The following is a 288,358-nucleotide window of genomic DNA, read 5'->3' on the forward strand; positions in this document are numbered from 1 at the left end:
AATCATCTGTGATTTTAAAAAATATCAAATTTCTCTCTGGGATGGCCATGCACACCTTTTTAAACCCAGCCCTCTGGAGGCAGGGGCAGGCAAACCTGGTCTACAGAGTGAGTTCTGAAGACAGTCAGGGTTACCTGGGGAAACCCTGTCTCAAAACAAAACAAAAATAAAATAGCAAACTCTTGAATGGAACCACTCTAAATTTATAGAGTTTTTGACAGATTCTTGGCGTTAACGGTTCAAAGTTTCACCCTGTTGCCAGGAATTCCATGTGGGTTCCTGTGATCACCACTTGTATTCACCATTATCCTATATAAGAGTCTGTAGCCAAACGAGAAAGTGAGAAAAATACATGAGAGGAACGAAGTTTAAAAAGAAGAAGAAGAAGAATCTAGAAAGATAGCAGTTAGGAGAGTGCTCTCCTGACATGAGCAAACCCGCAGGTTCTAAGCCTCGTACCACGGAAACGTGGGATAGTGGTGCACCTATGTAGTCTCAGCACCCAGGAGGTGGGGAGGGGATCTGACGTTCAGACTTTGACCATCTTTGTTTATTCAGTGAGTCTGAGACCATCCTGTGCTACTTGACCCCTTGTCTAAGGAGGTGGGGGAGGGGAAGCCTCGGAACAAAAGAAAATAATCATTATTAATAGAGAATATAATTATGTACATAGAAAACCCCAAAACAACTTGTTAGGTACTAAATTACTAAAATTAGCAAAAGACAAAACTGCTTGAAAATTAACATTAAGAAAACTAATATTTAAACCTATCCCAGTAGAAAATGGAGTGTCTTCAATGGTGTCCATTTGGCATTTCTTGGCTGCTCTTTCTATAGGATTTAACTCACTTCAAACTGAAGATGCCAACACCCCCAGCCCCCACTGCCCTGTGCTACGATTGCCGAGATTTTATTCATTTAAACAAAGCTCCCACAACTTTCCAAAACTTTCCCACACAACTCTGGGTTCAGGTAGACTAATCATCAACTGGCCCTTTGTCCTCTCTTTGAAAACTATGACTTTTTAAGGAACACAAGATGTGAGTTTGATTGTTTCATTAAAGAATTATTTATTTAATGCTATTTAATGCATGTGTGTACACTGTTGCTGTCTTCAGACGCATCAGAGGTCATCAGATCCCATTACAGATGGTTGTGAGCCACCATGTGGTTGTTGGGATTTGAACTCAGGACCTCTGGAAGAGCAGTCAGTACAGTGCTCTTAACCACTGAGCCATTTCTCCAGCCCCTGATTGTTCTTTAAAAAGAGATACTCTCACCAGATCGCCTCAGCCTCCCAGATGTGAGGATTTCAGGTGTGCACTACTGAACCTGGCTTGAGCATCACTATACAGCAGCTCATTCTAATTTGCTCCCCAAAGCAAAGTTCAATCCTAAGAAAGTCCTGGACTGTTTGGGACCCTGTAAGACTCCATGTGGTAACCACACTTATGCCATTAAATGGTGTGTGCATTGTATTAGCTATAAATTTTGGTAACCCATTGAATATATCTTTTCTTTCCATATTGATCCCATAATATTTGTTTGTTTGTTTGTTTGTTTCTGACCTAGCATTTACTCTGTAGGCCAGGCTAGCCTTAGACTCAGAGATCTGGCTACCACTACCTCTCAAGTCCTGGGATTAAAGGCACGCACCACCACCATAAACACCCTAAACACCTCCACCATACTGTTTTAAACTACATTTGGTGTTAAAAAATGATTATTTTTATCTGAGTTTTATCTATTTATTATTTGCAATGCTGGGTATTGAACCCAGGGACTCATGGACTCTAGGTTAATGCTTAACCACCAAACTATAGCCTCATCTTGTTTGAACTAAGATATAATCTGATAAGACTCATTAAACAATGTGCTCAGTTCTGTTCAAGTTTCTCCAATGTTTACCAGACCCCTTTGGAATGATGTGAAAGTTACTCTTGCTCAAAATTACATTTGGAGTATAATTATAATGTTTAAACATATAATTTCAGGAGAATATGGACACGCCTGTAGACAGTGTTAACAGATTTATTTAGGATTTGATTTATTTAGTAAATGCTGAGGCACTGTGATAGGAAAGGCCTTCCTAACCTCATGTGACTGTAGGAGAGCAAAGAGCACAGTGCCGCACTGCTGGAGAAGGAAGGTGAATCCGGAGCAAGTAGCCTGTAGGCCAATGGCTGTGTTCTACTTAAACCTTCAACCTTATTTAGACCTAGTGGATATCATAGTTTCTTGACTGAACAGTTGTAGCAAGCACCTCTCACACTGTGTGCTGAATGTAACATTAAAAGCAACAACAACAAAAACAACATCATCAACAAAAACAGGGCAAGCAAGGCGTCTGAGTCCTTGGGATTCAGGGCCTGCACGCATTTGGTTGATGGGAGGTGGTGCAATGTTTTCTGAGCCAATTCACCAATGCCTGCCTTTTGAGATTAAGTCTTTCACTCATCAATTTCACATTGATGAATTTATCTTATGGAAACCCTTCTTCAAGTTTTCATCAAGGGAGTTCATGGAAGTAGGCCGTTTACTGGAAACTGTAAGCTCTGAGGTTGTCTATTGATTTAGTTTGCATAGACACATGGACACAGTCATGTGCTGTGTAACGTTCCTTGGATCAATGGTCAACGGTGGTCCCGTACGATTATGCCGCCTAGTGACATCAGAGCCATCTTGTCCTGTGCAAGCATTCGCTATACTGTTGCACAATGACGAAATTATGGACCTGTTCCTCAAAACACATCCCTGTCATTATGGGACGTGCTTGTATATTTCTAGCATTTCATTTGAAATATTCTCCATTTGTTGACCAGACTGGTCTCAAACTCCTGGGCTCAAGAGATCATCCTGTCCCAGTCTCACAGGTGCTGGGACTATAGGCACACGCTTTTGCATGAATTAATAAAATGTTAGAGATTGGAGTTCTATAGAGGAGATAACAGTCACTGCTAGAAATATTCATTAATTCTTTTGTATCTTCTCTAAAAAAAATCGTATATCTTTATCTTTGCAAGTGAGTCTACCAACTTAGGCTCTCTCTCTCTCTTTCTCTCTCTCTCTCTCTCTCTCTCTCTCTCTCTCTCTCTCTCTCTCTTTCTTTTTTTGAGACAGGGTCTCTGTAGCTCTGGCTAGCCTGGAACTTATTATGTAGACCAGGCTGACCTTGGTCTCACAGAGATCCACCGGCCTCTCCCTCCCGCATGTTGACTTTAAAGGCGCCACCACACCTGGTCTGGGCTTTTTTATATACACAGTGTGTCTTGGAACACAGACTAGAACAAATGAGAAATCAGTAATCTGCTGTTGGGTCCAGAGAGATCCTAAATTGATGAGCAGCATCTAACAGTTACCTGGAACTGTCGTTACTAGTCACCCATTGGCAAGCGTCTTTGGTGACCCATAACCACTCAAGTAATTGTCCTGCAATTTTATGTGTGTGTATGTGTCTGCTTCTGTCTGTCTCTCTCTGCCTCTCCCTCTCCCCGCTGTGTGTGTGTGTGTGTGTGTGTGTGTGTGTGTGTGTGTGTGTGTGTGTGTGTGTGTGTGGGTGTGGGTGTGTGCGCACGCACACCCTGCAATAGAGGCCAGAAGAGAATGTCTGATCCCCTGGGGCTGGAGTTAGAGGGAGTTGTGAGCTGCCCAACTTGAGTGCTGGGAACTGGACTCTGGTCTTCTGGAAAAGCAGCAAGACCTCTTAACTGGTGAGCCAGCTCTCCAGCCCCATCTTCACTGTTCTAAAATATATTCATTCTTTCAACTCTAAAAGTCTCAAGGCCAGGCCCTCAAACCACCCATCTGAAACTTTCTGAACTGATACAAGGACTATAACAAGCTAATTCAGCATTCTTCCTAAGCAGCCTATTAAGAAAAAAAAATCCTCAGTGGAATTTTTGGCATGTTTACCATTAAGGACCATATCTAAGGGACCACACTGTTTGTCCCTTCCCTACAACAGAGGTGTCTGTGGCTTTTCAAAAACATGTAAGCTGGGTTTTCTGAGCAGCAACAAAGAAAAAGTAACTTCCAAAGAAAGGTGGTTATAACTGTTTCAATTATAACTGAGCATGTGTTTCCTGAATAATGCTTGAAATCAGACGGCTCTGACCCAGTTACAGGAAAGGATTAAAGAAATCTGCTTAAAATTGAATTGTGTCCACTAGAGCAACAGCCAAGAGAAGTACATTCCACAGTGTGTCCTTCAGAGAACCTCTGGCTAGCCTCACTGCAAACCTTTGAAACATGGATGTAAATATAATCCACACCCGTTCCCAGCCCATTAGTTTAGGCTTTCATTTTTGCTGGACAGTATGTGCAGTCATGCAGGACTTCATTAGTTGTATCTATATTCCAAAACAAAAGTTACATGTTGTATAGTTTATTGTACAGTGTATGCACATTAATTTCCACTTATTTATTCATTCATTTGTATGTGTGCTGTGTGTGTTTGTGTTGGAGGGAGGGGGAGGGAGGGAGGGAGGGAGAGAAGGAGGGAGAGAGAAAAGAAGAGGGAGAGAACAAGCAGGCAGGGCAGGATGGTGGTAGTGGTGGGAAATTGGGGGTTGGCACACACCACAGCACACCACAGCACACCACAGTGGAGATCTGAGGACAACTTTAGGGGTCACTCCTCTTTTCCACCTTTCCATAGGTTCCAGGGATTGAACTCCGGTCCAGACAGGTTTGCCCAGCAGCTGGTTTTCCCCATGGGAGCATTTCACAGGTTCCAGTCTGTTTCTTTGTATTATTTTGTATGGTTTCAAATACATGAGAATTGTGAAAAAGCTAAAATCAGGTTTCCTGAGAATCAGCCTTTATTTTGAATTGAAATAAAGAAAACCAGCCATCCTGTTATTTCTCCCACCAGTCAGGAACAGTGGGCACCCGTGCTTTCTCGAGCTTCTACATGGTCTATATTAATTTTTCCATCTCTAGATCTCATTCTTCCAGCATACTTTATGTTTCTTTTGTTGTTGGGTTTTTGTCTACAAAACAAAACATGTCCTTACTACATGTTCTTGTTACAGATACAGGTATGACAATGTTACCTCTCCAAAAGTAACAGTTTCAGAAGGGAAAGGCTGTCTGTCAGAGGATAGGAGTTTGGGGTTTTTTATTTGCTGTTTGGTTGTTTTTATCTTAGCTTTCATTAAGATCACAAGGAGAAGTTTTATCATTCTACTTGAGTATTTCCCCAGAAGGCTCCAGTTCAGTAGTGTGGGGTAAGAGCCATGCCTCGCTGTTTTAAAGGAGCTTAGCATGAGACTTCTAGTTAATAATATGCTTAGTTCTTCCCAGACAGGGCAGCATAGCTGTCTGACACACAGACATCCTTAAACACTTCTATAACTGGTAAGGTCATTAGATCCTGCCCCACGAGATGTGGACCTTCACTGGTATGGCCACCGACAGTACCCCAGAGCAGTTCTGAGTCAGTAACACACTGGCAAAGTCACTCTGCACCTTCTGGGGTTCTGTCACTTGAGCCCACCAAGTCCTTGACTTAACCTGGACAGGAACAGACATAACCTCTTTCGTAATTAGATTGTTTGTTTGTTTTTTTGTTTTGGTGAGGAGATTTGTCATTAAGATCGTAAAGAAAATACATACTTTGTTCTCATAAAACATTCTATATGTTTGTATAGTTTTTTCTTGATTAAAAACAGGTAACTAGGGGCTGGAGAGATGGCTCTGTGGTTCAGAGTACTTGTTGATTTTGCTGAGGACCCAGATTTGGTTCCCAGCACCCCTATGGTGATTCACACCACTCATAACCTTAGTTCTAGGGCATACAGTGCCTTCTTCTGACCTCCATGGACACCAGGTATACACATGATATACAAACATACATTCAGGCAAAACACTCATACAGATAAATATGTATTTTTTTAAAGCTAGATAACTAGGTATTCAAATAAATATTTTTACATAAAAGATTGCAGAGCTGAGTCACGTGATTCAACCAAAACTCCCCCAAGACCTTCCTACTTCGTTTTGGTGTTTGTCTGTTGATGTGACGGTTGTCAGTGATCTATTTCTTATACAAACTGACTCTGTGCCCACAGCAGGGATGAGCTTGCAGTATTTCTGAAGTCTCCTGAGTTACCTCAACACTGTTAGAGAGCCTAGAGGCAAAAGCTAACACCCCAGGGGAAGACTGGTCTGTCTTCCTAACTCCTTCTGGGCTCTTAATGTGCGGCGACGTCTCTGGGACAGCTGGGACGATTGTTAAACAGAGACACACTGGAAGGTCTCACTGAGTAGCTTGGCCTTCTTACCCAGGATCTGGTTGATTCTGATCTGGGTACTATGACACCTATAAGAAAGCATTCCCTGAAACTAAAACTCCAGAAACTGAAGGATTCCCCACCCCACCCCACCCATCACACTCACCTCAAGACCTTGACAGCTAAGACCATCATGAGAGTTCATTCAGGGTAAGTATGCCTTACACTGTTTTATTAAACCTGGTTTTTGTTTATTCAAGAAATACGTCTGAGAAAAAAAAAAAAGGCTTATATACTCCTAGGATATGTTTATTCCTGGTTGGAAGTCCTTCCTGGAGCCAATGGTTTTAAGCCCGATATTTCTGGAGTAATGCTCAGGCTGCTTACCACTGGGGGGCCACGACTCAGGGCGACAACAGGAAGGAATCAGATGACTCAAAAGGCTGGTTCTAAATCAGATCAGAAGTGGCTATCAGTCTCAAAGGTGCATTTGGGGGGCGGGGTACATGGAGAACTTCTACATGAAGGAAACGGAGGGGGGGTACCATGAAACCAGGCACAAGAAGGCTCCCTCTGACAGGTCCTCATTGTCCAGGGCCTGCAACTCCATGTTTCCACCAATATGGACCTCAACCTGCTCTTTTGGTTTGGTTTTGGGAGACAGGGTTTCTTTATGTAGCCCTGGCTGTGCTGGAACTCTCTTGGTAGAACAAGCTGGTCTTGAACTCAGAGATCCACCTGCCTCTGTCTCTTGTGGGGTGCTTGGATTAGAGCCGTGTGCCACCATACCCTGTTCCTTCTCCTTTGTTTTGTTCTGTTTTTAAATAGAGACATCGTTGTCTTACAAGTTGAACTCCGTACTAATTTACATATTTTGTTAGCTGATCTTAGGGGAGATCAGTACACCAGTCATCAGAGGTTGTGTTGAAAATAGATTTTTATCAGTTATCACCCGAACTCTTTACTTGGGGTTTCTCTTTAGAACACAGAAAGACTGTGTGCAAAGGGAGGAGCAAACCTTGCAGAGGGTTCAAAGAGGACTGTTGACTTAGAAGGGGGAGGAAAGAAAGGGGAAGCAGAGGGTAGGGGCTACTTTTACCTGAGAGCCTGAAACTCTCTTAGGAAAGCTGTACGGAATGTTCTCAGAAATCCCACCCTTCATCTGAATGGGATAGGATACAGACTTCACCAAGGTCAGATGTGGCTTCTAATCCAACAGAGAGATAATAAGCAACCAAAAAGATAACAGTTCGATTCAGTGAACAGCTGTGGATAGACATGCCGCTTGGCCAGACTGGAGAGGCAGAAAGCAATGGTCAAAAATGTTACCAGGCCTGTCGGTCACCACTGAGCCTTCCCAGCTCTCTGGAGGGAGAGGGCCTGCAGTCATCCTTCTAACCTTTTTACCTTTGACCTGTGAAACTCTCCTAGTATTTGTCCTTTTAGTTTCTTCTTCTCTGTCCCTACCTCATCCCACCCCCTTTTCTCTTTTTCTTTGCTTCTCAAAAGTGTCGGTGATGTCCACAATACAGAGCCCTTCCTTCGAATGTACTCATCTGACCTTTTACAAAGATCATGAGGGAACTGGATCTATTGGGACATGTGTATAATTCCAGCTCTTGGAAGGTGAGGCAGAATGATTAGGAGTTTGAGGCTAGCCTCAGCTACATAGTGAATTTGAGGCCAGCCTGGGCTATTTGACACTGTTTTAAACAAGCAAACAAACAGCAGCAAAACCAGCAAAAATTAAATAAGTAATCACAGTGGGAGATACATTTGAGAACGAGCTGCTTTTCAAAGCTCCCATCTTCTGGATCCAAAGAGCTTGAACAACCGCTTGTAAAACCTTTCCCAATCTTCTTTCCCTGTTTGAATGTTCATAGTGGTAACCAAAATCCATTGTGGCAACTTCTGCACTGGGAAGACGTAGGAAATTAGGTCTCCTGGAACTGGATTAAAATCACAGACGAGCTGCCAATGAAAGCGAGTCACCAAGAGGTGACTGTCACCATAGCAGGGTTTAGAATGGAAACCACTGAAAAACAAATTACTCAGACCCTCAGATCTCCCTCTTGGAGCATGATCCATCCCAGCTGACTGCTTCTCATATGTATATGTATGTGTATACGTATACGTATATCTATACCTATACCTATATCTATATCATCTAAACCAGGACTGGCCCATGCTGGCTGAGGGTGAGGAGCACACACTGCTCTCTCCTGCTGACGACTGTGGAAAATGGGATGTGGGATGTGTTCTCAGTCACTGAGGTGCTGAGGTGCTGTCTCCCGAAGTTTGTGACCTGATGCGGCAGGAAGGGGAGATCTAAGAGGGAAGAAGATTTGACTGAGTGTTTATTTCCTGCTCTGGTCAGATTCGTGTGGTGGGAAAGAGTGAGAAAGTGTGCACTTCCCCACCAGCCATTCTAGCTACGTTCTGTGTGACCTCAGTAGGTCATCCAACCTTTTTGGAATGTGTTTCCTCATCTGTGAAATGCAAATAATTTCTTCACTGTGGGGCATTTGTGAAGGGCAGGTGAGGTTAATACAGGCTTTAAAACCCATAAAAATGTGGGTGAGGGGATCCAGGGCGATATTCAGTGGATAAAGGTGTGCTATCCAACACAAGGACCATGGATCCCCAGAACTTGTGTAAACTGGGGTCATGGTGTCCTGTGTCTGTTGTCCCAGGAAGCCTGGCTATGCAACAACTGACCCGTTTCAAACAAAGAAGGCAAGGACCAACCCCAAGATTTTCCTACTTCCACATGTACACCCTGATTTCCGTCCGGTTCCATACTCACACCTATAAATACACAACACACACACACATACACACATCCCATCCACACACACCCATGCAAGAGGGCATGCACGCACACGCGCACACGCACACACACACGCACACACACACACACCCGTGCAAGTGGGCACGCACGCACATGCGCGCACGCACGCACACACGCACACGCACGCACACACACACACACACACACACACAACATGGAGTATTTCTGCTGCTGTGAAATGATTGGAGGAATGGCAGTGGCTACTGAGTCACAGAAATGAGTCAAGATACCTGTATGTTCTTGCACTGTGATGGGAAGTAGAATGGGTCTGAATGGACCTTTCTGGTCTCCTGGTGTACTTTTATATGTGAAAAGTTGGACCAGCATTGAAAAGGCCAATTACATCACTGTGGATTTTAGGACATTAGGTAGTAAAGACATTCAAAGTACAGAGAAGGAAAACACCCTTTAGTGACTGTACCATGACGCCCTCTGTGCCACCTAAACAGGTATCTTCCCACGTAGGGCACTGCTGGTAGAACAGAGAGAAGAGTGCAGGAAAAACTACATTCCATGATCTGGGCACGGAGATCCACGCCTTTCATCTCGGCACTCGGGAGGCAGACTCCGGTGAATCTCTTGAGTTCAAGGTCAGTCTGGTCTACAGAGTTCCAGGACGCCAGGCTACACAGAGAAATCCTTTCTCCAGGTTGGGGTGGGGACTGCATTTCAATAGTTCAGTGCTTTAATGGATTTTAGGTGTGTGGGGGAGGGGGAGACACACCACTCTTTCTCTGAGTGTGGTTTACAACTCAGCTAAGCATGGCAAGAGAGAACCTGAGTGAGGCCTGGCGGCAACACCTGTGGTCCCAAAACTTGGGGGACTGAGTAAGGTTGAAGGGTTGCTGCAAGTTCAAGGCCAGTGGAGGACTACACAGAAGGGAAAACGAGTCAGCTTTAAGTCAGATACTGTATAGTCAGGTGTTTCACAGATAGGGCGAATACAGTCAACATGGAAATCCAGTGGCCAGAGGCACCGTCAGAGCAAACACAGGGTCCTCAAAGCTGCCTCAGGCTGATCTCTATTGAGCCCTTTACTTCTCTATGATAGTAGGGGTGGCCTGAGGTCCACTGACGTCTCCCCCAGGTTCACACCCTGCTGTCCTATCCCTCCCTCTAGCTGAATGAACCAACCAACAAGGGACGCAATGTGAACCAAGGGGTTCTTCGATTTTCGTGCTTAAGAGACATATTTCACTCTGTATCCTGGAGAGGAGTCTGCTAAACCGCCCTGTTCACAAAGCACCCCAGTTTCACTTTGAAAAGTCGAAGATGGCCTTTAAAATCCCGACCTCCTTCTGTCCTTCAGAAGAGAGGCTGGAGGACTCTGAGAATGTTTGGCGTCTCTTAAGTTCTCACATTGGCCTCTTTGCCCTCACTGGTGGCTTCTTGGCTGCTGGAGTGAGGTTAGTTGTTATAGCTGTTGGTTTTTACAACCTGGGTTCTTGGTCTTCCTAGTTTTCATTTCGAGCCTCTCAGGACATTGTTGGGAGCTTGCTGGGGCCTGCTCTGGCTCCAACCAAAAGCAGCCTTTCACCCTGGCAGACTGTAGACACACCACATCTTTCTCCACTTGTATTTTAGCAACGTCAACAGCCCTTCAGAGAAAAATGTGCATCTTCTGTTAGGAAAAGATTCTTCTCCAGCTTTCTTGAGGAGTTTCTGGCTTACTGGAGACAGCTCCCTCCTCATTTTAATAGAAACAACCAGTAGTACCAAGAATAAAACTTTTCCGCTGGGTGGTGATGGCGCACACATTTAATCCCAGCACTCAGGAGGCAGAGGCAGACAGACCTCTGAGTTTGAGGCCAGCCTGATCTACAGAGAGAGTTCCAAAACAGCCAGAGCTGCACAGAAAAAGAAAGCCTATCTCAAAAAACAAAAAAACAGACAAACAAAAAACTTTAAAAACTTAAAAAAAGAAAAGAAAACTCCTCTGTTTTAAGGACTGGGTTTTATTTATACTACACTGGCCAGAACTCACTAAGTAGCTTCAGATGGCCTTGAACTTTTGACCCTCCTGCACTTGCCCCCTAAGTGCTGGGATTACAGCTGTGTACCACCATACCCAGTTTATACGGTGTGCATCCACATCTACACCCCAGCCCCAAGAATAGCACTTTAAAAATATAGACATATTTGTTTATTCTGTCCTTGTGTGTGCCTGAATATGTGCATATGAACCACATGCATGCAGGAGCCCAGGAAGTCAGAGGCAAGGGTCACATTCCCTGGAGCTTGAGTTACAGGCAACGGTGACCCCCGCCCCATGTGGATGCTGGGAATGGGACTGAGGTCCTCTGCAAGAGCAGTAACTTCTCTCAACCTCTAAGCCATCTCTCTAGCCCCCAAGAATCGTGCTTTTAATATGTTAGTTAAAGAAAAAGGATCAGAAGGGGTTGAGGATTTAGCTCAGTGGTAGAGCGCTTGGTTTGGTCCCCAGCTCCGGAAAAAGAAAGAAAGAAAGAAAGAAAGAAAGAAAGAAAGAAAGAAAGAAAGAAAGAAAGAAAGAAAGAAAGAAAGAGAGAGAGAGAGAAAGAAGGAAGGAAGGAAGGAAAAAGGATCAGAGAGGCTTCTCACACGCTAGTCTTGGGGGCTCCTGGGGTGAGGTCTACCTGAACATCATGGAAGGACAATGCTTCCATGTTTGATGTCCCACTTGCTAAAATAACCATGAGACGTTTCCAGTGGGGACAAGGCTGACACACAGCTTGCAGCTCTGCTTCTAAATCTCTTCTCTCTTCTGCTTCCTGGCTTCAAGGAATATTCGAGAAAAAGACAGGATCAGAGCTACTGTGAGTCACTAGGGTGGGAGGTGGGGAAGGCTGCTTGGAAACCAAATTCTCTCTAGAGAGCCGGTTTCTCCCGCTTGACACATTTAATGGAAGGAATCCGAAAGAAAATCACACGTTTTCTTTGTCAGGCTGAGCAGGCAGGAACCACAGACATAGTTTCCCACACTGTCTCACAGAACGCCGCCTCGGTACTTTCCGGTCCTCTTCTTTTGTCCCAATGTCAAGGTCAAACGGTCGCTGAAAAGCAGACAGCCCTTGTGGTCACTGTTTGTCACTAACCGGAAAGCAGGACTGGTCGTTCTGGCTGCTTGTTGGTTGTGAAGCTGAGGTATAGTCATGTTTGGTGTCTGTTAGTGAAAGTCAAGCAGGCACCTGCAAGGCCAGAGTCTTTGGAAATGTCATTTTCCAACTTCTGGAACATAAATTCCCCAGGGCAGAGGCTGCCTTTGCCTGTAAGTTTTTTTTGTTTTGTTTTGGTTTGGTTTTTTTGTTTTTGTTTTTGTTTTTGTTTTCTTTGCCTCCAAGATTAGCTTGTTTTTCTCATTCATGTTTAGCAGATCACTAAAAAGAAATTGTTCTGAATTTGTCTGGGGCTCTGATCCTCACGGATTATTTCCTGGCACTAGAATGGCTTTCTGTGTTCATTGTGTCGTTCAGTGGTGTTGCTAGCTTCTGGCCAGAGCCTTTTAGAATGTATGGCCCTTGGTACCCAACTACAGCTGAGTTTAGGGACGTGCTCCCACACTTGCCTACACCCCCAGCCCCTACATTTCCCACCTTCTCTGCCACCCCATTCAGAATGCTTCTGACCATAGAGGTGTGGAAGTTAAGGTTTCTGGGCTTTGCTCAGTGAGCTGCTCAGGCCCCCACCATGGTAACAGCCCAGACCGAGGCTCTTCTGTGACCCACCCATCCTCCACATGCCCTCAAAACGCTTATCTGGCAACTTCTACGTTATGTGCGTAATACCCAGAAAAATGTAAGACCTCCAGGCTGTGTCTGTCTTTTCTGAATGTCAAGCTAGCAAAACTAAATAGTTTTGGAATGAAGAAATAAAATGCTCTGGGGGGATACCAAGCCGCCCCCTCGTTTGTGATAACACCGTGGTTTAGCTTCCCCTTTCAAAGAGGAGTTCCTCAACCTGGGAAGTACATCTCCCCTCTACTTCTCTACCTCCTGAAATTCAGGAAGACTTTTCCAAAGGTAGCTGACATTTCTGGCTTCTTTCTAGCTGGATTGTTTCCTCAGGTTAGTGTGATCTGAGAGCCGGGAGGACAGGAGAAGCTCTCACACAGCCCGTTTCCACTGACACAAATGTTTGCCCAATTCCAGGGAAATGACTGAGTCTGGACAAAAATGACCAAAGTGCACAGGGAGTCCTTTGGGCACTGGCAACAGGCAACAGAAGTGAATAGTGTGACCTCTATCGAAACCTCACTTCCCAAGGGCCAGCAGGTCTCTGCAACATTCAGCTGTACCGGAGCAGAGAGAATGGTAAATAGGAGATGACCAGAGTTGGTTGTGATTATTGGGTTAAATGGCCAAGATGAACTGAATAGCCACCACCATTCTCTGTAACTTTACACATGACAGGTCTGAAGTGCCGGGGAAGGAGAGAGGTAGACTGAAGAATTTACCCCTTGGACCACACTGTGGACAAACGGTTCTTCATTAGAGATGTCTGAACAAACGTCTGAGAAGTGGCTGAGAAGAAAAATCAAGGAAGTCAAAAGATATGTTAGTTTCTCACATGTGTGACCAATTTCTAATTCACACGGGATTTCCACGACATCTCCCTTTGTGTCCCTATTAACCTCTCCCTAAAGACAAGAACTAGCTCTGTCAGATCCTGCCCCTGCTTCCTTTGTGAAGCTGCACCTGAGCCCCCTGGCCTCCTTTCCCACAGTGTCCACAGAATGTAAGATACCCTTCCCCTGCCCAAGGCTAATTCCTGCTGCCGCCCACCGTGGGACCCTATCAATCAAGGCAGTAACGTTAGCATTTCTCCTTCAGCTGGCTTCCCTCTATATTAAAAAGGTCTCTCTCTCTTGTCCTAAGGGAATGAAGACCTCCCTGACCTGCTGTGACCCTTAGGTACTGCGTCTCTTACTTCATCACAAGCAAATTGTGTGAAAGAGCAGCTACAGAGTCAGGTGCTCATGTCCAATTCTGAGATCCTCTGCTGTCTGTTTTCTGTCTCCTGTTAAAACTATTCTCTTCATGGTCAGCTGTGGGATCTGATAGGCAGTTTTTAGCCTTTATCCTTCTTGACTCTTTTTGAGTCACTTGGTGTTGAGGGCTACTTCCTCCTCCTCTTCCTCCTCCTCTTCCTGATCCTCCTCTTCCTCCTTCCCTCTTCCTCCTCCTCTTCCTCCTCCCCCTCACCCTCCTCCTCCTCTTCCTCCTCCTCCTGCTCCTCCTCTTCCTCCTCTTCCTCCTCTTCCTGCTCCTCCTCTTCCTCCTTCCCTCTTCCTCCTCCTCTTCCTCTTCCTGCTCCTCCTCTTCCTCCTTCCCTCTTCCTCCTCCTCTTCCTCCTCTTCCTGCTCCTCCTCTTCCTCCTCCTCTTCTTCCTCCTCCTTCTCTTCCTCTTCCTGCTCCTCCTCTTCCTCCTTTCCTCTTCCTCCTCCTCTTCCTCCTCTTCCTGCTCCTCCTCTTCCTCCTCCTCTTCTTCCTCCTCCTCCTCTTCATCCTCCTCCTCCTCTTCTTCCTCTTCCTCCTCCTTTTCCTCCTCCTCCTGCTCCTCCTCTTCCTGCTCCTCCTCCTTCCCTCTTCCTCCTCCTCCTCTTCATCTTCCTCCTCCTCCTCTTCCTCCTCCTCCTCCTCCTCAACACACTTCTCTTTCTGTAGTGTCCAGAGAAATTCCTCCTTTCAGATTTCCCAGCAGTCTCTCCCCTGCTCAGCTGCCTTTAGTGAATTTTCCTCCTTGGCCTGTAGTGTAAGCCATCTGTTGAAACACCACATGCAAGCACATGAGTGCCCAAGTTAAGTTCATAAGCTGAGCATGTCCCTGTGTCAGGCACCCATGACAGATGGCAGAGAGTGCTTAGCACCCCTAGAAACATACCAGGTACCCTTTCTAGACTCCGTCCTTCCTCTAAAAGTCACCACCACACTTCCTCCCAGTACTACACATGAGTTCTGCCTGTGTTTAAACTCTATGTGAATCCAGGCTATGAAAGCTTTGCTTCGTGCTTAGTGTGCAGGAAGTGTCCACATTTTTGAAAGTTCTAGCTTGTTCTCATTGTTCTGAGAGAGTTGATGGAACCCTATCAACAGGACATAACCGTTAGTGCTGACAAGATGGTTTGGCAGGTAAAGGCGCTTGCTGCCAAGACTTTGAGTTTAGTTCCTGGGGCCCACAAGTGAAAGAGAGAACTGATTCTTGTGAGCTATTTTCTGAGCTCTCTCATGTGCTATGGCACGTGAAACATGCCCATATATATGTATATATGTGTAACTTTATTTTTTTCAAAACCTATTTTTAATGCTGGTTCTTAAATGCTTTAACCTCCCTTCTAGCCCACGACCCACCAGAGGCAGTGGAAAAGAAAGGATACAGGGGAAGTGGATCAGTTTAGAAATTGTTCTTTGAAGAAAATTCCATCTGCGTTATCAGGAAATCAGCAGTTTAGTTCACAGGAGTCAGCAGTGGCAGCTCTATCCATTTGCAAACCCTTCACAGATACACCAGCAGTCCAGTTCAGTAGTGTTGGGATCACAGCAATGGTGGCATGACCTAGTAGGGATGGCCAGGCTTCAGCCAAATTGGCACGAGTCAGCAGGAGGGACCAGGGCCAAGAAACACAAGGAGAAATTCTCGGCTCTGCCTTTCTCAATGAAGCAAAGATCAGCTAAGATGCAAGACCAACAAGCATTGCACAGCTAGTTGTACCATCGAGCCAAGCCTAGCCTCCATCACTGTCTGTTGAGTCCTATTTATAATCCCTCCAAACATCACATGTCCTCCATAGGTCTCGCCTCAACATGGGTCTTGCCTCAAAAGGTGAGTCTGACTTAGCAAAACTCCATGTGAGTTTGTATCAGCTGACATCATTTTGCCAATTGGCCCAAGTCTGAGGAAGCATCAAAAAGCCACCAGCATACCACCAGAAGATTTTCATGTGTTTCTCTCTATGGAGTCCCAAATGGAGCTCAACTATGCAATATAAGGGAGCATGTTGTTAGTGAAGAATCCTTTGTCACACGTCCTTTCATGTGCTTGTTTTAGCAAAACATCCTTTCACCTGTGTCTGGTTCAGGAAAACACTCCTTCACTTGTTTGCCCCAGCAAAAGACCATTCAACCCAACTGACTTTCCAAAGAACCGTTACGTTTCCACTTCCTGTATGCATACGTAGTATATGTATATATGTGTGTACATGTATATTATACATGTGCATGTATATGTACCCACACACAAAACAAACAACAACAAAAATATAATGCACAATAGTTTGTTCATCCATATTTCTGTGATAGACTTTTGTAAAACCTCTGGATTTTGCTTTTAAAAGATGTCATGAAGAAATGTATACCTGTGGGGTTTTTTGTTTGTTTGTTTGTTTTGTTTTTAAGAAGGCCAGCTCCTTCCATCTCCTGAGATACCTTCCCCTGTGGAGTTGCCCAGAGGAGTCTGGAAATTTGGAGGATCAGACGGTGGAAGACTGTTTAGATGTAAAAACAGTAAATATTTCTTCTCTCTTGATAAGAAAAACGCTCATGGAATGTTCAGGTGCATTTTTTTTTCAAACACAGTTTTTATACGCTAAAGTTTTCTATCTGCATTTTAACCCAACAATAACAAAAATCTGGAAATCCAAAATCTTTTCAGGCAAGATTAAATTATTTTCACCTGATATGTAAAATTCTTAAAACAGTGATTCAGTTAGTAAAAATCTTCTTTTCTGCTGATAGAACCAATGATTTTGTGCAATGACTAGATTTCTTAAACTATATCAGTTTGATCATAAATTTCGTGTGTGTGTGTGTGTGTGTGTGTGTGTGTGTGTGTGTGTGCATGAGCATGCACGCATGTTTGTGAGTGGGCACACACATGCATGCATCCTGGTGAGGGTCAAAGAGAAATTTAGGTGTCATTTCTCAGCATTGTCCACTTGTGGTTTTTAAAATCTTGTTTCTATGGGCCTGAAACTCACTGCATAGGATCTGCTGGCTACCACCAAACCACAGGGGGCTGTCTCTCTTCCCTTCCCCAGTGCTGGGATTGTACCACATTTAACATGTTAAAAGTGTGTTTGGAGAATTAAACAGGTCCTCATGCTTACATGGTAAAGTCCTGATCATTCCCTTTTTTGTTCCATAACAATTAGCAATTGTGCCCAGACTGTCCTGCGTTAGAAGGCAACAGTAACCTGTGTCTGTGTAGCCCCGTCCCAGAAGGCATCACTAACAACACTGTAAATGTACTTAGCTAGAAAATGGACCTGCCATTCTTGTCTCAATGACAGGCCCAGTCAAAACAATCTGAAATGGCTCTAAGCTGCAAGGTTCATTAAAAACATGTCCCAGCCAAATCAGTGAGATCCGAGTCAGTGAGAGATGCTGTCTCAAAAAGGTAAGGTAGAGAGTCACTGAGGAAGATACCTGATATAACCCGTGTACATGAACGTGTGTGTGTCCTCTCTCACACATGTACACATGAACTCATCTATATAAACACATATGTACAACACACACAACACCACACACAAAAACAAAGACCCTGTCAGCTAAGAGAACAGACAAGGCTGGTTAAACAATGAAAAGGGCTACATAGATACAGGTTAGTGATGCCTTCTAAGAGTGCATTTGCAGGACATCTCTACAGAACTCTTTGGGTGTCCCGCCCTTCCTGAACTTGATAATACAGTGATTGCTTTAATTTACTACAATTGCTCTAAGAAAAATATGTTTAATGTGATAATATAGCTAGAAAACCATAGTGATGCGTGCTATGCAGTCCTGAGGAAATAAAAGCAACACCTACATTTTCATGATTTTTTTTTTCTTCTCCAAAGACACTCTTTCTTATGGGACTTTTAGAGATTATGTTTTTAGGGGGGAAAAAGTCCTCTGCTCTCTGCCAAATGGTTCTGAAGCATTCGTCACTTCTCTCTGGTGATAAACTATGTGGATTGCTTCTACTTCTAAGCACAAGAGGAAAGTGTGTTTATATTTCCACTCTGAGGCTCATGAAAGGAATTCTGTTAGCACTCAGTGACTGATAAGTACATCTTAAACAAAATTCAAAGTTGGAAACAAATATTGCACTTGCTTGATTCGTCAGCTACCAAAGCATTAGGTACTTGCTATAATTAAAATTTTTTAAAAATCTATTATTAGTGGTGTGTTGAATGCGTATGTGCGTGTGTATGGTGTATATGAGAGTATGTGTGTATGTCTGTGTGTGTGTGTGAATGTGTGTGTGGTGTGTGAGTGTGTGTGGTGTGAGTGTAAGTATGAGTGTGTATATGTCTGTGTGTGTGGTGTGTTTGAGTGTGGCATGACTGCAAGTATGAGTGTGTGTATGTCTTTGTGAGTGTGAGTGTGTGTGTGTGTGTGTATGTGTGTGTGTGTGTGTGTGTGTGTGTGCATGTGTGGAGGTTACAGGACAATCAGTTCTCTCCTTCTACTGTGGGATACAGAAATCAAACACAGGCCAGCACACTTGCATGAGAAGTGTTCTTCCCCCTTGGTGGTCTCATCACATCTCAACTAATATAATTCTTAAGTTTTGATGGCTGTTAACGTGCTTCAGTCCCGGATCATAATGCACAGTAGCTGATAAGGACCGTGAGCCTGCCACACACTGCTTTATGTATAGAACTGTCAATCGACTTAGCTTTGTCGGCCTTGTCTTGTTACATGCAGGAATTGATAATATTGACTATTTGAGAGTTCTACTTCCTTTTATAAATTTAAAATTAATTTATCTTTACATTTTTCCAAATTAGTATAAGAACATAAACATTGGATGTATATATGTAGACCCATGCTATCTTTCTATACATGTATACACTGTGGAATATTTAAGTCACAATCAATACATCTAAACATCTGTCTCCTCAAATCTATCATTTCTCCCACCACCACTTCTCTTCCTTCTTTTCATCCTTGATAGAATTTCATGTATCCAAGGCTGGCTTTTTAGCCAACCCTGGCCTTAAAATCACATGTAGCCAAGGCTGGCCTTGAACTCACTGTTCAGCCATAGAAGATCTTGAACATCTAATCTTCCTTTCTCTCCCTCTTCATTGTTGGATTACAGGAGTTGAGTTGATGCTGTGCTGAGGGTCAAAGCCAGGGCAGGCAGTCACCCCACACTAAGCAACTCTCCCCATCTGCCCTTATCATTGTCTGATGGTGAAGAACATTCGGAATCTCTTCAGGCTTTTTGAAATGCACAGTTCTTCTTTGCTATCTGTGGTCACCTACTTCATATTAAGTGGCACTGGATCTCGCTCCTAACTGAAACTGAGCACCCATGGATTTCTTCCTGTCATATATGTCAAAGATATACATGACAGACATCAAGGCTTTCCTCCTTAACACTTTATAGAACTCAATAGAATCTCCCCTTTACATTAGTACCATGATCATGGACCTACGCAAGAATGCCTTTCAAAAGTGTGTGTGTGTGTGTGTGTGTGTGTGTGTGTGTGTGTGTGTATGTGTATGTGTGTGTGTGCACGTGCACACACATGCATGCATGTGTGATCTATGTGGAAGATATGTATACTATCATGGTTAATATAACTTAACTTACGTTAGTCAAGAGTCTTTGTTACAAGTGACAGGAGCCATGTGAATGTGTTCAGGCAAAGGGAAGCAGCACTAACATCAGGATCTCACAGCTAAATTGCCTGGGATACAGAAGCGCAGTCATGTCTAACAACAGCTGGACGGGGTCTTGGCTGAGGCTGGGACATGTGTTGCACTTCTCATCCTCTCTTAGTGTCTTTTAATTTTCCCTTGATGTCACATGTGTTGTTCTGGGAGCACAGCCTCAGGGCCTGTGTTAGCCTGTGCTACATACCATAATATTTGTAAAACAGCAGCATTAGTCATGATGGTCAAGATGTAGACGGGTAAATAAAACGGTGTATACATGTAATAAAAGACCATTTGGCTTTAAGGAAAGAACTTTGGACTCACATTCTATGGCTTGAATGTATGTGGCCTTTGAAAATCCACAAATTGCAATCTTAGCCCCTGGGAAGATACTATTAGAAGTCTGAGCTTTTGGGAGGGATTAGTCAAGAGAACAGGGGCCTGGTGAGTGGGACCAGTGCTCTTAAAAAGGCTAACGAGAGCCCTTTACTTCTTCACTCGTGTGACAACACACACAGACATCGAGTCTGTCAGAACCTTGTTCTTAGTCTTACACAGACCCCATAAGGATGAGGGCAAAAAGAGTCTATAGTTCATCTGATAGCTGTGGTAGTGATTAAGACGTTACAGCATAGATAACCGTTAACTCGGTCAGAGGGACATAAAAATGACAAATGTCACATGATTCCACCGAATTGAAAGGAATGGGAACGGCGGTTTCCCCAGTCTGTGGGAAGAGGAAGGAGGAGTTATTATTTAATGGACACAGAGGTTTAATATTTTAAAGTAAAAAGCAGTTTATAGAGATGGATGACCAGGGGACAATTTCATCCATGTTTGGTCTGTTGGTTGGTTTTTCAGGACAGGGTTTTATTTATTTGTTTGCTTATTTATTTATTTATTTATTTATTTATTTATTTATTTATTTATTTCCCTGGCTGTCTTCCAACTGGCTGTAGACCAGTCTGGCCTCAAACTTACAGAGTTCCACCTGTCTCTGCCTCCCAGGGTTCTGGGATTAAAGGCATGTGCCACCACCTTGTCTCTGACCCACCATGACCTCACATACTTTCCAAATGGGCAACCTGATCAATCTTGCCCAGGACTTAGCCATCCGTCTACATGCTGACCAGTCTCAAATCTGTATCTCCATCCTAAAAGTAGGCTAATGACTCCAGACTCAGGTATCCACTGCCCACTGGACACCTCCGTGCAACTCTCATCACAGGGACTTCAGCTACACCTCGGGGTAGCTAGATAGGGTACTTTGACCGGACATCCCAAGACTTAGGAGGTGGAGGCTAGAGGGTCAGGAGTTCAAAGCCATCCTAAGTTATATATCCAATTCCAGGCCAGCCTAGAACTGTCTCAAAACACTAACTTTAAAAATATCAGAATCTGGGGTTGGGGATTTAGCTCAGTGGTAGAGCGCTTGCCTAGGAAGCGCAAGGCCCTGGGTTCGGTCCCCAGCTCCAAAAAAAGAAAAGAAAAAAAATATCAGAATCAAATGCAAATGCCTTCCTACCCACTTAATTGGCCCCCACTGCCATTCCTCATTCAGTGGGGCGTGTCTCCCCCCATATCCAGTCAGGCTCCAAGCCCCAGTCTTCCTAGTTGACCTTTCTCTCTTCACTGACTTCCAGTCACCCCCTGCTGTGTCTCTTTGCTTCCAGTCGCTCCAAGCCCTCCCCTTCTCTTCTGTGACCGCTCTCAAGCCGCCTGCCCCACACAGCTGTCTTTGGTAGGCACTGGATTAGTGTAATTTTTTTTATCTCTTCCTAGATGATAAAAAACACTCTCACACATGTAAGAAGTGCTTAATGATCCTGTCCAGAGCTCGCTTCTGTTTGGGGGTGCCCTGCACTTGTGAGCCACTTGGAGATCTCTTCATATTTGCTCATTTAATCTACTTTGAATCGATCATCACCGTGAGTTTCTGAGCCTGGTCTCTGTCTCCTTTTACAGCCTTTTCCTCTAGTATCTCCCGCCCATTGGAGCCCTCCTTTTCTTTGTGGTTTTCCTGAGCAGGATTAGCTATTCCTGCCTCCCTGTCTCTCGGGGGGGGGGGGGGGGGGGCGGGGGGGGGAATTTTAGTGAGCTATTTAGTTCAGTAACTAGCCTTATCATGAGTAACAACTGGCCAAGCACTTAATCTCATGAGTTTTTCAGATTGCTTCCCTGTAAAACTAAGCAGTTAGTGACCTCAGGATGATACAAACAAGATACACAAAGGCAGTTTACAGTTGTACCACCTCCTAAATGTACTATAGGTAAAATGCTATTTTGCATTGATCAAAGCCTTTATTAAATGCCATTACCTCCAAGGAACCCTTTAAATACCCAAAGCAGAAACTCACTCTGTAATCAGAAGCTTCACCAAGCACTCCAGTCAGCCCTCGTGGCTGCCCTCGGCATTCTTAGCTTATCTGACGTCAGGCCCCATATTTACAAACAGAGCATCCATCCCTAGTTCTCCTTCCACCCTACAGAGGTCTTAATGTCTAGGGCTTTTCAAAGAGAGAATATTCCTGAGATTTGAGGAGGCAGGGACAAAACTTCCATGGGGAAGTACCAGGGAGACATGTTTGGGGGTCTTGGAATCACAGCTGTATTGCCCAGTGGTCGATCTGTCTAGCAACACCCCCACCCCCACCCCCGCGGAGCTAGACTGCCCACGAGCACGATGCTGGAGCCTGTGACAGACTTGGCTACCGTCCTGCTGAGGATGGAGTATTCCAAGCAGCCAGGATTGGTTGATTAGACTTGAAGGTATTATAGGGCAAAGCAAAGGGCAGAAAGAGAACGGTTACTCCAGCTCTCCCTCATTAAGGAGAAGCAGGGAAATCAGGATCCTGTCCTGTGTTAGAGCACTGGGAGGCAAGTGTCCAGCCTTTAGGTATGCGAAGGGGACTGTCCCAAACCTAAAATCCAGAGATATCCAGAGCACCTTCCTCAGAAGCCGCGGGAGCCCCTCTGATGTCAGATGGAGGAGGGTACCTGAAGCACTTGGCTTCCCGTTGAACGACCCATGTCAGTACCCTCCGTAACCTGCACTTGTGTATTTAGGGCTTTTCTCCCTCCAAAAAGAACCCGAAGCCTGCCTCCTTTCCCTGACAAAGGGCTTACAGATAATTAGAAGGGATTATGTTTGAAGGGGGAATGTAGCCTTTAATCACCAGAAGGACACAGCAGTCTGAGCTGGACGCGGTCCCAGTGGCCTTTGTGTCTGGTGCTTGCCTGAGCCCCAGTTGGGGTGATCCCCGGGTGCTGGGTGGTCCAGCATGGGCTTCCTCAGACAGATACAGCTTTTGCTTTGGAAGAACTGGACTCTGAGGAAAAGGCAAAAGGTAAAAACGGGGTGCGGGGGAGTGGGAGGAGAGGCTGAGAGGAGAGCTAGTTTGCCCTTTAGTTCTGAGGCCACCTTTAGCTGCTCACCCTTCTCTTGTCCTTGACTATATGAAAACTATTCTGTCCCCTGCCCTGCATAGGAATCCACTGCTGCTCCCCACCCCTCGGCTTTGACACCTGCTGGTCCCACTCTCACCACACAGTGGAAGCCTCCCAATCCCTGAAAAACAAGCAAACTCGTCAAAGGAAAACAAGAAAGCTTTGACAGGCCTTGCAGTTCAATGAGAGCAATTTTCTTTGACACTAGATTGTGGGGGGTGTCTTCACACGTTGATGTTCCTGGAACTGGCATGTAATTCCCAGAGAAGTCACAGTTTCGTTGACCACAAGTCTGTTCTGTGGAAAAATAATTTTGCATCTTCCAACTGTGTTACAGTTTCAGTAAATGTTATTAACGACAGATTTTCCCCAAACCTCTTCTGTGATCAGATATGGCCGGACTGGACTAAGGGTTTAAAGGTGTAAACTCCCTCTGAACTGGTTTCTGTGACAGCTGGGAAAACCTGAAGTACGTTTTGAGAATCCAGAGTAATCTTAAGTAATGTAGGCTAAGTATCCCTAGAGAAATGCTGGTGTGAGCTACAGGAGATCAGAGCCCCTCCAGAGATGTTATAAATGGTTCCTCTATAGTTTTTCTGTGAAGGGAAAAGGAACAATTCATATCCATAAAGAAATAGGGCGGAGAATCTTCTTTGTTTGGTAGAGTGCTTGCTGAGCACGCACTGAGCCTTGGAGTTCATCCCCAGCACCATATAGACTGGGCGTGGCATCTGACAAAAGGATCAGAAATTCAAGGTCATCCTTGGTTATATAGTGAGTTCAAAGCCAGTCTGGGATGCATGAGATCCTGCTGGGGGGTGTGGGGGGGAGACAGAGAGAGACAGAGACAGAGAGACAGAGACAGACAGAGACACAGAGAGACAGACAGAGATAGACAGAGACACAGAGAGAGACAGAGACAGAGAGACAGAGACACAGAGACAGAGACAGAGAGAGAAAAAAAGAAGAGGAGGAAGAAGAGGAGGAGGAAGAAGAGGAGGAAAAGAAAAAAGGGAAATTAGGACAGAATAGCTGTCCCAGAGCCCTGCAGAGTCCTTAAAAACAAGAAAAGGCTTAAGGAGCTGATGGGGGAAGGGGGAGGGTTGCTGTGTGAAGAGGGGAGGGCTGAGATTAAATTATGGGGCCCAGGATTGAGGAAGATATCCGTTGTTGAACTCTGGCCTCTGCACACAAATGCAGCCTAACACACACGTGCACACACATGCACTATGCATTTGGCATACACATAAACAAGTGAAAAGGAAGCTGAGCCTCATGAAGAGGATAGGGAAAGAGACAGGCTACGGGCAAGAGGATGGTTTGCGGTAGGTTTCTGTTGGTAGAATAGGCCTCTCCTGGGTATCAAAGGGGATGTAAGGGAAGAAATGGAACCAAGTGGTGGGGCGGGGCGTGTGAAGACCTGTGCACGAGCCTTAGGCAGTATAGAGATGCGCATGGGGATGTGTCAGCTATGTACACAATTGGCAGCTAGGAGAGGAGAGGAAAACTCTGAGGTTATGTGAAGGTGGCAGTGCCACACTCCAGTTTTGAGCTCACCCACTGGACACCATTGTCCTACGGCTGGCTGCTTTTCTCTGTTCAGACTGGTGTCATTTCAAATTAGCCTCGAGGTTATTTGGGACCCCTAGGGACCAAGTGCTAACAGTAACCAAAGGCTCAACCCCTTCCAGAAATTCCCCTTCCTGAATGAAAACGCTGTCAAAACCTGAGCAAGACTCATTGTTAACTTCATCCCGTTCAGCCATTCATTCGGTCAAGAAATAATAGTCACCAGGCAGTGTGCCAGGAGCTAAGTTCCCAATGATAGATGAGACCATTCAGTTTCTGCTGCCAGGGTGCAAATACTCCGTAGATTGCCAGGGAAATCCAATATGCCCACTCCACCTCCCGCATCTCCTCCCCGCCCCTCCTCTAGCACCATGACTGCGGCTTCCAGAGACAGAACTGACTCAGGAAACTGAGCCTTTCCCTGGCATTGACAGGTGGATTCCTGCCGGGGGATGGGGCTTTCCTCCACACTGTGTGCTCCCTGGGGGATGGAGTCATTCACACTGTCTCACTTAAGCCTGGGCACCCACCCGTGTGTGCTATCTGTCACCTTCGTGGCCTGGAAACTGAGCTCTCCCCTGTCCCTCAAGATAGCCAATGTATCCAGGATGTCTGGGTAAAGTGAGAACATTTTTCTAAACCCCCAGTAGCTCTATGAGGGGGTCTGTGGCTCCTTTCAAGGCATTCGGATCTTCCAGAATCTGCATGCAGGAAATGGTGACTGCAGAAAGTGCGGCATGACCGACCCATAACTCAGCCATTCCTCAAGTTTTATGTTTTAGGTGCTTACTATTATGAGCAGAGAACAATGCAAACAGACATGGCGTTCTCTCTCCATCCTCCTGTTTCATCCCCTCTAGATGCCCCTCCTTCACTTCCCATCTTCTGTTAGCCTTTATTTGATGTTGCAAACGATGTGTCTGGCATTGCACTAAATTAGTTACACCATTTAACCATCGCAGTAAAGACCGAGAGGTTTCAGTCATCGCTGTGGGTACCAATGCTGCAGGCTTCAGTCATCCCTGTGGGTACCAATGAAGAGACTGAGGATTTGTCAGAGTTAGGATGGGCTGGACCTGGGATTTAAACAATGTGTGACTTCCAGATAGCAAATGTGGCCTCAAACTCCACTGCCCAGACTAACAGACTAGTCACAGATACCACAAAGAGAGAATGACTGGATAATTAATTTATCGCAGACCAGGGCAGTAAATGTAACTACATCTGCAGCCTGAGGACACGTCTCCCTGCCTGAAGGAGACTGGAGCACAGCCCTTGCCCCGGTGGAATGTGTCAGGCAGAAGGAGGCTGCCATGTGATTCCTGAGCAGAAGTGGGAATTGGTAGTGGATGGAGTAGAAGGAAGCATGGGGTGGGGGTGGGGGTGTCTCTGGAGTTCAGAGGAGGTTCTCAGGATCTTAACCCCCGCCTCCCAAAGGCACTGTCCAAGATCATATCTGCCCATGCTGGTTGAGAGGGTTTGCAAAGCAGATTAGCACCAGTTTTTCTTCCCTCCCAGTATACATGTCCCAGAATCCCTTGGAGTCCCCAGGTCCTTGCTTGCAATGACAGGATGTGTGGTGAAGGCCTGAGGACTCATAAAAACAGGGATTCACAGCCAGGTGGTGGTGGTGGTGGTGGTGGTGGTGGTGGTGGTGGTGGTGGTGGTGGCCGATGCCTTTAATCCTAGAGTTGGAGAGTCAGAGGTTTACAGAGTGAGGTCCAGGATAGGCCGGGCTACACAGTGAAACCCTGTCTCAAAAAAAGGGAGTGGGGGACAGAGTTCATGTCCTAAACCCTAGAGGCGTGTGCTTGGTACTGCTGTGGCCTTTAGTGCTGGCTCAGCATTGGGGGGGGGGGGAACATGGCAGTACAGGGAAGCTGGCACCAGCTGTGAGGGTGCCAGGCTCTGGGCGGCATCGGGCCAGGTTTGAGTAGAGCTCTGACTACCTCTCTTTTAAATTGAAAACAGAGAGGGAAGGAAGAAAACCTAACTGGCTGTTTTAAGACAAGCACAACTCTGCCCTGACCAGGAACCTTTCCTCCCCCACATAGGCTGAATGGCAAAGAGGTGGGGGAAGGGGAAAGGGGAGGGCAAGGAAATACCAGTTTAGTTTAAGAAACATTCCACAGGAGGGGCTTCTGAGCTTAGACTGGGCTTAATTAAAGTTACAGACATGTTTAAAGTGGGGAAGGGGACTCTGGAGACGTGTTTTTTATTATAATGTGGAATTTCTCCCTAGGGCATGCCTGTGCACACTTGAGCAGCCAGGGTAATGCCCTTCTGGGCTGGTGGTACTGATTCTGGGGGAGGGGAAGAGGCTGCTGGGAGGACCCACCTGCCTGTGCTGGGTGGAGAAAAAAATGGCAGGTAATCTTGGTGCAGAGTGGCCTGTAAATGCAGCATCAACTCCTCCCTCCCCCGCCCACCCCCTGCTTCTTAAAGATGGCCAGCTATGCTGAGATGGGGGAGGGGCCGAGAGCCTGCTGTTAATTTTCCTTGTGCCACATCTGCTGTCACTGTGCTTCTGTGGCCCTTGCAATTGACTCTGTGAGACAGTAATAAAAGGTCTTGTGTGTCAGGCTGTGCTTTGGGCATGATATAGTAGTTCGTGATGACAACTGCTCTGGGAGACAGGGCCTGGTATCCTCCTTTTTAACAGGTGAGTCCCTTGACATGGAGAGGTTCAGAGAGTTTCCCAGTGTCATAAACCACAGTACTTGGCCCCAAAGTAGCCTGTTATTAATTCTTATTGTACACTACAGGACAAAACAACATGCCCATTTCACAGGTGAGAAAACTGAGAGTCAGAAACTGAGTAAGCCTGAGTGTGGTTGGAACCCAAATCCTCACATTCCCAGATGGCATTTAGCATCCCATTTGACTCACAGGCAGACACAGCACATAGGCATGCAAGCTTTGAGGGAGAGCCAGCATTACAAGCAGTTGTCTCGGAAGGAGTCATGTGCAGTCTCTGGACCGGTTGTCTCATCTCCTTGGAGAAGACACTGAGAGCAACTTCCGGTTTCAGTGTTCGCACCTGTCAGGGTGCTATCTTGCCAAACCCGTTCCCCCACCACCCTTACAGGATGATCTGGAATGGGGGAGGGGAGCTCCTATGCGTGCCTTTGTGGGGTGCAGTGTGTTATAAACTCTTCAGACTGTCGATGGCCTGAGTCCCTGTGTCAACTCCAGTGTCCCGGAGAAGCATCCTAGGCCCATCTTGACTGAGACTCACGCATTCCAGAGAAAGCTGATTCAAACTTCCTGTGACTCCTCCCTTGTGTGGGGTCACAGTGGAGGACAGATGTGGCTGAGAGTGTTGGTCTAGGAACCAGGATAGATAGTATCAGGCAGGGGTTAGGCTGGGGAGGCTCTCAGGATGCGCCTTTCCTGTGGACAATTACCAGCAATCTTAATTGCTCGCAAGTATTCCTGGGGCAGTCTCCTTAACCGCCAGGTGGGAATTGCCCAATACTGGTGTTTTGTAACCTTGCAGGAAAAGGTATGGGAGAGCCCTGGAAACTGGGCACCTTGAGAGAAGCCTATTGTTCCGTGTATTTGTATGTGTGCTTCCTCCGACCTGTCCTCCCTAGTTATGTGCTGAGTAGCGTCTTTAAAACGTGACCCTGTACCTGTAAACATTTTTGCTTTCCCTCAACATGTGATCGATTACCTACCACCAATTCTCAGATACGTTAGAACACGGCTGCCAGCAGACTACTGGGTGATTTTGTTTCTTTGGAGTTGTTTTAAGCAGCCCATGGGTTTGTCAAACATTTATGGAGCCTCTACCTGCTAGGATGTCTCTTCATTCCTAATTCCCTAGTTCACGTCTAGTTCCCTAATTCAGCTTCTCTCCCTTGTCTTCACAATTCCTCATCTCAGCCCTCTCACCATGCAGGGATGAGAGCAGCGCCAACCGCCTGTCCTTTCTAAGTTGGGAGAACTCTGACTCTGAACCAAGAGTCTCTGTCTACCAACCTTCTGTCACAGGTTCAGACCAGCTTCTTCTTTGGGTTGTGGGAAGCGAGGAGGAACCACAGCCGTATTTCTGCTTACCTTAAACGACAGACCTGATTGAAGGAAAAAATAAATGCTGACCAACTGAATTTCTGTTGACTTTGTTTTGGGGCACAGTATTTCAGAGTCATTTGCTCCCTAGTTCATTCGTTTATTCAATGGCCACCTTCAGGCAAGGTCTACCATGCACCAGAAGGCAAAACAGTGGGAAAGGGTAGGAATAGTGTGGCCCTGGAGGCAGGAGGCTGGATTCTGCTTCCTGTTTCGGCAGTGTACAAGTCACCTGACCTCTGCAGGTCTGTTTGATTACCCACAGAATGAGAGATCATGAGATGTTTACTGTCTGAGGTACCTGCATTACACAAGAGCTTATCACAATCTGTGTCCTTAGCCAGGTGGTGGTGGGGATGGCGCCGTGGTCTTCAGTCCTAGCACTCGGGCGGCAGAGGCAGGTGGATCTCTGTGAGTTGGAGGCCAGACTGGTCTACAGGGAAAGTTCTAGGACAGCCAGGCTTACACAGAGAAACCTTGTCTTGAAAGACCAAAACAGAGAGAGGAGAAAAAAGAATTGGCATTCATTCACTTCGTACAGTCCTATTTGCCAAACCCCGGAACCTGAGGTCTCTCATGGCAGCCTTGTGTCGATGTTATTTTCAGGACTAGACACAGGCAGATGCAGATGGACGCAGAATCTGGTTGATGTAGTGCATCAGGCAGTAGGCAGTGTAGGAGGAGCAAAGGAGGAAGTCCTTCAGGTAGTCAGGCTACTTTTTAGCAATAAGAATTCTGGGGAATGCCTTATTAGAACATTTCACCACCCTTTGCACATTGTCAAGTGTACTGACACAAACCTATTTACATCACGACCTCCTATACAATCAGTCGACATAGTGCTAAGGCTATGTGTCTGTGAATAGTGTAGTCTATTGCTCCTAGAGCCATAATAAACACAAGATTAAGGCAAGACCAAGACAAAATGATGCAAGGGAGAGACAGTGAACCCAAGATTCGGGAGGAATGCTGCTGGTTTTACAGTTAACTTCTTAACGGTGAATTTTTGTTTCCAAGACAGGGTAGTCTCAACGTTGCTATGTCTTCCAGGCTGGCCTTGAACTCTTGCTTCAGCCTCCCAAGCACGGCTGTTACAGACATGTGCCAACACACTTTGCTTCAGGCTTCTGGTTTCTGTTAGTTTGTTATGAATAGACATTCCCTCTCAACTGATGATTTAAACACAGTAAATGGGTAAACATGCAACGGTCACATTATCATTACTGTCATGGCTGTACATAATTGTATGCGCTGTAACTGTGTGTGATGTGAGGTCACCACAGACACTACAAGGTTAAGAAAATAATGGGGCTTTTTTGGCTCCAGCATGACTTAGGGGGCCACTGTGGGATATGTGATCTGGGGTTGCCTGGAGTTACGTGGGCTGTGATTGTGCCACAGCCCAGTCCTGGTGCTCAGACAGTGCACAGAGGAAGGCCTGCCTTCTCTGGCTATACATCTCCCTGCATTTCTTACCATTTTTGCTCTTTCTGTTTTTCTTCTCCCTTTTCCAGATTCGCTTTGTAGTGGAACTCGTGTGGCCTTTGTCTTTGTTTTTGGTGTTAATCTGGCTGAGGAATGCCAACCCCCTCTACAGTCAACATGAATGTGAGTATGACCCCAGAAGGCCTGATCATCTTTCCCTTTTGGAAGCTCTTGGGTGGGAATGGGGGCATCACATCTGGTATAAACCAGGTCCCTCAGTGATGTACAAATTCTAGTGTCTTTAAACGTGTGCAGCGAACCAAGCCTGCTTGTAGTGGAGCATGGGAAGAGTGTACCATTTGCTTATTAATTTCTTCTGTTTGTCAGTTCTGGGAATCGAGCACTGCCCTGTATATATCATTAATTTTTGACTGTTGTTAGTCTAAACTTACCTGTATTGCAAATTTAGATCTGTTTTTCATGATGACTGATTTGTTAGGGGATTTGTTTCCCATGATGAGGAGAGAGGGGACAGTGAAAAGGAACAGCACACAGAATTACACTTAATAACTATCAGACCCTAGAGCATCTGTGCGTCATGAGCGCCTGTTTTGTACAGTAGCATGTTTGGAAGGTTCCCTGTGTTTTCTGGCCAGGATGGTGTCTTGTCCTTCTAGGCTGCTGGCATGGAAGCAACAAGAGTCATGAGAGTGGCTGAGTTCCCCGAGCTGTCATTTCCAACTCCATTTCTCAGTCAACCTCCTGCCCAACAAACCCTTGGTTCCTTCTGTCACTCCCAGGAGTGCACAGCCACCATCCGAGCCTGTGCAAAGAACTCACAGGCCCTTCCTCTGAACCACCCTGAGCCCACTTCTGTATTTTCCTCCAGAAGTTTAATTTTTAGTCTCAGTTCTCCTTCCACATGTCCACCTAAGCTTCTAGAACAGGACATAGCCTTCCTAATGCTGTGACCCTTTAATATAATTCCTCATGTTGTGGTGACAGTCTCCCCCCAAAACCATAAAATTATTTTCATTCGTACCTCATAATGGTAATTTTGATACTAGTATGAATCATAACATAAATATCTGTGTTTTCCAATGCTCTTGGGCGACCCCTGTGAAAAGGTCATTTCCCGCAAAGGGGTCGTGACCCACAGGTTGAGAACTACTGCTCTAGGAGACCGTCAGTCTGTGTCCTTATCTGCCACGGAGCTCCAGTACCTGACACAGGGCCTAAACTATATTAGATGTTCCTGCTTTGTAAATGGGGGGAGAGTCTGTGCTCCTGGTCTGTTTGGCCTCTGTGACTAACTCCTTCTTGTTTTCATTTCCTGTCTTAAGGCCACTTTCCCAACAAGGCGATGCCTTCAGCAGGAATGTTACCATGGCTCCAGGGGATTTTCTGCAATATGAACAACCCTTGTTTTCAAAACCCCACCCCTGGAGAATCTCCCGGAACTGTATCAAACTATAATAATTCCATGTAAGTGCCGAGATCCTAACCTACAGGGAGGAACTTGTGTCCCCTTCTGTTCTCCTCCCATGTGGGAGTGTGTGTCACCCCCTGAAGAATGGGGGGCTCTAAGAAGTGTCGGGTAGGGGCAGCTTTCGACCTGGAATAGTCTACTAACAGCCGCACACCTGGGGAAACCTTCAAACTCAAGCCACATAGACGTGAATTCTTCATCTTTATGCCCAAGAGGTGACCCAGAATCTGACAGCAGCCCTAGCTATCCAGTGTCCACTACTTGTGGTCATCCATCTGCTTAGGAGGAAAGACGGTGTTCCTTCCTTCACCCTCTCCTGCAGGCTACCTGTAGTCTTCTCTCTTTCCTCCAACGCCTTCTTTAGTCATCTAAGGCCTATGAAGAATGTCAAGGACCATTGCAAGGAAACACAAAGTCAGATTTACAATGTGAAGCTTACTGCTTGGAAGAAAATAATGAATCCCAAGTCTTCTGAAACTGTTATTGGTATCTCAAGAGGTAGAATCTTGGGACATGGCTTACATGGTGCATTTTTTAGCCCAGAAAACTAAACATCCAGTTGCCCATCTCCTTTCTCACAGTCCAATCGGCCTTGATGGGTACATGTAAGGAGGACCCTGGGGATACAGCATGGTGTGAGGTCTCATCTCAGCAAGGGGGTGGTGAGAAGTCAGAGAATTGGGAAGACTCACTGGTCTACAAACACCCTCAGAACAACAGACCCTGAGAGAATGGGGTTTAAGGTGACCTTGCCCTGCCCCAATTTGAATTCTGAGCAAATTACTCATCATCTCTATTGGTGTTAGAATCATAAATCCATCAATGGAGCTATGCTAGGTCAAGCAACAACTTAAAAAATAACACAAGACTATTAGCATATTATTATGAAAATGATAGCTATTTGTTTATACATTTTTTGTTTAAAATTATAAATATTAAAAATATTTTTTTAATTATGAATAGAAATATATTTTTCCTTTCAACAGCTTGGCAAGACTATATCGAGATTTTCAAGAGCTCTTCATGGACACACCGGAGGTCCAGCGTCTTGGCCGGGTTTGGACAGAGCTCCGCACCTTATCTCAGCTCATGGACACCCTGCGGACTCACCCTGAGAGATTTACAGGTCACCTGGGTGTCAGTGTTCCTGGTCTGCTCTTGTCTCTAGAGTCTAGTGCACCAGAAACTGAGATCTAGTAAAGAGTCGTGAGATTCCACGGGGAAAGAAGCCAGAGACACATGCCTATAATCCCAGCATTCCTGTGGTGATGTAGGAAGTTGACATAGGAATCCTCAGAAGCTTGAAGGGTAGCTAGTCTGTCTTACACACCAGAGAACAATAAGCAGTTGTCCTTTGACCTTTACATGCATGCCATAGACATACACATGCACACATGCATGCACATGCCCACGCACATGCGAGCGAACCTCACAAACACACACAAAGGCATTTTAAGGTACATTTCCAACAATATTTAGCATCCAGAACAAAGCAGGTTTGTCTGTTGAGAACAGAATGTAAGGTGGATGAACTGTAAGGAAGAAAATCAAGGAGACCCTAGCAACAAAAGGCAAAAGTTGTACTGTGTGCATTTTGTCTGTGCTGCATCGAGCTTTTGTGAGACGCTATCAACACCAGGACTAGCAGGGGTGGGGATTGGGGTGGGGTGATTGAAATGCATGGGGCAGTCAGTAGTCATGGTGGCTTCTAGGATCCTGTTTAACTGATGAAAAAAAGGGCAAGATGGAAGGACTGATGGCCGCAGTCAGAGTGTTTGAATTTAGGATGTCAAAGAGAGTCTGGCAGGATGGGTACCACAGGGGTGGATGTGGTGAAACGGAGAGGAGAGGAGAGGGCAGTGTCTGTGAAGAAGAGGTGATGGAAATGAGGAATCAGCTGTAATCTGATAGCAAGACATCCCAGAAATGGAGAGACAGTTCCGTGGTTAAGAGCACTGGCTGCTCCTCCAGAGGACGCTGGTTCAATTCCCAGCACCTATAAGGCAGCTCACAGTGGCCTGTAACTCCAGTTCCGGGTCATCTGATGACCTCATACAGGCATATATGAAGGCAAAATGTCAATGCAAATTAAAATAAATAGACAGATAAGTCTAGGTGGTGGTGGCTCATGCCTGTAATCCCAGTGCTCAGGAGGCAGAGGCAGGCAGATCTCTGTGAGTTTCAGGCTGGTCCAGTCTACAGAGAGAATTCAAGGGCAACCAGAGGGCTACACAGAGCAATCTGTCTCAAAATAACAAAATTAATTAAATAATTAAGTAATGAATCAGACATCCATGCGGGAGAGCCACTTAGAATGAGGAACAGCAGAGAGGAGGCAGAAATGTCCCACAGTCTCAGGGGGAAAACAGGAGGCAAACAAAAACCAACAGAGAAAACAGCACCAGATCTTAAAAGTCTTCCTTGAGCACTGCATGGGTGTGTCAGCTCCACTTAGACATCCGGGGACCAGTTGCTGTGGCAGTTGTGATCCAGAGGCTGTGAGGAGGTAGAGCTCCAGGAATCCCTGAGGAGTTGCCACAGCCTTGTGGGTAGAGAGTATCTTTCAAGCAATGCCCACTAGTGGGGAAAAACACTTCAACAATAGAGTTCAGGAGGCAGCAGGAGCTGTAGAAAGATGTGTGTTCCTAAGACAGAGCTGGTAACTCTAAAGATTGTCCTTAGGGGATGACAGAGACAAGGGAAGGACAACATGGGAAGCCAAGGGGCAAGAGCGGACAGATAGGGCAGCTTTTATCCTAGCTACAGTGAAATTACGGCGGTGTGAGTCAGCCCTCCTCACCTGAGCTTGTGGTACAGCTCCTTCACCCTCAGCATACACTCGGCTCCTACTGTGAGTCACACACTGGCCTAGTCTTTGGGGAATAGACAGACAGATGCTGCCCCTAGAGACAGTGGTAGACGATGATGCCCTTCACCATATGGGGAAGCAGAGGGCTTTGAGAACATGGGGAGTCAGGAGAGGGAAAGACTGGAAAAAATCTGGCCCCTCCCATCTTTCTGCCTTTGCAGCCTGGACCAGGAGTATGTTCAGACTGCTGTGTTACCATTGCTTAGTTACATTCAAGTTACTTACAAAGCCGTAGAGTACATATTGCTGGTCATCGTTTCTACAGCCTAGACTATAAATATCTACAGCAGTCTTTGCTCTTCTGAAAAAGTACTTATTTCAGTGAGCTGAAGTCTCAAAGACTCTAAAAGGTAGGAACAGCTAGCATTTCCTATCTACCTATCTATCTACTTACCTATCTATCTAACTACCTACCTACCTATCTACCTACCTACCTACCTTCCTGGCTTTCTACCTACCTACCTACCTACCTACCTACCTACCTACCTACCTACCTACCTACCTATCTACCTACCTACCTACCTACCTATCTACCTACCTACCTACCTATCTACCTACCTATCTACCTACCTCCTACCTATCTATCTACCTACCTACCTACTTATCTACCTATCTATCTACCTACCTACCTACTTATCTACCTATCTACCTACCTATCCCATCCATCCATCTGTCCATCCGTCCATCCATCATCCATCCATCCACCCACCTACCTACCTACTCATCCATCCACCCGTCTGTCTATCTGTCTGTCTGTCTGTCTATCTACCCATCCATCTATGTATAATCTACCATCTTCTGACTGTCTGTCTTTCAATCTGTCAATCTATCTAATTTCTGAGACAAGTCCATGCTTAGCTTAGAACTTGTATAGCTCAGACTTGTGTAAAACTTGTGGCAATCCTCCTGCCCCGGCCTCCAAAGCGCTGGAGTTATAAGCATGAGTCAAGAATGTCTACTTCATATTTGCTGTTTAGTAGTAAGAAGTCAGAGGGACGGATGTGCCAACCGTGAAGATGTTTTGTCCAAGGCTAAGCAAGTAGATACAGATAGAAAGCCACTGTCTTGATCTCAGGGTGACTCTCCTCCCTTTATTCGGGAGGGTCTGCCATCAACTGGACTTAGCATTGAAGTGTCTGACTGTGAAATTGAGTCTTGCTGCAGGGAGCGGAAGAGAATTCATTCTAAGCAGAAGTTCTCTGTGGTTGCTGCGCTGTCTAGGAGAAACCAAATTACTACTTTCTAAGCTAAAAAGAACTTAGGACTTGAGGGGGACTGGGCAGGCTAGTGGATCTTTCTGCAGGCTCTCCGGCTATGGGGGAATCTCCTAAAGAGAGCTTGGCTGGGGGACAGGGTCAGGAGAGCCTTCCAAGACTCCCCAGAAGCTGGGGACAGAAACTAACAGGGGTCCATGGACCATAGCTATGTAAAATGACATGGTCTTGGGAAAATTTTGGGGCCAGGCACTGATGTCTAGTCGATACAGCAGGAGGAGGAGGTTCTGGATTTTGGTCAAGGCGAACACTGAAATCTGAAGTTACCATGAGGAAAGATCTCAGTCTCAGAGTTGGATGGACAGCTGCAGTCACCTCACCGAGGCTTTTGCCTGTGGGGCTCCCGTCTCCTGGGAAAGTGTTCCTGTGCTGACCCAGACAGCACTTCCCTCTCACAGCAAACCTGTAGGGCTGCATTCTCCGCAGGGGAGGATTAATGGGGAGCCACCAGCTGCAGACAGACTAGCCCCCAACCCCAGCCAGCTCTGAGGTCTCATCTCTAAACCCTTCTTCCTGAAGCCTCACCCTGAGCAACCCTCCGCCCCGACCCTCAGCCTCCAATCTTCCCAGGGAGGAGAACAAGTAGAACCACATTTTAAATGAAAATGTAGTTTTCTTTCCCCAGCAACCCTCTCCACCTCCCAGCTTCACACTCTCCCTCAGGAATCTAATGAAGGGCTTGTCTGGTATCGTCCTGTCACTCAGACCCTGGGCCCCACACTCTGCTGGCAGGATAGCCCCAACACCCTCCTCAGGTGTGCCAACCCCACCCCTGACCTGGCCAGGCCACAGTTGTATGATACTCAACAAAAATGACTCTCTGTCTCACCCCTTCTCCCAAGGTGTTTGTAGGCCACAGCAGCTCAGTGTGTTAAAGAATAACTAAAAATAAACAGCTGAATGGATTTTCACTCTCAGGATAAGAGCACAGGTATTTATTGAGTACCTGGAGTCATTTAACAGACATTTATTGAGGCCTTGATACTATGTCAGGCCCTAATGCTGAGTGAAAAAGAAAAAAGGAGAGGAGTAGAGAGGAGAAGAGAGGAGAGGAGAGGAGAGGAGAGGAGAGGAGAGGAGAGGAGAGGAGAGGGAGAGGGAGAGGGAGAGGGAGAGGGGGAGAGAGAGAGAGAGAGAATATATGAGAATGACCTTGAGGTCATACCTCTGTGTTCCTAATAAGGCTAGGTAGAACAAGGGATGTAAAAAAAGGAGAGAGAAAAAAACCACCCATGCATGACTGCATGTGCATGTTTGTGTGTGCACATGCATACGCTCTACTGTGTGCAGAATTCTACAGTGAGGGCCTGCAAGTCTGTGTCTAAAGGAGTAACTACAGGAGAGCAATTGAGCTGACACCCCAGAGGTAGTAGAACAGACAGAGCTGCTGGGAAATGGCGGACTCTGGGTTACCCAAAGGGAAGGAACACAAAGATTGAACGTGGTACCTTCTCCTAGGCCCTGCTACTTCAGTGGAACCCCCCCTTCGGGTTCTCCCAAAGTCTTTAGAAGGTCCCTGAGCAAAGGAGAGCAATAGCGGGTCACTCTCTGGCCCAGCTCTCAAAGGCATCCAACTCTACAAGAGGCTGCTGTATGGACACATCAGGGACAGATGCTCCTGCCCTAGTCAATGGCAGATGTATGGGCTTGACCCCTGCCCTGCAATAGGAAATTTTCATGGCGGTCTGGATCTAGTCATACCTCCACACAGGAACATCACATCCCTGAAACAGCCATGGAGGTTGTCAGGCACTTGTCTGGAGAGGGAAAGGTTTGGGTGGGAGGTGTAGCCAGCTAGGGAGCTGGAGTCAGAAGGAGAAAGGGTGTCAGAAGAGTATGATCCTTGGAGAAATCCTCAGAGCTCAGCAGGGCAGCAGACACCTGGAGGACTTGAGCCATAACGACATTACATATCCAGGGGTTTGCCTTCATTTTGAGGTGACTTCAAGAAACTGGGCCTGTGGGGGCTGGGGATTTAGCTCAGTGGTTAGAGCGCTTACCTAGGAAGCGCAAGGCCCTGGGTTCGGTCCCCAGCTCCGAAAAAAAAAAAAAAAAAAAAAAGAGAAACTGGGCCTGTGGACTCTTCTCTGGTCAATATCTTATCAGCTGTAGAAGTAGCCAGTTTGATTCTCATACCTGGGCAGGAAGCAGCAGAAGAGGCAGGTGCTGGAGGGAATCCCCCAGGAGGGGTGGGGTGATATTAATGCTGTCAGAATAAGCATTTATTGAGTACTAACTACTTTGAGGCCTGGGAATTAAGTGCTTCAGTTCCTTTATCTCTTGTTACATCTATAATATCTAGTCTATATGGATCACGTGGAGAGAGGCTGATCACATGACCAGGGATACCTTCACAGTAAGGGGTCCTTTATGCCTCCTTGAGAAAGACTTCTTGCTTCCAAAAGCAAGTTGAGTGAAGTTGTAAAGAATGTGGCTAAGGCTGACCAGGACAAGCCAGGGCAACAGGCCTGAAACTTGCCCCCCGCCCCCCCCATGAAACTATTCTAGCTCTTAATTGCTCTGTCCATGCCAATAGCCAGAGCTTTAACCCTGAGTTGAGCTAACAGGAACCACAGAAGGGTTCTCATCCATCATAACTGCAGTGAGAACAGACCAGATGTCTCCAATCCAGAAACAGGGTCTTTTTCTTTGCTTAAAAAATTATTTTTTAAGGAAGGCAGCGGTGGCACATGCCTTTAATCCCAGCACTCTGGAGGTAGAGACAGACAGCTCTCTGTGAATTCCAGGTCAGCCTGGTCTACTGAGAGAGTTCCAGGACAGCCAGGGTTACACAGAAACTCTGTCACAAACAAAACAACAACAAAGGAAACCCCTCAGGCGGCCATCTTGCCAACCAAGGTGATGAGTGCTTCTGCACACAGCTATTGATCGCCTGTACTTCGTCTTGTTATGGATTTTATTTGCCCACTTATTGATTAGATTATTTGGGGTCGGTGTTTACTTATTTGAATTCTTTACATAGTCCAGATATTAATACTTTGTCAGATATATAGCAGGCAAAGATTTTTCTCCCACCATCCATCTGTCCATCTGTCCGTCCATCTGTCTGTCCACCCATCCATAGGCTGCCCCTTTGCACTGTTAACCATTTCCTTCAGTTATGTAGAAGATTTGTAACTTCATGAAACCCCATCTATCAATTTTTGGAATTATTTCTTGAATGATTAGGGTCCCTTTTAGAAAGCCCTTACTGGTTCCTATATCTTGAAGTGGTCTAAGCAATTTCAGAGATTCAAGCCTTTACTAAGGTCTTTGTCTCATTTAAAATTGACTTTTGTACAGAGTAAGAAATAGGGATCCAGTTTCTTTATTCTGTCTGGTTTTTCTTTTATCTTTTCTTTTTAAGATTTATTTATTTTGGGGGGGAGTGTAAAAAAAGATTTACTTATTTTATATATGTAAATACACTGTCACTGTCTTCAGACACACCAGGAGAGGGCATTGAGCCCATTACAGATGGTTGTGAGCCACCGTGTGGTTGCTGGGAATTGAACTGAGGACCTCTTGAAGAGCAATCAGTGCTCTTAACCACTGAGCCATCTCTCCAGCCCAGTCCTGTTTTTCTTGTACCATTTGCTGAAGAATCTGTTTTTTCCTCCAATGTATGTGTGTTTGCCATTTTTTGCCCAAGAATAGGGGGCTGTACCGTGTGGGTATAATTCTGGGTTCTCAGTGTCTATAGCATATGGGTGTGATTCTGAGTCTCAGTGGCTATAGCGAGTGGGTGTGATTTCAGGTTCTCAGTGGCTGTACTGTGGGGGTGTGATTCCGGTTCTCATCCCATTGGCTACCATCTGATTTTGTGCCAGTGCTATTCTGGCTTTGTTGCTATGGCTCTAATGTATTGCCTGAATTCTTCACCCACAATAACACCTTGGCTATTCGAGGTCCTTTTGCTTACATAGGAAACTCAGAATTATTGTGGTTTTTTTTCTAATTATGTGAAGAATGTAATTGGAATTTTTATGGGAATGATATTGAACTTACAGACTACTTTGGGTGTTACAGCGATTTTCACCCCATGAACTCCACAGTCCAGAATCATAAGAGATCCTTCCGTTTTCTAGTATCTTCTTCAATTTTCTGACTTCTGTCCCAGCATGTTAGTTATCTGGACATAGAAAAGCCACTGATTTTAGTCACTTTTAACTGATGTTTTTGTCCTCCTGTTTTGTAGGAAGTTATCAAAACCTAAATTTTCTGGTAGGGTATATAGGTAGAGCAGGGTTTCCCAGCCATAGAACCACTGACATTTGTCGGGGAGATGACTCTTTGGGGGAGTCATCTGTATACTGCATTGTTTGTCTACTATGAATGTTTAGCAATGCCACTGGTCTCTCTCCACTAACACTGCCCAAAGATGTCTCTAGATATTACCAAATATCCCTCAAGAGACAAAATTCCCCTGTCGTAGTTCCTTCCCTTCACTCTCTTGAAAGCCACTGTCTCAGTTCAACCCTAAAAAGTATTCTGCATACCAACCCACCCTAGGTTAACTTTTCCCATCTTCTGTGCCTTCCCATTGTATGCCTGTAGGACTGTGTGGGTGGCAGATACTGGCAACAGCCTCAACCTCCCAGAGTTCCCAGGGAAGTCTTCTTCTGAGAGCCAAGTAGAAACATTTCCGGTTCATTCTAGCTGCTAGACCCATCTCCCTCCAATCTTCTGTTCTTTCATTCACATGCAGGAAGAGGATTACCAATCCGAGACATCCTGAAAGATGAAGAGACACTGACACTATTTCTCAAGAAAAACATTGGCCTGTCTGACTCAGTTGCCTATCTTCTGGTCAACTCCCAAGTTCGTATGGAACAGGTAGGTAAGGCCCGTTGCAGAGGGAGAAGCACTGAGCCTAAGAAAGATAAAGGTTATTTGGCTTCCTTTTTCTTTTGCTTCCATGTTCAGAATTCATGACTCGTGCTCCATATTCATGAACATACCTGGGGGGTTACGGAGTCAACGAGCATCCCTCACAGGACTCTGAAGCAGCACTGGTGCCCATAAGACTCCCCAGGCTTTTGAAACTTAAAGGAAGCAGAACAGTCATGAGGCTGAACCTATCCTGGAGAGTAGGGGATCTCACCATTTATTTACTAATCAAATCTGGAGGGACAGCTCTAAGTCCTGGAGTGCCAGACAGGCAAAGCCCATGACTCAGGATACTGATATCCCACCAGAGGGTTGATTGATGTAAACAGAGACTTACTTGTGTCTCCTGGCTGTTGGGAGTCAAGGAGGGCAAAAGTTATTATATAAGGACAAGAGTTCCCTTACTAAGGAGAAAGTCAGCTTGTAAGCACTTAAGAAAAGAGCTCCAGCCAAGAACTCTGTGTGTGTGTGTGTGTGTGTGTGTGTATGCATGTGTGTGTGCATGTGTGTATGTGTGCATGTGTATGTGCATATGTGTATGTGTGCATGTGTATGTGCATGTGTGTATGTGTGCATGTGTATGTGCATGTGTGTATGTGTGCATGTGTATGTGCATGTGTGTATGAGTGCATGTGTATGTGCATGTGTGTATGTGTGCATGTGTATGTGTATGTATGCATGTGTGTGCATGTGTGTATATGTGCATGTGTATGTGCATGTTTATGTGTGCATGTGTATGTGCATGTGTGTATGTGTGCATGTGTGTGTATGTATGCATGTGTATGTGCATGTGTGTATGTGTGCATGTGTGTATGTGTGAGTGAGTGTGTGTATGTGTGTGTGTTTCTGTGCATTAGGGGCTGGAAAGATGGCTTAGTAGTTAAAAGCACACACTGCTTGCTCTGTGTGGTGGTTTGAATGAGAATGGCCTTCATGGCCTAAAGTATTCGAATGCTTAGTCACCAGCTTGAAAGGATTACAAGGTTTAGGTATGGCCCTATTGGAGGAAATGTGTCACTGTGGGTGGATTTTGAGGTTTCAAAAGCCCATGCCAGGCCCAGGCTCTCTCTTCCTGCCTGCAGACCAGAACGTGGCTCTCGGCTGTGGCTCTCGGCTACTGCTCCCGCCAATGAGTACCCATCATCTTTCCCATCATGATAATACATGGCTAACCTTTGAGACTTTAAACAGTGCCCCAGTTAAATGCTTTCTTTATAACAGTAGCCTTAGTCATCTGTCCATCCAGCATATAGAGTGGCTACATAGAACAAATCACTAAGACATGGCCCAAGTGTGGTTTCCAGCATCCTGTCAGTTAGCTTACAACCTCCTGTAACTCCTGCTTCTGGGGGCTTCAACATATGCCTCCTTGGGCACCTGCACTCATGAAGGGGGAGACCCTCCCCACCTGGTGGTGATGAAGGATCTTTTTGTTTTGTTTTGCTTTTTGTTGTTGTTGTTTTTTTATTTTTAGTTGATATATGGAATATCATTTTTTCATCTTTATTAAATTGGGTATTTCTTATTTATATTTCAAATGTTATTCCCTTTTCCGGTTTCCATGCCAACATCCCCCTAACCTCTCCCCCTCCCATTCTCTATGGGAGTTCCCCTCCCCATCCTCCCCCCATTACCGCCCTCCCCCCAACAATCACGTTCACTGGAGGTTCAGTCTTAGCAGGACCAAGGGCTTCCCCTTCCACTGGTGCTCTTACTAGGATATTCATTGTTAACTATGAGGTTGGAGCCCAGGGTCAGTCCATGTATAGTCTTTGGGTAGTGGCTTAGTCCCTGGAAGCTCTGGTTGTTTGGCATTGTTGTACATATGGGGTCTCAAGCCCCTTCAAGCTCTTCCAGTTCTTTCTCTGATTCCTTCAACGGGGGTCCTATTCTCAGTTCAGTGGTTTGCTGCTGGCATCCGCCTCTGTATTTTCTGTATTCTGGCTGTGTCTCTCAGGAGAGATCTACATCCGGCTCCTGTTAGCCTGCACTTCTTTGCTCCATCCATCTTATCTAGTTTGGTGGCTGTATATGTATGGGCCACATGTGGGGCAGGCTCTGAATGGGTGTTCCTTCAGTCTCTGTTCTACACTTTGCCTCCCTATCCCCTCCCAAGGGTATTCTTGTTCCCCTTTTAAAGAAGGAGTGAAGCATCTGCATTTTGGTCATCCTTCTTGAGTTGATGAAGGGGTTTTTATGCTGGTTCCCCACACCACGGTGAAGGAGCCCATGCCTGCTTTCTGATCATCCAGGCTCTATGGTTGTCTCTGGAAACAGACGAGCGAAGAAGAGTCAGTTCCTGGTGAGGCCGAGCCCTGGGCTGGCTGCCCAGCACAGCCCGCCTTCCATCGTCATCCCAGGGAGTTCTCATCAGTACTGACTGCTCTGTTTTCCCGTTTGCTTTTACTTCAGCTCATAAAACTCCAGTCCTGGCAATGCCGGTGAAGATTTCCAGTTGGTAATAAAAGGGAGGCAGAGATAAGGGTTGGAATTTAGGGAAGTTTCCTTCAAGCTTGTACAGCCATGACCTCTGGAGTTCAAGTGGCTGCTGCCCTCTTGGCACCAGGACTGAGGCTCTTTATGGGGAGAGGGGACCAGGGTCACCAGGTTGTGCCACCAGCTCCTGACCAGAGTAGCCAGGGCTCTCAGATCAGCAAGTTCCACAGCTTCCCTGTCACTCCTGAGAGGCCACTCACCACCCACCTGGCTCCCTTTGTATTGCCCAGGCCACCTTGCTTCTCAGCTGGTCACCCACCCCTCCCCCCTCATCTTGACTTCCACCCCATCTGGGCTCTGTGACCTTTATCCAACATGGCCACTAGAACTTGCAGCCACAGTGTCCATCTGTCTTTTCAGTGTCCCGAGTGGAAGCTGTGATTAATCATCTTTACCAAGACGGAACTCTCTGTTCATCACCATCAGTAGAGTCTCTTCCGGTCCTTTCTTCCTGGCACATGAGCACAGCTCTGGGAGGGGTGGGGCATCTCAATACCGCATTGCTTCTAGGAAATCATTAAATGAAGAGAGGAATACAGTTCTGTCGCATTCCCATCTCTCCAGCCCTGAAAACTCCTGAGGATGCTTCAGGCCCCAATCTAGATGTTGCATCCTCAATAACGCTCATAAGCTTCCTTTCTTGGGCCAATCCTCCCTTTTCCTTACTCACCAGAGTTAGTGAGCATTGGCGAGTCTCTAGGAGTCTCTGCGAGGCCCACACACTGTAAATCACCATGAATCACTCGAATGCTCCACTCTATGCCTGTTTCCTCACCACGAAAATGCCTACCATACATGGTGGTAATAAGAAGAGACTGAAAAATTAATATATGTGAACCACTTAGAATGGTCCCAGACACACTTAATAAGCACCAAGTACTTTGTCACCATTATTTTTGAGACAGGCTGTCATGTAGCCCAGGCTGGCCTCAAGTACACTGTTAGCTGAGGACGGCCTTGAGCTTCTGATGTTCCTGCCTCTACCTTCTGAGTGCTGGGATTACAGGCCTGCCCTGTACCACCATGTCTGGTAAAGTCTAGGAACTTTGACTAGCTATTCTCTTGCTCTCTCTTCCCACCCCCCCCCACCAACTCTGTTTCTCTCAATGTCTCTTCTGTGGTAGGTGTAACACCCAGAGTGTCACGCATAGGAAGGAGGGGTGTTCTGCCACTGAGTTATCTCAGCCCTGACTGACCTTTCTGATCCTTCTCCTTTCATAGTCTAGCTTTGATTTATTTGATCTTACACTTATACCGTCTAACTGCTCATATATGCAGCTACTTAGAGAGCTCTTCAAAGGATAGGAAGCCTGTGTTAGTCATCTCTAGATTCCCCAGTCCTCGATCCCTGATCAATAGTTCAGTGAATAACACTGAAAGAGTATTTGATTGGATAAGTGAGGTTTTGTCAATTAGGATTTTTTTTGCTTTTTGTTTTGTTTTGTTTTTTGTTGGTTTTTTTTGTTTTGTTTTGTTTTGTTTTTTGTTTTTTGGGTTTTTTGGTTTTTTTTTTTTTTTTTTTTTTTTTTTTTGGAGTTGTTTGTCAATTTAGCACAAGCAAGAGTTCTCTGAGAAAAGGGAAACTCAATTAAGAAAATGCCTCCAGGGCTGGGGATTTAGCTCAGTGGTAGAGCGCTTACCTAGGAAGCGAAAGGCCCTGGGTTCGGTCCCCAGCTCCGAAAAAAAGAACCAAAAAAGAAAAAAAAAAAAAAAAAAGAAAATGCCTCCATAAGATCCGGTTGTAGGTGAGCCTGTAGGGCATTTTCTTAATTAGTGGTTGATGTGGGAGGATTCTCAGCCCATTGTGAGTGGTGCCCTCCCTGGGCTGGTGGTCCTGGGATTTATAAGAAAGCAGGCTGAGCAAGCCATGATGAACAAGCAGTAAGAAACACCCCTCCAGAACAAGAATAGAATGGAGAGGCAGGGAATAGAGAGGCAAAGATTAAAACAGAGACAGAAGGAACACCCATTCAGAGCCTGCCCCACATGTGGCCCATACATATACAGCCACCCAATTAGACAAGATGGATGAAGCAAAGAAGTGCAGACCGACAGGAGCCGGATGTAGATCTCTCCTGAGAGACACACCCAGAATACAGCAAACACAGAGGCGAATGCCAGCAGCAAACCACTGAACTGAGAATAGGACCCCCGTTGAAGGAATCAGAGAAAGAACTGGAAGAGCTTGAAGGGGCTCGAGACCCCATATGTACAACAATGTCAAGCAACCAGAGCTTCCAGGGACTAAGCCACTACCTAAAGACTATACATAGACTGACCCTGGACTCTGACCCCATAGGTAGCAATGAATATCCTAGTAAGAGCACCAGTGGAAGGGGAAGCCCTGGGTCCTGCTAAGACTGAACCCCCAGTGAATGTGATTGTTGGGGGGAGGGCGGTAATGGGGGGAAGATGGGGAGGGGAACACCCATAACGAAGGGGAGGGGGAGGGGCTAGGGGGATGTTGGCATGGAAACCGGAAAAGGGAAAAGGGAATAACATTTGAAATGTAAATAAGAAATACTCAAGTTAATAAAAAAAAAAAAGAAGAAAAGAAAAAAAGAAAGAAAGAAACACCCCTCCACGACCTCTGCATCAGCCATCAGCTCCTGCTTCCAGGTTCCTGCTGTTTGAGTTTTTGCATTGATTTTCTTCAGTGATGAGGAGTCTTAAGGCTACTAAATCCTTTCCTCCCCCAAGTGGCTTTGGTCATGGTGTTACATCACAGTGACAGTGACCTTACTTAAGACAGTCCTTGGGATTGCCAGGCGGTCCTGGGTGTATAAGAAAGTTAGCTGAGCAAGCCATGGAGAACAAGTCAGTGAGCAGCTCCCCTCCATGGCCTCTGCTTCAGTTCCCACCTCCAACCTCCTGCCTTGAGTTCCTGTCCTGACTTCCCCTCATGATGGACTGTAAACTATGGAATGAAATAAACCTTTTCCTCCCCAAGTTGCTTTTGGTCCTGGAGTTTCATCCCAGCAATAGAGAGAAAACCAGGACGTTAGCTAATCCCTATGTACATGTGTTGTTGCCTGGTCCCCTTTCACGAGCTCCTTCCTTTGGAGTACGAGAGGGTCAGACAAAGTGAGCTTATGAAAAATGTTTCAGCTTCTGGCTAGAGAGATGATGGGGTTTTGCCCAGAGATACGAAATGAGGTGTGGGCAAAGGCAGAATGATCTGTGGGAACACCCCTATTACAGACCCTAGACTGATCATGCCTGTGCCTCATGGGGGAACCAGTGTGGTGTCTGTGTGATACAGAACCATGTTTCTTTCTGTGAGGCTGACAGAGACTGCTCTGCCTTCCAATGTGGAGGTCTGTGTGATAAGAGTTACACAGTGTCTTCAGGGCCTAGTCTTGTGAATCTGTTCCATGGTACCCAGTCTGGAACTCTGGGATGACGGTGAACACTCCAGGCAGCTAAGAAGCCCTGACCAGGCTTGAGACCTCTTCCATTCCATAATAGTCATGGAGAGCAACATAGTCATGGTGTTCCAAGTCATTCTCTGTGAGCTTCTAAGAGGTGTGGGATGTGGGCTAGCTAGGTCTATGGCTGTGGTTAAAATATGTGCTATATACTTGATTCTGAATTTCAGAGAATCACAAACATTTTCAGCACAATTGTTCTCCCGTTGCAATTTATTTGAGACATACTGAAAGTTATTTGTTGTGTAGCTGAAATTTAAACTTAATTGTGTCAGATATGGTGGCTTGCTCCTGTAACCTCAGAAGACTGAGATAGGAAAATTACCTGAGCTACAGAATAAGTTCCAGGTCAGCCTGGGCTAGAGTGAGACCCTGCCTCAAATAGTCAAGCAAACAGAAAACAATAACAAAATCAAAATCAAACTGATCCGGCTTCCTTGTATTTTTGTGTGGTAATGCTAGTGAGAAGAAGTTGATCAATGTCTCCATAATATGTGTTTGTTTTCACTACTCCTCCACTTCAGCCACTGGGAGAAGCCCTGATGGCGCCTTAGCATCCTTTTCCAAGGAGATCTCTCAATCTTTACAAAGCTTTCTGATAAAGTGAGCTTTGAGGTAGGGTTTGAATTTTTAACAATTAAGATGACCACGAACTTGAAGGCTTACGACAGCACAGGTTTATTACCTTATGATTCACCAGGTCATGCAAAGTCGAGGTTCCATTAAGTCACACTCTTCACCGGGCTGTCTAAAGGAAAACCCATTTTCTCATCTTACCCACCTTGACAGACTGAACGCACTCCTTGGATGGAGGTCCCTCCCCGTCCCCGCTTGCCAAGATGAGTAGTGGCCTGTGAAGCCTTTCTCACAGCACTTCTGCCTCACACAGTTTTTCCTCTGCCACCTCTCAACGTCATAGTCCCTTACACGACATTAAACCCACCTGGATGACTCAAATCAGTCTGTGTGTTTAGGGTTTCGTTTCTTTTTGTTTTTTCTCTGTGTAGCCCTGTCATCCTGGAACTCCCTCTGTAAACCCTGGGTGGCCTCTAATTCGCAGATCCGCCTGCCTCTACTGGGATTAAAGGCACGAGCCATCATCACCGTCCAGCTAATCTGTGTGTTTTAAACCAACTAGTTAGCAGACTGTCTGCCCTTTCAATCCCCTTTGCCGTAGAAGGTGGTCTGTTCATCAGGACTGTGGGTCAGGATGTGGTACCCTCGTTTAAGAGGCTGGTAAAGTTTTCCTACAAGGGGTTCTCCAGCATCTTTTCTCTTCCCTGCAGTTTGCTTATGGAGTCCCAGACTTGGAACTGAAAGACATTGCCTGCAGCGAGGCCCTGTTGCAACGCTTCATCATCTTCAGCCAGCGTTGGGGGGCACAGGCGGTACGCGGTGCCCTGTGTCCCCTCTCCCAGGTCACCCTACAGTGGATAGAAGACACTCTGTATGCCGACGTGGACTTCTTCAAACTCTTCCGTGTGGTAAGGAAAGGGTTCCCTGTCTGCATCTTAGGATTCCTGGCAACTCCTGGGAGCAGGCAGGCCATTGGAGAATTGACATTAAGGAAGGTGTGTGCTCGATGGAGCCTTGAGGAAACTCCTAGTTCTTCTAGAATAGCAGCAGGGGAAAGGAGTTTGGTTCACAACCCCTCCCTCCCCACCCAACCCCCAGCCTCTGACAGTGGGTGTATATCCACTCCAAATGTGAAAAGAATGTTCTCCACCATCTGCAGATTAGTGAGTCTCATTCATGGTTACAGGTAAGACACTGGCTCTGTTCTGGTCCTACTGTTCATCTAGACAACAAGTATGATACTTCCGGGGTGCCCAACCTTTTGACATGTAACCTGACATTGTCATCTACAGGCATGTTGAGATTCCTTCACAGTTATGTCGGAATCTGCCCCCTGTGGACCACAGGTTGAACAAACCTGTGTATAAAATAGTAGGAAAAGGTAGAGAGGGAAAAAAAAAAACTGTGCAAAGCTTTCATACATTTCAACCAGCGAGTTCAAATTTTTTCTTATAGGTCTGTATTTGACCCCCAGGTACTCTTCCTAGATAGAAAAACAAAATAGAAAAGTTGATTATCTCAACATTTCAGGAATGCTGGACAGCTAAGCCAGCCTTCTGCTCTCCAGCCATACCCAGACTCCCAGAGTCCACGAATGTCTCCTTTTGCTAGAAGGGTAGGGTGGAGCACAGAGGTGTCAAACTTCAGGATGTGGGAAATCATCAGAGGTTGTTAAAACACGCAAGTTCAAGTCCCCAGCCCTGCTGGTGGGAAGCTGCCTCATTCCTTAGGCGATTCGTTTTTTAAAAATATTTTTATTGGATGTTTTATGTCTTTACATTTCAAATGCTATTCCCTTCCCCCCTCTAGGAGATCCTTATGGGGGTCCCTAGAGGCCACATTTAGCAGCATTTATTAGAATCCTTTAGAAAAGATGCTGTTCTAGCATCCCAATTGTATGTTTCTTTTTGCCTGTATTTTAATTTCTGAACCTGTGCCATGAGGAAAGTCAATCACTAAGATGTTATTGGAGATATTCTAAGGTTATTTGTTGATTGTGGAGTTTATATTATTTTGTTTTCATGGTTGTTTTCTCAAATCTCAGAAAGTGTACACTCTCCTCTCTCTCTCTCAGTCTTGTTCTCTCCCCTCCCTCTAGCCCCCTCTCTTGCTCTTTAATGCTCTTTCTAGCTCTCGCTCTCTCTCTCTCATCCTCTCTCCCTTTCTATAGCTCTCTCTAATGCTCTTTCACACTCTTCCTCTCTTGTTCTCTCTCCCTTTCTCTTTTGCTCTCTCTCTTCTCTCTCTTTCTTTCTCCCTTTCTACAGCTCTGTCTCTCTAATACTCTTTCACACTCTTCCTCTCTTGTTCTCTCTCCCTTTCTCTTTTGCTCTCTCTCTCTTTCTCTCTCCCTTTCTACAGCTCTCTCTAATGCTCTTTCACACTCTTCCTCTCTTGTTCTCTCTCCCTTTCTCTTTTGCGAGCTCTCTCTCTTCCTCTCTCCCTTTCTACAGCTCTCTCTAATGCTCTTTCACACTCTTCCTCTCTTGCTCTCTCTCTCTCTTGCTCTCTCTCTCTCTCTCTCTCTCTCTCTCTCTCTCTCTCGGCTTATCTTTAAGCTGGGGACAGGGTTGTTGCTGAGTTGGTGAGAGTGCTTGCCTTCCATACACAAATCCGGGGTTAGCTCACATAAACATCTGTAATCCCAGCACTTAGGAGGTGGGGCAGGAGTGCCGGACTTTAATGATCATCTTCAGCTAGCCTAGGATACAGGAGGCGTTGTCTTTGGGGGGGAAAATACACAGAACAGGAAAGAAAGGAGAAGAAAAGAAGCCAGATGCATTCTTTAAAATGAATCAAAATAAAATAGGTCTCATAGTTTCTGACAGTTAATTTTGAGTTTCCCTTGGGAGTAACTCTGAATTTCCCCAGCTCATTGGGATGGGCCTCCAAAGCAGGTAAAAGGTGTCATGACCTGAGGAGGTCACCATAAAAAGTCTAGGGCCTCAGAGATGCCTTGATGCTTCCTATACTGCCGACAGAATTAACAGCCTGTGGCCAGAACATCTCTGTCCTCAGCGGGCTACAAGAGCAACCTTGGCCTCTTCTGGGGTCTGGTCTTCAGTTCACTTTGTCCTGGGTGGGGCCAGAATAGACTTGAATCTGGACAAAACTATGCATCAGTGACTAGACCTTGTGTCAGACAGTTCTGCATTACCATAACACAGTCCCTAATCTGTCAGAGAAAGAGCTTCCTTTGGTTCACAGTTTTAGAGATTCCAGTCTGTGACGAATGGATCTTATCATTTTGAGTCCTTAAGGAGGCAGCACATAGTAGCTGAATACATGGCAGAATAATGCACTCATTTCTCAGAAGAGAACGAGGGGGGACTTGGAGTTCCCACTATACCCTCCAATGGCAGACCTTTCACTAGCCCAAAGACCTCCCACTAGGCCCTCTCCCTTACCAGTTCCACGGTCCTCACTGGTGTCAAGATGGAGAGCATCCCTTTAACAGATGGACCTTTGTGTGACACTAAGATACAAACTGTAGTTAACCCCTTGCTGGGGCTGATCTGGGTGTTTACTTATCAAACAAGACCAGAAACCCTTCTTAGTTTGGGTTTTATTGCTGTGTAGAGACACTAGGACCAAGGTCACTCTTTTAAAGGACAACAATAAACTGGGGGCAGGCTTGCAGTGTCAGAGGTTTAGTTCATTAGCATCATGGCAGGTCACTTCCATGGCATCCTGAAGATAGACCTAGTGCTGGAGAAGGAGCTGAGAGTTGATCTGAAGGCAGCAAGGAGGAGACTGGATTACGTACCCGCATAGCTTGAGCATAGGAGACCTCAAAGCCCGCCCCCACAATGACAGACTTCCTCCAACAAGGCCACACCCATTCCAACAAGGCCGCACCTCCTACGAGTGCCCCATACTCCTAATGGCCCAGCATTCAAACACATGAATCTGTGGGGGCCATTCCTATTCAAACCAACACACCTTTCTTCTGCCTTTCATTGGCTTTAGAAATCAGAAGTTTTACTAGTCTCTCTCACTTACTTAGATGTACCTGCTCTGTACATCTGCAGTGGGTACCTGCAGGGGCCAGGCACTGAGCAGAGGCCATGGCGCCAACATTGAGCCTCCTTCCCTCACTCAGCTCACAAACAATCCAACCAACCAGCTCAAAGCTCCTCCGTGGAGAAAGCTCAGCCACAAACAATACTTGTCCCTGAGAGCAGCAGTCCTTAGTTTAGCAGAATACAGAATCAGCAAGAAAGCTTCAACAGCTACATATGTGGGGGTGGGGGTGCAGTTTAGTTGTAGAGTACTTGCCTGACATGCCTACTAGGCCCTGGGTTTGATCCCCAGCACTGTCACATACTAACCACGCTAACGTACACTCTGTAATTCCACTGGTGGGAAATTAGAGGCAGGAGGAGCAAGGTCACCCTTGACTACATGAGGTGTTTAAGGCCAGGCTGTCTCAAAAAAGAAAAAAACAAAGTATACTTCTAGCCCCAGAATCCAGAGTCTGTTAGTTCAGGTTACTTCGGTATTTTCGAGATCTTTGTAGATAGCTCCAAACTCCAGCCAGGGTCAAAAATTATCAACCTGAGCAAAGGAGTTTGACCTTACAAGCTCAGTTTGTATAGACGAAACAGCAATACGCGTAACACAAACACCTCCAGGCTTCAAGAACACAGTGCTTCAGAGGTACACTGCCCACCCCTTCTCTTAGAACTACGAGGCAAAAGTGGGCGTGGCAGAGGGAAACACCCCAGCGGGAGGCATCAGGTGACCTGCGCAGACCTCCTGGCCTGCCATCCCCTTCGGTCCTTCTGCCTCAACGAGAAAAGAACTGAGTGAAGTAGAACTCGTGAGCGCCTAGCAAAGTGTAAACACCCTGTCTAGTCGTCTAGTGCCCTTGAAATGTGCCTTCCCCGGTACAAACGAACAGGGCAGCTAAACATTAAAAGCAAATAAATTACTAATAAAGAACTTAAAAGAAATAGCAAGCATTAAATAAGATTTTGCTTTCATTGTTTCCTGTTCCCATCCTGGGGAGTGGTTTTAGGAAAACAATCCCCAGGCAGGCATAGGGTGGCCTGGGCAGACCCCGTGGCCCCCTGGAGGAGCATGACTAGCCTCTGTGGCCTGACTGTTATTGCAGCTGGTTGGCGCATAGCCACTGTCATTCCGGCCGGGGAGTGGGGGTGGGGGGACCCTGGGCCGGCCCTTCTCCTGGGTTGTTTCTTGTGCACACGTAGCCCTTATATAAATAAGGTGTTATTAAATGCCAAGTCAGTTCTCATTAACAAAGAAAGAGGGGGGGAAAAATCTCTGTAAGCCACTGTGACCAGCACCTGCCCCTGCTGAGTATAGAGCTAGGGTTGGGGTAGGGTGAGAGCAACCTCCAGACCTGGGAATCTGTAGAGCTGAGGGAACTGAGGGAACAACCTAGTGGGAGTTAAGCACCAACTGGGGCCAGCTGTGTTTTTCCTCTTCCTTTAGAGGTCAGAACGGAATGTTGTCATCTTCAAATAATCCAAATGCAGTTCTTTGGGCCTTGTTCTACCCAACCCCGTCACATAATGTGTGTGTGTGTGTGTGTGTGTGTGTGTGTGTGTGTGTGTGTCTGTTTCTCTGTGTCTGTCTCTGTCTCTCTGTCTCTGTCTCTCTCTCTGTCTCTGTCTCTGTCTCTCTCTCTCTCTCTCTCTCTCACACACACACACACACACACACACACACACACGCACACTCGCATATGTTCCCTTGATTCTCTCCATGTTTTAGCCTCTCTCAGATTCACCTCCAACTGCCATAGCATGAAGTTCGTCTTTACCTGGGACCTTTTCAGGCTAACAGCAGGCAACTTGAAACCCAGAGGCTCAGAGCTGGGCCCAGGGCATCATTACTGCCAGCAATACCTGAAACTTTCGCGCCTCATTAAAAACAAAAACAGAAACAACCGTGCATCCCTTTAGTCCTTTAGTCCGTTTCGGGTGAGGGCCCAGGTTGCGCAGGCCCCTCTGCCCCTCCTCCACCCCACCCCTCCTGCCTTCCTGTTTTCTCTCCCACTCCGGTGCACAGCTTTGAAATCTTGCTGAGAAGCAAATTCGTCCCTTGTCTGTGGATGTTTATTTGTGGAAACTCAGCCGAGGAGAAGAGGCGACGCTGAGACCGCCATTCTGCTGGGAAATCTTGAGTTTCCCCTCCTTTTCCCCCTTCTCCGTGGCTGTGGAGGGAAGAAAGATGGCTTCTGGGATCACAACTTTCTCCTCTGTAAATGTTCCTGCTGTAGCACAGTTTGGCTTCGGTTTTTCCCTCTCTCTCAATCTCTACGCTGCTGTGGCTTTTGCTTTTCTGTCTCCGTTGCACTTGTGTCCCCGGGACTCTCAGCTGGCCGAATATTGAGTTTCAGAGAAGAAAAGGCCAGTCTTGGGGGTCCTGACTACTTGCCGCAGCCCATGTCCCGCTTCACTCTTGGCTCTGCTCCCTGAATTCCTGAGTCACCGGGAGTAAACAGAGGCGGACTGCGCATCCTCTGGCGAGAGCTGGCCTTGCTTTCCGCTCCCCGGGGTCACTGGCCAGCAGTTTGTTAAATTTCAACTATGTGCTCCAATTTTCGAGTGGCTTTTTTGCTATGCACAATTCTCTGGGGAAACCCCACATCTCCTGGGTTTAACAATAATGTCTCATTAGTGACTTTACCTCTATGATATATTTCTTCCCTCCCCTCTCTCCCCCTCACTTCCTCTGGATTGCTGCGGCTACCTAACTTTCTCCTACTTCGGGAAGAAAGGAGAAAGAAATCAAATTCCAGTGCAAGCAGCAGTGTGTGTGTATTGAAGGGGAGTTGGGGTAGTGGTAGGGGGGCAGGGTGTGTTGGGGACTGTGGGGGTTGGGGGCACATGGCAGGCAGAAACAAAACTCAGACAGAAACAGAGTTTTAAAAACCATTAAGCCATACTAGAAGTATTTGACTTACAGCATCTGTAGCTTCCCCCCGCCCCGTTTACATCTATTAAATTAGTGGTTATTAGGATAGGGGTCCCCTTGGCAAATAGATTTCAATAAAGGAAATAGAAGGGAGGTCTTAATGTGCCTGGGCTAATGATCTTCTCATTTGCTTGTCTTGAGTTCCTTTAGGATCTAGATATATATGGTAAGCTAGGGCTTGTTCTCAGGACAGACCAGATGTGACTTTATAGACTGAGGAAGAAAGAATCCTGGTGATCAGAGCTAAAGTGACTTGGGACAGAAGCCAGTCCCTGGGACAGCTGCTAGTTCGGAGAGTGGGGTCTGGTGTCTCTGCCTGTCTTCAGTCGGTATAGATCACGTACTTACACTATGTGATACCCACATGCTAGATAACAGGTTCCCTCCAGTGTAAATTGGCTTTTGGAAGGATTTTGGCTCCTGATAGATACTTCGGCTCTCTGCAGAACAGTAGTTCTGAATTGTTTTTATGGATTAGGATCATGTTTGAGAATCTGACACTAGCTCCAAGCCTTTCCCTAGGGAATATAAGTCCCCACAGATGTGAAGGGGTAGAGACTCTTGGAAGCCACAGAAGTCAGACCTTAGGTTAAAATCTATTGCAATGAAGTTTCTTTCCTACCTCCCTACTAATATACAAGTATCTCAGATATATCTCAAGTACAAAATAAGATGTTTCTTTTTTCTTTTTCAAGAGTTAAACTCACTCTAAAAGTTTACAGTGGGAATGTGGATGACAGATCTGTCCCCCACCCCCACCCCTGCCCCAGAAGCACTTACACGAATGCATATGTGCACAGAATCTATTATACACAGTCCAGGATCACTCAGGACAGTGACAGAACCACAGGATCCTCTCCGAAGATGATGCGACTGTGTCCGTGCTTGAGCACACAAGGGGATCAGAGTTAAGACCCAGATGTACAAGATAGAAACTCACTCCCATATTACAAACTTAGAACAGCAGCAGAATTCAGCCATGAGGGAGACCCCATGTCGTAGTAATCCAGCGTACACTGAACTGCGGAGCTCAGGGCGACAGGTAGATAATCACAGCACAGATGTGACCTCACGTCTGGGGTCCAGCACAGTCTCAGCTAACGCCCAGGCCCCCGAACCGCTACCTGCAGCCCAGCCTCAGCACAGTCGAGGTGTTTCTTCCTTCTGGGTTGAGGCAGGGTACAGGAAACCATGCCGGTTCCTGGTGTTGTCGTTGACCTTGGATATTTTCATAAAACCCCTCAGCACTGGCTCTGGAGGGTGAGATCAGTGGTAGAGGACCAGAGTCCTGGGCCACCTGCTGGCCCATACAAGCATCCCCTAGTGGCCCAGAGACTGCTTTCTGGTGCTGTTTATAAAGGGCCATTTCTTCTACCTTGTGATTGACAATAAGACCCATTCTACACACATCATGGGAGTGCAGTGAAATTTGTGTCAGAGAAAAGATGGGAAACACACTTTGAAACCAAAGACATTTTGCTTATACCAAGTGAAAGTGTGGGCAGGTTCAGTCAGTAAAGTGGTTGACCTAAAGTATGAGGGCTGTGTTCAACACCTAGAACCTATGTGAAAAAAGTCAGATATGGTAGAGCATGCTTGTAGATCCCTGCACTAGGGAGGCAGAGGAAAGTGTATCCCAAGGGCTCACTGGCCAGCCGGCTTACCAAGCTCCAAGCCAGTTCAAGGCCATGACTCAAAATTCAAAATTGATTAATTAATTAATTCATTCATTAAAGGGTGAATGGTGCCTGAGGAATGGCCCCTGAAGTTGTCCTCTGGCCTGTACACACACACACACACACACACACACACACACCACACATACCACATACACATATACATATATACATACACACACCACATTCACATACACACATACACACCACAGCACACCACATACACAACACATACCACATAACACATTCACGCATACACAACACATACATATACCACATTACATACACACCAACCACACACACACCGCATACACACCACATATACACACATACATACCACACACTACTCACATACATATACATAATATACCACACACATACCACACACATATATATACACATACCACACACAGAGACACATATAAACATCACACATACACAGATACACACATATAAACACATACCATATACATGTACATACAGACAGCATATACATACATGCATCACACACACATACACACATGCAAATATATACCACACACAGGACACACATACACACGCATACATACACAACACACAACACATACAGAGAGTCACACACACATATACACACATACCATATACACATACACACATACACACATCCATCATACACACTCACACATATACACACATACACACATACCATACACACACACACACACACACACACACACACACACACACACACAGAAGAAGGGGGTGGCAGGCGATGGGGGAGAGCCCACTGTGCTCTGCAGGGGCCCCTCGATCCTCCCTCAGACTCCCAGGACTAGAGGAAGTTCTACCTCACAGAATCACCTTTCATCTCCTGCCCCCTCTGGATTCCAAGCTCAGTTTTGTGTTCATCAGAGACAGACACTGGAGCAGAAGTTGTCAGGAGGGAACAAGGCCTAGTTTCTGTCGCACTAAAGAAAGTCTCATAACTTTTCTGTTCACATAACCCAGAGCCCACCCTCTCTGCTTTAGACCTTCAGACACTGTTCCTCCCAGGATCAGGAGACAGCACGTCTGGATGACCTCTCCCAGTGGAGACAGTTGGCATGTCCCCCCACCCTTCGTGTAACTGAGTCTGAATTCTCCACTCATGACGCATTTCCTAGCACGCAGGGCGCCTCTCCTGGTTGCCCCCTCACCACCAAAGCAGTTTCCTCTCTTTTTATCCAATGCTTAACAACTGTCTGGCTGTAACAAACATGCTTTAAATTCACAGTCATCCAGTTGCTGAGCAACAACTTCCCTCCCGGATAAATCTGGGCATCCTGTAGCAGCTGCTGGGAGAGGAGCCTAGCACGCAGGACTGCCTGCCCGCAGGACTGCCTACCCACAGTGTCCACCGCTTTTTAACTTTCCGTCTAGATGCTTTCAAGACAAGCTACCCATTCCTGAACCCAGAATCTTTTTCACTGGCTTCCAGAGACCTTGTTATCCTCGTGAAGACACTTTTAACCTGATTCTACCTAACTACCCATTCGTTGGGTATATGTGTTTGGTTTAGAAGTAAATATTGTTTCCAGATCAGCTCCTTTGAGCTAAAGAAAAAAATTAATCAATCATGGGCCAATCTTTTCCTGTGCTGATGAAGGGACAGCTAATGAATCCGTGAAAACTATCACAATGTTTAAGATACTGGTACGATTTATTTCACAATGGAAAACAGATGGCATATTCCAAGGGAAAGGGATATATTTTGTCTTTCAAGAAGCTTAACAGAAGTCTTAGGAGCCCCCAATGAGGACCTTACGTCACTTCCTTAAGCAGGGTTCACTGCTCAGGGACCACTCAGACCAACCACAATTAATAGAGACACACTGGTGCAATCCTATTTATACATCCAGTATTCCTTAAGAAGCCTGATTAGCCCCTTGATCTCAAGTTATCAGCGCCAACCCCAATGATGACACAAAGTTGTTTGTCATTTGAAATATTAAGAGAACTTGCTGATATAGGTGTCTGGGGTGTGTGTAATAGTATTATTTGCCTCTTTGGTCCTTCGCCCTTTTTCTAGAAGTGTTTCCATTCAAATAAAGTTACAGCCTCTTCCGGCTCTTTTGGCAGGCACAGGTCTTATGAATTGGACTTGATAACAGGGAGAGAATTCAAGGAAGAAGTGAGCCCTGAGGAAGTTATCATCTTATAATTTATAGCCACGTGATTAAAAAGCTGGTGAGCAGATTCAGAGGGAGGCTTTGCTGGGAGTCAGGCTTGTTCTGAGATGTAAATAGCTTCTCCAAAATACAAGTCCCTCAGCTTCTATCATCTCTGTGGAAAATAACTAGGAAGAAAGATGCAGCTGGACCAGCAAGCACACACCAGAGCACTGGTTCTCAACCTTCCTAACTGCAATTCTTTAATATGGTTCTTCATGTTGTGGTGACCCCAATCATAAAATTATTCCATTGCTCCTTCGTAACTGTGATTTTGCTACTGTTATGAGTCATAGTGTAGGGACTGAAGAGATGGCTCAGTGGTTAAGAGCACTGACTGCGGGGCTGGGGATTTAGCTCAGTGGTAGAGCGCTTACCTAGGAAGCGCAAGGCCCTGGGTTCGGTCCCCAGCTCCGGGAAAAAAAAAAAGAACCAAAAAAAAAAAAAAAAAAAAAGAGCACTGACTGCTCTTCCAGAGTTCAATTCCCAGCAACCACATGGTGGCTCACAACCATCTGTAATGGGATCTGATGCCCTCTTCTGGTGTGTCTGAAGACAGCTACAGTGTACTTGCATAAAGTAAATAAATAAATCTTTTGAAAAAATGGATCATAATGAAAATATCTGATATGCATGATATACAGGATGCCTGAAATGTGACCCCTTTGGAGGTCAAATGACATCAGCACTTAGCAAATGTATGGTTGATAGATTATTATCCAATTATTAGCAAGATTAATAAAAAGGAAGTTGACCAGACACAAAAATGCACGTCACATCCTGGCCCCAGGCTTCCACTCCTCCAGATCCCTCATCTTCTTTCTATCTAGCTGTGTATCCAGGCTGGCTCCGATGTTTGGCTTCACAGTCCTCTCTCTACTTGGTTGCAGACTCCTCAACCCCTTCTGTGCACAGATACTGCCCTCGGAACTCATCCTTACAATCATCTCAGACCCTTGTCAGCTCAAGGGTTACCCTTCCAGTCCTTAGAGTGGAGCAGCCTCCCCAGTAGAGGCACTGCTCATGGAATCTAAACTCTCAGGAGATTCCGTCTCTTTTCTACAGCACACGTTCACGGGTTGCCTACATGCACCTGTGCTGAAGATGTAAAAAATGAAGCCCATTTCTGTTTAAGGAGTTCATAATCTAGCATGGTCGTTCTCGAGATTCCTCATGCTGAGACCCTTTAATGCAGTTCCTTGTGTGGTGGTGACTCCCATCCTAGAATTGTTCCGTTGCTACCTCATAGCTGTAGTTTTGCTACTGTTCTGAATCATGGTGTAACTATCTGGCATGCAGGATATCTGATACACGATCCCCAAAGGAGTCACGACCCAGGGGTTGAAAACTGTGGATGTGGCAGAAAGGCATATAGGTATGAAGACAGCTGTGTGCGGCGGTACACGCCCTTAATCCCAGCACTCAGGAGACAGAGGTAGGGAGCCTGGTCTACATGAGTTCCAGGACAGCCAGGGCTATGTAGAGAGAGTTTGTCTCCAAAAGCCAAATAATTATGATAATGGCAGTAATGATGAGAGTACTATGTCCCTACTTGCCTTTCACAGTCTTTGGGAGAGAAGATGGACAAGGCTAGGGAGAGCACTCAATGACCTGTGATTTGTCCTCTTTACATCCTTCCTCCTTTCCTACCCACGGAACTCAAGCTATTAGCCTATAGCAAAAACAAGGATTAAAGTATCCATTACCATCCAAGCTATTCACAAGCAGTTTGAAAAGAAATCTCAGCATGGGATGGGTACCGCACCCCAGTGGTCAGAGCAGAGGGCATAAAGCCGGCTACCATGGGATGAAAAGCCAGGGATGCAGGGCAGAGACAGGAGCTCAAGTAGGTCTATGCTTAACCACCTGCGTCTAAGTTCCTGATACAACCTAGACCATCCGCAGAGCCACCCTGCAGGATGAAAAGAGCTGAGGCTCATGGCTCATGACCAACAAATACCTGAATGAGGATGGCGTTCAGCTTTCTCCAGGCTCTGTCTAGGCCACCCTCGAATTTGAAAACCATTGTCTTAAAACTTTGAACTGAGTCCTAAAGGACCCTTTAGGGTAGACAATCAGAGATTCAATCCCATTCTGAAGCTGTGACAAATAAAGTCAGCCAGGATTTGAACTTGGTGTTCAAGGTGTTTGAATCAGGCTCTAAGGCTGGATGGATAGAAGCAAAACTGGGGACGTTGGTATTCGAGATCAACATGGCAAATACTCAGGCTGTCCTGAGCTGTTTTGTGGGCAAGAGTTACCCAAATGTTGTTCGCAACTGGAGAATGGACCAGGGGACCTTTCACTCAGATGAACGGTACCTTTAAAAGAAGAGATGGAATTGGTGGGCTCTGTGATGACAGAGCTTTGGTGAACAGAGGGGAAGTGACAGAAAGGACACAAAGGGACAGAAGTGAGCCCTAAAGGAGTGCTGGCAGGCCCTTCGGAGCTTGGAGGTGAGCTAATGGGCGCTCTGCGCATGCCCAGTCTTCGCGCTCCACCAGCTATACTGTTTTTCCTCTTCTGGGTGCTTTTCCTCTTCTAGGAGTCTTGTCTGGTGTCTACTAAACCACCAATCATAATTACTCTCGTGTATTTTCAGTCACCATGAGGCTGTCTGTAATTGACTGGCACCGCAGGGAAACTTGAAGTAAGAGCCTTTCGTTTTCCTGGCTCCAGGAAAAAGAATTTCATTTCTGAAAGCAACCTTACAGAAGTATAATTGTAAAGGAAAGGGTGCTTTGCAAACATGTACAAAATCAGATAGTACGAGTGTGTGTGTGTGTGTGTGTGTGTGTGTGTGTGTGTGTGTGTGTGTCTGCGTGCACATACATGGACAGCTGGGAATTGACATCAGGTGTCTTTCTTAGTTATTCTTCATCTTGTTTTTTGAGACAGGCTCTGTCTCTGGCCTAGAGCTCACTGGATTTGTCTAGACTGGATGAATAGCAGATTCCCGAAGACCCCCCTGTCTCTACCTCCCCAGCACTGGGATTAAGTGTTTGCGCCATCAAACAGGATTTTATATGGGTGTTAGGGGATCAAATTCATGCCCCCATGCTTAAGGAGCAAGCACTTCCCTGATGTAACCATCTCCTCAGGCCTGTAACTACATTAAAAAAAATTTTTTTTCATATTGATTCCAGCTCCCCACACTCCTTGACAGCAGCTCTCAAGGAATCAACTTGAGATTTTGGGGAGAAATACTGTCTGATCTGTCACCAAGAGTGCAAAAGGTAAGAGGCCCAATGTCAATAACTACAGTTTTACTATGTCTTCACACTGTTCTACCACACTCAATATATCAAGTAAGTCCATTGTGCCTCTTGCCTGTTAAGGAGAAATTCATTTGCTCTCCCTGTCCTGTGGTTTAAAGGCACTTGCTCATGTTCTATCCCATCTGTGCTCCTTGGGGAAAAGAAAATAACCATTCTTGTGATGCTACATCAAGACCTAAATTCCAGCGGAACCCACGACTTGTCTGTAGCAGCATGATTCGTCGTGGACTTACGACCGAGTCTAAGGCTTTCCAGGACTGAGGGGCGCAGTAAGCCACGCGCCACCCACAACAGTAGCAAACACTTACACTTACTATTGTGCGTCTGGCTACAATCCCTACCATGGGTGACTGTTCCATGCCGTTTTATGAAATATGTATACAACTTAATTAGTATCTGATGCCATAAGACTTCCCAAGTGTGGAGATTGGTTCCTCCACTTAAGAGTTGATTGCTGATGGAGACAGGAAGAGAAAAGACAGATACAGTCACAAGCCTTATTGAATATACAGACCAGGAAGAAGAGAAAGGCATCTCTTTAAGTGGGATAGCTGTAACGCCAGGGGAACGAAATGGAAAATCTGGTTTTTTCCCCCCTCAGACGTTTCCCCTTCCGTTTTCCCAGCTGCCTCAGGCTCAGCCAACTTGGGAAACAGCATCCTTGGCATCTGTGTTTATAAAATTAAGCTCAATCGTGGCAAAGCAGAAGCCCTGCTTGGCAGGGGGAGTGAGCGAAGGGCCCTCCACACTGCTGGCCACCGGCTGCAGCGGGAGTCTCTATGTAAAGTGGTGGAGACAGAGACTGTAAATGGCTTCCCAAAGCATATCCACACTTTTGATTCCATGTGGGTCTCCAGAAGATTCCTTGCCTAAGTAGATAAGAGGTCTTAGCAGTTGTGAACCGGGTTAAAGCAGATGGCCCAGTTTATATTAAGTGATATCAGAACATTTGACTCCAGTACAGCCCTTCATTTCTGAGTGCTTTGCAACATACTAAAGATAATAACCCCTTCCGGTCGTAAGACCCCCTGCTGCTGAAGCAATGTGAGATTCCGACTTTCTTACTGAGGCGTAGACCGTGAGTATAAAAGTGACTCACTGTGTGGATTCCACACGGTGCTCATCAGTTTCGGAAAGCAAATGTTGGCAGGGGTACAAAGAGAGAGACCACAGGTAAACATTGATGGGAGAAGTGGGAGAATGTTTTCCATCACGCCTGGTTGGATCCTAATGGTTTTCGGTTTTTGTTTTTTGTTTTTTTAATTTCCAAGTTCCTTAGAATGTGACTAGCAAGGTGTGGTTAGGGAATAAACACAGCCTTGTTTTTATTTTATCTTTTCCCTAAAATAAAGCCAAGGGCCCTGATGGGAACCAGGACACTGGTGCCACTTGCCAGTGTCTCCCAGACTTCTCAGCATCACAGATCCACTTTTCAAAGAAGCCATGGGTACTATGACGCCATAAAGCGAGAAATGAGAAGAATACCAGGTTCCTCTTAGTTGACAGAGAATTTGAGCATTTTCATCCAATAGTGTTCTTTGCTTGAACCTTAAAACACACACAAACATATATACACGCACACCTCTTGAACTTGAATGGGGGTGGAGTGGGAGGGAGGGAATAAACCACACATTTCAGTTGAATGGAAGCACTCATGGGTGATTAAGTTAATATAAGAAGATATTTTGAGGGGTTGGGGATTTAGCTTAGCGGTAGAGCGCTTGCCTAGCAAGTGCAAGGCCCTGGGTTTGGTCCCCAGCTCCAAAAAAAAAACAAAAAAACCCCCAAACAAACAAAAAAAAAAAAAAAGAAGAAGAAGAAGAAGATATTTTGAGGAGCAGCTCAGTGGTTAAGAGTTCTTGAAGAGGACCAGAGATCAGCTCCAAGCATCCACAAAGCAGCTCCTTGAAAACCTGTAATCCCAGCTCTGGGAGCATCGACAGCCCCCTCTAACATCTATAGTCATCCGCATGCACATGTGCACACACGGACACAGACAGAAGACACACACATACACATAAATAAAAATAAACCACATTGTGAAGTTTCAGTCATAGAAATTTGCCATGGCTTTGCACTTGCAGAACAGGATTGGCTTACGGTGATATATTCTCTACTTTATTTTCAGGGACTCAATCCCAAGGAACCCCAACAAAGGAAAGCAGACCATATTAGCATGTCTTGTGTTCTTGCTTGCCCCCAAGTAGATGACAGCAGGGTTTTTTAATTCTGCAGTTAAGAATTGCTAATAATATTTATGTTTCCCTTTAAATATGGAAATCAGCCTTCATTTCGTCTGCTTTAAGATTACTCAAAGTCAGGGCTACAATGCTGGCTCAGCAGTTAAGAGCACTGGCTGCTTTCCAGAGGACCCAGGTTCGATTCCCAGCATCCACACAGCAGATCACAGAAGTCTCTAACTTCAGTTCTCAGGGATCTAACACACTCATAGGGACACAGCATGCAGGCCAAACACCAATGTATGTGAAATAAAATAAATACATTTTTAAATCAATTATTCAAAGCCCTTTCTTTATCCTAGTTTATCCATCGGCCAAGTGTTCAAGACTTGCTGTGGGTAACCAGACCTCTTCTGCAGAACAGTGGTCCCGAGACCTTCACACAGTTGATGGGCATCCTGTCTGACCTCCTGTGTGGGTACCCAGAGGGAGGAGGCTCTCGAGTGTTCTCCTTCAACTGGTATGAAGACAATAACTATAAGGCCTTCCTGGGGATTGATTCCACAAGGAGAGACCCCACCTATTCTTATGACAAAAGAACAAGTAAGTCTTCTGAGTCCCATAGGCAAATTGGCCTCTGTGTCGATAAGATGATGGGTCGGGGATGTAGGACAGCTATGCAGATGGCTCGGCTGGTAAAGTTCTTGTTGCACAAGCATAAGGCCAGGAGTTCAATCCCCAGAACCCACTAAGAAAAGAACAAAGCCAGATGTGGTTGGTGTCTCTTAAATATTTATTTATTTATTATGTAATTATGTAGGAAGTACACTTTAGCTGTCTTCAGACACACCAGAAGAGGGCGTCAGATCCCATTACAGACGGTTGTGAGCCACCACGTGGTTGCTGGGATTTGAACTCAGGACCTCTGGAAGAGCAGTCAGTGCTCTTAACCACTGAGCCATCCCTCCAGCCCGTGGTTGGTGCCTCTTATAATCACTGCTGAGGCTGAGACAAGAAGATACTGGGATTTGCTGGCCAGATGACTTACCAAATTTCAAGGTAGAGATAAAAGGAGGTAGATGGCACGCCTCAGGCTGTCCACTGACCTCCATACACACGCGTGCACATGCGCGTGTGCACACACACACACACACACACACACGCACACAAAACACTCTAATAAAAAAAAAAGATGGGTTAACGTGGTGATTCTCAACCTCTGGGTTATTTACCCCCCTCAAAAAAAATAAAAAAAAAAACCCAGATATTGATATTATGATTCATAACAGTAACAAAATTACTGTTATGAAATAGCAATGAATGTAATTTTATGATTGGGGGAGGGGTCACCACAACACCAGGAACTCTTAAAGGGTTGCAGCGTGAGGGAGGATGAGACCACTGGGTGGACACTTGTAAGAAATCCCAGTCCCAGGGTTGATTCTCCTTGCTCTTGTTAAGTGGCCTTGGGCAAAGAGATTTCTCCCAGAAATTCTCCTTCCCCTTGTAGTGGCGAACGGTGCCCACGGGAGACTGGACATGAGCCATAGAAGGCTCCCAGGCCCGCTTGGAAAGGGAAAAGGGGGCATTTCCTACCAATGTAACTGAACTGGGGCTAAGTTCCAGAGGAAGAGAAGAGAGATAGAGAAGGCAATGCAGAGTTACAGTAGCGCTCAGGCCAACAGGGTCCTGGCCAGCCAACAGTGCTGGAAACGCCCCCCCCCCATGCACACACACACACACACACACACACACACACACACACCCGCAAGCCTCCTGCCTTGCTTTCACTATTTTGGGGGTGGGATGTGCTCTGAAATCACAAAAAAGACAGCAAGAGAGACAGCTACATACAAGAAGGAGTTAGTAGGTGAAGAATTATTTGAGATTACAGCTGAGTTTGCTGTTGGGGGTACTGAGGGTAGGGTGGGAGGTGGAGGGGAAGATTTGGGCTTTCACTCCCTTTGGTCTCTTGCAAAAATCACAAGCAGGCTCCCTGGCTTCTCCCTTTTCAGCAGAATGAGCCACAAGAGCAACCCTTCCTTTGTCCTACCGAGGAGGCTATTATCAAGAGGCACTGTGGCATTCTCTCACTAATGACAGGCTTGTTAATAGTGGGTCCAGCCTAATAATTTAGATTATTTCTCAAAGCATCCAGTGTGGAGCTGAATGAGAGATAGGCATGTGACTCGATGCACTAATGACCTTGTTTAGTTATGAGCAGTAGGGAGCTTTGAAAAATGTCTTTTCTCTCTTGACAGCGTCCTTTTGTAATTCATTGATCCAGAGCCTGGAGTCAAACCCTTTAACCAAAATAGCCTGGAGGGCAACAAAGCCATTGCTGATGGGAAAAATCCTCTTTACTCCAGATTCCCCTGCTGCTCGAAGGCTGCTGAAGAACGTAAGGTCCCAGCTGGTGTGGTTCTCTTTCGCCTCAGACCTCCCAGAAGACTATGGTGTGCATGCGTGTGCGTGCCTGTGTGTGTGTGTGCGTGTGTGTGTGTGTGTGTGTGTGTTTGTGTGTATGTCTGTGTCTGTGTGTATGTGTCTGTATGTGTATGTGTGTGTGTGTTTGTGTGTATGTCTGTGTTTGTGTGCATGTGTCTGTATGTGTATGTGTGTGTCTGTGTGTGTCTTGTGTGTGTGTGTCTTGTGTGTGTGTGTCTGTGTGTATCTGTATGTGTATGTGTGTGTGTGTGTATGTGCATGTGTGTGTGTGTGTGAATATGCTCCTGCCAATGACTCCCCTGGCTTATTTTCCCCAAAATGGATTCCTGGGTTTCTCTCCCATGCACAATCATGGTAGGAATGCCCCGCTCCAGTGCCCTGCCTGGACCCACCCTCTCTGAAGCAGCCTGCAGTGGACTTTTCTTTCCCACTGCGTGACTTACATCCCTAATGGAAATGTTCAGCATTTTTTGATCCCTGGCTTCCTAGAGCAGGCAAAGATGGGGAGGATAAATATTTGCTCACTAAGATCCCAACTATGACTTAATGAGCCTTGGAATCAGTTACATCATTGTTGCATGTATCTCTCAGATACTAACAAGTTAGATTCCGTCAGTTCTGGAGTCTGAGGAATTCCAATATTCTAGGAAAGGAAAAGCACTTCCAAGAAGCCCCTGGTGGGTTGGGGAGATGACTCAGCTGTTAAGAGAGCTGCTTTCTCTTCCAGAGGATCAGGGTTCGATTCTCAGTACCTACACGGTAGCTCACACGTGGTATATAGGCATGCAGGAAGACAAAACACCCATATACTTAAAATAATAATAAATTATTATCATTATAAACAGGAGGAAGAGGAAGGAGGAGGAGGAGGGAGGGAGGGCTTCGACTTAACATAACACCTTAAAGGTTTATGGTGAGGGCTGAAAAGACATAAGCTAAGAAAGGTTCTTTCTTATACTTCACTTTCTTCTGTTTCCTTCTGTGTGTCTACTTTTAGGCCAACTCAACTTTTGAAGAACTGGATCGAGTTAGGAAGCTGGTCAAAGCCTGGGAGGAAGTAGGGCCCCAGATTTGGTACTTCTTTGAGAAGAGCACACAGATGGCCGTGATCAGAGTAAGGATGGGGAGGAAGACTTAGAGGGGCCATGGAGACAGTTCATTCCAACTCGAGCCAGGCCAAGCCGTAGAGAACAGAACCTCAAGCTCTAGCCTGGGAATGCCACCAAGTGGTGTCACTGGCGTTGGGTGGGGAGTTTGCTCCTTAACTTCTGTGGGAGAATTTAGAAGTTGCCACGAGGTCAGTATTTTTCCCATGAATTCGCTTGAAGGTCTCGGGTTCAAAGGGATGTCTCCTGAAGAGGCCAGCTCTAAACTGCCAAGATGGTCCCCTGTGTCTGTCTGGCCTCATTTACAATTTTGTAAAGCCAAGAGGCAAGAGACCTCAATATCAAGGCAATTAAAGGGTGAACAAAAGAGAAAGCTGTAGAAAGGAAATCTTCTATATCATTTTATATGCTCAGCAATACCCTCCCATACTCTCTCTTGCCTTTCCTCTCCTCTTGCGTTTGAAGAAATTGATCGAAGTTGAAGCCTACAAGCTCGTTCACTGGGTCTTCCTGTCTCAATCAGTAGTCATTAAAAGTCTGACATGCTCTAAGAATAAGGCCAAAGAGCCTGTGGAATTCTTAATTTCTGTGACTGCCTTTTTTTTCTTCCCAAGGATACCCTGCAGCACCCAACAGTAAAAGACTTCATAAATAGGCAGCTTGGAGAAGAAGGCATTACCACTGAAGCCATATTAAATTTCTTCCCTAATGGTCCCCGAGAGAACCAAGCTGATGACATGACCAGCTTTGACTGGAGGGATATATTCAACATCACTGACCGCTTCCTGCGCCTGGCTAATCAATACCTGGAGGTAAGAGGCAGCAATCCACCCAAGGACCATAGTGAACCTCTTAATGTCATGGGTGAGGCTAGAGACCTGTTAGCCAGTCAGCTGGCACTGGATTCAGTCTTTCATCCTTCGCACAAAGTGGTAAGGGTGCCATGGCCATCTGACAGACTTGCGTGCGACTGTCCTCACATCTCGATAACTTCATGACTCCTCTGGCTCCCCCTCTTTCCCTTCCAGCACACATCCATTCCCAGCTATCTCCGGGCTGCCATTGTTCTAATGACCTTCTGTTGGCCGGTGTCCGCCAAACCTTTGAGTCTGAGTCTCATTGATTGCTGGACACCTTTACCTCAAAGTCTTAACAGCATGTAAGATTCAACATGTGTCAAAAACAAATTCCCACCCTCCTTTCCTAGTAAACACCTGCACTTCTTATGCCGGTCAGTTTCAAAAGCCTTTTCTCAGGAACTCAAGCCAAGAACTTCAGGGCCATCTTTAAGTTTTCTGTCTCCTTCACTGTCAGAGAGAGTGGTTCTATACCGAGTGTTACTCTGTGCCATTTCTGTGCTACGTGTTTTTGTATCCACACGTCTTATCTCATCTCTCAGCAATCCCATGAAGCCTGTCGTGTTACTGCTGCCAGTGTGTAGACATAGAAGCCAAGGCTCAGAGAGGCTGAATAAGATCCCACAGCCATTAGGAGTAGCAAACAGAGTCCAAATTTGGGTGTGCCTGAATTCGGAGCCAGCCCTGACGACCTCTTTCTTCCCCTGTCACTCCCAGTCACAGTGCTCTGTCTGTTTTCCACCTCCTAATTATCTCTCAACTCTACCTTGCTCTCTGGGCCCTGGGAGGACTAGAGGCCTTGTACCAGCCTGTCCGAGCAGCTTTCTCCCTGGATTCCACAGTTTGCTCTCTGTTAATCCAGGCATCCCTCTACACAGACACCAGCATCACATTCCAAGCACACATCTGTTTGCATCACTCAAATGTTTAAAATCTGAATGACTCAACACGGAAGCATGCGGCCTGTTTCTCTCCATTGGTAGTGAGTGCCTCAGCTGCTGACAGCCCTCAGCGCTCATCCTTAGACTAGAAAATTCCACAGAAGGAGGGGAACGCCTTTCTCACACTATAAGCAATACCCCCAAAGGGCCCTCTCCCACACCCCACTCCTTCAAACTTCTGGGTCTTAATGCCTAGGGAGGGGAGTAGTTCTGACTGGGAGGCCTGGAATACACGCCGCCGTCGTGGGGGACTTTAAGCAAAATTCCTATGAAGTGAGGGAGGCATTGTCCCAAAAGAAGATGAATGTGTGTCTGCTCAAGTCTGCAGTGACTCTCTTTTGCCACCACCTACCTGTTAATTCTTGCTTGTTTTCTTCGTGGTGCTGGGTGTAGAACCAGGGCCTTGTACATGCCAAGCAAGTCTTCCACCAGGGAGCTGCAGCTCTCCAGTTCTACACGTCTGCAAGTTGAGACTTTGTCCTCAGATATTCCTCCTGCTGTCTCGCAGGCTTGGAAATTCACCCCTTCGTGATCTGCAGCCCTCTCCTCATATCCCTCAGGCTGCTGCTCAAGTTCAAGTAGGGGAAGCTGTCTGTATGTCCATCTCTGCCTTGAACATCAAGATGGGTTACCTGGCATCCGTGGACACATTTTAGTCATCTTTAGACTCTCAACCTCCCAGCCCCCAAGGTTTTCACATCTAAAGTTTGATCACATTCAAAGGGCTAGGCCTCAGTCTCCAAAACTCTAAGCCCATTAGGAAACCGAAGGTGCTTCTAGAATCAGGAAAGGGAGTTAATTTGAGGCCTAAAGGGATGAGCTTTTCTATCCCAAATGGTGGGTCCTAGGAGTAACTCACTGGTGAGAAGAGGCCTACCTTTACGTATTCTTGGCTGCTCTTGAGGGCTCCCACTGCTCCGGAGCCACAGAATTTCCGTACACCCTCCTTCTCTAGAGTCCTGGACGTTAACATCACTGCACATGCTCCTGAGGTATCTTCTCAGTTAGTACGGAGCGTGGCGGACAAAGCGCCAGAGTTGAAGCAATTCCCATCTCACCAGAGACAATAATGGCCTTGGATGCCTTTTATAAAACACATTCTGTGTGCCAACCCAGACTAAGTGACTCAGAATTTCCCTTTATTGCCTTGGTATTGCACGTATATTAAGAGATCTGGGGCAAAGCAGATTGTTGTCCCCATTTACAGCTACCAGCTGATCTCTTCCTCTCTTGCAGTTAAGCCCACACCCCCAGGCCCACCGCTGCTATCTACAGTTGCCATGTTGTCTTAATCTCAGGACACACAGAGCCTGTGCGTGGGTTTGGGTGTGTCAGGGAGCCGATTCATTCCTGTACTGGTTCCCAACAATGGTTTTGTGAGGTATATGAGGAATAATTCTTGTCTATGGCTTGACATTGTAACATGGCTTGACTTTGTATCATGATAGGAAAAGCTCCTTTCTTCCTTCCCTCCTTCCCTCCCTCCCCATCCTTCTCTTCCTTCCTTTCATACCCTACCAGCTGAGCCATATCCCCTACCCTAAAGGAATTGGTTTTTCCTAAGCATCTTGTGTTTAATACAGCAGTGATAGGTGTCATTCTCTTAAACAGTTAAGAGTTAAGTCTCCAGGTTGAGATTTCGCTGGACTCAATTATCCGCCGTTTGTTCTTCAGTCTCTGTAGCTGTAAAATGTGGATTTTAGGAGTATTTACCTGACACTTGGCTTGTTCTGAGAATTAAGTGAGCTATTTCATGCAAGACACTGTCATGTAAGAAGCATTAATCATTGTCAACTCTTAATCGAAGTACAGATAAACCTGGCCTAAATGGAATCTAGCCCCCAGCTGGTGGCAAGCTCTGAGCTCATGAAGCTGCTGACCAGATATCAACCACTGTGACTTTCCCGGGGCTTTGACGTACTGAGCACTGTGGCCTCCCCGTGGGGACCTGTACAAGGCTTTTGATAAAGGCAGTGTTGATGATTCAGTTTCTTATTGTATTGCCCTTGGGGGTGAATGAAGCAAGGAGTTACGGGACAGGAAGGAGAGACAGACAGTGCAGGACAGGGGGCCTCAGCGTTCTACCTTGGATTTTCAGCATCCGCTCTTGTGTTTTGTGCTATTTGGAGAAGCCTTGAGAAACCTGAGTAGTATACTTGCCATGGGAGCCCTCTCTGATAGTTCTAAGGGTCTCTCGGGGACAGGAAAGCTAGTGCGTTGCCACCTATGCCTTATTTAAGAATGCCAGCTTCGCGCCTCCTTTTCAATCATGGGACTTGTGCTAATGAGTCTGGAAACACTTCCTCATGGGCCAGTCTAGGAATCCACATCCGTGCCTATCCTAAAAACAGAAAATAAACCAAAAGCACTTATGGAACATTAGGAAATGAGTTTCCCATAACAGTGGGACGCTTAATTGTGATGCCAAAAAATAACAGAACAAGAAACACATCTTTAAGCCTTTCCTCCTTGTGGGAAGCGAGAGTGATTCAGTAGATTTTCTTCTCAGTGACTAGAAGGGCTAAATCTCTTCCTTCCTGCGTAGGGTGTGAGGCCTCTCCTGTGGAGGGAGCAATCTGAGGGAAATCCATCCTCCTGAATCTGTCTTGTGGGTCCAGGTTGAGCAGTCACACATATGACTGTCCGACCTGTCCCACAGGGCTTATGGACTGGAATCTCTGAGAAATTTGACACTCCACAGCTTGGAGTTCTTGTATGTACGATTCCAAGCAGCAATACAAGGTCACTGTGGAGGACAGGACGGGAGAGGGAGCACGGAGGCAGAGAGCACTTAGCACCGTCATCAGACTTGTGTGCAAAGGCTGGGCTGCCAGGACTCTTCATCGAGAGGGTGGGGTAGGACCAAGACCTCTTCAGAGTGCCTGTGGGGGTGGCATGAGACACTCTGGGCTCCCACCAAGAACATGTACACACGGCAGCTGCTGAACATGAACCAAGTAAAGTGTGTACCTTTATACTCAAAAATGCCTAAGCATTAGCCAAGGCTTCCCACGCTGATCTCTGGCTTCGAGTCACAGTTGGGTCTGTCTATTCCCAAAGCCTACAAGGATAGTTTGGGGGTACACTGGACTTGGACAGTGACCCAGAGGCTGAGAACTGTTCTTATACTCTAATGACTGGAGGATAAAGCTTTCTGTGGGCTCTCCCTCATCCCATAGCTAATTCCTGGATTTCTGCTGGCCCTGAGAAATAAAGGTTAAAGTGAGACAGACCTTTTGGTTAGAAGGTGGACAGTTGTCTAGAGACAGCCATGCTAGTGACATTTGAGGACCTTCACGTCTCTTACATAGGGAAAGGTTATTACCATTACCCACTTCTCTGAATCTAGGGAGCCTGAAGTTTAGTGAGGACTTTATAAATTATTATATGTAATAATTTATGGGAGTCTGTTTGTTTATTTACTTATTTACTTTGTGTGTATGGTAGAGGGCAGTGTACGGTGTGCCATGACATGTGGCAGTTAGTTCTCTTCTACCATATGGGCTTCTAGGGTTCAATTCTATAGGTCCTATAGTTTCTCAGGCTTGATAGAGATGACTTTACCCACTGATCCCTCTTCCTGATCCATGTTTAGGTAAATATCTTAAATTCTCATGCACGCACATCTTATTCATGACTCATATTTGCCTCTATCCAATGTTTTCCATAGAAAAACACAATTACAAAAATCAACAAATTACCCCTCTGATCACCCTTTAGTTGAAATAAATATTTATACTTTTCCCCTTCAATTTTTTTTCTTGTTCAATAAAAGGTTAGGCCTAGCCTAAATCAAATACTATTTACAGTTCACAGTGGATTTAAATGTCTTAGTACATTTGAATTTCAGTTCTTACATTTCATATCAGGAAGCTGAATTCAGCCAAACTTTAAAATAAAAATACCTCTACTCAAAGCATAAAATTGTACTTCAATCAGTAACATCTACCTTTTGCTAAGTCTTGAGAAAAAAATGTACTCACTAACTGCTTTTCTCTGGCTATCACCTTAGTCATAACTCCTTATGAATTGGATGGTGGTTATTTTCTTGAATTATCAGGCTTTTTTTTTAAACTACTTTTCCTTGGCACCTTTAATACTTCTGGCCACATGCCACCTCTACCCAACCATGATGTTCTCAGGAAATGTATTTTCAGCCTAACTTCAGGGGGAATTTGGATAGAGAGATGAGGTTGGATTATGTAACGTGTTGTAGAATTCGATGTGCAAATATTGGCTGGGTACCCGTGTTGCTTTTCTCTGTTAACTCAATGACCCTAGAGACTGGGAAGGCATTGTGAGAGTTAGACAGGGGACAGAAATCTATACCACAAGGGCAATTATTATTTCAAGGGCCATGAATTCGATCCTAAGCAATTCACACTCACTGTATTTTATGCTTCTCTGATCTCTCAGAAACCTAGAACTCACACAGAGAAAAGGAAACAGGTGGAGGTAGGCTTGGACCCCAGTGGAGGAGAGAGACATGCATGGGCCCTGGGGGACAGGGCTCTGCTAGACACATCATCTCTTACAGCACTCCCATGTGCCAGGTAGCCATGATTGCTGTCATTGTGTAGAATTTAAGGCAAGGACTCTAAGAGGCTTGACTCCCTGCCACGTCACAGCAGGTAAGTGGGGACTTCAGAATTCTGACCCAGATGTGTGCTGACTTCAGCGATAACGTTCTTTTTCCTGTAACATACAAGGTCCAAAGGCTCTAAAGTATTATTTGCTCAAGTTGCATATCAAATCCAATAAAGATAGCAATTATTTTACAATATTTGAGATGAGTCAGTCTCTCTCTCTCTTTTTCTTAAAAATAACCTGATTAAAATGAGAACTCAGAAAGTTGGGGTTTATTCTTTCATGTAGGGAATTACATGAATTGACCTAGGAATGACTAATAATTACTGTTAACCATTGACTCCCCAGAAGTTCACTCTGTCCAAACACAAAAGCAAATGTGCAAGCCATCCAAGTCCTGACAGCTCTTCCACATTCTCTCCTGTGGCTGCTTGTAGAGGCCTGTTGTCTCTCCTAGCCCCTCACCAGGCCACCAGGCTCTTGCTGCTTCTGGTCAGCTCCCACACCCTCTCCAAGGAGATATTGCTTAAGCCTAAGCCTGCTGTAAAATATGGCTTCCCAGTCCTCAGGAGTGCCTCATCACGGTGAAGGTGAATGCCTCCATAGTTCTTTCCCACCCTGTGAGACTGCCCCAGACCTCTCAGCTTGAATAATGCAGCCTTCCCCTACTTGCAGCCCTGGCTGGCCATGCCCACATCCACATTTCAGGTCTCAGTGAGGTTCCTAGCTGTCTTCTCTAAGCCTTATTCCTTCCACAGGAGCCCAATCATGATTTGTCCACACCCTACCTATGCTGGCCTGACCACTTCAAGGGCTCAAACTCCATCTCATTTTTCTTTTAGACTTCTCAGCACTCCTGAGTAGATCTCTAGTGGCAATAAAGTAGACACCAATTCATGCTAAACCTAAGCAGAAAGTAATGTTTGTGCTGAGCCTTAAAGGTTAAATCCACTTTTTATTGGATATTTTATGTTTTTACATTTCAAATATTATACCCTTTCCTGGTCCCCCCTCCCCCCCCTGTTTCTATGAGGATGCTCCCCCTCCTACCCACCTACTTCCACCTCTCCACCCTGGCATTCCCCTACACTGGGGCATCAAGCCTTCACAGGACCAAGGAGCTCCCCTCCCATTTGATGCCAGACAATGCCATCCTCTGCTACATATGCAGCTGAAGCCATGGGTCCCTCCGTGTGTACTCTTTGGTTGGTGGTTTAGTCCCTGGGAGCTCTGGGGGTTCTGGTTGATTGATACTGTTCTTCCTACGGGGGTTCAAATCCCCAGAAAGACAATTTTAAAAGGAAAAAAAAGTTTAAATGAAACACAGAGTTCTGAACCTACTGGAGAAGTCCTACTGGAGCAGGAACCTGGGCAGAGAGAGAACAGATGTAACATTGAAAAATGCTGATAAATATAAATATAAAAATACTTTTATTCATCTGATGTAATTGTCTCCAAGGCTTACTGCCTCAGTCTGCCAACCTAGGCCTAGTCCTGGAAGCGTCTACCTCCGTACAATCTACTCTAGGCCTAGAATGGTTTCAGCCTCTGAGACTTACTGCTGAATAAGTTCACCTGTCTGGTTTTTTTCTGAACTCTGGCTGGCTGGTTCAACTCAGCTGTTCTGGCCCAAACTCCTCTCCATGCTTCAATCTGGCTTCTCTCTTGGCCTCTGACTTTTTGCTCGGTTTGGCCTAAAACTAACTCCACTGATCTGTTCTAATCTTCTGCCTCCTGTTCCCTCTCTGGCTCATTCTGTCTTCACTTTTGTCTAACTTGTTCTCTCCTCAGCCTCTCTCTGTAAAACTCTGGGTAAAACTGCCTCCTCTTTTAGTCCCTCTCTTGCCTCTATTTCCTCTCTGTTTTTGTGAGAGTTGGGCATATCCTATTCTGTCAAATCTTTCTCCTATTCATCACTTTGTCTGCCACTCAATTAGACATCACTTTTAAATATGGCTGTTGCCATCTACAAACTAACTTTAGCTTCACTGTTTAAGATTTAAGGTTATGTGCTAAGGGTGTGTCTGTATTCCAGCCAGAGGGATTAAAGGTGTGTGCTAAGGGCTGAGCCACCCCACAGCTAGAAACAAGGTGGTTTTTTATTTTTATTTTTTCAGTAAGTAAAACAATTTCAGGGCCCACCGTGTGAGTGTGATCAAATATCCTGCAACCAGTGATGTCTGGGCTTGGCCGGCCTGGTTCATAAAAGCTTCAGTCTGTGTGTGACCAGATACACTCTTCAACATCTATGTACGGGGTCTGTTACTGGGGACAACGTAGCTATACATGGATCTGAAAAATGATAACCCAAGCAACTCAGGTTACAACCACTAGTGGGAAGAAGTCAGTACTTGTGGTACCCAGAGGTCCTACTGGTTAGTGCAGGTTTAGCCCCATTATTATTCAACACAGTAGCCCTCACCTCCAGGTGTTGTTGGAGCAACTCAACAGGAAACTGGAAGAGCTAAAGTGTTGGGAAGTCAAGTGATGGTCACTTTCATTGGAGCCAGAGGGGCAGAAAGCATTGCCCTGGTAGCTTTGTACCCTTATGAGTCCTTGTTCTTCAACCTGGCCTTTTTATTTATTTTAGTGCTGCATCTATCTCTCTATCTTTCTATTTCTCTGTCTCTCTATCTCTCTGTCTCTCTGTCTCTCTATCTCTCTGTCTCTCTGTCTCTCTATCTCTCTGTATCTCTGTCTCTCTATCTCTCTATCTCTCTCTGTTTCTCTATCTCTCTATCTCTCTGTCTCTCTATCTCTCTATCTATCTCTCTGTCTCTCTATCTCTCTATCTCCCTGTCTCTCTATCTCTCTGTCTCTCTATCTCTCTGTCTCTCTATCTCTCTGTCTCTCTGTCTCTCTATCTCTCTGTCTCTCTATCTCTCTGTCTATCTCTCTGTCTCTCTATCTCTCTGTCTCTCTATCTCTCTGTCTCTCTATCTCTCTGTCTCTCTATCTCTCTGTCTATCTCTCTGTCTCTCTGTATCTCTGTCTCTCTATCTCTCTGTCTCTCTGTCTCTCTATCTCTCTGTCTCTCTGTCTCTCTGTCTCTCTATCTCTCTGTCTCTCTATCTCTCTATCCATCCGTCATCTATTTTTAGAAACACTTTTTTTTCTTTATTACATGTATTCCCTGCCTCTTTCTTGGTTATCCACGAGACATTTCTTCACTCTTGGTGAGTGAATGTTTCAGAAGCCTGTTCGCACTGCCTGATACATACATAATACTATTTATTACAGCACCCTGCCTCTAATTCACCATCCCAAACAACTCAAACAGCCCAAAGTGATTTTACACCGCGGCTTTTTCCATGTAGTTGGAAATAAATCTTGAAGGTTGCAGTTTACATCTGCCAGGAAGTTCATTCTGGGATGTTTGCCCACTTCCATGGTGTTTTTCAAAGGGAGCCCCAGGTGTCTGCATGGCTGCTATCAGGACCACAGGAGGCTTTTGCTGGAGTTTATCAGTTGTTTTGGAGAGATGTAAGGCAGGATTAGAAAACCTCAATGCCTCCCTTATCTCCCAAGACCGACCTAGATGCCTTTGAGGTTTCATGGTCAAAATATGACTATTTACACACAGCTGCCAGCACAATGTGCCAGGCCCCTTTGGTTATCAAGTTCAAATGAAAAGAAGGATGTTTCCTCACGACCTCCGCTAGACCCAGTTTACCACGTAATAAGATAATTCCCTGAACCTATGACTTAATGTTTATGAACTGGATATCAAGAGCTCCCACATGAAGAAGGGAGCCTGCTTCCCCTGCAGCTTCTCCTCCAAAGTGATGTTTTGTTTAGCTGTGTCAACAAATGAATGTCCTCTGGCAAGGGCCTGGGCACAGCTGCTCCAGCCCTCCTCTTCCAGCAGGGTGGGTCTGGTGTGAACTACACTTAGTGGTAAGAAGCTACAGGAGAAGGGGTGGGGGGACCATGAGCCCCCTTTGTGTGCTAGATCTCTGCTTTGTTGGCTGTCAGAGGGCACTGTCCTGGTTCTCCAGTGAGATTCTGAGCTCCTGCTGTGACATTTGCTCAAAGCTTACCTCTTCGGGCATAGGATACTGATTTTATTTTCCAAGGTGTGCTGGGTTTCTGCTGAGCACTTTACTTTATCCAATCTTGTTGTCTATCACACTTCCCTAATCCCCAAGATAATAGAGGACATGATGGCATTTAAATTAGACTCCATGGCCTCATCAGAACCCAGTATGTTGTACCTGACAAGCCTGTCACAATAGACTAAATACATCCAATCCAGGTCCCCTGCTGAGGGATTTGTCACCAGCTTGGCCTCCTCCAGCACATACATGTTCTATTACCAAAGTTTAACGCTGATGAATTGTGTATCAGGAGGGAGTGAGGCCACTTGCCATGAGGCAGATGGCCTCCCCATGCGAATATATTTTGAATCATACCTGACTCACACTTAAAGCAGTTTCTTCCTCCTGACCACAGAAAGAAAGTTTGGTGAGGGTGATGTGATATTCGTGTTTGGTTTTATCAAACCTTTCTCTAGGCAGCAGCAGCTGAATGTTACCCACCAACCAACGGAAGCTAAGAGACACCATTCTCTCTACCTCCCGTTGCCCAGGTGGCCTTGGCTTCTGGCCATAGCATTGTTCTGGCCAGATGGAGTACTGTGGGTTAGCTCAGGGCAGTCTGCGTCTCCACGCAGATTATTTGAAGAAAATAAAACTGCTCTCCTCCCCTGGTGAACTGTCACTAATGAAGTCTAACCTGGCAGGAACTTGAAAGTCACTTGATTATTGATGTTCAAAGATAATTTACAAAAACAAGAGTGAGATGGTATTTATAAAGCCCCCATTATTTGTGAGACAGTGCAGTGTACTGTTGGGGATGAAAAGAAACTCTGCCCCAGGGGCAGTTTGTTTCAGTGTATTTTGTAAGTGGGCTTTGACCACAGGTCTTCAAGTGACGTTGGAGATGAAATGTGTTAGCATCCTGTCTAAGCTCCCCCACAGTTACCTGGCCAGAGCCAAGTGTGCCTGACTCACTATAAAAGGGGCTCCTTGCCCCCTCCTCATTCTTTTGCTCTCGCTTGCTCTTCCCCTCTTCCCCTTTGTCCCCTCTCTCCCCATTCCCTTCCCCTCTTCTTTGTACATGCTCATGGCCTACCTCCACTGCTCTACTCTTCTACTTCCTCCTCCTCCTCTTCTTCATCATCTTCTTCTCCCTCCTCCTCTTTGTCTCTCTCTCTCTCTCTCTCTCTCTCTCTCTCTCTCTCTCTCTCTCTGCCCCTATTACACTCTTAACTCCCCCTGCCATGCTCTGAATAAACTCTATTCAGTCGTATGGCTGGTTCCTCAGGGGGACCAGGGATGTCTCGGCATGGGCATGCTGAGGGATTCCCTTTCCCATACCTCACCACACTCCATAGAACATAATCCCCCCTCTCTTTATCTTCTTATTATCACAACATCGGTGCTGAAACCCAGGACATATCCTCTCTTTATCTTTTTTAAAAAAAAATCAAAATATGTTCATGCAACTAAAGCCCTTGGGCCGGTTAGAGGCATGAAGTAAGTAAACCATCAATATTTGTAGTTGCTGTCTATTTTTTGTCATGCTTAAACAATCTAGGGCCTTGTGCATGCTAGGTGAGCTGTCTACCCCCCCCCTCCAGCTTTTATTCCTGATTTCCCACTGAGGCCTTTTGCAAACACCACTGCATGCGATCCTTAGACTGAATCTCTGAAGTTGGGCACAGCTCAAATGTCAGCGAGGGCAGCAGAAGCCATAGGAAACAGAAAGACAGGTATCAGCAAGCAAGGGGGGCATAGGGGGAGATAGGGGACTGTCCGACCCCAGCACTGTGCAGTGCCTCTTCCCGAGGTAATGAGAAGGAAACGGCTTCAGAGGTTTTAAAATAGATGTAAGCATTTGAGAACCTGCTAAATTTTGTGTTTTCCAGAATATCAAGGTCCCCATGTAGGGAAACACATCAGGAAATATGACGATGAATCAGCCGCCTGATTAAACAGCCAGGATGGCGCCCACGTCAGCACAGGAGTCAACAATATCACTGAAAACATCAGCTGTTTATTCCAGTCTGTTAAGACATAAGGTTCAAAGAGAACGAGCCTGATGCCCCTGGAAGTCACGTTATTAACACTGTATTTGTTTATATCAGCTCCTCTTCCCCAAGAGCTATGCCCTAGCTTCATGGCAGCAAAAAGGTCTTTCTACCTTTTTCATGACTTGCTGCCAGTTTTTCATGAGTCTGGGATACATAGAATTTAGTTCAAAGCACCGAGGGACAGCCACACTTGCAGCATCAGGGCTGGCAAATTCAAACCAATTCAGTTCAGAAAATATTTGTTGATCCCCCCTAGCATGAGAAAAGATTATTCCAGAGACCATGTTGAACAGCACACGACCCTGACCTGAAGGGACTTATTACCACTGGAGCAGAGCTAACCCCATAGCGACCAACAGCCCCATGAAACTGAAAACTCAATGCTTAGGAGGCCACAAATGGAATCCGTCGTAGTCAACAGCCACGTGTGATCACTGGCTACCATATTGGGTAGGATAGATAGAGAACAAGTTAGTCATCTCAGAAAACTCCACTAGATAGTATGGCTCTTAAGGCAAGAGACCCTCAATAATGTCAGGACCTTGCATAGGACATATGATGTAGTCCCAAAGGAACAACAGGGACCACCCGTGCACACACTGGAACTTCTGGGACCCACACTGAAGGCATACATGTAGATTTTGCTTCTGCGCTGTGGTGAACTAAAACAAGGTTCTTCACGCCTGTGGTCCCCTTTGTTCCTGGTAAAGCAAGGACGTCAGAGCACAGACCTCCAGGCCACTTCACCCCTGCGCCTCAAGATGCCAAGAGAATGTGCAATATCCACGTGAAACTGTCTAAGATGGCATTCATCTTCCCGAATAATTTTGATTTTATTTTAGAAATTCAGTTTCAGATTCTCTGAGACATAATATCTAAAAATTGTGATGGTAGCATATTTTGGTAGCTCGATTCATATCTGCAGTGTATAAAACCAAAATAATTAAAAGCACTTTTAGCTCCTTGCTACTTGTCTTTTCTGTACTAGGGAGTCCATCACAGGTTGTCTTGAGCAATAGTCACTCCACTGCCACGGAAGAAACCCCAAAGTAAATGCTCCCTCTGTGTCTCATACTCCATATTGAATGTCTTTCTGGACCTTTCCCTGCTATACCTCCCAGGCTCTAGCCTATGCTATTTTATTCTTCTACAACTCTGACTTACTAGTCCCCTCAATGAGTGAGAAGGTGTGACGTTTGTCTGCATCTATTTAAACACATCCCAGGTCTAAGCTTGACAAACAGCCCAAGTCCGATTCGTTTACTGCTTCTCTTGGTCAAACCTCGATGTCTCCCGAAAGCGAACTCAAGCATGTGTTATGTTTTTATTTTGCTTTGTTCTGTATATGTGGTTTGTCTGGGACAGGGTTTCACTCTGCATCCCTGGCTGTCCAGAAATTCCTCTGTAGGCTTGGCTGGCCTCAACTCACATAATCTGTCTGCCTCTGCCTCCTGAGCGATGGCATTTCAAGCATGTGCCACCACTGCCCAGATAACAAACAGGTTCTGTTACCTCCTTGTAGCAGCTCAGTTCCAAAGTGTCCTTGCCCAAGCAGCAACTGCTGCCTCTGTCTCCCATAGTGGTAGGATTGCTGTTGGGCTAATTACTGACAAACTGGGGGTTGGGGATTTAGCTCAGTGGTAGAGCGATTGCTTAGCAAGTGCAAGGCCCTGGGTTCGGTCCTCAGCTCTGGGAAAAAGAAAAAGAAGACAAATTCTTGACAAACTGTCTGCAGGCTGGTTTCTCCAACTGTTTTAAGGGTCTATGCGTTAGATACACACCTCTGCCTGAAAGAGATGAGAACTCATTGGTGTGTAATGTACTAAAGTCCTTCATCTTCTTTTAAGCCTAGCAAGTAAGTCCTGTTGACAAGACAGTGACTGACTGAAGAGGATCATTTCCTTTATCACTATTTGTGTTTCTTTTTTTTTTTTTTTTTTTTTTTTGGTTCATTTTTTCGGAGCTGGGGACCGAACCCAGGGCCTTGCGCTTCCTAGGCAAGCGCTCTACCACTGAGCTAAATCCCCAACCCCACTATTTGTGTTTCTTAAAGAGATACCAACCCCATTTCCTTTTCACGTTACAGGCCTTTTAAGCCATGCTTGACCCAGTTGGTCTTTGCACGCTTCCGTTTCTCCTGCCCATATCAGCTTGAAAGACCCTTCCCTTTTATCTGGACCACTGAGACTACCACATGGACATGTCCTAGGCAGGACAACTGTGGGCAGAGAGTCCAGTGAGGATGGGCTTGTAACACCTTGGTGTTCGAATACAGGCCCCCTCCAAGGAGACTGCTGTTCTAATACTCTGCAATAGGCTTCAGAAATGAGGGGTTTACAGGGAGCAAGCAAACTGGGTCTGCTTGCTTCTTGTCAGTATGGTAGAGCTTAGTGCCCCCCCCCCCCCAATCCCTGTCCTTGTGTTTCTGGTTTTTTAATTTCTCCTTAATCCAGTGACTAGGGCTTGATACTCACCCTACCGCTGCCTAGAAGTTTTCAGTCCTCTGGAGTAGGGGTTCCCAACCTTCCTAGTGCTGCCACCCTTTAATGCAGTTCCTCATGTGTGGTGACCCCCGACCATAAAGTTATGTCGTTGCTACTTCATAACTGTAATTTTGCTGCAGCTATGAATCGTAAGGTAAATATCTAATATGCAGGATATCTGACATCCTTGGGAATCACTGTTCTTGAGCCTAACTTTCCTGGGCTACCCTGTGAGGATAAACGAGGTTCATTGTTCAGCCCACAGGGTCCTTGTAAGCACGGGGACGAATCCATCCATAAGCCACGTAATGCTGGATGTGCGGAGTAGGATATACCTTCCAGCCCTGGGGTGCCAGGAGGAACTCTGGGCCAGAGATAGAGAGTAAGGGACGCTGGCTCTATCGGTCTGCCCTTAGCTCAGAAGCATCCCTGCAGTGTCTTCCCTAGCACCAGTTTCCAGCTGACTCCCAGGCTCTCCTGGAGTTAGCTGTTCTTTAAAGCCTGAAGATACTCAGCGGTCCAGCCTAGTGCTTCCTGTCACTTCCCTATTGTTACCTGATCTCATTCGTCATACTTCTGCTTAGAACCCCACGGTCACATTCTGGCATCTTAGGGCTTGTCCAGAATTCTCCTGGTCTTAGCATGACAGCACGTGTCCTGAGACACCCTTCGGTTGGTCAGTCAGATTTCCAAATCCAGCGGAGGAAAGGTTTGGTCCCAACCACTCACCATGTTTTACCCAATGTGTTGTGTATTGTGACTATCTGGGGAGGGTTTTGTTGTTGTTGATTTGTTTTTCAACAAAATGCTAGTGCCCTGGCCTTGCCTCTCGAAAGTTTGAAATAAAGACTTTGGTGTCTTTTTAAAGCCAGCCAGTGCACCAAAACTTGAGGGATAATGGGAACCACGGCTCTATTCTTGCAGGTCCCCTAAAGTCAGTGCTATTGACCTCCTCTTTCCTTCCTCTGCTTGTTCTCTGTGCTCATTGGTTCACTACAATCTCTCCCGCAGCAGGTTTGAGTCTGTCTCAGGAAGAGATTGCCATCTTCTCTCCTTGTACCTGAGGAGCCCCAGCAGGCTCTGGCATGTTGCATATATTCTGTAAATATCCGTCGAACAAATTAATCAAGACAAGGCTGTCTGACCTCTAGTGAGTTACATTCTAAGACTCACAGACACAAAACCCCCACTGTAAAGCGAATACCAGTACAACATAATTACTTCAGCAAGTCAGTACAAGTGGGCAATCTCTCAATCCTCCATTTAAACGAAATTCTTAGTTTTGTTCTTCTATGGTGTTCTCTCTCTCTCTCTCTCTCTCTCTCTTTCTCTCTCTCTCTCTCTTTCTCCCCTCTTCTGAGAAAAGAGATATTGGGATAATTCCACATTCTCACTGTGAAGCTATAATTGAAAATGATCTCTCAGATGAAATCATTTTGGCCGTCTGTTTCTTTGCTTTTCTCTTCCTGGTTCGTCCCTCAGCTGGATAGCCTGTGTGTGTTTGGAGAGAGCCAGGAAGGTTCAATGCCAGGAATGTTTCTCTCTTTAAAAGTCTTTTATCCTCAGGCTTTCTGATCTTCAAAGCAGCCTGTGTCCACCATGACCCCACTCCCTCGCCTCCCCATGCTGGGGAGTGAGAACCTTGGGTATTTGTGTCATTTTGAGGACTTGAATATTTGGATCATTTTGGAGAGCTGGGCAGCACGGTCTCTGTTAACTCTTCAGTGATAAGAGCTTGTCATCATCTCCAGGGCCCTTGCACCCCCAGAAACTAGCACATGAAGAAATCAATAGCAGACCCTGTAGTTAAATACAAATTTGTCGTATAGGTCTTTTTGTGGGGGACCCATCCAACAAGTGGTAGAGTTTCTTCTGCCTTTTGTTTACAGTCAAGTCTCAGACTCTCTCCACCTTTGTGATTGTCTGCAGTGTCTGGTCCTGGATAAGTTTGAAAGTTACGATGATGAAGTTCAGCTCACCCAGCGAGCCCTGTCTCTCCTGGAGGAGAACAGGTTCTGGGCTGGAGTGGTATTCCCTGACATGTATCCGTGGACCAGCTCCCTACCTCCCCATGTGAAGTACAAGATTCGGATGGACATTGATGTGGTGGAGAAGACCAATAAGATCAAAGACAGGTGATGGTTCGGTCTTGAAGGGTTTCTCCAAAATCCACGGTGAGCTGTATTTGGTAGAGAGTAGAGGATTATGGGTGAATGCAGCCATGTGTCAGTGAAGGTAAGCTAACTGGAAGAAAGTATGATTTGTGTAGATCCATGTAGATGGGAGCAATCACCTTGTAGGTCATGGCCATTGGAGTTAGCACTGTGACCCAAAGTAAGGCTGGATAGTCTGGGAACATTTAGGACACCATTTCTCAACCTGTGGCTTCATGACACTTCACAGGGCTGGCCCAAGACCATCAGAAAACACAGATATTGATTAATAACAGTAACAAGATTTCAGTCATGAAGTAGTAACAAAAATAACTATGCTTGGGGTCACCACAACACAAGGAACTGTATTAAATGGTTGTCACATTAGGAAGGTTGAGAACCACTGTTGGAGGAGAATGTGTCAAGGGAGTGAGTTCTAGAGCAAGTTGGGCTTGTAAAGTGAGTGAGTTACCCACTCCCACTTACATTCTTCATCCTGTGCCTTCTTAGGTACTGGGATTCTGGTCCCAGGGCAGATCCTGTCGAAGATTTCCGGTACATCTGGGGAGGCTTTGCCTATCTACAGGACATGGTTGAGCAAGGAATCGTGAGGAGTCAGACCCCGGCAGAGCCTCCAATTGGAGTCTATCTCCAGCAGATGCCTTACCCCTGCTTTGTGGATGACTCGTGAGTCCCAGGCCTCTATCCTCCTCCCTGCTGAGAAGCAATAGATGGGGATGCTCTCGGGCTTCTGTGTCTCCTGAAAGAACCCCAGGGACAAGGACCAGATTGGGGAGAATAAGGTTCTGACTGAAGAAGATGTTGGTTCCATACTCCAGACAGAAGCAGAGGGGAAAATAAAATGATAGGGTGCTGGGGGTACAAAAGGGAAATTGGAGGTTAAAACAATAGGAGTGAGGTTGAAGGGGGTGCCAGCTGTTTAAATTTCCATTTCGTAGTATGTTTGGTATGTGAAAGTGTTCTGGTCAGGGTGTTTTCCCACTGATTGCCAGATCAGCAGATTCAGACTGCGAGGCAAGTAGGTCTGGTACCTAGGAGCCTCAGAATAATGCAGCTCCTTCCCTAATTAACATTCCTATGATGTATGTTTGGTGAAAAGGTAGAGGAATGTGTTGGATGAGCTCTGGCCTCCTCCTCTGACCACCCCCATCCTAATGCCTCCCCTTCCTTTGGTCACTAGCATGCTAAGCAAACAGTCTGCTGTTTTGTTGAAAATAGATTTTGGAATGGTGGAGAAAGGGACAGATGGGGTGGGGGGAGGTTCCCAGAAGGCTTATTATCATGGTAGATGGGGTCAGAAACACTCCCTGACCTATAGTTGGCTTAGGAATTTAACTCCTGGGGTGTTGAGAACACAGGAAAGTCGCTGTAGCATGGGAGTGTGGGGTCCCGGAAGCAGAGACCACAAAACATGGAGAAAAGAGTCCAGTCACCAGCTGGAGATTGTAAAATGAAGCCCAGTGTGCACCTAGGGAAGCGGCTCCCAACACTGTGGCCCCATCAGGCCTCCAGCTCTGCAGAGGACTGAGAAGAGAACAGTGGCTGTTCAGAAGTTAGTTTTCCTTTGGATAAGAGGCAGAGATGGGACGTAGAGCCAGGGGCAAGAGCCCAGGTCCACTTTCAGGGTCAGAAGGGGAGGGGCTGGCAGGAAAACGTTAAGTGTGAATAGCCTGTGGGAATTGAGTCATTCAGTATGGGAGAGTCCTCTGGCGGCCAACCCCAGAAGCGCATGGTTTTCGGTTGTTTGGTTCCCTCCCTAGGGCCATTTTGAGTGAAACTATCCTCCCACATTGGCATTGGGCCCTTCCTTTGACAACACCCAACAGTTTCAATAGATAATAATCCCAAGGGCTTTCCCAGTGCATTATTCACAAGGAAACCTGTAAAGCTCACCCTAGTGTAAGTCCATCGCGGCACATCTGTCCTGCCTGCTGAGAACCTATCCCAGGACCCACTCCACTTAAGAACAGCTGTTGGAATCAATGGCTCTTGAATCATCGCCTTGTTCCGATCGCAACCTATACCGGCAGGTCTACAGTCTTTCCCACAAGCTTTTATGGAGGAGATCTATACTATATGACAGAGATCATATAGTCTTATTCCTATACTTTATTTATAGAGCATCCATCCAGGCTGTCCAGAAAGGCTCTGTCTTACCTTAAAGAAAGACATGGCCAATATGAAAAGTATTTAAGAGGTTCAACCTAGTGAAAGTCCAGTGATTTATTTTTCTGCTTTCCTTTCCTTTGGACTTCATCCTCAACTCTCCATTCAATAAATATTTACATAGTCTCTACCAGGTACAGCTGGCTCTGTCTGCTTTCTTCCTCTCCCTTTAGCTTCATGATCATCCTGAATCGCTGTTTCCCCATCTTCATGGTGCTGGCATGGATCTACTCTGTCTCCATGACTGTTAAGGGCATTGTCTTGGAAAAGGAGCTGAGGCTGAAGGAGACCTTGAAGAACCAAGGTGTCTCTAACGCTGTGATTTGGTGTACTTGGTTCCTGGACAGCTTCTCCATTATGTCAATGAGTATCTTCCTCCTGACGCTGTTCATCATGGTAAGCCAGGTGGAGAAGACCCTAACGTTTTCTTAGAATGGTTTCATTGTTTCTGCTCTCCTCCTTATGAGCATGTGCTTGGACTAGTTAGCTGAGCACTAAAGATAGCAAGACCCGTAACTTCCCTGCCTTTCAAGCCAGCACCCTCAATTCCCTGCCCACCCCTCAAAAGGAGCCGTTGTATCGTGCTCTCTTCCCATCTCCTTCGTCTTGCCTAAGGGACTCACTCACTGTCTACATAGGTTTTCCAGTCCATTTCATGACCACGGGGAGGCTGCTATTAGCAAAGTCCAGTATAGAGCTACTGTGTGCTCAAAGGCTGCCTCTTCTTTCAAAGACAGAAATGAGTTTAAAAAGAGTGTTTCCTAGAATTATCATCCCAATATCTGGCTACAGTTAAGATGTGGCAGATACTATGGATGACATGAGGGGAAGAGATCTGGACAATTAATTTGTCAATCATCCTCACGGCCAGGCTGTTAGATTCACCAAGAAACATCTTTCTGACTGCAAAAATCTCCAGTGTTAGCATTTCCTCTAGGTTTCACCCAAGTTAACCTAGTATAAAAGCTCTCTCTCTCTCTCTCTCTCTCTCTCTCTCTCTCTCTCTCTCTTTCACCTCTCTTCTCTCTCCTCTCTCCTCTCTTTCTCCATTATCCTCCTCTCTTCCCATGTGTTCCTGACTGGCCACGTGCTCCTGGCTGGCCTCTTCCCTTCTTTTTCTCTCCTCACTTTCTGTCCTTCTTTGTCCCCTTTCTTTCTCTGCCTCCTCTCCCTTTCCCAGAACCCCTTCCTACATCCCAAATAAACTTCATTTTATATTAGACCTGTCGTATGGCGGATACCTGGAGCGGGGTGGTGTGTGGGAAGTGCTCAGCATGGGCTCACTAATATATAATATTATATACTAATATAATGCTACCGCTTTATAGAACATATTATCCAAGGACTCTGTTTTAAAGGATGGCATTTGGAGCCTGTCTTTTCTCATGATTGAGAGTTTTTATTAAGGTAGAACTGAAAGTAGGACATTGTTTTGCAGTACACTGCTACCCCGTATATTTTTAGCTCCTTCATAGAAGCAGATCTTTTGGGACTTTTTGGAATATGAGTACACACACTTGATAATCATTGGTGTTTCACTGGACAGAAGTTGGTTTCTGTTATAGACCCAGCAGGTTTGCTCGACTTCATCGTTATTATCCTATCGAGTGCTGCTCTGCGTGAGCATGTACAGAGGGCCGCAGACTGGAAGAGTGGCTCCCATTCCATGTTGGATCATGGCTACCTGATCTAAGAATGTCCCATCATATATGCTATCCAACTAACACGTATCCATCTAATCCAAACCCCCCTGTTTTGTAGTAAAATGTCCTTAACCTGGTGCATCCCGTCTTTGCTATTACACTACGACCCAGTGGGCTGTAGTGTCAATCAGAACTCATCTTGGAATCCCCTTAGAACCGAGGCTGAGGCGGAGGCCATTCTATGCAAACAACCTCACCCCACCCAGTGTGGCTTGATGCTTACAAAGAATACCAGAGCACCACAAAGGTGAAAGGAGCAGCCCGCCCCCTTCTTATCCACCAGAGGCCCTCGGCTCTGCCCCACACCTCTTTCTCCAGTAAAAGATTTGTATCTTTAGAATTAAAAAGAGTCGGTGAGTAAACATCTGGCTGAATGGCTGACTTCTTACTGATAAGGTACACAGAGACCTGCCTGCCTAAGAACAGGGTTTGATGACTTCAAAGCTCTCAGAACGTGAGGTAAAGAGTGTTCGCCAAGAGCTTCTAGCACAAAGACGCTTCTCCTTGTGGGAACCAGAACACTGTTCCAATAATGACGGAAACAGAGCTTTCCACACCAAAATAAGGTTTTCCTTTGAATGACCCTCCCCCCTTTTTTGCGTATCCCTTCCTCCTGGGCTCTGCTGTGCAGGAAAGAAGCCAGGAGCAAAGACAATGGGAAGGCTCCATTGTTAATCAGTCCACAAGGAGCAGAAAGGAAAGCATCTAGAGGAGGAAGCTGGGAGAAGGAGCCCATGAGGCTGACTGAGCCTGGCACCCACCGAAGCCTGCAGTCTAGATGTTTGCAGGGCTTCCCTCTGGGCTCGGATAGAAGGTTGAATTCATTCTACAGAGAGCAGTAAAAACTCTCCAGTACGGTTGTGACCTTTTCTTTTAGATTTCCTCCAACTTAGGTTCTACTTAGATGCGGCTCCCTTCCGTCCCTCCCCTCTGCGTGTTCCCTCCCTCTTCATCTGGTTTTCAATTGGTTCTCTTGATGCCCAACAGGCACGAGAGCGTGAAGGAGAGATGGCGGCTGTCGCAGATAAGAAGCACATTAGTTCCACTTGGTTCCCACAGGATCCAGACAGATATCGCTAATGGGTCTCTTTCTTTTCTATTGAGAGGAAAGCAGTGATTCAGGGAAATCCTTACTCACAGATCGAGCCCATTCATGAGATGAGGCAGGAAAAAGAGGAAAAATGCAGGAAGGAGAATGCTATGCCGTGTCACTTGTCTGTGGTCCCCATGACACCACAATTCACCTATACCCCACTGAACTGTGGGAGGTGGTCTAGTGAGTACTGACTCTGCTCTGAAGCCTGAGAAATGCTCTCAGAATTCCTGTACCCTTGTGTTCCTAAGAAAATGATAAGAAATAAGTGTGTTTGGGGATGCAGAGTTTGCATGGACCTTTTATAGGGGTTTGTACTAAAGGGGAACCAGAAGGCCTAATACAGTTAAGCATCTCAGTCTGCCCTGCAGTGTAACTGGGTTTGCTCACTGGTCACTAGTTTGTTCCTGTTTCCTATATAGACAGTGGGAAAGGTGCCAAGTGTTGTACAAAGGTTCTATGAAAAGCATTCATGGACGAAGAGGACCAATCCACTCCTACAGGCCCTGCCTGTGTGAGTGGCAAACCTCAGAAAGCAAGCACTAATTAATAGTCAGTCAGCAGGCCGAGCCCCAGGCAAAGGGTCAGACTTGTTTCGTGTGGATTTTTTTTTCTTTATTGTTGCAGGGTTCTGCAAGAAAAGACCTAACACTCGGGTTTTCCTCCTTCGCCTGAACACTGTCTCCTTCCCTCTATGAACTTCCTGAGTTGATCCACAGTTACTGCTCAAAGATAAACTTAGTCACGTTAAGATATTTTTAAAATATTTTTATTCTTTGAAAGTTTAACACATTTCTACAGCATATGTCGACAATATCCACCTATTCCCAACCACCTCCAGCCCTCCTTAGGGCCCCCCACATTCCATGTCCCCCCACCTCAGCTTCGTGTCCTCTGCCTTTTTTTTTTTCTTTTTTTCTTTTTTTCTTTTTTTCTTTTTTTCTTTTTTTCAGAGCTGGGGACCGAACCCAGGGCCTTGCACTTGCTAGGCAAGCGCTCTACCGCTGAGCTAAATCCCCAACCCCCTGTCCTCTGCCTTTTATGTGATAACCCACTTAGTGATACCCGAGCGCACGCGGATGTATAAACATCACTGTGGCATGAACAATCTACCGAAAGCCAAATGCCCAAAGGACAGCCAGGGACTCTCTTTCTCTCAGCTTTCCATCAGCTGCTACTGCTGATGGGGCGGGGCCTCTGGGCTCCTCCCCATCAATGCTGGAGTGTTGACTGGCTGGGTCTTGCGTGGGTGACCCCGGCTGCTGTGAGTTAATATGCACCACAACTGGGTCGTGTCCAGCAGTCGGCACTTCACACTTCTCCCCATCTGCCAGCCCTTCCATTCCTCACACCCTCTCAGTCATGAAGTTCCCTGAGCCTTGGCTGGTGGGAGGTTGATAGAGACGACCCACCTGTCCTCTGTGCTATTTGGACTCGACACTCTGGCCAGTTATGTGTCTCTAAGCAACCATTGCCCACAGCAAGGGGAGCCTGTCAGACCAAAGTTGAGGGCAACACAAACCTCTGGGTTCAGACGTAAATATTTAGGATACTGTTTGATAAAATGAGCTCCTCACCAAAATGATGGTACCTTCTTACCAGTGGGCCTATAATCTCGGCTTTTGACCAGCTTTACAGTTCAAGCTCATGAACCAGGCAGCTGTAGACAATACGGGGCTCAGGACTTCCCTAAGAAGCATGACTAAGAAAATCTTGATTGGTTAAAGTCCCCACTTAGAGGTCAGATGGCAGTTGCCAATTGGGTTAAGTTCTCGGGCAATTGGGTTTTGGTTTACTGGTTTAGGAGCCCAGAACACTGGAACTGGCTCAGCCTAATGGTTTCCCAGTTAAATTTTTTTGAAATAAAATGTTAGTGTTGACTAACGGGCATGGGTAAGACAAAAGAAGTCAGTGTTTGGGGTGTGCATGAGGAAGTTTAAGGACTAGTGACAACTGGCCGGCAGGATCCCCTTCTAGGGCAGCAGAAAGCTTCAGAAGGCTCTGGCAGCACGGCCCCGCAGGAAGGCCCCCTTAGTGGAACCCTGCCTGTGGGCATGAGTGACAATTACTGATACGTGATCTCTTTGGTTTCAGCACGGGAGAATTCTCCATTACAGCGATCCCTTCATTCTCTTCCTGTTCCTATTGGCCTTTGCCACCGCGACCATCATGCAGTGCTTCCTGTTCAGTACTTTCTTTTCCAAGGCCAGCCTCGCCGCAGCCTGCAGCGGGGTCATCTACTTCACCCTCTACCTGCCACACATTCTGTGCTTTGCGTGGCAAGACCGGATGACCGCCGACCTGAAGACCACTGTGGTGAGGGTTAGCCCTAGCTGAGGACGTAGACGGTGACGTAGACGGTGACGTAGACTTCCTCTCACGACTTTGTAGCCTCCTGGCCGGTTCTCTAAGATGCTCCACTTTGCCTCTTGACTTTTGGAGAGGCTAATACACAGCCCGAAGGTTTAGGAGCCAGGGTGAAAGCGGCCTTCACCCCAAGCCGTGCAGCGGTTGTGCCTCCCTACAGCTGCTTGACTAATGTGCCCCAGGAAACTGCGGGGAACCTGAGTCAGCTCCTGGCTTCACTGGTTTCTGTGTGAGAGGAGAGCCAGGTGGCCCCTCTTCTTCACCCTTCTTTTCTTCCTGTTTGGGAAGCATCAGGTGAGAGGAAGCTGGCCCCCTTACTGCGTGTCTGCTCAGAAAGACGTCCGCAATAATTAAAACGGGGTTCAATATTCCGAAAAAAATTGAACCAGTCTCTGTGTCTTCCCTGTACTTTAGCAGGATGCAAAAAACGATGCAGAAATGAGCTCTCCACCACCCTTGCCACCACCACCACCGCCACCACCACCACCACCACCACCATTAGTCTCTCTGGCCAAGAGAAGACTCTCGCTGATTCTGATGGCTTGAGAGACCTCTTAGTTCAGAGTTCCCAAATGAATTTAGGTCTTTTCTCTAATTGTTTCCAAGTGGGCCATTTCCACCCTCTCATTAGCTAGGGCTAATCAGCCTCAGCCCTAAAGGGTGCAGTTTACTGCTCCTCCAGAATCTCCCAGTCTCAGCTTTACGTCAGTGAGGACTACTGCCTGCCCCTCTGCTAGAAGAACCTGTTCTCGGGACTCCAACTCTGGGGCATCTGCCTCTTATTTCTCCTGTTAAATAAGAAGTTAATTACCACTATTTATAGCGCTCTGTTTTCTAAGACGATCACAATGGATAATAATAAGAAACTCTTGTGACTCAGGCTGTGGGCAGAGCTAGGCAATTTTAGTAATCGCAGGGTTGTTACAGGGTACTGGGAAGCCACCGCAAGCTTCTCGGACCTACCAGGAAGCTTCAGGTCTGGCGAGCACAGATAAGAGCTGGGTTGAGTTAATTTTAAGTGTGTGTGTGTGTGTGTGTGTGTGTGTGTGTGTGTGTGTGTGTGTGTACATATAGCAAGAGGGTTTTTTCCTTTGGCTGATAGTCTGAACTCTATCCAGGGTCTTCCAAATTACAGAGAACCTCTCATCAAAGGCGAGTATGCTAAGATGAGTCAGGGGCCACCCATGGCGACTTGGCAGGGGCACTTCCTCTTCAGCCTTCCTTCTGCACCCTTTCTAGTCACTGGACTAGTTTCTGCATAGAGAACCAACCTACCAGGAGGCCTCGGGCCCTCACTGACCATAGGAAAATGATGATGTTGAGCCCCTTCCTTTGAGAGTCTCACAGAACAGCTCAGTCTGGCATCTTCATTCTGCCCAGAACTGTGTGGTCGTTTAAAAGTGAAAGAGAGAGGGGAAAGTGGAGGAAGAACAGGAGGAGCTTCCTTCCTTTGGAGTCTTGTACTATGCTACTTCTTTGTCTTCCCATTACTGCCTCATTTTATCCTGCCGTGCAGGTGAGAGGTGGCTCAGGAGATGTTAGGTAGGAGTTTTTGAGGTCTGCTAAACATTTTCAGAATTCTCTTCCCATGAGAAGAGCACTTTAAGCCCTCCCAGAGTGGCCTTGCTGTCAGACACAACACAGATGCCTTTGGCCCTCATCCCTTCCCTTGTGAACCTCTGGGCCCCGTTGTTGTCTGTTTGCCTTATTGGCTCTGCTCATTGCAGAGCCTGCTTTCTCCGGTGGCATTTGGGTTTGGCACCGAGTACCTGGTCCGCTTTGAAGAGCAAGGCCTGGGACTGCAGTGGAGCAACATTGGGAAGAGTCCCCTGGAAGGGGATGAGTTCAGTTTCCTGTTGTCTATGAAGATGATGCTCCTCGATGCTGCTCTGTACGGCTTGCTTGCTTGGTATCTTGACCAGGTTTTCCCAGGTAAGCCAGGAAAGTAAGGCCGCTTTATCTCCCCAAGGTCAAGGGAATTAGAGTCTTCAGATGCAGAGGTCTGGCCCAACCTTTTGGCTTAAACTTGATCCCCTCTGAAGCTATTTGAATATAAACTCTCAGGGCCAGCATTAGAATTTACATCTAGAAGTTAAAACTCCACCAGCAAATTATTGTCTTCACTTTAGAAACAGGCCTAGAATTGGAGCTGGGGAGATGGCTCAGTAGGTAAAAGTACTTGCTGCTGCAAGCCTTAGGACATGGGTTCAAGTCCCCAGAACCCACATGTCTGCCAGAGGCTATGGAAGTGGAAACAAGTGGATGTGAGAGCTCTTTAGCCAGCCAGCCAGGCCAGAAGAGCTTCCTGTTCAATAAATAATCCTGCCTCAGCGGGTCAGGTGGGAGCTAACAGAGGGAGATGAGCTGTCTAGCCTCTGCCCGCGTGCTAATGAGTATGTGTGCCCACACACATGTGCGAACATGTGTACAAGCACAAGTGTTTTACACGCACGCATACCTTACACAAAATGACGGGTGGGAAGGGAGAGGGAAAGAGAGGGAGTGAGAGGGAGAAGGAGGAGGAAGAGGAAGAGGAGAAGAGGAGAAGAAGGAAAGAGGGGTGGGGGGAAGGACTGGGAGACAAGTCTAGAATCTGCTTCCGTTGACCCCTGACCCACTTTCCCACTCCAAGTCTCCCTCCCCAGCCTCTCATCTCGTGTGTCCTCACTGTATGCAGATGGAGCCTTTTGCAATCTAGACCAGATGGTGTCAACACCTCTGTTCAAATCCTTTCATGGTCCTTTCCCCTCATTCGGAGTCAAACCCGGTGTCCCAGCGCGCAGGCCTGCTACAGCTTCCTTACCTGGTTTCTCCTCCCACCCGCATCGCCTGCCCTTCCCCCCACACATCTGCTGTAGCCACCAGGACCTCCCACTCACATCTACACACTGAGCGCACTTCTCTGCGCGACCTCCATGCCCGCTGTTTTCACTGCTGTCTTTCCAGCCAGGCTCTCCCTCCTGTCTGCAGGCTTCCCTTCCACACTTTGTTCAACAGTCACCTTATCTTGGTGATCTTTCTGGACTGAAGATTGCTAGGTCTTGACCGCTGTTCGACCAGGATTCCCTTCGTGGCCCTGACTCTTGATCCTACTTTTTAAAAAAACATTCATCATCACCTGACATGATGGCACCTTATGTATTCCTTTATTGACTTACAGCCCTTCCTGGGATACGAGCCCTCCAGAGCATAAACATGATCTGGCTCGCGATTGGTCATCGGCGGACACTACTCTAATTAACCTGAGGCATAGAAAAACCAGCTACTGGATCGAAACTAGCTAGCTGCAAAATTTTGTGTCCACTTTGCAGAAACTCAGATTTTCCTTCAAATTAGCTTTTTTTTTTTTTTTTTTTTTTTTATAGCTAGACAAGTCCTGTCTGGTCTGAATGACCTCCATGTCACTGAGGGGCCTTCATTGTACAGCAACATCTGGGTCTAGCTCCTGACACTGTTGCCAAAAGCAGACAGGGACAAGTGAGGCTGGGTCTGGTCCTTGGGAGGAACAAGCTGGTGGTTCTCAGAAATGAGGAGACGGAACCAGCTGGGGTAGACTGTGACTTCAAGGGCAGCCTGGTTTGCACAGTGAGATCCTGTCACAAGACACCGCATCAAACGAACAATAACAAGTGTGTGAGATCCCTGAATGGGAAACAGTGGTTAGGTGAGGTCCAGAAGCTTGAGTCTGTGTTCCGGCTGAAAGACGATGGCTTTTCTAGAGTTGTCATAGCAAGAACCTTGGGGAGCATGGCTTAAAATAATATGTTTTTGTTTGTTTGTTTGTTTTTAATCTCACTGTCTGAAAGCTAGAATTGAACAGTGAAGCTATTGGGAAGGCCATGTTCCCCACAAAGCCAAGCTTCTGGAGGGTTTTGACCTGGCTTTCCTTGGGTTGCAGGCCTGTGACTCTGATCCTCCCCTTCATGCACCACCTTCCCTGTGTGCATGGCTATCATCTTATGACGACTCTGTATGGCGTTAGATTAGGGCCATCCTACTCCAGCGTGGCCCCACCTAACTTAGCTAAGCACCTTCTGAACTATCTGCCTTCTAAACAAGGCCACCTTTTGAGATACAAGGTTGAGACACTGGTGTCCTGTTTTCTCTTATTAGTTCTTAGACACTACATGTGTGTTTTCTTAAACACAATTGAATTCTCTTTCACCCACCATTGAATTCTATTCTGAGAATATCCAGAATTAGGGTCAGCCTGTTAGATTTTTTTGGTTTCATCTCCCCGTGCCACTGGAAGGAGATCTGATAAAGGAAAATTAGCTGTGTTGAATAGGAATTTGTACATTAGTATAGCCAAGCTAAGCTTCCATTTCATCAACAATATTCACTGAGTAGCCTCGATATGTGGCCCCGTTCTGGGAACCAGGGTGTTTAGAGGAGATAGAGCCAGGGCTGAAGATGTAGCTCAGTGGTAGAGCATTTGATTAGCATGCACGAGGTCCCGAGACCTTAATATGGAGAGCCGAGAAGGTCCACCCGAGTTCAATTTCCAAACCCGAATTAAAAAGCCTCATGCACAAAACACATTTGTAATCTAAGCACTTCTATGGAAATGGGTGGGAAAGTCAGGAGAATGGGGACAGCAGCACAAACAGTGAGAGGGCAGAACGCTAAAAGGAGAATGAGGGAGATGACTTGTGTCATCCTCCGTCTGCCACGTGAGCCTGTGCCAGCACGTGCACACACACACCCCCCAAAAAAACCCACACCAAACAAACAAATACATAAACAAACAAACTTGAAAGAAAGTGAAATTCCAGGCTTGCCCTTGAATCACAGTCTAGCAGCGGCAAAAGTCATGATACATGACTCTTAAAACAGCAGCGAGGGCTAAAGAGATCGCTCAGCAGTTACAAGCACTTCTGTTCTTCCTGGGGACCCAAATTCAGTGCTGAGAACCCACTTCAGGTGGCTCACGGCAGTCTACAACTCCAGCTCCATGGGATCTGACTCTTTAGGCCTCAGACGGCACCTACACCCACATACGTGCGCTCACATGTAGGCATACACACCCACACACTGACAAAAAAATATAGGGGAAAGATAAGTAACGTCCACATTTTTATTTAAAAAACAAAAAACCCACAACATTTTAAAGGGTAAAAACATGGCGGGGCTGGGGATTTAGCTCAGTGGTAGAGCGCTTACCTAGGAAGCGCAAGGCCCTGGGTTCGGTCCCCAGCTCCGAAAAAAAGAACCAAAAAACAAAAAAACAAAAAAACAAAAAAAAAAAAAAACAAAACAAAACAAAAAACATGGCAAAGAGAACTGAATCAAAAGTCTGTGAGCCTTTTTCCCTTAAAATACAGCTGAGTCCAGTGGGATAGGGTAGGGGAGTTGGGAGTGCTGACATTGTAACCAGATCGCCTGGGTTAGAATCCTCGTGTTTTCCTTTACTTAGCTGTGATTGGGACAGATGGCTCAAAGCTGGTACACTTCAGTCTCAGCATCCTTCAGACTAACATTAATACCCAATTCCTGGGGTTGCTTTCAGAAATCAGTGATGTAAGACACTGGACGTGTACAACATGCCTGTCAGATAAGTGGGGTCCAGCAGATATTTGCGATTAGCAACAATTACTGTTTTGTGGTAACTGCTAAAAAATGGCATGATTTAATTCTTAGAAGTATTTATTTCTTGGAAAATTGATGTCAACCAATATCATCATGGTTAGTGTTGCTGGTAACACCCAAAACACACACACACACACACACACACACACACACACACAAAGCCCCATGGTATTTTGACTGAAATCTTACTGAAAGGAGCAGTCAGTCAGTCTGTTGGCCGTCAGTGACTACATACTGGCTTGTGACTCCGAATACCTAGAAGTGTAATTTGAGACTTAGAAAGGTGTTTGTGGAGCTTGCGTGATGTGGTGGGATGGGGCTCACAGTCTTCTCTTTGTTTTCCGGTTTTCAGGAGACTATGGCACCCCACTTCCCTGGTACTTCCTTCTACAGGAGTCTTACTGGCTTGGAGGTGAAGGTGAGTTTGTTTTGTTTTAATTAAAACAGGTAGTGGTGATGCACACCTTTACTACCAGCACCTGAGATGCAGAGGCAGGAGGGTCTCTGTGAGTTCCAGACCAGTCTGGTCTACAGAGTGAGGTCTATACAGCTAGGGCTACCCAGAGAAACCCTGAGCTGAAGAGGTGGCTCAGTGGTTAAGAGCACTGACTGCTCTTCCAGAGGTCCTGAGTTCAATCCCCAGCAACCACATGGTGGCTCACAACCATCTGTAATGGGATCCAATGCCCTCCTCTGGTGTGTCTGAAGACAGGGACAGTGTGATTATATAAAACAAAATAAATAAATCTTAAAAAGAAAAAAAGACCAACAAAACAAACAAAACAAAAGTAAGAACAACAGATACCCTTCAGGACTGAAACTACTTTTTGGGGGCATGTGTAAGACATGTTAACAGGTGTCAAGGTGGCCCTGTGTCAAGTGCATGATTCCTGCTAGTCAGCTGCCTGCCATGGGCAAGTGGGATGTCACAATGTCACAGCTTCCACAAGCTTACCTTTCACGAATCCCAGAGCCAGAGTGAAAAGCAGGAAGTTGACAGTTGGTCCTGGGGCATTGGATACCTGTTGAAAAGGGTGCACCGTTTCGTAAGTTCAATACCTTTCTCCAACTTTTAAAGCAGAGATCTAGGAATCATTGAGAGAGCCTCGCCCTCAACTTTTGCTGCCTCCTTCCTCTCTGCCGTTATGTTCCACATTTTCCAAACGCACAGTAATTCACTCTCTGAAGACTTTCTTATGGTTGAAGAAGGCAAAAGGGACATTGGCTGACAGTGCCCCCCTAAGTCCAATTTATCTTTCTTAATAAACCAAACAGTAGGCCTAGAAGTTTCTAGAAGTCAGAAGGAAAACCTCGTCTCACAGTCTTGGAGTTCTGAGAAGGCAGAGAAACTCTGGATCAGTGGTTCTCAACCCTTCTGGTGCTACATCCCTTTAGCATGACTCCTCGGGCTGTGGTGACCCCAACCATAAAGTGATTTTGGTTGCCACTTCATAATTGTAATGTTGTCACCGTTATGAATTGTAACGTAAATATTTTTGGAGATAGTCGTCCAAGGGGTCTGGATCCACGGGTTGAGAACCACTTTTCTAGAGTGATAAGCTACAGTCTCTGCTAGAACTGGGAGGCTCTGAAAGAGAAACCACTGCTTACCAGCATTAGCGTTCACCCTTCGCCTGTCCACGCTTCACTTTGAGTTACTGGGCCTGGAACAAGATTTAGCCTTTAAGCACTCACAAAGGTCTTTAGTTTTTCTTTAACTTTTAAGGTATTTAATCTGGAGCCTTTAAAAAGCTCGTATAAATTTTTGTCTGGTTGGTATTTTAAGGGTCTCCCCCTGCCCCCAAGTATTTTTCTTTGTATATGTTTTTATGTGTATGAGTGCTCTGTTCATGCCAACAGAGGAGGGAATCCGATCCCATTATAGACGGTTGTGAGGCACTATGGGGTTGCTGGAAATTGAACTCAGGACCTCTGGAAGAACACCCAATGCTCTTAACCTCTGAGCCATCCCTCCGGCCTCTTTATATATTTTTTTAGTTCACACAAATACTATTTTGACAGGCCAGTATTTTCCTATTATATTGTTTTTGTGCACCATGTTTATCTACAAACTTTTAAAATTCCACTAAAATAAAATCTTCAATCCATCACAAATAGGTATATTTAACATGGAATGTTATTGTCAGTGAACATAGGGGCTCATGCTGTCCCCCAACCCCTACTCCAATATCCCAAGAGATACTCTGCTGCTCAAGAAAAAAAAAATCTTGAGAAACATGTTCCTTGAAAACCAGACACACACTTTTGCTGACAGAAGTGAAATACTTTTCACCTGTCTCATAGGCTAGAATAAATGTAACCCCTCACACTATCTAAGATCAGACAGCGGCTGAGTCACTCCCTAACCCCCTTTCATTGTTGAAGAAGCAGAGACTTGGAGTCATCAATTTCCTATTGAAAGCCCCCTGGACACTAAGGCAAAATTTAGAACAGCTGAGGACATTTCACGAGGAGGGTGTCACCCTAGCGGTTATTTAGAAAGATATTTGTTCTTATTGTTTTATTACACAGGAGGGTGGTTGATAGCCAGTATGTTGACCTTAGGAACTGTGGAGAATAAAGTCAAAACTGCTCAGGAAGTGCAGACAGAAGTACAGGGGCAGCACACCTCTGACCACCAAGCCTTGGCTCTCACATCCTGAAAATCTAGAGGCCGTGGCGACGTGGCGACGCTGAGAATACTCCCAGGTGCTTGCCCCTATGTACTTGAAGCAGAGCCCTAAGGGCTTGGTGCTAGTGGCTTCCTTTTTCTTCCTGCTTCCTTTCTGGCTTGGTTGCCTTTCTACCTCTTCCTTTTCCAGGGTGTCCTTGATACCAGACCAAATGCCATTAAAAAATAAAATATCTCTGTGTGTGTGTGTGTGTGTGTGAGAGAGAGAGAGAGAGAGAGACAGACAGACAGACAGACAGACAGACAGACAGACAGAGACAGAGACTGAGAGAGACAAAGAGAGGAATCCCATATACCCACCAGGCTCCACCCTGGTATTACCCTAAGATTTCTGAACACCCAAATACATGGCTTTTTAAAGGGAGCTGTTTCCCAAACTCAGATTTAAGCTAGCTACCCACCATATCACTATAGACGGATTTTTGCTCAGGGCTCCCATGACTGACATGTTTTAGTTGGAGCAAAAAGGACCAGGTGGTAGGCTAAAGAAAACCAACCTATTACAGATTTAATCCTGAGATGGGCTTTTTGATTTGTCTGATACTGTTTTTCTCCTGAGAGGGACAACATTCAAGACAGAGTTTCTCTATGTAGCCCTGGCTGTCCTGGAACCTGCTTTGTAGACCAGGCTGGCCTTGAACTCAGAAACACACCTGTCTCTGCCTCCCCAGTGCTGGGGCTAAAGGCGAGCACCGCCACTGACCAGCTTGTTTTTGTTTTTATTACAATTTCTGACATGGGAAGTCTGCCACATTAAAAGGAATTGGTGAGTGCTGCAAGTGTGGCTTGGTGGTGGAGTTCCTGTCTACCAAGCAGGGGGTACTGGATTTGATTCCCAGCTCCCTGTAAAAGCAAACAGAGTAAATCAAAGCTCTCCAGCTTCAAGGCTCCAATTAAAAAAAAGTCCCCCTGGGCCCTGAGAAATTGGCACAATCAGATTTGAGTACCTCACAGCCTGGCAGCAGGTCAGAGCTGGAGACCATGCAAAAGACTGGTCTCAAAGCAATGATGGCTCCACCTCCTGTGGTGGGAAACACATCCGTTCCCTCTACACCTCCTCTCCTTTCCTGTCTCTCCTGAAGAGTAACATTGGTGTCTGATCGGTTCAGGTTGTTCGACCAGAGAAGAAAGGGCACTGGAAAAGACTGAACCCTTAACAGAGGAAATAGAGGATCCGGAGTACCCAGAAGGAATGAATGGTAATCCCCCACCCCCCCCACCCCCACCCCATCCCCACCCCCACCCCCAAAAGAGCAGAACAGAAACAAGGTAAAAACTTCAGTAGTGCCAGAGCCAAAGCACAAGATGGACAACATGAAAGCCAGGAAGCTGCCTCCCTCTTCTGACTGGTGTTAAGTCTGATGTCCAGCTGCACACAAGGAGAATGAATGGTCCAACCCAGACGTTAGTGCATGTTTCCTGGAGAAAGCAGATCCCAGGTCTGTAGTGTGTTTGTGCCCTTGTTAGGCAAGTCCCAAGTGCATTGCACGAATGTGCTGACTTCCGAGGATTTAGTCAGAACAATGACTTGGGTCACTGGGACTCGAAGCGGATATGAGCTATAAGGAAAGACAGAAATAAATGCAGTGAGGGGAAGGAGTCTAGCAGAGCTGACTGCACTTCATTCGAGGTTTACAAACCCAGAGCCCATTCACTGCAACCATCAAAAGCCTTTCCTGGCAGTGGGAGTTACCGAATCGTTCCTGGGCTGGTGGCAGGGTCCCTAAGACTCTTTCCCCTGGCCTCTGCTGCTTTGTCTTCACTCTTGAACTAGTTCTCCTAAGGCTGCTCACCCCTGAGTACATGCATTCCTTGGGTTTTGAGAGGCTCTGACAGACTCTGATTTAGCCTGACGTCGGACTGAGTGGGTCCAGCCTCCAGGCTCCCCACGGGTACCACTTTGCAAAGCTGATGTTGGAAACCTGAATCCTCACAGAGCCGCTTTGCAGAGTGGAGTACCTCTAGAAGGTCCTCTAGGTACGCTAAAGTTAAAAGGAGCCTTGTGGAGGATGCTGGTTCCACCTCAGCTTTAGTTGGGGCCAGGAGGCACAGGCAGACAATGCAATGGGAGTTGGGGACAGAGCAAGGGACCATTCATTAATTAGAATTAATACTCTGACAGTGGTTAATCTAGGCTGTATAGAGTGAACTACAGAAAAGATGTTGTGTGTGCTGTGGGGGAGGTCAGGGGAGGGAGGAGTAGGTCAGTACTGGAGAAGACAGGAAGTATAGGGAGGAAGGAGTCATGGTGAGGAAGAGTAGGTTGTCCTGGAGCCTGAGGAATAAGAGACAATGCCAGAAACCTGGGAAGATCCTGGGAAGCAAAGACAGGACTTGGGGTAACTCAGTATATAGAGAGAGGCTGTTTCAGATGGGTATGGGCTCTGGGCCCATACTTGCCATGTGGCCTTGATGGAACGTGTGACGTCTCTCAGTCTTGTCACCTATTGAAGGGTGCCTGGTAATATCTACCTATAGGAGTATATGTGTGAAGGGAGGGAATTGTTGGAAACAGTGCGTAACTCACAGTAAGTGTTAAATCCATGGCAGTGCAACTGTAACTACTGCTGCTTTGATCTTCTTTGCAAAGTCGCAGTCATGTGGGAGGGTGAAATTACACAGGATTGTTCATTAAGCACGAAGTTCTTAACGTGCTGTATTTCTGCAATGTGCTTTTCCCTCCAAGACTCCTTTTTTGAACGTGAGCTTCCAGGGTTGGTGCCTGGAGTGTGTGTGAAGAACCTGGTGAAGGTGTTTGAGCCCGGTAGCCGGCCAGCCGTGGACCGCCTTAACATCACTTTCTATGAGAACCAAATCACTGCATTCCTGGGTCACAATGGAGCCGGAAAAACCACCACCTTGTGAGTTCTCTAGCAAAGAGGCTGTCTCCCATCCCACTCCACCCATCACTCCCTGGCTTCATTCCCCCCACAACAGCAGTCTGCTCTTCCTCACTGAATTTTGGTGGAAACAAGCAAACAACCACTATTTTTATTCTGGTCCCAAATCTCTAGCTGAGCATGGTGATACGTGCCTTTAATTCCAGCACCAGGGAGGCAGAGGCTGATGAACTCTGTGGGTTCAAGGCCAACTTGGTCTACATAGTGAGTTCCAGGATAGTGAGAACTATATAGTGAGACCCTGTCTAAAACACACACCATGCTCAACTGCGGGGAGGTGGGTGGGGTGGAGTGGGGCACAGGGAGATTCTTCTAAGTATGCTGCAGTATTGAAAATCCACTCATGTATATTTTATATGATATCCGTTAGAGAAGATGGAGTAAGTTTATTGCCCCCTTGGACATTCAAAGTTTAAGTGATTTTCCTGAAGCCACTGAGTTGGATGTGGGTGTGTTAGCCAGGTCCTCTCAGCACAATCTCCGGGGCTTGTTTCTAACACCCGAGGCCCCTCCTTAACTCCCACCTCACACACCTCCCACAGTGAGGATAAAGCCATTGCTGCCCATGTCCGGCCTAGAACATGTCTGTTTTTACGTAGCCCTCCTTTTCCTACCAATTAATACTTAGGATGCTTTAGTGCTGGCGTGGGACCACTCATGGGGGCTGGTTACATTCTGAGAAAATGTAGGGAGAACAGTGGAGTAGACTCGCTGCCTGGCGAAAGGACAAGAGCAGGAAGCTTTGAGGCTCTGGGTGGATTTCGCCCTCCATCTACAAGGGGCCCTAGCGCCACCTGCTGAGAACAGGCGGTCAGGGCTCCTGTGCGGACCTCCGGGGGACCGGTGGAGGAGGGGTAGGGGTCAACAAGCCATGTGACAGCAGCCATCAAATCCTTGGCTTACAGAGCCCCGGGAAGGAACAGCGGTGTACACCCTACTTTGGAATGTGCTCCTGGGCCTTTCTGTGGGAATGGAATGCGGGGCTGGTGCCATTGGGCTTGGTACTGTTTCCCTCTAGTGGTTGATCAACAAAGATTTCAGCTCCTAAGTACAGGTTCTGAGAGCGTGCGATTTTATCAGAACTTGAGACAGAGCTGGGTGTGGCATCCTAGGGCTATCTCCTTGCTAACTCACGTGGTCAGAGAACACAGGAAGCTCCCAAGACCCCAGGATCTCTCGAAGACAAACACATGACTTCACTCAGTGCAGAAATTCAACTTCCCCTGGGATCGGAACACAAGTGCTTCCTAATGCTGGGAATAACGTAACATTTTAAGTTTCACTTCGTGCCGGTGCCCAATTTTTTGGTTTTTGTTTGTTTTTTTAAGTGTGTTTGATTCACTTAACTTAGACAACTACCCAAACAGCTGGGAGTCATGTTTTGTATAAATGAAGAAAGAAAAAAAAAATCACAACATTGTTACATTTTCACGTTTGGAATTCCCAAATGAAATTGTCAGTGGTAATTCCAGCTTCTCACCATGCTCGTCTGGGCTTTGTAAAGTCAACAGCTGGCTTCTCCACAGGGCTGCTCGCCCAGTCAAAACAGCCGGGCTGTGCCCTAAAGTCCTTTAACCGACCACAACCGTGACCATGACAGTGACCACAATGGCTGGCCACAGCAATAGCCACCAAACTACCACTGTGGCAGACCTTCACAGCAGACACTACCACTGACCACAGAGTAAAACAAGTGATCACTAGAGCTTACCACATCCCTGAACACCACGGCTCTGACAGACTATCATAATGGACACTACAACTCCCAGTGGGCACTGCAACTGACCACCACGGTGATGGCTAATTGGTGATGGGGTGCCTGAGGCTGGGAAGCCCTGAGGCTCCTGTTACTAGCTTGGGAGCACTAGGAAATAAAAAGTAGAGAAAGATGGCCCTTGAGGTCCTGGACACTAGGACTTGAAGCAAGGAGCTGGTGCTAAGTAAACCCTGTGTGGACATTTTCTAGGATGCTCAGCTACTGCGGGTTTGCGCTTGATAGAGAGATGGGGCAGGAATCGAAATCCTCCTTCTGCCACTTAACCCTGTGCTTGGCAGGTCCATCCTCACGGGTCTGTTGCCGCCAACATCAGGAACTGTGCTTATTGGGGGAAAAGACATTGAAATCAGCCTGGATGCAGTACGCCAGAGCCTGGGCATGTGTCCCCAACACAACATCCTGTTCCATCAGTAAGTGCACTGGAGCTGAGGTACTCCTGGGCAAGGACTGGGCTCTGGGGTACAGTACTTGCCTGGCTTGTTCATTGCCCTGGGTTCCACTCGCAGCCCCACAGGAAAACAACCTGTTGGAAACAACCTCCTGCTGTGTGCTGGCTTCGTTTTATTTCGACTTGACACAAGCTCAAGAGGGAGCCTCAACTGAGAAAGAGCTTCAGTAAGATTAGGCTGTAGGCATGGCTGTGGGGCATTTTATTAATTAGTGATTGACGGGGGAGGGTGCAGCCCATTGGGGATGGTGCCACTCCTGTGCTGGTGGGCCTGGATTCTGTAAGAAAGCAGGCTGAGCAAGCTATGGAGAGCAAGCCAGTAAGCAGCACCCCTCCATGGCCTCTGCATCAGCTCCTGCCTCCAGATTCCTGCCCTGCTTGAGTTCCTGTCCTAACTTTCTTTGGGGATGAAGTGTAAACCAAATCCTTTCCTCCCCGAGTTGCTTTGGTAAAGGTGTTTCATCGGAGCCACAGTAATGCTAAGCCACCTGTATCCTGCTCCAGCCCAACTTAGCAATGCTTTTTTCTGGTCTTTACAGTCAAAGCCATTGTCCCTCCAGATGTGAGGCTGTACTCCTAGTGATTGGAGTTCAGATGTCCCCAGCCACAAGAGAGACAGCAACTTCTTTTTTTTTTTTTAAAGATAGATTTATTTATTTATTTATTTATTTATTTATTTATTTAATGTGAGTGCACTGTAGTTGTCTTCAGACACACCAGAAGAGGGCATCGGATCCCATTACAGATGGTTGTGAGCTACCATGTGGTTGCTGGGAATTGAATTCCTGACTTCTAGAAGAGCTGTCAGTGCTCTTAATTGCTGAGCCATCTTTCCAGCCCAGGACAGCAACTTCTTTTTTGACATTTCCCCTTACTTGTCCCAAAATACTTCCTGGCAGGAACCAGAAAGAAGAGATATGCTGTCCCCTTTCCATGCAGACCCCTGGTGCTAAAGACTGCCCTGGGGGAGAGACTTTCATGCCAGCTTGCTTGAGTTTTCTGTCTTTTCTCCCTTCTGTCTTTCTTCCTTCTCCCTCCCCATCCCCTTCTCCCTTCCCTTTTCTCTCTCTTTCCCCACTCTCTCTTTCTTTCTAATTGAAAAATATTTTCCATCCTGACTCTAGTCATTGTGGAGGGAAGGAGGGGGGTGAAGGGGAGAAGACAGATAAATACAAAAGAAAAAAACTGTTACCAGTCCTTTCAGCGCCCAGAGGCAATCACTGTTAACACCTCCAGATATGATTCTTCAGACATTTCTCTACATGTGTAGAAATGTACAACAATCTAAAAATTATAAAGGAGAATAAATCATATGTACAATTTTGTGACCCCACTCTTTGGAAGTGTGATTGCTCTTGAGCTGTTGAACTATGAGTGTGAGTGTTTTACCTGAGTGCACATCAGTGCACTACTTGTGTTGCTAGTGTCAGAGAAGAGGATATCAGATACGATGGACCCGGAGTTCCAGACAGCTATGAGTCACTATGTGGGTGCTGGGACTCAATCCCAGGTCCTCTGTAAAAGCAACAATTGTTCTTAACCACTGAGCCATCTCTCCAGCCCCATTACTGCTTTTACATGAGTTGCGATAAATATGATTACGTATTCCTTTAAGAAGTAATGTTTACCTACTGCTCCACTGTACGAATGAGCCGTTTAAGTCATTTTCTCATTAGATCTTTGGGCAGGATTGGTTGGTCGCTTTACTTTTATCACAAAGAAATACCATAATGAAATTTTTGATGGCTAACTCTTCGTAGCCATCTTTATTTTCTAAGGTAAATTGCTCAGCCTATCGCCTTTCTCCTTGTCCTGTTTCCACAGCCTCACGGTGGCTGAGCATATCTTGTTCTATGCCCAGCTGAAAGGGAGGTCCTGGGAGGAGGCCCGGCTTGAGATGGAAGCCATGTTAGAAGACACGGGCCTTCACCACAAGAGAAACGAAGAAGCTCAGGACCTTTCAGGTGCTTGGTACTGGGAGGAGACGGGCCACATGGGAGCAGCCATTGGCCGCCAGTGCACCTTAGCAGAAGGTTGGGGTTACAGAAGTTCTCAACCTGTAGCTCACAGCCCTCCACCCATCAGATTCCCTGCATATCAGATATTTACGTTATGATTCATAACAAAATTACAGTTATGAAGCAGCAATGAAAATAATTTTACAGTTGGAGGGGGTCACCACAATGTGAAGAACTATCTTAAAGGGTCTCAGTATTAGAATTGAGAACCACTGGGGCTATAACGGGAGAGCTGTGACGCTAAGGACACAGCTCTCAGATGATCGGGTGTTAGGAGACAAGGCTGGTCTATGATGGGCATCGATGGAGCCGGGATGATACTATGACTTCTGACAATGTAGGCATATCTAAGGTGACGATATCAAACTGTAGCCAGATTTAAAGAGTCTCTATATGTGACCAGCTCTGGACCTTTCTTGTCCCCGTGCCAAGATGTCTGTGATACCCCGTCATCATCTTCCTTCTGCCTCCAGGGGGCATGCAGAGGAAGCTGTCTGTTGCCATTGCTTTTGTGGGAGATTCCAAGGTGGTGGTCCTGGATGAGCCCACCTCTGGGGTGGACCCTTACTCTAGACGCTCCATCTGGGACCTGCTCCTGAAGTATCGCTCAGGTGAGGGTTGTTGCTCAGTATGCCATATTCTCTTTGAGGCTGTTCCAGGAGTCTCATTCTCTCACACCTCAAATTTTGTAGCTACATATCCTAACAGCCCTTGCAGCCACCATGTTCATGGGAAAGCCTGCAAACAGGGAATCCCTGATGAAGTGGTCTGTTGCTAAAACAGTCCAGAAAGTTGGGCTGGGAGTGTTTACAAAGCATGCACAAAGCCCCGAGTTTTACCTCAACCACTCATAAGCCAGGCCTAGTACATGCATACGATCTCAGCAGCCAGGAGGCAGGGGCAGGTAGAGCAGAAATCCAAGATTAGATTAAACTATGTAGCAAGTTAAAGGCAAGCCTGGGCTACACGAAGCCCTGTTTCAACAAAACAAAGCAAAAATTTCTTTCTACCTGTAGTCCTCCAATCTGGAAAAGAGAAATTGATGGATAAAGAGACCTAAAGGCATCCCAAGACACTCCCTAGCTGTCCTGTGACCTCCGGAGATCGGGTGTGAGGAACATGGGGCTGGATGTCTAGAACAGCGGAAGGCCACGTCAGATGAAAGTGCCTTAAGATGGGCTCTTGTCTATCCAGCACCTTCTAGAGAATTGACATCTAGAAGCGACACCAGGCAGAACTCTAGAGCCTGTCCATGCAGGCTCATCCTGGTTCATCCTGCCCAGCCAGGAAATCCCTCTCCTTTGTTCTAACTGTACTTCTCCTGCCCCTCACTGAAGGTTTGCAGATTAAAATCCTCATCACCTCATTTTAATAACAGTTCCATTTAATGAGAAAGTGTGTGCTCTCACAAAGTATAAGAGCAGTGTTTAACAATGTGAAGGCTGTACATGTGGAGTCCACGATACTGATGGTGACAGCAGAGATGAGGGTGTCCCACAGGTGTCAGATTGTCTGAACGGTACCTGAGACACAGTGCAGAGTCAGTGCTTTGCAGGATGCAGGATGCTAGGATGTATCGGTTGCTGTCATCATTACTCCATTATGCTTGCTGCGGAATTAGCTACTTTATTCTTATTTTTTTTTTTCTTTTTTTTTCGGGGTTGGGGACCGAACCCAGGGCCTTGCGCTCGTTAGACAAGCGCTCTACTGCTGAGCTAAATCCCCAACCCCTTATTCTTATTTATTAACTCCAAGTTCTGGGGACCACATAACCTGGAGGTTGCTGCCCATCCTATCCAGGTTACCTGGTAACAACAACCCTGCCTTCCTCTTCCCAGGTAGAACCATCATCATGTCCACTCACCACATGGATGAGGCAGACCTCCTTGGTGACCGCATTGCCATCATTTCTCAGGGAAGGCTCTACTGCTCTGGGACGCCACTCTTCCTGAAGAACTGCTTTGGCACAGGCTTCTACTTGACCTTAGTTCGCAAGATGAAAAACATCCAGAGCCAAAGATGTGGCTGTGAGGTGCGTGTCTGTCCAGGGAAGGAGCCTAGCTTGGGCGAGAAGGGACAGGCGCTGTAGGGCTGCTGTTCCAGGTAGAACTGCCCACCGGACCTTTAATTGTTGGAATCAGCTTCTTTCTGGACTATTTGCAGATCTCAGTAATTGTGTTCCAAACTACCATACAGAGATAACCAGCGGGGCTGGGAGTAATGTGGTATACCAGGGGAGCGCCTTGCCCTTTGAGGTTAGACAGCTCCCCCCCCCCCGGCACCCCCCCCCCCCCCGCCACTGGGGACCGAACCCAGGACCTTGTGCTTCCTAGGTAATCACTCTACCACTGAGCCAAATCCCCAACCCCAAGACAGCTTTATTTAAGCTGTTTCTCCTCCATCCAAACATTCACGCTCCCCAGTTAAACCTGAATTCCAGGAGTGGATGAAATCTAACGACAGATATCCTTGGAGACTAGAACCTAAAACTTGTGTGGGGGTGAGGACAACCACTGGGCCTGTCCTTAGAACCAGGGTTAGTCTCCTGTGTCAGCCCGAGCAAGTGATTTTATTCTGTGCTGTTGTTGTCTTTCCTCGAGTGGGAAATGAAGCAGATGACACTGGCTTCTGCTTCGTAGGGATGTGGTGGAGACCAATGAGATGGAGCCTTGTGTTTCCTGGGCTCCTTGAGAACAGGTATCCCGGGCATTCAGGCTGTCAGGAATGTTCTGGTGCAATGCTATTCATGCCTCCAGTGTAAATGGATACTGTGGGTTTTCCTGTCCTGGTGGGTTTTCACAGCCTGGTGTCCAGAGGGGTTGGGAGGGGAGCGGAATGTCTCTCCAAGTGCTACGTGACTAATGACAAGGCATGGGATGCTTTGAGGTTCTGCCTCTCTCTCTGCTGACTCACACTCCTTCTGGGATAAAAAGTCAAGCAAGCTCCACCCTCAAAATGCTCAGATGAATTGATAGATTAAACAGTGAAGAAAAAACAGTGTCATCCGCAGCTGCTGATGAGAGACAGACGGGGCGGTGGTGACAGCAATTGGCACGGTGAAGATGCTATCATTGACGTGATCTGTATCTCGTCAGCCCTTTCTGTCCATCTGTTGCAGGGGGCCTGCAGCTGTACATCAAAGGGTTTCTCTGCCAGGTGTCCAGCCCGAGTCGATGAGATAACGGAAGAACAAGTCTTGGATGGTAAGAGCCGGGCAGGTTGAACCTCAGCTCTGTTTCGGTGACCTTCTCACCACCCTGTGCTTTGAAGCCCAGGGTGGGAGCAGTTGCTCATCTTCCTCTGAGCCTGTCTCTCCTCCATTCCTGAAGTGATCTCAAAGTCGCTCAAACCTAAGTGCCCTCTCTTTAATGAGGAATCCAACCTTCGTTCACTCCTCACCCTTACCCATGTTAAGCCTTGGCTTTTACACTCCTCCTGTCTGAAACACTGTGGACACACCCCCTCCTCAAAGTGTGCCAAGGTACCCTCTGCCTGCCTCTCTCTCTCTCTCTCTCTCTCTCTCTCTCTCTCTCTCTCTCTCTCTCATTTTTATTTTGTGTGTATGACTGCTTGCATGTATGAAAGTGAGTTGTGCCTGCAGAAGCTAGAAGAGGGCATTGACTCCTCTGAAGCTACAGATACAGTTAGCTGTGAGCCATCGTGTGGGTGCCAGGAACTGAACCTGGGGCTCCTGTAAGAACAGTGAGTGCTCTTGACTGCTGAGACATCTCTCCACCCCTCATGTCTCTTACAGGAACGTATGGAGTATCTGAGTGTGTAGGTGTGAAGGATGCAGGAAAGGATACAGGGTGTCTTTAAGCAATGTCACACATTCCCCTCTTGCCACCCAAGTTCCCAGGGAGCCTCCCTGGAATTTAAGGGTAAAGAGACCTCACTGTCACCAGAGAGAGGCAGTAAATAAGCTCACCTGTCAGATCTGACCTCAGGGTCCCAAGAGCTCTTTCCACCCTCAACTCTCGCCCACCTCCATTCCTCAGATGCCTTTGCAAGGGGAATGCCGCAGGACCTAGGATCCCATGTAAAAGGAAAATGAAACTTAGGCACTGACTCAGCTTTATGAACAGAGGAAAAGTGTGTGCTTATCAAAGAAAGTTTCCTATTAACACATCTCCCCCTGTGCCAAGTATTGATGCACAGTCCTAGTGGGTGAGGGAAACTGGGAGAAAGTGCATTCGCACACAGCCTTAACCCCAGTAGGAGCAGAGTTAGGCAGATGTCTGTGAGTTCTAGGCTCTCCAAGTGACATAGTGAAACCCTGTCTCAAATAACAACAAAGGCCTGAGAGAAGGCCTGCAGGTCCCTCACCAGGATTTACTCTCCGTTCTCTGTGTAGTCAGTGCTGAACCGAAAAGGTTTCTTTAGTGCGGTGTCTCTGAATCTCCTGTCTTGCTCATCTTACTGAGTTATCGCCTATGTTAATTTTTCCTTGGAACCTTGGTCAAGACATTGGTGTTTTAATTACTTATTTAAAAATTGCCATCAAAACCAAGTTGGAATGTGTTTTTGACTGACATGATTTTTTTTTTAAAGTTTGGCTTTACTTCTGTGAAAGTTGTTTTTTGTTCTTGTTTTGGTTTGGTTTGGTTTTCGGTTTTTTGTATAGAAAGAACATGCTGCCAAGGTGAAAAGTACTATAGGTAGTTATGCCCTCAACTAGGAAGGATCCCTTCATCTCCAGTTACCTCCTCGGCTGGCTTTTCACTCACACACACCCACATACCACTCACACAGTCCCTGAATGACTCACACATAGACTGCTGGGCCAGATGGACACTTCTGAGAGGCCGACCCATAACTAAGGGACGGTTCCTGGGAATCCAGTGACTGGGTCCTACTTCCTTCCTAAGAGAACAATGAGTGTGACCCCTACAAGCTACTGGGGCAGAGCTATTTCCTCCAGTAAAGAACTCCCCGGTCCCAGTATGAGATCATCTAGGACTAAAGACAATCACATAGTTTGCAGGTGTGACACACAGGCCTTCCACAGCTCAACGGGCTCTCAATGGGGAGCTGTGAAATATTAACCAATTGAAAGACAGAGGAGACTCCCCTGGGTGATGCTGACTCTTACAGAAAACTGACCTGAATATCAAGGCTCACTGGGATTAGCATAACATAGACCTATAATCCCAGCAATCTGGAGGCTACTGCAAGAGGATTGTGAGTTCAAGGCCAGCCTCAGGGAAATAACCAATGCCACTCACCCCTGCTCCGTGTGCTATCCTCATCCCCTCCCGGGCTGGGGCTTCTCAACCCCCTGCAGTGGCTGATTATTGAGTCTCCTGTTTGAGAGGTCAGGTACAGACCAAGGGAAAATAGTTAAAGCAGGCTTGGGCAAGGTTTAGTAAGGAGACTTGCCTCCTCTTCTAGGCCTGGGTCTTGGCCTATAGCTTCAAAAGCAGACAAGGGAAAGAAAATGACTTTGACTTAACCCCTAAGCCTCCAGTGCATGAGAGGCAGAAGCAGTGCCAAGTTCACCTCCTGGGCTAATGGTCAGGGATACAGCAACAGCTAAGTGTCATTTTTGTACCACTGCTAGCACTGTGGGTACGTTACCCCCTCCTCCCCTCCATCCACATGAACAGTCTTGGAATGGACACAGCTGTTTTCCCCTTTCACAGATGAGGAACTGGAGGAGGACTCACCCAATTTAGTGTTCCTTGAGGCAATAGCACATCTGACTGAACTAGAGATTGGTCCTCCCTCAGGCTGCACCACCTGGATGGAGTATGTTTGTCATAGAGTCAACAAAGCTAAAAATAGAAATGGCAGGACACGGAGGGCCAAGGGTGTGGTTCACGCCTCTAATCCCAGCTTTGTCTCAACAAACAGATAAACAGAAACACACAAACACACACACACCCTCAAACACCACACACACACACACACACACACACACACACGCATTCACACACACTCACACACCACACATATGCACATGAAAGAGACAGACAGAGACAGAGAAACAGACAGAGACAGAGACATAGAGAAGGGGAGACTGAGGAGGAGAGGGAGGGACGAGAGGCAAGGGGGTGGTGGCTATCTGCCCCTTTCTCCAATGGGCTAGAGAAGGGAAGGGAAGGGAAGGGGAGGGGAGGGAAGGGAAGAGAAGGGAAGGGAAGGGAAAGGAAGAAGGGGAGGGGAAGGGAGGAGAGGGAAGGGGAGGGGAGAGGAGAGGAGAGATGAGGAGAGGAGAGGAGAGGGGAGGAGAGGGGAGGGGGAGGAGAGGGGAGGGGAGGAGAGGAGAGCAGAGGGGAGGGGAGGAGAGGGGAGGGGAGGGGAGAGGAGGAGAGGACAGGACAGGAGAAGAGAGGAGAGAAGAGAGAGAGATGAGGAGAGGAGGGGGGAGGAGAGGGGAGGGGAGAGGAGAGGAGAGGAGAGGAGAGGAGAGGGGAAGAGAGGAGAGAGAGAGATGAGGAGAGGAGGGGGGAGGGGAGGGGAGGGGAGGAGAGGAGAGGAGAAGGGAGGAGAGGGGAAGAGAGGAGAGAGAGATGAGGAGAGGAGGGGGGAAGGGAGGGGAGGGGAGAGGAGAGGAGAGGAGAGGAGAGGAGAGGAGAGGAGAGGAGAGGAGAGGAGAGGAGCTCCAGGAAGTCTTATAGTCTTCCAGATTGTAGAATAGGCTGAATCAGGTTGACATGAGTCTTTTTTTCCTGGCCTAGGGGATGTGAAGGAGCTGACAGATTTGGTGTACCACCATGTTCCAGAGGCAAAGCTGGTGGAATGCATTGGCCAAGAACTTATCTTCCTCCTCCCAAACAAGAATTTCAAGCAGAGAGCATATGCCAGCCTCTTCCGAGAGCTGGAGGAGACTCTGGCTGACCTGGGGCTCAGCAGCTTTGGAATTTCTGACACTCCCCTGGAAGAGGTGAGGCAGAGATGGCAGTCGGTTTCTGTCTAGCGCCAGAAAAGGCGGCTCTTGCAAAAGCCTAACACCAAAGCAAAACCTGACAAAAGTAAAAGCCATAACTCTCCAGCTCTCTCTTCAGCTGGCTTCCTCCTACCTTGGTCCACACGCACACGTATTTGCTGCAGTTGTGGTCATCATGTGCTCACACCTTCTCATTTATAGAAGACTGTGTTCTCAGATAGTTAGGATGGATTTCTTCCCATGGTGAAACAGTGCCCAGCACAGTGGAACTAGGTTTAGATTTCCCCGAAAGCATGAAAGCCTGAACCTAATTCTCTCTTCGTGTCTCAACAGATTTTCCTGAAGGTCACGGAGGATTCTGAATCAGGTTCTAAGTTTGTAGGTATGCATGGTGCCGGACTCAGTGGCTTGTCTCATTTTCCCAGACTCGATCTTAAAAAGTCTACAGAGCCCCAAGTAATGCATTTTTTGTTCTTGGTGCCTACCGGTGAGAGACCAAATTTGACTACATTCTGGAACATTCTGGATGGATCAGGATTCTTACCCATGTCAGACTGGTAGATTTCTCCCCCCAAAATTCACCTCCTACTCCCCTGGTCTCCTTTTTTCTGTCATGTCACCACAGTATCCCTCCTCTCTACCAGGCTTCTGATACAGTCTTGTCTGCATGAGTGATGGTCAGCAGAGAGCCCTTAGCGATAACAGTGACAGTTAATATAACCCAGATGCCAACTACAGTCTCCTGACCCTTTGTGATCAAGATAAAAACACTCTAAAACTCTCAGTCAGTAACCGATGGACTTTGAAATAGTGGGGACCAAAATTCCTGTGACTTCTGGCCTTTTCTCTATGTGTCAGCCTGGGCCTTTTGCTTGATTCCTTGTGGCCACGCAAAGCATTATGGGTGTTGTAGGGGATGGAAGTACAAGAAAGGTCACCCTGTCACCATAACACAAATCACTTCTGATAGAACAAGAGGCATGCACCCACTCTGCTAAAATAGGCCCCCTGGGCCCTCTCTCCTGCTCAGAGACAAACAGCCTCTGTGGCTGTCTTGGGTTGCTAGTCCCCTCCTCCTATCCAGTGTGGCACATTGTAATGTTTTCCTGTGTAGTGTTTCCTCCTATGGAATTCCTGCTACTCTTCCCACCTCCTAAGATAGTGTGGGTCTAAGCTAGCAAGCCTGTATCAGCCATGCCTAGAATTACCAACGTCCATATATACCAGCCCATACATGTTCCAGCTTAGGTCATGTGGTAGGCCTACTGAGGGAGACGGGGCAGGGTGGGTCCTCTGCAGACCGTAGGAGTAGCTTACTGTGGGGGTCAAAGAACTCTTTCAAGTTCTTTGCAGATGGCAGTTGAATTCGATCAACTCACCCAAAGACCAAGATTCACATTAATCAAGACAAGAAGGAAAACACATTAAGGTTTACCACAACCTGCACAGGTTTAAAACGTAGGGACTTTTTGCCTGCATAGTGTGCTCCTTTTTAATGATTATCCTGTCAGGACAGTAAGTCAGACCTTGAAGACTGATCAGTATGGACATAGAAGTGGATATTTCAAAGACAGTCGAGGAGTTTAGCCATAGAGTACAGTAGACCTGAGCATATTATTTGATATCTAAAAGACTTTGGGGGAAGGTACTTAGCCTCTTCATACCTTAGTTTTCCCACATGTAAAATGATAATAATAATAATAATAATAATAATAATAATAATAATAATAGTATCTACCCTTTAGAATCACTGAGAGAATTAAATAAATAAGGCATGCCAAGTCTTTGCACCGCATGTGATCTATGATCAAGACTCAGGAAGATTCCCATGGTAACAATCACAAGTCCTCTAAATTCAGGCTTTAATGCTTCTTTATACTTGACAAAGCACCTGATATCACTGTGTTACTTGATATCACAGTAATCTCGTGGGGCAGGGAGGACAGGAACCTGGTCCATCTGGAGAAAGCTGAGTGAGTTTGCTAAGATTGAACGAAGTATCTGAAGCCACACAGACTAATGGATCTTATTCTCCTAGCTATGACCCTCCTTTCCACACTCTCCCCACCTCCCACAGGACAGGTTGCCAAGCACAGATAGGCTAGCATGAGACCTTGCCTCAAACAAAAACAAAAAAGGTTATTAGCCTCCCTGTCCTGCTGTTTCTCTGAATAAAGGGGAACTGATAATTGGAAGGGAAAAACTGCACATGACAACATCTGTTATGTTTGTCTTTCTCTCATTATTGATCCGATATCCCTTAGGTGGCACACAGCAGAAGAGAGAGCATACTGGTCTTCGGCATCCTTGTTCGGCTCCCGTCGAGAAGCACAGGCAGCATGCCCAGGCCTCACATACCTGTTCCCCAGGACAAGTGGATCCTCCCAAGGGCCAGCCTTCCCCAGAGCCAGAGGACCCCGGTATCCCATTCAACACAGGTGCTCGGCTGATCCTTCAGCATGTGCAGGCACTGCTGGTCAAGCGATTCCATCATGCTGTCCGCAGCCGCAAGGATTTTGTGGCTCAGGTACTCTACTGTGACCGACTTGGACTCCACTCATTTCTCCCCCAGGGTGTGGGTGGGTGGGCGGGGGTGTCTATGGTACTGATCCTGCCTTTCCATCTCCTCAGGCATATTCGTGGGGTGGGTGGTGGGGAGGTCAGACACTTCCCAGTGTACTTTCCTGACTTTCTATCAGCTATACTTTTTCCTTGCCAAACCTCTGTTTCGATTCTGGGATTTGCAAATCTTCTCTGTAAGGATTGGGCCTCACTTAGAGTCAAATATAGGATGGTATTGCATTTTTCAATATTGTTTCTATTCATCATGAAAGGTAAAGTTATATGTTTCATTCATTTTTTATTAAAGATTTATTTATTTTATGTAAATGAGTACACTGTAGCTCTCTTCAGACACACCAGAAGAAGGCATCAGATAACACTGTAGATGGTTGCTGGGAATTGAACTTAGGACCTTTGGAAGAGCAGTCAATGCTCTTAACCACTGAGCCATCTCTCCAGCCCCCTCATTCATTTTTCTTATGACATAAAGATCAAGGCCATTGTCCTCTTTTAAAACAGGGTCTCATGTACCCCAGGCTGACCTCAAACTTGTTATCTAGCTAAGAACTTCTGATCCCTCTGCCTCTACCTCCTGAGTGTTGGGATTAAAGGCATGTGCCATTAAGCTCAGTTTTATGCAATGCTATAGACTGAATTCAGGACTTCGTGCATGCTGAGCAAACACTAGCTCAGCTATGTGTCTAGTCCTCCCTCTATGGTTTTTACTCAAAGAACTTTGGGTCGGAGAGAGGCAGGTAATGTGAATCATTCTTTAAACTTCCCTTTAGGCGCTGGCTGAGCATGGCATATATTCAGAGTCTTCTGTGAGTGCTGGAAGGAATATTATTTCTCCTTCTACATGTATTATGTCTTACATTTGCCTGTGATAATCCCCCAGAAGTCTCTTCTTTACTACCAGCAAACGAATATGAGGTGGAGGATAAATGCTTAAAAGAATGTTTGTGCTGCATGTGTGCACGGGTACATGTGCATGTTGTGCACTGGATGCCTTCCTGCATGTGTGTATCATCTCTTGTACTTCAGCCTGTGACGCCATGGCTACCCTCCTACAGATTGTTCTCCCTGCCACTTTTGTGTTCTTGGCTCTGATGCTTTCCATCATCGTGCCTCCGTTTGGTGAATTCCCAGCTTTGACCCTTCACCCCTGGATGTATGGGCATCAATTTACCTTCTTCAGGTGCGTGGTTCATCCCAGGAATCACCATTGTCCCCAGACATGTGATATTCCTGGACTGTATACCTGCTAGAAGGGTCCTGACCTCCCTACTTCCCTGGAATCTTCTCCAAGGCAGAAAGAGTCTTGGTGGTGTACTTAAAAGAGAAGCTAAATTTGGAAGCCACTGCTTAGCAGTGTGGTACCCAGTGGAAGACAGTGTGGTACACAGTGGAAGGAAAGCAGGTAAGGAAAAGAGATATGAAGCCCAGGAAAGGGGGTTGAAGCTCCATTTTTGTGAGGAATAGATGATCTGCCGTCTGACTTCTAGGTGTGTGTGGTAGGATACCTCACTTCCAGGAGATCCACAACCTTTCTAAGTCAGGATTCAGTGCCTTGCCAGCATGCCCGGCATCAAATACACATTCAGTAAATGTTTACGTGTTAGTGTACTTGTCCAGCCTATTCCAGTCTGACTAGCAGGTGAGCCGCTCTCTCTCTCTCTCTCTAGCATGGATGAACCCAACAATGAACACCTTGAAGTACTGGCAGATGTCCTTTTGAACAGGCCAGGTTTTGGCAACCGTTGTCTAAAGGAAGAGTGGCTTCCGTAAGTCCCGAGCCAACACCAACAGCTCCCCTGAGAGACCCCAAAGCCAGGCAGGGAGTGTTGGGAAAGACCCCTCAATCCTACCCTCTGGCATATGGGTCATGTCCATGTGTCTCATGCTAGGAAGCCTACATCCTTGACAGCTTTGTGTCTTAAGGTAGAAGTGTTCTAGTGTTTGACATTATTTGCCCCCACTCATTTGGAAAAAAACTCTAACCGTGGATGGAAGAAAATGGAGGGTATGATATTATATGATTGGACCATGAACAGCAGGAATTACTTCTGGGGCGGCTCTCAGCCATTGCTGTAACTGGAGAAGAGAGTTGTGGAAGGTAGTCGAAACCCACAGGATCCAGAGCTCGGCATATTGTGGCGCCTTCTCTCATCCAGTCTTCCCAGCGCTGTTGCTAAAGAACAGAATGGACACATTTCCGAGTCTCCTGTTATTTTTAGTCTCTCAATAGCAAGAGCTACTAGTTAGGAAAAAGAAAAGGTCCACAAGTTAGTCCTTGTCCATGCTCTGTCAGAGTGACCCCAGTTCAGATTGTCCTTAAGCTGACTCTAATCCCCAGTGGGGAAATTCCTGACAGAAGGAAGAGAAAGGCAGAGAAAGAGGTAGTCGTCAACTGTTCCTTTTTCCCCTGTGGGGAGGAGGGATGAAGCGGTGGCATTGGTTATGAGATGTTTTCTCATTTTCCATGAGGGAGTACCCCTGCGGCAACGCAACCTCCTGGAAGACGCCTTCCGTGTCCCCAAACATCACCCACCTGTTCCAGAAGCAGAAATGGACAGCAGCCCACCCTTCGCCCGCCTGCAAGTGCAGCACCAGAGAGAAGCTCATCATGCTCCCCGAATGCCCCGAGGGTGCTGGGGGGCTCCCACCCCCACAGGTGCCTGCACCGTTTTAACTGCATACTGTCCCTGTGCTTCCACTGATTTCGAATTATTTCCCACGGTTGATCATTTAGATTTAAATATTTCTCCATTTTGAGTTAATATGATGTATATCAAGTGTTTAAAATGTTTACATCTGCCAATTGATGAGACCAAGGTGAAAGCGACTTGGCCTACTGACTCTTGGCTTGGGGGGTGGGGAGAAATAGTTACGTATTGATCAGAAGCTTTCATTAAGCTTATTTGGGGGAGCCTGGTGGTGGACTGTCTAACACGATTAGGCCCTGAGGTTTGATATTCATCACCAAAAGGGAAGCAGGTGTGTCAGTCTGTGTGCCAGATGCTATCTGTGGAGATCTGCAGGGCTCTGGCCTGGCTGGAGTGGCCAAGGAGTTGTGCTCTCCGAAGAGGTGAGGGGAGGTGTGAGGGGGAGGGGGGCAGGAAGGGTGGGAAATAAGCTATGTGCCTATGGACTGTGTATGTCACACACATGAACGCACACAGCCAGCAGCTTATCTTCTTGCAAGAGTGGCATTGATTGTACTCTGAGCAGTGATTTCTGTAGACAAATCCCCATGGAGGTTTTAGAGGGTGCCTTCAAGGGCAGGAGAGCCTTGCTTTTTCTCCAATTGGTAACAACCTCTCTGGTGAATTTCCTGGTACAGAGCCTGCCTTGGATGGTTTCTCTCATTATCTATGAGTGGATGATTCCCAAAGAGTCCGAGTGTTATAGGAGAAGGGATCAGGCATGAGGGTTAGGAAGGCATGGTCTGTTTCTTAGCCTCCGAGCCTTCTTCATTTTCTCTCCTGGTGTTGAGAAGAGCAACTCAATTGGTAGCATTATCATAAGGACTTAAAGAAATAGTGTGAGTAATGAATTAAATTAGGGCTAGAGGCAGCTCAAGCAATGGCAACCCTAACCTAACTGTGGCTAAAACAGGATACAGGTTGCCCGTGTAAAAGTTAACGTGGGTGGCTAGGAAATTCTTTTCTGTTGTCCCTCTGAGCCCACAGGCCTCCAGCTCTTCAGGCAGAGTGTTGGGAATGATCTTGTTAGGCAGTAGAGTAGACAGGATGAAGAAAAAGACACAGCAGGTGGTTTAAGTGTGTGCAAGGAAGACTTCCAGAAGCGACTGCATAGCCCTTCCACTTAGCTGTCATGGACAGTGCCCAGCATCAACAGAGACTGGGGGCTACCACCTTAATTCTGTGCCTATGGGGGAAGCCACAACAGTCACAGGAAGAAGACATAACGAGACAACTAAATTTACCGTAGCACATATCACAGCTGGCTCGTAAGGGGTCCTGTGTCAGTCTTGTTCTTTATAATGCTCGGGCACTAGATTGTCCCTTTGGGTGACATCTACATTGCCACTACATTGCCACATTGCAGGTGTCCCTGACTCCCTAAATCTGGGCAGGGAAAAGAAAACATCAGACCAGATATACAGGAATTCACTTCCTAAATAAATGCTAGCCTCACAGCTGCCTGTCTCACTTAGAAACTTACCTCCAGAGCACCACTGGCCCCATGGTCCTTAGGGAGATGCTCGAAGGCCTAGAAGAGACAGAGCAAGTCTGCAGGTGTACTTCACCCCTCCCCTCCTTCTTCATTAGCGGTCACGTCTCCTGAGCAAAACTGAATGTCACATCTCTCTATAAACCCTCGCTCCTGTACACAGAAGTACATGCACATGCATATGCACATATGTACACATAGATATACATGTGCTCACATCCACTCACCCTCATTTAGCACCTGCCCGTTTAGCCAGGAAGAAGAGCAGAAGGAAAGCACAGCAGATAGAAAGGGTCGGGGCTGCAGATGTCACTCTCTGGAACGTCCCTTCCTGCTCCGACATTCCTTCAGCAGGGGCTTGATATGGATGTGCCCCACCCCTGACTTCTACTCTACACAGAGATAAAGCAGGAATGTTGTGCTGGACAGATGTCTCAGAAAACAGTTCCTCACGAACGCTCTTAGGCATCTGCAGTTGTTGCAGCCGGCTACCATGGTTGCTTGGTTAGGTACTGCGGTCAATTTGAGGAACAGGTAATAGACGGCTATACAGACAGATGCAGGACCTGATCTTAGCCCAGCCACACACAGGTTGGCCCACTTTTCATAGCCTCTCTTTCTCCTTTGTAAAAGCAACAAGGGTGGGATCACACATCAGATCATCTACTGAAGTCCCTGGCACACTGAAGCCATTCGGGGGCTGCTACTTGACCTAGCTGAGGAGGAGTACCATGAAGAATGTGAGGTATCACCAGGGGAAGGGGAGTGCTCTAGGAAACAAGAAAAATAACTTCGTTTGGATGGTGGTTTAACATCACCTAGGAACCTGTCAGCCACTTCTGTTAGGTAATCTAGACAGAATGGATGCTTTTGCCCAAGGTCCTGGAGTGACCTAAGCCATCAACTAACCCAACTCAACACTGTGTGACATTGCCATCTGGTGGCCAAAATCTTTTGAATTTTCCTCGAATCTCTTGATTACCTTCCACTCCTAGATTTTGGAAGCGAGTTGTAAAATATAAAGTGTTATTCAAATAATTCCATTTGCATTGTAGATATAGTATTTGATATCTGCACGCTGGGTATTGGGGTGTGAAAGCTGACAAGTGAGAGGAGGCCTCCGCCTTCACAGAGATGACTTCATACCTGGGACAGTGTCAGGGAAGTGAATTGATTCAGGCAAAGAGATGTTTCACGAGCAATGAGTGCTGGGCAGGTGCACTAGATGACGTATGTTTTTATCTTTACAACTCAGTCTGAGAGTGGGGGCAGAGCATAATGTGGAAGTTCCAGGGTGGAGTCTTTGGAAGCAGTATGGAAGGTTCTGGAAAGGTCAAGGCAAGGTCTAGGTGGTGGCTGAGATTGGGGTAACAGGATTGGAATGGAAGAGACAAAGGTGTTGGGGATTTTGCATTTAAGTTCTCTGGCAATGGATGGATTGAGAGAAGGGGGTGGGGATCAACGGTGACCCCCACGTCACTGATGCAGGAGCTGGAAACCTCTCAGAGCTGCTGTTAGTGTTTCTCACATCTGAGTCCATAATACTTTTTGGAGAACAGCAGTTTCACAAACTCTAAGGTCTCAATCCCCAGATCTTGACCCTGTCTCTTTGCCCCAGAGGATACAGCGCAGCACAGAAGTCCTACAAGACCTCACGAACAGGAACATCTCTGACTACTTGGTAAAAACGTATCCTGCTCTCATACGAAGCAGGTAGGTGACCCAGTCACACCTGTAATCTTGGCTGCCAAGACAACATCAACCATGCCAGAGTCAGTTTCCTACTGTTGACTTGAGGGTGGCAGTTGAGTGTGATGGTCTCACAGCAGAAGAAATAACCGAGGTGTGTACCCACAAGGGGCAACTCAAGGCTAATTGTTTCATTTCTTTCTCTGTTTAAGATAAGATAAGTAGCCAAAGTTTATCCCAGGCACTGTTGCAGGTGTCATACACACACACACACACACACACACACACACACACACACACACACACACACAAATGTGTTCAATAAGGAAATCTTATATCTTATGGAGTTAAGAAAGATAAAGTTTGTAGGGGGTGAGGAGAGGAGGAGGGAAGTTGAGGAATAAACGTGGAGGAAGAGGGCTGGAGAGATGGCTCAGCATTAAGGGCAGTGGCTGCTCTTCCAGAGGACCAGGGTTCAATTCCCAGCAACTACGTGGTGACTCACAACTGTTTGTAATTCCAGTTCCAGAAGATCTGCCCACCCCTCCCCCCACACACAGACATACAAGCAGGTGAAGCACCAATGCACATTAAAAAAAGAAAGTCTTTAAGAAAAGTGGAGGAAGAAAGAAAGAGAGACCAAGGGAAAGACAAGGAACCGTGTCTGGGCCCCTGCCAGGTCAGGCACTAGCTGGGGACAGCGGTTGTCACCCTCATTATTGCCTGTCACCGCCACCCTTGAACACATCCACAGGCACTTTGTTATCTAGAACTCTCAGCTCTGCAGCTGCTCTTATCAAGCCCAGCCCAGGCTGGAAGGCCATCAGCAGCCCCTGTCACAACAGGCCAGTTAACAAAAGCCTCCCGCCAGAGAGGTCCTTAAGGAAGCATGGTCTAGTCTCCACATGGTCTATGGTTCTCAAATGAAGCATACTGTCTAACAGCAAGAGTACTTACAGGTGCCATCCATACTTCTCCTTCTGCATAGGTGACAGATAGATCTAAAGGGCTGGAGAGCATAGCAGACGGTACAAGCAGCTGCCAGGAGGGCGGGGCCCAGCCAGAATTGAGCAGCAGAAAAGAGCACCCAAAAACCAAAGCGGAGGGCGAGTTTATCCATGAACTCAATAAACAGCAGCCACTCCAAGCCTGGTTCCGTAGCAAACTCGCATTATGGAAATTCTGATGTTTTACTCAGTGATGGCTGGACGGTGGCAGTCCAGGGCCAGCTCAGACTCCAGCGACTAGATTTTCTTATCCCATTATCTTACCTCCAAATGTCCAAAAGTCAGGGTCTTGACTGAATGCAAAGGAGTTAAGTTAGAACTCCTCCCTGGGATGCCAATGACTATTAGAATTTCTGTACACTCTAAAGGAGGAAGGGCTTCAGGCTTTACTCCACAGTGGCATGGTAGTTGGCCATGTTTTCTAGGTCCAGACTGGGTTCACTGGTCCAGCACGAGGCCTGACTAAAGGACTAGTCAGAAAGTTCAGTATGCAAAAGGCAACTGGGAGAGCCAGGGTTGGAGCATAACCATCCTCTGTCTGTGAGGGGTTCGCCTGGGGCTTCGGGCACGCCAGCTCCCACACCACTTTGCTTAGATATCAGGAAATGTGGGAACATTCTGAGGACTGAGGTACCCCGATGACTAGAGCGAAAGTGTAATGCTAATGCTATTCTCACGGTAGTTCTTACATGATTTTATTTTGACTTTCAGCTTAAAGAGCAAATTCTGGGTCAATGAACAGAGGTAAGAAACTATTTGGGGATGTTGAAATAGTTAATTTCTAGATGTGACTGCAAGATCATTAAATCAGTTGATGCTGGGGGTGGGGGTGTTGGGATAATATGGTTTTACGAACTATGCAGCAATCTCATTGTTTTTTTAGAGTTAAACATGTCAGGGCAGCGCTGACTAAGGCTGACAGATCAGCCATTTAGGGGGACCTGGGGAGCTCAGTTCAGTAGGTGGCACTCTTTCCTCAGAGTCAGTTTTACAGTGCCGACCTGAAAGGATTTCAAAACGCTGTGTTATGAGAGGCCCTGCCGGGTTTGGGGATTTAGCTCAGCGGTAGAGCGCTTGCCTAGCAGCGCACCCCAGCTCCGGAAAAAAAAAAGAAAAAAGAAAAAAGAAAAAAGAAAAAAAAGAGACAGACACCAAAAACTTACAGTCCTGAAACTCACCATATAGATCAAGCTGGCCTTGAACTCACAGAGATCCACCTGTCTCTGCCTCTCAAGTGCTGGGATTAAAATCATGCACCACCATGCCTGGCCAAAACAAAACACCTTAATTTTTTATGAGAAATTAAATTTTAAAGGATCTGACCCAGCTCTAGAATGTACCCTGTTCTTCATGCATTCTGGAGGCATGAGTGATTTCAGAGGTTCAGAGAATCTTCCAGATGTGCTCCAGAAATGAGCTATCTCCTAGCCTTTCTCAAGAGCTGGCCTCTAGAAGGAGGCCTTCTGCATCTGGTTTCTGCTTTTGCAAAGCAATCCAGAGAGTCAGTGTGACTCATTAAAGTGCCAGTGGAGTTCCTCACAGAACTCAAGAAATGAGGACAGTGCAAGGCTAGTACTGTCTGTTTTGTCTGGATAGCATCAAGACCACAAAAGTAAAATCCTGTTTTCAGAAATGTCCCCTACAGGGAACTGAAAATTGAGAGATAACAAATCAGAAAGTGGAGACAAAAGAACAGTTCAAGACCCTGAGAAATTATAACTTGTGTCTTGCTTTATCAGTCACTTGGGACTTAGAGTGGGCGGGGCTTAGTTACTAGTGGGTGGGACTTGGTGTTAGTGTGGGACTTCGAGTGTGTGGGACTTAATTTTGTCTGTTGAAGAACTTGGTTTCCTCCTGCATCAGAGAGTTATAGGCCAATCATTAACAAAACAAACAAACAAATAAATTCAGACTGATGTTTTCATCTTTCTGACAGCCATAGGAAGATAGCCACAAAGATGGGAGACCCAAGTTAAGAAAGACAAGAGTTCACAGGTGGTGGTGGCACATACCTTTAGTCCCAGCACCTGGGAGACAGAGGCAGGCAGATTTCTGTGAGTTCAAGACCAGCCTGCTTTACAGAGTGAGTTTCAGGAGCCAGAGCTACATAGAGAAACCCTGCCCCAATGCCCCCTCAAGAAAGAAAGAGAGAGAGAGAGAGAGAGAGAGAGAGAGAGAGAGAGAGAGAGAGAGAGAGAGAAAGACAAAAGTTGAGGCAGAAGAGAGTTGGGCTGTCTAAACCAGGTATGGGACTAAGGGAGACAGAGAGAACAGAATGGTGGTGTTGTATGGTGCCAGAAGTGTCTGCAAAGGGCAGAGGAGACACTAAAGAGAGATTGTATGTCAGGCCCACAATAAAGACAAGGAAGACATCAAAAAGGGCTAACCCAGTGAAAACGAGCAGGAATTAGCTAGATGTTTATAAAAGGGAAGAGTACCTTAAGAAAAGCCAACAGGCTGCCACAGCAAAGAGACTTGGAGATGGCCTGACACATGTAGTTTGACACAGATAAGACATGACTTTAAGGGAAAGTATGAAGAAGACGGAGTTATGACAAGATAAAGGTCCAGACACCATCTTGGCGTAGAAGTGGGAAATAATTAAAAACCAGTTTAAGCTGGGTGGTCATGGCATGCACCTTTAATCCCAGCACTCAGGAGGCAGAAGCAGGTAGATCTCTGTGAGTTTGAGGCCAGCCTGGTCTATGGAGTGAGTTCCAGGACAGCCAGGGCTGCTACACAAAGAAACCTTGTCTCAAAAAAAAAAAAAAAAAAAAAACAAAATAAAACAAATGAACACCAGCTTAAATCTGGATACAGTGGCCTTTATTTCTAGTTCCAGTAACTGGGAAGCCAAGACAAGAGAGTTGCTTGAGTACACAGTACAAGGCTAACTTGAGTAAAATAGCAAGACAGTCTCAAAATGTGAATTTGGGTCAACAGAACGGATATCAATAAAAATGCTGCTATTACTTAAAGCAATTTACAGATTCAACACAATCTCCATCAACATGCCAATGACCCCCATCGACATCCTGATTTTTGGGGCTTCAGGAGTTGCCCCACAAACTGTAGGAACACTAGTTTCCATCAGGCAGGGATGGTTTATTGAACCCAAAGACTGATGGACCAGGGGAACGGTTCAGGCTGGAGAGCTGAAAGCTGCCTGCTGGACATTTCTCAGGACCAATTTACAAAGGCTAAAACTGCAGAAACCACAGTGAGCTCATATGCAGATACAGAGAGGCTGTAGGCTGGTTGGTCCTTTTTTTTTTTCACATTTCCTTAGTAATTTAGAGGTAACAGTTCGAGCTGACCCCTATCTTGCTTGGTCCTGAGTGCAGGCTGCAGCTGGTGAGGGTTTTTTTTTGTTTTTTTGTTTTTTAATTTATTTATTTATTTTGTATATGAGAACACTGTAGCTATCTTCAGACACACCAGAAGAGGGCATCGGACCCCATTACAGATGGCTGTCAGCCACCATGTGGTTGCTGGGATTTGAACTCAGGACCTCTGGAAGAGCAGTCAGTGCTCTTAACCACTGAGCCATCTCTTCAGCCCGCTGGTGAGGTTTTTAAGATTAGCAAACCTTATAATGTATAGAATATAGCAGAGAATGTGGTCAGCATGACCCTGCTTGGAGTCCAGTTATTTTTCTGTGCCAGTGACCGGCAGGCAGATTACAGCACTGATTGGCGATAGCTGGCAGGCATGGAACAAAATGGTTAGAGCAGTGTTAGTGGGCGGGCCTCAACGCGGATAGTCTCCAGCAGCGTGCCAAAGATGACCTTCTTCACAAGAATTGGAAAACGCTGGTGTGATGGCTCAGAAGGTTAAGGCCCTTGATACTAAGCCTGATGACCCAAGTTCAACCCCCTGGATCCAGATTATAAAACAGGGAACTGACTCTTGCCAGTTGTCTCCTGACCTCCACATAAAGAAATAGAGAAACGACCCAAGACACACATAGACTCACAAAATGATGCCGAGTAGCTAGAACAACCATGTACAAAATGGGCAACGCTGATGATAGCACATACCTGGCTTCAGACTTCAGAGCATGGCATGCTGGCTCAGGTGTGTGTATATGCATGTATACTTGTACACGTAATGATTAGTAGAAAAGAGGCCATGGCTTCGAGAGTGAGGAGGGGCTTATGGGAGGTTTTTGGAGAGAGGAAATGGAAGAAGGAAATTGTGTCATTATACTATAATCCCCCAAATAAAAGAAATTAAAAAAAAAAAACCACGTTGACCAACTGGGGTGAAATAGAGGACTTACCAATAAACCCACACAGTTACAGCGACTTGGTTCTTGACAATGGTGCCTACAAGTATACTGGAAAAAAGATTCCCTCTTTAATAGATGGTGCTGGGAGACCTAGTTATCCCCAGGCAGACAGCTGAAACCAGATCCTCCTTTCTCACTCTGTACAAAATTTAATTCAAAATGGTAACTTAATTCATGTTAAAGAATAGTTAGCACGTGTAGAAATATGTCTTAAGGTAAGTCCTGAAACTTTACAACTACTAAACGGAAAGTACTTTGAGATATAAGCACAGGCAAAGAGGTTCTCGCACCTCAAGAAAGAAGGTTTCTCTGCAACAAAGAAAATGGCTACCACAGGGAAGATATACCCTTTCCAGCATGGAAGAAAATCTTTACCAGTGATTCATTCAACAAGGGACTAATACCCATAATATATAAAGAACCCATTAAATTAAATAGCAAGAGAACAAATAAACTAATAAATGAATAAATAAAATGAACAGACCCTTCTTAAGAGAAATACAAGTGGCTTAATAAATGCATGAAAGATGGGCAACATCCTTAGCTCCCAGAAGTCCCATCTCTCCCCCGTCGGAGGCTACCATGAAGAAGACAGATGACTACTAACGCTGTTGAGGATATAGAGGGAAGAGGAACCCTTATACATCTGTGGGGATGTACATCCAGCCACTGTGGAAATCAGTACAGAGATTCCTCCAAAGACAAAGAGTAGAACCAGGTTCAACCTATACCACTCCTGACATATTTCCAAAGGAACATATGTTAGCAACAGATGCATGCACACCCAGGTTTACTGCAGCCCTGGAGAACTATTGGGAGAATAGAGTGGGACAATGTTGTTTGATAACCAGGCAATCCCCACATCCACATCCCCTATGGAAGCTGAGATGATGCTTACTGGGCATGAGCACCATGGCGTTTGCAGCGTTGACAATGTTGACAGCTGGCTCTCTCACTGCCTTGTAGGTATGGAGGAATTTCCATTGGAGGGAAGCTCCCTGACATCCCCATCAGCGGGGAAGCACTTGTGGGCTTCTTAAGTGACCTGGGCCAGATGATGAATGTGAGCGGGGTATGTAAAGACTTTTGGGATGAATTTTTGACTTGTTTAAATGGTAAGAGGTGGAAATTATCTTAAATACTACAGAAGAAGGGAAGGAGGAAAAAAGACCCAAACCATTTCTTGTTTGTTGCATTGTTCAAGGGTCCTGTCACCAGAGAGTCTTCCAGAGAGATGTTAGATTTCCTCAAACACCTCGAAACCAAAGACAACATTAAGGTACCTGACCTGAAGCTAAAAATTCCCATGAGCTCATTATTTGACTGTTTTGCATCCTGTGTAGTTAAATTCCATGCCACCTGCTGAAGGGCAGAATGCTTGCTTGCCAGGTCCTTCCTCCCCCTCATGCGAGTTCATTTTGCCGCTGGTAACATTCCCTTTAAACAGCCTGTTGGTGGCCCTTTCAGATGCCTGCATCCATCCAATCAACCTGTCTCTGCCCGCCAGGTGTGGTTTAACAACAAGGGCTGGCATGCCCTGGTCAGCTTCCTGAACGTGGCTCACAACGCCATCTTGCGGGCCAGCCTGCCCAAGGACAGGGACCCGGAAGAATATGGAATCACCGTTATCAGCCAGCCTCTGAACCTGACCAAGGAGCAGCTCTCAGAGATCACAGTGTGAGCCGCTCTCAGCATCTTTCCCGACTTCTCTCTCTCTGGAAACCAAAGGGCGGTTTTCTTTGTCTCCTCAGCGCTGTGAGGTGCAGAGCTGGGTGGTAATGTTTAACTGGGTTCGTATGAATGTACCGGTTTCAAATGCTTCCTGTACCAAATTGCTTGGCTGTTCTTTCCCCTCTCCATTTATTTGGAAAGTAAACTTACACTTTATGGCCCTTCATTTTGAACCTTTGATAACAAGTTCCTTCTGAATTACACTGGGAGCCTCCCTCCCAGCACACAAAGAACATGCCAGGACCTGAAGGGTTCAATGAGGCTCCTTTATGACCCTGGTATAGTTCTAGATTCTGGTAATTTCCCTCAAATAGCCATACTTGGGGGGTCTTTGCTTTCCTCAAGATTGAGCGTGTATGTCTCAGCTTCAGGCAGGGAGAATGTTGATCTTGGCTGTGTTAAACCATTTACTCTATTTGAGGCATAAGGAGGAGGCCCTAGAAGAAGCATTTTGAAAGGACAAACTTCTGGGAAGCTGTCGGAACCTCCTGGGGTTCAGGCAGGATTTAGTGTCTACCTACTCCCAAGCCTTCTGTATGGTTCCAGAGACCAGTCTTATATAACTAGCCTCACATCCCTTGAGATTCATGTGATCGTTCCCCTGGACATGTGATTTCATAAAACATAAGCCTGTCTGTGCCTGCAGGAAACTCGAGAGTCTGTAGAAAAACACAGAGCTAAGAAGAACTCAGAATTGCCACAGATGTTCATTTATGTCTTCCACAATATATAAGTAGAAATGTAATGAAAAGAAAGATTATCTAGAATATACTCATGAATCCAAAAAGCAACCCACAAAACTATGAACTTAACCTTGACTAAGGCGGTTCTGGGGGATGATAAGCTTCAAGCTAGGGACACCGGTTTAAGGACACAGTGCGGTGTTGGATAAGTACTACCAGAGCCTGATGCAAACCTTCTCTGAGTTTCTGACCCTCCCTATCTCTGGTCCTGCTGCAGGCTGACTACTTCCATCGATGCCGTGGTTGCCATATGTGTGATTTTCGCCATGTCCTTCGTTCCAGCCAGCTTTGTCCTCTACCTGATCCAGGAGAGAGTGACGAAAGCCAAACATTTGCAGTTTATCAGTGGTGTGAGCCCCACCACCTACTGGATGACCAACTTCCTCTGGGACATTGTGAGTGCCAGGCCTTCCCCAATTTCCAAAGGCCCAGAGCAGGACTGAGCAGGGAGGGATTTCGAGTTGCCTGGGCTGCTGGGGCAATGGTCTTGTGGCTGCTATCTCTTGACATCTTAAAAAGCCAACTGGGAGGGTTGGGGATTTAGCTCAGTGGTAGAACACTTGCCTAGCAAGCGCAAGGCCCTGGGTTCAGTCCCCAGCTCCGGAAAAAAGAAAAAAGAAAAAAATGTAAAAAGTCAACTGGGAACCAACCCTTGAGAAGACCACTGAACACAGTAATAGCCACTGAACAGATCTTCCTGCCAGTAGCATGGGTCTGAGCAGGTAATACTGAATATCCAACATTCCCTTCCTAGGTCCTGTCTCAACCTCTACCCCCATCCCAAAAGGGAAGGTATCACAAGGACTCCCTTGTGATAGGGTCACCAGGTAAATATAGGCTAACCACCAGCTCTGAATCTCAGGATAAACAATGAGCAACTCATTGTGTAAATATTGAGTATACCCCCACTTCAACAATTACATTAGTAATTGATTTGTATAGATATGGTAGCATATCTACACTAAAAGGTACTGGTTGTTTATCAGAAATTCAAATTTAATTGGCTATTCCATATTTTAATTTGCTGAATCTGGGAACACTACTCAGAAACCTTATTTTACTTCTTCAGAGTAACCAGGCTTTTCAGTTACAGTAACAAAATGGCATAGTCTTTCTGGGGTGAAATGGCTCAGCAGGTAAAGGTGCTTTGCAACGCAAACCTTATGACCTGAGTTCAATCCATGGAACCCGTGTAAAGGCAGAGAAGTGCTCCAAAAAAGTGTCCCGTGCCTCTGCACACATATGTGTTTGTGGTGTGTGTTAGCCATCTGTCTTAGTCAGGGTTTCTATTCCTGCACAAACATCATGACCAAGAAACAAGTTGGGAGGAAAGGGTTTATTCAGCTTACACTTCCACATTGCTGTTCATCACCAAAGGAAGTCAGGACTGGAACTCACACAGGGCAGGAAGCAGGAGCTGATGCAGAGGCCATGGAGGGATGTTACTCACTGGCTTGTCCCCTGGCTTGCTCAGCTTGCTCTCTTATAGAACCCAGGACCACCAGCCCAGGGACAGCACCACCCACAATGGGCTGGTTCCTCCCACCTAGATCACTGGTTGAGAAAATGTCTTACAGCTGGATCTCATGGAGGCATATCCTCAAGGGAGGCTCCTTTCTCTGTGATAACTTCAGCTTGTGTCAAGTTGACACACAAAACTAGCCAGTACACCATCCATCCATAACATGCACATATATTCACACAACAATTGGGTTTTTTTTAATTGGGTTTTTTTTATATTTTTTTATTTTATGTATAAGAGAACACTGTAGCTGACTTAGACATACCAGAAGAGGGCATCGGATCTCATTATAGATTGGTGTGAGCCACCATGTGGTTGCTGGGATTTGAACTCAGGACCTCTGGAAGAGCAGTCAGTGTTCTCAACTGCTGAGCCATCTCTCTAGCCCAACAATTGTTTTAAGTGACCACATCTTCACTGTTATCACATCAGCAACCGTGTTAGGGAAAATTAAGAAAAGGAAATAATCAGATCAAGAGCAGGCAACAATCAAGTTTGGTGGGGCCAGAGAGAGATTAAAATGCTGTATGCGTTATTACAGACTGCAGGATCAAACGGAACTGTTAAGAGTGTAGTTATCATTGTGACACCAATCCATCTTTTCTTGTTGTCCTGAATAACAAGATCTTTGAGTCTTTTTGTTTTGTCTAATTTTGAAACAAGGATCTCACTTCTGCAACCCTAGCTAGCTTGGAACTCAATATGTAGACCAGGTTGCAAAGTCTCAGAGATCCACCTGCCTCTGCCACTCAAGTTCTGGGGTGAAAGGCGTGTGTTACCCTATCAGGAATCTTGGTTTTATCTCAACATTACAAAAACTACACATTGGCTCATGGAGACCAGCACCAGTGGTCCTCTCCCTGTGGGTTTTGCTAATGATGTTGACTCTAAAGGCCCTTGATGGCATGATTCCTTTGACCTCACTTACCTTACTAGGTAGCCATCACTTAAAAATTCAAAACTGGAAAACTTTACTAGCAGCTGGATTGCTTCTCTTTTCTTCTGCCTGCATGAAAGGACACCCCCTGGTGCATGGGGATCTCAAGAGCTATAAGCTTCTCTTTGGACTGTGATTTTTTTTAATACTTATTTTATTTATTATATATAAGTATACTGTAGATGTCTTCAGACACGCAAGAAGAGGGCATCAGATCTCATTACAGATGGTTGTGAGCCACCATGTGGTTGCTGGGATTTGAACTCAGTACCTCTGGAAGATCAGTCAGTGCTCTTAACCACTGAGCCACCTCTCCAGCCCTGGACTGTGATTTGAACGGGAAAGAAGTTGGGCTCATCTACCTTAAAAAGCTAACTGTTAAAAGTGTTGACTATTTTACTATTTTTAAATGTATTTTATTTTTATTTTATGTGTGTTTAGGTCTTTGAGGGTTTGCCTATGTGTATGCGTGTACCACATGCATGCCTGGTGCATTCTTGAAGCCCAAAAGAGAGCATCAGATCCCCTGAAGCTGGAGTTACAGTCAGTCGTTAACTGCTATATAGGCACTGTGGATCCAACATGGATCTTTTGCAAGAACAGCAAGTGCTCTCTACTATTGAGCTATTTTTTCAGCCCTGTTTTCACCATTTTAAAGGTGAGGTATATAACTTACACTTGGGACTAGCCTATGTATGTATCTATGGACACACAGAGAGATCTGGGAGCCTGTAGGAAGGCATGGCTATAAGCAACGGGTGGACATCTTAGGTAGAAGTGGCACTGGCAGAGTAGTCAGCAGGCTATTTTTTCAAGGATCATAAGGTGTTGGCTACAGTATCGGCAGGCTTTCTGCCACCCTCAAGATTTATAGCTGGCTGTGACAGGGTCATTGTAACAGCCAAGCTCTGTGGTCTAGAGTGAAGGTGCTCATTACTCATTAGTCAGCGGCAAGGAGAAGACACTGCACTCTGGGAGTCATTGTTGAACTACATTCAGCACACCTGTGTCCCTGTAAATTCCTGTCTTGTATGTGTCATCTGTTGAAACGGTGTAATCCCACAGATGTGGCAAGTACAGTTTGAAGCCTGATGAGTTAGCTGAAAGTATCTTCCTTCCCTCTTCCTTCCTTCCTTCTTTCCTTTCTTCCTCCCTTCTTTCCTTTTTTAAGAAGGAATTTACTGACTCTTTGTTCTAATGCTTCTTGGCATCTGCTGTCAGTCCTGTCCAGATCTCTCCATCCCTGAGGTATCACCTTGTCCTCAGTCCTTTTCCATGATTTTCAGCCCCTCTAAGGGCTTGGAAGACACATTCTTAGAGCCTCTGCTGAAGTGGCTGGGCCTGACACCATGTCTATGACATCCTTTGGAGATCTTGGTCAAGGAGCCAGCTTCAGTATTATCTCAGGTGTATGGGTGCTGCTCTGGGGAAGCAGCTGCTGTGGCGACCTCACCATAGAGGGCGAGCCCTTATGTTTGGCCAGCCTGACTGTGTCCCCCCAAGTCGGGACTCTCTGCTTCCCAGACCTTTTGAGGAAGGCTGCCAATGCCTGCTGCTTGACTTTTCACAATTCCAGGCATCCTGCAGTCTCTCGGCTGCTAGCTAGGAGGAAAGGGTTGAAAGGTGTTTTGTATGTGCATGTGTGTCTGTCTGTCTGTGTCGTCATTGTCTCTCTTTCACATACACATAGACACACCCCCCTCTGGTGTGTACTTTTACAAACAAGAACATGCCTCCATACCAACGCCTTGAACCAGGTCATGCTGTCTCTTTGTCTCCTTCAACCCAAGGCAGTTCCTGCTCCTCCCCTTGACATACATGACCTTGACCCACTGGAAGATTACAGGGCAGTTATTTGACAGGGTGTCCTCCAACTTGGGGTTACCTGAGGTTCCTCATGAGGCTTTGGTCCTTGGCAGCAGTGTCCAGTGCAGAAGCTGGGCTCTCTTGCACCCCTCAGTTTGTATCTGATGTCCACTTGTCCTAGTTCTGAAGGCATTCACTTTGCCACTTACAAAGGTGTTTGCCCAGTTTCTCCACCACAAGAATTAATCTTTACTGCTTTATTATTAATGAGAACTTTAAGGGATACTTTGAAGATGTGCACTTAACTGATTTGTTAGCAAACCCTTTGTTCATATATGCAATCATAGCTCTTGTTAATTAGTGGATTCTAATATGATACGACTACTATTTAGTTTAATACAGAGACTCTCAACTGTGTGGCCAGTCGGCACTCCTTTAATAGGGCCCTTTAGGCCCTATTGACTCGTGTCCCTTTTCCTGGAGTACCTCACTGCCTCTGGTTGTGCAAGAGACCCCAGGCTCACACTGCACGTCCCCTGGAGCCAGGCATTTTCCCAAGGGACCCTGGTTCACTTGAGTGGGAAGTAGATTTCATAAACTACAGTCTGGACACCAGCCTTGTTCATTTCCACCAAGATAGCACTGATTACAGGCCTTCTAAGTCGATAGAACCAGAGAAGACATTTGCATGCAGTTTTACACCAGTCTTCTCTCTCTAGTCACTAACCGCGATGCTCACCTCTAACTCAAGTCTACTGCCAAAGAGTTCATGCTAGCTGTCTGACTTTTCATGCTCACAATTCTCTTCTCCAAGTAAGAAACTGGCTTTGCCACCCCCAATTATTTACCCAACTGAGTGATATATACACTTGTAGTAAGGGTTCCATCTCTGCCCTGGTCCCCTTTCATAGGAATACTCCTCTTTCTTTCCGGCTTCAGCAGTGTTCCATACTGCCCAACTTCCTATACAGACACTTCTTCACCCCGTGCTGTTATAGGTCAGAGTCTGAAATGGGTGCTCTTGGGTCCTTGGCCCCTTAAGAACAAAATAGAAGCCTACACAGGGGATGGAGAGAGGGCTCCGTGGTTAAGAGTGCTTGCTGCTCTTGCAGAGGTTTTAGGCCCAGTTCTCTGTACCCACACAGTGGCTAACAACCATCTGTAACTCCACTTCCAGAGGATCTGATGCCCTGTTCATGTTTGTTAGCAAACTGCATGCACATAGTGAGTGCAAAGGCATGCATTCAGGCAACAACACTCATGCATGTAAGATAAAAATGAGCAAATCTTAAGGATGAATTGACCACAAAGTAGCAAAGAAACTTTATTTAAACTATGCAATAGAACAGATTAGAAATACACTGTCAAGATTGGCAGCAGGCCAAATGAGTGAGGTCATCAAGGGCCCCAGTTATTTCCTGGGGTTCAAAAGGAGGAAGAGCTTGTTTGCTAACAGGTGGAGTATAGAAGTTTCTGTTGTAACCAACTAGGATTGTATCAATCTTCGCTTAATGTGCATGCCCCTCCTGGTTTTAATCCTATGCATGTCCGGCTGTACATAGGCATAAGATGGTGAATGGGGAATTTCCCCTGAAAGTTCATTTGAGGATTCATTTTTGCTTTATCCCTGTACCCTAGCCAGTCTAGGGTGCTCAATATAGGTCCATAACCTGTAATTCCAAGGCAGTATTCCAGGAGTACTGGAATTCGAGTAGGGCACATCAAAGGGTTGCTAAGAGCAGTAACATTTCCATTGCCTACCACAGATGTGCATGCAACCTGATGAAGCCAGAGTCTTAAGTTGCTAACAAGTATTATTTGGAAATGGTTGTGTGTTTAGCCCAAGCCAAGTGGAGTCACAGGCTGCTAAGCTATTCCTTATGCTTCCCTGTCTCAACAGGGCTCTGGCACTCACTCCAGGTACCCTCTGTGCAGTGCCCTCCTTACCCTTACCAGGCTTTTACCCTAGTGGAGACCTAATCTTACCATGCCACCCAGCTCTCCAAGCCTGACCTAATGTCTTCAGAACTGCATTGTTTAGAAGAGTTACCCCTATCCATGTGAGCTTCTCAAAGACAAAAAAAGCTATATTTTAAGTTTTTCTAAATTCTGGAGACATGTTTAGAAAGAATAACCATCAGGACTTTATAACCAATTGGAGTAAGAGAGACCAAGAAAGTAAGAGAGCAGAGAGACGTTCATATACATCCTTTCTGCGGACACAGACTGGAGGTCTTTAAACGGGTAGAAAAGAGCTCACAGGAGAATTATGAACAGCTTGACCTATGCTTTACCTCTGTGTCAGTTGACCAAATCTATTTAGACAAATGGACTCAATCCACGTCCATAAGAGTTGGAGAAGCCTGGTCCCCAGGTCACAGAGGTTCAGAGTCATACTGTCTCCTCTCTTCAAGATGAATTATGCTGTGAGTGCGGGACTAGTGGTGGGTATCTTCATTGGATTTCAAAAGAAAGCCTACACATCCACAGACAACCTTCCTGCGCTTGTCACTCTGCTCATGCTGTATGGGTAAGTCATCTGGGCCAGGGGAGGAGATATTATTTTCTGACAGCAAATGTGGGGTATCTGGTAGTGGTAGCACATGCAGGTTTAGCCTCCAGACCAAGAAGCTTCTATGGTAGCTAATCAGAAATCTGCCTGGCTGACTTCAGCCATGTAAGTCTGAGTCCTAGTCCAACTAGGGATGAAGAGATCAATGCCACCTCGTCTGAATATTCTTCACTTCCAACTGTGGCTTTGAACGAAGTCTGGGACTCAGTCCCCACTTCCTCCCCAGCTCTGATTTCTATTCCCTCTGTCGGCAAGCTGCCCAGTGTAGAATTATCTGTGTGCAGTGGAAGATTCCAAGCCTTAGCACTGCCCCTAGGTCAGGCCAGAAGATGACACAGAGACTGAACCCAATCAGTTTATGGAGCACAGCATGCAGCTTTGTATCCCAGGCTACCACTTGCTATAGGTTTAACTGTGGCAAAGAATGCAGACTCCTCACCTGTAAAAAAGGAAGGAGTGATGCCTAGCCCTTCGTCATGTAGAGAGGGGAGTCATCAAAGCAATGGTCTCTGTCCTAGAATGATGATCTCCCTTATCTCTCTTGAGAGTGGACTCCGAAGCCAGCTTAACTGTGAACTATGAAATGAACGATGAAGATGAGCTTGGGACCTTCCGTTCTGTTTTACCTAGAGTAGAGCATTACTGTGGGTAGCCTCTGGGCTTTAGAGCTCAGTGAAGTTCACACAAAGCTCTTCCTGCCCCATTCGCCCTTCATAAAACTCATGGTATGGTTAGGGCAGGTACCACCAACTTGTTTTGAAGATATAGCACAGAAACCAAAGAATGGAATATTTTCTCTCTTTTCCTGGGACCCTGGCCAGTCCAAACATGTCCCCTCATATTTGGAGGTATGGCTGATGGGATGGAACCGGAACTCTCTCCCTCTGAGCTGTGTCATCTCTCACAGATGGGCAGTCATCCCAATGATGTATCCAGCGTCCTTCCTGTTTGACGTCCCCAGCACAGCCTATGTGGCTTTGTCTTGTGCTAACCTGTTCATCGGCATCAACAGCAGCGCAATCACATTTGTCCTGGAACTATTTGAGAATAACCGGGTGAGCAGAACGTTCTTGGCTTCTTGGTTTTGTTGGTGGGATGTTCAAGCTGATACAGCAGTCCCCAGAGCCATGGAGAACACTGTGTATGCAGACACACATGCCCTGGTGAGCAGGGCTGTCTCCTCCACCCTCACTGGGCACTACTCCCTACTCTTTTTTTAAAATATTAATTAATTAATTAATTAATTTACCATATAGATCTCTTTAGACACACCAGAAGAGGGTGTCAGATCTCATCACAGATAGTTGTGAGCCACCACATGGTTGCTGGGAATTGAACTCAGGACCTCTGGAAAAGCAGTCAGTGCTCTTAACCACTGAGCCATCTCTCCACCCCCTACTCCCTACTCTTGAGTCTTGATTTATGTGCCGTGAGTGCCATAGCTTTGTAAGCCTCTTCTTTAAACTACATATATTCACTCATGATTCTAAATTTTTAGAATAAAGGTAGAAAGCATGTGTATGCACGCACACACACTCATATGCATGTGTGTGTGCACACTCATATATACAATGGCATAGTCAGGTGATTTCATAAAAGGAACACATACTAATTGATTGTGCCACTGGAGCTTCTGTTCAAACGACTTCAAAACTATAAAAGAAACAATAAGGTGTAAGAATGAAAAAGCTCGGGCTGGAGAGATGGCTCAGTGGTTAAGAGCACTGATTGCTCTTCCAGAGGCCATGAGTTCAATTCCCAGCAACCACATGGTGGCTCACAACCATCTGTAATGAGGTCTGATGCCCTCTTCTGGAGTATCTGAAGATAGCTACAGTGTACACATATACATAAAATAATAAATAAATCTTTAAATAAAAAAAAAAAGAATGAAAAAGCTCCCTACCCATTTCAGGTCACCCAATTCCCACCTCGAGACTCCACCTTATTCCAGTTTTTAAGGTTTTCTGAAGACATACAAACAAACATGTATTCTTTCTGTAACTTTTTTTTTACATAAATGATAACATACTAGCACCCAAGGACAGGATTAGGAAACCCTGGTGTTGAATAATTCTACTTTATCAGATATTAGGTCCACTTGACTTGTCTACACCCTCTGCTTCTTTGTCCAGAAGGAGATGCCAGACAGAAGCCTTTAAAAAGAGGGGAGTAGGTGGCTACAGGGCTGATTGTCTTTACTTTTGATGACTATCTCTGAGTCCTGCTATGCCATGCTATGGCTGTGGCTATGCTCTGCTATGGCTATGGCTATGCTCTGCTATGGCTATGGCTATGGTTATGGCTATGGCTATGGCTATGGCTATGGCTATGGCTATGGCTATGACTATGGCTATGCTATGCTATGGCTATGCTATGCTATGGCTATGGCTATGCTCTGCTATGGTTATGGCTATGGTTATGGCTATGGCTATGGCTATGGCTATGGCTATGGCTATGACTATGGCTATGCTATGCTATGGCTATGCTATGCTATGGCTATGGCTATGCTATGGCTATGGCTATGCTATGCTATGGCTATGGCTATGCTATGGCTATGACTATGTTATGCTATGCTCTGCTATGGCTATGGCTATGGTTATGGCTATGGCTATGGCTATGGCTATGCTATGCTATGGCTATGACTATGTTCTGCTATGGCTATGACTATGTTATGCTATGCTATGGCTATGGCTATGCTATATTATGCTATGACTGTACTCCCAGCACTCCAGCTTCCTGGGGAGGGGGCAGTCTGTGTCCCTAGCCTTTCCTTTTCTCACTAGTTCTTCACAGCTCAGAGTGTGGCCACACATCTGCACTGGGCCCCACCAGAAGACCAGAACGCCTGGCCTTGCCCTGTGAAGTCATCAGAGCCTACCTGCTCACAAGGGGACCTCCGCTCCCACGCCCCTAACGGCCTCGCTTCTCTTTCTCAGATGCTGCTCAGGTTCAGTGCCACGCTGAGGGAGTTGCTCATTGTCTTCCCACACTTCTGCCTGGGCAGGGGCCTCATCGACCTGGCACTCAGCCAAGCTGTGACAGACATCTACGCCCAGTTTGGTGGGTAGCATTCTAGGTCTGTGGGCACAACCATGAATATATTCGTGCTGGGAAAGTTACAGCAAGGGTTCTGATGTCAGATCTACAGCCTAGAATGGGAGGGCACCTACATGCTAGACCAGCCACCTAGAAGGGCTTAGGGTGGCCCTGTTTCTGTGGCCAAGAGCTCCAGTTGGGGCCAAGCACAGTGTTTTACCTTCCTATATGCTGGCCCGGGGAGCCACGAAGAACTTGATTTGGGGTCCTTTAGCCTCTCACATAAGGCCTGGGCATGTGAGTCAGGTCTTCATGAGTGAGCCTGGTAGCCTGATGCACTCTATTCTTACCAATGTCCCATCGCTTCTCTTCTCAGGTGAGGAGTACTCTGCAAACCCATTCCAGTGGGACCTGATTGGGAAGAACCTGGTTGCTATGGCAATAGAAGGGGTGGTGTACTTCCTTCTGACCCTGCTCATCCAACACCACTTTTTCCTCACCCGGTGGTATGTCATTGCTTAGGGCAGTGTTTCCAACCCTGGGCTTCACCTCAGCGTGGTTCTCAGAAACTGTGCATACTGGTTTTTGTTCTCTTCATTCTCAGGGCTCAGCTTGTTCTGCACTCAACAGGGAGAGATGGGTTAAAACAGGCCTGATTAAATTAGAGACAAGTCCTAACCTCATCTTTTAGAAATACAATGGTTTCATTTTCATTGCTAACATTGAACTTCCTTGTGTAATTACTACATTCTTTTTTTTTTTTTTTTTTCCGGAGCTGGGGACCGAACCCAGGGCCCTACATACTTTTCTTAAGTTGGACGATAAAACTGAAAACAAGGATCGTGATGGAGAATCCAAGACACTAGGAAGCACGGTTTCCATCCACAAGATGTGAGGCAAAGCAAGCTCCCTGCTAGTTAGAACATTGAGTGAGGGCAGGGAAGGGAGATTAAGGAGTAACACTGGGACCCTGTGTCAGGTAAGGGCTTCCAGAGGGCCATGGAAAAGTAAAAAAAAAAAAAAGTAGTTCAACCTTCACACTTGAATCTGGATAGCTGCCAACTCTAGTGTTGCCAGGACATCTCAAAGGTCAGGTTAGTCAGTTTATGCTCCTGTCCAGCCATACTTTCCCAGGCTCTTCCCAGCCTGCCTGCCTCCTGCTGACCTGATCTTCCTTTCTGGAGTGCACCCCGCCTCAGCGGGCCACATCCAGGCCTAAGAGTCCCTAAGAGACTTTTATGGCAAAGTTTTGTTTCTTAGTCTTTCCTCCTCTCAGAGTGAGTCTGACCATTTGTAAATAAACAGTTCTGGGTCTTTGTGTGTTATAAATGACCTACTTCCCTAATCACAGGGTTGAGAAGACTAAGAAGGAAAATAAATCCATACATGGGGAATAAGATAATCAGTAATGCTTCTAGTTACGGGCCAGACTGTGAGAGGCTATCTGTAGGCCTCTCAGCCCTTTGCCGTGTTGGCCAATAAAAATCTTCAGGCCAAAGCTACTGCTATTATTAAGTTTCTATCATAATACAATGTTTATATTTTATAAACCCCATGTTGGGGTTTAGAAGAGGAGAGGAGGAGAGAGTTGATTGCCAAAACTAAGTCATTAGCTCCAGACACTGATACCAATACAATTGAGTCCTAAAGAGCATCAGAAAGTTCTGGCTTCCAGACACCCAACAGCCACACCATGTAGATAATTAACAAGCAAAGAGTGGAAGGGAGGAAGAAAGGATGCTTTTGGTAGAAGACGTGTGCTGGGGGCCATCCCCAAAAAGGCTGGGTCCCACAGAGGAGATAAGAAGCCCTCAAGAGAGGCGTGAGTCAGTCAGGGTTGGAGGATCTTGAAGCCTGACTAGCTAGCAGTCAGAGTGCTTCTTTATTTATACAGAACTCAGTAGGCATGGGCAGACTAATTTTGTTCCAAAACATAGACCATGTCATTTTTGTCCCTGGACCTGTGTTTTAACTTCCTCTTGGTCATAAGTAGTCATCATTGATAAATGGTGACAGAACAGTTATCTTTCACAGTCATTTTCCCTAATCAACCCCATAACCCAATATTTAAGAATCTTATGGTTTCAAGGGCACTCAGAAAATCTCCAAGTCAGCCTGGGCAGATCCTGATGTCCCCAGCACTATATTATTAACCCTTAATGGTCAGAGTGTTAATTGTCATTAGGCCCAATAAAAATCTTCAGGCCAAAGCTACTGCTATTATTAAGTTTCTGCCATAATACAATGTTTATATTTTATATCTTTGTGGAATTTATTCATGTGTCTAATCTTGGTATTCTTCTATTCCTTGGCCATATGATACCACAATAGCCCTACATGCACTAACTTCTCTAAGAAGGGAAGGTCTTAATATTTTTTTATTATTTATCCTCACTATTCTTTGTCCATCTGTGTAAGCCCCTGTCTAGGGCAGAGGTAACTCCAACAATCTAACTTTGTTGCTCTGCCTTTTCCTCATGGGGCAAACCATACACAGCCCCCCAATCTTAAATAGCACTTAATTGCCTGAGTGTATAATAAGAGGCTTTGAACCTGATCTACTGCCAAATCTTCTAGCCCACCAAATCTTGTTTACCTTTTAAAGCTTACTTTCTTCTGATTATCTTGTTCCTAAGTACAGGGGCAGATGTTCCAAAAGTATCTTGGAGTCAGAGCCTCGTAAGGGGATCTCTGGCGTGTTTCTTTGCGTCATAACCTTTAGGGTGTAAGAAGGACCTTCAAGTAAGGTCAGATAAGGATATCTCTCTAAAGACAGGAGGGGAAATATGCTCAGGACTTTCCCAGGGAAGCTTAGCAGCAGTACTCTGGGAGGAGGTGTATGTGATTCATAAGAAAATTTTTATCAGTTCAATATCCCAGGTTGTACAAATGTTAACCCCCGTCCCCAACCCCCAAGCGTGTGGCATGTGGAGATCACGGGGGGAAGTGGAAGATGGCAAGAGACCGATCGTGTCACTTGGGTCAGCTTTGCCAACCTTTGTCAAGCAGCTGTGCTGGCTTTAGGACTTTTGCTCTTCCCATTAGATATGGCTGTGCCCCACATGGCCTGCACAAAAATGTGGCAACACCAGAGAGTAAGACTGGTACATGGAATGAAAGGTCTTTCAGGGAGCCATTGGACAGGAAGATGAGTGCAGGGGGGCACAGTGTTGGGTCAGGAAATACTCCTCATCTTGATGACTTGAGACCCAGGAGCAACACAGATCCCTGGGGTATTTTAACCAGGGCAGTGACAGGACCTTGCCATGCTGAGAGGTGAGATGGGAGTCCATGCTGATTAACAACAGTGACCTGGATACAGACGGAGGCATTGGGAGATGATAGAGTAGAAAGTCCTTTAGACAAGACTTGGTGATTGGTCAGATGCTGTCAGTAAGGGAGAAAGGAAAGACTGGAGCCCTGGGTCAGGCACGTCTGACTTACAGACAATGGGTCTCTTGCATCCAAGGATTGCTCCGAATACAGCATAACGCACTTGTAGATGGTAGTGTCATGGGTCAGTGCCAAAAGGCTGGGCATTCTAGACGTTAGTAGTCAGAAAGATTTTCAGAGAAGGGCCTGTGCCTTTAAAGACGGGGAAGATTCTGTTGTCAGGGCAGGAGTAAGAGAACTTGCTGAGGCTATGGGAATGGCCTGCATGAGGTGGAGACCAGGGGCAGGTGCCAGTGATTGGCAGAGGAGCGAGTACAATTAAAAAAAAAAAGTACAGATGGCAAAGGCTTATGGGACCTGGCTGCAGGACAGAGGAGCTCGAAGAGGTTAAACTTGGAACCTACAGCTTGGACCAAGAAAGATTTGGGAGCATGTGTTAATAAAATGACAAAGCTATCTCGTCATGGAGTTGGTAAGAAAGGCTGGAGGAGGAGGGGAAGGTTGACAGTTAATAACTCACCTACATTTCACTTGCCTTAGAGCAATGCTTTTAATAACATAATGCTGGCTCCCAAGTCTTTCCTCTGTGCCAGGCATCATTCAGACTTCATCTTCACACAACCCCGAGACAGCCTTCTTCCCTCCCCTTCATGTGGTTGAAGAAAGCCAGGCTCAGCGAGATCCAGGGGCAAACATACGGTCATGCATGAAGAGGAGGATGGCAGCAAGAGAGAATGTCAGCGGAAGCCCTTGACCTTTCTGCCTAGTGTCCCTCCTGACAGGAACCACTTTTAGACTAGACTTAGAGGAAAGAAGTCTAGAGGAGTAAAAGTGGGTAACCGAAAGGGCCGTTGGGGCAAGGACAGCGTGACAGTTACTGCACACCCAGCACGGTCCTGCTCATGCCCCTTCCTCTAGGATCGCTGAGCCTGCTAGAGAGCCCGTTTTTGATGAAGATGATGATGTGGCTGAAGAAAGGCAAAGAGTTATGAGTGGAGGAAGTAAAAGTGACATCTTAAAGCTAAACGAACTAACCAAGGTGAGGAGCGGGTGTGGGCGATGTTTTCTTGGAGTTGCAGGCTGGGCACACAGTTGGTGCAGGAGCACCGTGCCATCCCGGAATTGTCACTTGCCTCCTGGGACCACCTATTTCCCACGATATTGTCCCTGCTGGGTGCTGTGGGGCCTCCAGAAGAGCTTCTCCAACTGAGCATTGGCACGTGTTGCCTGCTCTGTTTGTGCAGGGCATGGTTCACCCTCCACATGGCACTCTGTGCCGAGACTCCTCTCCCAGTGCCGTGTTAATGTGTAGCCTTCGTAGTGTCTGCGGCTTTCTTCCAAACTACTCTGTGCTGCCTTTTGCTCTCACTCCTCTGGCCTGCTCTACCCTTGTCTCCGTCTTCAGCCCAGTTTCTTTGAATTTTACAGGTTTACTCAGGCTCCTCCAGTCCAGCAGTAGATCGGTTATGTGTCGGCGTCCACCCTGGGGAGGTGGGTACCATACCAACGGACATGAAATAGCTCTCGAGAAGAATCAGCCCTCTACCACGAATCTTCTCCCTCTAAGCAGAGCTGGACAGTAAAAGTCTAACGAAAGTCAAACTTTCTACTAGATATGGCAGCAGGTGGCATTAAATTTACTTTTTTTATTTTATACAATATGCCCAAAATATAATTTCGATGTGTAATTAATATAAAATATTACTGAGATATTTTTCTTTTGTTTTGGTTCTTGTTCTAAGTCATCAAAGCCAGCGTGTTACACAGTTAGTGCCCATGTCGGTTAGGATTAGATATGTTTTGTGTTGGTACCCACACATGACCAATAATCTCAGTAATGGCAGAGGCAGGTCTAAGATGATTCTCCTAGCTCTCACACTGGCCTGGAGTCTGGCAATGAAGATGTCCTTCGTCACTAGAGCAACTCCTATTCTCTGTTTTCTCCTAGTGCTTTGGCCTCCTGGGAGTGAATGGTGCAGGCAAAACCACCACATTCAAGATGCTCACTGGGGACACCACAGTGACATCAGGGGATGCTACCATAGCAGGCAAGAGGTGAGTGCTCTGCCCTTCCTGTGGCAGGGTGTCCCCACAGGCCATGTCCTTGTCCTAGCATATGGAAAGCCATCCAGTGTCAATATGCCTTTGTAACTCCTAGACCCAGAAAGATCAATACAGAGAAGGGGGCCTACCACAGAATATGGTTCAACAATACACAAGTCATAGATACACTAGAAAAGCCAAACTAAAATGTAATGGTTGGGAGTGTGCTCTTAGCATGAATTCCTAGAAAGTTCTAGAAAACACTAAGTCAACAGTTCTTCATCTCTTTGGGCTGTAGACTCCTTTGAGCAACTGATGAGCCCTGTACGTTCTTCCCTCTCTCCTTCCTGGCAGCTTACGTAGTTCTGAGGGGTTTACTGAGCCCTGGGGTACATCTGTGGTCCCACTGCAGCCTCTGAATCCCAGGTTAAGAACTCCTAGGTTGATAGATCCTTTCCCTGGGTTGAGTTTCAGAATGGAGGTCCTCATCTAAGGGACTTCAGGAGGACCTCATCAGCATTAAGCATTTGTGTGCCAATCCTTGTTCTCATCAGACCAAGGGAAGCTGAGAAAGAGAAAGTTGGCCTGTGTTTTAGCTTCTATAACAATGAGAGTTTAAAGGGACTGCTACTGTATGCAACAGAGCATGTGGGTCCATGTTCCACCCTGTTGCTGGGGTACTGGGCATAGCTGCTAGACTACATTTACCCTGTCAGGGGCTGGGCTTAGCAAAGTACCGAGGCACCTCTCAGGGCATGGGAAAACACAGCCTAGGATGTGGGAGGCTGAAGCCGGGGTTCCTAAGCTTCTGGGTGTCCAGTTGTAGCTGGAGTACAGAACAAAGTGTCAAGGATCCACAGCCCGGGACCAGAGGCTGCCAAACTCCTGGACATCCATCCAGGCAGGCGCTGCTGGGTCGTTCAGAGTTGGGAAGGAGCTGAGATGTGGGAGGGGCTGTGGGCTGAGGATGAGGAACTTAGCTGATTAGTGAAAGTCCTTAGCTTAGGGATAGTTGTCTGGGAGTGCAGAGAGGCCTTCTGCAGGAGACTAAGGCAGCAGCTCAGTAGTTGAAGGCTTTCTTCATGCGTGCCACTACAATTCTTGATGAAAGAAGACAGTCAGTGTTTATCCATACCATTTACTGACTGCTCGTTGTGGAGAATGGATACATACCAACAGCTCAGGGTGGACCAGAGATTAAACACTACTCTTTGCTGGGAGGAATATCTGGGAATGGAAGCTTATGGGCCAAATCCTCAGGGCCTCATTAGCATGGAGAACTCTTTTTTGGCTGGGACCCAGGTTTCCTATGTGTGGAGTGTGGCATGTGTTCCAGGCCACGAATCTAGTAGGGAGCAGGGACCGCCTACCATGTCAGGCAGGTGCCTGGGTCCCAGAGACTCTGAACCTGCTCAACCGTGCGGTTTCCTGTCACTGTCCATTGTCCCACAAAAGCAGGAAAGAGAATGGTTTGCCTCTTTGCTGTCTGCTCCTGTACAGCAGCACCCACAAATAGAGAGTGCGCTCACAGCACCCACAAATAGAGAGTGTGCTCACAGCACCCACATATAGAGAGTGCTCACAGCACCCACATATAGAGAGCGCTCACAGCACCCACATATAGAGAGGGCGCTCACAGCACCCACATATAGAGTGCACTCACAGCACCCACATATAGAGAGTGCGCTCACAGCACCCACAAATAGAGAGTGTGCTCACAGCACCCACATATAGAGAGTGCTCACAGCACCCACATATAGAGTGCACTCACAGCACCCACATATAGAGAGTGCGCTCACAGCACCCACAAATAGAGAGTGTGCTCACAGCACCCACATATAGAGAGTGCTCACAGCACCCACATAGAGAGTGCACTCACAGCACCCACATATAGAGAGTGCGCTCACAGCACCCACAAATAGAGAGTGCGCTCACAGCACCCACATATAGAGAGTGCTCACAGCACCCACATATAGAGAGTGCTCACAGCACCCACATAGAGAGTGCACTCACAGCACCCACATATAGAGAGTGCTCACAGCACCCACATATAGAGAGTGCTCACAGCACCCACATATAGAATGCACTCACAGCACCCACATATAGAGAGTGCTCACAGCACCCACTTATAGAGAGTGCTCATAGCACCCACATATAGAGTGCACTCACAGCACCCACATATAGAGAGCGCTCACAGCACCCACATATAGAGAGTGCTCACAGCACTCCATTCTGGTTTGTTAGTGGAGACAGACATTGTTGACAGCTCCCCAACATCTGCTTGACTAAGACCCCCTTCCTTTACCCAAGAGCCCTGCTCAACACAGCCCAACAAGCAGGGGGAGTCTTGAGCATTCCTCTGGGACTCTGGTAAGATGAATCTGGGATCCCAGCCCTCCATGGTCATGTCTGGTGGATGCTAAGCAAACACACTGACAAAGACAGAGCCTGGTGGTGGCCGAGTACACTTCACCTGCCACCCAGCTATTGGCCACCAAGGAAATACAGTGGTGACAACAGGAACTATGGAGAGAGGGCTCAGTGGCAGATATAATAAGAAGTTACTGGGCAACACCAGTTTTAGTACAGATGAGACGCAGCCTGCTGTACCCTGTGGTAAAACTGAGCTGCAATTTAGAGAGAAACAAAGATTTAAAGACTGGGGCTTGCAGGTGGGAAAATTTCTGTGAATTTGGAAAGGTTCCTTCTTGTTTCCCCTGAGTGGTTTCAACTGTCCTACCTGTACTTTGAGTGACCTTTGTGACAATGGGGAAATGCCCTGGACTCTGTATCCCATCCTGTTATAGCTACCCTTTATTAATAAGCTCCAATCTGTAAGTGGTTAGACAAAGGTGATTGGACAACATGCTCTATGCACAGGTTTTTGTCCTTGATAAGGGATTAAGCAGATCCCTTATCTGGGAAGATAGAAACATATTCTGTTGTTTGCCAGTCTCCTTTCCCTGGGTAGCTATCTTGATTATCTCCCTTTGTCTGTGATTAAATACAGGGAAAGATGTTTCCTTAAACTGGGAAATATCACCTATTCCAAGCTACCCAAAAATGTCTGGAAGGGATTAAGATTTACTGACGATTCATTGATCATTTTTAAAAATATTTTTTAATTTAAATGCCTTTTTTATTCACATTTTAAATGTTATCCCATTTCCTGGTTTCCCCTCCAGAAACCCGCTATCCCACCCCTACCCCCTGCTTCTGTAAGCCTACTCCATCACCCACCCACCCACTTCCTCCCTCCTTCCCGCCCTGACAATCCCCTACACTGGGACACCGAGCCTTGATAGGATCAACTCTTAAACCTTTGCTTCTAAGCCCTCAAGCCAGGAGATCCAACCTACTCACTCAAGTGTCAGGTATTCAATTCATCTCAGCTGTGGAACCTCAAAAAATCCAACTAATTAAAGCTCAGCACTCCGGAAATTCATGTTTCTAACTGAAGGATCCCCACTTTGATTTCCAAATTCTGTGTGTTTCTAAAATGGAGAAGGTCTTGCCCCGGGGCCAAAGACTCTCTGGCCCCTGCTCCCTGGTCACCCCCTCTATGAAGGAAACTCACTAATTCCTCTTTCTTCTTGCAGCATTTTAACTAATATTTCTGATGTTCATCAAAACATGGGCTACTGTCCTCAATTCGATGCAATTGATGACCTACTCACAGGCCGGGAACATCTCTACCTCTATGCCAGGCTGCGGGGTGTGCCATCGAAGGAAATTGAGAAGGTGAAAAACAGTTTGTTGTGGCCACGTGGGGGGTTGGCAAACTATCTGCCTACTTTATGGAATGCAATCATTTAGAAACAGAAAACTGGGCACACTATCCACCCATTCCAGTAAATGGCCACGTCTACTATGTGCCAAGTCCTCCCCTAGAAGCCAGACATGGCAGCCATCAAAATGAACACATGCACAGTAAACTCTTGCCCTGGAGTCTATCTGGTGATACATACATTTGTCCTATAACCCATCTGTCAGTAAGGATGAAATTTAAAAGTGGCAGTTTTCTTTTCTAACCCAGCTAGTTCCCAAATAATTAAGATAGAAACTTACACATTTACTCAAGAGGTTCTAAGCACAGTAGCTGAGCAGATATTTATAACCCTCTATGGTACCTGGCTATTTCCCAGCCTCATGCCCAAGTTAGTTGCATTCAGTCTCTCCTTAGCTTGCTCTGCTGTAGTTGTCTGTGCTCATGGAGAACTCACTTGGTGACCATTGGTGACCGTCTTCTTCCTTCACCTGCCTCATGGCTCTTCTTCTGGACACTCGTCTACTTCATGGTGGACTCCTTCTCCCTGACTCTTCTCCTTGGTCCCCTAGCTGGGATCAGAAGTCCAGCCTTCCTATCTCCTCTGCCCAGTCATTGGCTGTTCAGCCTTTACTAACCAATCAGAGATAATTGAGGAACATCGTTTAGGCCACCTTGATGCAGGAGATTCTTCAATATTCATAATAATGCCCTCATCCATGCCAGATCTCAGGGCACAGAAATCAGTATCTGCATTCACTGTGTACAAGAACCAACAAATCAGCATTCTGGAGATTTAGCCTGACGATCCACATCACAGTACAAAATGCTTATGCACAAGGTTACTCATTCCACTTGGGATTGCAAAGTGCCTGACATCACCTAAATGTTTAGACGTAGTCAACTGGATGATACATGTGACATTCTGATGCTGCTCCAGGAAGAGAAGAAGGATGGCCTCTGCAGCCTGTTATGGACTTATTGTCAGAGTTATTTCTAGTATTACTGTGTGAGAACACGCAAGGTGTGAAGGTGAATATGTGGGACGCTGCTTTTATGTAAGAAATAGGAAAACAAGAGGTGGACGTGCAGGTGCTTAGCTTTACCGATAGAACCTCCGAGGGGTAAACCAGCACACCAGACAACAATGATTATGATATTAAGAGGAAATTGGGGTGAAGGGCAGATGGGAGGGAGTAATGGTTCTCTGAGGTTATCCTTTTGTTTAGCTTTGACTCATACAGGTGCGTGTATGTTCTACAGATTCAGAACTAAGACTGCATCAGTAAGAATAAGACTGGAGATTAAAAAGTAGAAAGAGAGAGAGAAAGCCTGACAGTCAATATAAGTGGAAATAAATTACTCTGTTTTAAATAATCCTGCAGATAGTAGGGTATTTATCCTTAGTCGTGGGCAAGGTAGAGTGGGACAAAGCGCTTCACTGTCTGAGCTATTGTTTTAGACTCCATATTGCAATAATAGAAACCCTAAGTTAGACACCATATTGAAGACTGCAGTCATCAACAGACAGTCAGGGAAGTTTGCAGATGAGAAATTAAATAGTTTATGTAGTCTAAAATAGCACCTGTATAAGTTGCTTATTGGTTTCCAAGTAGGTATGTAATTTTTCAGTAAAAACTTAGATGACATGTCAATTAGAGGAACAAAATGAATGTCATGTAGAATGCTCCCAGATATGATACCCTGGAAGGCCACAACTTCACAAGAATTCTGACTGACAGCGTACAGCCCGAGTCTTACTAAAAAGAATCAGACAAAATCTAAAGAAATAACATTCCTTTTAAAGGAAGGTGAGAAAGAGGGATTGTGTGCTTTGAATATCAAAGTCTGTGGAAATGTCCCTGATCACAGGGTGCTAAAGAAACACAACGAGGGCTACAAACATGACTACATGAGTAAAACACTCATGCAAACAGAGGCCTGAGTTTGAATGCCCAGATCTAGATAAAGTCAGGTGTGGTGGTGCATGTCTGTAAACGCAGCGCTCCTAACGGGCAGATGGGAGGGGAGCGGGAGAATGCTCCAAGCTCACTGGCCACCTAGCCTGTCATATATAGCAGTGAAAAGTTAAGAGACCCTGTCTCAAACAAAGAGGAAGGGGAGGAACATCTTTCAAGGTTGTCTCCTGTCCATCACATGTGTGCTGAGGCAAATGTGAACTAGGCTGGTGCATGACACTCCCACACACATGTACACATTGGGGCTGGGGGATGGCACTTGAAACCATTTCCAAATCACAAGTTTAAAATGAAGACTGCATCCTAGAGGTAGGATAACAACAGATTAAGTAAAATATTCAGTGACTTAGAGAGCGGCAAGTTCTGAGAGGAAAATTAAGCAGAAGACGATTGTTGGGAAGAGGTTTGTGTTTGTCCATAGAGTGGCTGGTTCAGGTAAAGGCTCACAGGAAGCGAGGAAGGTGCACAGGAAGTGACATCTAAGTATAGGGCTAAAGAAGGGAAGTGAATCACAGAGCTGCCTTCAGGGTGAGCATGTCTCAGAACATTTTGAGTATGTTCCTGGGTATGAATACGGGCACGTGTTTGTGCTTACCCACACACGCACACTTGCATGCACACACACACACATGCACTCACAAATCCTCAGTTCCCCGTTGGGGTCCCTCAACACATGGTTCCAGTCCATCATCTATTTTGTTTAAAATAAAAATCTGTCGGGGTTGGGGATTTAGCTCAGTGGTAGAGCGCTTGCCTAGCAAGCGCAAGGCCCTGGGTTTGGTCCCCAGCTCCGAAAAATAGAAAAGAAAAAAAAATAAATAAAAAAAATCTGTCACCTCTGACCTGGGAAGTATAACAGCAATGGCAGCATACCACACTGTTCACCCCACCACAGTGCCTACTACAGTGCCTGCCTGGCTCATGCTGGATGCTCTGCAAACATTCATTAGATGCACAAGAAGGTTACAAACCTGTCCCTGCTAGGGGGGATAGAGCCAATGGGTTTGGGGTGCACTGTATTCTCAAAGAGACCTTGGTGAGAAACGAAGTCTTTGGAAGGCTGCAGGTTCTTTCCAAGAGGGCTGCAGAACTCAGGAAGCCACCTTAGTGAAACCAAAGGTCAAGGGTAGAAAAACTACCTTAAAGTATGTGCTGGTGGATAGCAGCCAGCAGATGGCCCTGCCACACAGATCTCTGTCCAGCAGGATGACATCTGGGAACATAGCCTTGAGCAGTGCCCGTTCCTGGGGCCTTCCTTGTTCATCAGCCACCAGCTGACGTTTCTTCTCTTTTCCTAGGTTGCCAACTGGGGCATCCAAAGCCTGGGCTTGTCTCTCTACGCTGACCGCCTAGCGGGCACCTACAGTGGAGGCAATAAGAGGAAACTCTCCACGGCCATAGCACTCACCGGCTGCCCGCCCCTGCTGCTGCTGGTGAGGCAGCGTGTCCTGCAGAGTGGAAATGTCGCTGCGTGTCCCGAGTTGGGAAAATTAATTCAGGGATTGCAGCTCTAGAAAGACAACAGTTTGCTTTTGTCTGGATCCCTCACACATCGTCCCTTTAAGGCAAATTAGCCAAGTGTTTGGTCGCAGTACACTCTGCCTTCGGTGGACTGGAGCAGTGGCTTCAGTCACAGGCTCCGGGGACCCTCACGTGAAATGGACCACAGTAGAGTCCCTGAGTCCATTCAGTCTGGGTTTTAAATGGCACAGGACATAGAGGGGACTGTAAAGTTACCTGGGCTATCTCACTCCCCTGACCCTTCCTAAGGATAATTCTGCTATTGCCTTTTTTTTTTTTTTTTTTATTAACTTGAGTATTTCTTATATACATTTCGAGTGTTATTCCCTTTCCCGGTTTCCGGGCAAACATCCCCCTCCCTCTGCTATTGCCTTTATTAATCATTGTCATTGTTATATCATCACTATCCTATTTCTTTATTTCTATAGTCCTAACCCTAGTTCAAAGCTGACACAGATCTATAGGTGTATACCGTGTTTCTGAACTCTCTGATTCCCCTTCTGCCTTTGCGTCCTACAAGACATGGCTCTGCTTTGCTTGCTGGGAAGTGGTTGTGCACTTGTCTGTTTAGCCCAGGAAGGATGTCGTGATGGACACATGTCCACATGTCCACATATCCCTGCTTTCTCTCCTACTCCACAGGATGAGCCCACAACAGGGATGGATCCACAGGCCCGCCGCATGCTGTGGAATACCATTGTGAACATCATCAGACAAGGGAGAGCCGTGGTGCTCACCTCCCACAGGCAAGAGATCCCCGGGGAGGTCGGGGGAGGAAGGAGCACCCCCCACCTTCTGTCTCACGTCCTCTCTCCTGCTTTCAGCATGGAAGAGTGTGAAGCACTGTGCACGAGGCTGGCCATCATGGTGAAGGGCACCTTTCAGTGCATGGGCACCATTCAACACCTCAAGTACAAGTAAGCAGATGGAGGGGCTACCTTTTACTACACTCTACGGGTTTATCCAGGCCTTGAGTTCATCATGAGACATTTGGGACACGTGCCTCTCATTCCACAGACATTGGCTGGTGATAGCTGGTCCAGACTCTCTAGAGGCAGATGGAGAAAGCTGATGAGATGTTCTGTACTGGGCTAATTGCTTGTGGTTGGAAGTTCACAGGAGTCTCTGGATAGGAGAGTTCTGACTGGGACATTTACAGAGCCTGGCTGGCATGGGGGAGGGCCACTGTCATTGACCCAGTATCAGCCTGCATTTCTCTACAGATCCAGGACCCATGGCACATTTCATGAGGGGTCTACAACCAACATAGGAATGAACAAAAGATCAAACAGCTTGAGAACCAGTTTTTCTTTCTAGAATATTATATCTGGTTCAGTTTTTAAAAAATGACCACATGTCATGTGACAAACTAATAATACAGTAATCTTGAGCAATATTACCTTGTAACCATAAACTTATAAATGGTTAAAGGTAATTCCTTATTACTTATAACTTGTAAACTAAAGCTAAGAATTCATTAAAATGAGATTATTATAACAGCATCGCTTCTCACATCCTAATATATCGGGGGAAGAGTAGATTTATACTTGTCACTCTTCCCCAGGCATATTAGAATATATTTAATATGCTTATGATGAACCCAGGATATAAGCTGTCAAGCTAGCTGGTGCTGAGATCCACATCTTGGGGAGTTCATGAACCATGTTTCATGATAACCGCCATTCTTCACAGGGGTGGAAAGATCTAATATATATGGTGGGTTTGGCAAAGGTATTTATGTATTTATGTATTTATGTATTTATGTATTTATGTATTTATTTATGTATTTATGTATTTATTTATTTATTTATTATAGATGAGTACACTGTAACTGTCTTTAGACACACCAGAAGAGGGCATCAGATCCCATTACAGATGGTTGTGAGCCACCACGTGGTTGTTGGAAATTGAACTCAGGACCTCTGGAAGAGCAGTCAGTGCTCTTAACCACTGAGCCATCTCTCCAGCCCTGGCAAAGGGTTTTGACCCTGATTTATTTCTTCAGTAACCACCATGTGGAGACTACACAGATAGCTATGAAAGCATCAGCCTATGAGAAAACCAGGCCCGTGTCAGCAACTCCTCATGCCTAACTGCTAGAGTACATCCCTCCACTTTTCCTCTCATTCCTCAATATCCTCATGATAGCCCAGATAAGGGGGAGGGTGCTCCTGTGTGGAGCGATGGCTGATTTCCTGAGACTGGAAGGCTACTAGTTTCTTACTGTAGAGACAGCCCTAGTTCACAGAGGAAGTTCTTCAGTAAACTTTAACATAGGTTTTCACAGTCACTAGCCAATGATTCACACCCTTTCTGATGGTCCATTCTTAATCCACATAGGGTGGCCAGCAAACCTAGTGAGGAGAAGGAAGGAGGATCATTGTTGGTCTGCTTTATATCACTGTAACAAAATGCCAGAGAAAAACTTAACTTTAAGGAGAGGTTGGGCTGGAGAGATGGCTCAGTGGTTAAGAGCACAGATTAATCTTCCAGAGGTCCTGAGTTCAAATCCCAGCAACCATGTGGTGACTTAGAACCATCTGTAATGGGATCTGATGCCCTCTTCTGGTGTGTCTGAAGACAGATACAGTGTACTTATAAGAGAAAGAGAGAGAGAGAGAGAGAGAGAGAGAGAGAGAGAGAGAGAGAGAGAGAGAAGGAAAGGCGGGGCTGGAGAGATGGGCATAGAGGTTAAGAGCACTGACTGCTCTTACAGAGGTCTTGAGTTCAGTTCCTGGCAGCCACATGGTGACTTGTGACCATCTATAATGAGATCTGGTGCCCTCTTCTGGCCTGCAGGCATATATACAGGCAGGCCACTGTTTACATAATAAATAAATAAATAAATAAACAAACAAACAAATAAATAAAAGAGAAAAAGAAGGAAAGACTCCTGGTTCTATTGATTTGGGCCTGGGGCAGAACATCATGATGATGAACATGATGGTAATGCGTGATAGAGAAGCCTGCTTACCTTAGTAGATTCTAGGAGAGCGGGAGAAACACACACACTCACATGCATGTGCGCACGCGCGCACACACACACATCTTTTAAAAACATGTCCCCATGATCTGCTTGCTTCAGCTGGGTCCCACCTCTAGTGGAATCATCCACTGATAACTCGAGAGTTCCTCATGATCGTATGACCCCTTAAGGTCCTACCTCTGATCAGTGCTGCAGGACGGACTTTAATACACGAGTCTTCAGGCAGTGTATCATATCCAGACCACAACAAAGCCCATATCTTTCATGAACTTTCCTCAGGAAGTAGTGCCTTCCCAAGCCTTCTTTCCTGACAAATCATGTAAAAGCCACTCAGTCTCCCCCACATAGAGCTCAGTGCCCTAGCACTTTATCGCTGGGCCTAGGACCTCTACAGGGGGCTACAGTCATCTTGGACTTCAGCAAGCACGTTCATCCAGTTTCACCACACAGACATGTAGACCTCCAGAAACTGATGGCAAACATTTTGGTTCTCGCTCCTAGTTTTAAACATGCATAGAAGGCCAATTCTTTGGGCTTCTAATCCCCATTATGCCTGATGAGTGTACTCTTTGTCTAGGGATTGCCTTAGCTCTTACAGTACTGTACACGCTGCTCACTTGCTAGGTTTGGAGACGGCTACATTGTCACAATGAAAATCAAATCCCCAAAGGACGACTTGCTTCCTGATTTGAATCCTGTGGAGCAGTTCTTCCAGGGCAACTTTCCTGGCAGCGTGCAGAGGGAGAGACACCACAGCATGCTCCAGTTCCAGGTCCCCTCGTCCTCCCTGGCCAGGATCTTCCAGCTGCTCATTTCCCACAAGGACAGCCTGCTCATCGAGGAGTACTCAGTTACCCAGACCACACTGGACCAGGCAAGTCTACTCAGGGTACTAGGTGCCAGTGGTAACATGGAAGGCAGGCAGGATGTCCTCGGTTTTAACACACTGTTAGTCTCTGTCCCTTAGTCTGGTATTTCAGACATGGTTTCAGTCATCCACAAACTTCACTGACTATTTTTTTTTATTTCATCTTCTTCTTATTCTTCATGCTTGCTGTTTTATGGCAGTAGCTGATTTCTTTTTCTTTCCAAGCCAACTTTTTCACGTGCAATTTGAAAAGAACAAATAGATATTTAACTGTATGGCTCAGTGAGTTTGGATAAACATTTGCTTTTTATGTAGGTATTTATTTATTAGTGTGAATGTGATGTTGGTGTGTGTTCATGTGTGTCTGTGTGTGCATGTTTGCATGTATGCAGATACATGTGAGCATGTGTGTGTGTGTAAATATGCACGTAGAGGCCACAGGCTGACATCAGGAATCTTCTTCAATTGCTCTTCCTCCTATTCTTTGAGGCAGGGTCTCTCAAACTCAGAGCTTTCCAACAATGTGAATGCTCTCCTGAGCCATCTTGCTCCAAGGATCTCCTGTCTGCACCCTCCAAGGCTATAATTGTAGTTTGCCATACTTACCAGGCATTTATGTGGGTCCTGAAGATCTGATCTCTGGTCTCCATACTAGCCTGACAAGCATTTAAATATTAACATATTTAAATATATGTTAATGACTGAGATGTCTCCATAGCTTGTCTTTACTCTTCTCATCTTGAGTTACTGAAATGCTGTCTTCCCAACAGCTCATCCCCATTCTTCTTCCCCAGACAGTACCTGGAAATTACCATTTCACATTATTTTTGAAGGTTTTGTTATGTGTAACCCAGGACCATATGCAAGCCTGCTTCAGCTTCCCTAGTGCTTGGATTACACGTGCTAACATGTCTGGCTCTGTCTACTTTCTTTCTATAAAATTATTGATATCTATCTATCATCTATCTGTCCATCTATCATCTATCAACACTATCTATCTATGATCTATCTACCTATCTACATATCTATCTATCATCTATCTGTCATCTATCATCTTTCTATCTATAGTTATATAGAAATACACACACATATTCCTAAACATATAAATACAACCTCATCAGTCCTTGTAATGTTACTTACATGTAAATGTTTTTGTCCAACTGCTATGCTCTCCCTTGGCATTCCTTAGAGGTGCATAGTTTTTTGGGTAGGGTTGGGGCCACCAGAGCTCCCCCACAATCCACATTAGCATGTCTATTGGTGTCTTCCCTGTTCAGGTCCTTCTATTGTCTATGAACCTGACTACTCTAGGCTCCTCATGTAAGTGAATAGTAATTGTCATTTTGTGACTGACATAGTGACCCAAGGGTTCACGCTCACACTGTATCATACTCAGAACTGCCTTCCTTTTTAAGATGGAGGAATATTTGCTTACATTTTACTTATCCATTCATTGGTGAACATTTGAGTTCTCCGTTGTTGAGGGGTTGGCCCTTTTTAAATTTATTTTGTTGTTGTTGTTGTTTTGTTTTTAATAAACATCCTTAAAGACCATTTGGAAAAGCAAAGGTGAGTAGAGAAGCTTAGGCAGGTGGCAGTCACAATGGATTCCTTCTGCAGGAGTTCTCGCCACACTGCCTGTGAACACAGCAGAGAGCAGTTGCTGCTGCTCAGTTGTTTTTAGAGACCCTGGATGCTGCCAGCTGCCTTGGTGATCCCAGTTTTGCATGCCCAATGTCTTTTTGAACCCTCCAGCAAGCTCTTAGGCTCAGGAGTGTAAGAGGCAAACCTGGTCCAGGTCACAACTGCGGAGGCCTGTGACAAGCCACAGGAGGAAACAAGCTCCACCAGGCGGGCTGGCCATCAGCTGTGGGAAAACCAGAGCAAAGCACATAGGTGGTGTAGGGCCTCATCGTTCTGGAACCTTCTACTTACTTTCCTCTTGCCTGCAGGTATTTGTAAACTTCGCCAAACAGCAGACTGAGACCTATGACCTCCCTCTGCACCCTCGGGCTGCCGGAGCCAGCTGGCAAGCCAAGGTATTTCTATTGCTCTCTCCCAACCACTGCTTAGGAAGGGCCTTAGCTCAGGGACCTCGCTGACTAATTGGACCTGAGGTGTTCCTAGGCTCTCGTGAGGCTCTGCAAAGAGCCCGCCCAAGCCACGTCTCCACCTGCCCATATCATACCCACAATCCTCCATGCTTGGCCTCAGGTGGTCCCAGCTGTTCTCTATTAGGAACCGGTCTCAGTCGAACACTATGGGAAATGAAGTTTTCACATCCCTTCTCTTCTGAAAACAGATCTCAGAGTCTGTTTCAGGCCTACCTTTAATTGTTGACTTCTTCCTGGTGGTGCCAATGGCACACTCTTTTAATCCTAGTACCCAGGAGGCAGAGGTGGGGGATTTCTGTGAGTTTGAGGTCAGCCTGGTCTATAGAGTGAGTTTCAAGACAGCCAGGGCTATACAGAGAAAGCCTGTCTTGGGGTGGAGGTGGAGTCGGGTGGGTTTGTGTGTTTAAACCAGATCATTGGACAAGCCACATTTTGCATAGACTGAAAAGGCCCATCTCCAGCCCTCTCCTTCCCCGCCCCAAAGCTGATATTGGATCAGGAAGGTAGCCTACAATTTATGATTGGAGATTATATGTCTCTAGCTAGAAAGCTTGTTAGAAAAATGCTTAATGCACAAGTTTGATCTAGATTCATTATCATGAAATATATATATATATATATATATATATATATATATATATATATATATATATATGAGAGTCAACTGGCATTCATATATCCCCAGTCAAATAAAATGACCCTTCTTCCTAGGAGCCAGCTCTGAACAAACTGGACAAAGAGAAGTCTAGACTCAGGGCTAAACTCAAGTTATAATTTCTTGGCTTTTAAGCCAGCAAGGTTACTTGCAAGGTTAAAAAAAACACCCAGGTCTCGAGATTTAGCTCAATGGTATAAGCCCTGGTCTAATACAAGGGCCTAGGTTGGATGCCCAGCATGGGAGTGGGGAACATAGTCTCCAAAACATCCATTGGAAAGAGTACCAAGGGTGTAGCCTTCTTATAAGATGTAAACACACACTGGCATGTAAGTCTCTGTAATAATTCCATAGAACTTAGATTCACAGTTAAGAAATCAGGCAGCCTACTTGGTGTTCTGATATGATCCCAGGTGCTTCAGCTAAGCGCCCTCCAGAAACTGCCAGTGGTTACTCTTTTAGACCTAAAAATTTATTGCTCCAAAACCCAGGATGAGAAATGCCCAGGGATCTCGTACAGGTCTGATTTCCTTCTGTGTTGTTTTTCCCTTGTAGCTGGAAGGGAAATCCGGACGGCTAGAGACACAGGAGCCTTTACCCGCTGGATCATCTGAACACCTGGCTAACATAAACAACCCCACTGCAGTAGCAGATAATAAGCACACGAGGAGTCCGCAGTGAGCTGGAGGAAACCAAAATATTCACCGGCTCACCCGAACTCCCGATGGCAAAACTGGAACACAGTCACCTTTTCATCCAGACCCCTGACTAGTGGCTTTGGCCTTAGCGATTATTTTCATTCTGAGTGGATCTACTTTTGTGGAGTGGGAGGGGTATGGATGTGTGGGTGTTATTTGGGAGGAAGAATAAAAAGCAGCTTCCTGATGAGCTATTCTGCTCATTAATCTCCCGCTCGGCAAGAGGTCATTAGTGTTCAGCCTCTGGTACAGTTTCTGGCTTTCTCAGAGGGTTGAGCTTCCATGAGAGCCATTGACACAGCTATACTAGTAGTCACAAAAGTCCTGCAACACTGGAGTGGAAGGGAATGAGCTCACTGTAATGCCATGCATCAAAGTCTTCATACAGTTGGGCTCACTGTGATGTCATGCATCAAAGTCTTCATACGGTTGGGCTAAGGAAAACACCCACCTAGTAATGCATGTAAGCATTAGCTACAGGTAATACATGTAAAGACTATCCACAGATATTCTCTGTATGTAAGTTTGACATCTTTTTGGTGTAGCATGTTTGAGTGCCTACTCATCAGGTACAGTAAGGACAGGAGGTGAAGGGACATGGATGAGCAGGGATGAGTCTTGTTGGATTATTACACCTAGTACGTCCTTGTAGAGAAGCCAAGGCTTCCTCTGTTCACCATTCCAGTGGCAGCGCGAATCAAGAAGAGCAGGGTCTAAGACTGAGGCAGACTAAAGTCCTATGCAACAGGCTACTTTATTCAGAGCATCAGACAATTTATACTCTGAGGGTAAGAAGGGTCATCTGAACAACATTTTCTGTATCCATTCTTCGGTTGAGGGACATCCGGGTTCTTTCCAGTTTCTGGCTATTACAAATAAGGCTGCTAAGAACATAGTGGGGCATGTGTTCTTGTGTATGTGCCCAAGAGTGGTATATCTGGGTCTTCAGGTGGAACTATTTCCAATTTTCTAAGAAACTGCCAGGTAGATTTCGAGTGATTGTACAAGTTTGCAAACCTTCAAACAGTTGAGGAGTGTTTCCCTTCTCCACATCCTCACCAGCATGTGCTGTTCCTTGAGGTTTTGATCTTAGCCATACTGATTGGTGTCGTTTTGATCTGTATTTCCCTGGTGACTAAGTATGTGCATGGTATGTACTCATTGATAAGTGGATATTAGCTATAAAGTATAGAATATTATGATATACCACACAGACCCAAATAAGTTAAACAAGAGGGAAGGATTGGGCATGTGTGCTTGAACCACATTTAAAAGGGGAAACAAAATAGTCAGAGGAGGCTGAGGGAGGGAACTGGGTAGGAGAGGGAGAGGGAGAGGGAGAGGGAGAGGGAGAGGGAGAGGGAGAGGGAGAGGGAGAGGGAGAGGAATGGGGAGGTAGAGGCAGGTGAGGGGAGAGACAGGAGAGAGACCCAGAGGGCCCTAAGAAATGGAAATCTGCAGCTGCTGAGGGTGGTGATGGGGGGAGTGGAGAATCTCTAGGAAATCCCAGAGACCTGGGATAGGGGAGGCTCCCAGGAGTCAATGCAAGTGACCTTAGACAAGATGCCTAACAGTGGGGACATGGAACCTGAAGAGGCCACCTCCTGTAGCCAGGCAGGACCCCTAGGGGAGGGATAAGGACACCAACCCACTCAAAATTTGTCCTGTCTAAAAGAAATGCAGGGATAGAGTAGAGACTGAAGGAAAGGCCAACCGGGTCCAACTCAAAACCCATCCCATGGGCAAACACCAATCCCTGACATAGTTAATGAAACTATGTTGCAGACAGGAGCCTAGCATAGCTTTCTTTGGGAAGCTCTACTTATCTGAAACAGATGCAGACACACCCACAGCCAAACATTAGACGGAAGTCAGGACACTTCTGGAAGAGTTAAGGGAAGGATTGAAGGCCCTGAAGGGGATGAGAAGCCCACAGGAAGACCAACAGAATCAACAAACTTGTACCCCTGAGAGCTCTCAGAGTCTGAGTCACTTACCAAAAAACATACACAGGCTGGAACTAGGCCCCAGGCACATAGGCACGTATGCGGCAGACAAGCAGCTCAGCCTCCATGGCTGTTCTGTCTGGCCTCAGTGGGAGATGATGAAGGGGGGTGGGAGGGAGGGACTCTGAGAAGGAGGGACTGGGAGGGGAAGCAACATTTGGGATGTAAATAAATAAATAAATAATAAATAAAATTTAAATAAAAAATTAAAAAAGATTTTTTAAAAAAGCAGGAAGAGTCACCTGAATAAAGTGTACAATCACAAGGACAAGCCACACATGGCAAAAACATGTTTTTGCATAGAGGCACATAAACGAGTAATGACAGCCAATTGTCTGTAACCTGAACTCACTCCTATCCACTGCACCTGTGAGGGGCACGAAAGCATATTCCAAGAACAACCCACGTTATGCGGGTACAGAGATTACACACTCTTGTCTTGTTTACTTGAAGTTTTCTCACAAGATCTCAGAATCTCCTCACACAGCTTCCGTCATGGGCGGAGCGCTGACACCCTCTCTGGTGCTAATGAGCGCCGTTGCTGCAGGGGCATCAGAAGACTACAGCATACATGGCTTCCAGCAGTTCACACCAGAGCTTACCAAGAACTCGAAGCTAAGTAGTTTTAACCGAAACTGAGTAAAGAAGGGGAACAGATTTCTTTTCCAAGGTAGTCTCCCCTGTCGGGCCTACAGATAGTCTTTTCGTATAAACCCTTTCCAGCAGCACTTCTCGGGCCAACCATGGTTCCGGAGTCCCAAGGGCTTGTGGGAGAGGAACACTGAGGCCGAGGCCCGGCATCTGCTGCTGACAGGGAACAAGGGAAAGTGAACACGTGTGGTAAAGCCTTTAGTTGCGCCTCGCTAGAGGTAGATTAGCGATTGTGACAAGAGAGAGAAGACTATGCAAGGGTGGGACAGGAGTAATCATCTACCTAATGAGGTTTCCAAAAGCATGGAGTCCGTTCTCTTCTACCACAGGGGTCCCAGGGGGCAAATTTGGGTCATCAGGCTTGGTGGTAAGCACCCATGTAGCCATCTTGAAGGCCTTGTAAACTCTTCTGTGACGAATCATTCCGCTTCCCTCACACCTTTACTAGATCACAAGATATGAATCTTGAATCTTTACTCATCTTTATACCCTCTGTTACTTAATGTTCTTTTCTGATGTTTCGCTACATAATAGATTTTCAATAAATACTAAGCAGACAGCATGAAAATGTCAGTGGGGGAAACAGCGGGCAGGACTGGGTGCATAATTGTTCGGACACAGTACATAAGGAAATTATGAGTGCAGCTACCTAGAACCTCAAGGGGGCAATAGTGGGGCATCAATCTCAATACAGGACTTTCTCAGGGTGCAGGGCTATGCATCTCCACAACTGTACACTCCTGAAGCCCTCCTCAGTGGCTGACATTGACCTCACAACCTAGAAGCACCTGGGTGTTTAAAAGGACAGGTCGTGGGGAGACCGCTACCGTGTGACACCCAGTCATTCTCCTCCTAGACATGGGTATGATTTGTTGCACGGTTGCTCACATAAGAACTGCATTTCTCAGGCTCAGAGGTTAAGAGCACTGACTGCTCTTCCAGAGGTTCTGAGTTCAATTCCCAGCAACCACATGGTGGCTCACAACCATCTGTAATGAGATCTGATGCCCTCTTCTGGTATGCATGAGACAGACACTCATATATACAAGTAAAAACATCTTAAGAAAAAGGAGCTGCACACATGGTGTGCACTCATGATAAGTGGCTATTAGCCCAAATGCTCGAATTACCCTAGATGCATAGAACACGTGAAACTCAAGAAGGGTGACCAAAATGGGGATGCTTCACTCCTTCTTTAAAAGGGGAACAAGAATATCCTTGGGGGGGGAATAGGGAGGCAAAGTTTAGAACAGAGACTGAAGGAACGCCCATTCAGAGCTGCCCCACATGTGACCCATACATATACAGCCACCAAACTAGATAAGATGGATGAAGCAAAAAAGTGCAGGCTGACAGGAACTGGATGTAGTTCTCTCCTGAGAGACACAGCCAGAATACAGCAAATACATAGGTGAATGCCAGCAGCAAACCACTGAACTGAGAACGGGACCCCCGTTGAAGGAATCAGAGAAAGGACTGAAAGAGCTGAAGGGGCTTGAGACCCCATATGAACAACAAGGCCAACCAACCAGAGCTTCCAGGGACTAAGCCACTACCCAAAGACTATACATGAACTGACCCTGGGCTCCAATTGCATAGGTAGCAATGAATAGCCTAGTAAGAGCACCAGTGGAAGGGGAAGCCCTTGGTCCTGCCAAGACTGGACCCCGAGTGAATGTGATTCTTGGGGGGAGGGCGGTAATGGGGGGAGGATGGGGAGGGGAACACCCATAAAGAAGGGGAGGGGGAGGGGTAAGGGGGATGTTGGCCCCGAAACCTGGAAAGGGAATAACATTTGAAATGTAAATAAGAAATACTCAATTTAATAAAGATGGAAAAAATGTAAATTGTAAATAAATTAAAAAAAGAAAAGAAAAGAAAAAAGAGCTGCATTTCTCAAGCTTCCCTGAACAGTGGAAGAGATGCATGCAAGGTCCAAGAAGAACCCCTCAAGTCCCCTTTCCCAGGTCTGTGATCTAGTAGCCCAGCTTCAACCGTAACAACTTCCTGAGTGACTCAGCATGCCAGAGCACAGTTGGAAGGACTCTGGGTCCTGATCAATGTGATTATGTGGAATAGGCATGCTCACCAGATCTTGGGCTCAGGATCCATCTTAGAGACCCTGACCTAAGGTTGAACTTGAGTTAACCAACAGTCAGCACCTAGCACTAGTTACCAGGTTACAAGCCTGCCCCGGCACTCCCCTTCCTAACAACCACTAATCTGGAGGAAAGCAGAAGTTAAGTTTATGGCTTAGCTCCCAGCACCAGCCAATTATGTTAAAGGTCAACAAAATTCTGTACTGGCCACCCAATCAGATGTGTGATAAGCTAGAAACCCCCTTGCTTGCTTGCCATTTCCAATAAATCCTGGCCCCGTTGAGAACTTGGGGCTTCGGTCTCCTGTCCTGCTATCTGTGGTGCTGTGTCAGAGATGGCGGTGTGGTCCAAGCTCGAGTTTGTCATAAAGACCCTAGTGAGATTGGAATTGGCTCCTTGGTGGTCTTTGGGGGCTTATGAAACGGGCACAGCACTCAGAAACACAGCACACCTCAGAGTAGTGGCTCAAATCAGCGAAGGTCCCCTATCAATAGCTTTGTTGACAGAGACTATGTCAAAAACATCTTTTTCATTCACTCAGCGGCCAGATACGTGACACTGAACCAGTGGATCTCTCTTTTTTCTTTTTTCAGAGCTGGGGACCGAACCCAGGGCCTTGCGGTTGCTAGGCAAGCGCTCTACCACTGAGCTAAATCCCCAACCCCGAACCAGTGGATCTCAACCCGTGGCTTGTGACCTCTTTGGGGGTCAAACATCAGCTATTCTGCATATCAAATATTTACACTACAGTTCATCATAACAGTAGCAAAATTACAGTTATGAAATAGCAATAATTAAGAAATAATTTTATGGTTGGGGGTCACCACAACATGAGGAATTGTATTTTAAAGGGTTGCAGTAATAGGAAGGTTGAGAACATCTGGTGTAGATGAAGCCAAAGCTGGGATGTGCCTGCAGATCCTTGTGTCTGAGTATCAGGGGATACAGGGTTAACTCTGAAGGAGGCACTTGGCTTAGGAAGGGAGCACACCGTGCTTAAGTATGATTTCACCTTAGTAAGGGAGCACACCGTGCTTAAGTATGATCTCACCTTAGGAAGGGAGCACACCGTGCTTAAGTATGATCTCACCTTAGGAAGGGAGCACACCGTGCTTAAGTATGAGTTACCTTAGTAAGGGAGCACACCGTGCTTAAGTATGATCTTACCTGCTCTCTCCCCAGCAACCCAGACAGCTAAAGTTAAATTAAGCTAGTCTTACGCTAAACCTAATAAGAGAACATAGTCTTAAAACTAGTGGCTGAAACTGGCTAATGACAAGTTTTCTGCCAGCCACAGACTACAAATGGAGGAAATAGGTCCATTTTAGTGACATGCCAAACTGTGTCACCAGGCTATTTCTCTTGTCTTTTGGCAGGGTTTTCTAACAGTGTGGTAGCACTCTCTGGACCGCCTGAGCCATCTGATTCCTCAGTCTTTTTTTTTTTTTTTAAGGCTTATTTATTCATTCTATGCATATGAGTGCTCACCAGAAGAGGGCATCAGACCCCACTACAGATGATTGTGAGCCACCATGTGGTTGCTGGGAATTGAACTCTGGAGGAACAGTCAGTGCTGAGCTATCTTCTCTCCAGCCCTCATCAGTCAGTCTGTCTGCTCAGTTACCTCCTGTCGAGCGTGTCCTTTTCTTCCTCAGAGAGGGGAGCTGGATCTCAGGTAGAGTTGCAGGGGGGCTAATGATGGAGCAGAGCTACTGGACCAGGGCCTCTCCCGGTGAGTACAGGGCAGGGGTGAATTCACTCTTGGATTCTGAACTCGGCAAACCCATGTTTTGAGCTGTTTTGATTGATTTAAGAAACCATTAGATTAGACTGGATTAGATCCAGTTAGAAATCTCAGCTAATATTTTGATAATGGGTTTTCTAATCAGAGCCATCGTCTGGGATTTAGGGAATTTTATCTGTAAGAATTTTAGACCTAAACTTTTTGTAGATTGAGAAAAAAATATCTTGCTCATGCCAGAGATTGAATTGCACTCATGCTATCATAATGGTCCAGATGTGGTAGTGCACACCTTTAATCCCAGCATTAGAGAGGCAGAGGTAGGCTGATCTCTGTGAGTTCCAGGACAGCCAGGGTTACATAGAGAGACCCTGTTTCAAAAACAAACAAGTAAACAAACAAACCAACCATCGTAATGGAGACATTTTTATTTGATAAAACTGGCTACTTAGGGGATATATTAGCAAAAAGTAGATCAAAGACCCCCCACAAAGACAAGGTACATTTTAATTGGTATACAGAAATAGCTAAAAGACTGAATGGATCAATTCCTTCCCCAACAGAAAAACAAATCTTAAGCAGCAAATGGAGGACGTTATACAGGTTGACAGGTTTGAGTACATCACGCTACTCATTCCGTCAGTCACTACCCATACTGGCCTTTCTCCTCACTATCTTTTCACCCTGAAGATGATAAATAGTAGAGCTTAGGCAAATGCCATACAAAGGAAGGCCCTCCAATCAGACCCCTGGCATGGCCACTTTTACTCTATAGTCTAAAACTGAGCAAGCTTTTTAAGTTCAATCTTTTTTTTTTTTTAAGATTTATTTATTTCATGTATGTGAGTACACTGTCGCTGTCTTCAGACACACTGGAAGAGGGCATCGGATCCCCATTACAGATGGTTGTGAGCCACCATGTGGTTGCTGGGAATTGAACTCAGGACCTCTGGAAGAACAGTCAGTGCTCTTAACCACTGAGCCAGCTCTCCAGCCCTTAAGTTCAATCTTAAAAGTTGTCTTAATAGATTGGACAGGATGGCTTGGTGGATAAAGTGGCTCGGAGAATGGCTATGCAGGAGCCTATCCTGGTTACAGGCCTACAAGAGACAGGCACTGAGAACTGGGATTGGACTAAGGGATGGCCTCACTTAGAATGTACAACAGAAGAAAAGGCCCAAATTGCTTATCTCCTAGTGTTTGTAGATACCTTTCCAGGAATAGATAAAAGCTTTCCTCACCAAACAAGAGACAGCCTCGATAGTCATCCAGAAGATACTGGAAGAAATCTTCCCCTGATTTGGAATGCCCAAGGTAATCTGGTCAGACAATGGCCCTACTTTCGTTGCCAAGGTAAGCCAGGGTGTGGCCAAGTATTTAGAGGTCGATTAAAAATTACATTATATCTACAGACCTCAAAGTTCAAGACAGATAAAATAAATAGATAAAGCTCTAAAAGAGACCCTGACCAAATTAACCATGGAGACTGGTGCAGACTGGGTGATACTCCTTCCCTCTTGCTCTCTTCAGAGCAAGAAATCTCCCTTCTAGATTCAGCCTAACCTCCTTTGAGATTTTATATGGGGCCTCAGCTTCTCTGACTGTATTAGATGATGTTACTGAACCAACATGTCATAGTAATAATGATTTATATGCCAGGCTAAAAGACCTACAGGTGATACAGAAAGAAATCAGCTGGCAGCAGCCTATGCCCCGGGGACCCCTGAGACATCTCACCAGTTCCAGGTTGGAGACTTGGCTACGTACAACGACACTGAGCCCAGACACTTGAGCCTCGCTAGAAAGGACTGTACCTGGTGCTGCTGACCACCCTGACAGTTGTCAAGTCTCAGCCTTCACCAGCCACATCCTAGCCGTTGGGGCTGAGAGCTGGGACCTAGAGAGACACTCAGATCTTCAAAAAGCTCCCTAGACTTACACATCAGAGATGGTTTGAGAGCTGGTTTAGTAGATCTCCTTGGATGACTACTCTGATATCTTCCCTTATGGGACCCTTCTTAATTTTGCTTCTGTTTCTGATTATAGGTCCCTGTGTGTTAAATAAGCTAGTTACCTTCATTAGAAAAAGATGAGTACTGTTCAGATTTTGATGTTACGTCAACAATATCATGTTTTACAAGGTTAAAAAAAAAACCAATATTATAAAGATACAAAACAATAGTTCTAAGATTAGAACTAGCCACGAGAAGAAGTGGGAAATGAAAGATAAAAGTTTTAAAGTTGCCCCCCTAGACACAAAGTTTAGAGCAGGAAAAAAAAGAAAACAGGTTAGGCCCCAAAATTGTATGTTCCAAGAAGTCTCTCCTAGGGCTATAGAATGGATAATTACATTGGCCAGCTCAACAGCTTTCTCCCAGAAACTAGCTGACCATAAATCTTAGAGAACAATCTTGAGAAGCAGGAAACAACTTCTCCTAGGAACTAGCGGACCATGAAGTTAAACAATCTGAGAAGTAGGAGACAGCTTCTCCTAGGAAACAATCTTGGGGGACAGAGTTCTTCCTTGTGGTTTTTCACTGTTATTCTATGACGCCATCCCTGCCCCCTCGGGTTGTGGTTTCTCCCTTTAAATACCTCTTCTCCCAGCCTTTCGGGGTCGAACTCCACTGCCCCTGCGTGGGATACGAGTCTCGACCCCAGTGCACTGGTTGCTATCGATAAACCTCATGTAATTACAACAAGGACGGTCTTGTGTGAGTTCTTGGGGGGTTGCGTCATCCCGAGACTTGAGTGAGGATCTCCCCACTCCGGGGGTCTTTCAAGGTCAAGGAACAACCTTCGGGAGTTGGTTCTCTCCTTCAATCACTTGAACCTCGCCTTGGTGCAGACCTTACCAAGCAGGCTACTAGCTATCGGCTAGTCCCAGGCATCTCCGTGTCTCCGCTTCCCCAACACTGGGATTAACAGCGTGTGCTACTATGCCTGGCTTTTTGACATGGGGTCTGGAGATAAAACTCAGATCTTTTTTGCTCAAACAGCACACATATTAACCACTGGGCTCTTTCCCCAGCCCTGAATTTGTGGGTCTTAGCTGAATATTTTGAGAGGACTCAAAACAGAAAATCTAAAAGGCCGACCATATTACATTTCTTTACCTACAACAGTTACAGGGGCCAAGACCAAAAGGACCTTCCTTCTTGTCTACAATGAGATCCTAAGAAAAGATAATTTTCTTTTCTTTCTTTTTTTTTTAAATATTTTATTTATTTAATGTATATGAGTACATTGTAGCTGTCTTGAGATACACCAGAATCTGTTACAGATGGTTGTGAGCCACCATGTGGTTGCTGGGAATTGAACCCAGGACCTCTGAAAGAGCAGTCAGTGCTCTTAGCCGCTGAGCCATCTCTCCAGCCCCATCTTTTCTTTCTTTTACACACAGTCTCTCTCTCTCTCTCTCTCTCTCTCTCTCTCTCTCTCTCTCTCTCTCTCTCTCTCTCTCTCTCTCTCTCTCTCCCACACACACACACACACACACACACACACACACACACACACACACACACACCTTCATTGCAAACATTCAGAAGGATGGAAAATAGATCTGCTTTTTTTAATTGGATATTTTTTAACTTACATTTCTCCCGTCCAACCACCCACTGTCAATGCCCGCACCGACACGGCACCGAGATGTGGGCATAAGCCTGCGGGATTAAAAAGCACACATATGTGGGTCATTCATGTTAAAAAAGAATGTCAATTCTGTAGCTTTATTCACAGAATATATGCCCCAAGTTGACCAGGTGGAAAAATCTAGGAAGCACAGCGGGAAACCCGGGCTTAAGACTGAAGTAACAAAAGAACAAATTTACTGGGGAGAAATCCAGGAAGATCAGCCTAAATCCCAGGAACAAAGACTGAGAACAAAAGACAGGAACGAATTGACCGGCGCCCAGGTGTATGGTGACTAGGGAGTGAAACACTGCAGGGAACCCAGGAAGCTCTGACAACCCACCCTTCCCACCTCCCTGCCCCGACATTCCCTTACACTGGGGGTCCAACCTTGGCAGGACCAAGGGCTTCTCCTCCCATTGGTACCCAACAAGGCTGTCCTCTGCTACATATTCAGCTGGAGCCATGGGTCTGTCCATGTGTACTCTTTGGATGATGGTAGTCCCTGAGAGCTCTGGTTGGTTGACACTGTTGTTCTTATAGGGTTGCAAGCCCCTTCAGCTCCTTCAATCCTTTCTCTAACTCCTCCAAATAGGGACCCCGTCCTCAGTTCAGTGGTTGGCTACGAGCATTTGCCTCTGTATTTGTCATGCTCTGGCAGAGCCTCTCAGGAGACATCCATATCAGGCTCCTGTAAGCATGGACTTCTTGGCATCAGCAATATTGTCTGGGTTTGGTGGCTGTATGTATATGGGATGAATCCCTAGATGGGGTAGTCTCTGAATGGCCTTTCCTTCAGTCTCTGCTCCAAACTTTGTCTCCATACCTCCTCCTATGAATATTTTTGTTTCCCCTTCTAAGAAGGAGTGAAACATCCACACTTTGGTCGTCCTTCTTCTTGAGCTTCATGTGGTCTGTGAATTGTATCTTGGGTAATCTTAGCTTTTAGGCTAATACCCACTTATCAGTGAGTGCATACCGTGTATCTTTTTTTGTGATTGGGTTACCTCACACAGGATATTTTCTAGTTCCATCCATTTGCCTATGAATTTCATGAAATCATTGTTTTTAATAGCTGAGGAAATGATCTGCTCTTATGAGTCTACCAATGAGCTCCCCTAGTCTGGAACTATATATTGTGGTGCCCCCTCCACTAGGGGGAGCCTATGAGACAATCAGCATCCAGGGAACTCAGGGATTCTCTGCTAAGTTGTTCCCCATATCTTTAAATAAGAATAGGAAAACAAAAGTTAAAATAAATGGCTGTGTGTGTATGTGGGGGGGGGGGGTGTTCTGCAAAATCCTGGTGAAGACTGAAAACATTTTATCTACTATAAACTCATTTTACTAAGTTAACAAACCTCTCAGATCATTTCCGTGGCAGAGGTGTTAAATCAAGTGTGAGAGAGTCCTTCAGCTTGAACCAGCCCAGTTGGGATCATGCACAGAAAACCACATGTTACATTATATAATATTGTTTCTGTAAACATGTTAGGATGAGACTTACATCCTGAGGCAAAGAGGCATACAAAATTCTCCTCAGATGAAAAAATAATCTGAATTTTTCCAGTTCTCTTAAACCATCCCTTTCTTTCCTTCTTTCTTTCTTCCTTTCTTTCTTTCTTTCTTTCTTTCTTTCTTTCTTTCTTTCTTTCTTTCTTTCTTTCTTTCTTTCTTTCTTTCGGAGCTGGGGACCAAACCCAGGGCCTTGCGCTTGCTAGGCCAGTGCTCTACCACTGAGCCAAATCCCCAACCCTTAAACCATTCTTTTAATGTTTCTCTATTGGCAGAAATATAAAATGGGATAAATTGGGATAAAAATGTTATCCCAAGCTTTCTAAAAACTTAAATGGGAATCTTCCCTAGTTGATTCAGAAAAGGTTAAAAGTCTGGGACCTCCATTTATTTGGAATACAAATTAATCATTTTAAACCTTTGCCTATAGCCCTCTGATATCCACTAAAATCTAAAGAAATTCAAGAAGTGCTACTGTTATAAATCCTGTAACTAAATAAAGACTTAAACATCCATGTACCAGTGATTAACCCTCTAGTCTTACCATTTAAAAGAATAATAGATGAACTTAAATATCTAATAAAATCACAAGAGGCTGTGAGAAGTGTCACAGGCTGAAGCACTTGCTCCATCAGCCTGAGGGCCTGGATTTGATGCTCTGGGGGTCTACACAGTACACCAGAAACCATTCAAGAATCTTAGACTCTTATAAAAGAGCTGAGTGTGGTTGTGTGAGCCCATAATCCCAGAGCTGGGGAGTCAGAGACAGGGGGATATCAAGAGCTTGCTAACCAGTCAATCTAAGCTTCGGTTCCAGTGAGAGAGCCTGTCTCCACCAATAAGGTGGAGAGCAGTTGAAGAAGGCACCTAATGTCATTGTTGGCTCAGCATTCGAGGTGCATGTGTGCATCTACACACGCACACACACACACACACACACACACACACACACACACACACGTACACAAATAATAAACCAACTGCGAGACAAAGATTTCTTATCACCCTAACCTCTACTGTTTTATTGTCCCATAATTGTGCCCCTAATTCAAAATGGCTCATAGTCACTGAACTTCGCTTGGTCTTCTTTGGAATTTTGTTTGAGAAAGTCAGTCTTGCCTTTTCCTGGAAAGGTCAACAGCTCACCCAAATAGCAATGACCCAAAGCTTCACTGGAACCATCCTTCTCCCTCACCCCCCCCCACTTCCCCACTCCTACTCCCACCCCCAGCACCACACCCCTACTCCCTCACTGCCCACCCCCCAGTATTGAATGAGGTCTGAGCATCCCAAAAGTTTCCTCTGGCCTCTAACCAAAGGACAGTCAAGGCTCTTTCAGATTTGTGGGATGATGGAGATTCTGGTTCCTGCTTGTTTCATCAGCAGCCTCGTCTTTCCCATCAGAACGAACCGCAGCCTTTGTTCTAGGAAGAGAATCATGGTAGCCCTTTAATCAAGTGACATTGGCCTCTGACCCTAGTTTTAGACTTGTCATGTGATGGTAAACCTGTTAACCTTATTTGTCCACATATGATAATCATGAACATTTATACCAGAGCTGGGGATGCCTCTGCCCTCATATATTATACCGTGCAGTAGAGCGAGTAGCTAAGGCATGTCTAGATTATTTCAAAGCCCTGTCCGAAGCAACCAGATGGACAGAAGTTTCATCCAAGGTGGCTCTAGGAATAAATCTTATTTACAAGTCCTCACATCCTATGGAAAGTCTGTTAAAACACAAATAACTTTTTTCAGTCAGTAGACAAGCGACTCCTAAAACGCTTCTCCTGCTTCCTTCCTGTCTTCATCTAAAATGTCGCATCTTGGACTGCCTCTCTGCTGCCTTTGTCTGGATGATGAACCAAGCCAATGCAGTGACATCATATAAGCAATCACTCAACCCTCAGTGGTGGATCGCAGGGCTCAACAAGTCAGTGCTCAGAAGCGCAATGCCTCTTTTGTGGGTATCTCACAGATAGGTTTTCTGTACTTGGTAACAGTGATGCTGGCTTGTGTTTTGCTTTATTTTTCCTTCTCTCGGTCCTGGAAAGCCAAGCCAGGGCATAGACGTGCTAGGTAACTGCCTTGCTACTGACCCCCAGCCCAGCCCTTAATCGGAATATTTTATGAGGGTGCGGGTGGGTATCTGTGTGCACTGAACTAGGTCCATTTTGTTGTTTTCTTTTACTGTATACGGTCCTGTACCTTAGCAGCCTGCTATAAAGCAGCGCTTCTCAACCTGAGAGTTGCAACCCCTTTGTGGAGGTCTAATGACCCTGTCACAGTGGTAGCACGTCAGATGTCCTGCATATGGGAACTTTACATTACAATTCATAGCTGCAGCAACATTACAGTTATGAAGTAGCAACAACATAACCCTATGGTTGGGGTCACCACAGCATGAGGAACTGTGTTAAGGGGTCACAGCATGAGGAAGCTTGAGAAGCACTGCCAAAAATGAACTATGGAAAAGTGAGTTTATCGCTGGACTTTGCTCTGGAGCCATGTGGACTCATGGGCAAACAAATTCAAGCCATTTGATCAAACATCCGCATTTGCAGCCGCTGTGGGGCATGTTGGGTCCCCTGCCCCACCTCCACACTGCTTCAGATGCAGCTCCTCAGTTCTGTCTCTCAGTACTAAAATGTTTTGTCGTGAATTAAGTGGGATGCACTCTGAGAAATTCATCGGTAGACAATATTGTTGTGTGGCTAGCATAGAATATATAAACCTGCATAGGATAGCCTACAAAGGACCCACACTGCTTGGGCTAGCCTAGTTTTTCCTAGGTACATCACGTTACTGCCTTGATACTGCAGGCAAGTGTAAGACACGTGAGGGTGCGTTTGCATAAACAGAAAGGACACTGGGAAAACACAGTCTGAAGCTTAAGGACTCAGCAGGAAGAGAGGCTGCCAAACTGAAGAGTCAGAGAGAAATGAGTGGGTGGGTGAACGTGAGGGTTCAGGACTTCTGCACTCCTGTAGACTTTATAGACCCCATACATTAGGGCACACTAGTTTTTCTTTCCTTCCTGTCTGTCTGTCTGTCTATCTATCTATCTATCTATCTATCTATCTATCTATCTATCTATCTATCTGTGGGACCATGAAAGGCAGCCTGATTCCTGGTTGAGCTAAGGCTAGAGACCCTGGTGACCCTGACTCCTGGGAAACCAGGTCCCTGTCACTAACCACAGCCCTTCCACAGGTAGAGGACATGACCACAGGTCACTTAGGCTCAAGACAGATCTCCATTTTAATGAGGTACCTATACCTAAAGGTCTAGAGGCTTAGCCAATAACCTTTCCTTCTCAGACACTCTTCCCTGCAGAAAGTATTTACTCTCAGGCCCACCCTGAGAAGTGGGGTACGGTTTTACTCATCCACTTTTCGCTATGACAATAAATGTCTTAAAACCATGGGCTGCCTCCTTTCATCGGGATCCACCATAGGGAGCCTCAGAGAAGGCCTTCACCTTATAAAGCCATCATCTAATCTCCAGTAGAAGGCTTCCCTCTGCTCCCAGCCATGGCTGTCATCACAACCAAGTCAAAGCAACCTGCCACCACCAAGTCAAGGACTCTCCCCTGAGGGACCAGCCTGAGCTCTCCGTCTTTTCCCCTCGACCCCTGGCTGGATCCAGCCTGTGGGCCCCACTCTGTTCTCTTCTGCAGCGTCCAGCAGCGCCTGGATGCCCCAGAACCTGAGAACCAGACAGCCCGGCCTCCTTGCAGGCCGGCCGGGGACCCTCCACACCAGCTCCACTGTCCTGTGTTTCAGACTGCGCTTCCCCACCCTCAGAGTATTGGCCAGGGCTTCCCTACAGGCCTAGTCAACTCCCATGACCCACCTATAGCGGCCATGCCCTGTAGTGAAGAGGACTCGGGACCCACAATAACCCTATATCCATCTATTATTCATTATTCTTCAATAATAAGTTCATCTTATCATACAGTAGTTTTCCCCACTAAAACCTTTTTACACCTTCAACTTTAAAAACACCGATGAAAGCACAATGTATAGAGTTTCACAGAGATAGTTTCTTACACCCTCATTCTGTAAGCTTTTCTTTTCTACTTAAAAAAAAAAAAAAGAACCAGGCTCTCAAGTAGTTCAGGATAGCCTCAGGCTCTCATGTAGTCCAGGATAGCCTCAGGCTCTCAAGTAGTTCAGGATAGCCTCAGGCTCTCAAGTAGTCCAGGATAGCCTCAGGCTCAATATGTAGTCACCAATATCTCTGAATTTCTGATCCTTTTGCCTCTACTCCCCGAGTGCTGGCATAAACCATCATATCTAAATAAAGTGTTTTTTTTTTTTTTTTACTATTTTACTTTAAAAAATTTTTGGTTAACAATCAAGACACAAGCCTGGAGCTCTGCAGGGGTAGACTATCAGTGTTTTTAACCCCCACAGTTCTCGCTAGAGAGTCTTGGGGTAGTGTCTCACAGGGAGCTGTCACCTCCTGTGACAGCAATGCCTTCTGCTGGAATCTCTCAGGAAGGCCTTGCCTGACGACGGCCTTATTGGGAACATCCTGACTGGCTCTTCTCCCAAGATGCTCTCTTGGGGTGCCATGCCCGCAAAGCAGAGCGCAATGTTTGGAGAAACATCATTCAAGGTTTTCCTCTCTGTTGATAACGTTGCCATCCCTTTACCGGCAATGCACTTGCATCACAATATCAGAATGACATCTTTCCTCCCAACACCACTCTCTGCAGTGTGCAAGCCATTGCTGTAATGTGAAAACACCGAAAGACACCATGGCAGCCCACAAAACTTTGCTTCATGTGTTCCCTATTTCCCTGTCACAGATTTGCTTTTAGACAGAGCATACCTTGAACGTTCCTCTCAACTCATAAAAATGTTTGATCTCAGGGTCATGCTTCCAACCTTTGGAGGCTTACTGAGGGCTATAGAAACTTCTGCTACATTCTTTGACTCTTCTTGGCCTTCTACTCCTTTTCGCTGCTCTTTAACTCCCTTAGTTTCTATTTTCTTGTTTCTTCTTCAATCTCGTGTCCTTCTTCTTGTGCCAACATCTCTCCACTAGTCACTTCCTTGGGAGCTCCTACACGTCACCCTCAGCCATGCCCAGGTCAAGTTTGTTGCTAAGAGTTTTGCAAGTTCCTCATCCTTGGTAAGCCCTTTTAAACCATGGGCACATGGGCGAAGCCCTTGTCTTCTTTCAGATGCCACCGTTATACTCCTTGATGATATCATCTCAAATCCAAGCAAGTTATGATCCACTCATGGATGTTTTACTCCCCCAAGATGCATCTTTGTTTTTATGATACAGCAATGGCTTGGGCAAAGCAGAGAGAGGTGTTTTGGGGGAGGGATAGGACTTGGGGAGGGGATAGCTTTGATATTGTGATGCGAATGCCAGTAAAGGGACAATGTGTGGGGACATTATTAACATCAGAGAAACCCTTGAGAGATCATCTTCCTTCCTTTCTTTCTTTCTTTTTTTTTTTTCCGGAGCTGGGGACCAAACCCAGGGCTTTGCACTTGCTAGGCAAGCGCTCTACCACTGAGCTAAATCCCCAACCCGAGATCATCTACCAAGCAATGTTTCTCTACTTTGCCGGCATGGCCATTCAAGAGAGCATCATGGGAGAAGAGCTGAGTTAGCATGACTTGCTATTCCTGATATACACTGGCAGTGTAGGTGCAGTGGCATGCTCGAAAGCCTTGGGGGAAACTCACTCTGCCAGATCACAAAGGGTTTCAACATGTAACCTGCATCGGTACTCCCAAGCCAGACTGTAATCTGTTTTTGGAAGACTTAAACCAACACTGACAAGCCCTCCTAAAAGCAAAATCCCTTCAGGCATTCCTTCATTTTCCAGAGGATTTTTATCTACGTTAAACATTTGCTCTAGTAAATAATTTTTCCCTGACGTCACCTAACCCAGAGTTTCCAAATTTCTTCACCCACCTTCACGTTGTATTCAGAGACCTGACATTCTGTACACACTACATAGTGAATAACTCCTTCTTTAAAAACCACATAATTCACCCAGTGTTAATAGCAAGCCCAGCATCGTTGCTTGATCTAGCCTTCTCTTCCAGCATTGCGATCCTCCTTGTGTTTTGGTGATGACTGCCGTGGTGCTGACAAGGGTCATGCTTCTGTGACTGGTCATTCGTCCAGATCACTAGGTACTTCTTTTTTTTTTTTTTTTTCTTTTTGGAGCTGGGGACCGAACCCAGGGCCTTGCGCTCGCTAGGCAAGCGCTCTACCGCTGAGCTAAATCCCCAACCCCCACTGGGTACTTCTTAAATGATAGAGGTCAATCTGTGAAGCAGATTATTTAACGATTCCCATTGCTCTTTTTTATTTATTTATTTATTTATTTATTTATTTATTTATTTTTCATCAAGATGATAGCTTTGAGCAAATGGGACACGACTGACTGGCACTCAGTAACCATTTCTGATTTCCCACCTCCATAGTCCTTACTGCTTTTAATTCTGTTTCCAAGTCTAGGATTCCTTTTGGTCTCTTGATGGTGACATTAGCATGGGTTTCGAGGTCCTGGTGAACAATATGAGATGAAATCGAGCACGGTGGGACCGTTGCAACCCAGAGATGTGTGACAGAGGAGACATGGGAGGCTGCTGCAAAGCTAACATGGCTTACTGTTTTACGGGGAGCTTTTTTTTCCCCCCAATGTAGAAAAAAAACACCCTGCAAAAACAACAATAAAAAGGATATTATACCAAATGCATGAAACAGTAGCGGAGTCATTTATTATCATTGCCAAATAATAGTGCATTTCATAATTGTGGTTCTCTATTTTTATTTGATGGGCACAGAGTTGAGGTGATCATGCCAGCATTACCACAAATATGTAAGAAATGTTTTCTACTGCAACCTTAGAATTACTATGAGATCACTGGGTGCCAAGAATTTTCCAGCTCCGGACTCATCTTATGGGGCCGTCATGTGCACGGTGTCAGAATGTGGAGGTATGATTGCACTTCCCATAACCAGAGCCCACAGCTGGCCATAGTCAAAACTAGCACCAACCTTGAAAGGGAAGAAGGTATTAGACATCTTCAGTAGGGGAGTAGTCTTCATTTTTACTTTAGTTTACTTTGCTTGTTTGCTTTTGAAATAGAATCTTACTATGTAGTTTAGGTTTCTCTGGAACTCACTGTACAGCCCCAGCTGGGCTCAACCTTGAGGCAATCCTCCTGTCTCAGCCTCCCTGATAGTTATATTAAGCTTGAGGATCTTGAAGCTTTGTATAACGCCTTCCTTTATTCAATAATGGTCTGTATGATTAGGTGGTAAATGCATGACCCGGCAAGGTGATGCACGCCTTTAATCCAAGCACTTGGGGGAGAGGCAGATCTCCTGGTCTACAGACAGGGGAGTGGAGGGTATCCAGCACAGCCAGGGCTACACAGAGAAACTCTATCTTGAAGGGGGAAAAAAAACCCAACCAGGGCTGGAGAGATGGCTCAGCGGTTAAGAGCACTGACTGCTCTTCCAGAGGTCCTGAGTTCAATTCCCAGCAACCACATGGTGGCTCACAACCATCTGTAAAGAGATCCAATGCCCTCTTCTGGTGTATCTGAAGACAGCTACAGTGTACTTATATATAATAAATGAATAAATCTTTAAAAAAACAAAACAAAACATTTAAAAAAAAAACCCAACCAAACAAAAATCGTAAAAATGTGAAGAAAACATACAGAATCATTCAAGTAATTTGGTATTATAAATTCATGTCTACTCCATCCTGCAACCAAATGAGTCCATTTTGACAGTGAGAGAAACTGGTGTGTTGGTACACCGGCTTTGACCAGTCTCCCAAGACTGAGGAGCAAATGACACCTTACATTTATCCCAGAGCTGCCTTTTATGTAGCAAAAATATAACTTAGAAATATCCAGACAAACTGTAACCTAATTTGAGAATACATTCTTTAACTAGTAGCTGCGTCTTGGCCACTCACAGCAGATGAGCACTTAGCCAATCATAGACCAATGAAGCAGGAGCTGACCTGTATCCAAGCAGGTTCTTTCTATATATCACTTCTGTTTTCCGCCAAGCTGTTGGGTAGAACTCTCCACACTGCCTCTATCCTGAGGGATACCTGATAATAAGTGGATCTTTTGCTCAGCTCAGAAGGATGCTATTAAGTACAATGTGTCCAAGGTGTTTCTTCTTAATGAGCTGCCTAGCTTGTGGAACTCCAGCAGAGCAAGCTGAAGTTGCTGCATTGAAAACATACCACAGAGATCTTGGGAATATCCAGAGGTCCCTAGTGTAAGCTTGGAGCTGGTTCCTCACTGGCCCATTCAGAGAACTTTGCCCAGGCTCTATAAGCAAGATCACCAGGTCTGAAGAGCAGCCGGGCCTTGTCAGATCTATCAGCAGAGAGACTGTTTACAAACAGTTGAAACTCCAAAGACCAAACATCAAGGCTGTAAGCCACTCCCTGGGCACCCAGCTACTCTTTGGATGGCATCCAGAGCTCAAGGGTCAGATGTTGCATAACATAACACATGCTCTACCAGCAGCACGCACACACACACAGACACACACACACACAGACACACACACACAATCATCCTTTGGCAACAGGCCTTGGCTTTCATAACCACATTCTTGGATTTGCTTGGGAAATTTTTTAAACAGACACAATAAATGAATGCCCATGCCCGACGATCCTACTTCGCTATGGAAAAGTGAATTGGCTAGTTGTAGGTGCTCAGACAGACGCAAACGAAGACATCTGGCCCCGACTGTTACTAAACCAAATAAAGACAAAAGAATTTGGGAGTTGCCAACGGAGTTATCTACATGGTTAAGGATATTTTCAATATTTAGCATTTTCAGCAATATTAACATGTTCTTGAGAAACAATGTAAGCTACTAATTAGAACCAGCAAAAATACACACACACACACACACACACACACACACACACACACACACACACGATAGGGGACAGGAAAGGGGAGGGGGAGGGGGAGAGACAGAAACAGAGACAGAGAGACAGACATAGAGAGAGACAGAGAAAGAGATACAGAGAGACAGAGGGGGAGGGGGAGGGAGGGAGGGAGAGAGAGAGAAAGAGAGAGATACAAAGAGACAGAGGGAGAGGGACAGGGAGAGGGAGGGAGGGGGAGAGACAGAGATAGATACAGAGAGACAGAGGGAGGGAGGAAGGGAGGGAGGGAGGGAGGGAGGGAGAGAGAGAGAGAGAGAGAGAGAGAGAGAGAGAGAGAGAGAGCGCCTGAGGGCAACAGGAATGCCAGAGTCATGGTCAGACTCAGGTCCCAACAGCCCCAGTCCTGTCTCCAGCCCACATTCACACTTTGCTCTCCTTTCATGAGAAAGAATGGCAGAAACAGGCAGCAACTGAACAAGAGCCAACACTACATGCGCGTACTAGCCTGGCTCTGCACAAAAGCGTGGCATTCCTACAACAGCACAGGGCAGTCGGAACAGCGGCTGTGCTTACAAAGCTGGGAAGAAACAGATGTTGGGACTGGCTGGGTAGGGGAGGATGGATCACAGAGCTGAGACAATGCTGAAGGGGCCTCCAGGAGACCTGGCACCAAGGGCAAGTACGCCTACTTCTGAGAGGACATGGGGGACCAGACCACAAGCGTTCATGGGATCCCGTGACATCGTAATTCCACAAGAAATCCAAGGAGTAGGCATTGTTTCGATTGACCTTTGTCTGAGGTGCAAGGACCTGTAGATGCCAAGATAGAAGAACATGACAAAAAGATCTGAAAAAGCTTTAAGAGAAGGGAGACGTTTGGAGTCAACTGAGAACGCCCAGGGGCCAATGGGAGTAGATTCAGCCAACTCAGAAAGGCAAGCATAGGCTCTTTCTCCAGCTAAGGTGGAAAAGCCTGAAAAATAAAACAGGAGGTGATATTCTGGGGAAGGTCAGAGAGATGTTTGCTCTCAAAGGCTCCTGCAGACACCAGAGAGGCTTGTAGCCTTAGACGTATTGCTATGGCGTCACACAAGCAAACTCACTGGCCTGCTGTTATATGATCCGACTTCATTTTAAGAAAGCAACAGAAAGGGTCGTTTATGGTCAGTCAGGGCAGCAAGATGGGTGGTGGCCATTTTGTAAACGATCAATAGCAGGTCAGGGAGAGAAGGCTGGGATGGCTTTTTTCAAGACATTCTTAACCTCCATGCCTTCCCACCCATAGGCATATGTTGCCAGGAACACTCACCCAGATCTTCCTGTTAATTGGCACCCCCAAACAAAGCCTTCATTATAAAACCCCATTATGAGTTCTGCTAAGTTGGCCCAGGAGCCCTGCCTTGTTCATTTCTTCACTGTTCTTGGTCCAAATTTTGTCTGATCCCCGACTCTTGGTGATGGTGTTTGATGTAACCATGGACCTCGAACTGCTTCAGGACTTGGTGCGATGAATGGTCTTAGGAACACTGTCCCTTGGCACTGTTGTAAAAAAACAAAAAAATAAAACCAAAGCCCCCCCCAAAAAAAACAAAACGAAACAAAAACTCACAACTCTCACCCCGAAGAGAATAAAACATTTTATTCTGGAGTCAAATATAAGTGATCACAGCCCAGGATTCAGGTTTCCCTGAATACCACGTTCCACAGTAGAAGAGGTTTCTTGATAGATATTACTAGTTACAGATCAAAGTCATAAATCAAAGGACTTTTGGAATATGTGAATGGGGGCCACGAGTGGTGGGGTACAGCGAGTAGGGAAAGTGTTCTAGGTTGCAGATGGCGTCTGATGTCATTCTTGGCTTTTGGACTGTGGAAAGCACTAGCCTCCTTGGAATACATTTTGAAGACTTTGGTGGTCACAAAGATGCTTGAGTCTGATGTAGAGGTGGGCAGGAAAGGATTCAAAGTGGCCCAAGATACTGTGGCTCTGGCCTGCAACCTCCCACTTCTAACCAAGCCAGTACACCTCATGAAGTCAGCCAGTGTCTGTCTGTCTGTCTGTCTGTCTGTCTGTCCATCTCGGTCTACAAGGCCCCCGATGCCACTTCCTTCCTCCTCTGTAGGGAGCTTCGAGGTCCTGCGCCCCGGGGATGGCGCCGGTTTCCGCTCCTTGAGAAAAACAAGTCCTTATTTGGCTGTTCCTGCTTGGCCTGGTCGCTTCCGCATTGTACAACCTATCCGCTATCCCCACGTGGCTTGCTAGAATTGGCCAGCACTAGCTATTTAAATGTGGTGCGGGGATTCCCCGGGGAAGATCTTCGCTGGTCGTGTCTTCCTTGCTGGTCGAGGTTGGGCGCGACACTCCTCCTTCTCTCTTGCTGTTATTCCTTTGTTCTTAACAACTGGCTTAACTACCATTTCCTTTGGATTAGGCAATATTCAATATTTTCTTCAAGATGGTACTCACACAAAAATCAAAGTCATTTGGGTCTCTGTCTCTGTCTCTGTCTCTCTTTCCTCTCAAGCCACAGAATGGAAACCTTGGTGTAGGGTTGGCCCTACGCTTTTCCATAACAAAGTTTAGTCATTTGGTCTCAGAGAATCCTTTTGTAGCTTTCCCCTCCCCCAACTTACCCCCCCCCCCAAACCTGGCTAAGAACTTCAATTGATAGCACCTTTACCAGTGTTGACTCAGACCCCTGCACCAGTGCTGACTCGGACCCCTGCTTTCTGTCCACCATCCCTACAGGTGCAACCCTGGTCCCGAGTATGGCTTTATTGCTAATAACACCTCTGTTTGGAATCTATACCATACGTGATGCCCAGCTTAATCTCTAGTAAACTGTACGTGGTAGTTTTTCTGATAGCTTGTGTTTATTTCTTGTGTATTAGTGCCTTGTCTTTTAGAGACCAGAATTTGAGATCACTAAGCTCAGGGGCCTCTAACAAGATCTTGATTCATTCCCACTTGTCTCTAAGCTCTTACTCAGGGCCAAGAAACAGCTCAGTGTAAGACATGGCTTTCAGTCTGTAGGGCATATAGTCCAGCTGGAGAAGGAAGGAAGGAAGGAACAAAGGGAGTGAGTACCAAATGCTTATGATTCCACATGTGTGTAAAAGGTAAGTGGAGAAGACACACCTCATGCAGAGGAAACAGCTAAGCCAGTTATTAAGAACAAAAAAATAATAATAATAACAGGAGGGAGAGGGAAGCTGGGCAATGACGCGGAAGCTATTTTAAACCACAAGAGTAAGAAAGACGCTCGAACAAGTTTGCTGAGGTGCATAGTGTGGCTAAACATAGAGCTTTGGATTTCACGGGTGCCTGCAGCAAACAGGAGACCGTGACAAACAGAACCACATCCTGCCAGGCTTTGAGTGCTGTGATCTGCAGCTGGCTTCAGCCTACGGTATACTTTACTTCTTAAACTGGATCGAGTGGAAGAATAAGAAGGGAAGGTTGTGTTAACAGCAGACTCCCGAACTCTGCATGAAGAAGTTCAGATTCAACCGGTCAGAGGATTAAGTCAGGAATCTGAATTTCTCCCCACCCCTCCCTACTCAGGCTAATGGCTGGGTGGTAACTTTCCAAACACAGCTGTAGGTAGCATGATCAGATCTGTTTCAGAAAAGTCACTGTGGCAGAAAGTTCCCTGGGTACCTGCTCACTCAGCAAGAGGCCCTAATCCTTTGATAATGCTCCCAGAACCCTCTGTGGCTCATGGGCTGCAAAGTTTAGGACTGAAAGTAGATCTGCTAACCAGAGGCCTCTGAGAAGGGCACATCTGAGTGGTCTTGAACTTTTTTTTTTTTTTTTTTTTTTGGATCGCTTACATTCCAGATAGAAATGTAATGTGTATGCACTGGTTGCTGGCTGTGAAGGGAATTCTGGATTCTGTAGGATGGGCTGGACTGAAGCACAGAGCGGATGGATCCCTTTCCCATCTAGTCTGGGCTGCAGGAGCTCCTTGCAGGACAGAACCTGCGCTTGTTAACACAAGTCCAGGGGGTATTTGGGTGCAGGCCACAAAGCTATTTACCCTGAAATCCAATTATATCGTGTTAGAGAGCTGAAGCCACTTGGATTAGCATCGTGGTCTAGTTTCTTGCAGTCGATGATTAAATACCCTGATAAGTAGTTGGTGTTGGCTACAGTAACGGCTTTCCAACCAAGCCTGTCCATCCACTTTCTGAAAGCGCATACCAGGAGTTTTCAACCCTTGGCCACATCACTTCTCACCTTTGAATTTCACACTAGAGAACCATGTGATCAAGTTACAAAATAGAAGAAAGAAAGGGAGAAAGGAAGAAAGGAAGAAAGAAAGAAAGAAGGAAAGAAAGAGAGAGAGAAATAGAGAAAGAAAGAAAGCAAGCAAGAAAGCAAGAAAGCCCTCATAATGTTTCGAGTGAGTTTTGTGTTGGGTTACGTTTATTGTCTGTGGCTGCATGTAGTCCATGGGCCACAGTATGGTCATGGCTATACCATGGAGTTGGAGTTTCACAAACTTAGCCTTCTTTTAACCTGGTCACTCCACTGGTCAGAAAGCCAGGCACTGGACAGAGAGTAGAGAAGGCAAGGCGATGTCCATCTTACCTGATTGTCCAACCTCCCTCCACTTCAAACTCCAGGTCTTCCGATGCTCAGGACTCAGCTTCCCAGGACTCTTCCACAGTAGGCCTCACCTCTTCTGAAGGTGGCCAGGACTTTCAAAAAGTAACATTCCACAACCCCAAAGGGCAAGAGTTACGTCTTAAATGTCTTTTTCCCTGGCTCCCTGTGTTAGATTTCAGAGATAGAAGGCGGAACAGACAAGGACTGCAATGTTTTAGTGCGCATAGAGTGGGGCAGTCTCTCTCCCTTGGGAAACCGAGGGGTCTGTCAGAGGGAAAAGCTGGTTGTGACTCTATAATGGTGGAGTGAGGATCTAGGGATGCAATTGTTGCAACGGAATTCTGTCCTGCAATTTCTAACCAACATTTCTCCTTTCTGAAGTTGTTTGCCGAAAGCAAGATAGGCTATCCCATCAGACAGCCCTTCCTAGAATGACAAGCTGAGTGTCTGTGACACTGGAGGGGTCCTGTTTTGTGACTGAAGCACGATATTGCCCTGCATGGGTGAGTAGGGCTGAAATAATCAAGAGGCAGTGCTGAGACCTTTTGATTTCTTTTCTCTTTCTTGATTTTAGGAGTTATTTATTTATTTATTTATTTATTTATTTATTTATTTAAGGTCACCTGGCAGCTCAGGAGGCAGAAGCAGAAGGAGCTCTGTGAATTTGAGACCAGACTAGTGTACATCATAAGTTAGAGAATGGCCAGGGTTATACAGAGAGGGTCCCTCCCCCCCCCCCCCCCCCGCCGCCCTGCCCCCTGCCCCTCTTGTTTCAGGCAGAGTATTTGGACTGAGCCATATCCACAGTAGAGCTCAGGGTTCAGTGTAAGCCCCTGTGTTCTATTCAGGTGAGTCAGCTGCCTTCTCCCCTCCTCCCAGGGTCTTAGCCAGTGAGTGACCCAAGCCCTGTATTTAACTCTGGGGACATTCAGACTTGCAAAATGGCAGGATTTTCACAGTCACAGACAAGAACCTTAGTCCTCGAGCCTATTTAGTTGGGCTTTGCAACCCTTACTCATCCGTAGTAGACGGACTCTGAGAATTCTGTGCTGGGAGTCTACAGTCTCTAGGACTCCAGTCAGCATTCTGTGCTTCTCACATGCAAGTTTTCAGTAGAAGACATTTGAACAAGCTCACTTCTAGAAGAAGAGGCAGCGGGGAGGGGAGTGTAGCACATTGTCCTGTGCCTGACTTGACAAGGATGCCAGGCCAACACCTTACTCACTGAACACATGGTTTTTGAGCCTTTTGCCCAGAGGCAGAGGCAACTGTGGTAAACACTGTAGCCCTGGCCAACAACAAGCCAACAGTATGGTAAGGGTCCCTGCAAGCAGTCAGGGAACATTCTATACATTTGCTTCCTCGATGACCCCAGTGCGCTCTGGGAACAGAGCTGAGGGTGTTTAACTCAGAGGGTGTTCAGGGAGGACTCGTCCAAGGGCAGTGACACAGTGAGGGAATGAGCCATAGGTAAGTGTGGATCAAGGAACTCCAGGTTACAAGATGATTATACCTAGTTTAGTGGCTGGCTGGAGAGCTGAAAGGGGGCCAGGGGAGAGGGAGGAAAGTGGGACAGACCACGTGAGCCTCTATCAAGAGCAGATGTTTTCATGACAGCAGTTGGGCATCTCTTGCAACCTAAGCACACGTGAGAAACTCTAAATCGTTGTGGACTAACATTTGACGGTTTGTGCTGGAAGCGGGTGTCTCCGAGAGAGATAATAGCCCATCGTGGCACCTCACAATGGTCACCAAACCAATTTTTACCCCTGGGTGTGATTGCATTTCAGACTCAGGAGCTAGGGGAGCTTGTGAGCCTCCTGCTGCTTTGTGCTTCGCTCCCCTTCAAGGTCTACTATGCACTACATAATCGTGAGCCTCACCAAAGAGAAAGTCTCAGCCCCCGGAAGCAGAAACTGTAGCCTGTGCAGCTTTTGTTTTCTAAATGAGAATACTTCCTTTTAAGTTATCTGAAAACTTGAACACCCCAGAAGTGAATATAACAGAAAGGAGAATTCCCTGCTTCCTCTCCACTCCCTCCCCCAAAACATCATCCTCTGGACTTCAAAAGGTCCCTCTGGACTGCCCGTATTGAGTGTCCAGCCATTTCCTATGGCATCATCCCTGCTACTCCAGAAGTAGCCCAAAGCCGGGCTTCCATGAATCCACATGTCTAATCCTCGGAACTCTGTGGGGCGACTTCTCTGTCCTTCTCCTGTGTTGGATCCTACTTTGCTGTGTCCAAGTCTTGGGAAAGTTCATGGAAGACAAAATATCAGTGCTATAGGTGGAGTCTCCCTATCCTGTCCTCTCTAGACTCTGTTAAGCAGAATTGGATATGAGTTCCAGGCAGACGTGGTGGAGAGCCATTTGTTTGTTATGTGTCAGTAACCTTTGCCATCTGGGGATCCCTGGGTTCTCTGCTTCAATGTCGAGTCTCAGGAGGTCTCTTGAATAAACCCTTCAATTTCTACTTGCCACAATCTATGTTGGAAGCCTCACAATTAGTCTAAGGGTTGAATCTCAGGATGCAGGAGGCCAAGGCAGGGGGATTGTGAGTTCCAGACCAGTCAAGGATACGTAGTCCCTATCTCAGAGGGGAAGGATTTTTATTAGGTCCCTGTACCTGAGTTACGTTGAAACATCTCCATGCAGCACCTGAATATGATTACTTTTTCATTTTATTCCTTCAGCTCCTTAATTCCTCGCACACATGGGTGCATGAGCCTGCACACACACACACACACACACACACACACACACACACACACACACACACACCACTGCCTCCACACACAGATAGTCAATGTCATGGCATTCCAACCAATGAGGATCCAACTGATGAAGGGGAGGGGGAAATCCTGTTATTTCATGGGGCGGGTTGTGCCCCACTCTCTCCTGTATAGCTCACGAATAAAAGACACAAAGACTTGGTCTTGTTTTTTACAAGCTGTTTGCACTATGCTGGGCAGGTTCTACATCCCAGCCATAAGCCGTGTGAAGTGGAAACTTCAGGATTCTTTGGAAAGTCAGTTGTATCAGGTAGTTATGGATTTGCTGGGGGCAGACACGGAAAGGAGTGTTTTCCTGAAGCCTGAAGCAGACACAGTGAGGGGATGTTTCACTAAGGCAGACATGGGAAGGAGCGTTTCACTGAAGCAGACACAGGTGAAAGGACCCATGATGTTAAGAAGGAACCAACAGATGGTGGATGACCCTGGATGGTATTGGTGTGCCTTGCCATTCCTTAGTGGAGTGGGGCTATTGGCAGAGTGATGTCAGCTGAGCCAGACTCGTGGAGTTTTGCTAAGACAGACTCATGTGCTGAGGCCAGACACACAGGAGGCAAGACCTGTGGAGGACACGTGGTTTGGGGGGAGTGTAAATAGGACTCAGTGGACAATGCTTCTTGGTCTCTCATATTTGCTGATCTGATTTGTTGAGAGAGATACAGCAAAGAACTCCTGCTGGTGTCCCTGGTGGTCCTGGTTCTTCATGCTGACTTCTGCTGATTCGTCTGAGGCCTGGCTGGTTTTGCTAGGTCGTGCCACCGCTGCTGACTCATGTTTGCTACCCTGACACTGCAGAACTGGACTACTGGTATATTCGTGACACATATTCAAATGGATCGACCTGAAAACTGAACTGCTGATTTCCTGACAACCCAGGTGGGATTTGCAGCAAAGAACAACGTCTAAACAGGTCCACCTCCCCCGTAATAACCTTTCTTTTCCACTACCTTTGGTGGGTGGTAGGCTAGAAAAGAGGTTAGACCATTTAAGAACCATCGTTAAATCTAAAATCTAAAGCTACACCCATGGCATTGCTATTTGAGTCTTACAGGGCTAGCTCGGCTTCATGTGTGGCTGCAGGCAGAATTTCTTCTCCTGGCCACATGCTTCTGTCTATCCTGTCTGATGGCAGCCTACTCCTCCGTCAGTTTTCTCTCTTCTTCTCCAGGGTGGTCTCTCTCAAGACCCCTCTCTTGATTTTAAGCCTCACTTTCCTTTCTGCCCAGTCACAAGTCCCAGCCATTTATTGACCAACCAGGGACTACTGGGGAGTGTGACAGCACATAGGTTATACAGTGCTCCAAGATCAGGCTGTAGTCAGGAGAGGGGCACAGAACTCAGCTTCTGAATACAGGACATGAGACTAACCCCAAAGAATCTTTTTAAGCATAAGAATAACAAAGGATTCTGTGGCATGTTTAGAAGGCAGGCGGATAAATCTGCAAAGATGGTTCCATGGCTAAGAGCATTCGCTGCTCTCCTATGGATCCGCTTTGGTTCCCAGCACCCACATCCGGCAGCTCACGCTGCCTGCACCTCTGATTCTGGGAAACCTTGTGTCCCTTTCACGCCTTTGTGGACACTGTGCATACAAATGATACACACACACACACACACACACACACACACACACACAGACACACACACACCTGCACGCACGGATGCAAATATACATGCATACAGTCACATCCTGTGTTACAGGACAAAAGTTCACAAAGGTCCTCACAGTTGACACTTTTTATAAACAAGCAATTCTAGAGTGGATAGGAACAGCTTTCCTCTGGCAGGAAGGAACCATGGTTCCACTGGCCTCTTCCAGTACCAAACAATAGCCAGCCCCATGGTACTGGGATATGTCAGCAGCCTAGCGCCCGAGTCCTGTGAAAGCAAACACATTTATTAGCTCGCACGTCTCTCAGCTAGGGAAGAGGGCACATGTTGCAATTTCTTGCGTGGTTGTATAACCTCTGCCACTCAGTTTCTTCTTGACTGCATACTGTTCCCCACCCCAAGGTCTTGAGGTTCTTGCCTCAGAATACACGCATCCATTCTCACAAGGATTTCCTCAGGTACCTTAGCCAGTCAGTTTTTATGAAGACCAAAGCCTAGTCCCGCAGCACAGGATTCGGGTCTTTTCACAGCACTCCCTACCTACCAGGGTTCTCGCTGCCTCTGACGAGACAACGAAGACTTTAGTGATAAGAAAAGCAATGCAGAGCCCTCTGCAAAGACGGCCCAGTCCCCTGATCACAATGGCAGCATAAAGCTCAAGTTCCCCTACCGCCCACCCTGTGGTCTCTTTCCACCCTGACAGTGCCAGCTTAGCCGTTAGATGCCAGGCCTTACCCCGGGCCCTGGTTTAAGTTGGTGGGAGCTCTGCCCTTCCAAGCTCTTGCTCACTCACAGCCAGAGCTTTTGCAATAGTTACATTTTAATCTCATAAAAAAATTCCCTGTGGCCTAGGGGTGGGGGCAGGGATATCAGGAGGCCGGGAGCAGCATCCAACCATGTGACAAAAGGTGGCATCTGGAATGAAAAGGCAGGTCCTCAGTTGTCCATGCCAGCACTGAGGCCAATAAACTTTATCGATGTTTGGATTGGCTTCATTTTTGTGTGTGTTTAGAAAAACCTAAAGGATCTGGATGGAGCCAGCATCGGGGTACGTGAAGATTAACGACCCGTATGTTAAGTCAGGGTCCTCAGCTAAAGTTCCCCTGACTTGGTTAATCAATAAGCCGGGGATACACTGCTTTAGCACATCCTGTCCTTCAGCCCAGAAAGAATCTTCCTTATTGCCAGCAGACACAAAGACTAGGCTAGTAACCCCGGTCTCTGTCCAACCTCATTGTGGCTGTGCGCTCTACAGAGGGCAGGGCAAGGCCACTCTCAACTCCATCCAGGGTCACCATGGGAATACCATGGAGACTCAGGGGCAAAGGAAGGGTTTGGGTGTGTCTGTCACTGCTCTGTCACTGTGCCCACCCCCGTGCCCACTGCCTTATGTACATTTCTTTAGTTACTCTCATGACAACCCCACACCACAAAATTGTGTTTGTGACCTCTACAACACATGGGAAACTTACAGCCCAGAAACGTTAGATTATAAAAGTAAATTTTTTTTTTAAATTTAAAAAAGCTGGGCACAGTGATATAAACCTATAATCCCAGCACTCAGGAGGCAGAGGCAGCCTGATTTCTCAGTTTGAGGCCAGCCTGGTCTACAGAGTGAGTTCCAGGACAGCCAGGGCTATGTGGAGAAATCCTGTCTCTAAAACCAAAGCAAACAAACAAAAAACCAAACCAATCAAACAAAAAACCAAACCAATCAAACAAAAAACCAAACCAATCAAACAAAAACCAACCAACCAAACAAGAACAAACAACGCTCCCAAGTAAACAAAAACCAGACAAAACACACAAAACAACAAAAAGCAAGCAAAAACAATCAAACAAATAAAAGCAAATTGGCGGAAGCCAGGTCCCAAGTCCCATGACCTGGTGCCAGAGTTAGTATAGATCACAAGGCTACAGCATTTCCCACAGAGAGATCAGTGAGTGGTGGGTTGTTTTTGTGAAGTTCAGTGATCAAGGAGAAGAATGTAAACGGGCCATGGGCAGGGAATCTGCAAGATACCAATCTGTATGTTGATGCTCATCTGTGAGTGTGTGCTGTGAACTTCGCCAGCCCCTGGCACTCGGGGAGAGAGCGGCAGAGCAGGCAGGTGGTACCCCATACAGCTCTTCTTGGCTGGCCTTTGTAGCCATGTTTTCTGATATCTGGGGCACGGAGAACTGGGCCAGTTCCTGATACTTCTGCTATGAAAGCTCTTTAGACTCAAAATCCTTTCAAAAAAGAAGTTGATCTTTCCTTGTGTTTTGAACATTTTGTTCGGGATAATGCTGCAAATTCTGTTATTTGTGCAGAGATATTTTTAAAAATAAACTTCTTTTACAAATCAAATATATTTTCTCTTAAAGCTACAGTGTTTTGAGTGACCTGTTCAAGATTCAAAACAGATAAATCTCCAGTGTCTCAGTCACAGCCAAACATCCCAATTGTGAAGCTAGAGCCTTGTGGTTGAACATAAAGCCCACACATTCAGCCCCCAGACAGCAGGACTCTCTGTTCTTCCCAGGACCTCAGCCCAGAAACTGTCCTTCTAAAATCTCTGCCTGAGTTCATATCCTGTCTCCGTGACAGGCCCTATTCTCTAGGGGTGGCCAGGGCTCCATCTACTCCTCCAGTGACTATGCATTGATGTCTGCTGCATGCCAAGCCAATCTCCCCACCGGGACTGTAAGTTCTATGAAAGCTCTCTGTGATGGAAAGGCATCTGGTTTGACACTGAAGGCTCTGGAGACATTCCCTGGATGAGTCCCAGCTTGTTAGATATAGGGTCCTGGGAACAGCATTCTGTAACTTGGGCAGTGGTACTTTTCTTGAAGTGACGAGAACCTGGCGGTGGCCCAGCCTCTGTTGGGAAAAGTGTAAATAAAGCAAGGCCTGATAAGTCGGGTCCCCACAAGGCAAGGACCTGTGGGGATATTCATGCCCAATCTCCTGGCCTTTCCCAAGGGAATGTTGGTTCGCTTTTAACTTGTGTTTGTGTTCTTGGATTTGCTATCAGAAGTCTTTACTTTTACTTTGTTTGTGATAGATATTTCCCAAGAATCAGAATAAGGAAGTGCAGACTATGACCCATCTTGTTTGTCTCTGAGGATTGTGGAAACGGAACAGACCAGGACTCCTCTGTTGATGATGATGATGCCGTTGGGTCAACACAAGGCCCTGGTCTGAGTACATTAGCTAACATCTGGATGTTTTCTTCCAATGGGGACTTAGTGCTAACAACAATTTGCCCACCAATATTTTGTTCCCCCAAAAATATTAGATGGTTGTCAAAAAGTTAGAGATTTTGCTGGATCCGTGGCTCCAAGATCTAATAGGAATACTTAGACGTGAGCCAAGCAAGGATGAGGAACTGACTCAGATTCCTCATCTACTGAGACCATTGGGCATTAGGAGAATTAGATCTCTTGATTAGGATATGGGAGATGCTAGATGCCAATAATTAAATCAGAATCTCCTTGGTATGTAGTCTATCATTTGTCTATGCGGTAACCATAATTGCTAACAACCTCGGTCACTTGGTTATACACCAATGTGCTGAGTCCGATATTAACTGCTTTTTGAAGCTGTGTCTCCTCCTTGTTCATACAGTTCATAGGTTACAGGAAACCACAGAGATTGAGGAGGAGAAGGAAGGGGGAAACTACAGTGTGTATATTATTGTCAAAGGTAGGAAGTTCTTGAAAGAGATCGTATGTGAGAAAGTGAGAAAATGAATGTGAAACTCTTTTGGCTGTGAGAAAACAATGCGTAAGTAAAGGTACCCTGAGCTGTCTCGGTGCCAGAGTGTGGGAACTGCACCCCTTGGTCAAAGTCTTCTTTCCTCATCCCACAGATCCTCCTTCAGGTTCTGAACCCCGCTGGGGCTGGACCTCAGCAAGAACCACAGATGTAAATAAATAAATAAATAAATAAATAAATAAATAAATAAATAAGCTCACAGATGTAAAGCACATCAGTGGCTACAGCTAGCATTAACTTCTGTGTCTGAGTCACTTGTAGGGTCATCTCGGCACAACACAAGGAAGCAGGAATGAGCAGGACTAATACAATAAAGAAGAAGCACTTCTCCTAACAGCAAACACAGGCTGTTTTAGGAAAACACAGAGGCATGTATAATGGAGGAGGTTTCCTAAGCTTCACATCTAAATGAGAGTTTTAAAAATCAGTTAATAATAATGGGAAGGGAATGCAATGATAGGGAGAAAAAATGTCCCAGGTGCTGGGTATAAAATTAACTCAAATAAATCAGTAGCCTTCCTCTACACAAAAGAGAAACAAGCTGAGAAAGAAATTGGGGAAACGACACCCTTCATAATAGACCCAAATAATATAAAGTACCTCGGTGTGACTTTAACCAAGCAAGAAAAAGATTTGTACAATAAGAACTTCAAGACTCTGAAGAAAGAAATTGAAGAAGTCCTCAGAAGATGGAAAGATCTCCCATGCTCATGGATTGGCAGGATTAATATAGTAAAAATGGCCATTTTACCAAAAGCGATCTACAGATTCAATGCAATCCCCATCAAAATACCAATCCAATTCTTCAAAGAGTTAGACAGAACAATTTGCAAATTCATCTGGAATAACAAAAAACCCAGGATAGCTAAAGCTATCCTCAACAATAAAAGGACTTCAGGGGGAATCACTATCCCTGAACTCAAGCAGTATTACAGAGCAATAGTGATAAAAACTGCATGGTATTGGTACAGAGACAGACAGATAGACCAATGGAATAGAATTGAAGACCCAGAAATGAACCCACACACCTATGGTCACTTGATTTTTGACAAAGGAGCCAAAACCATCCAATGGAAAAAAGATAGCATTTTCAGCAAATGGTGCTGGTTCAACTGGAGGTCAACATGTAGAAGAATGCAGATCGATCCATGCTTATCACCCTGTACAAAGCTTAAGTCCAAGTGGATCAAGGACCTCCACATCAAACCAGATACACTCAAACTAATAGAAGAAAAACTAGGGAAGCATCTGGAACACATGGGCACTGGAAAAAATTTCCTGAACAAAACACCAATGGCTTATGCTCTAAGATCAAGAATCGACAAATGGGATCTCATAAAACTGCAAAGCTTCTGTAAGGCAAAGGACACTGTGGTTAGGACAAAACGGCAACCAACAGATTGGGAAAAGATCTTTACCAATCCTACAACAGATAGAGGCCTTATATCCAAAATATACAAAGAACTCAAGAAGTTAGACCGCAGGGAGACAAATAACCCTATTAAAAAATGGGGTTCAGAGCTAAACAAAGAATTCACAGCTGAGGAATGGCGAATGGCTGAGAAACACCTAAAGAAATGTTCAACATCTTTAGTCATAAGGGAAATGCAAATCAAAACAACCCTGAGATTTCACCTCACACCAGTGAGAATGGCTAAGATCAAAAACTCAGGTGACAGCAGATGCTGGCGAGGATGCGGAGAAAGAGGAACATTCCTCCATTGTTGGTGGGATTGCAGACTGGTACAACCATTCTGGAAATCAGTCTGGAGGTTCCTCAGAAAATTGGACATTGAACTGCCTGAGGATCCAGCTATACCTCTCTTGGGCATATACCCAAAAGATGCCCCAACATATAAAAAAGTCACGTGCTCCACTATGTTCATCGCAGCCTTATTTATAATAGCCAGAAGCTGGAAAGAACCCAGATGCCCTTCAACAGAGGAATGGATACAGAAAATGTGGTACATCTACACAATGGAATATTACTCAGCTATCAAAAACAATGACTTTATGAAATTCGTAGGCAAATGGTCGGAACTGGAAAATATCATCCTGAGTGAGGTAACCCAATCACAGAAAAACACACATGGTATGCACTCATTGATAAGTGGCTATTAGCCCAAATGCTTGAATTACCCTAGATGCCTAGAACAAATGAAACTCAAGACGGATGATCAAAATGTGAATGCTTCACTCCTTCTTTAAAAGGGGAACAAGAATATAAGAAATACTCAAGTTAATAAAAAAAAAAACTTAAAAAAAAAAGGGGGAACAAGAATACCCTTGGCAGGGAATAGAGAGGCAAAGATTAAAACAGACACAGAAGGAACACCCATTCAGAGCCTGCCCCACATGTGGCCCATGCATATACAGCCATCCAATTAGACAAGATGAATGAAGCAAAGAAGTGCAGACCGACAGGAGCCGGATGTAGATCTCTCCTGAGAGACACACCCAGAATACAGCAAACACAGAGGCGAATGCCAGCAGCAAACCACTGAACTGAGAATAGGACCCCCGTTGAAGGAATCAGAGAAAGAACTGGAAGAGCTTGAAGGGGCTCGAGACCCCATATGTACAACAATGCCAAGCAACCAGAGCTTCCAGGGACTAAGCCACTACCTAAAGACTATACATGGACTGACCCTGGACTCCAACCTCCTAGGTAGCAATGAATATCCTAGTAAGAGCACCAGTGGAAGGGGAAGCCCTGGGTCCTGCTAAGAGTGAACCCCCAGTGAACTAGATTGTTGGGGGGAGGGCAACAAGGGGGGGAGGATGGGGAGGGGAACACCCATAAAAAAGGGGAGGGGGAAGGGGGATGTTTGCCCGGAAACTGGGAAAGGGAATAACACTCGAAATGTATATAAGAAATACTCAAGTTAATAATAATAAAAAAAAAAAGTAAAAAAAAAAATGTCCCAGGTGGCTTGCAAAGACAGAGGAAAGAATGCTTGCTTTCATGATGTGTCCGTACAAAACGCAAATCACTACGAGCCACGACTACAGAATTTGTAATGTGCCTTCTGTTTTTGTTTGCTTGGTATTGTGACTAAAACACCTTAGGAGACGATTTAGAAGGAGGAAAGATTTACTTTACGATTTCAAAACGTTCAGTCCAAAGGAACAAGACGCCCATAAAGGTCTGCCCTGGCCACCTACTTCCTCCTGCTAACCCCACCTCCCCAAATGACCACAACCTTCCAAAGGGGCACCTCCAGCTGGGGACCAGGCATTCAAAACACAAGCCTCGGGGGGGCTGGGGATTTAGCTCAGTGGTAGAGCGCTTACCTAGGAAGCGCAAGGCCCTGGGTTTGTCCCCAGCTCCGGAAAAAAAGAACCAAAAAAAAAAAAAAAAAAAAAAAAAACAAACAAACAAACAAAAAACCACAAGCCTGTGGAAGACATTTGCTATTCCAACCATGACACTGTATCCAGTGAGCCATTAATGTATAATTCCAGAAAATTCAGACTCAGATGTCAAAGGTCAAGTCTAAACTACATTCATCCCCAGCAAGGTCAAAATGGCTCACACATTTTCTTTTGTCTTTAGTGGCAAACAGGTATGCAAGCTTCTCCAAGCAGTAGATTAATCTACTGGTCTTGGACGATTTTTGCTATAGGCTCCCTGGGACATAGTGTGGTTGATGATTTTCATCCCGAGAGTCCAGCACAATGCATTCCACATAAAAACTACCCAATAATTTGCTAAGTTTTAGTCTGCTGGCTAATTTTTATTTTTTAAAGAACATTTGCTTTCATGGCAAATGTTCAGATGGGTCCTGCCAACGCACACTGTTTCTCTCTCCATTAAACTCACAACAGGCAAGTTTGGGCCTGGCTCCAACCTACAACAACAGTCTGCTGATCTTCAAGATGAAATCACACAGAGCTGTGTTGTAGGACCAGCCGGAAAATCTCCCTGCGGACAGAGTAAGCATCAGAAGGACATTAGCAAAGTGGATTGTGCACACCAAGAGTGTGCATCCAGAGATCCCAGGGAACCAGTTGGATCTGTGGTTAAATGTCAATTTTTAAAGAAACTAAAGGGGAAGAAAATTCCCAGCAAGTAATAATTTTTTCTTAATTAAACAAAGCAAAACATGGGGATTTTTATCCAGGGATGATGGGAGGAAAAGGATTTTGTAATTCATCTGAATCAATGATTTTCAAACAAGTTTTGGCTGAGGAACCCTTTGTTTAAATCATTACCAAGATGTGTAAACAAACAAAAATACCAACTGCTCAGGCATGGTCAGGGTGGCCCCCTCTAATTTAATCTACTGAGAACTCAAAGATGGCCAGGAGATGGCTCACCTAGTCAAGGGCTCATGGTACATGCTAAGAGAGCGTTCAGTCCTGAATATCCATGTAGAGAGCCAGGTACTGTGACACGCATTGTCACCTTAGTGCGGGGGAGGCAGACACAGGAGGAGGATCTCTGAGGTTCACTGGCCAGCCTAATCAGCGAGTCCAGGACCTAGTAAGAGACCCTGTTTCTGATGGTAGAATTCTGTTCTTCACTTTCCTTTTCTTGTTTGCATTCCCATCTTTTCTATGGTGAATAGATATTAATTTTATCATAGAAAAGGTGGAAACTTAAAATTGTCAACAGGTAGTAGTCAAGTTATCTATCTCCTTGCAATTTACCTCACTAACTATGCTTTAAAAAGTTATTGCCAAGCTAGAAGAAGCTGGTCAGCCTGTCACTCTGTTCTTTTTAAACCTTCTTTCTTTAGCAGTTCCTGGAATAAAACCCAGGGCCTGAAGTATAGTAGGCGAGCACTCTATAGTGAGGCATAGGGTCAGCCTAGTCCCTCACGCTTAGGAGGCCGAGACTGGACAATTCTGAGTTCAAAGTCAGCCTGGGCATATGGACACCACATAGTAAGACCTTGTCTCAAAGAAAGACGTTACTTAGGGATAATTTTAATAGTATGGGGAAATATTTGTTAGGATGTCAAACTTAAGAAACATAGTTGTTGCTGGGTGCTGGGTGTTGGTGGCGCACACCTTTAATCCCAGCACTCAGGAGGCAGAGGCAGGTGGATCTCTTCTGAGTTCAAGGCCAGCCTAGTTTAGAGACTGAGTTCCAGGACCGCCAAGGCTACACAGAGAAACCCTGCCTAAAAAAAAAACAACAAACAAACAAAAAAAGAAACATAGGTGTTGAGACTGTGAATGGTAGTTAAATAAGATATGCATTTTTAAAAAGTAGTTGAGTAGTATAGATGTTTCTTCTACTTTCTACACATTCCAGATATGTTACAATAAAATTAGATCATTTTTATAATTGAAATATGGGGCAGCCAGATAGCTCAGCAAGGAAAGCATTTAGCACATAAGTCTGACGACATGAGCTTGATCCCCAGAACCCATGTGAAATACAGGGAGAACTGGTTCATAAACAATGCCTACTGACATCCGCATGTGCACTAAGGTCTGGATTCACACACATGCCCCCTCCATTAGGAAAAACCTAATATTTTTCCAGTTAGTGTTCTGTTATGTTGCCTAAGCTCGTCTGTAATTCACGTGATCCTCTTGCCTCAGCTTGTCAAGTAGCTAGTACTATAGGCACGCACCACCACTCTTGACTCAGAAGATACACATATTTAAGGGAAAATGCTGGGCAAGATAGACTCCTTAACAAATCTCTAACAAGATGTCAAGAAAATATGTATGCAAGATCAATGGTTCTCAGAGATTATAAGAGATACTTGTAGATTTGTTTTAAAAGTAGAATTCTTGGGCTGGAGAGATGGCTCAGCGGTTAAGAGCACCCGACTGCTCTTCCAGAGGTCATGAGTTCAATTCCCAGCAACCACATGGTGGCTCACAACCATCTGTAAAGAGATCCGATGCCCTCTTCTGGTGTATCTGAAGACAGCTACAGTGTACTTATATATATAATAAATAAATAAATCTTTAAAAAAAAAAAAGTAGAATTCTTGGGCTGGAGACATGGCTCAGCGGCTAAGAGCACCTGGCTGCTCTTCCAGAGGTCCTGAGTTCAATTCCAGCAACCACATGGTGCCTCACTACCATCTGTAATGGGATCTGATGCCCTCTTCTGATATGTCTGAAAAGAGTGACAGTGTACTCACATATGTAAAATAAATAAATAAATCTAAACAGGCAAACAAAAAAGATGTCCAATCTCTATCTTCCCAAAGTCAAGACAATCCTCCTGGACACATATAGCTGGCAATCTCTGGTTCTTAGCATTCAAATTATATGTAGTAATCAGGAGTTATTCAACATGTGATATTGACATCTCAATTCAATACCTTCTAAAGGGAATAATTTCTTATTGTACCTCTAAATATTAGGATATAGCTTATATCTTTTAATATTCTTATGAAAATAGCCCCTTTATAAAGTCTGAGTTCTCAGGTAACAGTTATTGAGAAGACTCTTTCTTTGGGGAACGTGAGCTAGCCATAGGAAATAGTTTCATGCAATTCAACTCCATTACTCCACAAATAGATTCTAAACATTCCTGGAGAGAATGCCTGAGGTCCCTCTGCTATCTACTATCTCTGCCCCAGCTATGACTCTGGATTCTGGTTCCTGAAGCCTGTGGCTCTCTCTGATGAATAATTCTTCATTTAATGGCAAATATATTTTCCAATTTTGTGTTCATCTTGGGGTAAAGCCCTATTCAGGGACAGTTAATTTAGAATCCAAATTTCCATATTCCTTTACCAATTTTGAATACAGTTGATAGTAATAACCTCCCCCTCCCTCTCTCTCTTCCCCCCTACCTGTATTGTGTATCCCTGGCTGGCCTAGAACTCACTATGTAGACCAGGCTGGCCTTGAACTCAAAGATCTATTGTCTCCATCTCTCTAGTGCTGAGATTAAATGGATGAGCCACTATGCCCAGAAATTCTTCTTCTTTATTTTAAGCATTTTGTTACAGCAATAAGACAAATACTCAACATTAATTATTAATCAATATTAATTAGTCTGCAAATATTAGTTGCTTTAAGGCGTGTTGTTTGTATTATTTGTTTGTTTGCTTGTTTGTTTTTTCAGACAGGGTTTCTCTGTGTAGCCCTTGCTTCATGGATTTGTAGACAAGGTTAGCCTAGACTTCTGTCCCCTGAGTGCTGGGATTAAAGGCATGGGTCACCGTGTCTGACTTGTTTGTGCTTTGAAATTGAATCTCATGGATTCTGGTGGACTCAAACTAACCACATAGCCAAAGGTGGCCTTGGACACCTCATTTTCATGTCTCTAAATGAGAATTCAGTTATGTGCCACCACACCCAGTTTTTAGGGATATTTTTAATCATGGCATTTATTGCCAAAATACCTAATCCTATTCTATATTTTCTTCAAGGTAACATAATTCCAACTTAATTATTATCACCAACTGAAGGAGCCAAGCTGAATAGTAGGGACGTCCTTTTCCTTTTCCGTTTTGCATACTGATTGAATACGCACAGCTTTAATCTATATTGAACTTAAAATTGCTTGATAAGCTACTCCTGAGTTTCCAAGCTGCTCATCTAATAATCTGATCAGCAAGTTCAATCACCAGGATCCACAGATACCAAGCACTACCTGTCTAAACCACATAGACTTAAGATCGCCCTTTGTGAGCTTGTCAAGTCATATACGGCTAATTACAGTCGTTCTTAGCCAAACGTCACTGCATTTTACTGGAGCCACAGTCCTGATAGCCCACAGTCACAAGCTCTCCTTGCTTTGTCTTGCAAAGGATGAACAAAGCCATAGTCAAAGCCATCAGTTTGTCTATCACAGGTTACCTTCTTCTCATCTATGGGACAATGTAGCATCACTATTGTCCTAGGTGGACTTAGTATACTGGTTATGACCCTAGGTTCCTACATGATAGCCACACCATAAAGACCTCACATGCTACTTTAATAATACAAAGGTATCTTTTGCACTAGTCAATACTTTGATGGTTATACATCTACCTCCTTTCACTTGATGCCCAATTATTTGAAGATTTATATACTATAAATATAACTTAAACCAAACAGTACATTAATAACACTACATTAATCCAGTAATAGAAGCTTAAAATTCCTAATTAACTGGCCAAGAAATTATGTAAGAACTACTAAGACGCATCCATTTATAACAATACGAACACCCCAACTTTAAGCAAAGTGTTATCTCAGAGTCAAACTACCCATCCGTACAGCCTAAACAAAAGTAGTATATCTATCCTTTTCCTCTATCACCTACCAGTTTAATACTTGCAAATATTATAACACAGCAGCTCTCCAGCCAATCTTACATGACCGCACTAGACAATGGGTTCATTAATGGCATCAGTTTTGTTAGACTCAAACCTGTGGGGTTATTAATAAATTTCCCTTTTCAATCCCAACCCTCACATCGTCCCAATGCACCAATCTCCCTTTGAATCCCCAATCCTTGGGAACGACTATCTCTTTTTTTTGGTCTTAGTGCTTGTTATCATTGTCATGGCAGTGTTTTTGTTTCCTTTCTAACTAAGGCAAGATGGAGGCTCACACACTGTTTCGACACATCTTCTTGCCTTTTATTCATTGTGGCTCTCCTTAAGCCGTGTGAGATAATGCCCAAAGTCATCTTGTAGGACTGCAGATTAAGCCATTTTCCTCCTTTAATTTTATTAGCCACTTGTGGGTTTCACATATCTGTAGCTTCCCTTTGTAACAACAACCACAGGATAATTTGCCTTGCTTCTGTTCTACCACTGGCATTGGCTTCCTCCATTAGACTGCAGGTTACAACGGAACAGGGAGCAGGGTGCACTAACTGGGAATTTGCCTGCATGTCCTCAAACTGACACATGCTAGATATATGAGAAATATCTACTGAGTGGTATTTTAAGAAAAGATGTCTTGTAAGTTTCTCGGTTTTGTCAATTCTACCTTACTCAAGTGTAAGGTAGTGCCTTACACTCATGCCTCAGACACAAAACCCAAAGCTTCCTTTTGGTCCTTCGTTAGACACACTCTTGTTCATGCCAATGAGGGGTACAATGCTTAAGGCATGTGCCTCTCCTGTCCTCAGTCCAAACTGATTTCTCGGCACTTGTTTACCTCTGTCACAGAGCACATCCTTAAGATGAAGTCACTTAGTGACTCCTTGGCGTGGAAACAAAACCACAGTAATTGAGGGAGTTAAAATAAAAATAGAGACTTTCAATCTACTTTACCTTACAAGAAAATACAGCGGGTAGCCTGCTAATGCTAGAAATAAGTTCGGGGTCACACACACAAAAAAATCATTGCTCCAATTGAGTATCTGGACAACCGTTTACTCTTGATAATAGAGTGTGCTGGGGGAGAGAGACACACCTGGGCAGGAAGTTCCTGGCTTTTATTCTGAGGAAGGTGGTGATTGTGTTTTCCCCACTGGCTGGGATCAGATGTCACAATCTTAATGGGCTAGTCTGGACACAGGAAACGGAGAAGGCGAAAGGTGTCAGGGCTCCAAACAGAAAGGCGGCACTGCTCCAAGCCAGCACGTATGCCAGTCAGAAAAGACTCATATTTGATATTTTTTTTGCATTAAGGAATTTAAATCCTCAGATGTTCTCATATATAGCAAAAACAAAAACAAAAGCAAGAATCCTCAAACAAAAACAAAAACAAAAGCTAGAATCCTCAAACAAAAACAAAAGCAAGAATCCTCAAACAAAAACTGGGTGGAAAGTGTTATCTCTTTCTACAGCAATGAATTCTCCATGGGTCTTTTTTTTTTTTTTTCCTTTTCTTTTCTCCTTTGATCTAAATACTTAGAACTTGTGAGTTAGTTAGGCTTTCCGAATGGCAGAGCTTGTTTCCGGCCAAGTGAGAGGAATAGGTTTGAAAGGAAAGCATAAACAGTGTTATGAGATCCTACCAATGTCAAGGGAAATGAAAAGAACTGAGAGGCCCTGGGTGTTAGTGACTCCTTCTGTTTATACAGGGAGTGTTAAGGCTCCCAAAACAAAGCTTCCAGCTACCTAAGGAGGAAGCCCGGCATGCACAATCCCCTGAGACAAAAGGTGAGACTCACAATGACTTTGCAAGTTCTTCTGGTTTGTAGTCCTTTCTTTCACACCCAGAAGAAATGCAGATTACTTTTCTCGACAACTGTGGTGTTACAGCAACAGTATCATTAAGTAAAGTATGTAAGGCATCAAAAGCATATAAATCATGCACAGACACATTAAGGAATTTAAATTACCTGCAATATGGACCAGTAAAGAGTAAAACGAAGCACTTAGGTTGCTCCGCCCACCGGTCCTTGTTTGCTTTGAAGTAGGTTTCTCCTTACATAGCTCAGGCTAACACTGGATTCCTGATCCTCCTCAGTGTACTACCACACATGTGGTCTCCGAGGGTCTACATAGTAAATCTCAGAAACATAACGTGAAGCCTGCTGTGCATTCCTGATAGGAGTTTGTCAACATGCGATGGCTAGGTTGTAACAGCAGAGTAGGACAGGACAACAATTTTGAGGGCTGGAGATGTTCACTCTCAGAACTCATGTGTAAGCTTTCGACCGCAGCACCATGAATTCTCACTCCTTGAGCATTTATTATAAGCCAAGTACTGAACTAAGAGCTCACCATACCTTCTCTTAGTAACTCATCACAACTTCCCACCCATCAGAGGATCTCATGTCCTGTGGCCTCCAAGGACCCTAAACGTAGACGGTGCCTATAAACTCAGGGAGAAAAACATACATATACATAAATAAACAATATTTTTATGTTCCTTTTGAGACAGAGTCTCTTTACATAGTTCTGGCTCTCCTGGGACTCCCTATGTAGACCAGGCTGGCCATCAATTCAGAGATTCACACAGCTCTGCCTCCCAAATGCTGGGATTAAAGGGGTGTGCCACCACTGCCTGGAGGCTAAACTTATTTTTAAAAATGATCCTAGGATCTAGGAGAGATCATTTTAGAGACAGAAATAAGTTTAGGAACTATGACCACTAAGTTTTAACCAAAAAGTTCTAAGTTTTACACGGACTTAAGTGAATATAATCAAAAGTCTAACAATGACAAAAAAGATCAGCAAAAGAATCAGTTTATTGTTAGCAAATCCGTGTGAGGGGCTGCTTCTGGGAAACCTTTGCTCCTCCACGGACTCTTGTTCATGGGCTGTGCACAACAAATACATACTCAACATTAGCCTCACTCTTTCCAGATCTTCTACTTACTAGTTTACCAACTCTGATTAACTTTTCTTTTGAAAGGATTTTGCCCCCTTATAATGAAAATCTCATCTGGCTCCGACATACCTGACTCGTTTTAACAAAAGTTTAAGTTCCCCGAGTAAAACTTTAATAGTCAGTTTGCTATTATACGCAGTCAACGCCAGTGGGAACGGTGAAGAATCACAACTTGTAGAAGTGTGAGTCATAAACTGTTCCCATCTGTTCCTTATGCTTAACTTACCTGAAAACTAACTGCCCTGTGGTATTCGTATTGTTTAATGATTCATGGGCTTAGGCCTTTCTCTCGAAGGATTAGGCTTCTGAAAAGGAAAAATTAAAAGTTGTAGTCTCGGATTTAGTACAGCACCAGCAACAAGCTGGTGAAATCAACACGCTGGGAGAAAAATGATCAGTTTGGGGGAGGAAGGTTCTTGTGCAAAGCAAAGCAAAGCAAAGCAAAGGAAAAAAAAAAAAGAAAAAAAAAAAAAAAAAGAGCAGGGCGCGGGGTTGGGAGCACTCGCGAACTCACATCTGTTCCTGAGAAATAGAAGCAGGCAAGCGTCCAAAGCCTCAGAGGAAGGGACCTCTGGCTGTCCTTTTGAAGAGGGCGTGTCCAGAAACGAAGAGCGGCGGCCATTGGCTGAGCGGCGCTCCGGGGCGCCGTCAGCTCTTACCAGGCGCGGGTGGCGAAGGCCGCGCGCCGCACTCTAGCCAGCAGGGGGCGCCCGGCCGCGCGCTGCTCTCCCCGCGGCTCCGCCCGCGCCCCGCCGCCCGGCGCCACGCCCGCCGCAGGCCGAGGGCCAGTCACCCGCGGGCCTGCGCCCCGCCGGCCCTGCGCGCCCCGCCCCTGGCCCGCCGCGGGACGAGTTAACGGTTACGAAGCACTTTCTCGGGTGCGGTTTCTGCTTAGTCATTGTCTTCCAGGAAACAGCTCCCTCTTTTCAGCGGCGGCTGGAGTGGTGGCCTCAAAAACCGCAGCGACCGTCCGCGCCGGCGCCTCCCTCCGGGACCGCCTCTCCGTCGTCGCCCGGCCTCCTCGGGCCCGAGCGCACACCGGGCTGTGGCCGCGCGGAGTCCGCAGCCTCGCGCTCGCTTCTGGGGCCTGGGGACACCGCCGCGCCCTGCGAGGCAGCGGTCTTCCCGCCTGCCTTCCCTCCGTGGCTCCGGCGCTGCCCGGTCCCCTCGGGCGGCAGCTGCCATGGGCACCGACAGCCGCGCGGCCGGAGCACTTCTGGCGCGGGCCAGCACCCTGCACCTGCAGACCGGGAACCTGCTCAACTGGGGCCGCCTGCGGAAAAAGTGTCCGTCCACGCACAGCGAGGAGGTGAGCACGGTGGGGACAAGCAGGACCCCGGCTGTCCTTAGAGATACCGCGGTGAGCTGGGTGCCATCCCGGCTTGGCAGGTGCAACTGCGGGGCGAGGGGCGAGGGGCGAGGGGCGAGGGGGCGCTTCCGCCGGTCTCTCAGAGTTGATCGCACAACTCTGAGATTCACGGAGGTTCGCTGCCTTGCTAGATGGAGCCACTGCAGCCCTGGGTCCTCATCTTCCTTCCCTCTCCCTTAGCCAGGTATTAGTTTAGTGCTTGGTAGGTGAACTAACAATACGCTTAACTTTGATATTATTGACATTGTTTTTCTCTTTTGTGCTGAATTGGATTCGGGACAAATACTTACTGGAAATTAAGCAAATTTTATTTGCTTCAAAACTAACCACTAAAGAGGGGCATGTAGTCCACGCCTTTTATCCCAGCCCTGGGAGGCAATGGCAGTAGGGTCTCTGTTCGAGGCCAGCCTTGTCTGTATAGTGAACTCCAGGACAACCAGAGCGACCCTGTCTCAACCCACCACCCAAACACCCCGCCCCCCATCCTAATCACTAGTTGAAAGTGACAATTAAAATGTATTATTACATTTGTGTTAATGGCCCATTCCTGAGCCAGTAGTTCTCCATAGACTGCAACTAATTGGTAATATGGATCAGGTTTACTACTTAAACAAAACAGATGTGCAATTATTATGTGTTGGGAATAAGTTGGGCATGGTGGTGGACTCCTAATACCCAGACTCAATGGGCTAAAGCAATAGATTGTAGAATTTGAGGCCAGCTTGGGTTACGATGTGAGATCCTGTCTCACATAAGATCAATAGAAATAATTTTAAAAAGAAACATTGACACTTAGAGCTATATGACTTTGAGACTGTTTTCCTGGGAACACACTGGAACAAAAATGATCAGTTTGGGGGGAAGGTTCTTGTGCAAAGCAAAACAAAAAACCAAAAACGCCATAACCTTAACCTTGAGTAATATCCCCTCATTAAGTAGTTGAGGTAAGTAAACGATGGTGTGTGAAAATACTCCATACACCGGCGTTTTATCAACTGGATCATCAGAAAGGTAAACGAATCCTATTAAAGAATGCATTTCCTAAGTTATGTCATATTGGAACGTCAGTGTCTGTGATCAGAGACAAACTTCTGTTCTTTTGATGAGGCAGATTGTAAACAGCGCTTGGAGTCCTTCTGATTTTAAGTTGAGAGCCTGCACTGCTCAGATTTAGGCACCTAACCCCCTGGCCTCGCCTGTATTCAGGTTCCAGCTAGGTTGGTATGTTTTGTTTGAACTGCCCCTTTGCCTACTTCTCTCAAAGCTCTCTCTGCATCTTGGTGTAGTTTCTCCCAGCACTGAGTTCAGTATAAGTGGACCTTATCTCACCACAGCACACTGGAGTAGCCTGCAAAGTGTTTTTGTTTTTGTTTTTTTTAAATGTTTTTATTCTTTGAGAATTTCAGTGCATCTTTCAACCATCATCATCAGAGAGGCTTTCAACTTTTTTTTTTTAACCGAAAATAATGCATTTTATTCATTCAGTTCCTATGCTTCTGTTTCTGTGTGTGTATCAACATACTAGAAACAGGTTGAAATGAAAGCATATTACTAACTCTTGCATACTATGTGGGAGATGTTTTTTCTATCCTGTTACACTTTGTAAAAATTGGACTTTTAAGCTGGGTATGGTGGCCAGGCCTTTGTACCAGCACTTGGGAAGCAGAAGAAGGAGAGTTTCTGAGATTGATGCCGGCCTGGTCGAAAGAGCAAGTTCTAGGACATAAAATAAAAACATAATTGACCTTTTAATTATACACGTGTGTGTGTGTGTGTGTGTGTGTGTGTGTGTGTGTGTGTGTGTGTGTGTGAGAGCATGCAAGATCCTCTTGGAACTGGAATTACAGGTGGTTGGGGGCTGCTGTGTGGATGCTGAGATCCAAATTTGAGTTCTCTGCCAGAGTGGTATATGCTGTTAACCACTGAGCCATCTCTTTAGCTCTTTAAAATGGATTCTTAAGTGCACTAATGTGTACAGTTTGAGAGACATTGTTCAAAGGATTACTTATGGTCCTCGGTGTTTTTCTCAGGATGCTTCATGAGAGTAGGAAGCCTAAGAAACATTGAGGCAGAGCACCAAGTCATGTCATGCACTTTAAGGACTCCACAGCAGATTAGTTAGAATGCAGGGAGTATGTTCAGTTTGTACATGGAGACTTCTCTTCCATGTGTGAGCTCAGAGGCCAGAGGTTAATGTCTGATATTTTGCTGCTACACTCTAGCTTGGTTTTAGACAGGGTGCCTTACTGTACCCAGAGCTCAGGGATTGGCTAGACTAGCCTGTGTCCATTCCCTCAGGCCCCAGCACTACCTACTGGCACCTACCACCATGCTGGGCTTTTCTCTGGGTGCTGGGATCTGAGTTCAGGACCTCATGCTTCTGTGGCAAGTGTTTCATCCCCTGAGCCAGACCCTAAGCCTGCATAAAGAAGTTCCTAACAACCAGAGATCAAAATGGGATGTGCTATTTAAAACAGTTCAACTTCACTAAAGAGATTGAGGAAACCGGAAAACAAAACAAAAATAACCACTATTTTTTTCAAGGCCTGAGCATTTTTCTCAGATTCTTAATTTTTGATTTTTAAAATGTATTTATTTTAATTTAATTTTATTTATTTATTTATGTTTTTAAAGATTTGTTTATTTATATTGAGTACACTGTAGCTGTCTTTAGACACACCTGAAGAGGGCATCAGATCCCATTACAGATGGTTGTGAGCCACCATGAGATTGCTGGGAATTGAACTCAGGACCTCTGGAAGAGCAGTCAGTGCTCTTAACCACTGAGCCCTCTTTCTAGCCCCCAAAATTTACTTTTATTTATTTATTATTAGTTTATGTATTTTGTATATTTGTGTATGTATTATGTATTTATAAATTTATTTATTTTGATCATATTTCCCATTCTGTGATTCCTTCCAGATCCCCCTCATTGAATTTTATGTTCTTTTTCAAAAATAAAATTAAACAAAACAAAACCCCAATGCCACAAAACCTCAAAATGAACAAGCAGAAGACCAGTAAGACAAAACAACTGGACCAAGCAAAACCAAATATCTACAGAAGAACCATGGAGTTTTTACTGTGTTGCCCTGGAGAATGCTTGATAAACCCAGTGGCTCTCCACAGGGGGAACTGATTTTACCCCTTATCAGTTGGTATCAACTGCAGATTAGCACTAAGGTTGGGGAGGACACCTCTCTCTTCCTAGGAGCCCATCTGGCTAGAGCCTCTGCACACTGCCCTGTTCTGTGAGTTCACATGTGTTTCATTCAGTCCTATTGTGTGGAGATGACACTGGCTCTCTGGGGTCACTCATCCCTCTGGCTCCTACAGTCTTCCCACCTCCTATTCTGCATGGATCCCTGTGGTCTAAGGAGGGGGGTGAAGAGACATCCCATTTAGGACTGTGTGCTCCGAAGTCTTCCACTCCAAACATTGCCCCTTTAGTCTCGGAGTTAACCCTGTCCACTCTCGGAAGCAGCCACTCTGAATGGAAGTTGAACAAGGCACTGAGGGTTTTTTTGATAAGTTTTTCATTTTGCATTTTATTTTAATTTGGGTTTTTTTTTTTTTTTTAATTAACTTGAGTATTTCTTATATACATTTCAAGTGTTATTCCCTTTCCCGGTTTCCGGGCAAAATCCCCCTCCCCCCTCCCCTTCCTTATAGGTGTTCCCCTCCCAACCCTCCCCTGGGTTTTTTTTTTTTAAAGTGGTTCTAGTTCTTTGTTAAATTCTACTCTCATATCCTGAACAGTTTTTATTATTTCATTCAACTGTATTTTCACAGTCTTCATTCATATCCTCTTGAAGGTCCTTAAACAGTTGCTATTTGAAGTCTTTGTTTTGTGCTTCAGCCGTTACTTTTCTCAGGGCCTATTGCAGTAGAGTTGCTGGCCTCCGGAGGAGCCATGTGGTCTTGGCTGTTGGAGTTGAGATGTCTGAGGTGTTGTGGTGTAGCTCTCTGCTCTTGTCCTTGGGAGCACATGCTTTGTTCTTTGACTGATATTGATGCTCTGGGTCCTAGCCATCCGTAGTCTGGTGGTAAGGAAGTCTCTGGAAGAGTGTTTCTGTGGGCTGGTGGGTCGTGCAGTGGCTCTCAACCTTCCTAATGCTCTGACCTTTAATACAGTTCCTCATGTTGTGGTGACCTCCAATCATAAAATGATTTTTGTTGCTACTTCATAACTGTAACTTAGTTACTGTTATGAATTGTAATGTAAATATCTTACATGTAGATGGTCTCCGGTGACCCCTGTGAAAGGATCATTCGACCCCCAGAGAGCCTCAACCCACAGATTGAGAACGCTGGAGAGGAATGGTGATGGGCAGAGAAAATGCTGAGAGGGGGAATAGAAAAAAGCTAGCTGTGTCCTGGATCCTTGCCAAGAGGAGACCCTAGGGAGCAGAGCTGGGGTGGGAGGAGGGGCTTCTAAGGTGAGAGACTAGATTGGACTTGAAGGATAGCATAAATCTCAGTCCAGTGTGGCCCCTGGGGTCCATGGTAGAAAGTATTTCTGTGGTTCCACAGCTGACACAAAGGAGATGGGCTAGAAAGGGATTCTTTTTTGTTGGGACTCAAGTAGAAGCTCTCAGCAATCTCTTGGCAGTTTATTCCTGGCATTCTTTGACCTCCTCCATTTCCCTGGTCAACTCTGCAGCCCCTTCTTGTTTTTCTTGGTGCATTGTTTCTTCAAAGCAGTATGTTAGTGATCGTGTTGCATCACATGGTCACATGGACTAGCAAGATGCTAAACCTTGGGTGCTTCTTCTCATCTTTGTTTAAGCGCTTTATGAAAACATCTGGTGGAAATCATCCTCTTTAGAGGAATTGAAAAGTTTGAGGCTTCTACTAGCTCTTTTGGGTCCCAACTGCTGAAGCACACTAGTATCTGGCAGTCTGGGAATACCTTTGTTGTCGTCATCGTCGTCACCATCATCATCATCACCACCTAAACAGACTTGCACATTCTCAATGCGGTGCTTGGTCTAGGTCTACAGTAAGATTACCCCTTGCAGGTACACACTGCTGTGGGACAAGACAATGTGCTTCATGAAAGACTCATTTGCCATTCCAGCACTGATTAAGACCATAGTACTCTTCCACTCCTTACTCAGATCATTGGCAGTAACTTCTGTGACTATGTATTCCCATAAAAAGTGCAAAGTTCACATTCGTTGTTGATGTCTGATCTTGATGCAGCTGACCTCCTAAGAGGAGCCACGAAAAACAGAAAAAAAATCACCCCAACTAAAACAAATTCACATGTTAATAGAGTTCAATTACTTGTTTTCTTTTTATTTTATAGTGTGGGTGTTTAGCTGCACATACGTGGATGCCCGGTGCCCATGGAGGCCGGAAGAGGAGGTTGTAACTCCTGTACTGGAGTTACAGGTGGTTTGAGCTGCCGTGTGGGCACTGGGAATCAAACCCTGGTCTTCTAGAAGAACAACCAGTGCTCTCAACCAACGAACCTTCCCTCCAGCTCCCTAAACATATATGTCCCAAAACACAACTGTGTATATATACTCAAAACATTTATTTGTAACTCTGTTGTGTGATTCTGGAGTTGACTTTTGTTAAGTGACAATATTGTAGTATTGCAGTGTCAGAAGTTGGATAGGAAAACGGCTTGGTGGTACTCACCTGTAATTGATGTTCTTGGGAAGTAGAAACAGGTGTCAGCCTGGGGCTAAATCAGACCCAACAACTCCTCCACCCTGAAGGACATGCATGGTGGGTGTTTGAACAATTGAACTGTGTGATAGTTTTGTTGTTTGTTTGAGACAGGGTTTCAAACAAACCCTGGTGTAGTCCTGGCTGTCCTAACTTTGTAGACAAGGCTAGCCTCAGAGATCTGTCTGCCTCTGCCTCCTGAATGCTGGAATTAAAAGTATTTGCCACCATGGCCCTGCATATGGTAATTTTTAAAAGCTATATAATTCCAGATCTAATGACTGGCTGGGTGTGGTGATATTTATCTTTAGTGGTATTATATGAGTATCATAAGAATAGAGAGAATAGAAAATGAAAAATACAAGGTATTATAGATAATATGTAATTTATAAGATTAAAATCATTATTTTTATGGCAAAGCTAGTGAATTTCTTAAGTAATTAACTTTGGAACTTTTCTGTAATTTGTTCAGAATCCAACATTGATTAAAGAAATGGTTTCAGAAAACAGGCCACTACTTGGAAGATAAATTAACTTCTTGGATTGGGGAATTTATCAGCAGAGCCCTAATATGTAAACCAGGCATCTTACTAGGGAAAAACACCTTAGACTGTTTCCAAGATCTGAGCTAAGTACTGCTTGTAGAATTGTTAAGTTCTATTCAGCTCTGCTGCCTCAGCATTGCTAGTCTGTGAGAGGATACTGACTCACTCACTCACACAGACACAGACACACTCACATACACACACACACACACACACACACACACACACACACACACACACACACACTGTAAATAGGAGCTGTGAGAATGAATATACACTGTGAACTTGGTGGCCATGATGGGGAAGGACAGAGGCCATGTGTATCAGAACCACCAGAGAGGAGCTGAGGGTGAAGGGAGAGGGATTGGGAACAAGGAGGAGAGAAACACCAGAGACAGATTTTGTTTTGAAAAACACAATAATGAAACTCAGTACTTTGTAAGCTAAAGACAAAACCAAAAACTCCAAAACATAAAAGACAATAAACAACAAAAGAACATATTGACTTGTAATTTTTGTCTGACCTGTGTTTAATTTAATTATGCTTTGCATAGCAATGCAGATCTTGTGACTTGAATCTAGCTAAGTTGTTGTGAATAGCACATAATGTACTATTGTAGACTGCAGAACTTGACATATGTGCCTTTTACCTTGAGTGGGTACCCGCTTGCCCCCTGTAACTGTCTGAACAAGAAGTGGTAAAATTCGTGTTGTCTGAGTCTTTATCATATTCTAAGCAGTCATATCGAGATAGTGAGTTGTTGTAAGATAGTGAGTCTTTGCAGCTCGGGCTTTTAGTTACTCGTTTTCTTTTGTCATTGATTGCTCACAGAATGTGAACCACCGTGCCCCTTGGCTATCTTTAAAGCAGTGATTGGTTCTTAATCACTGGTTGTGCCAGAGTTGGTTAATTAGTGATCAAAAATAAGTGTAAGGTCAGGCCACCCAGATGGCTTAAGGCAGGACAACCTAAGCCTGATTCTTGAGACCTATATGGAAGACAGATTTGATTCTTAAAAGCTGTCCTGTGACCTACCATGGCTGTCCTCCAAAAGACCCAACAAGCAGCTGAAAGAGTCAACTGCAGATATTTACACCCAACCAATGGACAGAAGCTGCTGACCCCTGTGGTTGGATTAGGGAAAAGCTGGAGGAAGCTAAGGAGGAGGTTAACCCTATAGGAGGACCAGCAGTCTCCATTAACCTGGACCTCCAAGATCTCTCAGAGACTGGATACAGCAGAGGACTCCTTGGTCTGGGTTCAGTCAGAGAAGTTGCACCTAACCCTCAAGAGACTGGAGTCCCAGGAAGCATCCTTGTGGAGACGAGGGTTGGGGGCAGGTATGGGATGTGGAGCAGTCTGAGGGTGGAGAGGAGAATAAAACCTTGAGTGTAAAAATTAAAAAAAAAAAAAAAAGTCTGTCCTTTGACTGGCCCCACACAGTAGAAGGATATAACAGTGTTTGTGTTATTTTTCTGGTTTTTAGTTTAGTGAGAAGTTAAAGAGATGGCTCAGCAGTTCAGAGCATTTGTTGCTCTTGCAGAGGACTGGGATTGATTTCCAGCACTCACTTGGTGGTTCACAACCATTTGTAACTCCAGTTCCAGGGAATCCAGTGCCTATTCTGATCTCTGTGTGCACCAAGCACATACATGATGTACATGCATGCATTGAGGCAAAACACATAAAATCAAGTGAATAAATCTAATAAAAAGCTAAAAAAGAAAAAAAAGCTTAGTGACTAATGACATGGTGTGTTGTCCCTAATAGAAGAGCAGCCCCAGCATGCTTGCTGTGTAGGGATGAAGAGCAGTTTATATTTTTTTGTCAGGTCTTCATTAAGTAAATATGCATCTTATATGAGACTACTGTCACTGACATTGAGATAAATACAAAGTGTATTTTACACCATGCAGTGATGTTAGAATAAAAATATTTAATAGAAACACTGAAGTTAAGGTGTGTGTTAGGAATTAACTTATGGGTGTCAGTGCTGCAAGTCGATCTGTGCTGGTGGTTCTCAGGCTATAGAATTATACAGCAGTTACTTGGATGTTAAAACAAAGTTCTGTCTGTTCTTAAGACAGTGTTTGGCAGATCTCTGATTGGACAGGAATTTGAATGCAGAGTTTTGGTGCTGGGGACTGAACCAAAAGCTGGCCTCAGTGATGCTGGGCAACTGCTTTGATTCTGAGCTATATCCCAGAACCAATGGGGTTTTTTGTTTTTTTGTAATATATATATATGTGTGTGTGTGTTTTACCTACATATATGTCACTTGTATACCTGGTACCCATGGAGGCCAGAAGAGGGTGTTGGAGCATCTGAAACTGGAGCTTACAGTTGTGAGCTGCTTGTGGGTCCTGGGAATTGAGCCTTGGTCCTCTGAAGAATAGCCAGAGCCCTTAGCCACCGAGTCATCTCTCCAGTCCTAGGTTTGAATTTTTAATAATATAACATGGGAGAGTCTGTGTAGACATTCCTCTGACCATATTATTCTTTGTTGCTTTTTAAAAATTATTTTTTTAAATTATTTTTTTATGTACTACGTGTATATATGTTGCTGCTTGTCTTATGTGCACCACATGCATGTGGTTGCCCAGGCCAGAAGCACATACTGGTGCCCTGGCACTAGAGTTGGGGCTAGTTGTGAGCTGCCTGATGTAGGTGCTGGGAATTGAACCTGTGGGCCTTTGCAGGAGCTACAAGTGCTCTTAACTGCTGAACCTTCTCTGCAGCCCGTTTTTGTAGCACAGTGACAAAGTGATTTCTGTGAATTCTGTTCAGACTCTCGATGCGTAGATCTAAGCTCTCAGTGGTTTAGTTCAGATCTTGGGGTACTCCTGCTTCTACCTCTTAGATATCGGAATTATAACTTGGGGCCATTACAGCCTGGTCCAGGTCCTTTTATAACAATATCTTTGAAATAATTGTATATGATATATTGTATATAATTGCATATAATAATAAATTATGAATACTTTAATGTCTTAAAGTATCACTGGTACAAAATCACCATCAAAGTAATCAGACTACCATGTTCAGCCAAGAATGAGTTCAGGGTCGAGTATGGTGATGCATGCCTTAATGTAGCGTTCAGGAGGGAGAGAAGGTAGAGAGCTGTTGAATTTGAAGCCAGCCTGCTCTACATAGTGAATTCCAGGACAGCGAGGGCTATGTAGAATAAAATAAAACAAGGTTTGAATTTATACTGTAGGAAATAAAAAGTCTTAGTAAACATGGGCTTGTTTGGTTTTTCTATTACCACCTCTTTCCCCTCCTCCACTTACTAATGCATCTTTACTGAAGTACGAGGTGTGAAGGGCTGATAATGACTCTGGAAATGCTTCTCTTTGCAGCTTCGAGACTGTATCCAAAAGACCTTGAATGAATGGAGCTCCCAAATCAGCCCTGATTTGGTCAGGGTAAGTGAAATGTGAATGCAGAAATCCTGCAGGCCTAAGCAGATGTGAAGTTGATTTCCAGTTTGCTGAGTGAGGCCAGCAGATGGTTGGCCATAGAGCTCTGCAGCTCTTTTGCTGACATGGCGGTCAGGTCTAGTAGGGTTGAGCATAAAGCAGAATATCTAGTCTCTAGTCCGTTCCGAATCAGGTTTTCTCCTGCTTAGTTCCCACTACAGTTTTCCTGCCATCAGTGTTTTGTTCCAGTTACTGTTTGGTCTAGAATAAGCACAATTATCACCCAGTAATCCAGCTAGGAACAACTCTAAGTGTCAGTTTCTCATAAAACAGAAAGAAGCTATACTTCATGAGATGTCAGTCCATGGCTATTTTCAGGAAAGTTAACACACAGTGACTATCTGCAGCTGCTTGTCTTGTCACATACTGCTTTACAAGTGTGGAAGAACAACCAGGCATCATGTACATGTCTAATCCTTTGGAAGCTCCAGGCAAGAGGACTGAGTTCGAAGACAGCCTGGGCTACAACAAAAGTTCCAGAGTAGCCTTGGCTACATAGTAGGACCCTGTTTCAGACAAAGAATATAGGGATTCTATTGCTATGATGAAACACTTTGACCAAAAAGCAGGTTGGGGAGAAAATATTTATTCGGCTTCCACATTGCTGTTCATCACCAATGCAAGGCAAGGCTTCCAGAACAGAGGCAGGAGCTTATGCAGACACCGTGGAGGGGTGCTGCTTGCTGGCTTGCTTCCTATAGCTTGCTCAGCCTGCTTATAGAACTCAGGACCACCAGCCCAGGTATAGCAACATCCACAATAGGCTGGGCCCTCCCTAATTGATCACCTATTGAGAAAACAATTTACAGCTGCATCTCATGGAGGCATATGCTCAGCGGAGACGCCTTTTCTGATAACTAATTTGTGTCAACTTGACACACAAAACCAGCTAGTGCAGCTGGAAATCTGCATACTGTTTGTAACCATATAGCTGCTGTAGAAATTGGTTGTCTGTTTATGTGACATAACCATCTCTTTTCTCTGCCTGACTCTGTCGACACCCTGTATTGAGTTGTGCTAGCTATTGCAATGTGTGCGGGAACCTCAAGAAAGACATCGTCGCTTTGTTAATCTCAGGCAGCACGTGTCTGACTGCTAGATGCTGCTTATACTTTTATCATTGTTCTAATAGATCATTCATTGGGATGGCCCCTGCCTTTTTAAAAATTATACTCGAGAAAATAAATTTTTTAAATTAAAATATTTGCAATTCAAAACTGAACATACTGTTGTCATACAGCCCAGCAGTCTTATGCATTGGTATCTTGAGTATTTATGCATACATAAATCCTCTACCTGGATGTTTGCACCAGTCTTATTAATAATTGACAACAGTTTGAAGTAACTTAGATGTTCTTCAGTAGAGAAATGGACACGAAACCTGTGGTGCATGCAGGCAGTGAGATGTTACTGAGTCCTGAAAAGCAATGAACTACCAGGCCAGAAAATAATCGAAGGAACCTGAAATGCATGTCGCTAAATGAAAGAAGTCAATCTGGAGAGGATCATTCTAAGTGATCATGGTGAAGCACTCTGATGGGGATGTTGATAGTGGGGGAGGCAAAGTATGTGTGGGAGCAGAGGTGGAAGAACTCTCTGTTCTTCCTGCTCAGTATTGCTGTGAACCTATAATGCTCTTTAAAAAAAAGATATATTGAGGAAAAAGCAGCTATGTTGCCTTAACAGGTTAAAACTTGATGACTTTAAAATAGCAGTGAATGATAAGATTTTCTCTTTGTTTAAATTCCTGTGGTGGTTTGAATGAGACTGACCCACGGGCTCATATGTTTTTTAGGAAGGATTTGGAGATGAGGCTTGTTGGATGATGTATGTCACTGTAGAGTGGGCTTTGAGGTTTCAGAAGCCCATGTCTAGTGTCTCTTTCTGTCAGTTTGTCATAGGACTCATGCTATGAGCCTAAAGGTTTGTGTTTGGGAGCAGAAGGCATTGTTGTAACAGAAGTAGAAACATAGACATTTGGGCAACTTCTTCATGTAACTTGATGGTGGTGGCATCAGGAGCTGCTTGGGTTCGATTGTGAATATTCCACTTACAGCTGATAGTGCATTGCTCCTGTACATGTCCTCCTTGATGATTGGTGGGCCAGATAATACTGAGTCCATGACGGGCAGCTCGGGTCTCATGGTGACTTGGTGGTCCTTCGTAAAACATTCAGTTACAGTAAGGTCCAAAGCAGGCTAAGAGCTGTCTGTCTAAGGAGAACAGTTGTCTGCAGATGATAACAGAGCCTCGCTCCAAATCCTAAGGAGCTCCCCTGCTGTTCATCTTTATGGGTGTCTTAGTCAGGGTTCCTATTCCTGCACAAACATCATGACCAAGAAGCAAGTTGGGGAGGAAAGGGTTTATTCAGTTTACTTCCACATTGCTGTTCATCACCAAAGGAAGTCAGGACTGGAACTCAAGCAGGTCAGGAAGCAGGAGCTGACACACAGGCCGTGGAAGGCTGTTACTTACTGGCTTGCTTCCCCTGGCTTGCTCAGTTTGCTCTCTTGTAGAACCCAGGACTACCACCCACAACGGGCCCTGCCTCCTTGATCACTAATTGAGAAAATGCCTTACAGCTGGATTTCATGGAGGCATTTCCTCAAGGGAGGCTTCTTTCTCTGCTTGAGTCAAGTTGACGCACAAACCAGCCAGTCGGTCCTGCCAAAGTCTGCAAATAGCATCCCTATCTGTCTGGCACGGACACCTCAATACTATTGGATCTGAGGATCACATGATCCAAGTGGTAAAGCAGCCTGCACAGCAGCCTGGACCTGCTGAAGAGCCTTCTCCTGCTCCAGGCCCTGGACACAGCTCGCAGCTTTCCTTGTCACTTAGTGTATGGACCAAAGCCATACACCCAAAATGAGTAATGTGCTGTCCCCAGAATCCATAGACTAATGGGAGGGCCAGGTGCAGTTACCTGTGTTCACCTTAGGAATATCTCTGCACACCAGTGGCCTCCTAAAAATTTCACTGACATAGAAGGACCTTGAATTTTTGTTGGACTTATTTCCCATCCTCTAATACACATGGGTGGATGTAGAAGTTGCAAAACCCGTGCCAGCTGCATTGTGTTCCTCTCTGCCTGCTGCCTGTGGATCAGGATGTAAGGCTCTATTACTGCTCCAGTGCCATGCCTGTCCACTTCCTGCCATCAGAATCATGGCTTACCCCTAAACTGTAAGCAAGCCCCCGACTAAATGCTTTCTCTTATTAAAAAAAAAAAAAAAACAAACACACATTTGCCTTGGTCATGGTTTCTCTTCACAGCAATAGAACAGTAACTAAGACAGTTGGTAATTAATATAGAAGGTTTTAAAAAGATTGTAACATGGCATTACTCAAGACAGGTGATTTTCACTGATTAATGTTAAAGTAAACCTACCTCTGTACCAGCCACTCTGACCCTCATAGAACTTTATGCTCTTCACTTGTTTACTATGTGTATTTTTTGTCATTAATACTTCTGAATAACTGGTCAAAATGAGACCTTTTTACTCCAGGTAAAGAAACATACATGCACATATTTAACCTTTCTGTCTGTACTGTGCTTGTAAAGTCTACCAGACCTCATAAAGAATCTTGTTGTTCCATGAGTTCTTTCCTTCTGAAGTGCTTAGGACAGTAAGGAACTTTACAATCAACAGTGCTGATTTTATGTTCATTGTATGTTGTGTTTCCTGCAGGAGTTTCCAGATGTTTTGGAATGTACCATGTCCCATGCAGTGGAAAAGATAAACCCTGATGAAAGAGAAGAAATGAAAGTTTCTGGTAAGCTCCGCCCTTCTCAGTACCCTCTCCTGGGCAGTGGATGGTGAAGGGGCTAGGGTGGGGGTAAATCCTTCCTTCTGACAGTGAATGACTCAGTCACTGGTGTGGAAAACAGACTCTCATGTAATGTAGCATCAGGTCTTTAGAGGGAGTTGCAGGACGTCAGCATGGTGACATGCAGTGGGGATGAGCCTCTGACTGACTGTATTCAGCAACAGAATGATTAAATTGGGGAAACAGATAAAGGGAACAGTCAGGAACTGTGTCTAAGGAAAGCAACCATCAATCTTCCCTTCCTGGCATTCTGGTATGCAGTGGCTCGGGTTGCCTGGGAGTACAGAAGGTTGTCTGGGCAATAAGCCTGATTCTTCTGTTCACTTCACATCACTGCTTATGTAGGAAAGGAAGTAAAGCCAGCCTTCCTGGGTAGCTGACAGAGTCGTCATCGTCTCAGCCTCCTCCGAGTTGTCTCCATTCCTGCACCATTAACTAGAGTTTAGTAGGAATATGATGCTCAACCCTAAGAAGCCCTTCTCTTTCAGTCTCAGGGTACCCCAGCTCTCAGAGGGAGAAAAGGCCATTTCAGATGACAGAATTTAGGGACCAGGGATTAGTGCCAGGATTTTATTTGTGGTGAGAGGAGCAGCACCAAAACCAGGGCTTCACACATGTAAGGCAAATGCTTTGTCACTCAGGGTTGTATTTGCATCCATACATATGAGTTTGGTTCACAGCTCTGAAGGGTAACCAGGAAAAGGCTACATGAAGGTGCTGAGAGATAGGACTGCTTGCTGTCTTTTTGGTTTCTGTTTTTTAATTTAACCTTCCTCATTTGTGTAATAAGCATAGTATTACCAAGAAAACTTTAAGATAGCTACTGTGCAGAAACACATACAAGATGTTTAACACACAAAGATAAACCAAGGGGGCTGGAGAGATGACTCAGCAGTGAAGGGCACAGATTCCTTACCCAGGACTGGACTTGGGTTCCCAGCTCTCATACCAGGGAGCTCACATCCTCCTGATGCCTCTGAGGACACCGGCCCTCATGTGCACTTGCACACATGTACATAATTTAAAATTCTAAAAGATAAGCCAACCACAGCTTTAACAACTCTTATTTTAATGCTTTATACTGTGGACTTTTTTCCTTCAGTTTTCTTCTCATTACACACTTTGAAGCTTCCTTAGACTTGACTTACTGTAGAAGACATATAAAATGCTCCATTATGACGGCTGGAGATGGCTCAGTGGTTAAGAACACTGACTGCTCTTCCAAAGGTTCAGAGTTCAATTCCCAGCATCCACATGGTAGCTCACATCCATCTATAATGGGATCTTTTGTGGTGTGTCTGAAGACAGCAATAGGACAGTGTTCTCGCGTACAGAAAAAAAATAAATCTTTTTAAAAACGCTCCCTTGTGCTTAGTCCTGTTTATTTACCCTGCCCTGTAATACGTGGATTTGTTTTATTCTTTATGTTGACAACTAGCATGCCATTTAGAATTTACAGTTAAAATGCATGAGTCCGGCTTAAAGTGGACCTATGCAATTACAGAAACAGGAAAAGACACCCAGTTCCTATCGTAATCCTGCACAGTGAGAGCAGACACATGAGGGGTGGAGATATGTAGTAATCGGTCTTTTTGTTCTCCAGCTAAACTGTTCATTGTAGGATCGAATTCTTCATCATCAACTAGAAATGCAGTTGACATGGGTAAGCCAAAATTTTTTTTCATAATAATGGATTTTTAATTATCTTAAATGAATTAGTTATAACCAATGTATATAAATAAGCTGATTTCAATTTTACTGTTTACATTTCTAGACTAATTTTTTAAGACTTGAATAAAGTAAGTCTTCACTTACAGTGATATTTTGATAGAATTGTAAAAGGTGTATTTAGTGTTATCTAAGGATAGAATTTCTCTTTAACCATTATTAACCCTTTAAATATTACACTATAGATGGCATACTATAATCAGAGACAGCAAAATGCAAGTACTTTGGAATTATTTTCAGCAGCTGGTTAGTTAAACATAAAGGAAGAGGGCAGGTCAGAAACCCACTCCTGCTGTAGAGAAGTAGGTGAGTGGGCACCTGAAGACGTCCTAAATGACAAACTATGCAGAAGTCTATTGTTAGGAGTGGCTGGTAACAGGCGGAATTCAGTGGGCCATGTTGAAGACGGTAATAACAGCTTTTAGTATGTAACATACACTTGGCCTTTTTATGTCTTTGGTTCAGCATGCTCAGTCCTTGGAGTTGCACAGCTGGACTCTGTCATCATGGCTTCCCCTCCAATTGAAGATGGAGTTAATCTTTCCTTGGAGCATTTGCAGCCTTACTGGGAGGAATTAGAAAACTTAGTTCAGAGCAAGAAGATTGTTGCTATAGGCACCTCGGATCTAGACAAAACACAGTTGGAGCAGCTGTACCAGTGGGCACAGGTAAAGCCATCTGGAACGTGACATTTGCTATGGCCAGGGAGAATCCTGCATCTAGTCCCTGGTCTCTGTGGGGTGACCTCAATGTGGGAGCTCTGAGACAGGCTTCATCTAAAGCATCGGGAGCTTAGCGCTTTGTTTCAAATGCTCAAGTGAGCTGAGTATTCTTCCACTTGAAAGGAATGAAGAGAACACTACATCCTCGGTTTTCAGAGCTAGTGAAGTAAAGCCATTCATTCAGTTTGCATGTGAAGGAACATTACATTTTGTGTGTTACAGCTGTAATTTCTTAAGTAAGGAAATACATGTAACATTTTCTATTATGTAGAGATGATCAGACAGACGTAGTTTATAGAACCTAATATGGGGAAGGTATTATAAAACCATTGTTCCCTGACACTTGTTCTAAGAACCTACAAAATTACAAGGGAGGTTAACAGCACCTTAGCCTTTACTCTCTGTATTCTGTCTTTATTCCTTTTATTTCATTTTCAGCTGCTTCCTCAGGCCTTTCAGAATCGGAAGACCGTAGAAAACACTGTCCTTTCTCTCACTGATGTGGTAGTAATAAGTGGCCAAGAAGCAGCTGGGACGTACTGATCCAGGAAGTAAGAACAGTTAGTCAGGAGTCTGCCTGGATGCCTGATTAGTAGCCTCAGTTTGTACCTTGACACTCAGTGTCTACCTTAAAGACACAGTCCCTGTTGCTAAACCATTATTACTCTTAGTATAGCTGCTTTAGAGGCAGATGTGCTAAACTGCTAAAGTTTCCGGTACGCTTTATTTTGAATCTTAATAGTAAGTGTAATTCTCTAATGGCTTTTCTGTCTTCCTAGAGCTTCTTTCCTTGTTATCACTAACCTGGATTAAGAAGGCATATATTAATATAGATGATCAGACAAAAGCATTTTATAAATGAAGAATTGTCAAATGTAGTTTTATATTCTAAAATTTATTGCTCTTTTCTTTAAAAAGTGGGGGTTAGGGAAATGGCTCAGTAAGGAGCTTGTGTTAGCATGAGCACCTGACTTCAGTTCCTAGCACACAGAAAGCACACATGAAAACACTTAGCCAGGCAATGCCTGCCTGTGATACCGGCACCTGGAAGGGACAGAGACAGGAGGGTCCGCAGGGATTGATGGACTCCAGCTGAGTTAGTGAGTGGGTTGAGAGACCCTGTCACAGAATATGGTAGAAAATGCATGAGGAAGACACCTGATATCAACCTCTGGCTTCTACATGACCAGTATACACACATATGTGCAGACAAAAGTACAGTTAATTGTCTTAACTACACGTGCAAAGCAATAAGCTTCAGTATAGCATTTTCGTACATTTGTCACTGTGCCAAATTCTAATTGATTTTCAGCTCTCCCTGTGGGGCGTCTCCTTTCTCCTCATTGCATTCCATTCCGTTTTCATCCCCCAAGATATCTTCTCCCCATTCTAGCTTCATGACTTACTCACACACACACACACACACACACACACACACACACACACACACTCACACTCTCACACACTCACATCACACTGAACGTCCCACATGTGTGAGAAACATGAAGCCTTGCCTTTCTGAGCCTGGCTGTTTTCAGTGCACACATTAACTTCTTGGTCTGTTTATTTTCCTGCCCATATCAGTTTCATCTCCTTTATGGAACTCAGACTCTATTATGTTGATCAGTTTCTCTTTACCTGTTTTGTTGATGGATGGACTCATAGGCTGCTTCTGTTTCCTAGCAACCGTGAATATTCGCTTGATGCTTTCTGCTTTCTATTTCTATTTCTGTGTGACCTAACTTAACACAGTTCATTTTATTTCCACTTTTAGGTAAAACCCAATAGTAATCAAGTTAATCTTGCCTCCTGCTGTGTGATGCCACCAGATTTGACTGCATTTGCTAAACAGTTTGACATACAGCTACTGACTCACAATGACCCAAAAGGTAACACTGGTATTTTCATCTCTGGGCTTTGATCGTGTGCTTTTGGAAGGCACTGTTTAGTGGGCTGGGAGTGCAGGCTGACGGGAGGGTGCTTGTCTAGCGTGCACATGTCCTGGGTTTGATCCCCAGCAGTACACACATTTTAAGAAAAAGACATCAAATGTTGAAATTAATTTTAAGTGTGTGCTGTGATCAAGGTACAGTACTATTAAATGGGAATACTATTGCTAACTTAAAACATACACGTCTGTATTTTTGTCTCTGCAGTGGTGGATTTGTAAACCAGTTGGCAGGGTCCTATGCAGGAGCAGGAGAATGAACTAAACCATTTCTTTAGATGGCACATTTTTGTTTTTTTGTTTTGTTCTGTTTTAAAGAAAGCAATGGATATAATGCTATGCTGAATATACTTAAGTATTGTTCTGTGGCCAAAGCAAAGGTTCAAAGTAATAAAAAAAAAAAAAAAAGAAAGTAGATTTCCTTTTGCCAGTGATGAGGAATACATTATGATATATACCTAATATACTAATGGGGGAGTTAAATGGTGTGACTTCAAACCCTACTATAGTTACACCTTTTTGCACTTACTGATATTTTTCCATGTAATTAAGTATACTATTGTGTGAATTAGTCTGTCTGTCTCTCTCATGAGTTATGTGTGTATAAATGAACACACCCAGAAAAAAATCTTGATGAAATAAATACACAGTAGTACAAATACTGTAAATAGGGTTCGCTTTACCCTCGTGTTATCTCACGGTTGTGCACCTTCCAGGCTCCGTGACCAGAAGTTACGAGTTAAAACAGGCTGGGGTACAAGGGTGACTTTTAGAATTGGTCGTTTTTAGGATTGTGGTTCAGTTAGAGGATATGCATCCATTCAGTCTTGTTGTGTTATCTGAAATAGCTCTCTCCTCCAGCCATGCTGCACTGGAGGTCACTGCAGCCAAGAATGACTTTACTTCTGGTCCTCAGCCTCCTTCCCACGTGCTGAGGCACAGCTGTGCCATCGGAACTGTTTAATGGCTGAGGGAAACAAAACCAGGGGCACACCAGGCAGGCACGCCCTGGCCCTGGATTCAGTTTTGCTGTGTTTAAATGCATACTTATGCAGTAAGGAGCTCTTGTCCTGAAGTCTAACCTGAAGTTGGGGTTGTTGTTTTAGAACTGCTCTCTGAGGCAAGTTTCCAGGAAGCTCTTCAAGAAAGCATCCCTGACATTGAAGCCCAGGAGTGGGTGCCACTGTGGCTGCTGAGGTACTCGGTCATCGTGAAAAGCAGAGGAATCATCAAGTCAAAAGGATACATTTTGCAAGCCAAAAGAAAGGGTTCTTAACTACAGCTCAAGCTCACAACTCAGGGGCCTTGTATTTATCTGGAACATAAGATAAAAATTCATGATAAAATTGAGATGTGTAAAAAAAAATCTAGCTCTCGCCTACAAAAAGCGTCACTGAGGCGTGAATGTGGTGGTTTGGCAATGTGTTGAGTTTGAGTACCTCCCTGGCGTCTGCAGCAGCGCACTCACAGGAAGCATTGTATTCTCTTCATTAAACTCTTGGTTTCTAACTGAAATCGTCTATAAAGAAAAATACTTGCAATATATTTCCTTTATTTTTATGAGTAATAGAAATCAAGAAAATTTGTTTTAAGATATATTTTGGCTTAGGCATCAGGGTGATGTATATACATATTTTTTATTTCTAAAATTCAGTAACTGCTTCTTACTCTATACTTCTATAACTAAGCAATTACATTACAGTTGTTAAGACATACTGGAAGAGATTTTTTTCCTGTTGTTGACAAAATAATCTATCTCAGAGTAACTATAGCAGTCTACTAGTAATGTAAATAAAATTGATTCTTTGATCCATGAATGGAAATTTAATCCGTGTGTTCTTGCTTGTAGCATAGCTATGCACTGGCCATGTGCTCTGGTCATGTTTGTTCCACCTCTTGCCTACAAAGGCAGAGTGTATCTGAGAAGGAGGCTGCTGCTTTAACATCATTGTTGGCAGTGTCTAACAGCAGCTACTGCTCTTCCCTTCAGACCTGGACCTCTCTGTGCACTCTCAGTGTTGCTGCTCGCTCAAGAAGATTCACCACGTTGATTGGATTCACACCACACGCTTAGCACTGTGGGCTCTAGAGAGACGAATTAAGAATCAGACAAGTAAAACTTTTGATGGTCTGCCTATCAGTTGACAAGAGGGGATACAGCCAGGAAAGGCTGAAGGGGGGAAGAATCATTTAGTTGTAATGTCACATTAAAAATCAGAAAATTGCAAAGAGGCTATGATCCATACATGTAGCACACTGAATGGTTCAAATCTATACATGTGTGTCTATAACTCAGTTTCCATTTTTCTTTAAAAGCTATCTTGTATGCCAGTATTTTTAAATCATGGACCTTTGTAAAACTAATTTTGCTCAGAAATTTCAACTTAGAGAAAAGAACTAGAGTTCTATGTTAAACCAGTACAGTAGATCTTTTTCCTAAGTGAGACTTTGTGGTTACTGATTGGATGGTATTCTCAACTAGAAGTACATGAAATCAACTGATTTGCCTACTAAAACTTACAGAATTTGACCTAAGAGCCTATAATTATATTGATTGTATATAATGCTAGATATATAGGTAACTGTTAAATTTGGCAATGTTTTCATGTAGCATATACTTTAAATATATGTTGTATTTAAAATCTGTGCAGCGAGGTGTCTAAGCTGCTCTGAAGGAGAGCTTTAATATCTCCATTGTTTTTAAAACACAGGACACACACACACACACACACACACACACACACACACACACACACAAACGTTTTTGAAGGGTTATTTTAAGGATGTGAGAAACAAAAACAAAGCCTCCCCTTGCTGATGCATCCAGGTGTTTGTGAACATCTTCAAATCTCAACGGGAAGGAAGCCCAGTTATGGATGCGAAGGGATCTTGCACAGAAGAAATTTTAAAGCGATTTTATTGTTGTTTTACTCCAAATCCTTACATTATTGGATAACCTTTAAAAACGAGTCTTTTCAGGGCTAAAGAGATGGCTCAGTGGTTAAGAGCGTTTGCTGCTCTTGCAGAGGGTCTGGGTTCAGATGCTAGCACCAACATAGACCCATAAACATCTGTACCTCCAGTTCTAGGGAATCCAGTGTCGTCTTTGACCTAGTGGTACCAGTCACGTACACAGTATACAGGCAAAATACACACACACACACACACTCTTCTACATATCTATATCGTTATCTCTATCCATCCATCTATCTCTTTCAAAAATATTCCCTGAATAACTGCTTTAAAATAAAAGCTAAGTTATCAGTGCTGTATATGAAAGATATATTTGAATGCAGTGACCCAAAGCAGAAAGATTTTGTGGATAATTTCTAAGTAAACATTTAAAAAGGTTTTAAGTATCATTCCCAAAACTGAGTGGCCCCTTATTCAGCAGCATTCTGTGACTTGGGATTCATTCCTCATGTTTACCTTAAATTCTACCAAAGAAACTGTAGACATCAGGACCAAGGTCTCTTACAAGCTAGATTCACGTGCTGTAGTCTGAAGACCTTTTTTGTTTGTTTGAGACAGGGTCTTTATGTTGTCCTGGAGCTTGCTGTATAGATCAGGCTGGCCTCAAATAGAGACTTGCCTGCTTCTGCCTTTCTAGTGCTGGGATTAAAGGTGTGTGCTCTCACACCCTGCCCCTGTTGAGCATACTGACGGCAGAACTCTGATACAGCATCCATTTAAGGACGACCAGTGCGAGAACGTGAATAGAACTAGCTAGTAGATGTTGAGTCCTGAAAAATGCTCATCTGGACATGTCAGTTTATGCTTTCGTTTGAAGCAATGATGGTAACATCTAGGACCTGAAGCACCACATTAAATTTGAACTATTTGAAATTAGACAGTACAATTTAGAAATAAATTATGAATTATTCCTAAAAATATACAAATGTAAAGTGAAAACTGAAGTTCTTCTGTATTGCATAGTAGTTCAGATTCTCTGTGGAAACCATAAGGCTATTTTGTCTACTTTGCATGAATACTTCAGACTTGTATTTCAGAGCCAAGCAGTAACTAAAATGTGGACCTTGCTTTTCAGAGATAAGAGTTCTTAATTATATGTCTTTAAGTGTTTCCTTCTAGGCTTCCCACCAAGTGTTTTGATCTTTGAAATGTAAGCAACTGATCACTGATGTATATTGGCTGGCAATTCATCCTTCTGCCACATGTACATATGGAGAACTGTGAAGGTTTCTAAGGAATTTAAATCACTTGTCAGCTTGTGTTCTTATTCGCAAACACACCAGCTTTGGACTCTAAACCTATTTTTCCAACACTAATTCCAGTGCTTCAAAATAACTCTCTTTTCAACATAAAATTGATGAAAGGATATGAAGGAGTTTGATTTTTCAAAAATATGTAACAGCATTTTATAGTTTTGAGGGAAGCAGAAAATGGAAATAATTATTCTTATGTGTCTATAGTAGAATACTAAAACAAAATATAAGGCATTGTTAAAGATAATTTTTATTTTGCTTATATTACTTAAAATGTGAGTTGTATGTTTTTAATTTGGGTTGTTTGAATAATGGGAACATCTAAAAGCCTCACAGTGATTCTGAACCATTTAAAATCAAACACAATGATCTGAAAATAAATGAGTTATTTGAAAAATATCTAAACCATTAGCTATTGATTCACTCAATAGTGTGCTGTATACTATGCAGAATCCTACAGACGTGAACAATCTTTAAAAGTTCACAGTATATTCACAGGGCAGGCGAGCAGGGCATGAAGAGCAGAAGCTGTATTGGTTGATGGCAGAAGTGAGGAAAAGGTTGGGAATGTAGGGAAAAGGCTATGGGCAGAAGGGTAAGGACAAGACTTTCCTAAAGGAATCAACTTTTAGAATCAGGTTGGGACAAGGTGTGCTGAGCATTGTGGGTAGTGATTTTTTTTTTTTTCCTTTTTTTCGGAGCTGGGGACCAAACCCAGGGCCTTGTGCTTGCTAGGCAAGCACTCTACCACTGAGCTAAATCCCCAATGGGTAGTGATTTTTCTTTGTCTGAATTGTAAATATTTTGTCAAATGATGAGACATTTATATGTAAGCATGTTGGTACAATGAAAGCATCTTCAAAGTGTTCACCTGGGGCTGGGGAGATGGCTTCATGGATACCTCCCACAAGCATGAGGATGTGTGTGTGTGTATCCCAGCATCCACACAAAAAGCCAGGCATGGCGGTGGAACAGTGATCCAACAGTGGGAAGCAGTCAACTCAGCAAGCTACAGGTTCCACCTCAAAAAATAAGATGGCCGCCTGTGTTAAGAGAAATGTAGCGAGTGAAGACCTCTGGTCTGTGCATGCATGTATGGGCACACAGGCACATGAACACAGTTATACATACAAAAGACTTGATGGTCTGTTGGGTAAGGTTGGAAAAGTAACATAGAAAAGACTAAAGCTTCACACACACACACACAAGTTGGGATAAAGTACTTTGTGAGCTCATCCCTTTGTTCAATCCGGATTCTTGCACTGTGCTCTTTAAATTGACCTTTCCCTTTCATATCCTTAGTAATTTTTTTCACCAACATCTTCGGAATAGTGTTATGGTTTGGATCTTTAATGTCCCACAAAGGGTCATGTATTAGAGACTTGGTCCTCAGCTGAGGGTGTTGTGGGGAGATGGTAGAAACTAGGAAGTGGGGCCTAGTGGGGGTAAGGTCATTGGAATTCTTGAAGAGGGGTGGGACCCTGGCTCCTCTTCTCTGTATTCATCTCATCTTCCCTGTGAACAACTCTGCTGTCACACACTCCACCATTTTGTCTTGCCATCAGCCTACAGGGACAGAGATAAGTGACATGGACTACAACCTTTGAGCTACTAGCCTAGGTAAATCTTAGATTAAAGGTTAAGTCAGAAGTTTGTCATACTATCAGACAGCTGACTAGCACATGCAGTAACCTTTATAGGTTCTGTTTGTCTGAAAATGTATTTCATTTTCAATCTTTATTTGTAATGGTGCTGGAGATTGAACCCTGGGCCCACAACTTCAAGGCAGGCACTGTCCCCCTGAGTGATATAGGTAACCATGCGCAAATGAGCATTTACATGACTTCCAGGTAGTTTTCCTCAGCTCTTTGAAGAGAGTACTCCTACTTCCACAGAACGCACGGGATTTTTCTTCCTAGCAGCAATTTGTCCTTTCTCTAGTTGGTTTTTTTTTTTATTAACATTTTCTATTTTTTTTAGTGTTAGTGACACAACAAAGAAATAAAAACCTTAAAGCTTTTTCACAGAAATATTAACTTCAAAATAAATATGTTGATGAACTTAAAAGTAAAACTGTTTCCTTGACTTCTTTTGTGTGCTTGTTGATTGATTTATTGAGACAGGGTTTCTCTGTGTACCCTGGCTGTCCTGAAACTCACTGTGTAGACCAGTATGTCCTTGAACCCAGAGATCTACTTGCCTCTGCCTCTTAACCATTGGGAATAAAGGCATGCAGTACCACCACCACCACCACCAATATTTTGGCTTTTTAAAGAAAATACAAAAAAAAAACTTTTAAGTATTTGAAACATAAAAAGATTGGGCAAAATTTTCTGAATTTGTGCTTCAAAAAAAATACTGTAAAGATAATAAAAAGAATTCCCAGAATAGGTAAAAATATTTAGACACCCTGATAAGGTCTTATATTCAGAATATGTAGAGATCTTTAGCCTTTTCTAAAAAAAAAACAAAAGGGGCTGGGGATTTAGCTCAGTGGTAGAGCGCTTGCCTAGGAAGCGCAAGGCCCTGGGTTCGATCTCCAGCTCCGAAAAAAAAGAACCAAAAAAAAACAAAAAACAAAAAAAAAAAAAAAAAAAAAAAAAAACAAAACAAGCCCCTGGGTAGCCAAGGAGACTGTTAAGAGATGTTCAACATTATTATTATCAGGGAAACGCAGGTTAAACTATAGTGAGATGTCACTAATGAAAAATGTAAAGACCGACAACAGCAAGTGTTAATGTATACATGATGCAGACGTATCTCTGATGTTGGTAAGACTGGGACTATCTCTGGAAATTACCCAGGCATTTCTTTTACTGTTTGTTTGAGACACAATCTTGTTATAGCTTAAACTGGCCTGGGTCCTCCTGTGTAAGTACTACAAGTACTGAGGTTGCACATCACGTACTACCATGCCTGGCTTTGGCATGTCTAGTAAAGTCAAGTGTACATTTAGTGTATATTATTCCACCCCTAGACATTATCCTCTCCTAGACAGTTCTTCAGACTAAAGACCTCAGTCTCTCACTGGCTATTTTGGCCAGAAATAGTCCTCACCGTACTCCCGTCGTGCAGTGACCCTCCTCCAGATAGCAGAGAGAACAAGATAGAACTCTGTAAAACTTAAACTGAAAAGTAACAGCCCTCAATTGTCATAGGGTTTTTCGCTAAGCCTAGCCTGTGTCAAGAGCTTGAAGACTTTTGTCTTCAAGTTCCACAAATGAGTAGGAACTCGTATTCTTGTTTTTCACTTTTATGTCACTCCTAAAGATAGGCTGTTTTCTCATGGCATATGTGTGAAAACCAGAGACTACAATTCTCCAGGTAAAAAACAAAAACCAAAAAACCCACCTTACTTAGTAAGCATGACTAGTGTTTCGTATACCTGGCTCCAAGGGGAACGAAGAGGAGCTACTTAATGTAGAAGTAATGCATCCATATGATTTTTAGGAAAATAAATTTTATTTAAAAGTGAAGAAAAATAGGTTTGATGAACCATTTTCTTCTTGCATCCAACACTAATTCTTTTACCCCCTCCTCTATCCCTTTTGTAACCGCTCAACATATTCTAGTTCTCTATCTTTCATCAGCAAAACTAAAACTAAAACACCTCAGCCGGGTGCGGTGGCCCATGCATCCAAATACTTGTGAGGCAGAGGTAGATCTATTTCTGTGAGTTCTGGACCTACATAGTGAGTTCTAGGACAGCCAGGGCTATGTAGAGAGAGATCTTGGCCCAACGAAACAAAAGAAAAAGGGGAAAAAAAAACTTTGATTCTGGCCAGTCTCTACATAGTTAAAAAACAAAACTTTTCTCCCTCTCCACAATTTATTTCACTTTTTTTTAAAAAAGCATACTTATCTCGAGATATTTTAGTTAAATCAGTTTTCTAATGATTCTCTGAGAACCTCGGTGCATTTAACATACACCCTTGTATCCCAATCAAATATCGAAATCTCATTTATTAAATTATTAAAATACTCATTATTAAAATACTGTTTTCTCAAAGGACTAAATAAAATCTCCCTTTGGCTTCCTTTAGTAAAGACTCACGTCAAAGATCTCACAACTACTGCACAGGTTGAGACGGATGGAAAGGAGAATAAATGAGACTTCCCATTTTGTGTTAAACGGCGAGGAAGACCTCTACCGCTGCGGTGCGCACAGCGGAGACGCTCAAAACTAGAAGCGGATCGGGTCTAGTGCACCCGGCTGACCCGCTCTAGCCCTACGGTGGAGATGTCTGTGTAGAACTGCAGCAGAGCCGGAAAAGGAACGATTCTTCTGAGCCGCGGTTTCCGCGGGGAAACCTAATCCAGGCCCTGGTCTGACGTACTTCCGAAGCGTCGGAACAGAGGAAGCTACGCTGACTGCGGGGAATACGGAGTCGCAAACATGGTGGTCACTAGGTCTGGGTCCAGGATCCAAGAAAGTTCCCAACGGAAGGTGAGATGGGTCCCGGGTTCTCCCGGTCTCCTCGCCAGTAGGCAGAGCAGCTCGGGGGTGCGGAGGAGAGGGAGGAGGAACCCAGCCGTGAGCGCGTGGTACTGCATCCGGCCGGTTCAGAACTTGTTTGGGCCCGGGGGTTCTTTTAGGGCCCTTGTGAGTCCGTAGCTCGCCTTGGGCAAATGAGGCCTTTTAAGTTTACTGTTTGAGACAATACCAAGGAAGGGTAATTCCAGTCACCTCGACCGAGCCTAGTTTTGGGGATGGGAAGGAGCATCGTTTTCACGTGGAGAGACTGGCAATGGCCCAGCACTAACTCCTCCGGCATATGAAGGCGTGGTCTCTCTCAGAGCCTCTGATTGTCTTCGGGTGCTATGCTCTTTAGATTGTGTGGTAAGGGATCTAGAGCAGCCCTTTCCTGTATGTAAAAATCCAGACAAACAGGATTACTTTGCACACTCCTAAACACGTGTTCAATTAGTACTTAACTCCCTCGCTCCCTGAGCCTCTGTAAATGATTTAAAAATTTCCCCCTCGTTCTTTTTTTTTTTTTTTTTTGGTTCTTTTTTTTTTTTTTTGGAGCTGGGGACCGAACCCAGGACCTTGCGCTTCCTAGGCAAGCGCTCTACCACTGAGCTAAATCCCCAACCCCTCCCCCTCGTTCTTTAAGTGGAGAAAGTTCTCTTTTTAGTTCTGCTTTCTGAAGCCTAGGATGAGGCAAGTAAAAAAATAGGTATTTTATCGTGAGTTTGGCTTTGATTAGTACCTTCTAAAGTGTTGCTCCCTAGGCCATGCCACCTCTGCTCTTGTCCCTGCCCTATCTAAACTATATCGTATTTGTTATTGGTTTTCAGAGGTCTGTTCCTCGGAGAATTGGAACACATCCAGAAAGCAAAAAAGAATCGGGATCGAAAGGCAGCACTGCTGGATCGCAGTCTGCTGAGGAGCAGAACTCAGCCCTCTCTGGCAGCAGGAACAGCAGAACCGCAGGCCCAGCGGAGATCACTGTACTGATTTCTGATGGAGAGGCCTCTGAAACGGAGTCTCATGCTTCTGGGGTTTCTTCTGTGTTAGAGGTCCAAGAGCCCATTATAAGAGTAACTAGGAAACGTCAGGTTGTAATTGTGCCCACCCCGAAGTCCAGTGTTAGGAAAAGGCAGAAAGTAATCCCTCAACTCCCTCAACATGAATCTGGGGATGAAGGAGCTGTTTCTGAAGCAGAGTCTCATGTTTCAGGGGTTTCTATGGTTGTACCTTCCACAGAAAGAAGAACCAGAAATAAGGCTAAATCTCAAAGAGATTCAAGCCAAGAATCATATTCGGAAACTATATCTGATGCTGAGTGGTCCTGCTCAGGCATTTCATCATTGGAGAGTGCACCGAGGAGAACAGGCAGGAATGTGCAGAAGAAATTAGAGTTCCAAGCTGAGAAAAAAGATACTGAGATTACACCAGGAAATAAAAAGCCAATCGTGGGTCCGTCTGTGGATTCAGAGGACTCAGAAGCTAAACAGCCCTCTCAGTTGTCATCGGCAAGACTGCAGTCTCAGATAAATATGCCGACTATTTCTGATAGTGAAACGTATAATAATGACTTTGACGATTCCATTCACAGAAATTCAGGGGAAAAACTGACAACCCAAAACCAAAATTTGCATATCCAAGAGGAAAAACAAGCCGATGTTGTATCTCTTACAGAAGTCATAAAGAATTGTAAGAATCTGGATGAGGAGGACCCCAAAGTAATAGAGGAAAAAGTAGTTAATGAGGAAGATTCCCAGCTGAGTCTTTCCAAAGCTCAAGACTCCAGCCCTCAGCAGTCAGTGTCTCTGAAGCATTCAAGCATCCCACGTAAAGCCACATCCCAGGCTTCAAGTCCAGAGCAGGAGGCTGTAATGAAATCACTAGAGCACAAGTTTGCAGTTGTGAAAATAGAAAGATGTAATAAAGAGAGAGGGGGCAACGTAGAAAAGAGTGACTTGGCACAGTTCAGTGATTGTGGTAATAGCAATGATGAGCCTGCAAGTGTAGGTGTCAGTGAGGACAAGAGCAGCCAAAGGGATGTCGCTCTTGAATGTGATGCCATGCCATGCAAGTCTGAACTCAGCATGTCTCGGCATACAGATAGTCCTATTCTATTATTTCTTAGCAGTGATGAAAGCCAACAGTCTGACAGCAGTGAGAATGAAAGGGACACTTTGTGTCCTGTTGAAAACAGTGGCCAAAAGGAGGCATCAGCTGAGGACTTGGAAGATCCTGCCTGTGGTAGTGCACTGTTTGTAATCGACAGAACTCCTGGATTGAGTGCTGATAAAAACTTTTACCTGGAAGATAAGACTCCAAGTGAGGCTGCTATTGAGGAAGAAAAGGAAGAAGAAGATGAGGAGGGAGAGGAGGAAAATAGTGAAGACTCATCAGACGGTGATGAGAAGAAGGATGAATCTAGTGATGAGGAAGACTTCCTCAGTAGCACCAAGTCTAAGCTGTAAGTACTACCTTTGAAAGGAAATTGGGAGAGGTTGTGCTGAGGAGCCCGCCTACGGCTGCAGCATAACAAGCGTGCCCTTTACCACAGAGCTAGACCTCAACCCCCAAAGTAATTTTTATTAACATACACTATAATAATGTCTCATGTTTTTATATGTGTACGTACTGTATTGAGGTTTTAGTGTCCCTCAGACTCATTCATTGATGTCCCTTTCCCCAGCTCTTTCTACTTTCATGGCTTCTGGGGACACAGGCGGCCCAGTGAGTTTAATGTTTATGGGACTATGGAATAGGGGTTATTTACAAGCTCATGAAGCTTACTAGTGCTATACTATTGAAGAAAATGTCTCTCCCTCCCCCAGTCATCACTAACTGCCTATAGGTCCTCAGGGAGAGGTGGGGCATCATGAGCTCTTGGACATTCCATTACAAAATTCAGACTGTTGAGTTTCATATCATGCACCTCAGTCTCATTCATCTCCCTGTACCCAATATGAAACTCACCAAGATCACTAAAAAGTTAAAGAACAAAAATCCAAAATACTGACTGCTGCAGTCTTGTGCAGGTAATGAATAGCTGCTGTGAGTTCTGGGTGCAGCTACCATGCATACCTGGAAGGCAGTATTCCATGTCACTGCTCCCTGTCTTTCTTCCTCCCTCTTTTACATTCTCTCTGGAAGGGGTGACATAAATGTCCCATTTAGAAATGACCACTTTGAGACAGTTATTCTCAGCACTTTGACCAGTTTTGAGGCTTAGGAGTAACTGTTACCCATTGCCAAAAAGATAAAGGGGGGGAAAAACTGACTCATATATGAGCAGAAACTTCAGCATTTAGAAAGTATTTTTAATGGGTTCAGCATGTCTAGCAAAAATAGTAAATTCCCCACTAGGGTCTGTCACCCACCACAGGTTTGGCTTTACAGTACCAGGTATGAATTTGAGTAAGTGGGTCTCAAAGCCAATTAGCGGTTGGTTATCTCAGTAATAGTACACAAATAGACAGGCATAGCTTCTCTGGCAAGTCAGTAGGTCCCCAGTTGAGTAAGACCAATGATGGCTTTTCTTCCCAGGCAGCCTACATAGTACCTGCCAGCACTGAAAGTTTGCAACAGGAGAGATGTTTCCATCTTAGCCTGTGATAACATTAAGCTGTAGAGTCTGTTCTTGGTGGGCAACTGAGAGTCATGGTAATAGCCTATGTTGTTTTGTCGAGTCTCAAGGACTCCTGTGACCAAAAACGTATAAGATGAACCTGTCCCTGTTGTGGGAGCAGCCTTTATTTCATCCTTTTACTAGTTAAGTTTTTGATATATTTGTCAAGTGGTTGATTTGCCATAAAAGTACAAACAGAAGTTTACTAGTATATACATCAGAATGTGGGTGAGCTCCCCCTGACATCTCCCTTGTATTTATTTATGAGAACTTTGGCAGTTATATTTTTCTCATCAGTGGTAGCCAAAATGTTCTTTGGTAATCTGTTAGGAATCATCTGTGGGAACAGGGGAAATGGCTTAGAAGTAAAAAGCTTGCCCTGTAAGTAAAATAACAGATGAGCCTGTAATGTCAGTGCTCCAGAGGTAGAAATGGCATCTCCAAGCAAGCCAACTAGGTAGACTACCTGAGTCTGTGAGCTCTGGCTTCGAGAGACCAGGCTTAAATATAGAAGGTAGGGATGGTCAGGGAAGATACCCAAAGTCAAACTCTGGATGCACATATGTGCATGCACACCACACACATACACATACAAACTCATAAATGTACAAAAGTAAAAACAAGAGGAACATAATTTTTTATGTTAATTGTAGAAGAATCGAGAAATACAGAAAAATATGAAGAAAATAGTCACCTATAATCCCGTCCATTTTCTGTTGAAAGCTCTAATGTTTGAGGAGTTTTCTTTAGCAGTTGTCTTCTTGTTTAAAACTGCTGTTCCTGAATTAGGCCCTGTTTGGCATTAGCCACTAGAAATGTCGGCAGCCATCTAAGACTTGTCATAATAGGTGCCCTACAGTGGGGGCATACATCAAACCCTGTCTTGGAAAGCAAACAAAAAGGATGCCCTGTCTCGAGGTTGTTCATTGTTGTTAGAGGCCAGCCTACGGTGTCCGGGTGTCTCCGCCCTGTGAGGTCCAGGGACTGACAGGGTCATGTGTTTAGAGATACAGCAGGTCTTTCTGAACTGTGTCCTTCAGTGTGTGAAGTTGAACTGAATTGCTTTTCCGGAAGTTCTTTGTGAAATCCGAGGGTATGTTACATGCTTAATCCCTTTAGAAAATCGTGGGAGTCTGCTAGGACTTCTTCTCTGGTGGTGTTGATTCATTATTTATCCTGGACACTTGTAATGAGACATGTTTATTCAGTGTTTCAGGAACTCATTATAAAGATGTGATGCTCTGTATGCATGTGTGATTTTTAACATGCAATCTTGTTTCCATTTTGTCGTAATTACTTCATCTAAGTGATCTTTTTCTCTTTTAGTTTGAAATTGACAAGTAGCAGCATAGACCCTGGACTAAACATCAAGGAGTTGGGTGGCTTGTATATTAATTTTAATGCAGACAAGCTGCAGCCCCACAAGAAAACACTAAGCCAGATCAAAGAGAAAAAGAAAAACGAGGTAAGCTACATGAACTGTCCCATCTTCAGTCCCTGGAAAATGACTACTTTTCCTAAGGCAAAACATGTATTTTCTTGCCAAGGACCAGCCTTGGCTTGGAAAGGGGCTCTGAGAGAAGGAGTGTCTTAGGGCTCTGAGAGAAGGAGTGTCTTAGGGTGGCAGAAACAAACGACTCAAAGTCAGTGGGAAGTCAGTGGGTCTAAGCTGGCAGCGTGTGTTCTGCTTTCCAGATTCCTTTCTCTTATTTCTGCTCTCTCGAGATTTCATCTCTAGACAGCTTTCTCTTGATGTTCTGTGCTCAAGACAGCTCTCAAGAAGCTCCCTCTTGCTATTCTAAAAGGTCTTTGGATAGCTCAACTCTTGCAGATCGTAAACCTAGCCTTTTATTTTACATATCAATCCAGTCAGATTATCCTATGAATCAGCATCCAATGACCCCAGCACCTTAATTCTTAGGCAACAGCAAGTGCACATTTCCTTTTAACCTTGCAAAGGAACTCCGGAGATCTGCCGGCCTCTGTTATGCACTGAAGATAAGCCAGAAATTACCATTTCTGCCACACCTCGTCCTCACCTTGCTCTGTCCCTGGCCGGTCCTAACTAGGAATCTACCTGCCTTTGTAAGCATAAACCGCCAAACAAACAAAGCTCTTGGGGCCAGCTCCCTAACTCCCTTTCTTCCTTTCTTAGTCTTTCTGAAAGCCGGCTTAACGCAGCTGCATTCAGGAAGGCCTCGTGATTCATGCTGCATCCTTATAGTTTGCATGGTTGAGGAATTAGAGTTCTTTTCCAGTCTTTAGGGCAGTCCTGAAGGTCCCAGCATTTACCATTTTGCTGAGACATTAGCCACACCTTCGCCTCCTAGATTCTGATTGTCTTGGAGTCATTAACAGGTCATTCCTTGAAGGTGGAACGTAAAATGTGCTTTGTGCAACCAAGCCTTAGGCGAATCTACATTCTTGGAGGCCCACACCTGCTGGCCCTGTTCTGGGATTAAAACCCTATCATTCTGTCCCTACTAAGGCCAGACCGACATGTTCTGCTCTTTTTCTGTCATTTTAGAAGTTATTCTTTATGAATAGAGTTTTATCTGTAAGAGATGCTACTTGAAATAAATTCAAGAGCAGCATTGTTTTCTTTTTCATCCACTACTTAATCCCAGGAGTCCTATTGTATTTTTTAATTTTGTGTGTATATATGGGCACATTTGTACTTTTGGTGTAGGCTGGAGGGCAACATGCAGGAGCCAGGTGTCCCCACCCTGTAGGTTCCAGGGATCAAGAGCAAGGTCTTGAGGTTTGACAGGGAGTACCTTAAAATTAAAAGTCACTCAGGAACAGATTAGAGGATTTGCCTATACAAAATGTAAAAGCCCAAGTTTAAATGGGGAGAAAGAGAAAATAATTATTTTGTATTTTCGTAGCTTCTGCAGAAAGCTGTCATCACACCTGATTTTGAAAAAAACTATTGTGTCCCACCATATAGTGAGTCAAAGCATCAGCTTCAGAAACAGCGCAGGGTAAGTTGGGATTTAATATTCAGATTGCTCATATGTGCTTCGTCTTTCTATTTTCAGGTTATGTTATACTGCAACATTTAAGCTTTATCTGTGGATTGGTCCAGAGTTCTCAGATGTTAAGGGCCATAAATGTGGTTCCCTCCGCATGTTTAGCATGGCTTTTTAGGTCTTTGCAGCCAAATGCACATATAGTGATTTGTGTTCAGAAGTGAACCCTGGGGCCTTGCACATGTAAGCATGTGCCCTGTCACTGAGCCATGCCTTGAGCCCTGTAAGTACAGCTTTTGAAAATACACCTCAAACAGTGACAGCCAGCATTCAGGGTCACCGTCCACATCATTGGCTTTTAGATACATTGTTGTATGGCAAATGGAGGAATGGGAGCAAACCTTGTTTTAGTATTTGGACTAATAGACCGGTACAAAAGGTGCTGATACAGAGCACACTGCATGTGGCAGGCACTCAATTTTGGATGAATGAAAATGTTAGGTAGAGTTTTCAAAAGAATCGCACTTTTGTTTGTCTTGGACATAATATAAAGTTCTGGACTTGAGAGTTAAGTAGCTTCTAAGACCCTTAAGACTTCACTGAATGAAAAATAATGCTTATATACCTACCAGCTTCTAAATTGATTTTATACACTACCTCTTTTTTTTTTTTTTTTTTTTTTTTGGTTCTTTTTTTTTCGGAGCTGGGGACCGAACCCAGGGCCTTGCGCTTGCTAGGTAAGCGCTCTACCACTGAGCTAAATCCCCAGCCCCTATACACTACCTCTTGTAGGAGCTCTTAGACAAAAAGTGGGAGCCGTGCATTTCTTTCCCTGAAAGTCATACCAGGGAGCCTTCATTTATGAAACTGATGCTCTGCCAAAATGTGTTTTGGATGTTTTGTTTTTTACTTAATTCTTCTTTTTTTAAGTATCCTGGGGGTTAATGCTTACTGTAAAGTTAGTGTTTGAGTTTTGTTTTCTGTAAGACAGTGTCTCACACATCCTAGGTCGGGATTGGGATTACAGGTGCACATTACCGGGTCCATTTCATGCAGTGCTAAGGATCAACCCCGGGGACTTGTGTGTGCTCGGCAAGATCTCTACATCTGAGTCACATTCCCGCCCTTGTAAACTCTCCCCACAGTCCTGTGGTAGCCCATGCTGCTATCTTGAATCCACAATCATCCAACCTCAATCTGTCCCAAGTATTGAGGTCACAGATATACACTACCAATGCCAAGTAATTCACACATTTTCTGTTTTATGATTCTGGGGGATTTTATAGCACAGTAGGCAGTGTGCCTAAGGGGAAATCAGTCTCTATTCTCTTACAAAGTTGAGTGTTTATTTGGGGGGCTGGAGAGATGGCTCGGTGGTCAAGAACACTTGCTGCTCTTAAAGAGGACCAAATTTTGGTTCCCAGCATCCACATCATGTATCTCATAACCACCTGTAACTCCAGCTCAGAAAATCCAAAACTCTTTTCGTCTCCACAGGTACCTGCACACACATGCATGAATACATACATAAAAATAAAATAAATCTTTTTTAAAAAATGTTTTGTTAACACTTGTATTTCAGAAAGAGAGACAAAAAACAGCTGGTAATGGTTGGTTTGGCATGAAAGCTCCGGAACTGACAGACGAACTGAAAAATGACCTCAAAGCCTTAAAGATGAGAGCAAGCATGGACCCAAAGAGGTTTTATAAGAAAAATGACAGAGATGGCTTCCCTAAGTACTTCCAGGTACGATACTTAGTAGTAGTTCTGGTCTGTGGAGAGTAGCTTAGCAATGTTGTGTTTACTGTTAACATAAGGATTACATGTGCACACCAAGCCTGTGGTCTGTGCCTGCTTAGGCTCTGTACTGTCTAGGACACAATTCAGACAGCCGCCATTTTGTAGTGGGTCCTCGATCCAAAGAGGCAACATTAATCACGGCAGCTGGGATCGAGGGTAGTTCTGTTAATTAATTAACAGTCTTTGTGTTCAGGAGTGTGGATGGTACTAACCTAAGAGCAAAAGTCATTCAGATGCAGAGAGAGGAAATTATTCTTTTCCTTTTCCTTTGTAAGGTAGAGAGGCATTCAAACGTTGCTTGTGGGTGTCTCCCAGTGAACATGCAAATTGACATTTCCACTTTTCTCAACCCTCTTCTGCTCATTCGGGCTATTATAAGTTTCCAAGTGTCTTTTCCTCTGGTTTCATTGTAGCTGGTCTGTATTCTGTAATTTACTTAAATATTTGTTTTCAGGCTGTACTTCTGAGAAACTTAATTCTTAGTGACTTTTGGGGTAATCCATTTATTTCCTTTGTGATGCATCAAAAGAAATGAACCATGTACACCCAAACTAGCTTGCAAACTCCTTATCAAGCCCTTATACTTATAACCTTGACGACACTCAGTACTCACCTGTCTCAGAGTTTGCACTATAAGGAAGACCCCAGACTCGGAGCATACAAAAACAAATATCCTTTATTCTATAGACACATCCAGGATGTGGGGGTCAACCGTTCTCCAAAATGGCGACCCCAGACAAAGGCATGCAGGCCTCCTTATAGGGAACTGGGGAAACTCTCTAGAAGGATTAAGTAATCTAAAATTTCATTGGTGAATGCTAGGGGATCACAGGTTATCAGTGGTCTACATTCCTATGTCACAAACACTTAGCCATGTGATGAAATAGGGCTGTCCAGAGCAGACGGCCCATTCTGAGACAAGATAACCCCATTCTTGTGGTTATCCCCAGGCTGTTCTTTGGGAGAGGTTTTATGATCTTGTTCTGGATTTTATGATTGTTCCTAAAGTTGGTGCTTTATAGACTCTTTTGAAATCCGGCCTAGTCCTCAAAGTGGAGACAAATGGGGTTTATATTACCCAGTCTCTGCTGTTCTGTGACATTATTCTCCCTTGTTTGCTTGGTGAACTTTGAACTATATAGAGCCAAGTTTAAATGCCATGTTTGTCATTCTTAACTCCTTTAGGTCACTTTGTCTTCAGAGCCATGTATAGTGTTCTGTTCCATGCATGTCATTTGTACTGTAATGTTTTTAGTCTGTCTGGCTCTGCCTTAAGACTGTGACCCTTACTGGCCCAGACTGGGTTGTTTTGGTCCTTGTTTTCCCCATCACCTAAGCAGAGTGCCTGGTGCATAGTGATCAGCCTATGACCGCAGTCAGCTGAATGAACAAATGTAGACCTTTTTTTAAAACAGGTTCTAAGCCGGCAGTGTTGATAAGCTCCAAAATCAAATAGGTGTGTAGAATTTAAATGTACATCATTTAATTAGAAAGCACAGTTTACAGTATATTGTGCTGTTCATCAGGTTTACTGTTTAGCAGGTTATAAACTTTGGGCATACTGTGCACTCTAATAGGGGAAGTACCAGTGTGCTGGCTAACAAGAGGTTTGGTTTTGCTCTGATAAGATGCTATAATCCTAATACATGTAAAATAGGTTGTGCCTTCTGTTCTCTACAAAAAAGCTTTAGCTCCACACGGAAATGTGGGGCGAGCTAACATCCAGGTACTGCGTGATTTATTTCCTTCCATTTTTCTTAGGTTGGAACCATTGTTGATAATCCAGCCGACTTCTACCATTCACGGATTCCCAAGAAACAGAGGAAAAAGACCATTGTGGAAGAACTGCTGGCTGATTCAGAGTTCAGGAGGTAGTACATTTTATAATATGTATTTTTTTCTTTAAGTACCCAGAAGTTTGTAGGTTCCATTTGGTGGCTATGTTTTTATGAGAATGCCACAACAAAAATAATTTGGTCTTCGGCATGAGGAAGCCAGAGCCTCGTCTCTCTTTCTGCTAGACCATCTGTCATTTACCCCTTCACCTGCGCTTGCACCCTCGTGGGAACAGAGTGAGGGGCAGTTAGAGCTTTACTGTTCTTGTGAAAATCATTGCTCTTTATCTGTTAAGGTTTTGGCTTTTGTTTTGAGACAGGGTGTCTCACTATATAGCTCTGGCTGTCCTGGAACTCAGAGATCCACTGCCTCTGCCCCTGCCTCCACTGCGCACTACTACACCTGGCTCTGAAACTCCAGTGCATAGCTGAGTAAAGGAAGTTCAAGGCCAGCCACAGCAAGACACAATCTCAAAACCCAAATAAAGTGAATACAAACTGAGGACAGAGAGCACTGCTGCCCTCAGCCTCCTGACACTTGGTAGCAATGTGGTTTCTACAAGAGGATTCAGTGTAGAGCATTTGGGGATCGAGCCTCCTCCCTAAGCTGTATTAACTGCTAATACCTGATATATTCTATACATCATGCTTTAGGTTAGAGCATAAAGGTTTGTCTTTTCTTTCAGATTTAATCGAAGGAAGTATTCGGAAATCATGGCTGAAAAAGCAGCAAATGCAGAAGGAAAGAAGTTCCGAAAAAAGAAGAAATTTCGCAATTAAAATTTACATAGCATACCATAATATTTTATAGGTCTTGATTTGCTGAAGATTATCATATAATTTATATAATATGTGTAAATAGTGATTTCTATTTGGAAATAAAAATTACTGACAGAATCAATTATGTGACCCTTGGAATAAAAGTAGGTGTATGTTTCAGATGATATGTCTGGTTTTAGACTGTTAAAAGGAAAATGAATATCAGCTATTTTAATGTTTGTCCAATTAAAACAAAATCAGTTCTGTTTAAGGAACTTTTGAGGGCTGCTGAGATGGCTCTGCAGTTAACACTGCTCTTCCAGAACTCCTCAGTTCAGTTCCCTGCAACCACAGTGTGGCTCATGACCATTTGTAGAGGTATCAGGCCACTCTGGCCTGTCTATACATGCAGACAGAGCACTCCTACATTCAAATACCAAGTGCAGAAAGAACGTTTGAAGTAACTCAGTTATAAAAGTGCCAGGATGCAGACACGGCTCATACACACATACATGCCTGGTTCTTCCCGTGTACAAGCTACGCTGTGTGAGTAAAAGTATTCCTGAAGCAGAAACAAAGAACTATGTGAACATCAAACAAGCCTGAAGCAACTGAGGCCTCCTAGGAAAACCGGGTAAAGATGCGAGAGGAGAGTTTTTCTTAGCAACTGGAATGGGATGAATGATTAATTTTGTTCTAAACAAAACAGGATTAAACAGGATTTTCACTGGCTAGTAGGTCAAATGACTCAGTTTACCAGGGCTTAGGTAGGCCCTGGACCTGACCTGCTTTTTGGTACCCAAGGAGTGCTGTCGAGACCTATTGGTGCTTCTTGGCTGTAGCTCTTTTGTGTTATTTATATTTCAGTAACTATTAAGTCAACATTTTACTTTCACTGTTTAGAGTCATAAGCAACCTAGCATCTATGCTTCCTTTATTAAAACAGAAGTATTTGAGTAATACGCGTTGCCTCTGTGATAATGGCAGGCGGGAGGAGAGGGGGAAAAGTTTCTTTACACACTTAGCAGTATACTCTTGGTAAACATTCCTTGACTAAGATTCAAGGGGCAAACTTGCTCTATGATTTTTCTGTCCTGTGAATGCTAGAGGGCCGAATAACTCTGCTTCAAAGCAATAACATTTTTGAGTATTGACTCGTTACATTTCCATTAATACTTTGTCTCCGTTGACTTATTTGACCTTTTGAAAACTTTTTTTATTAGCAACTTATAGTTTGTCTTAACTACCTCAAAGGCCTAATGTGAAGTGATAAGACCATTAGGAGCTGGGCCCTAGTAAATCGAGTCTTTGGGGACAAGTCCTTGCAAGAGGGAATTAAGTCCCTGGCCTCTTTACCTTTTCTTCTTTGCAGCCAAGAGGTGGCTATCTTTGGTTCTGCACATTTCTTTCCTGGTGTGGAATTCTTGCCATGTGACCACATATGACAACCTATGGAACAAAGCCAAAATAAACCTTTCCTCCCTTAAGTTTAATAACAGGGTTATGTTCCATTTAAGTTGTAGCAAAGTAGGGAATGTTGAACAAAATAATTCCATAAAGTAAATGAAATCACCTAAAAATAACTTAGTCACCTATTAACATTCAAAGTTTATTTTAAATCTTCCAAAAGAGCAGTAGTCCAAAGCCTGAGTCTCTCCTTAGAGTTAAGTCTTTCCTTCTTTTCACACCTCCAACTTTTCTTTGTCATGTTCTTCCATTCTGAGAACATTCATCATGTTCTGTCATGTCTACGTACCAACAGTACATCTCCAGCATGTCCCAGGGACCGAAAACTCAACCCATGCGTTATCTGAACTCATCATTATCACACGCTCCAGTATTTTTAATTTTTTTGCTTCCTTGTGTCAGCAGTCACCCTAGCCTAGAAACAGCATGTCTCTGGCAGGCTAGGTAGCTGCTTCTGCTCTCCTGCAGCACTTAGTTTTGGGAAACAGCTCAAGTGTGAATCTTCAGCCATCTCTTCAACCACCAAGCTCATTCCACCTCTCAACATTTTCTTTCTTTTGGGTCTTCAATAGCTTCAGTCCATGGTCTACACTGCAGCCTAGGAATGACACAAAACACATCACATGGTTTCCCAGCTAACGACGATTCCCATGGCCTTTAAATCCATACTCAGCAATGATGTATGAAACATTTGGAATACGGCCCTGGGTGGACTCTTAAAGTGTGTGTGTGTGGGGGGGGGCTTTGTTCATTTGTTGTTTTGGACAGGGTCTCACTATGCATCTATTGCTGTCCTGGAACTCACTAGACAGACTAGGCTGGCCTCAAGCTCACAGAACCACCAGACTCTGCCACCCAAGGGCTTCGATCAAGGTTCTCTACCACACCCAGCTGCTCCAGTTGTAAATAAGAGAGGTTCAGCAGGTGCTTATCAGCTGGGCTCCTGTGGCTTAGTAATTTAGCAGGAGGGCTTCCAGAGAACCCATTCATCACTGAAGCCTGAATACAGAAGCCAACAAATGCAGAGTGGGGATGAAGCTCAGTTGGTAGCTTGCCCAGCACTCACAAAGCCCTGGATTTCATCACTAACACCACATGAACTGGTTGTACATGCGCTCACAGAGGTAAGAGGATCAAAAACGTAAGTTTGTCCTGCACAGTTTGAGCTCAAGCTGGGCTACATGTCTAGGTAAGTGCAGAGCTTTGGGGAGAGATCATGTCATGAGGTCTCTGAGCTATCTCTGGACGAATCCTCTGATGGACTATTAGATTGTGGAAATGTAGGGCCTTGCTGTGAGCAGGCATTTGGGAACAGGCTTTTGGGACATCTATTATCTTGCTTCTGTTACCTCTGCCCGTTTTCTGTCTGCTGGTGTCACCTGCTTTGTTCCATGCTTTCCTGGTCATGGTGTTCTGCCTCCAAGTCAAGTAACTGTAGACTAAACAGATTATTTAGACAGCAGGATTCATGGCTTGGGAGCAACAGGAATGAGACCAAGTCACAATATTTGCCTTTTTGCATTCTGCGTAGCGTACAGGCTCTGAGCTACATCCCCAGGCCTCTTTAGACCTTTGAAATGGGGTGTTTTTACAGGCAGACCTTGAACCGGTGATGCCCTTGCCTCAACCTCCAGATTCTAAATCTGGGCCTTCAAGCCAGGCTCCAAGCGTACGGCATGAACATCAACAGGCAAAGCAGAGCTTATATTTATTTGTTCTTCAGCATAAAAGAGAGATAACACTGACCAGAGAGATGACTGTGGGGCTAGCTTTACAAAATCAAACAGAAGACTTGACTTTTCTGGGATGGACTGAAATACGGTCCCATGGACTATTGTCCACTAGTCCCAAATGTTTCCAAAAGATATGCTTCTTATGAACACCACACACACACACACACCCACTATCCTTTTTTTTGGTGGGCTAATTTGGTGGTCAGCTTTGCTCAGGAAGTGCTGAGTTATTCATCAAACATTCTGGCCTCATAGTATACTGTAGATGCCTTAGCTGCCTAGAAACACAAGAGGTAGAAGAAACACCAGTTCCAACAGGCAACAGGCCAAGTTATACTAGTCTTGGACAAAACATTTTGTTTGCTTGGTTTTTTTTTTTTTTTTTTTTTTTGGTTTATTATATGAGTATACTGTAGCTGTCTTCAGACACACCAGTAGAGGGCATCAGATATCATTACAGATGGTTGTGAGCCACCATGTGGTTGCTGGGATTTGAGCTCAGGACCTCTGGAAGAGCATTCAGTAGTGCTCTTTACCACTGAGCCAGTCCCAAAACATTCTTTTCTTAAATGATAAACATTTATCTACATGTAGAGGTAACCCAGGAGTTAAGACAGCAGAAGGGGCAGACACTATAGGAAGACAGATGCCAAGCCTTCTTATTTTATTTTACTGTATTTATCCATCGGGTATTGTAGAACCCAGAGGAGACTCTGTCTTAGCAAAAGTTCACTCAAGTTTCTGCAAAGTAACCCAGGCAGCTGCTACCAGAACCTACATGTCAGAGGGGTTATGTCTCATAATCGAGCAGGAAGCTGATACATACTACCTGGCTGTGTGTGTCCCAAAGTTAGTGAACCAAGAGTAAATGTGGTGATGGTGCTGACCAGTTGACGTCAGGCTAAGGTGATCTGCAGGCTTACATATGCAATAAGTGTTGGGGAACTCGATTTTCCCTTAGTAACAGTTTCTCCTTGGATTCCTGTTGTGTGACTTCCTCAATCTCTGCTAGTTCTCAGTTGGTGAGGTCATAAAGAACACCTAGGTCTGCAAACATCCTGTCCTTTTGCCTACTCCACTGTTTTCAGAAGACGCTGTTGAGAGCAGGCCTGGAATGAACACAAAGGGTTCAGAATTTACCTCTCATTTCTTTGGACAAGTTGGTAGTTCCTCTTCCAAAACCTCCGAAACCATGAGTCAAAATGAACTTAAATTTATCTTGCTTTGGCAGAGAAAAAAGATTTCTAATGTCCCAACTAGAGACTAGACTCACTTTAGTCTCCCCAGCAATGGGTCAGAACGCTTGTGTCCCACAGTCCATGTTGTCAAACAAGTGGAACTTGTTTATAATTTATAAATCACAGCATGTGTAGCCTTGACCAAGCTACTTTATTATTATAATATTAATGTATAATTCATGATTATGCAGGGGAAACTTTTTTTTAAAAAATCCCGACCCCACTAAACTGTAGCACATAAAAACTTCAGACCAACGCAGCAAACTAGAAAATCCAGAAACACAAGTGTGCACAGGACTTTAGAATGGACTTTGACAATGAGGTGACATTTCAAGTTAGTACAGAAGACACAGAGGTTCAACACCAGAACTCTGGGGCAGAACTCCCATTACAGAAGATATTTCAGGGATGTTCTAGAAGCGCAGTCTGTTAGCTCAAGATACTTATAGAAGATATTTCAGATGGGGCAAAGGTGTAAAGACAAAACCATTAAAAGGAAATTAACACTCTGGGGGGGTCTTCAAACTTAGAAACTAGCAAACACTGATAAATTACAATATATCAATGTCTGTGAGATGAAAAAATTTCATATATAAACACACAAGTAACCTGGAAAATAAATAGCAATTTTTAAAAACATAAGGCTGTTTTCTTTCCTAGGTAAAGAACTACGAACTAATACAAACATCTTATTAAAGCCATCCTAAGTGGGTGTGAGTGACATTACAAAAATGAGCTCAACCAAAGGGCAGATAAATCGCAGGCCAGAAAATACAATGATCTGTGCATGGAAAAGTGGGTGAAAACTTCAATTACAGTTTTTACGAGTCTGCGGACGAGAGCTGTGGGCAAACAGGCATTGCTGGGGAGATAAAGTGAGCAGAGCCTATCCTCTGAAGGGAGGCTGCCAAACCTTACAAGGTAGGCACAGATTAGGAGCGCCGGAACAAGCCTGAGCCGGCAGTGCAGCCTCCTAGGAATCTATTGTAAAGATACACTTGTGCACAAACAACGGGGTGTTCCCTCAGCACGGCAATGGGGAGAACAAGGCGTGTGTCTGAATGTCTCAGTATTAGTGGCTATTATATCAACAGCATACGATGGCATAGTGCAGCTCTACCTGTACTCACCGAAACAGGAGTAAAACGCTGCAAACCTGTGTTTTATAATACTACATATGATCAGGAATGCTAACCGGTGTGCAGAAAGTACTAACTTCTGCTTTGTTAAAGAACAAAAGTGAAAACATTTTAAAGTCGCCATTATTCACTGCTGGCTTGTAGGGTGGATTTCAAGTCTCAGATTCGGGAATACCAAGGATGTCTACTCTTTTCAGGACTTTACCAACATTTTTTTTTTTTTTTTGTTTACGGTTTACATTTATTAGGGGTTTTATCGGTACAGTGATTTTTTTTTTTTTTAAAACTCCATTCATTCCTACACATATTGACATTTGGTGAAGTGGAACGCTATCCCTGTGTCAGAAGGCGACAAGACTGCAACTTTTGCCTCTAGCTGGCAGGCAGGGCGTGCCTACAACAAACTTTGCACTAAAATCGTATAAGAAAACGATTCTTTTTTCTGGCGACCTCAGAAAAGCAGATTTCTGGGCTCCATTTCAGATCCACCGAAATGGCATCCTTAAATGACCATCGAGATTTTGGCTTTTTTTTTTTGTTTTTTTTTTTTTGTTTGTTTGTTTGTTTTTTTAAAGGATCCACTTGAGATTCCGGAGGTGGGGTGGGGTGAGGTGGTGTATTTCTAATGTCTTCGGACTAGCCTACGCATCTTGTCTTCTCGATCCTGCTGGTGACCACTCAAGCTCCAGATGTGAGATGTCACTCCAGACCCAGGCCTGTCCCACGCTCTCCTTTAGGCCTACATCCAGCTCCTGGATTCTCTACTGCCTCCCTCTTCTCCGCACTGGGACCGGCCCGGGTAGGTTAATGCGGTGTGAAGGCCACCCCCAGAGCTGCAGCTAAGGGTTGAGGAGCGCAGCGGAGTGGTCTGTGGCTGTGCGGGGAGTTAAGCTGTTTTAGATTACAAAGGAAAGGAATAAAAGATAGAAGTCAAAGAAAATTTCCCGATGACAAAATTAAAACGTCGCGACTCCGCCGGGACTCGAACCCGGAACCTTTGAATGCCTTCAGCCTCTAGAAGTCCAATGCGCTATCCATTGCGCCACGGAGCCACCTGTTGGAGTTTCCGCGCATCTGCCGTATTAAGCCAGAGGCAACGGCCCCGCGCCGGGACCGACTCAATCTCGTTTGCCTCCGTCGCCGGAGCCCAGCCGCCGCGCCTAAGATACCTCCAATTGTAACGGCGAGGCCGGCGGGCACCCAACTGCCCGGGAACCGCCGCTGCTGAAGGGCGGCGGCTGCGGGCCGCGGGTCCGGAGAGCTCGGCGGGAGCCCGTCGTCCTCCGCGGACCGCGCCTGTCCCTCCCAGGCTCCCTGCCTGCCCCGCAACCCCGCCTACCGGCTGTGTCCGGCGGCCGCTCCCGTCCGGCCCGGGCCACCGAGGCTGCAGGCCCAGACCGGCCGTTGCGCCGTCGCTCCGGGCCGGTGACGCCGGGCACTTCCGTCGCACCTGCGAGCGAGCGGCGAGGGCGAGCGGCCGCGCCCGGGGCTGCGAGGCGAAGGCGGCGAGCCATCTTGGGCCCCGGCCTCTTCCCTCAGGCCGGGACCTGCGGCTGCGAGTGCGGGCCGACGACGTCTGTGTGCGTGCTTGTGCGTGTTTATCTGCGCGGTGCTTCGGGGAAACGGGGTTTGGGTTGCATTTCGCTCCCCACAGACCCAGAGCCGAATTTCTGAGGTATCCGGGCTCTGGTGGCCTGAGGGGGGCGACGCGCCCCGTACCGAGGCATCCTCCCGGGAGCTTATCCGCTACGCCGCCGAGGAGCGGCCGCCGCGCAGCCGCCGATGCCCGCGTGCTCCCCACGCGCGTCCGAGTGGGCGGCCTCCGGAGGCGGACGGCGCGCGTGGAGAGCGCGCGTGTGCGAGCGCCTGGGCTGCAGGGCGCGCGGCCGAGCGCGATGGTGGGGTACCTCCCCGGTGGCAGTGGGACCCCTGCACCTCTTTGCTCAGAAGGGCGGAGTCACCGTGAATCCGAGCTGCGGCGTGGGAAGGAGTGGGTCCTCAGTTTCCTCACCCCCGCCCCCAATCTCCATCAGAGCGACCCCGAAGCCGAGCTAAGGGAACTAGCTAAATAAAAACCCGGTTGCTATGCAACGGCTGCCCCAGACAAAAGCCCAGGATCGGGCTCCAATCAGCGTGCGGCTCTCCCGGCCCCGCCTGCAAAGGACTCGCGTGGTGCGACCTGACGCTGACACCTCTGCACCAAACCAGCATCAGTCTGTACCCACGGGGTGGTCCCTGCCAGCCAGAATCCGGCATCAAAGGATAGGGCCTTTGCCTAGCACGGTGCGCTGAAGGGGAAGAGGGAATTCTCAGTGGGGGAGGGCATTTTTATTTTATGGGATAAGTATCTGCGTCCTCATTATAGAAAGGAAAACCTCAGCTACAATATGTTATATCACACACATAGTAGTACCCGGCTAGGGAGGCAAACTGTAGAGTCAGACTTTATTCTACCTTGCAGGCTAAATACTTGATCTTTCACGGCTTTATTGATATTGACAGAACACGTGTGGACTATTGACAACAAAAGCAGTAGCCAGAGGGTCAGCATGTTTATGTTGGTTCCCTGAACTCTGATTCTCTGAGGAAGAAGGCATATGGGCCCCAGATGCATGCTTGCACACAAAAATGGTTTTCATTATAGGAGAGGATTGCTGAGCTCAGAAACGACTATGTTTTATGGTGAGCGGTAAGCAAGCCTGCTCTTTGTTCTTCAGGGAGACATTACCTCACCTCTCAAAATTGCTCCTTGCAAACACAACTCCGAAAGGGGGTCCAAAGAAAGTGATCAGTCTTGCATTCTTGGCGCACCCAAGAAGAGCATGAAGTGACACTGATGGTGGATTGCCTCTACACACAGTGACAGAGTTCTGTCTGCTGCCAGGCCTAGTTCACCCCCCCCCCAAAAAAAAAACTGCTTTCCATAACAAGGATCTTAAACATCGTTACTCTTCTTCAAATGGGCGCTGGTGACATCTTAAGTGCTCTGGTGGTTCTTGTGTTCACAGCTCATGTAGGGAAAGAGATGGTCAATGCTCTGTGTGAAAACCATATACAGAAATTTTGCCTGGAGGCACTGCTGCAAAATCTCAAATTCTGAGATGTCAGTGACTGACCTGCTTAGCGATTGTGACTCACACTCAAAAGTTCTGAGGAAGGAACAGAGAAAAGCATATGCTAAGGAGAGATATGTAGGTAATCATTTCAACATAACAAATTAAAGAATTGTGGATTCCTTCCACTGGTTGAGACTTTTTTTTTTTTTTTTTTTCCGGAGCTGGGGACCGAACCTAGGCAAGGGCTCTACCACTGAGCTAAATCCCTAACCCCGAGACTTAAACATTCTTATCTATGAACATCAATACTGAGACAACATTAGCAGAGTCTGTGGGGAAACTAGGCTTGTGTGAAGCATTTGAGACAGTTAAGGTCGTAGGGCAGGATGTAGGTCAGCTGTGCTGGGTTTCTCTGCCGACAAGCAGTCTATAGAGTCTCTTTTAGAGGGGCAGATGTGTTATCATGAGAAAGAATGGGGTGTGTACTGGTTTGATCTATGAGGAGAGTAATTTAATGGGGTTTTGTTCTCCTTTATAAACTAAGAGCTGACTGGGAATATAATAAACAACAATTATACATCTGAATCAAGAACTCCTGCAAGGACAAAAAAGCAACCTCTTCCTGTCAGCAGAGGGAGCCAGAGGATGGGCTACAATCACCTTCCACAGAGCCCAACTCTGCCCTTCTCTAGAGTTTGCCCCAAGACAACTGTAACTCAACAACAATACCTTGTTTGGGCGTTCAAACCCAGTACCTAGCTTTAGGGGGTCTGCAGTACTATTTTCATGTTTGTCCAACAGAATTATTTTCAAGCTGCTACATTGTTCTGGGTGCACTTGCAAGCATTTCTGCATTCTCCTGAATCTCTAAAGATCTGCATTGCTAGCGATTGACATTAGCTTTGCTTCACCCTAGAGGGTAATGTGGGTGAGTATTCTGGTATAACACAGGCCTAGCATGAGAGGTAAAGTATAAAGTTGTCACCAAGGACACTGCACATTCCCTGAGAGATATGAAGCCTATGGATAGGAAGCAGTATAAATATAATATAAATATAAATTTTATATGTAAGTTAACACATGAAAAGTAGTAAGTTGCAATTGGGAATCTCTACCAACAAAGTACCTTTTAGCCTGAGCTCCCAAATAATAAGCACAGGCTACTGTATTGATTGTAAGATGTACCCCAAACTTGCAAACGATAGATTCTTAGAAAACAGTGTCTAGGAAAAAAATAAACACCAAAAACCAAAACAAAGAGAGGAAGAAGAAACAAAATATCTGGTAGGATTTTGAGATCATGGACTGATGTTCAAGCCTTGGCTCCGCCTCTTGGGTTCAAGACTTGATTCCTAACTTCTCTGAGGGTCTTTTCCCAGTCTGAGAAACCATAACAGTGCTGTGAGGACTAGTGCCTGCAAGAATTTACCTCAGTCCAGGCACAGTGTAAATGTGACAACTGGCTTTTGATATTGTTACTAGCAGTCATCCCTCAATAAAGAAAGCAAGACCTCTCAGGTCCTGGAGAAACAAAGTTCAGATACAGCATCTGTTAAATTTGTTGCAACTCCCTGTCTCCCCGCCCTACCCCTACACAGCCTGTACCCTTGCCTGTTACCACTTATCTCCTCTGCCTGAAAACATCGGAATTCAAAGCCAAGGTTTTCCCAAAGATTTTTCTCTTAGGAAGTTTGAACTGCTAATTGTTTTCATTTGTTCAACTACATGATTTCCACAAACAAGGGTATACACCACCCCCTCCCCCAAAAAAAGTGTCTTGGCAGATAAAATCTGGAGCAACTTTTAGGAGCTGGAACTTCTTTTCCTAAAATATGTGTTGGGTTTCAGCCAGGCAAATAACCAAGTTATACTGAGCATCAAGGTGTGGATAAAGGAAAGAAAATAACAATTTCAAAGATGAAGAAATGTAGACATTGGGATAGAGAGAAATCTCAGCTCGTAAAGAAACCTGTTGACCTGTTGCCAAGCCCGAGGATCCAAATTCAATTCCCAAGACCCACATGCTGGAAGGAGAAAACTGACATCTGAAAGTTATCATCTGATTTCCCAACACACACACACACACACACACACACACACACACACACACAATTTTAAAGAAAATCAGACATCAAACTGGGGGGGTCAGAAAAATGATAGTGAATGGATTCTAGTGGAAGCTGAGTAGTGTGCTCAGAGGACCATTGAGGTAGTATACTCCATTTTTGCTGCTAAGAGGTTGGACAGAGGCCCTAGATTTTCCAGACTAGACAAGCATCATCCCCAAATAGGCCAAAGAGCACATGTGTCCTACTGGTCCCTGGGAAAGATTTCAGTTAGCAGTAATGGTTTCAGGAATACAGTTCACTGGTGACATACTGCCACTGGACCACTGATGAAGGAGACAAGTATTCTCCTTGCTCTCCTGGAGGAGACTTGGAAACTAGCCATGTCAGACGAAAGCACAGAGAAGCACAGGTAATGGCTTCTGGGTTAGGTGCTAAAACTCGTTATTTTACTAGGGCTTCTCTTCCTAGCTCTAAATCCCTATTAAGCAGATCTCAAGATTCCACTCCCAAATCTCAGAATTAATCTGGTCATCCTCCCTGCTGTCCCTCCATGGCCTTAGAGTAACGGTGGCCTCCTGAGTTGTACTGGAGGGAGGTTGCAGGCTGAGGAAGGAGAAGTCGTATCACTAACGATGGTGGTCTGAACCTTTCAGTGCATCGCTGATACAGACGAGGCAGAGCAGCCTTAGGATGAGCTAAGACTGAGGATAGAGCTTCAACTAGGTTATGACCATACCCAGAAGTGTCTGTTCTGGGCTTCAGCTGTTTCTCCATGCCACGATTCTATCATAGACCTCCACAGATGAGCCCCGCAAGTCCTTGTCTCAGTTTCTGTCATCACATTGCTTTCTTTCTCTCTCTCTCTCTCTTTCTCTCTTTCTCTCTTTCTTTCTTTCTTTCTTTCTTTCTTTCTTTCTTTCTTTCTTTCTTTCATTGATTCATTGATTGATTGAGACAGGGCCTCTCTGTGTAGCCCTGGCTGTTCTGGAACTCACTATGTAGACCACACTGACCTTGAACCCAGAGATTCACCTACCTCTACCTCCCAAGTGCAGGGATTAAAGGCCTGCACCACATCACTGCCACCACCTGGCTAGGTTTCGTAATCTAACTAGAAATAACATCCATTTTAAAATTCCTTCAATGGCTACTGTTTTGTAAGAGCCGCTTCTCAGTTTGTTTTTGAAATAGTTCCCAGTGCCGGCTTAACCTGGCCACGTAGCCAAAGATGATCTTGAACTTTTGATCCTTTACCTTCCAAGTGCTAATATTACAGGCCTGCACTTGCACCACCAAGCCCGTTTGTACGCAGTGATGAGGATGAACCCATTGCTGTGTGCTTGCTAGGCAAGCATTCTACCAACTAAGCTACATCCTCATCCCCCCCCCCCCACCTTTGCCATACTGTTAAAATGCCATTGTCTCTGCCAAGTTCTAGCAAGTTATGGAAGATCTGGATTTTTGCAGGCAGTGGTAGTTTTCAAAACCTCATCCATTCCCCGCCCTGTGATCACATAATCTTATCATTAAGTTTAAGACCAACTATTGTTGAGGTAGCCCGGCTGGTCTCTGAAGACAGTGGGGAAAGAAGAGGAGATTGTCTCAGACATACCTGGCTGAGGGTGGGGATCAGGAGGCAGAATGATGGGGTGGGTGAGTTTGGAGGCAGCCATAGGACTTTGGGAAATTCTTTTTTTTTTCACATCTCTAAGAGAGAGAAACTCCACTCTTCCTTCCTCTCTCCCACTGGGGATCATCCTGAGTTCGTGAGGTTTGTCCAGCAGGCGCCTTCGTCCGCTGATATCTTGCCTGTCGCTGATTGTTTTTGAGATAGGATTTCTTTGTAGCAAAGGTTGGCCTGGATTTCACCATGTAGCCCAAGCCCGTTTGAACTTTTTATGCTTCTGTCTCAGCTTTTCAAATAATGGGATTACAGGTTTCTTGGTGGAGACAATGGCATTTTAACACTATGGCAAAGGGGGGGTGGTGGTGAGGATGTAGCTTAGTTGGTAGAGTGCTTGCCTAGCAAGCACACAGAAAATCATTTCTATCTCTCAGTGTCGTCGGGAGGAAGAGGTGGGACACGGATACACTGACATGCCCGCAAAACCTGCCAATACTGCTTTGTTGTTGATTCACAGGTTATTCCAGATTTAGCAGCTTAAAACAATAAAAAAAAATCTGGGGTTGGGGGTTTAGCTCAGCGGTAGTGCTTGTCTAGTAATCGCAAGGTCCTGGGTTCAGCCTTCAGCTGTGGAAAAAGAACAAAACCAAAAACAACGCAAAAACAATAAAAATCTATCATCTCTGTTGCTTGTGGGTCAAGGAGTAGCTTAGCTGAGGGGTTCTGACTCAGGGTACCTCTCCAAGTTGTCTGGGACAGTTATTATCTGAGATTCACTGGAGCTGGGAATCTGCCTCCAAGATGACTGAAGAGAGGTATCAGTTCCTTGCTTCGTAGACCTCTGCCAGCTAAGGGGTGACATGGCTCTCGGGGTGGCACAACTACCTTGGCAACTTGGAGTGTTGGTTTCATTCTGCTCATCTGACCCCCTTCTATTTACATTTTTCTCTATTAAACTGTTCTTACTTCTTTACTTGTTCAATAAACACCTCCCAGGTACCTGTTTGGGCTGGGTGTTTTGTGCGCTGCCCATCTTTCTGGAGCTGACACCGGCCATGACGTCCCTGGAGTCTATCATCTCTTTGTTCCCAACTCTCCTGGCTCACTGCCTCTCACTGGGGACATTGCCTAGCCACACGTCTTTTCTCCTGTCTCTTTCCCTATGGAGGTTTAGGGCACGTACATGTCCACACTGAACAGGAACTCCTGCCCTCACTCCCAATGCATGGCATATTTGTGCATACACTCATGTGCATGTAAGTGCAAGCATACATACACATAAGTTTGTATGCACACAAACATGTTCATGTGGGCACACACATACATGAATATACACACACACAGACACAATACATACACACACATGCACACACACACAATACATACACACATGCACACACACCATCACTTCACCTGTCTTTCTGGTCTTAGTTGCCTCGTATTTTACTCTTCAGCTTCAACATTCCTTTCTGAGAGAGATCATACCTAACTTCTTCACAGTCTCCAGTCCCACATGCCCACCCCTTTCTTAGACATTTTTTTGTAGCATTTTGATTCCTCCAAGTACCCACCGTCTGGAGGGTATTTGTCCTTTGAGAGTGTCTTCCTCCCTCACTGGACTGTGTACTACCTGACACTGTGAGAATCCAAGTGTCTCGGTCACTTTCAGATCAGCACCTAGACCCCTTGGCACAAGCAGATACATGATAAGCGAAGGATTGGTGGTCGTGTGGATATAAGTACTGTGGGGGAGAGAAGGGCATAGCTGAATACACGTGTGAGGAAGGGGTCTGGCCACGGCAGCAGGAGCTCTCGGGAGAAATTTGTGCTGGTATCAAGGCAGGTGTAGGAAAAAGCCAAGGGCGGAGGAGAAGAAAGAGCAGCCAAGGCAGAAGAAACTGTCTAAGCCAGGACAACGGGCAGAGGCCTCTTGATCCAGGCTTGGGGAGCTCCGTTAGCACGGGTGAGGTAGGCACCCAGGAGTGGCAGGATCCGGCAGCCTTGGGGCACTGGCTAGTCCTTCACTCTCTTCCCTTCCCAATACTATTCACCCCTTCCCTGGAGGTATGTATGTATGAATAGAGCCCTGAGCTAAAATTGGTCTGTTCCCCCTTACCACCACCACTCTAACAGTGGTGAGAGAAGCAGATCAGATCTAGCATGTGGATCACCAAGGGCAGAAAGGTAGCTGATGTTGGCTCCCAAAATAGGCACAGATATAGAGGGGCCAGATTAGCTGAGCAGAAAGGGTAGAACAAGGCCATGCCCTGAGGGAAACCTGTCAGGCGACGCCCACCTCCTGCTCCCACAGACTGACATGGTTTGACAAAGTGTCAGCTGGCGGGAAATGCCTCTGAAGGTTTGAGCATGGAGAAGGGCATGAGAGGGGCATCTTGACTCTCATGGTAAGGGGTAGGCAGAGAACACAGCCAGGGGAGCAGGGCCTTGTGAGCTTTCCATTTTCATGCAAGAAATGTGCCAGGGGGAAGACCTGGTTTTCTCTCTGCAGAGACTTGATGTGTCATCTTCTTATGTGCAGAGAGCGGAGTTCAGACCTTGTGCTTGCTCAGCAAGCTTTCTGCCACTCAGCTGCACCCCCTGATGTTTGATGTGCTGCTTTTCTGTTGCTAGGAGGAGCTTTCAGTGCTCACCAGCTCTGGCAGGAAGGAGAGAGAAGTTGCAACCCTGCAGCTCTTGAGAACAGCACGGTAGGATAGGCCTCATTCTCAGGGCCCTGCTGGCCTAGCGAAGCACTGCAGGCGGACGGACTCCAGTGCCGGGTTCCTTGGCTAAGTTTGCTGATTCAGGGATGAAGGGAGACAGTAGTCCCGAGGTTGGTGGGGGATATAATTGTAGCAATTGTGCCTGGAGACAGTGACATACATTCATATCTCCCAGAGACGCCATGCCCAAGTTGGCTACGCCCCGCAGGTATCTTAGCATTTGTGAGCTTTGATGGGATGAGGATAATTCCTTGAAGCAAACCCAGGTGTGCGGTCCACAGTTAAGCCCACAAAGCTCCCCTCGCATAGAGGTTTGCTTTGGATGGTTCTTCTGTGGAAAGAGGTTGCCCCAGGCTACCTGGGCACACAGAACAAAGCACCAGGGGAAGCGTGTTTGAATCTGGAGGGGTGCCCTTTTTTTTTTTTTTTTTTGGATGAAATAGAAGAATGAAGAGGTGGCAATTAATGCTTCAGAGGACACATGGATGTGGGTTCATTTGAGAACTGAGGACTGAAGACAATGAGGTTAGTGTGACAGAGGCCTGGGAGGAACATAGCCAGGAAGCAGTGTAGGTGGGGAAGATCTGGAAGAAAGAAGGGCCTGTGCCAGGAGGATGTGGGAGAACAAAGGGAAAGAGGGTCACACATGTCTGTCTGTCTGTCTGTCTGTATGTATGTATGTATGTATGTATGTATGTATGTAGTACATAGAGGGAAATCGAGGACTTGGGAAGGACTGTTACAAGGCACCTTAGAGATGTCAGCAGCAGGGAACATAGAGGAGGGCTTGCTCTTTGGATGAGTCCTGGCTGTGCCCTAAACAGTGCACAAGGCCAGTGCAAAGTCACTGCCACCAAAATGTAGGAGGGAGGGTGAAGACTTGTGGGGTGGTTGGGCTAAGCCTGATCTGACGGTGCCCTGTTTGTTCATTCATCAAGAATTCACTGCACGTGTACGAGGAATAGAGCAGACAAGACAAAAATCCATGATCTTGCTGGTGTGTGTGTGTGTGTGTGTGTGTGTGTGTGTGTGTGTGTGTGTATGTGTGTGTGTGTGTGTGTGTGTGTATGTGTGTATGTGTGTATGTGTGTATGTGTGTATGTATTAACTACAGTGTTGAGCAGGGCTGGAGGATCAAACCCGGGATCACTTACTTGCTAAACAAACATTACTCCTGAGATTTTTCAAAAGTAAATGGTGCTGGTGGTCAAGCCTAGGCCCTCCCAAGTGCTGGGTCTGTGCTTAGCCTCCAAGCCACACCGGTAGCCTCTGTAGCCTAGGCTACCCTTTAAGGAGAGAGGAGGATGGACAATGAGCAGTGGATGCCTTTGTGCATACTCAATACCCTGCTTGTTTCTCTTCACACACATCCCCCCAGTCTGATCGAAGCTGCTTGGAACCAGGCCTTCCCAGCTCCGATGGCCAAGGACAGAGCAGAAGCACAAGGACTTTCCTGACAGGACTATGTAGGGTTCACACCGCAGTTCTGTGTTCGCTCTTCTCCCCATTTCCCAGAATGAGTCCCCCCTAGAGTGAAGGGAAAGGAAGGGTTCAGATGTGTGTGTACCCAGAACTACTAACTTCACCCCCTTCTGGAAGCTTCTCTTGTTTTACCGTCTCTCTGTGGAAAAACTTTTAGAACAGGCTAATGTCAACCCCGGAACTCACTGCTTAAAAACGTTTGGATGGTAAGTCGTTTGGAATGCATTTGAGTCCCAAGAAATAGAAGGCTCAGGCAGTTGTTCCTACCGTGAAGACTCTCATCTCACATGACAAGTAACTTGGGGACAATGACCCCCAGGAGGCAATAGGTGATTCCATTGCCAGAAGCCCAAATCCTTCCTGCTTCTGGCTCTGGCATTCCTTGGATGGACCCTGTCCCAGTTATCAGGGTGGCTACTGTATCCACACATCACAGGGCCTAGGAGGAGGCAGGATGCTTTGTCCCCATGTTTCTGCAACAGGAACAAGACCTTTATCCAGGGACTCAGCAAATTGCCTTTAGGACTATGTATAGTACTAGCCTCTGAGCCAAACTGCCACTATCTTCCGGAGATTTGCTCCCAACTTTCCTCGTAGAAGAAAAGGGGGCAGGGGACATGGGACCGTCACTTGAACATCCAGCCACCTCTCCCAACCAACTGTATGCTGTTCCGCCCTAATTGCACATGGCTGTGGGGGAGGGGCAAGAGGGTATAGGTGGGGAAGGGAGGGGGATGGGGTTTGGTCTGCATCATCCCTGTAGGCCTTCCAGAGTGGCTACTTTAAGGTCACCTCTGTTCCTGCCTGTGTCCCCTCAGCCATTGCTCTGTAAGCCTAATGAACGCATAGGTTTCCTCAGGTAAAACTATGGTGGACTTGTACTTGGTTTGTCAGTGGGAGGAGGGGTAGACATTGTTTGCTTTTCTCCCAGAGAAAGGATTTTAGTAACAGCTATACCTGCTAATGTCTTCCTAAGTCACTGACTAGGCAACAGGTACTCTGTGGCAGCCTCGGTAAAGCAAGGGCCAAGGACAGTGCAGATTTCCTGTTTAAAACAAAACAAAACAAAACAAAACAAAACAAAACAAAACAAAACCAAGCAAAAGGCCTATGATAGTGGTGCACACCTTTAATACCAGCACCTGGGAAGCAGAGGCAGGGACCTCTGTGGATTCAGGCTAGTTGGGCTACAGAGCAGGTTCCAGGACAGCCAAAGCTACACAGAAAAACCTTGTCTTGAAAAAAGAAAACCCAAAAACACACAAAAAAAACCCCCAAAACCCAAAGAAGTTCTGTTGCCCAGGAAGTCAAGGGTGAGAGGTTTATGATAGGCCACCAACTGTGTCTGTCACAGACAACTTCCTCTTTCAGTACAGAAACTATACTTAATGACAAGGCCTCAAACATCAGGTCGCTGCCTACAGCCCCAGCTTTGTCATCTACACACAACTGTGAGCTCCAACCACCACACAGCAGACCTCTCTGAAGCCTCCTTGGCCTTCTGAGCCTTCTGTTCTCTGAAGCTCCAAGCCTCTGACCATTGATGTCTTATTCCTCCCGACAGCTTTCCTCTGCTCCCACTGTTCCAAGACTCCCCCGCCCCACGTCTGTGGCTACCTCCTCTGTGCACGGGTGGTTAGACACGCAGTCAGACACGGATCCCCTGGATGAAACTCTAGCTCTGAGGCTCACGAGCAGGGTGAAATCAGGCCAAAATTTTAAATTCTGTCAGCAAAGTGATTGATTCTTCTGTAAAACAGCAAAAGCAAGTTTATTAATGAGCTTACTTTATTGTTTTTTTTTTCTTTTGTTTTTGTTGTTTTAGTTACTATATGATGTCCTGGGTCACAATGCCACATTCTTCATGTTCATGCCCACGTCTTGTGCTGCTTCTATTCGCTCCCCCTATTGAATTATTGCGTGGGCTACAGCGTGTAGAGCATGCTCAGCTCAATTGTCTTGTGCATCAAAACAGCTCAGCACATGCCAGCTCTTACATATCCTGGGTATGTTAGCATTTTCCACAGGGGCATTTGTTGACACATGCCCAGAGCAGCCTAAGGCCAGAAGGAGATTTAAGATCTTTGAACACTTTGCAAATAATCCTCACCCTTCACCACCCCAGAACCATCAGTGTATTGAAAGATAGACCCTGTATCTCTCTCTGCTTCTGTCTCTCTGTCTCTGTCTCTCTGTCTCTGTCTCTTTCTCTGTCTCTCTGTCTGTCTGTCTCTCTATCTCTGTCTGTCTCTCTGTCTCTGTCTCTCTCTGTCTCTCTTTCTTTCTCTCTCTCACGCACACACACACACACACACACACACACACACACACACACACACACACACTTTTGTTTCCATTTTCAGTGTTGGGGGCTTAACCCAAACCCTGAAGCGTGCTAAGCAGCTATTCCGCCATTGCGCTGCACCCACCTTCCTCTGTCACCCTTAGGGTGCGGTTCTTCAGGGCAGCTTGATTGAGTACTGCAGACGTCTCTGAAGCCTCCTTGGCTACTGCCCATAGTCAAGGGCTGTCTCTAAAAAGAAATTAAAGGTGCCTGGCCATGCTCCCCTTTCTCCAGGCCCCTCCTGGTGCCCCTTACTAGTCACCTAGATAATATCAAGGGAGATGTTGTCCTTGCAGGATATACCAAGACTCTCGTCTCTGAACCTTAAAGGATTCCAGGTTAACAAAACATCTAGGGAAGTCTCAATCAAACACCCTTCAGTGTAGGAGGAAAAGCCCCAAAAAGTAGGTGATCACAAGGTTCAGCTGTCTACTGGACTCTTGAGACATGACAAACATACTTCGAGGTCTCTACCTCATGCCCCAGAGTTACTGACTCTTGTAGGTTTGGGCTCAGTGTTGAAGGTTTGCTTTATTGTACTACTTGGTCCCTCTGGTATCTGACACTCGAAAGACCCTGGGGATCTGTAGAGAGGTAAGCGTGACTTGAGGTGCTCATGAGGTACCTTGACTGGAGAAGGGAGGACTAGACAGATTTTATGGTAGTCACTAGGAGCCAATCCCAGGACTAGAGGTTTATAGCTTTCAACCCCATCCCCCACTCTCTTATGAGGGACCGGACACTGACTTCAATAAGAGAACTTGGAGGCATCCAATCATGCATGCACCACAAAACTATCATAAAATTCTGAAATAATGGATCTGGGCTTGTGGGCATGTCCAGGTGCTCAGGAAGGTGGTGTGCGTCCAGGAGGGTGTGTGCCCAGGAGGGTGTGTGCCCAGGACGGTGTGTGTCCAGGATGGTGTGTGCACAGGACAGTGTGTGCACAGAAGGGTGTGTGCCCAGGAGGGTGTGTGTCCAGGAGGATGCATGTCCAGGAGGGTGTGTGCCCAGGACAGTGTGTGCCCAGGAGGGTGTGTGCCCAGGACAGTGAGTGCACAGAAGGGTGTGTGCCCAGGACGGTGTGTGCACAGGACAGTGTGTGCACAGAAGGGTGTGTGCCCAGGAGGGTGTGTGCCCAGGAGGATGTGTGCCCAGGAGGATGTGTGCCCAGGAGGATGTGTGCCCAGGAGGGTGTGTGCCCAGGAGGGTGTCTGTCCAGGAGGGTGTGTGCCCAGGAGGGTGTGTGCCCAGGAGGGTGTGTGCCCAGGAGGGTGTGTGCCCAGGAGGGTATGTGCCCAGGAGGGTGTGTGCCCAGGAGGGTGTGTGTCCAGGAGGGTGTGTGCCCAGGAGGGTGTGCCCAGGAGGGTGTGTGCCCAGGAGGGTGTGTGCCCAGGAGGGTGTGTGCCCAGGAGGGTGTGTGCCCAGGAGGGTGTGTGCCCAGGACAGTGTGTGTCTAGGAGGGTGTGTGCCCAGGACAGTGTGTGCCCAGGAGGGTGTGTGCCCAGGACAGTGTGTGCCCAGGAGGGTGTGTGCCCAGGAGGGTGTGTGCCCAGGAGGGTGTGTGCCCAGGAGGGTGTGTGCCCAGGAGTGTGTGTGCCCAGGAGGGTGTGTGCCCAGGAGGGTGTGTGCCCAGGAGTGTGTGCCCAGGAGGGTGTGTGCCCAGAAGTGTGTGTGCCCAGGAGGATGTGTGCCTAGGACGGTGTGTGCGCAGGAGGGTGTGTGCCCAGGAGGATGTGTGCCCAGGAGGGTGTGTGCCCAGGAGGGTGTGTGCCCAGGAGGATGTGTGCCTAGGACGGTGTGTGCGCAGGAGGGTGTGTGCCCAGGAGGATGTGTGCCCAGGAGGGTGTGTGCCCAGGAGGGTGTGTGCCCAGGAGGGTGTGTGCCCAGGAGGGTGTGTGCCCAGATGGCATAGATGTCCAGCTGTATACCTTGCCCTATCTCTTCTTTCATTTGACTGCTCAGTCCTTGTATTCTCTATTGTAAACCAGTAACAGTAAGACAAGTGTTTCCCTGAGCCCTGAGGGCCATTTTAGCAACTTACAGAGCCAGAGGAAGGAAATGTGGGAATTACCGATTTAGAACTAGTTAGTCAAATTTTGAGGGCCTTAGGATGTGTGACTGGGGGACAGCCTTGTAAGGCAAGCCCTTAACCTATGGATAGTGTCAAAACCAAGTTTAATTTGTAGGAAACCAAGTAGAGTTCTAAAGAACTGCTTGTTTGGAAAATCCCACATTTGATGGCAGAATTGCTGGGTATAGGGGAAAATGTATTTTGGTTTTCTTATCAATTTCTGCAGAATTTTCTGAACTCTGAGTTCTTCTGTAGCATCTTAAGCTTCACCTGTGTGAGGATGTTCTGGGTTGGGATCAAGTCTTTCAAGTTTCAAAGAACCAACTTGATAGCTATGTCCGTAGGTTCTGTGCATCAGTAGTTCTCAACCTGTGGTCGAGACCCCCGAGGTGGGGGGGTGGAGTGGGGGTTGGCAGTGGAGAGGGTGCAGTTGAAGGGGGGCAGAGGAAGGATCATTTTTCAGAGGTCACCTAAAACCATTGGAACACACAGATATTTACATTACAATCCATAAACAGTAGCAAAGTTACAGTTAGGAATAGCAATGAAAATAATCTTACGGCCGAGGGTCGCCACAGGGTGAGGAACTGTGGTAAAGAGTTCCAGCGTCAGCACTGACAGCCCCTGATCTAAGCACTGCAAAGAAAGGCTCATTCTGTGACACAGATTATATCTGAGGGTTCTAGCCCCTCCCAAGTGGTTATCTAATCCTTGAGAGAAAGAAACAAAGGACTGGAGAAGAGAACCTGGGTTTCTGAGAGAGAGGGCGATGAAAGAACCTGTTTCCTTCTCTAGGCATGCGGATTTGGATAGCTGAAGGCAGGTGGGCTTTGTCTTGGAGCAGGGAGGGGATGGCCAAGGAAGATGATCCTTAGCCGGAACTGATTAGCAAAGTCATTTTCCCATTGGCAACCCACAGAAATCCAGTTGTAACAAGAAGCCAGCTGGTTTCTCCTTAAAATGATTGTAACATTTGATTGGTTCTCCTTTATTTTCTGTGTACCGGTGTTTTGCCTGAATGAATGTCTGTGCACCATGTGTGCCTCGCACCCACAGAGACCAGGAGAGGGCACATGGATCCCCCGGAAATGAACTTACAATTGTTTTCCTGCGAATTGAACCAGGGTCCCAGGGAAAGGCCATTAGTGTAGTTACCTCCCGAGCCACATCTCCAGCCCCTGCTTTCCTATTTATAAAAACAGTGCGGAACAGGCAATCATCACCAGCACTTACTGAGTTCCAAGGACCGCAGTGAGTGCTTGTAGAATCACAGAACGCTGTGACTTTCTCAGGGTTACTGGGCTATATTTAAAACCATGGTTTCTTGTCTAGCCACTTTGTTCTCCACTTAGCAACCTCAGATGTGCTACACGCTTGCTCTGTGGCTTGTCCTGGACTCTGCCTGGAATATAAACTGGGTGGTGAGGATTTTCATACCCCACAACTAGAAGAGGCTGCCCTCGTTGTAGAATAAAGTCTGACCATGATAGCTGATAAAAGCTTAAAAGTGGCAGTAATAGACCTATTTTAACAGGTCTTCACGAGAGGACCCAAGTCGTTCTCAGAATTCATGATCACGGGTAAGAGCAGGGACTGGGGTACAAACCCAGACAACTCCACTCTGGGACACAGGCAAGCATGGCAGTTAGCTCAGGTGCACAGCACCGGAAAGTCAAGGGCAGGTGTGAACATAGATCTCAAGTATTTAACCAAATAGCAAAGTCCTCACAGGCTTTGTAGTCAAACCGGAGGCCTAAGAAAGCAGTGTCTCACAGGAGGGCAGTTGCTGCAGCCTGGGTGGGAAGCTGTCTGGGGGAACATGGAGGTTTCCCTGGGCCTGGCAGAGCCAGGAGGATTGGAGATTAGGGAAGAGTGAGTGCAGAGTGTATGCGTGAAAACAGGGAGGGGGAAGGGGAGGGAAATGGGAGAAAGCCTAGGCCTGACTGGGTGTGGGAAGGTAAGATGTTCTGTGAACTGGTGCCTGGGCTTGGGAAGAGGGAGGAGGGAGGAGGGAGGAGGGAGGAGGGAGGAGGGAGGAGGGAGGAGGGAAGATGGAGGGAGGAGGGAGGAGAGAGGGAGGAGAGAGGAGGGAGAAGGGAGGATGGAGGAAGGAGGGAAGAGGGAGGATGGAGGGAAGAGGGAGGAGGGAGGGAGGAGGGAGGAGGGAAGATGGAGGGAGGAGGGAAGAGAGAGGGAGGAGAGAGGAGGGAGGAGGGAGGAGGGAGGGAAGAGGGAGGGAGGATGGAGGGTGGAGGAGGGAGGAGGGAGGAGGGAGGAGGGAAGAGGGAGGAGGGAGGATGGAGGAGGGAGGGAAGAGGGAGGAGGGAAGATGGAGGAGGGAGGGAGGATGGAGGGAGGATGGAGGAGGGAGGAGGGAGGAGGGAGGGAAGAGGGAGGAGGGAGGGAAGAGGGAGGAGGGAGGAGGGAGGGAAGAGGGAGGAGGGAGGATGGAGGAGGGAGGATGGAGGAGGGAGGAGGGAGGGAGGATGGAGGGAGGAGGGAGGAGGGAGGGAAAATGGAGGGAGGAGGGAGGAGGGAGGGAGGAGGGAGGAGGGAGGAGGGAGGGAAAATGGAGGGAAGAGGGAGGAGGGAGGAGGGAGGAGGGAGGAGGGAGAAGGGAGGAGGGAGGAGGGAGGAAGGAGGAAGGAGGAGGGAGGTGGGAGGGAAGATGGAGGGAGGATGGAGGATAGAAGATGGAGGGAGGAGGGAAGAGGGAGGATGGAAGATGGCTGAGGAGTGGAGCCTAGTGAAAGAGTAAAGGGCTTTAAAGGGCAGGAGGAAAGTCTGTAATGTGTATGGGAGGGTGTCTGTCTTGGACTAGGCAGCACCCCAGAGTTAGGTAGATAAGGAAAAGAGAAGGGGAATAAGAGTGTGACTGTTGCTAGGGAAGACACGGAGGCCTCCGGGAAGGTTCAAGGTCTCAGCAAGGCCTGAGACCTCAGGGAGCTGGCTGCAGAGGCAGACCGACTTCAGACTCCTCTCAGTTTCCCTGGTTTTATTTGTAAAATAACTGAGGGAGGGAAAAGGGGGGAGAGATGGAGGGAGAGGGGGAAAGAGGAGGGAAGGAGAATGAGAAAGGAGGGGAGGGAGAGGGAGGGTGAACCCTTCTACACGGGTAACTTAAGGAGATAGTGTGATACACGCAGTGCCTGGCTCGAGACGCTGCATCTTTTGAAAGCCTCATGTCATGAACTTTCAGCCTCTGGAACCAGAGGGTAATGCAAGTTGCCATGCCCTCTCATCCAGGCTAAGTCAGCCCTCACAGAGCCTCACAGAAGCCAGGGGATACCACACAGCAGCAGCAGCAGCAGCAGCAGCAGCAGCAGCAGCAGCAGCAGCAGCAGCAGCAGCAGCAGCAGCAGGGACTCCTGTCAGCGAGTCTGCACTGCTTTAGCAGGAGGTGTAGGGACCAGGGAACAGATGGCCAATGGTGTCGCCCTGCCAGGCTCAGGACAGACAAGCTAGTTCTGTTCTTATGAGTGTCTCTTTTGTCTTTGGGTCTTTTTACTTTTGGTTTCTTGTAGTGTTTGCTCACTTGAGGGCGATTTCAGGACTTAGTAACATACCAGTTGGTACCTGTTTCTATAATCACAGTTTAGATAGCTGGGGCGCTTGGTTCTGTCTTTGTTTTTGTTGGGTTCCTCGGGATCTTGGTACCCGGATGATTGCCTTGAACTCGTTGGGCCATAGCTGAATGGCTTTCAGTGTGACCAGCGATTGCTCGCCGAGCCAGTTTTAATTTCCGACTGACTTTATGAATTACTCGCTAGTGAAAGTAAAGCTAGAAATCACAACATGATTTTAAACCATTTCCTGGGGGAAACTATTTGGCAGAACACACGAAAGTATTCTCTTAGCTTCTCAGGGAGGTTATGCCACCATGAATAAAAGAAACTCGATCATGGCGTGCGTCCATTGTGACTAATACATGTGTCTGCTGGATAGCCTAGCGGCTCACAGGAGTGACTAAGACAACATAGTCTTTACTCTCATGGAGTGTTCTCCTCTATGTCCCCAAGTCGCTGCGCAGGCCGAGAGGAATCACTCACGGTAGACTGCTTGCTTAGTGTGTATGAGACACTGTGTTCAACCCCCAACAACAAACAACCAACCAACAAACCAAAATGGCCTTTCGTCGCCTCCTTGAAAGGATGACCTGCACTGTTCTGCATCCACTTCGTTTTTGAGAAACAGCAATTCCCCCCAATTTTGTTTTATTAAAATTTTATTTTTCATAAATATACTTCTTTTATGATTTTTAAAAAAATATATTAATATATTAATTTATTCACATACCAAACACTGCCCCCTCTCGGTCTCCCCTCACAGAGTCTCCCCACCCCCTTTCTTCTCTGAGAGTGTGGGGCCCTCCCAGGTATCCCCCCACCCTGGCGTATCAAGTCTCTGCAGGGTTAGGTGTGTCCTCTTCCACTGAGGCCAGACAAGGCAGCCCTGTTCGGGTACGGATTCTACAGTTCAGCTACAGCCTTAGGCACAGCCCCCAGTCCAGTGAAAAATAGTGATTTGTAAAGATTGATTAATTATTTTTTTTGTGAACCTGACCTTGGAATCCCACAGGTGGATGAGGAGTGGCCTCCATCTGGTCACTGCTTAGGCCGTAGCCAGTCTGCTGTCCAGACCACCTCCCCGCCCAGCCAGGCTGCTCCTCTCACATCCTCCTGTGGCTCTAAAATTACAAGGCGAGGCTTGCAACCATTCCACACACCTAGACTGACTGCCCACGGTGTGTCAGACTACCCTGTGACCCTATCACGCCACTAATTCCACGTGCTTCCACCACGTCTCGAGAATACCAAGGTCTCTAAAACAGGAAGGGCTCATGGGGGAGAATAGGCCGAGTTCACTACTCCAGACTCTGATCTGAAGGGAAAATTGAGGTGAAAACCAGACACCCCCCCCCCCATAGAAAGCTATTTCCGTGTTGAGAAATAGATTCACTCTTTCTTAAATCTACCAATTTCTTCTCCTCTGAGCTCCCTGGAGCCTAAGAAGTAACTCTCTCTTGTGTCCTGAGAGAGTGAGAAAACAAACATAGAGCGAGGGGTTGGGGATTTAGCTCAGTGGTAGAGCGCTTGCCTAGGAAGCGCAAGGCCCTGGGTTCGGTCCGCAGCTCCGGGGGGGGGGGGGGGGGGGAGGGAACCAAAAAAGAAAAAAAAAAACATAGAGCGAGGAGGAGGAGGCTCTGGGCCTCCTGGGTGGTGGTACGGATGCCTCAGAAGCACAGCAAGACCAACAAACAAACAAACAAACAAACAAAACGACCCGCTCAGGAGGCGGGGGGAGCACATTCGTGCGTAATTAAATTGCTGCTCTGTGCTCTGCTCGTTTCTGCCAACCCATAACTCTAGTCACTTTATGGAGGCAAATTGTCCCTGCAGTTCTTCCCCATGTAACCCAACGCAGTGCCTGGAGCAAAGTTGGTGCTCGGTAAATTTTTATTAAAGTGGGGAAGAAGGGTACCAGGGAGAAACTGTGTGGACAGAGACCTAAGCTTCTGAGACGGGGGCGAAGAAAATATGGGCAAAAATACGAAGTCGGGATAAAGAGAATTTTTACTTATCTTGAAAACAGATTCCCCGGCTTTAGTGTCATTGAAAACGCTGGAGCCAATTCCTGTTAACAGGATCCGTTTGGTGGGTGTCAGAGGGTCCGTGCCTTTGCTCTTACCGCCTGGGAAGAGCAGGTGGCTGTGACCCTGGTGAGCACAGGGTACGATGGCTGGTACACAGACCAGCAATGTTCCCACTAGGTCAGACACACTGAGAGCCAGTTCACTATGCCCTTGACCTGTGTTCGTGGATTCTTCAGCAGGGAGAAGGCGCTTATCATGGTGTCCAGAGAGCCCAAACTCATTGGAGGGTTTTCAGGTAGCGAGTGGGAATCACGAAGAGCAGGATTGGCACTCTAGAGACCACTATTCTGGGCCTATAGAAAAGTCAGAGGGGCTAGCATGAACGTAAGCATGAATATAAGATACCCGACCATCTTTGTAAATCTTTTTCACACTCAACCACCTTGAAATTTGTAAGGGAAGCAGAGAAAACACAGACATCCCCATTCTATCAGTGACGGAATCAAAGTTAATAAGGAGGAATAATTCCTAGGGTCACGAGACCAATTAAATGTCCCTTCAGAGTTGTTGACCTCTCGTTAGAAGTTTACAGTTGCAGTGCTGGAAATGGCCAGCAGAGGGCACCCTCCACAAAGTGGTTGTTCGCAGTCTTTAGAGAGCAACACTAACTCTGTGAGCATTGGGTAGAGAGGGCAGGCAGGAGCTTTCTCACTGGATAAAACCGCTACCTTGGTGATGTTTCCTCTCAGAGAACGCTTACCTAAACTGAATCCTGAAATACCAGGCAGAAAAAGGTCAGTCTACTAAGCGACCATCTGATAGCCTTCAAAAACAACACGGGCCAAAGAATTAAAGATTAGCCGTTCCATGTTTGTGGAGATTAAAGACATGGAGCTACTAGATCGAATGAATGAATGAATGAATGAATGAATGAATGAATGAATGATTTGAATGGGTCCTTGGGTGGGAAAAAGCCATAGACATAAAAAAGAAATGTTATTAGGGTGGCTGATAGCATCTTAACTTGAACTGTGTTTTAGATAGATCTTGTCAATATTATGCTTCCCAAGGCTGATAACTGCTGTGTTTTGACATGTTTCTCTTGAAAACATTTAGGGGGAAGTGGGCACAATGTCCTTAACCTGTTTTTAAATGGTACCTCCCCACCCCGACATAATAGAAGCAGATGTAGTCAAAGTGTGAATCTAGGGAGAGCAGATGGGAATTCCATGTGCCATACCTGCAACTTCCATAACTTTAAACTTATATCCAAATAAAAGTTACACACACGCACACAAAGTGGGCTGTGTGTTACCTTATTCTTGAAGAGCTGGGGCTCCTGGTCCTACCTGATTTGAGGTCTAAAGTTCCCTCAGTGGGAGTGCAGAGAGGCCTCTTAGTCAAGTGTGGCTTTGGCCCACTGCAGAGCACTGACCTTTGCCCTGGGCTGGCCAGGGCACTTGTGTGCAAAGCTTATCTGATAACAGAACTTCCTGACAAGCGGGCAGCCTTTACTGCACAGGATTCGTGAATGCAATACACAACTGTACTTGGCAGAGGAGCAGGGACCTTGCCTAAAAAATGTAGAATGGAGCTATTGGGGTCTGGGACGGAGGGAGCACTCCCAGGTCTGTGCGGCAGAGAATAGAGGCATACATTAGAGCGGGTAAAGCCTACTGCTTTTCTGGGTTAGTCCTTCCAGATCATACGGCTCCTAGAATCCGAGCTTGGGTGATATTAATAGTAAAATATTAACAGGAAAATGCAGCTGTGAGGAGCAGCTACTAGAGAGGACCCAGGATAGGAAGAGAGAGCCCAAACTATACTGGAGAGGAGGCAGAGCCTCCGGGCGACCTCTCCCACCTTCAGGATTCACACAGGCCTCGGATATGAAAGCTGAATATTTACATCTCTAACAAGCCACCTGATTGGACCACACACAGATGCAATGGCGTAGAACATGACCTTCTTGGGCGTCTGTAGGTCTCTCCAACATGGCTAAAACTGCACATTAAAAGAATTGTAAGAGATCCAAGGGGAATTGGGGCTACTCCTGGGTGCACAGTAGGTCTTCAGACTGCACAGCATCATGGATGAATGAACTCAAACCGCTATCAGGAGGATATGGGATAGAGGAAGGTCCTTGAGAGTGAGAAGCAGAGTGCGTGCATGCATGGGCGAAGCCTGGCTCATCTAAGCTCCTCATCTGCGTTCTCTAGGGAATAACGGGAGGAAAGGCAGTGGGGGTGAGGCAGGGGGTTGCTATTCAAGGTTGGGATTTTAACCTGTAATTGGCAGCTGATACAGAATGAGCCTCTAAAGGAGACGTGACCAGAGGCAGCACCTTCAAAAGACCCAGTAGAGCTAAGAAAGGTGGCCAGGGGGAGGGGAAGTGAGATAGGAGATCCCAGCCTAGGTCCCAGTGAGATAAGGGCTTGAGGAAAGAGACTGGCCGAGTGTCATGGAAAAGAAGAGAGGTTAAGCACCATAGCTAAGCGGGGAACTGAGCTCCACAAAGGGTCACTTGCTTTCTTAAAGACGTCTGTCTTCAGATACCACCAAAGATTTGGAAAGATACTCTGTATACATATGTATGTATATACTTTCCCCCTCCTTTTTTCTTTCCTGATGACAGGGGATCAAACCTAGCGCCTCCCACATGTTAAACAAATGTGAGTCATCTCCTCAGCTATGAGCTGAGACCCCATGTCAAACAAAAGTGATTGGCTCTTCAGGACTCTGAGCTAATCAGTGGATCGGTCAATCCTCTTGTGGGATTCATAATCTAATGACGTTATTGGGAGGTGGAGGCTAGCTGGAGGAAAAGGTCATGGGCTCACACCCTGGAAAGACAATGCCATTTACCTGATCCCATGTGTTTCTCTCTTCCTGCCTCCTGTCCACTTCAAGGTACACACTGTTCCTCAGCAGCACCCTTTAGCCATGAGGGTCTGACTCACCATAGTCCTAGAAACCAAAAGCCTATGGGCTGGACTCGCTGAACCACAAGCCCAATGAATCCATCCCACTCGGAAAGGCTTTCTCTCAGCTGTCTGTCACGGTGGTTGACGCTCATAGCTGCTGACCCAGAGAAGGCTGATGTTGAAGGGAGATGAGGATTTTAGACAGAGTTTGAAGCTATGCAGGTATCCTAAGGTTTACTCACACTGAGGTCTGGTGGATCTGACTTGGAGCGAGTGTGTGGGTCTGGGGAGGGACAGGCATCTTGAGTCAGGCATAGCTACCTTAAGTATTGATCATGTATAATACTTTCCCTGTGTCCTAAGAGAAACATAAGGGGCTGATATTCCAGAATTATTTCGATTATAAAAGTAAGTACTGCTGTTGAAGAAATATACATACACACACATACACACATATACACATATACATATACACATATACATATACACACATACATATACACATATGCATACACACATACATATACATATATGTATACATACACACTATATATACATACACATATGAATACACACATATATACATACACATATGCATACACACATGCATATACACATGTATATACACATACATACACACGTACATATACACACATACATATACATACACACATGCATATATACATAGGCATACACGTATGTATGCACACATATATACATACACACATGCATACACACATATGCATACACATACACATACACATATGTATACACACATGCATACACACATACATATACACTTATATATACATACACATGCATATACACATACATACATATATACACACATGTATGCACACATATATATATACATATACACACATACACATACATATATGCATATGTAGAAGATTATGTTATCCAGGACCTAGAGATAATGCCTAATGGCCACTTCAATTTTTTTTCTTTTCTTTTCTTTTTTCGGAGCTGGGGACCAAACCCAGGGCCTTGTGCTTGCTAGGCAAGCGCTCTACCACTGAGCTAAATCCCCAACCCCAGCCACTTCATTTTTATTCTGCTATTTAATATTTCATATTTTATCCTGCAACCTGCTTACTGTGGAAACAAGCTCCATTAGTGACTCGGTTGTTAGTCTATGCAAATATAGAATTATGTGATTGCGAAGTCCTCATAGTGAGAAGCCAGCATAATGTACTCCACGTTTATTCCTGCTCTGAGGCAAATTTTGAGTGTCTTTGCTTCGAATACAAGTGTCAGTTAATGCTGCATTCCGAAATAAAGCACTATCTACTGATCTAGCCATCCCTTGCTTCCTATTGTCTTCCTACTGTATCGGGAAGTCAGTTTGCTTCTATGCCCCTGGGTAACAGGAGCAAGGCAGGGCAGTGTGGTCTACTGATGGCCTACATACAGAGGTGATTTAGCACCATTTCCTAAAAGCCGGGCTTTGGAAAATTATAAAGTCCCACTCAGGCTCAAGGGGAGGAAAAGTAGTCCCCGTCACTCGATAGAAGGTGTTTCCTAGTTGAGTCTTAAGAGCGCACACGGGAAGGAAGACACCATTACAGCCATCCTTGGGGGCACTGGTTTTCAGCAGGCCTGTCTTGTATTGTGTTCATAGGTTTTCATTATGAATATATCCACACATTAGTTATCGTAGACTCTGTCTCAGTGTATTCACGCTGTAGTCCTATGATGTAGCTATAGTTTTTCTTATATATCCAGAGGTGACTTGTGTTCATGCTTGCTTTAGCCAACACATTCTTTAAAGATTGTGGATTTGGGGGGGTTGGGGATTTAGCTCAGTGGTAGAGCACTTGCCTAGGAAGCGCAAGGCCCTGGGTTCGGTCCCCAGCTCCAAAAAAAAAAAAAAAGATTGTGGATTTGGGTCTTCTGGTCCAATCAGAAGAGTGGATATATTTGATGAGGCGATTGTCATGTCACCTGTAGACTGGAGATGAGTCATGTATGGGGGCCATTCCATCGAAAGCCTCTCTGTTTGCCACAGCCCCCAGCCAACGCATTTTACTACTTCCTTTGCTGTATTTTGAAGCTCAAACGTATTCGACTTTGAGGCTTTCTGATTTAGAAAGAATAGATCCATATCATACCATGGGAATTAATAACAGCGATACTGTGCTTTTGTGTTTTCCAGCTCTCTCTTCCTTTCTGTCTGCTTTTGCTTTGGAAAAGAGCACCACGTTGATGCTTTCTGTTTAAAGGGTTCCAATGTCACTCTGCTCATCTGAAGAACAGGAACAAATGATGTACCAAGGTCCCAGAGTGGCCCAACTACCCCATTCCAACTCTACCCAAGCTGGTCCTGTTAGAAGTTCCTGGGGTGGAGCACAGGTCTCCAGAAGACCTTGGATTTGCTGTCAATGCTGGATCCAGTGCCTTGGGGTTCCCACTGGGAGCAAAGGAAACTCATGCAGGGGGCACGACCAGTGAGCAGTGTTTCCCAGCACCAGTCTCTCCTGGGGATGAGTCTGTGCACAGAAAACTTCCCCTGCAGGATAAGTGTTTTGTGTTCACACCACCGCTCAGAGCCAGTCCTGAGCGTTCCTAGCAGCTCAGAGCCACAACGCTCACTTTGTCCCTTCAAGGGTTCTTCACTGTTTCCAAAAATGTCAACAGATAGCTGTTGAGTGTTGGTTAAACAACGGAGAGCAGTGGCCAATAGAGCGGTCGATGTGTGACCTTCTCTAGCCCCTCAGAACACGGGGGGCTGCACTGAAAGCCTGGCTGATGGCTTGTGTTTCTTCTCAGGACACCCTTGCCCTTTGGAAACCTGAATTTTCACCAGCTCTCTAATATTCAAAGAACTATTTCCTTTCAGTTTAGGACCATGGTTTAATTGCTCTTAAATGTCAGAGGAGGCCCTGCCATTTTGTGGACTAGTCTATGTTAAGTAGTTTCTCTCTGACCCTAATCTGCCATATTTCATCTCTTTCCCCAACTTGTAACCCTGTTCCAGAACTCTGCTTCTCATTCCCTCAATGGTCATTAGAGTGTCTACTATGCATCTTGGATGCATAATGTTTAGCAAGCTAATGGTGTGAAATCACAATATTTTTTTCTTTGCCTCACAAATCTGTAATTGGGGCAAGATTCTGTACAGATAATGCATCGTTTCCAGAGAAGCTCAGCTAGTTGGATCTAGTTCTAAAATGACTCACTGCTGGCTGGCTGGTTGGCTAGCTGGCTCTGGGTTTAGGCCCTGGGCACCGTTCTTCTCCTCCCCGTGTAGCCTGGGCTTCCTCACACGATGGTGAGTGAACTCCAAGTATGAGCAAGACAAGAGAAGAAACGAGGCAGAGGTTACACTGGCTGTTGTAACTTGGTCTTAGAAACATGCAGGATTAGTGGGAGAAACAATCACAAAGTCTCACATGGCTGTCAGGAAAGTAAGATGACTCCGCTCCTTGACGGGAGAATAGTAAGGTTCTGGAAGAGAAATAGGAGCAGAAATATTATCTCAGCCATTTTAGGGAAATGTAGTTTACCCCAGGTCATACATGTCTGTTCCTCTAATAATATGTTATTTAATTTTACATGATATTCTCTCTTTCTTTTTCTTCTCTCATTTGTTTTTGAGAAAATTTCTTATGTTTGCCCGGTTGGCCTCAACCTCTGTGTAGGTAGTGATGACCTTGAACTGGTGAGCTCTTTGTCTCTGATTCCCGACACCGTGCCCAGCTAATGTGTCAGTATACGTTCACTCAGTTCTAGAATTGTGTAATATCTCAGTGATTATCTAGATTCTGTTCTCTCTCTCACTGTACATGCACACGTTTTTTTTTCCCCCTGTGTTCCTTTTTCAATTTTGTACCATGCTACCCTGAACATTCTTAATAAATCTGACAGTGTATGTGAGCCTACTGTAGCAGTTCTGAACCTGGGTAAGGTCTAACAATGTTAGAGACATTCAGCAAATGTCTCACACACTTTAGGTTTGCACCACCGGAGTACAGATCACGGATGCTGTGTAAGACACAGCCCCTTAAACAAACAAAAGATCTGATCCAAGAGACCAATGTACTGAAATGGAAAAACTCAGAGGACATGCTTGGAAGTGAAATCTGAGGTAGTTAGAGTATTAATTTTACTATGTAACCCTAAATCCTTTGACAAGCTTTTTGGACCCGTTCATACCCCAACCCAGATGCTGCACATCTTTTGATTCTTTGTCAGTGCTTTTCCCTTCGAGAATGTTCACGTACTTTGTCCCCTGTGTGTGTGTGCACTTGTGCATGTGTGCATGTGTGCATGTGTGCATGTGTGTGTGTGTGCACTTGTGTGCATGTGTGTGTGGGAGGGGATTGAAGTTCAACTCTTTGCCCATGAAAGGCACGTACTTTTACTCTGAATGACATACCAGACTCCCATCTAATATATATATATATATATATATGTTTATATATATCTATATATGTATATATATATATCTGGGTTTTTGTTTGTCTTTCTGTGTTTGTTTTTGTTCCGAGAGGCTCTCACTATGTAACTCTGGATAGTCTGGAACTTGTGTAGACCACTCATTAGCCTCAAGCTGGCTCAGCCTCTCCAGTCCTGGGATTCCAGGCGGGTGTCACCGTTCGGGGCTCAGTTTTTGACAGTATTGGTTTGTAGGAGCTCTTTATATGGTGTCTGATCTCAGTCCCTTATCAGTTGCATGCATTGCCGATATTTTCTCTGTGTCTTGTCTTCTCCCTTCTTCATGGTTCTTTCGATGAATAGACGCTCTTAAGCTTTCTGTTAAAATCCATCAATCATATACGATCTTTTATGGTCTGGGGTATGATTTATGAATGCCCTTCGAGCCCCGATAGCCCTTCTGCTTCCCTAGGCTGTTCGTTCATTGAGGGTCTCATCTCTTCTGGGTCATGAGACCTACAGTTCCAGCTGCTCATGTCACTGTGTCATCCTCTCCTCATCTGCTGTTACCTCATTTGCAGCTTTTAGGCACCTTATTTCCTCATGTACTCCACTTTCCCTGCCGGCACGAGACTCCTTCCATGACCTCTCTAGCCCGGGCTCTACCTCGGACTAGACTCTACTGTCTGGGAACTGACTTCAGAATGAACTGACTTCTCTGAGGCCCCGGCATCCCACTCAGATTCAGTGCTCTTGAAGATGTCCCTTCGTCATTGAATAGAGTCTCAATTTTCCAAATTATTGGAATACTTCATTTGTACTAATCTTAGACACTCCTGAAGGTGAAGTCAAGAAAGGGGTGGAGTCAAAACTGCCAAGTGACTTCTCACAGGAGGATACTCTCAAAACAAGCCTCTTTGCTGTGACCATGGGCTTTCGAGCAAGGGGTCCCCTCCAAAGTGGCCACGATGAAAAGGTGACATTAGAGAAAAGTCTAACGTAACGCTGCTTCCTGCTGCCCCTTGTCCTCACATGTAGTTTTCCGTCTCTCCTAAAACCCTCCCCTCCTCCCTCCATTTAGACTTCATTCCAGCCTGGATTCGCTCGGCTTCAGCACCCAGCGCTTTGCCAAAGCCTTGGAAGGATCTCAGCTTTCGTGTCTAGCACCTCCTATCTGCACTGAGAGATACGATATGGTGTGTCCTGGCTTAAGACACCAGGACCCACCGTCAAGGTCTGGATAAAGTGCAAGAGATAAGCCTCCAGGTGTCCCTTCTGACCAATCACTCGGCCAGGGAGAAGACCAACCTTAAGGTGGGAAACGAGGAGACGGTGAAAGTAAGGTCAACAAAGCTCACTTGAGGAAAAGACAGGATGGTAGAGCGAGGGAATTTGACAGTCCGGGGTAGGCATATTATGCTGAGCCAGTGCGGGCACGCTGTGATGCCTGGGAACAGACTTTGTAGGAGATGATCTTCTGGGGAGCACTGTGATACCTGGGAACAGACTTTGAAGATGATCTTCTGGGGAGCACTGTGATACCTGGGAACAGACTTTGTAGGAGATGATCTTCTGGGGAGCACTGTGGTGTCTGGGAGCACAGGCTTTGGAGGAGATGAGGATCTTCTAACATTACAAGAAACCTGCTGTCCTCACTTGTAATATGGGACACGTGTAGCAATCACAGAACTGTGTGGAGATTACGTGGTAATCTCTGCCTAGTGTAGGGCATGGAGTAAATGATTAAAGAGCAGTGTCTCTTATCAACATTAGCCCATGAACAGACAGGGAGTTGTGAAGTTCCCCAAGGGATGTACCAGCATCTACATGGCATCAGCACATGTGGCTTACATGTGTGGCTGGCTGTGGGGTCCGAGAACTGAGAATGGTTTCTACACTTGAAAATGGCTGAAAGAAGACTTAGAGGGATTTCCCTGTGTGTAAGAATGTTGCATGATTTACATATTGCTGGCCACGGTGTTTTATTGGAACTTGGCCACGCTCACTTCTTTTGTATTGTCCCGCCTTTTAAAGGAGATTTGCTGACTCTCAACATAAGCCCAGAAGGCTGAGGGTAAATACGTGCTTTCCTCAGCTGGACCTAGCTAGGCTGTCTTTCCACTGTGAAGCCTCCTGACACCCTCTCTTCCTACTGATGTTCCCCGGGAGGGGAAGGTTCCCAGAGAACCTTTCAGTCAAGCCAGCCTCAGCTGATCCGGCTGACAAAGCCAGAGTCATTACAATGACTCCTACGGGGAACCAGGACAAAGTGGCTTTGATATTAAAAGAAATACACAAGACAATATCTCAAGGGCCAGGGATATTATCACTTTGCGCTTAAATTAGGTTTGGATCTATTTTGTTCTTGAGTTTAGAGAACATAGATAAATCCATTTTGTGTGGAGATTATCTGTGGAGATTAAATTTTATTTGTTTTTAGGGGAGGGAGAGATGGCTCAGTGGTTAAGCGGTCTCTTCCAAAGGACCAGTGTTCGACTCCCAGCACCCACATCTGGGTTCACAGCTATCTGGAACGTCTTTTCTGGCCTCTGCAAGCACTTCATACACACGATACACAAAAATGCATGAAGGCAAAACATCCATGCACATAAAATTAATAAATACAAAAATGTAGGTGGGGGTTTTGCTTTGTAGCTTCAAACTTTCCCTAAGCCTTAGGTAGCCTTGAATTTGAAATAAAGTTGCCCAAGCCTCTTCAGTGCTGAGATTAGAGGTCTGCACAGCAATGCCCAGCTTTTTCCAGATACAGCTTTCAAAAGAACTCCTTACAAAATATGCCAAACCGACGCCCAGACAGAATTATAAGTTGCCCAGCCCTGTGTGTAGTTTATTTTGTTTGTGCCTCTTTTCTTCTTTGCCAGTGTCTGTGTCTGAGCTTTGGGTAGCTTGAGATCAGATGAGGGTCACTGTGTTGGGAGTGGCCATGTAAGTACAAGCCAGGGTTTTAAGAGCATTGCTAGGTAGACATTGACATTTCCTAGGATGACAGCAGAAGGTGGAGTGGGCTGGGTGACTGTTTACAGAAGATGTAGGGGTGGGGGGTGGGGGTGGGGGGTGGGGGATGGGGGATATCGATGAAGAAGAGCAGAGAGGAGGCGAGACAGGTGACATGGGAATCAAAGGATGTTTCCCGTAAAGAAGGCACAAGAATAGTGTGAGGGGAGGTGGGGCCACCGTGGGGGCTGCACTGGATGTGGAGAACTGAGCAGTTTCTCTGGAGATGGTTGGTATGGGAAGACTATAAAGGCGCCCTCATGGCTGGGGGAAAGAAGAACCCTGGGGTATTTTGCCTCTTTCATGAGGCCCCAGAAGACATTCTGGTGTAGGATAGAAGGGGATTTGGGGAGGGGTGGGTACGAGGCCTGGGTGGAGAGCCTTGAAACAATGTGGAGCTGACAGTGAGGAGACCGGTCCTGAAGGGTTTACGTTAGGGGAGGAGGCCAAGGACAGGAGGACTCTGAGTCACTTAGGATCAGTTGGCCTCTGATTCTTAACACTGGAGGAAGGTGATTTGATCCCAGAGTGAGAGACAGAGGCAGAGGAAGTGGATGTGAGCCCTTGGCAGGGCAGGAGGTGGGCATTTGGGCTGTCACAGGCATTCACCTCATTCATCGTTGCTATAGCGAAGGGCTCGCTAGCCAGCAGCGCATGTATTGCTCAGCGAGCTCTCATTTCCTGAACAGCTCACAGAGTAAAGGTTTAAAGTAGGGTAGGAAGGGGCTCGGATTCCTAAAGATTTTGTGTCAACATGACTAATGCCAGACACCCTGCCCCCAGGTGCCTACGAGGCCGGGCTCCTCCTCGGCCAGCGTTCTCTTCAGCAGACTCCAGTTCTGACAGCCCCGTTCACCCCTCCATGTCCTCTTAGCCTCATCTTGTTTGTTGTTGGTGCTTCCTGTGTCCATTGGCACTGTCTGTTTCTTAGTGCCTGGCCTTGACCAGGGTTCAGTTAATAGTTAAGAACAGATGACTGGGTGAACGAACGCATGAATGAATGAATGAATGAATGAATGAATGAGGGCTGGTTGGCCTAGGTGAACCTTCCACCATACACATGTGGGGGTGTGGCCACAGGATTGTTACTCTAACGAGCTGGTTAGCTTGGCTATTGGGTGGTCCTTCTGCACTACCGTCTCCTATACCAACATGTATTTCCTGAAACTCAGTGCCCACATCTCTTGGTTAAACTTTTCTCCAATCTAAGTTGATGGCTAACACTTCAGCTGCCCGCCTTCCTCGCTCCTGCGTCTTGCCCCTCCCCCCACCTGCTTTTCTGATGTTGGTCAAGATAGCAGAACCTAAGATTACATCAGAAAATTGAGACCCTTCCATGGCCCCATCCAAGGCCTGTGGGGGATTTGATCATTACACACCTATAAGATAATATGATAAGGGCAGGAGAACTGCTCGATTCAGAAATGGCCAATCCCTCAAGGAATGACCCGCTGGTGCTTGAGTATGAAGGATAAATAGGTCTTTCCTGAATAACAGGGGAAATGCACTTTAGGTCAAGTCCCTGGCGCTAAAGTCGAGCCTGTTAGAAGAACCAGCCATGTCCTAGAAACTGGTGAGTCCACAGGAGATAGGAATAGGGGGGCTAAAACTGGGAGTCCCAGGACCACTGCTTACTGTACAAGTGAACAATCCCTTCAACAGATCAGTCCTTACTGTGAATGAGGAAGCCAGTATCTAGGGCCATTGTAAGGGTGAGTCAAGGCCTAGCAGAGTGCCTCACAGGGTAAATGCTCGGTCACTATCTGCTCCTGTGTGCTGTATCACACGTGCTGACTCCTAGGAGCTAAGTGTCCCGTGCATAGTGTGACCTACACAGTGGGACAACATTGCAAGCTCCTAAAGACTCTTGTCAGGTCACTCAACTGGTCCATCAAGACTCCCATTCCCTTGCTACAGGCTCAGACCTTTCCAGGGCCACCAAACCTGAAGAGCTTGTTTCATTCTGGCTGGCCAAGCCACTGGAACTCTCCTCACCACAGGTCACATGACCTGCCACCATACAAAAGCGGTAAAAGCCATGAGACTAAAGGCTGGGTTATCGTTGGCCAAAATGTACAGGCTGAGTCCGCATCTGAGGGTATCAACTAGGAGATTCCATTGGGGCAGGAAAGGGCCGTCCCAGCACGTGACTCAACAGGGCTATCTCCTGGCCTGGTGGCTCCATACTTTTGTGTTTCCAGGTTTAATTTGAGCTGAGATAGAGTCCTAATAGTTGCTTTCATGAATTATAGGTCCCATGGAGGAGGGGGACGGGGATGAGGGGCTACGGGTGTAAAAATGTTCACTTATAGAGTTATTGCTGTGTAAGCACCAGCCCTGGGCCCCAGCCCTGGCACCCTAAGAGCAAACCTTTAAACTTCCAAACCTTTAAACAAGTAGAAAGTTTCAATGATCCAGTGAACCCACGTAATCCTTTGCCTAGAGTCATTGATTGTCAGGATTTTGCTACATTTGTGCTCTGTAATTTGTTTGCCAATAAGCTACAGTCTGTGGCATTATCCGAATGATCTTCAACATGGATTGCTTAAGGCTTTCCGTGGCATAATCACAGTGCCGAGACCACACCTAATGAAAGTCAACATTTTCCAACCACCCCTACCCTCAGGGCAGTGAAGGGCCACCAGCTGCTGTTCTCATTCACTGGGTGACATGGGGCCTCAGCTGGCCCCACAGTGGCTCTGTGGGCTCTCAGCTGCCCTCCAGTCCTCAGTTTGACTCACAGAAAAGGTGAAAACTGTTCCCAGAAGAGTCGCCTGGAGACTGTGGGCTCATTCACTTTCGTTCTGAGTATACATTTATGCTCACAGTTGCCATCAAAATGAGATATTGGGGGTTGGGGATTTAGCTCAGTGGTAGAGCGCTTGCCTAGGAATCGCAAGGCCCTGGGTTCGGTCCCCAGCTCCGAAAAAAAGAACCAAAAAAAAAAAAAATGAGATATTGATTTCTTATTGAAGGAAAAGAAAATGGTCTTAACTTGAAGTTGAAAACGTTTAAAAATCACCTACTATTTAGTTCATATTTAAATTTTTCTAATTGTCCTCAAAATGTCCTTTATAGCTCTTTTAGCCCCACGTCTAATCATAGTACATTTTCATGTGGTTGTTGGGCCTCTTTAGTCTATTTTAACCACTATTTCCCTTATCTTTCTTCTTTTCCCAATGACATTGGTTATTTTGATTCCTTAAAATGTCCAAGGCTCCAGACTTTTCTGATAGTGTTCTCTTATATCAACAGAATCCAGTAAATTTTGGTTTTTAAAGATAGGAGCTCATGAATCCCAGGCCGGTCTCAAAGTCTTTGACCTTGTAACCCTCCTCCCTCCACCTCTAGGGTTCTGGATTATAAGTGCTTTACCCTATTTAGTGTCTGCAATGCTGGAGATTGGACCTGGGGCTTTGTGCATGCGGGACAAGCACTCTCTCAACTGAAATGCATTCCTAGTTCAGTCAACGACTGCTTAAATTAACTACTTATTCATTTTACTGAAAATGCTGGCAATTTAGTGAGTTCTAGAATACTGTCAGTCTACCATCTGTTTGTCCTGAAAGTACACATCAGCTGCAGTTAATAGTGTGTCCTTCCAGACAAATCACAGCTACCCTTGTGCATACAGTCTTTGAAGGTTGAGTTTTCCACCATCTGACCATGTTACCCACTCTTCTCACTTAACTTTGATATCCAGGTTATTTTTATTCTTTTAACTATCTATGTAATTTCTGTTACATGGATTGTCATAATTTGACTAATCTATTTCTAGTTTTGTTCTCTGTAAATGTTACAATGAACATCTGTGAGCACAGACATGTTGTATTTTTTGTGATACAGTAAATTTGTAGATGAAGTTGTTGTTTATATTTAGAACCTTGGAAGAGAGCCAAGCATGACCATTCCTGACACTTGGAAAGCTGAGGCAGGAAGATTGTGAGTTCAAAGCTAACCTGGAGTACATAGAGCTCTGAGCCCATCTTGAGCTATTATTTATAATTTTTAAGAAATTTCATAGAGGCTCCTCCTTGTTCCAGAGACAGCCGCATCTTCTTGTGCAGTGCCAGCCTCCTTCCATAGACAAGATGGTGAAGGTCAGTGTGAAAGGATTTGGCCATACTGGGTGCTTGGTTACCAGGGCTGCCTTCTCCTCTGCATATGGCAAAGTGGAGATTGTTGCCATCAGTGACCCCTTCATTGACCTCAACTACTTGGTCTACATGTTCCAGTATGACTCTACCCATGGCAAATTCAATGGCACAGTCAAGGCTGAGAATGGAAAGCTTGTCATCAACGGGAAGCCCATCACCGTCTCCCAGGAGCGAGATCCCGCTAACATCAAGTGGGGTGACGCTGGTGCTGAGTATGTCGTGGAGTCTACTGGTGTCTTCACCACCATGGAGAAGGCTGGGGCTCACTTGAAGGGTGGGGCCAAAAGGGTCATCATCTCTGCTCCTTCAGCTGTGTTTTTTACTCCTTGGAGGCCTGTGTTTGTGATGGGTGTGAACCATGAGAAATATGACAACTCCCTCAAGATTGTCAGCAATGCATCCTGCACCATCCACTGCTTAGCTCCCCTGGCCAAGGTCATCCATGACAACTTTGGCATCGTGGAAGGGCTCATGACCACAGTCCATGCCATCACTGCCACTTAGAAGACTGTGGATGGCCCCTGTGGAAAGCTGTGGTGTGATGGCCATGGGGCAGCCCAGACCATCAACCCTGCATCCACTGGTGCTGTCAAGGCTGTGGGCAAGGTCATCCCAGAGCTGAATGGGAAGCTCATTGGCATGGCCTTCCATGTTCCTACCCCCAATGTATCCACTGTGGATCTGACATGCCGCTAAAGGACATCCTGGGCTACACTGAGGACCAGGTTGTCTCCTGGGACTTCACAGCAACTCCCACTCTTCCACCACCTTTGATGCTGGGGTTGGCGTTGTTCTCAATGACAACTTTGTAAAGCTCATTTCCTGGTATCAATGAATACAATGAATACAGCTACAGCAACAGGGTGGTGGACCTCATGGTCTACATGGCCTCCAAGGAGTAAAAAACCCTGGACCACCCAGCCCAGCCCAGCCCAGCCCAGCCCAGCAAGGATACTGAGAGCAGGAGAGAGGCCCTCAGTTGCTGAGGAGTCCCCATCCCAACTCAGCCCTCAACACTGAGTGTGTCTCCCTCACAATTCCATCCCAGATTCCCATAATTACAGGAGGGGCCTAGGGAGCCCTCCCTACTCTCAAATACCATCAATAAAGTTCGCTGCACCCCCCAAAAGAGAAATTTCATAGAAATATTGATTGAAATTTGATCCTACAAAAGTTTTTTTTTAAAGATATAAATTGCATTCACAGTTGCATTTAAGGGAAATTGGTCTAAGGGTTAGGTGAAATGGCTCCTCTCTGGAAGACATTAGGAGTTAAGGACTAAACTTTTTTTTTTTCTTTTTTTTCGGAGCTGGGGACCGAACCCAGGGCCTTGTGCTCGCTAGGCAAGCGCTCTTCCGCTGAGCTAAATCCCCAACCCCAGGACTAAACCTTTTTGAACCTCTTGCTATAAAGCCATGAATTAGAGATGAATGAATGCCTGCAGGGGTTCTAGGGAGCCCAGGAAAAGGGATGGGTTGGAGATGCTGAGGGGCATCTGAGGTCGTGGTGGGACCGTATGACTCCAGTCAAGACAGAAAGATCACAGCGTTTCCACAAGGAGACCTTGCCAGGGTGTTAATACAACTGTGCTCTTGGTAGAAGGCAAGGCACAGGGACAAGTTCCTGCAACCTGACCGACTCTCCACCAGTACACATACAATTGTTAAGTTCTTCAGGGGCACAGCACGTTTTCAGATGTGTGCAATCATTTTGTGTAAAATAATATTCTCTACAACCCTTAACCGGCACACAGTAATTATGTGTATTTATTTACAGTTCCAGTATGGTATTTCACTACCTTCATGCAATGTGTAAAGATCGGATCAAGGTAATTGGTACCTACTGAGAGTTACCGTTTATTTATGGGAGGAACACTGAAAATCCCTCTGCAGGCTATTTTAAAATAAGTGGTTGTTGTCAGTCATAGTTAATCTACTATATGCTACAGAACAGTAAACACTTTGCTCCCTTCTTATCCCACACCTATCTCATGTGGAAATAACATACCATTCTAGTGAGAAATCATTCCACACACAGAGAGATGAAGGGGAAGCTCTTTTAATACACCAGGGCTGTTAGGTCGCTGGCAGAGGAGACCTTTCATTCATTGAAGCATCTTCCTGGCCCATCGGCTCTCACTGAGTAAGAAAGGAACGCTTTCCAAACCCCGCTCTTAAAAAAGTTATACACACAGGGCTGAGAAGGAAAATTTAAGTCTTATAAGAGTCATGGACCAGTCCTCCTTTCCCAGCTCTGCTGGACCTCTACTCGTCCAAGGATTGTGTGTGTGTGTGTGTGTGTGTGTGTGTGTGTGTGTGTGTGTGTGTGCTGTTCCAGTTTCCTAAGCAAGTAAGAACAAATGAGATCCAGCCCTTACTGTAAATGCTGTTTGTTTGCAAACTACCTGTGTTTTTCACATGTATTTATTTATGTGTGTATGAATGAGTGCTTGCGGAGGTCAGAGGACATCTTGGAGAGTGAGTCCTGAGGATGGATCCTGGGTTAGGCTTGGCGGCATCTGCCTTAGCCTGCTGAGACATCTCATTGGCCCACAGCCTACCTTAAAACAATCTCCCCACTGCACCAAACCTGTAGCAGTGTGTCTTAGAGATGTTTTTCATAGCAGCAAATGCAGTCTTTTTTATTCTGCTATATTGAAACGACAGTTCGGTTCAAGTTAGCTCCAATGGACAGATGTTCTTTCCCAATTATTTTCTCTTAGGGAAAATGTTACAGGTTATCTTCATGAACACATAGATTAAAAAAAAGATTAAAAAAAAGTTTCCTAAGAAACTCTTCTATTTTCTTTTCAGCTCCAGACAGGAAGTGCCCAGTGGTATGAAACATTTGCATAGGGAGACTGAGTAGTCAGGTGCAGCACTGCTGAGAGAGGTGTTTCTCAGCCCATGAGTATCCACATGTGCTTCATGGTTTGGAACTAAGTGTGCTCTCTGCCAGGCTGAGGGAGCCTGGTGCTCCCTAGCCCTCAACACTCATAAGCCTCTCAGCCCAGGGAAGCACAGTGGGAATCTGCGCCTTGAGAGTCACATGCCCATGACATCAGGTAAGCTTGCTGGCTTTTAAAGAAAGTATCTGGGCCAGAGGGACATTAAAACACAGATACCTAGCAGTACCCAGTTGGGGTGGTTAAGAGGGAACCCTTAAATGCTATTGTAGACCAATGCCCCTGATGGTGGACCAATGTCCCTGATGGTGGACCAATGCCTCTCATGGTGGACCAATGCCCCTGATGGTGGACCAACGTCCCTGATGGTGGACCAATGCCTCTCATGGTGGACCAATGCCTCTCATGGTGGACCAATGTCCCTGATGGTGGACCAATGCCTCTCATGGTGGGCCAGTGTCTCTCATGGTGGACCAATGTCTCATGGTGGACCAATGCCCCTCATGCTGAACCAATGCCTTTCATGGTAGACCAGTGTCCCTGATGGTGGACCAATGCCCCTGATGGTGGACCAATGCCTCTCATGGTGGACCAATGCCTCTCATGGTGGACCAATGACTCTCATGATGGACCAATTCCCCTGATGGTGGACCAGTGCCTCTCATGGTGGACCAATGCCTCTCATGGTGGACCAATGCCCCTCATGCTGAACCAATGCCTCTCATGGTGGACCAGTGCCCCTGATGGTGGACCAATGCCCCTGATGGTGGACCAGTGCCTCTCATGGTGGACCAGTGCCTCTCATGGTGGACCAGTGCCTCTCATGGTGGACCAGTGCCCCTGATGGTGGACCAATGCCCCTGATGGTGGACCAGTGCTTCTCATAGTGGACCAATGCCTCTCATGGTGGACCAATACCTCTCATGGTGGACCAATG

General features: G+C 45.7%; 3 protein-coding genes, 1 long non-coding RNA gene, 2 other non-coding genes and 1 pseudogene across 9 annotated transcripts; 4 read left to right on the plus strand and 3 right to left on the minus strand.

Moving 5' to 3' along the window:
- The first annotated feature begins 22,891 nt into the window (after positions 1-22,891).
- Positions 22,892-160,152, plus strand: Abca4 (ATP binding cassette subfamily A member 4). 2 transcript variants are annotated; one of them, XM_063281945.1, is made up of 50 exons: positions 22,892-23,056; positions 30,314-30,407; positions 31,568-31,709; positions 32,700-32,839; positions 40,565-40,692; positions 47,957-48,154; positions 61,200-61,289; positions 63,874-64,114; positions 65,773-65,912; positions 66,957-67,073; positions 67,680-67,877; positions 83,957-84,162; positions 84,691-84,867; positions 86,541-86,763; positions 91,258-91,479; positions 93,258-93,462; positions 97,472-97,537; positions 100,921-101,010; positions 102,498-102,672; positions 104,767-104,898; positions 106,761-106,900; positions 107,428-107,565; positions 108,793-108,986; positions 110,073-110,157; positions 113,635-113,840; positions 114,177-114,225; positions 116,108-116,370; positions 117,479-117,603; positions 118,091-118,189; positions 118,893-119,079; positions 122,221-122,315; positions 124,010-124,042; positions 128,556-128,661; positions 128,794-128,868; positions 129,097-129,266; positions 130,281-130,458; positions 136,743-136,858; positions 137,808-137,955; positions 139,840-139,963; positions 140,316-140,445; positions 144,251-144,371; positions 144,761-144,823; positions 145,281-145,387; positions 148,975-149,116; positions 152,419-152,553; positions 153,284-153,387; positions 153,466-153,558; positions 156,252-156,501; positions 158,448-158,534; positions 159,820-160,152. In XM_063281945.1, exons 1-50 carry the CDS (start codon positions 22,991-22,993, stop codon positions 159,943-159,945), a joined length of 6,939 nt encoding a protein of 2,312 aa, XP_063138015.1. In that variant the 5' UTR covers positions 22,892-22,990; the 3' UTR covers positions 159,946-160,152. The 2 variants fall into 2 exon arrangements, with proteins under 2 accessions (XP_063138015.1, NP_001101191.1); NM_001107721.1 differs by having other exon boundaries at positions 22,907-23,056; positions 65,830-65,912; positions 100,921-101,001; positions 159,820-160,151.
- A 29,492-nt stretch (positions 160,153-189,644) lies between these two features.
- On the minus strand, positions 189,645-205,146 carry LOC102555028 (uncharacterized). 3 transcript variants are annotated; one of them, XR_010063941.1, is made up of 6 exons: positions 205,010-205,146; positions 204,722-204,800; positions 203,501-203,976; positions 203,330-203,406; positions 202,627-202,721; positions 189,645-189,800 (listed from the first exon to the last, which is right to left on the minus strand). It is a non-coding gene; the product is annotated as an uncharacterized LOC102555028 (long non-coding RNA). The 3 variants fall into 3 exon arrangements; XR_010063940.1 differs by lacking the exon at positions 202,627-202,721; XR_005501267.2 differs by lacking the exons at positions 202,627-202,721; positions 203,330-203,406; positions 203,501-203,976.
- A 410-nt stretch (positions 205,147-205,556) lies between these two features.
- Gclm (glutamate cysteine ligase, modifier subunit) lies at positions 205,557-225,614 on the plus strand. The gene is made up of 7 exons (NM_017305.2): positions 205,557-205,804; positions 215,449-215,514; positions 219,261-219,345; positions 221,003-221,062; positions 221,593-221,795; positions 223,624-223,738; positions 224,904-225,614. Exons 1-7 carry the CDS (start codon positions 205,679-205,681, stop codon positions 225,071-225,073), a joined length of 825 nt encoding a protein of 274 aa, NP_059001.1. The 5' UTR covers positions 205,557-205,678; the 3' UTR covers positions 225,074-225,614.
- A 6,782-nt stretch (positions 225,615-232,396) lies between these two features.
- On the plus strand, positions 232,397-244,442 carry Dnttip2 (deoxynucleotidyltransferase, terminal, interacting protein 2). The gene is made up of 7 exons (NM_001399742.1): positions 232,397-232,470; positions 233,325-234,955; positions 237,440-237,578; positions 239,002-239,097; positions 240,668-240,832; positions 242,648-242,757; positions 243,408-244,442. The coding sequence occupies exons 1-7, from the start codon at positions 232,420-232,422 to the stop codon at positions 243,499-243,501; spliced, it is 2,286 nt and encodes a 761-aa protein (NP_001386671.1). The 5' UTR covers positions 232,397-232,419; the 3' UTR covers positions 243,502-244,442.
- Positions 244,443-250,024: 5,582 nt separating this feature from the next.
- Trnar-ucu3 (transfer RNA arginine (anticodon UCU) 3) lies at positions 250,025-250,109 on the minus strand. Its single transcript is given in 2 exon segments — positions 250,025-250,060; positions 250,073-250,109. It is a non-coding gene; the product is annotated as a tRNA-Arg (tRNA).
- Positions 250,110-250,690: 581 nt separating this feature from the next.
- Mir760 (microRNA 760) lies at positions 250,691-250,770 on the minus strand. Its single transcript, NR_032295.1, has one exon. It is a non-coding gene; the product is annotated as a microRNA 760 (primary transcript).
- A 33,510-nt stretch (positions 250,771-284,280) lies between these two features.
- Gapdh-ps12 (Glyceraldehyde-3-phosphate dehydrogenase, pseudogene 12) lies at positions 284,281-285,645 on the plus strand (annotated as a pseudogene).
- Positions 285,646-288,358: the final 2,713 nt, after the last annotated feature.

The sequence above is a fragment of the Rattus norvegicus genome, chromosome 2 (assembly GCF_036323735.1).
Source record: "Rattus norvegicus strain BN/NHsdMcwi chromosome 2, GRCr8, whole genome shotgun sequence".
Taxonomy (NCBI): Eukaryota; Metazoa; Chordata; class Mammalia; order Rodentia; family Muridae; genus Rattus; species Rattus norvegicus.

Bases quoted from the DNA above. Each gene is read 5' to 3' on its own strand.
- Abca4 (XM_063281945.1), top strand. From the start codon at position 22,991: ATGGGCTTCCTCAGACAGATACAGCTTTTGCTTTGGAAGAACTGGACT. The intron at 31,710-32,699 runs GTAAGTGCCGAG...TCCTTTCAACAG, and splicing joins TCAAACTATAATAATTCCAT to CTTGGCAAGACTATATCGAG. The intron at 128,662-128,793 runs GTATGTAAAGAC...GCATTGTTCAAG, and splicing joins AGATGATGAATGTGAGCGGG to GGTCCTGTCACCAGAGAGTC.
- Dnttip2 (NM_001399742.1), top strand. From the start codon at position 232,420: ATGGTGGTCACTAGGTCTGGGTCCAGGATCCAAGAAAGTTCCCAACGG. The intron at 237,579-239,001 runs GTAAGCTACATG...GTATTTTCGTAG, and splicing joins AAGAGAAAAAGAAAAACGAG to CTTCTGCAGAAAGCTGTCAT. The intron at 240,833-242,647 runs GTACGATACTTA...CATTTTTCTTAG, and splicing joins GCTTCCCTAAGTACTTCCAG to GTTGGAACCATTGTTGATAA.
- Gclm (NM_017305.2), top strand. From the start codon at position 205,679: ATGGGCACCGACAGCCGCGCGGCCGGAGCACTTCTGGCGCGGGCCAGC. The intron at 219,346-221,002 runs GTAAGCTCCGCC...TTTGTTCTCCAG, and splicing joins AGAAGAAATGAAAGTTTCTG to CTAAACTGTTCATTGTAGGA. The intron at 221,796-223,623 runs GTAAAGCCATCT...TTCCACTTTTAG, and splicing joins AGCTGTACCAGTGGGCACAG to GTAAAACCCAATAGTAATCA.